This window comes from Ammospiza caudacuta, chromosome 16 (assembly GCF_027887145.1).
Source record: "Ammospiza caudacuta isolate bAmmCau1 chromosome 16, bAmmCau1.pri, whole genome shotgun sequence".
NCBI classification, from domain to species: Eukaryota; Metazoa; Chordata; class Aves; order Passeriformes; family Passerellidae; genus Ammospiza; species Ammospiza caudacuta.
In genome coordinates, this window is record NC_080608.1 from 8457191 (window position 1) to 8745548 (window position 288358).

The 288358-nt window shown below is 41.7% G+C and overlaps 1 protein-coding gene across 1 annotated transcript; it reads right to left on the reverse strand.

Annotated features, from left to right (window-relative positions):
• Window positions 1-18332: 18332 nt before the first annotated feature.
• Window positions 18333-225276, reverse strand: FSTL4 (follistatin like 4). Its single transcript, XM_058815367.1, has 16 exons — window positions 225236-225276; window positions 220798-220933; window positions 210424-210457; window positions 159070-159309; window positions 116650-116840; window positions 113155-113275; window positions 54555-54721; window positions 43394-43514; window positions 36817-36978; window positions 35664-35798; window positions 34107-34133; window positions 28885-29003; window positions 26142-26291; window positions 25435-25542; window positions 22350-22459; window positions 18333-19152 (listed from the first exon to the last, which is right to left on the reverse strand). The coding sequence occupies exons 2-16, from the start codon at window positions 220924-220926 to the stop codon at window positions 18450-18452; spliced, it is 2517 nt and encodes an 838-aa protein (XP_058671350.1). The 5' UTR covers window positions 220927-220933; window positions 225236-225276; the 3' UTR covers window positions 18333-18449.
• Window positions 225277-288358: the final 63082 nt, after the last annotated feature.

Here is a 288358-nt window from a genome sequence, read left to right on the forward strand (position 1 = left end):
GGCTGGAGAAATAGATAATAGATTTTCATGTTCAGAAGAGGCCATTCCTCCTGTAACCTCTATATATGTTCCCACAGAATTCTACATCTTTTGAATATTATTGTGCTTGACAAATCTGACAAAATGGCTGAGACCAAACTGATCTGAAGAATTTCCCCTCTCTTTCTTCCCTCTTTCATGCTGAAGCATTCCTGTTCCTTCTGCTCTTCAACCCAAGGCAATTTTTGCATTTGCAACCCCTACAGAGTTGCACAGAGGATACATCACAATACTACACTGTTTGACAAGTTTTCAAATAGCGTGGCCAAAACTTACATCTATTCATACAACAGTCTGTATTAAATCTTTTCTGCACCTTTTTTAGCTGTTATGACTCTGAACTTCTACAAGAAATAAAACTATGAATCTTTTACAGATGACACAAATAAATAAATCTTTGCTTAAACATTCTTTAGAAAAATCAGTGTGTGATTGCAAAAAGTCTCTAATTGCATTTCTCTCTCATGTCAGAATAAAAGACAAACCAGATTGCTGTGTATTCAAAGGCTGAAAGAGAAAGCAGGTCTACTACCTTATTTCCCATCTTATTTTAGCTATTACAAAGCAGAATGGGGAAAAACCCAAAGCAGAAGTTAACGTTTTGCCTCAGTTCTCTCCACCTTCCCAGCATCTGTGTTGCTTAATAAAAAGAGCAGTCAGATGGACTGATGAGTTTTCATTCATGGCTCTCTTTGTTCTACAGACTGCAGGGGGCAACATCTGTTTCTCCTGATCCTTTCTCCCCCTTGAACAGGAAATTAAATACAAATTGCCCAATTAAAGTAACCTGAAGAATTAACTTAATTAAAAATGAGGAAGTTCAGGCTGGAGTCTCTTCTCCTCTGTCCTTTGGAAGGTTAATGTGGCTGAGGCTGGGCTGGCGGGAGATATCCGAGCCTCTGACAGAGCCTGTGCTTGGGTGCACGACTGCATTGCCAAAGCTATTCCAGTGCTGCCAGCTACTATTGATTAAACTGTGTTTGATATTGCTGTTGGGGACTGAAGGGTGCAAATCAGCTTCATCCCTGGCTTTGAAAAGGCAGGGATGCTGTTGCAGCTTCCCCGACCAGTCTACTGCATGAATACTGACACAGTCCCCTCAGCTCAGAAAAGAGTCATTAAAAACCTTGTTGAAATGTTGGTAATTTGAGTATTTCTGGGGAGAGCCTGCTTCTCTGAACATCCCTGTGTGAGAACCACATTCTGGTATTCAGAGCACAAATCGTCTTCCGTAATAAAAATTCAATAGCCCTCCCCAGAACTACCTGTTAAAACTCAGACAGTAGATTAAATATTTACTTGTTCTTTCTCAGGATCCTCTGGCTCAACAGAAGAATTTAAAGAGGTACTAAATGCTGAGGAGCAGCTGGGCAGCAGCAGAGCACCCAGGGCTGTGGGCACAGGGTGGTGGTGGCTCCCAGACGAGCCCCACAGGATCCAGGTACCAAATCCCCACATCCCTTCTTTGCACTTAGACATTGTAGATACTGCATAAACCCCTCCTTGGGATTTGACACTATGGACTGGAGGATCTGCTAAGAGCTGATGCAGCAGAGTACTGAAGCCTGTATCTAAATTCCCCTTAAAAACCACTGCAGTGTGAGCAAGTGCTCAGCTCATGTGGTATGAGTGTGGATAGGTTTAGGTTTGAGCATTATACCCTGGGGTTATACCTTGGGCTGAAGAGCTTTGAATCAGAGACTGGTTTTTTCCTACAGTTCCTACAGTTAATTTTTATAAGCTTGAGATACAAGCAATGTGCAGGCACCTGAACTAGTAATTTTGCTATTTGAAAATAAAATTAACTGGGATTACAGACTTTCATGCTTCCCCCCATTTATTCTCAAGTAATATCTATGCAGCCATTGAATATTTTGTTCTATTTCAATTAATTCAAAACTGATGTGGCCAAAGCAATTCTGTTTTTACTGTTAGGGCCAGCTAATGTTTCTTTGTATTTCCTTATTCATTGCATTCACTTGGCCTGAAATGGATGTTTGATTGTCATGTAAACTACTTTTCAAATGCACTTCTGAAGTGCAATAATATTGGAGTGGCTGGTACAATATTTTCCAGTAGTGTTAGTGCAAATGACAAGATAGAGTGGGTGTTAATAAGGTCAGACTTTCAATGGTAACCCACCTGAGTGGTGCTTTTTTGTGTGCCTTGTAAAGATGGATTATAAACACACACAGCAGCATTAAAAAAGCAATTTAGATACAATGATCTGATTTCAGTCAACCATGTGAACTTTATATCTCTCACATCTTTTATTCTATGTACAGTTTCCCTCCCTCTTGAAGGCCTTGCTGTAACAATTGAGCAGTGTACAGAAAAGCCTGAGATCTGAACTAGGCACCTCTCTGAGCTTGTTTTTGCAAATAAATATGAATTTGTTACAGGAGCTTAGGAGTTATGCAGGCTTCTTTGGAAATGGCTGGCTGAAGGTCAGTGGATATGTCGAGAGGTAATATAAGAGAACTTTGGTGGACTTGCTTTGCAACTCATATTTTTATGTATTCTATTTCATAAAAAAAAAAGAACAACAAAAAAAGGAACTTCAGTGCAATGTACTTTGGAAGTTAATTGGAGCAGACATTCAAGTCTTAAGTAAATCAGCTCTGTATCATTTGACACACAACATTACTTCGATTAGTATGACTTTCACCATTATCTAGACAGATGAAACGATGTACCATGCTAATCAGAATATTAAAGTGACACTAGCACTTATATATTATGAATATTTACTCAACAAATGAATGCATGATAAATGAGATTGGTCTAGAAATCTTTCTCAGTAGAGAAGATGTGGATTTTTTCCCCCTCAGGAAATTCTTTTTTGTGCCTAATCCAGTTATCAAATTTTCAGTGCATCTTAAGCTGCTTCCTCCTTCCCCCCACAGAGTAGTTTGTGTCTCAGCTCAAACAAGGTTTTCTGCACATACAGGAATCATATGGACTGTTCTGAAAGGCCCATGAGGCTGAAAGCTGAGAAGTTTATTTCTATGTATTTATACATATATATATATATATATATATATATATATATGTATATATAGTATTTATAGTCTATGTATATATATATACTATATATATAGTATTTATAGTATATATTATAGTATATATTATAGTATATATTATAGTATGGATAGATAGATAGATAGATAGATAGATAGATAGATAGATATAGATAGATAGTATTTAATGTATTTTACATGTATTTCTACACACCACTTGACCCAACCACAGATAATGGGGCCAAATCTGGAGTGTGAAGTCCCACATTCAAAGCAATTTTCACAGTTAGATCATTGGGATCACAGGGTTACTATGTGGACCATCTAAATCTGGACAAATTCAGGTGCAATGTCAGTACAGACAGGCCTGTGCTTAGGGCTATGGATGCACATTTTCTCCCAAAATGACTCAGGTTCCCTCTCCTTGAGGCTCCTCCTGAATCACACAGGTAAAGTACATCTCACCATCTGTGCATGAGGCTTGTACTTTCTAGGTAGGTGGCTGCCATCCCTCAGAGTGTTTGCTGTTGTAAGCTTTCTGTGAATTTTTCTTGGCTCAGTTTTCTGGGGAAGAGGTATTTTAACTCAGAGAAGCTGTGGGTGGTGCCTCGTGCCTGGAAATGTTCAGGACCAGGAGCAGTCTGGTCGAGTGGAAGGTGTCCCTGTCCCCAGTGGGGATGTTGGAATGAGATGATCTTCAAGATCCCTTCCAACCCAAACCATTCCATGATTCTAAGAACAATAGGATTAAAAATAGACTAATGAGGATGAGATGAATAAAAGCACATTGACAAATGCTGACCTTGAGCTCCACATTGAGGCATGAAGCGAATTTTACTTTGAAAAATCATAGTCAGAATAAAAGTGAATTGTCAGAGTCAAAGCGAATCTCACATTTGCCCCATCTGCTTCTGTGGGCACCACAGAATAGAGGACACCACAGGCTCTTCCTATCCACCAGGAAAAGGGGAGAAAATACACAGGGATTGGCTCCTTGGTGCTGAAAACCCTAGGAATTTTTACTAATTCTGGTCTAGCATGGGATAATCTTCTGGAGGTAAAAAAAAGGTCTTTTTATAGCTCATTTCTGGGCATAATCTTGAAATATTACCAAGGCCTCTGGTCCATAATCAGGGCTACAACTTTCAAAGTTTCAGTGCATTATTCCTGGGTCCCTTGGCCATCACAGGCCCTTGTGCTGCATGTTTAAAATGCAGCTGGCTCTCATGTTAGTGTACAGCAATCATAGCGACCTTGTACTAGCATTGTCATGGCCATTTCTCAGCCATCCATCAAGTCAGGATCTCGATGTCCTTACACAGAGCAGGTGACACCTTCCAGCAGCTGAAGAACTTGGATTGCATTATCTAGAGTTCAACTTGAATTCCATTATCTAGAGCTTGACATGAAGGGTAACTCTCTAGAAGTTCTGTACTGAAGGGTAAATCAAGTGTCTGCTGGATTTTTCCACCATGTACATCTTAGGGGGGAGCTTTGTTGTGTAGCTGGCTGTGATGTGGCTCCTGTGCTGATTTCTTTATCTTTGCTTCATGATGTTCAAGTTCATTCTTCCCAAAGCCTTTAATCTTCTTGGATGGAAGACATTGGCACAAAGTTGAAGATGTTGACACAAACCATCCATACACTCAGTAACCGTCACTGGGACTTGCCCCAGAGGCTACAAAGAAGGAAAAAGAGATTTTAAGAGCTCATAAAGCTCAGGTACAAGATTCTTTCTTCCCTATTAACCTGCCAAGGACCTTCTAGTTTCACACACAGCAAACACATGGATGATGCAGCCCTGTGCTCCTGCTGGGTGCTGTCCCTCTTTCCCACTGTTATCACCAAACTTCTGCCCATTAATCCTCTCTTGTTGAGTTCCTCTTAAACAGGAGGAATCAGCAACTGCAAAATCGAGAAGCAAGTAAGGCTCATTTTCTTGGTGTGTGATGACCATTGACAGGGTTTGCATGTGTGACTGATATGGTAGATTAATTTATAATAAAAATGCAACTTTCACATAAACGACATCAGGCGATATCTTCAGTGCTGTGCTCATCTGCCTGAAGGGACAATGTGGTTTTCTATTACTGCTAAAATGCACAGTAGTGTTGCTCGGCTGATTTGGTTTTATTTTTATATTGTGCTGCCAGTTCAGTTAAAAATCTAGGCAGGCTCTGTCAATGGCACTAAGGCATCCATCCACTGAAAAACAGATTTCTTCCCCAGTCAAACCATGAGGGCATCTAAGAAATCCCTGGTCACTTCTGGACACAATGCTTTGTCATCGTAACTTTGAAAAAGGTGAAGTGCATGGATTGACATGTGCCCTTTAATACATTCTTTTGCCCAACTGAAAATGGATTAATTGATCTTTCATAGCACCCCTTGGATCTGGAATTGTAAGGTCACACCCACAGCGGAGTAGATCCTTTTACAAAGAACATCCCTTTCTGTCATTCCTATTTGCCTAGTTCATTAAGATTACAAATCTCTGGAAAAACTGCCATTCTCACATACTCAGTTAAGGCACTGAAGAATTTTTAGAAGTCATAATAACTCATGTTTTTGCCTACAGGCCTGGGATGCTCCCTATAATTGCATCCCTGAGACCAGTGAGTATGAAGAGATTGACTTTTTAGTGCTTGATTTTGTAACCTCAAGGATACTCTTTCAGAACACTTTCTGGTTTGCAAATACATTGGATGGGTGTGGAGCTGGAGTTGTATTTCCTTTGCCACATGTAGAAGTGGCCTAACTTCCATGCTCTGTCTTACCTTTTTTATTACAGTTATCTTGCCATGGGACAAGAATGCAAGACGAGTCGAGCACAAGTTGATTCTCCTGCTATCTCATTGTCTGCAGTACATAAATCTTGAAAAGTGTGCTTTGAATAGGAAAGGATACCAACTTAATGATACATTTACTCTAACTAGGGCTGGGTGTGCACAGAATCCTAATGCCTGCTGCAGACTCTTCATGGTAACAGATGTTGCTCTCTACTTATAAAGTAAGTTTATTGCATTAGCTGCCTGTAAGCAGTTTACTCTCTAGAAGATTCATAGAGTAAATTAAAATTATCTAATTATTTGTTATCTAATTTAATAGAGAAATGGTCTTGATCTTCAGATATTATACATATATTATTATATTACAAGGCAGTATGGCAGAGGTCCCTTTCTGAGCTCTGGGCTGTTAGTGAATGAGAAGAGAAACTTGTACTCACATACAGACAAATCTAGACATGGGCTGCAACAGCCTTACCAGGGAGAACTCACTGGGCTGTGGCATTTATTTATTTATTTACTTTATCTGTATATATTTTATTTTGCTGTTCATCCCTGTCCCTCTGTCCGGTCACCAGGCAGAGTCCTGCTGCTCCCTGCAGCCCAGCTGCCCCAGAGAGACATTTGCTGTGACATCTCTGATGTGCTCCTTATCACAAGGTCCATCTCCTGCTGGGTCCCTGCAGAGACTTTGCAGCACAGAGCAAAAGGAATGCTCCAAGATGCTCCAGCCTTTGTAGGCTTAGCTGATGGCTAAAATTGTTTATTTACTAATATTTAACTAATTCTCCTCTCCACACATAACAGACCTTTCTGCTTTCAAGATGAAGAAATGCCACCTCTCTCCTGCTCTCAGCTCCTGGCTCTTGAATTGGGCTGAAGGAGGCTGGGTTCATCATTGGGTTGCTCCACAAACCATGATCAGTGTGGGTTCAGAGGGGTCTTGGTTTGGGGCAGAAAGTCCCACTTTTTCTTCATGGGGAAAACAAGTGAGCCCTCTTCCTATTGTCATGCTAATGTGTACATCTTATCCTGCCATTTTCTGAGTCCTTATGACAAATGGCTCATGCTGATGTCACTCATTTCCCCAAGGATCTCTCAGCTCTCCAGCCAGCATGTAGCAAGCTGCAAACAGTATTTCAAAATGAAAAATTGCAGGTGTTTTCTGGATGTCATCCAAAGGAAGGAGCGTGGATTTCAGGCAGAAATCAAATCAGACCACACGGAAAGATCTCCCTGAACACCCCAGACAGCCAACAGATGGTAGTTGTGACATTATGAGTCAACCTGCACACCTGGGAAACCATGGCCAGGAGCTGCAGAAGTGTACATTTAAATTAAGTCTTCCATAAAATCTTTTAATAAGGAAGAGCTGAAACAGCAGAAATGCCTTGCCACAGACTTTGGTACTGCAGCAGAAATAAAGAACATTTTCTGCTTCATGCCATGTCCTGCCTGCTAAATTTAATGATAACTCACATCATATTTGGAGGCCCACTTGATTATCCATCTATCTATCTATCTATCTATCTATCTATCTATCTATCTATCTATCATCTATCTATCATCTATCTATCTATCTATCTATCTATCTATCTATCTATCTATCTATCTATCTATCTATCCTGTTATTAAACTACAGTAATGGCTTTTTCTGGAGTCAATCAGAGGAGCATTCTGGAATGGATCTTTTGAGGTTATGTTAGCTGTAGTTAATACTTGAATTGTCTTTACCAGTTTATTCCATTCTGTACTTGATTTGCTCCAGATGCTGGGGAAGTCCTATATTTTCTCCTTATCCCTCTCCCCGTCTGACATTAATATATCCTTAGCAAGATTCTTGTCTTTGGTTAAGCCTGCTGGATAAATATAATTTATGTAGCCTTCACTGACACTATCTATTTCTGATGATGGAGAAATGAAAAATGCAGTTATGAGAGGAGCTTACTCATGGGTTACCTGTAACTCTGAGTGAGTGCAGAAATGCTACTCTGTGTTGGAGCCAGGGCTGACATAAACAAAAATTTCCAAAAATGAATATTTGAGTGTTTGGCTAGATGCTTGCTGATTATTCAGCTTCTTTTCACAACCAAAATGTAGCTACTCATAAAAACCACATGAAAATCTGAAAATGTATATAAAAATGGCAGAAACATGGGAGGTTTTTATTAGGAAAAAAAGAGTAAATATTATTTGAATGAGGATTGTGTATTAAGACACAACACTTACCCTTTGCTGCTTCTTTTTCTTTGCAGTGACTACAGTTCAAATTCATGTTTTATTTGTGAAAACACTGTCACAAGCTATTTTGGCTTTAATACAGCAAGGAACACAAATCCTACATTTGTAGGAGAATATTTTGTGTTTGGCTTGGCAAAAATAGCTGCATGGAAACTGTGGTCCTGGATTTTAATGAACCTTGTTGTTAATGACAACTGCTTAATATTTTACTCGTATATTCTTTTGGGTTCATTTAGACATCAGCTCGCCTAAGCACTGCAGAAAGACATAATATGATAAATTAGGCTAGGTCAAAGAGGAGAAATTATTTTAAATGAATACAAACATCTAATTTGTCTGGGCTTCTAAAGAATTGAAATGCCAATATTACTAGAGTTGACAGCAATGCATATTCTAGTAAATTCAGTAAATTCTATACTGAACTTTCCTTAATTTTTCCTATTCCTTTTCACGTGTTTAAACATCACATCACTGTGGTGAGACTCGCTCTGCTGAAGTGGAACCAGTTTTCCTGTCCTGGGGTACCCATGGGCCGCCTTTGGGTTTCAGTCACACACACAGACACCCCCTTCCTGGTGACTGAGGTGTCTTTGGGACCCCCCACGTGCCTCACACAGTGCAGGACCCCAAGTTTCCCCCTTGGTGCTGCAGCTCCTGTGCTCCCCCAGCTTCCAGCTCCAGAAACAGCCCCAGAGAGTCACAAGGTTCATTGAGCAAATATTTTTGTTCTGAGGTGAAAGGACTGCAAACTCCTGAAGATGCCATGTTGTCTTTATTGATGATCTGGGAACAGGCATCCTGGACCCCACAGCTTTTTCTGACATTGAGTTTTCAACAAACTCACAGCATGCTCTAGACCATCCCAGCTTTCCCAAGGAGCTGTGAAAATAAGTGCAAATCTTTCCATATTTCAATTCCATCCATCAGCTGGGAGGTTCTTGGCAATGGTCTGAAGGGTTTCATGGGCCAGTGGTGCTACAGAATGAGCATTCATTAGCTGCCTCTCTCCTGCAACACCACAAATACATTATTTGCCCCTCGTGAGCAGTAATGTGCATTTTCTCATGGGCCAGTTTGCATTAACACCATTGCCACCACAGCCCCTGATTTATCAGTCAAGTTGTGCTTTTCAGTGAAATTTACAGCCTGGCTTAATAGTGTGTCTGCTTTCTGTTTGCTGCAGATGATAATTCAGGGATTTTCTTGGCTGACTCAAAGAAATACTTGGAAACCAGAGCCAGTGGGTTTGATTTTATTGCTGCAAGGATTTAAATAAACACAAATTGATTCAGTATCATTGCATGATGTGGGATGACTGTATCAGCCTCCCTCCTGCTTTGTGACCTTTTTAAGGATGTTTGACACAAACCTGGTTATAGTTTCTAAAACCTGTGCTTTATTCAGAGTCATAGAGTCACAGAATCATTTGGGTGAAAAAGACCTCTAAGATCATCCAGTCCAACCATTACCCCAGCAATAAAGACCACCACTAAACCATGTCCCCATGTGTCACATCTACATGCTTTTTCAGTCCCTCCAGGGATGGTGCATTCCCAGCTTCCCTGGGCAACCTATGCAAGTTCCTTGCCTCCCTCACAGGTGGATATTTCTTTCTAATAACTAATATAACCCTGACCCCTGTTTGTTGGAAACAATTCCCCCTGTAGCATGTTGGGAGTCAGCCTCCAGCTGTAACTGCAGTAAAGCCAGCACCTTCCCTGCTGCCCTTTTTCCTCCCACACTTGCCCTCTGCTATGTCTGGAAAAGCAGTGGATGAGCTGCCAGTGGATGAAGTGCTGTGTCCTTTGCGTGATGGCTGTTACTCTCAGACATTTTTTTCCTGCTAATTTACCAGTGCTGTCACAGACTGATGTAAGAGCTGTAGCTATGGGGAGTTTGTTAGAGCATCCCTGAGCCCCCAGGGCCTCAAACTGGAGAAAAGAAGCAAACTGCGCTCGTTGACCGTTAACACAAATTGACTGCTACTTCTGCTGATGTTTTCAGCATAATTCATTGCAGCTTGAACTTGTTGACTATCTGCATAATTTCTCCTTGAATAATTTTACTGCCATATGGGATGCTGCAGACCTTGAGTTGCTGGCTTTGCACACAACCCCTCTGCACATTAACGAACCTCACTTGACGAGCGGTGAGCAGCAACCTCCACATCCCTGGGACGAAACCCATGACTTCTGCTCATGTGCTTCAAGGAGGGATGGTTTTTAACCTCCAACCTGTTATGAGAAGCACTCAGGAGTGGTGATAGTCCTGCTGACACAGCCCCTGTGCTCCCATGTCTGTGGGATTTCAGGTCTCTCCAGACCTTCAGGCAGGGCACACAGGGTGTTGGTGAAAGGAGTTTTTAGGGTACAGAGAGGATTTCAGCCTCCAAAGCTGTCAAATTGAGTGTTCTGATCAACATTGATTTAAGCTTCTAAAATAAAATACTGTTCAAGAAAATGAGCCAGCTTAACCTTGTTATACAGGCCAGTTTAAGAAATTTTTCCAAAAGCTCCTGGCCTTTACCAGTTAGCCTTAATGCAAAACAACCTCTAGGAATATCTGCTCCCATTAGTAGTGTTGACAAGCTAGGCTGTCTTTCAGTCCAGATTTCATGTCTTGATTAAATGGAATTTGTTTCAGCAAATAGTGCTTGTCAAAAGCAGGATATTTTTGCCTTAGGACTATTACAAAGATCACATTAGACATATTGATAATTAGCAATCTGTGTCTCAGCATTATAATGGCTCCATGTAAAAACAGACTAATATTTCCCAAGCCAAAACTATAATTATAAATTACACAGACATGTCCAGCTAATCTTAAAAATAAACCTACAAAGCAGCCGTACAATGTGCTTCAGAACACTGGGAGCTCACCTTGTTCAACTCTATTGCTTTTAGAAGAAGTTCTGACACCAGAATGAGCTGTGGAGGGACCAGTGCCAGGTGTGGTGATAGCTGGTTGCACCAGGGGAAGTTTAGATTGGATGTTAGGGAAAATTTCTTCATGGAAAGGGTTGTCAAGCCCTGGAACAGGCAGGCTGCCCAGGGCAGTGGTGGGGACATCATCCCTGGAAGGATTTAACAGAACTGTAGATGTGGCACTTAGAGACATGGTTTAGTGGGGGCTTGGGAATGGTTGGGCTTGATGTTTTATCTGCCCTATTGGTGTTAGAAATTGCTACCAATGGGTGGTTTTGCCACTGTGGTCCACATGTGAGGAAAGAAAGGGCAATGCATCTCATTCCTCCGTTAAGAAATAGAAATTATGGAAAAATGAAAAATAAATTAAAAAAAAATAACATAATCAATTTTTAGGCTTGAGAAAATGCCTTGTGAGAATAAAATATACATAGCAAACCATTAAGCCAATGTGTCCAATGGACTGAAATAATTTTACAGAGAGAAAATACTTAGAAATTTTGGCTGTGGGACAAAGCTGGCATCCTATGTGCCAATGGTAGGATGCCAGAACCAGCCAGCTTCAAAGCTGAAGTTGTGTTTTACACAGAGCTGACTTTGTGCTGAGCAAGCTTGGGAAGTGGAGAAGTGCTGAGGGAGCAGGGCTGGCTGGCACTTTCTGTCAGAGGGAGTGTGTGGCTGGCAGGACTGGCTGGCCCTTGCTGTGATTCTGTGATTCTGTAATTCTGTCTGAGTCAGGGTGGGCACCTTCCTGGAGGAATTCAGCTGTGCTGGACACGGCACGCGATGCTGTCTGCGCTGGGGCTGGATGTGCTCATGGGCTGGAGAAAGAGACCAAGCTGAAGCTGAGATGCCTGGCAGGAGATGGAGCAGTGCACATCAGTCACCAGAAAGAAAGGGATGGGGAGAGGGCTGGCAGAGAAGTTTTGGGTGCCCCAGCAGGGCCAGGCTGGACAAGGTTTGGAGCAACCTGGTGTAGTTGAAGGTGTCCCTGCCCATGGCAGGGGGCTGGAATGAGATGAACTTTAAGGTCCCTTCCCACCCAAATCATACTGTGATTCTATGATAATAAACTAGTAGTTAGCCTCTCTTTGTGGCCCATCAGCTCATCAGACATCAGCATTTTTGACACTGTATTTTAAAGTAATTATATTTGATTCAATATGAAACTAAGAAAATATGAAACTAAACCCAATGCAACACTCCAAATATAGAGGAACATAACATAGCAGCTCATATGAAACTGTCTGCAAAGCAGGGCTGATGTCCAGCTGAGGAAAATTCATTGTTATTGCTCAGAACAGCTTTGACAGGTACAGAAGGAAGTGGCCTGCAGGAGCAGCTGTGCCAAATAGGATGACAATTAAAAGTAGGAAATAGAGTTGTTCAAAAACCCCTACCACCCCAAATTCCTAGCCAATGCCTTATTTAAAGAAAAAGAAAAGGGAGCTGCCAGCCTGGTTCTCCTGCCTGACTCAGCTCAACTCAGGCTTTGCCAGCCCTCAAAGCAAATCCTCTGAAGAAATGATGAACTTTCTGCCACAGAAACTCCAGCTTCTGAAAGCCCATTAACATTGGGTTTACTGTAGCCTTAAATAAAACATTAAAACTCTCTCTGCAATACCCCTTGCAGTAAACTCCTCTCCAGGTAACTCCACACCCTGCTGTGACTGCAGGTGATTGCAGTGCCAGCTGTGGTCACACTCTCTTTTAATTGAAGAGAAACTGAGGAACACACAGCTCAGGGCTGGGTATCTGATGGCACAGGGGTGATGTGGCCATCAGGCCGTGCCTGGCATCACCCGTGTGCAACAGTGGCAGAAAGCTGTGCTGACCTGGGAACTGGAGCTGTGCTTCTGGAAATGCAGTGGTCTGACCTTTGGAAATTGGGATGCTGCTGGTTTGATTTAGTGCTTGTCTTGTTTACGAGGCACAGCCGGCTCTCTGCTCTTGCTGTGCTCTCTGCCTTCATCTGATGGCTTTGGAAAAGTGTCAAAGACACCACAGACTGCCAAAGGTTAGTGAAGTGCTGAAGTGCTTAATTAAACAAGCCTCTGGGATGTGGCAATTTGCTTGATAGGAGCACCACACCAGGACTCTTTTTATTTTTCTTTATTTTTGTTTTCTTCTAAAGTTAGTACTGTGAACTGGAATTTTTTTTTCTTTTTCATGCATTTTGTTTTCAGCTACAAGCATTTAGAAAATACGCCCCACAATCCCCATATTTCCTAAACTCAAGATGAGACATGCAAGAGCCTTTTGTGCTACTCAGATGAGTTTTCACCTTTTTTTCATGATTTTATAGAATAAAGGGCAAATAAAATCACAAGGGAATAGTCCCCAAAGATGGAAAGCTTCTTTAGTAGCCAGTCTAGTCTGTGGGGACTGTAAGTCACCTGAGCATCCTGTGCCAAGGCACCGAGGGTCATTAACAGCACTGCGAAGGCACCACTACATCTTCCCTCAGGGCTGCATGGTGATGACCTTTTGCTGCCACAGAACTGAGTAATGGGCATTAATTCAGCTGGTGCAGAGAGTAGATTGGGCCAAGAACTTAGAAGTTGCACTGGTCCTGCCCAAACCATCCTGCTCTGCTTGTCCAGGCTGTAAATCTCACTGCACTGTACTGGGCAGACAAAACTGAGGGTATTTTGGCCAATGCATTAAGCTGGGCTGCACAGCCAGCTCACATTGCATGGGATAAAAAATAAATGAATGTAAGGTCTGTATTTGCAGCTTCTTCACATAGCCCAAGCCCAAGCTCAGCTCAATCCCATCACTTGTGTATGACCCCCAGGTCCACACCTCTGCATTTTTGGGGCATCCTGATTTCTAGCAGACATGAGCAGATGTAAGCTTCCTGCCTGCCTGTAATTCTTCTCTGTTTTCAGGCTTATTAAAAAAATCTTTATAGCCTTGTTATTTTATTCTTTTAGAAACAAGTGTTAATAAACCAACCAACTAAACCCCAACCCTCTTGTTGGAGGCAGGATAAAAAAGAGTGACATTTCAGGTGTGGTTTTCTTCCACTAGCAGAGAGGAGCAGTCCATTCCTGGGCTTGCAGTGCTTGGCTGTGAATTTTTCTGGTCTTCCACACCACACAGCATCACACCACCTTGTGTATTAAAGGAACACATGAGTCTTCTTGGTCCCCAGATGGAGAGATGTCCCTGTGTTTTATTTCAGTCTACTTCAAAAATTAACAAGGGACAGAATATAAATAAAAATCCCTTTCTGCAGAAGCGGTTGGGGGAAGTTGGCAGCAGCCAGGTGAGTGGGACACCACAGTGATGGGCAGGAGCTGTGCCCACATCATGTCTGAAATGCCTTGTCCTACAGATACAAAGGGGAAATCGGATGTGACAGGCAGAGGGGATGCACTTCTGTAGGTTGGAGGGGAGCTTGCCAGGCTGGGAAATGAGCTCCAGTGAGCAAACAGCAGCACTGGAAGAGCCAATTGTCAGACTGATCTCTGTTTCCTATACATGGACTTTGGTGGGTTTTTTTTTTGTTTCTTTTGGGCCCAAGAGAAAATGTACAAAGCAGAGGGTGAAGTGATGGGGGCTGGTTTCAGATGGGAATCCCATAAAGAAGGCCAGTGCTGCTGCTTGCCTTGCATAATGCACTTCCTTAAGAAAAGCAGGATTTACCCCCAGGTTTTCTAAGAAGCAATTACTGGAGAGTGAGGCAGTGAGTCATAAGGGTAGTGGCACAAAGGGAAATCCCTGAGTCCTGGGGGTCAGTGAAAGGGGCAGCTGCACCTGTAACCTGAGAGAGTCACAAAGCCTTGTACAGGGAGGGACAAAGGTGGTCTTAGGGAAAAAAATACCAAGGCATTATGGCATGCCCACATCTCTTATGAATAGCCAGGTTAATGCATATCTGTCTCCCCAGCCTCTGTTCCTGTTCCTTTTGTTGACCTGCTGTAGGGTCATACGGGGAACTAGCCATTATCTCCTTACAGAATGAGCCCTTGACCTGTTTTATCTGTTTTACACAGCACCCAGTGCACCACCAGGCACTCAGGCAATTAAGACCTAATCATGGCATAAATCAAGTAAATAAGTACCTGTCAACAGGTCGTCAGGACTGGTGTTCCTCTTGGGCAAAGCTGTGTTCAAGGAGGTCAATGCAGCAAAATGGCCCAAGGCCTTCAAGGCAGAGTGTTTTTCAATAGCCCCTCATGAAATCTCTTTTGCAGGGGGGACCAACCCACCCTGCCAGTTCCCATCTCCCACCCATTCTGCAGACAAGCCCACCAAAATATCTTGGTACTTCTGTTGATTTTTTTTACTGGTATAAAAAACCAAAGTATTTAATGGTAAGAATATGTTAACCATCACAGATTCCAAATGAGGGACTTGAGAGTTTTGCTTCCAGTTTAAAAGTGGATGGTTTCTGAACAGGCACTTCCATTCAGAAATTGAAAATATAGACAGAAATACTTAGACAAATCAGCATTTCTATCCTACTGCTGTTTAACCTCAGTGATGAATGGCAAATGCATCTGATCTTGACACTGCAGTCTTAGTGGGCAACCAAGGATTATTTTCCCCACGATTCTAGTGTCAGAACATCCTACTGATATATGAGTGTATAAGTTAATGAAAAGATCATTAATTCAATTTAGATCAATTTTGATTAATCACTATGATTAATTAATAATTTAGTAACTAAGAATTAAGTGTGAATTGGTGGAGAACCAAAAGGATAGTGAAAGAAATTGGCCACAAGGAAATGTAGTCTCTTTTTGACAAAGTTGAAAGGCAAATATGACTTGAAACATTTTTTTGAATATATATAAAATTTCTGTGTTGTAAAAAAAAAATATCAGAGTAACAAATGTGCAGCACTTTAATGTCAAATTTGACTGTCATTGGAACTGTTCACAAGTAGTGTGGACAATCTAAATTATACTTCATTTTCTAAGTATGATATATAACCATTAGGATACTTTAGAAAAACACATCACCGGAACTTGGGCTGGAGAGGGAACAAAGGGAACATCTTTGGAAGGTCCAAGTGGGATTTTTTCAAGTGAATGTTATTCCAATACTTTGCAACAAACAGGAAAAAGTGAGGTCTGTTACACATCTTTCACAGCCTATTTATAAACCAGCCTCAAGAATATTTACCTGAACATATATATACACTTTTTTTTTTAAATATTCTTAAAAAAGTAATATTTGCTTGATCTATGACACAATGAACATCTCTACAGGGAAAACTTACCATAGGCATAATAAAATACTCAAGAAGTCATAAAAGGTAACACGAGAGCAGTGTTTGGCCTTGGTAAAACACATTTAGGATGGCTGCAATGTATGGATACAGCTTTGTTCAAGAAAGGAGCTGTGCATATTTAAAGGTACTTACAAAGCTGGTCTTCTCCTTTCTTTGACATGGGATATGTTTCCTAATGGGATGAATACAAAATCATGGAACACCATGCATTGCTGAAGGAAGGCTATGCCCATCTGTTTCACATGTCTGTGTTGCAATGATGGAAGAGTCTCTTCTAACTCCTATGGCTCATAAGTGAAAGAAATGCAGGACTCAGCACACGGATGTTGAAGGACAATTTCAAGGACTCCATGGTTAATGAATTCATTGGATTCAGCTCCCCTTCTCTGTCTGTCGGAACAGATTTTTATGTTCTCTGTAGAACTGAAATGGTGTAAAATACCTCAGGTCTACAGCAATGCTAGAATGCTGCTCTTCTGATAAACATTTAAAGCAAAGATTGCCAGTGTTATTCTGTTTCCTTCTTGCTTAAAATCCCTCTGTGTATGTTGTGGAATGGGTGACTTAAAGCATCTGTGGAGGGAAATAATTACACCACTACCTATCACTGCACGTGTTCAAGGGCAGCATTTTGCAGACTCTGGGCAACAAGGTCCTTGGCAAACCAAGCTGGGTCTGTCCAGAGGCCAATGGGTGCCTCCAATGCTACTGATATTTTACCTGCAGAGAGGTTTCACCCACCTGAACACCCCATTATCCAAGCGATGGTTACAACTGCTTGGATGGCACCACTTCTTGCCTGGCTCTGCTGCCACAGCTGCTTTTGCCCTCGTTACTTCATGGTGATGGATACAGAAAGTTAGAAAAATGCAAATAGAAAAGTTTTTTATATCTTCCAAGTGTGCAAATAAATGGCTGTATGTTTTTATGGGAACTCAACTGAAATTTCTCAATGCCAGCTGTTGCATTCTTGGATAATTCAGCTGCTTTTACATGAATGTCTTTGCTCATAACTAAAAGATAATTGACTATAAACAATTGTACTATAAACAGAAAGGAAAAAAACAAAGAAAAATTGTTTTCTAGTTGTTCCAAAAGAAACAGGCAAATTAAGGCTATGACTAGAAAATGAGTGAGTTCTCTGTTAAAAATAACCTCTGTTATTTTAACTGCTATTTTATGAAGAAACAAGTGATTCCAGTGCTCCTAAATGTTTAATGAGGGAAACCAATGATTTCTAGAACTGTTGCTGTCTCCTATGGGAATAACCAAAACTAATGCTCTACCCCCACAGAGTAGATTTTGCATATTGTTCCCAAACTGACCACACTCATGAGCCATTGAAAGACTAATGCCACCTTCTCAACAAAACTGTTTACATAAACTCTGACCCCCCTGTCAGTATTTTCCAGCTCTTACCCAGGCCTGGATGGGTAATGGCCTGGATATTTCATGGCAAATTTCTCAAATACAATCACACAAATGTGCACTGGAAGAGGGGGGACTCATCCTATTGCCTTCAGTAGGACCAAGAGCAAAATGAAGTGCGGAAGCAAGCGAGCTGACAGTTACTATTTCTGTGATGCCTCCTTCTGAAATCACATCAGTGAACCCTTTCAAAGCCATCCTGCAGAGAAAACTGATCAGTTCTCATTAAATCGCTCTCCTAGGATTCTCTGGGTTGAAAACTGCTCTGATGTTTACTTTCCCTCATCATCCAAAGGTGAATATTCAAAAGGTGAATAGTCCTCGCTGCTGCTGTCTCCTGTGCTGGGGTGGGGTAGTCAGTGCAGCCAACAGGCAAGGGATACAGGGAAGAAAACTGATGTTAGGACAGAACATAATAACTCCTCAGTATGGAAAGTCAAAATCTGTTTTGTTCTACAGAAATATTAGGTTTCGTGGCTTGTATGATATCTCAGTGGAGATATTATTTGCTTCCCAGCATTTTTCTCATAACCACAAATCATACCCACAAATAAAAAATATCCCTTCAAAACCACTTCCTATTAGCAGAGCATACTTTATATTATAAAACTTGCAAGTAGACCAGTGTTGTACCATGAAGCCTATACAGCGGTTTTTTGTCTTTTTGTTTTCCCAGTGTAAAAATATACAATGCTACTGCTCATTTGCTGCAGTGTAAAGGTCCAACTGGTCCTTGCCTGCTGAAGGCTCCACTGCTACTGCCCTTTCATACCTCCCCAACCCAGACCACTGTGTTACCCCTCCTTATACCTGAAACCTCACAGCGTAACGTATTTTGCCTCCCATTTATAACAAACAACGAATCTTTAGCTGGTGTAATGAGATACTGTCCAAATAATCCACTGTCTTTCATAATTCTGTTGTTGCTGCTCCAGGGCCAGTCTTTGGACGTGACTGGGTCCTTTAAATTCTTCAGTACATTCATCCTCCCCGTTGACAGCTCCACAAAAAGCACATCTGTTTGCAAATGTGAAGTAGCGTATATATAGTACTGATTGCCTTCAGTGAACGAGGGCTGAAATGTCAGATCGGACACGTGTATGTTAGTTTTCAAGTCATAAATCAACTTGATTTCCCCCCGGACGGTGAGGGCCTGGACGGTGATGGTGCCGCTGGCGCGGTCGGCGCTGACCAGGTAGCGCCCGTCGGGGGAGACGTGGGGCGCGCCCGCCACGCGGCCGTTGGGGCCGACCACGGCGTCAGTGACGCTGTCGATGACGAGCTGCAGCGAGGCAGCCCCCAGGCGGCTCCTCCTGCACTGCACGAAGTAGTAACCACCCAGGTGAGTGTAGGCCATGGCCTGAGGCACGCAGCCGTAGGCCTTGAGGTGGATGGTCTTGATGTGCGTCACAGTCTCCAGGTCTATCTTGTGGACCGCGTGCGTGGAATGGTTGAAAACGAAGCCAAACCTGAAACGAAAAACAAAGCACTGAGGTCACCTCTGGAGATGTGGTGACAGGCTTGAGCAAAGATAAAAGTCAGCAGAGTTGGGGACATTTTATTGGTTGGTTTTGGGGGCGTCCGCAATACTGGGGACCTTTTACTGGTTGGTTTTGGAAGCGCATGCAACAATGCTGTCTCTTTTTGTAAGAAATGTCTTGTTTTAGTGCTTCTAAAACATCCTAGAAGGAGGGATATATTTCAGTCAAATTAGCAACCTGATCCTGGAAATTTGAACATTTGCTTAGCTGTTTGAATCTTTGAGAGCCAAAATCTTTTATTGGGGTTTAAAAATTGGGCACAAAATATTGATATATGAAAATGAAACAGCAGCTTTATATTGGGAACTTACTGGGAAGACCAATTTCTATAGAAGTGATATCAAGGTTTGGGTGTTCAGTAGGATAACACTGACCAGGTTTGTATTTAATCTATCTGAGATTACAGTCATGAGATTCAATATATACGCAAGCATTCAATCTCAAAATAGAAAAGCATTCAAAACAAAGTATATTGCTGCCAGGATGAGGTTAGAGAGTAACTATATATAATAAATATAGCTGAGCACAATATAATGTATAACCACTGAATGAAGACCATATCTAGTCTCATCTCTTAACTGACAGCACCAGAGGGAAGCTATGGTGTGTGTTTGGTACCCGTGGTGCCTGGGAGCCACTGCAGGAGATGGCAAGGCTGTAGTGCAGAGCAGACTCTTAAAAACCATCCTGGCAGCCCAGGAAATGTGTAAAACATTTCTTGAGGAACATAACCAGGGTGCCCTGAAGATAAGGGGTCTTCATTTTCTGTCTCAAGACAGGGCAAAAAACAGTGAGCAGAGGATAAATGTTCCATAAAAGATATATACTGCAGCACATCTGACCTTTGCTGAAGACAAGAAAAGGTCAAGAATAGCCAAGAAAGGTTTCTGCTTAATTTGAGAGGGAGCTCTTAGAAACAGCCTGCTTGTGTTCCACTGGATTTACTGACACTAACTTACAAAAACTAATTTTACATCAACTATCTTTTCATCCATTCAATGCAGACAGAGGGAAATGAAGTGAGTGCTTAGGGCTGTATCACTTCCTCAGAAGATGTAAAATTGCCTTGTGAAATGTGGAGAACGTGCTCCTGTGCAGAAAATACATATTTTGCTTGAAACACTAGGTTTATTTCTTTATTCTTAATCCATCTGTCAATGAGACACTCAGCAATGATTTCACTTCTAAAGGATGAGCCAGTGTAGTGTGTGATCCCATGAAAATCACTGGGCTAAGCCTTTCATTTCCCCATTATACTCACATCCATTAGAGGCTTCACAAAGTATGTGCAGTGGAGAGTCGTAGTGCACTGTGTGTGTGGAAATTGGATATGACACTTGTATTTCTCCTGGATGAATGAATTTTAAGTACACTTTAAAAAGTGCTTTCCCTTACAGCTCTTTTTTTTTTCCCAAGACTTACTTTAATACTTGGCCAAATGCCTGAAGAACTTAAGAAATTATCTTTATCATAAACTCCCGTTTAAAGAAGTGGGTCAGGATATATTTTATGTGCCCACAGTTGCAGAAGAGGCTCAGCCCTTTCATCAAATCTGTGATCTGAAATCTCAAAGCAAACTTTGTACTTAGACAGTTTTTAATAGACAACAGTCTACCCTTGGAACTAATAAAAATGGAAACATTTCTAGATATCCATCTAAAATAAGAGGCAGCTGAAATACATATGCAGGGGTATTTGCATACAAACATTATTTGGCTAGCGGAAGAAATTGCTTAAATGTTCACCTTCCTGGGAAAGGCTGGTACTGCCATTTATTGTTTATGAGTGGAGAATTTAGAAAATCATCCCAATGAGTCTCATTAGCTTGCAAACAATTATTTTTTTCTGTGCTGAGGGTGAGAGAGAACAGACAAAGAACTGGCCCCGAACAAATGCAACAGGAAATCAGGGACTGAATCTGCAGCTTTGCATATGGAAAACTATGGACAGTAACATATATTTATTATTTCAGCCAACTAATCACACTGAAGCAAAAGGAGAATTAAACAAACAAAAATGTGTAACTGTTCCACCTTCCTGTCTTTGAATTCAGTTCTCACCTTCTCAGCTCAGATTTTAACATTCAGCAAAGTCATTCACCTCCTAGCACTACTATTACCCATAATGAAATTGTGAAAGAAAACTGGAAATATGAAGTAGAGAGAAATTACAAATGACAGCCATGAGGCATGCATCATTATTTAGTGTTTCAGCAGGCAAAATTATTTATTTTGGAACAGATTCAACACATAATCATTTAAGTTTAACCCCTTCTCTCTCGGTGTTTCCTGCAGGAAACCTAAGGTTACTGTAATGAGTTACATCATGTTTTTTGAGTGTTTAACTTAGTTAAACTATATAGAGGACAGAAGATGGTTAAACAGTTGTTATAACATGGAAATAATAGTATAAATTGCTGTGCAGTTATCATCAATTTTGATAATGTTAATGGGAGGCTTCCTGTGCCTGCTGGGAAGCAGCCAGTATTACTCCAGGTTATTAGTATGTTAGTTACACAACCTCATTAACCACTACATCACATTAACATTCAAAACTGATAGTTCATGGAGGTTTGTTTTTTTAAATCTGCAGTGCATACAATTTTTCTGCTCCAGCCATAAGGCTCACACAGAGATCCAATACTTGAACAAGTTGGGAGCATGTGAAAGAACCACATTTTATGCTTCAGGCAGAGTACATTTTTACCAGTTCAAGCAATATTCCTTGACACAGATTTCTGCTCAGATCCACAACAGTTTTGTGGCAAGGAAGGTGTTTTTTGGGCCATCAAATTCCTGGCACAAGTAAGGCAGAGCAGTGCGCCATAAGCTGCAAGGAGGGATGACTAAGGTGAGGTTTGAATGCCTGTGCATGGTCTAAGGGAAGGTCCAGGATTGTTTCTTGCTGTTTTACTGATTAGCTGAATAACTACTGGCAATTTGCTCAACCATTTCTTCACTTCATGTGTGAAAATGGGGATAAATGTAGTTAAGATTCATTACAAATTTATTTATTCCTTCACTCATTCACTCATTCATTTTTTCATTCATATCTCTAAAGTGCTTTAAGGTTATGAGAAAGGAGCAGCATGGTCACCATTATTATTCATTAAAAGAATTTCTCACCTAACATGATTAATAATAAGATTTGTAGGTGGTATAAAAAAATCTCCCACTCCTTCAAAGGGTGTGTGGATAACATGTGGATCCTCTCCAGTGCTTGCCTCTGGAATCACCTACAATAAATACACACAAGGTTGAGCACAGGATAAGCACTGAGTAAGGCAGAAAGGTAAATACAGATTAGAGACATGCACAGCACCAAGTGGCTCCTTCCAGGATGTAGTAGACTCAACTGATTAATGATTTCAAAACATTGTTTGGTGTAGTTGTCTTGAAAAGCTGTGCTAGCAAACAGTATTTGAGGCATAACATTTGTAAGGTAAGTACACAACTTGACTCCTGTAAGTTGTTTACATCTCAAGAATGAGCAGTCAAGCAGGAGCTGAAGCAGTATGACAACAGCAGGACAAGAATAATTTATCCCTCACTGTCTAAAGCAAACATTCACTCCATGGTCATATTTATTAATCTCACTTAAATGCACAGTGATAATTTACCACCCTGAAGGATCAAACACTAACTCACAGCAGTTAATTATCACTTTGAAGGAAAAAAACTGTTCATCCATCAATATAAAGTCCAGGGAGGAGCGAAGAAGCTCCCTTTGGCTGTCCCCTGGTCCTGCCCTCCAGCACAGCACAGATCTCCATGGACAGGGGAACTCAGGTCCTCCACTGCTCCAGAAAGGAAAAGTTCTCCAAAATTAAAACGTTAAACGCTCAAATTGTTTGCTGGGTTTAAGATGACTTTAGTCCATTCATTAGGACCTTCTGCTGCTCTAATCTGCAGCAGTTGTTGCTTTGAATTTATGGCTACATAACTCATGAAAGACATGCTAAATCCCTAAAAGGTTTATTTCAGACAGCTGTTCTGGTCATGCCATTTAGATTTCTTCCAATTAAATTGCTCAAGAAGGATGCCCAGCCTAGCACAGTGCTTTCAAGAGGCCAGACATTTGCTTCCCACAAGCCAGTAATGGCCAAACAACAGCATCCCCTTAGCTGGCTGCACAGGCAGTTTGATAAATCCCTGACTTCCAGAGGAGTGGAAATTTAGATCAACCTCTGCAGCAGCATCTTCATTAAAAGAAAGTATTTTATTGCATTTCTGCAACTGAACGCTGCAGGTTTTAAGAAGGAACTTTGCCCAATTAGTCACTGCCCACCTTTTAGGAAAGAAGGTCAGAAAAAAGAAAGGATCTGCTGATGATGATGCTAATCTCATCTCTATGTGTGTAACTGCACATCATAAAGATAACAGAAAAGACTATCTGAGACCCGGAACCTTCTAACAAGTTCCCAACTGTGCAGATGGTGTGTTCTCCCTAATAATGACATGCTTGTGCCATCTCTCCTTTAATTACAGAAACTTCTCACAGCTGGATGGATGAAATTAAGTCAGAAAGGGTAAAAAGAGTCCATTTTGTCTCCTTATACCCTGTACAGGAAACTCACATCCCCAGGTGAGACAACTTGGTGTTGCTCCCCTGGAAACCTTCATTTATGTGCCTCCATTCTGATTTTGGCATCTTTTCCTGAAATCGCCTGTGATGAGTAGCTGGTCCAGTGTTTATTATTGACAGTCAGCACTGGATGGAGCATGTGGATGGTAGGGATGGCTCATCCCATCTTCATGGGGCAGTATCCCCAGCAGAAGCTTTGGGTAGCCCCACAATTAATGCAGACTCCAATTTGTTGGTTTTTAGGTCAGAAAGCACAGCCCCCCTTTTTCTCTGCCTGCTGGGAAATGCTTCAATGCAGACCTAGCAGCAAACACTTTTGGCAGAAGGAGTATTCATGTGACACCTCTTTCCAGAAAGGGTGGGCAGCAAGTGCCAGAAAACCACCACCAGAGAATGGGATGTCTGGAGGGATCAAATCAGATCCATCAGCTGGTGTCAACTCTGTCATACATCATACAGCAGCAGAAAAACGCCCCACTAGATGGCAATTCTCCATGTTCTCTGTGCTGTCAACGGAAGAGTAAATCTGCTAAGGTGATCCAGAAGTGGAAGGTGATTTGTGTGTCCACACTCATGTGCAGTTCTCAGTCCCAGTGCCACTGCAGGTCTGGTGGTGCTGAGCATGGAGGAGTTCCACAGATATCACTGGCACCCCTGCAATGGAATCACTAACACCCAATAACACAATTTGTCCCTGAGGTTTTACTTCTCTTGGTTTGGCTTTTTTCCTTCATGCCCTAGAGAGCCCCTTCTTGCATTTTACTGTGAGAGACTCACAGAATCACAGAATTGTTAGGGATGGAAAAGCCTTCTAAGATCATTGGGTCCAACTATTTCCCCAGCACCGCCAAGCCAGCACTGAACTGTGTCCCCAGGTACCACATCTGCAGGTCTTTTCCATCCTTCCACGGACAGTGACTCCACCATTGCCCTTGGTATCCTGTTCTGGGGTTTGAGAAAGTTATCAGTGAAGAAATTTTTCCTAATACCAACCTCAACCTCCCCTGGCATAAATTTAAGCCATTTCCTCTTGTCCCATCACTTCTTACATGGGAGAAGAGACTGACTTATCTGGCTCCAACCTCCCTTCAGGGAATTGTAGAGACTGAAAAGGTCCCCCCTGAGCTCCCTCACCTGCTCCTTGCCAGCCTTGTGCTCCAGACCCTTCTTCCCCAGCTCTGTTGCCCTTCTCTGGACACATCCCAGCACCTCAAAGTTTGTCTTGTAGCGAGAGCCCAAAACTGACCCCAGGATTTGAGGTGCCTCAGCAGTGCTGCAGAGCACAGCACTCTTGTCCTGCTCACAGCCAGCTGCCAGTCCTTGCTGCACAACTTTTTGGCACTTGGCTCTGTCACCAGTCTTAAAACAAATCAGACCTTGGCACAAAGCAGCCCTGCTGTCAGCCTGTGGCACAGTCATTGCTCAAAAACAAATTAAACAGCAGGAAAAATATGTGAGGATGGACAGAGGAGGGATGAATAAAACACACTGGATATGCAAATGAAACAGCAGCTTTATATTCAGACCATTAAATGTGGCTAATTACCTGCAACCCACCAGCCACCAGTGTGTTACCAGTGATGCTGAGCCCAGGAAGAGCAAAGGCTCCAGGGTGTAAGGACTTACCTGCAGTGTGGGTGATGATTTCCTCGTGTCCCCCCAGCTGAGCACCCACACTTGGTCGTGGGACTTGTCATAATGTAATTTGGTTGGTAATGGGTCCACATCCAAGGACTTAAAAAAACCCAGAGAGAGTTATTTACACAGAGACTCAAATGAACATGACAAAGACCACATCAGTTCCCTGCAGGCATTCTCATGCACCACTGTTATGTTCCCTGTGCAGCTTTGCCTTCAAATCAAGTGGGGGATCAGCAGCAGGTGAAAAATTTGGCTGTTTGGTGCCATTTTCTGGGTAGACATCACTCCATCCTCTGCTGTTCCTTACAGCCAGAAGATCAAGGGCCAATTTCTGCCTGAATTGTACCCACACCAGCTCTCCCCATTTATAAGCATTCTCTCCAAACTGCTTATGACCCAGGTCAGGCAGCTAAGCCAGGAATTCATCCCAGTGTTATTTTACCAGACTCACTGTGAGCTTGGCTGCAGAGGCAGCCCTGAGACTGTGATCTCCAGCCCACAGAGGAGTTTATTCTGCCAGTGAGGTCACAGAACAGTGAACTCCATGTGATGCCACCGGTCAAAGCAACACAGGCCCAGCTCTTTACTGATCAGCAGATCTTTGCCCAGCAGATCCACTGGGCCAAGTCTGATTTTTTTGTCCTATATCAAGTCTTTTGTCATCAGTGAATAATGTGTTCACTTTTAAGTACCTGTATGGCTTTTTGAGTCTGGATATCAATTATCATTACTCTGTTCTGCTTTGGCTGTGTCACATAAATGTACTTGTCTCTGACATTGACTGCTGAAGCCCAGAGGCAGGACTGAGTGTCTTCACCTTCCACTCTAGGACAGATCTCCTCCTGAGGGGTTAGAAAAAGAGAAGGTTTAATTTTTACAAGTTCAGGGCCTGGAGCAGCAAGAAGCTTAGCCTTGTAAACTGCAGGGAAAAAATCCCTGGGGATTCCATTAGGATGATATTTCTTCCCTTTCTTTCCTGGAAAACATGAAATAATTAATTTATCAGGTACCACACTTCAGCCTGGCTCTATGCAATGACATTAAACAGCTGGACCTCCTGCAAACCTATATTGAATTTAAATAACCACAGAGCCTATGGATTGATCTTTTGAAGCATGCTGTGGTTCATCAAGACTTGCAGTGCTGTCAGCATTTATTAGCAACAGAACTATCACTCTGTGCTTTGAAAAAACAGTGATTTACATTAATTGAGTCACTGCTTTATATTTTTCATAAAGTCTTCATTTTCTGCACAGGAGTTTGAAGAGTCACTTTTGGTCTCACCAACAACTCCCTGCATGTTTGCTACTTCTCATTGCTCTTCCTACTGTCAAGATGCTTTATTTGAAAGAGCAGTTGTGTGGGACCAGGCTGTGGGGAGGAAATGGGGTAAAATGAGAAGGAACACATATAAATTTCAGTGAGCACAACTGTTGATTTTAGACCTTGTGTTGCGTAATATTAAATAATGGTCCAACCTACCTAAGGGAAATGTGATTGGAGCTGTGTCAGAGCTTGTTCAGGGAAAGAGGAGGTACAACAAAAAACAATGTCAGCACTGGAGGAATAGAATAGAATAGAATAGAATAGAATAGAATAGAATAGAATAGAATAGAATAGAATAGAATAGAATAGAATAGAGTAGAATAGAATAGAATATCCTGAGTTGTAAGGGACCTACACCATGTGCAACAATTACGGATAGAAAGCTGTCACCTCCAAGCAGCACAGCTCTGCTGGCTGAGTGTCATGGTGGAGACCATGAGTAAGGTTTGAAGATAAAAGACTCAATAACTTGGCTGCATTTTCCTTTCTGCTCCTCCAGCCAGGCTGGGAATCTATGCTAAAAGCCAGAAGATGACACAAAAGCCCAGACTGGGGCTTCCAGGAGCCATTTATGCAGTCAGGCACCTGCCAGCCTTCACACTGCCCTCCTCATCCTCAGCTCTCACAACACAGCACCCACTCAAGCCAAGGGTGGATGTCTACTGTCTATGTTTGCTACTGTCTATGTAGCAAACATCCAAGATAGTAAAAGGGAAAAGGGAGCAAAAAATGTCAGTTATCCCCAGACCAAGGGAAGGGTCCTTGGAGATCTGTAGGAATCCCTCAGAGGTGTCTCTGAAGAGTAGCCAAGTGATGTTAAAAATCCCTCTCATGCACACCAATGTGCTGACATGATTTCCTTAAGTGCCCTCTCTGTTTTGTTCTTTTTGATCTGTTTCTCCAGGACCACCTCTTCAATATTTACAGATCTTCAGAAAAGAAACACAGGATTTCTGTCTTTGTAAAGCTTAGGTGTGGTTTAATAGCATTAAGTCCATAGACTAGCCTTGGGGTGAGCATCAGTCTGGATTTCCTCTAAGGTATATTAAAAACTAGTGGAAAAAACCCAGTATCAACCACAAATTTATTAAGATTTAGAAAGTACTTCCTACACACCCATAAGATGCAGAGCTTGACCCAACCTGCAGGGCTCATGACAGCAATTCTAGCCTTTGATTCCTCCCAAAATTGAAATCAAGGCTGAGCCCTTTTTTTTAGAAGAGCCACATTCTTTAGCCACGTTTTTAACTTCCCCTTTTAAAAATTAGAAAGCAAGGAAAGGAGTGACTAAAACAGCATTTCTGGCTGTATTTCAGCACCTGTGTTTTTTTAAGAACTGTCAGTTTCATGAGGATATGCCTGCTGTATGTTCCTGTGCAGGAGTACATAGCAGGTCACTGAGAACACTGACCTCTCAGAGCCTCCAGGCACGTGTTATCCCACTGGCCATGTCGAGCTCCACTGCCTACAAGCCAGTGCTTGACATTTCTGACACCTGAAAAAATGTTCCTTGTAATTCCTAAAGCAAGGGTTAGGTAAATTCAGTGCAGACAGAAAAGTGCCCACAGCAAACACAGACAGTGCAGTCTTTCTCTCAGTGCAGAAGATGCAGAGGATCTTCAGGGCACAACCATTTTCTGGGCATTCTTATTTGCCTCCCTGCTGTAGTTTAACATAGCAAAGCACTTCCAAAGAGCAGAAAGTGGCCCAAAGTAGCTCACTTCTTTGCCTATGGAGCCATCAGTAAAAGGAGCACCAGTGAATGATGTGCACATCTCTCTGCTGTTGACTTTTGTACCTTCCCTAAAGCCCAGTTACAAATTTGGGGCATGGATAAGTAAACAGATCAAAAGGACAAATGAAAATCTTTGCTTTTGTGATAACTAGCCAAATTCTCTGCAGCGTGTCAGTAAATCCTCCATGTCAGCCTTAGAACTTATGTGGATCCCCTGATTTTCAAGAGAAGATGCTACACCTCAGGGATGCTGCATGAAGCCCACCAAGCTCCAACACCCTTGTGGCAAACAGGTCCTTTAGCAATAACAGCTTTGAAGAGATTAAGAGAAAGTTTCCCAGCTGTCAGCTGTAGCTGCTGGGTTCAGGACTTACATAACTTGTGAAAATCCTCTCTTCAGGCCTGATGTGTCTCCGGATTTCACATTCGTTTGGCTGGAGGACTGTGATCCCATCATCAGAAAAGACATAGAACATATTCCCAACACTCAGGCCTTAAAGGGGGATAAAGAAGAAGGAGTTGGATTTTTTTTTGCATGCATCCATAGCTGTTAGGACTTTTTTAAAGAACTTGTCCTCCTTTCCCGACAAACAAAATCTGCCTTACATAAAAGTTGGTCATTTGGATGCAGTTGGAGCATTCACAAATCAAATTTCATGTCACAACAAGGGCTTCAAGGAGTGAAGAGGTACAAACACATTCAAAAATGCATTGCCTTGGTGGCGGTGGTTGCACCCAAATAATTATGGCTGGGTCTTGTAAATAGGTACCAAAACAGGATTTTATCCCAAGAAGCCTCTCTGTTGCACTGCTATCCCCCTCAGATTATGAATTTGGGTTTTTTAAACTATTTCATTAAAAACAGCTTGACAATAATTTGAGAACTGAAAGACAAGCTTTCGTTAAAATGAAAGTGAAGGTCATCCTGTTACAGGCAACTTGACCACTGGTAACTGTGATGTTAAATGGAAGTGTTTAGCATCTGTACCATGAATGAAAATATATAGATTTCTTTATTTTCTTAAAATATCTGAAAGAACTAACTACAGCCACCAAAATATATACATTTTTGAAATCTTGCAAACTGTAATTCACAAATGTGGAGTAGTTCAGCATTGCATTAGCACTCATTTATCCAACCAGGGCATTCCAGGAGATTTGGAAAACTGGCTGATTGTCATTGCTTTGCCATTAGGAGATTGTATTTTATCACTTCTGTCATGCTACATGTAATTGCAGTGACAAGATCTTTAAGAAATGTTCAGGATCCTTTCAAACCCTCTAGTTTCAAAGATCCAATAATTTCATTTTTTCACACCACCACCAGTAAGTGTTTGCAAGGACCACTGTCACCCCTAGCAGTGTTGATAGTGTACTTTATCTGCCAACAATATGGTGATGCCATAATTTGTATCTTCAAATTTATTCAATTTTTCCCATGGAGAAATAAAGTCCCCATTCTATGGCTCTGAACAGTGTTCAGTGCTAAAAATTCCCTTTGCTGGTCCTGTGGTGGCAGCTCTAAGTACTGCTCACAGAGACAGTGTTTCTCACATTTCTTAACTGTCTGCAGGATTGAGATCTAAATCATCAGGAAATTTGACAGTAAAAATAGGGATAATTTGGACAAAGGCATTTTTGGAAAATGTTGTAAAACACGTGTATTTAGTAAGGCCAGAAGGGTGTTTTTGTTGCTAAGCCCCCTTCTTTGATGCCAAGTAAGTAATTTCAGAGAACAATGTGTCAGCATGTGGTGTTTGCTGTACTGACATGGTTGAGTCTCTGAACCACAGCACAGAAATCCCCCAGTTAGGGCTCAGGTGGGTACAAGAGTTGTGATCCTCAAATGTGATTGCACAGGGCAGGATCATGCATGTAGGGAAAAAAGCTCCATTGAGAGTTATTTCATGGACTAAGGGTTATTTTTCCCCAAGTATATTGGTAACACATTTCATGCAGGCACTTTGGGCCAAAACCTGCGCTCCCAACATCCACACATCTCCCACCTGCTTTAGTGGGATTTGATGAACACTCAGAGGGCAGAATTTGACCCTGGCCTGGAATGAGTGCTGACATTTCATGGGTAAAGGATTTTAATCCTCAGAAGTGAAAACAGGCAGGCAATCAATTATGACTATTGTGAGGATGCTTATTATTATTTTCATGCACAAGAGTAGTGTGATTTTGTCTGATGATCCTATTACAATGAGGGTGTATTTAAGAAGACCATAATTACCCACAAAAATACTTTGATAAAAAATTTTACCCCAATAGGTTTAGAGTCAGAGACTTGGCAAGTTCTACTACTTATTTTACAGTAAAATGAGTCCAAGTTTTTGTGCAGACTGATTAAAATATGCTACAAATTCCCGAGAGCATTCAGTTACTCTCTTTTTAAAAAAGTTTGTCAGTTAAAATTAAACCACTTTTTTTGCCCAGAGATTGGTTTTCATACTGATATTTAGACCAAGCAGGATTTTACTAGACAAACTAGGTGTTTTATTGTGACTTATGAAACATTTGCCAAATCTTGGTTGGGGTACATCCTAAACAATCTCATGGACATCAGTAGAACAGACTCCATTTTTTATTATACTGATGCAACTCCTTGGTGCAGGGAATTGGGAATTATTTCAGTACAGAGGTGGGCAATGAAGTATTTTGTGTTTTTTATAGTAGTGAGGCAGGTACTAAATTGGGAACTCGGGGACTAAGGAGGAGTTTTGAAAAATTTTTTCCTTTTGAATTGAGGACATTTCAGGTTAGATGACACAACTAGTTCAAAACCTCAAGGCATAATGAAAGGCAAAGTACTTCACCTGTATAGCAAAATATCCCTAATATAAAAAAAAAAACCCCATTAAGAATGGAGAGGACTTTAAAACATAACAGTTCTTATTTGATCCACTCCAGACGAAGTTGGCTCTAACAAAAAAACATTGGGAGGATACCTGATATCAACAAGAGCTTATTTGAGAAATACAGTGTCTCCATCAGTGTACATTTATACATCCCTCCTTTGAGATCAAAGGGCAAATTTTTCACCATGATCCTATACTTAAAGAATTTTCCTCAACTTAATTTAAATACTTGGAAATATTTTAGAACTTAAATTTGGTAATGAAAAGGCTTCCAGCTTTTTAAGTGCATACACTCACATAACTGCTGATTGCCTGCTGGCACAAAATGCCCCCTTTCTCCAGGTATTAAGTGAGCAATGCTCACTACAGAAATGAACACTGTCACAGAAAAAAACCAAATCTCTGCTTTACATTTGGGCTACTCATGGTTTTCTCTGGACAAAATTAAAAACTATTTGTACATTGAGTAAATACTGCATGTGCTTCCAGCCCCAGGTTTAACTGGCTGGTTGCCCTGTGTGCATTCATTTCTTAGGGCATTGCCTGGGCATGGTCTGAAAGGTTCTGACAACAAACTGACAGACTGACTTTTAAAATGACCAAATACTTGTGTTAAAAGTTTGACTTGCAAAAGTTGTTCTACACCATATTTTTTAGGCATTTTCCCAAGGTTTTAATTACTCCAGACCTTGTGGGGATGAGTTAGTGATCATTTTAAAGGAGCTCAAACCTACCAATGCATCTGTTAATATTGCTACTTGCACATAGTAAGGAATTGACCGAATATATTAAAATATAAAACCAAAAATGCCATTCCTGTCTTCCATCTTTCTCCGTGCCAAGATTTCACATGCTGAAGTATATTCTAGAATGAATGTGCCCATCACATACTACAGAACAACACAAGCAGGGTAATAAACCTGCTTTACAGATACTGAACTGTTTAGGAACATCAACAGCAGATCTGCTTTACTGGCCATGTTTTGCCTCAACATTGCTCATACTTTCATTTAAAATGTGCAAGGTTGATAAGCAGTAAGTCCATCTATTTAGCAAAATTATAATAAGACTTTCTGCAAACAACTTCTCAGCTGTTCTTTAAATATTCCTCTACTTCCACATCTGGTAGGATTATTCAACTGCTTTCTTTAAAAAGGAGCATAAGGAACACTTTATAAAAACAGCCATGGAGCATCGTGCAGGTGATGCTGGACTGATGAGATGCATTAGAGATTTCATGTCCAAGCAGAAGGGAAATAGCAATTCCTAGTGCCCATAATGCCATTTACAGGAGCACCAGCAGTGATGACTCCTCACAGCCCTGCACCAGGCACCTGCAGGTGGGGTGTTCAGAAAGAAGTGCTGGGGAGCTCTCCTAGGTGACTGAGCCACTTCTCTGACCTCAGTGAGCTGCATTTGCCTTGGCTTGGAAGGGACTCTAGAAACAGACCAGTGTATTTGCTCCATGTGGCTAACAGTGGCACTGACAGTGTGCACCAGGTTTGGTCACCACGCCCTGGCACCCTCTTTCTGCCCCCAAATCCTTTGTGCCAAGCCCAAGCTACCCAGAACCTTCCTGCTGAGGCTGGAAGCCCAGCTGTTGTTTTGGAGGCACTACTGACAAAGGGGCTTTGCCCCCTCCAAAAGCAGAGTGAGCCTGAAGCCCTTCTTGGAGCAGCAGGGTGAGGGAGTTTGGGGGTTTGCAGGGGGACGTGGCTGAGAGCAGTTTGTCACTGCACAGCAACCCTTCCCACTCAGCTTGAGGGACACCGAGGTCTCAGCTGCCTCACAAGGAGCTGGCAGATGTGAGAACTGGTTTACGTCTGCACCTGAACCTCAGAATGTTCCTCCAGGGAGCGGGTGTCCTGCTCACAGCCCCCCAGGAGCCCAGGGTCACAGGGGCCCCTCTGCACACCTGGGCTCCTCACCCACAGAGTCAGATGGACAACCTGTGTGAGAGCCCCTTGGGCTCTGCATGATGCTTCTCACTGGGTATTTTGGAAATTATGACAGCACATGCATGTACAAAATAAGGTGATTATAAGGCCCTCCATGATATCCTTGAGTCAATTAGCTGCTCAGGATGTTTTTTTTTTTACTTTGGCTTCCAAGATACACAGTTGACGACCTTGTGAAGGGCACACTGTAAGTTTGATCAAACTAGAGCTCTTAACTGCCAATTAAAACAAGGAGAAATGGGGCAACCTTTACCCTGCATTGATTCAAAGGATAGAGGGAAGAAAACCTGTTGTGGTTTGGATTTTTGTTTTGCCTAACAGTCAAGAACACAATTTCTTTTGCTCACCTAGATAACATCAATACATGCTATTGAAAAGGAAGAGCTTGAATTGCTTGCTTAAAAATGCAGTATATGGAATTTATGCCTTACTTGTTCAATTATGGTAATTTGAGAGCACTTCTGATACTTGTGTGATTGCTAATGCAGCTTGAAAATCTCAGGCTACTCACATTTCTGGCATTATATATAAAATTCATATTTTTATATATTTTATGATCATCTATTATTTTATAGTGGGAAAATGCAAGAAGTTATAGGTGCAAGAGTGACATCTCTTATTTGAATAATTTAGCTTTTAAAAGTCTGGTCTGTACTTAATCTGGTGACTGTGAAAGTTGATAGGGTTAGTGGCAAGTCAGTGGAGAATGGCCCATCATGGAATTATTAAAGCAGACAAGCACATTATCACTACAACAAAAGAACTTTACTGCAGTACCTTCCTCTCGCCACAGTATGTTTGCAACTGCAGCATCAGAATATTGGGAAAGCCAGAAAATAATCAGGAAAAGAAAAAAAACAACAAAACAATGTCAAAACTTTCATTGTATCAAGTAACTGAATAAATACTCATGTTTACACGAACTGTTTAATTGGTGAAAATTTTGTAACATTCATTCAAATAAAATACCAGGAAAGACAGAGAGCTCTAAACACATTTGCTCCTTCTAGAGACAATTAAGAAACTTTGACATGGGAAAAATCCTTCCTGAAATGAAGGCAGCTGTGCAAAGATCAATGCCCTACTAAAGAGGAGCAGTTACCTCCAAATGCAGCTGCAGGTATGGCACAGCCTGAGGTTTTCTGTGCAGGTTCCATGAGGAAACACAACGTGGAATTATAGAATCATTAAGGTCGGAAAAAACCTCTAAGATCATCGAGTCCAACCATTAACCCAGCACTGCCAGGTCCACCAGCATCTTTCAGAAGAAGCCTGAGGCTGGCAGCTACAGCAGCTACAGCAGCTGCAGCCTTGGCTGTGGTGTCTCTTGGAACTTCAGGCAACTGCATTCTTTCAGGATTCACACAAGCTTTTAAAGCACACCTGCATTTGAATTTCTGTTCCAGATAGATCCAATTATTTCTCAACATACTGTAATTTCCCTTGCTCAAGTATTCAAGGGAAAATGACCAGTATTAACAAGAGTATATAAATCTAGTTAATGAGGAATAGGATATCTTTTGCAAAGATTTTCCTTGAAAGCTCATATTTATGGGTAACTTTGTTTCAATTCTTGCTCTATATTAGCAGCCAGAAAAGCAGTAAAAATCCCATTTGCACCTAGACTTTTGGTATCACCATAAACCCAGGTAATCTCCCAGGCATTCAAGAAAGCAGAACTGGGAAAGATCAGGCCTCTGGGAGCTTTTCTATGGGACAACTGCTCACCTCCTTCAGCAATTCTCTTTTGGGGTCAGTGTGGTCAAGACAACACTGCTGCACTCCTATGGGAGATGTGGGAGGAGCAGCTGGGAGGGTATTTGTCTTTGAGGTGGAAGATAATTTCACACTGAGGGAAACCTATTTTGCCAGTCAGTGATGTAAAAATAGGTAAAATAATTTAATCACGACATTTTTCAGATATCTAAATATTCAAGAATTTTGACTGGTAACTGGCTTCAAAAGAAGCCTTATACAGAAATCAATGAGATTTATAGAATGTGACAAAATATTACATCTTGGATTCCCTGATATCTGAAACTATTGCCAATTTGTTACTCCAATAAAGCTGTTACCCATCACACACTCAGTATAATTCTGCCACATGAAAGACACCATCTTCCTGGACAAGATTTTACCTTCTCTGCATGATTTCTATCCCCAAAAAGTGTCCAATCCTCTGATCAAAGTGCATTCAGAACTGTCATTACCTTATGTAAGATCCAACTTACTGCATGCAATAGCCTGACCTAAATTACACTAAATTAAATTACATGTATGCCATCACATGCCAACACTATTTAAAGGAAGAAATGCATGGAAAAGTGAGCTTACGGGTCTTTCTTGCTGAGTCTTCGATGAAAAGGGAAGAAATGTCCTCGTCCACTCCCACCTCATTTTTGGCAATGCAGGTGTAGGCACCAGTGTCTTCATAGCGAACACTGCTGATGTGGAGTTCACTTCCATTTGCTGTAAGAGAGACACCCATAGACAGTGCTCCTCACTGCTGCTAATTGCTGTCCCTGCCTTAATTGTCCTCCATCACCACAGGCACCCACTGAAGGCTCAACAGGGTGGTTCCACCCCACTGTGTTTCCTCCTGTGTAACTAGAGGTTTTTGGGGATTCTCATGTGAGCTGATGTCTTGCTCCTTTCCATCAGCACATCCACACCAGAGAAGAACAAAGAACAATCTCAAGTCAAACTATAAGTTGCATTTAATTTATTTCTTCTTTTTGTTAGAAAAGTGCTTTGGCTTTAGTGAAGAAAAATTAATTTCAGTTTTCCAGACTGTTTTCCATCAGATCACCAAAAAACTTTGGTTTAAAGGGGTCTCTCTACAGTTCCTTCTACCATTTTGCTTCCTGCAGTTGGACCAATGGCTAAAACCTTTGGAACATGCTGAGACATTGTAGGTGCCATGCAGCAATATCAGTGCTACCAACACAGGCTGAAGGGCACAATCTACCAAAGCCAGACTGGGGCATGTGTTGAGGATGGGGTTATAATTTTTACACAGAAAATTGCAAATTAATGTTTTTGCCATTTGCTATATCTGTTGCATCCTCATTTGAACAGTGACCTAGAGGAGTTAAAAGCCCAATTCCTTCAGCAGGGCTGAGTGGGAGAATGACTCTCAGCTGACTTGCATCCAGTCTGGGCTTAGATGTGAACAAATAATTTAACGAATTTCTCTTCAAATAATTTAATGCATTTCTTTTCTCCTGTGCTGTACACAAGAAGCAAGGCAGCGAAGAAACAGGCAGGCTGTCTTTGAACAGAATGCAATTACCACTTACATCAATCAATAGTGTATTTCCCAGGAAATTCACAGGAGAAAGAGATAAAAAGAAAGAACAGGGGTTTTATAACACGATTTCCAACAACTGTGGCTTAGCAAAGTACAAGAACTTCTGGTTTAAAGTGCAAAATAATCCTCCTTAATCCCTGCCAACAATACTTTAATTAATCAGAATTCTGTTCTTACCGAGGAGCGATAGCTGTTTGGATAGTTTTGGCATGATATCAATGCCGTTCTTCAGCCAGGTAATGCGGGGATTAGGGATCCCTTCGGCGTGACATTTGAGGCTGGCTGAAACACCCGGCTCCTGCGCCTGCGTCTCGGGGTACACGCGGATCACCGGAGGCACTGCGGGGGCAAGGAATGGGGAACTGAGGAACTGGGGACTTGAGACTGGGGAACTGGGGACTTGAGGAATTGGGAAATTGGAGACTTGAGGAATTGGGGAATTGGGGACTTGAGGAATTGGGGAATTTGGGACTTGAGGAATCAGGGAGTTGAGACTGGGGAATTGGGGACTTGAGGAACTGGGGACTTGAGACTGGGGAACCGGGGACTTGAGGAATTGGGAAATTGGAGACTTGAGGAATTGGGGAATTGGGGACTTGAGGAATCAGGGAGTTGAGACTGGGAAATTGGGGACTTGAGGAACTGGGGACTTGAGACTGGGGAACTGGGGACTTGAGGAATTGGGGACTTGCGGAATTGGGGAACTGGGGATTTGAGGAATTGGGGACTTGAGGAAATGAGGACTTGAGGAATTGGAGACTTGAGACTGCGCCGGGGCTGCAGAGCCACTGCTGTCCTGCAATGCCACGAGCGGCTCTGAGCTGAGAACCACAGAGATGAACTCAGTCTGGCTGTCAGTGCAAGCTACAAGAATGATTTTTCTACAGCTTGACTTTGGGGGCAGAAAATAGAAAATAACACTTTTCCAAGCACTGGCATGTGACAGAAGCTGAGGATGCCCCATCCCTGGAAGCGTTCAAGGCCAGGCTGGATGGGGCTTGGAGCAACCTGGTCTAGGGGAAGGTGTCCCTGCCCATGGCAGGGGGTTGCATTGAGATGATTGAGATGGTGTCTAAGATCCCTTCAATCCCAAACCAGTCCGTGATCCTATGATTCTATAACAGAAAAGAGTAAACTAATATACTGATGTCAGGGAGGAACCTTGTGATCCAATTCTGCATTTAGACTTTCACTGAGTGACTAACTTAACTCAACAGCTGGATTAAAACCTAACGTGGGTACTCACATATTTAAAAATTAAAGTATAAACTTCAGATTTTCACTGAATCTAGGAGGGAATTTGAGTTCTTGCTTATGAAAAATAACTTAATCTTCAGTATTTAATTATCCATCAGGAAGTGGACTGTGTATTCACTACCTCTTATTCTGAACAAATAAAGTGTTTATCAATTACTTCTTTTCACGGAGAGGTTTTTAAAACATGACTTACCTTGTTCACAAAGGCACTCCTGAGCTATTTAATATACTCCACTGGCAGAACTACTAATTATATTACAATTTCAGAGATGTTCATTGATTTTCAATCATCTTTCCTTCACTGCTCAAACCAACAAGGCTTAATACCACCCATTAACTATTTCTTAACAATTTACTGACTTGCTTTAAAAAAAAAAAAAATTGCAATATTGCAGCATCAGTGAAAGATACCAGTGAGACTCTTCCATCTTGAGGAAAAATAAAAGGAAATGTGAGGATGTCTCACACTGTGGCTGATGGTATCTCTGTTTCACAATGAAGCAGTCAACTTTTCTATCAGATTGGGAGATTTTGGTGCTGCTGAAAGCTTTACAGTTTTGTAAAATCATGGCCAGAGTCCAATGTGGATCTGGCCAGCCTGGATGGGATGCTACTAGTAACATTTTTAAAATGAAATGATTGAGTAAGTGAGGTCCATTGAAGGCCAACATGATTTATTTAGACTCACAGCTGAAGGACAGTGTGCCTCCTACAAATGCAGAGGAAAAAGATTTACAATACTCAAGGTCTCATTCTTAAATCCTGAAATCAACTGACTTGGCTGAGATCTCACATGGCCAAAGGCACCAGAGCAATTTCACTCCAAGCCAAGTGACTTCTCACCCACCAGCTCTCAGAGGCAGAGCCCATCCCAGTCATCACCTATTTAATCTCTCAAAACCACTGTGGGTTGGTTTTTCCTTAATATTGTTTGCTTTAGGCTTTCCTGCTCATCTGGGCAGCTGTGTCAGCACTTCCCAGGCTGGCCACAGAATCAGGGCACTGCAAACAGACTCATATTTCATCTCACATTTTTGCCTCACACCTTGATAGCCTGCACATGAATAATCCACCAAATTTACCTGGAGGGCTTCAAACACAACAGATTTATACTGCCAAAGGTAGCTCACAGGTCCTACACACTGAATCAATGCTCTGCATGAAAATTAACTAAAATTATAGCAAGGTATCTTTTCAAGAGTGATTAATAAGGAAACTGTTTGTTTTCACCTACAAAGAGTATGTGCTTCACCTCCATTTCTGCTCTCTTTTCCTTTTCCTTCTATTTTTAAACTTTTTATTTCTTCTCCCTTGTCTTACATAATTCACTGCACAGGTAAATTATTTCATGCAAATGCCTTGTGATAACAGCAAACTGCAGAATATATTTTTATTGTCCTTGCTACAAATTAATACATTCCAAGTAAGCACATTAAACTTGCAAAGATTTCAGTTCCAGACTTCGGGATATATGGATTACCTTTTGCTTTTTCCCTTGGTGAATATATATCATTGCTAACCATTACTGTGTCTGCAGCCAAGGGCAATATAAAAATGCCATTATCTTAAGCAAAGTAGGAAGAAAGAGGCATTGAAACAAGCATGAGATTGGGTAGATTGCCTACCACTGCATACTGAGCAGCACCTCACTGGTGAGCAGATCAATTCATTACTGCAAAACAGCTCAGGTGATAAAGCACACGATGAGCACAGATGGTGCCACCAAGGCCCAAAGACATCCATTGCTGCTGTAGGAGCTCTATACTCCAGGGTGCAGCAATAATTAACAGATTAATCATTTACTTGAGATGTTTTACATTTATGATTTGAAAGGAGCTTGCAGCATTTTGTTTTCTTCTGAAAAGCCACATTAATGAAACATCCATGTTTGTAACATCTCCCTTACTGGAAAATTTGTCCTATTGGACCCTTATAATTGGGCTGAGGATCAAATGACTTTTTTTAAACTATTTTCAAGGAATACAATATTCTGATTTATGCTGATGATTTCCTGAGTGCAAGGACCAAGGAAAATGATGCCCTACACCCAGCAAATCTCCTATACTCAGTAAATCTTTTGATTTACCAACAGACTTACCAATTTTCATAGTCGATTACTATTTTATGAGATTCTTTATCCTCAGGACCTCTTTTTTCCTTTTGAAAGTGCTAAATTGCTTCCTCCCAACAGTTAGTGTATACTGCACACATTTCCCAAGCAATATCCATACATGGGAGAGAACAAAACTTTCCTGCTGTTCTTGGCTCCTCCTGATCAAAGATACCAGAATGTAAGATGAACTTTTCAGTCTTAAACTGTTTAAACATCGCCTTTCAGCACAATTTCTTTTCCTCCAAAGATGTTAAGGGCAAGCTGCATAAATACACTGACTTAAATTTTACCAGTAACTTTGAATCCTAAGATTGATGAGCTCAACCAAACCTCTCCCATCAAACAGGCTGAATTTCACATGTCCAGATGTGAGCCAGCAGCTTGGGGCATTCACCTGGTGACCTTCACATTTTCTGTCAAAGAGGATTCTCATCTCTGCTTGTCAAAATAAGCATCTGGATCTACCCATATTATTTGGGATATCCTGAACCATCTGACACAAAGGAAACACTGCACAGCATTTAGCAACTGAGTAGTGGTAGAGCTCCAAATCTCAGAAACATTTAATGTCAAAATTGGGCTGCAAACTTTCTATTTAAGCTTGTATTTCCTTATTGTCTATATTACCTAATCAATGTAAGAATCTAGCCTAATGTTCCAAAAAGAGGCAAAGGAAAAAATAAGCTAAAGAGCATCTAATATGTTGGATAAAAGCAGAGGAAGTGAGCACATGTAACTGAGATCAGATTCTTTTGTGAGCTCACTGCTGTGTCTCAGAGGGAACAGTAAGACAGGGCCCAGGTGGTCTGGAAAAGGACCAAAGGATGCTGGAAGAATTGCTGCAGCTTTGAAAAAACTGGATTAACTGAAAAACATTCTAAAAGTTAGAACCTGCGTGTAGAGACACAGCGGGCTTGGGAAGGGTGGCAGATAAACCCTTCTAGTTCTAGTTGGATCTTCTTTCTCTATTCTCTCCCAAAAGACAATGGGAGATGTGAAAAGAAAAAATCTGATAATTTTCACAAAATAAAAAGCCCCCAAGTTTTTGATGTTGAAAGCAGATCAGTGCCTCCCTAGAGGAGACAGGCGAGCAGATACACCCAAGTTCTGGCTGATTTGCTTCTGTCACATTCTCTTACCATTCTAGTCCAACACAAGAAAGCAACAAAAACCCTTCCATGCTGAAGATGGAGTTTTTAGTTTGATACAGACAGACAGAGACAAGCCCCAGTGCTGAACAGAGCGCATCAACTACACTTAGATTCTCAGCATCTTCACTCAGTTCAGCTTGGCTCAGTTTCTTCCCTCTACTCCTGTCAAGAGAAATTCCTCAATTTGTCCTTTAAGTTACTAAAACTGAGGTTTCTTTCCCTGTGAAAGGCTCTGCCTTGGGAACCCTCCAATGCATTTGAAGGCAAGAAATGTTCTCCTGCCATCAGGGCTGTCACCCCTGCATCAGCTGCTGGAGGAAACTGTGACACAGGCAGAATAGGAGGGAATAGACTGATGTGGCAGCCACATCAAGAATTGAAAAACCCCAGCTTTGCAAAGCCTAATGGCTCACAAGGGAATATCAGATGCTGTGAGACAAAGATTTCTAGACCCTGCAGTGTTTGCTAGCAAGCCTGAGTTGATACCAGAATGCAAGGCTTTTTATTCTGTATTTAGTGACTATATAGCATACTAAAAAGCCCACACAGATAGTGTTTTTTGTATAACATCATTATTCTTTTGGTAAGAAAGCCCCCATGCAGCTATGGTATGAAACTTCCACTTAAAAAGAAAATGTGATCTTTCAATAACAAGTTAAATCTAAGTGGCAAGCGTGAGTATGGAACAGATCACCCCCTCCCCACACTCCATCCAGCTCTCCTCTCATTCTGGTTTAAGTTTCAAAGCCTTTGGGCCTTCTATTCTCAGTGCTGATAAAGTCTACATTGTTGTCTGCCAACTAAACTCCATTCAGGCCTCATAATACATCACATAATAGACATGGGATTAAGTTGTTAGCTGGCTTTTCTTTCAACTGCCATTCATCAAACAAATAGCACTTTGAGGAAGGAAACCTATTTTCTCAGCTGCACCAAACACGACTCGGTTATCCACATTGCTGAGATATACAGTTTACTTTCCCCAAAAGATGGCAAATTATTATGTAGAGACATTAAGTCAGCTTTCATTCACATCAACCAGACACTTTGTGCTCTCCTCCAGATACTTGTGTGGTGGGGGGAGCACTTACACATGTCCAGAAGACCTGAGCTGAAGTCAAAATAAAACCTCAAAACAAAACCACCACGGCTCCTCTTAAGATGCACAAATATCCCTCTTTACTGTTTCTCCTCTCACTGCTGACCTCTGTGTCACCTCTGTGACCTGCCCTACCAGCTGAAAGCTCTCCTTTGTGCAGGTCAACACATAGCCAGAGAAAGGAATAAATACTATTTTTCCTTATAATATATATACCCTGTAATAAAGTTACTGAATTTTCCTTAAAAAATAAATGCTTTCATACCAGAGTACATCCCAGAGTGTACATCCCATTTCATACCAGAATGTACCCACAGTTAGTAATGGGTGCCCCTGTCCCCTGTTCTGTAGACACTGCTGGGCATTATCAGGACATGTGAAAAAGGGCTGAAAGCTGGAAAATGCTGTTGCTGCTGGGGAGGTGGATACTCTGTGGGCTGGTCCCTTGATGAAATGCTGGCTTAATCTAATGTAATTTTAAACTAAATCCAACTGAGTGAGTTTGAGGTCAGGAGGTAGATAGTGAGCACCTGAATATCAGTTCCACCAGGCACAAATGTAGTCCAGGGAATGGAGGTGCATGAGAATGCTGGAATTGTGTGATTCTCTCACCTGTAAAATTATTTGCTCTCATTTTGCGATCCAGTGAGCCAGTGTAAACAGCCCTCAGCAAACCAAGCTCAGTACAACCAGGTAATAACCTGGATATACAGTTGGAGGTTAGCTGCTTTTGGAAACACTGCTGTATTTATTTAAATATCCTGGGTTATTTCATGCAACAGAAACGATTTTCTGGAAAAAGAAATTATTGAGGCAACATTTCTGTTGACAAAAGTAGTAATTACTTTAAGAGATGCTTGGAAAGGCTGCTCTTAACTCTATGGAAATATCACTGACAGCTTGTTTAACAATGAAAATCCCTCCTGAAGCCCAGGTAATTATACACATCCCCCCTTGATACTTTTATTTTTGACTGCCTGTGCGACAGTGCGACTGAGCAAACCCCAAGCTGCATCTGCTCTCGTGCACAGATAATTTGGGCTGTGGCTTTCCACATCTCTGTGTGAATGAGGTTAACACACAACTTTTCTCAGGGAATGTTTTCATGGAATGTCACATATGCCATTTACTAACCATTCACCTGAAGGATGTGGGTCTGATACAGCTCCTCATAGCCGTAGGCATGACAGGTGTAATTGCCCATGTGAATTGTTGTTACCTTGGTGATGTAGAGGGAATCATCTTCTCCAAAATCCTGAATGAAACAAAAGACAGGAAAGGTGCCTTATTATTTAGTAACAACATTTTAAGCACTACATGAATGGATACTACCTGCACAGAGGTTTTGATAGCAATGCAGCCTGGGGACACAGCTTGAATTTTGAACAGTAGGCTATAAAGTTCATAAATCAACACACAGGGAGAAAATGAGCAGCGATTTAAGAGTAAGGTAAAGTGACTCATCTGAGAATATGAACTTCTGTGCTTTGTTGCTAACAAGGTGCTTTTTGCACATAAAAAAGATGGCCATTTCCAGCTGTTTAATTTATGGGAGAATTTAATATCTACCTGTTAACCTCAGATGCATAAAATGCTAACATTTGGGTGGGTTAAGGTTTCCTTTATCTGTGCTGGTTCTTAGAAAATGCACTGCAGCCTTGAGACCTGATGAAAAAGAATTGAAGCTCTTTGTTACTCATGTCAGACAATATCCTAGGCAGGAGACAAGGAAGAAGACAAAAAGCCTTTTCTCAAACATACCTGTTTAGTTCTGTAACTGCTTAACAAGTATATTTCTTCTTCCCCTTCATCTTTCTAGACATGCTCTTGCATTGTTTCAATTTTTGATTACAGATGGGAAGGATCTGAGTTATTAGACACATTTTTGCCACTTGATTATGCTGTACAAGCACCCTGCTAAGGAATTTATTTCAATTCATTATTTATTTGTTAATTTCAATGTTTATTTACTGAATTCCAGCTAAGAGAACCACAGCACTGATGGCTAAATGAAGCAGCTTCTCTTGTTACTCCACCAACCTTCAGACTCTGCAGCTTCAGTGTGTTTGTGTTTCTATGCAAACTGAGGAGGATACATTTTGAAACAGCTCATGAGCTGAAAGAAAGATTTTTCTGTAATCATCCTCACGTGTGAAATATGTCAAATTGAACTCTTTGAGTAATTTAACTACAATATTATGGGAAAATTCAGCTTTGAGTAAGGGTGGCACAAACCCAGTACAAGAGGGTGAATGCTGGAGAGTGGTTCTGCTTATGAAAACACAAGGATTTGTTTTCAAAGCTCCAAAGTGCAGCTGGAAGCAGCCTGCAGCCCAGGGTGTGCAGGGAAGCCCTTCCAGGAGGTCCTGCCTGCTGCCACCCCCGTGTCTGGGACATGCAGCAGTGAGGAGGTGACAGCTCACTGCCTCCTCTGCATGGCAGAACCCACCAGGGGGGACAGACTAAACAGGAACATCACTTTGATCTGCTGGCTTGGACTCAAGAACTTGGGTGCTGATTTCTTTGAGCTGGAGGAAGGGAATCCACACACACACAAGTTCTGATGCTGCTCCTTCCCTGCTCACCCGTGGCAGCTCCAGCTCTGTGAGGAACCATCCACATCCCCCTGCTGCTGCCAAGCCCTGCCCAGGACCCAGAGATCACAGGCTGGACCTGTTTGGTCAGCACATGGGCTGATTTCTAAACCCAAACCTTCTGGGGCTCCTTACATCTCACATTTGCTGCTGGCTCAGGATGCGTGTGCTTTGCAGTTTGAACCTTCCTTTCCGGACACCACACTTTGAACATTTTTGAAGGAAGCTGTGATTCTGCAGCAGACGTGCAATGCCAGCTGGCACCCTTCAAGAGAAGCACAAAACAGTCCATCTCCTGCAGCATGGATTGATCTGGCACTACTTCTGTCAGCTCAGGAACCTTCTCTAAAATCCTCTGTCTGGCATTAAGAAGCACATTCATGCCTCACCTCTCAGTGGCAGGTCAGCACTGGCAGAGGGAAGAGAATTTGGAGAGCTTGCCTAGTTTTTAGACATGTTTTAAGGCAGGTTGAAAGTGAGCACTGAGAAATAAGGAGTTAACTGGCAGGACACAACCCTTCCCAAGGCACACACCTTCACCTGAGAGGGCACAGACACACCCACAAGAATAACCTGGTTCTGCTGGCTGTGCTGCTCCCATGGGCAAATGTGTGAACAATTATAAAGAACCAGAGTAAATCCATAGGTTATCTGAAATGCATTATCTATAATCAAAAGCATCTAAGATATTATTGTCACCTTGGTCTCAGGCATCTATGCTATGGAATAAGCTGGTTAAGTTCTCCAATACATTCTTACAAATATCTACTCAAAAATCCCCATTTCAAGCATTTGCCTGTTTTTTGGTCAATTAGATTTTTCCTGATGGAAAGCAAAGATGCATGAGTAACTGCTAATGGAAAATACACCAACCCTGTACAAATGATACTTGCATGAGATACATGAAATTCTTGCACTGGAGGGGACTTAATAACAGTTTTTGTAAGTTAAAAGAAACTAAAATTAAGTTTTGATTACGAAAAGCAGGATGGCTACTTTAATAGAATAATTTAGTCCAAGGAATTGTGGAAAAACAGGATAATATAATCTTCTCTATTTAACTATGCTACTTCCTTTAAAATATCACAGAAAAATATTCTGAATGCTTGGTTTGTGCTCTGTAATTGTCTTTTTAAGGATGATTTGTTTATTTCCAGTGCGTACTGGAATTATAATATTATATTGTAATTATATATAATTATATTATATATTATAATCACATTATGCATACATAATACATGCATTAATATAAGCAAAAAACCCTTGCACAATTAAATAGGCGCAACAATATTGTATTATTAACTTCCTTTCCAAAAGTGTTTTTCCTGAAAAGCAGGGCTTATACTGGTAAAAGCACAGTTTGTGACTTTTAAAATCTATTTTCTGACTTGTGGTGTTTAAAGAAAGTTATCAAAGATGATTTAGGTCAGTACCATATCACCATGTCAGGCATAGAAGGGAAACCCTGTATTAGAACCTGCACTCAAAGAAAATTCATATATAACTTCACAATTGTTAAGAACTGAAAGTGTTTAGGAGTGAGAAGGAGAAAGTGATGGTGGCATTAAATGTTTAACACTGAACTTTTTGTTGCTGCAAAAGCAGACTGAATTCTGTAACAAATTAATGACTTTCTGTGTGTTTATTGCAGCTCACGGTTTTCTCCCCGTGTTTCCCTGTGGATATAGTTAGCACATCAGGATGGCACTGGTTCATTTTATATCTATGGATGCATTCTTATGCACAAGCACTTTCTTTGTGTATTTCATAAGGGTGTATTTGGAAGTGCTGTAAAAACCCAAGCCCTGGAGCATTAAGAAATGATGAGTCTTTGATTCCTTAATAGCCTCTAACTCCACATCGTGCAGCCAGGAGTGCTGTGCTGCAGTTGGAAGCTGTGGGGTGTGTTTGGGATGTGTCCCACGTCCCCCTCCATGCTGCAGTGCCCCTGGGAGCTCTAGGAGCTGCTCACAGCCCCTGCCCTGTGTAACGGGGTGTGAGTGAGCACTGACAGCTGCTGAGCTGCTGCTCTGTGTGCCTGGCATCTGGATGGGGTGGGCAGAGGGAATGGGAATAATTCACCATGGGAAAAAGCAGAGGAAATCACTTCACATGTTTTGACTCGGTTCAGATGGCTTTTGCTTGTTAAGCCAGTTCTCCAAGTCACCACAAGCCTGAAAGCAGACAGAGCAGAACAAAAACATCTATAAAACTGATGCAACATAATTCTTCTCTCCCCAAATCTATCCCAGCTTTAAACAGTATTATGAGGCTATCAGGGAGGCTCAGCAATTGCTGCACACCCCCGGGAGCTGTTACTGCCCTACCTGACCCCAGTAATGCCCCAGAGTGAAATTGAAAAGACATTTAAATGTATAATCCCATGAAGAAGAACAGGTAATCAGTAGAAAGGCAAAACCAGCAAGCTCTGAGATATACTTTGGTTTTCCTCATTTACCTGGAAGGTGAATTATCATGGAATCATGGAAAGGTTTTTGTTGGAAGGGACCTGTAAGCTCATATGGTCCAACCCCCCCTGCCACCTTTCACCAGACCAGGTTGCTCCAAGCCCTGTCCAACCTGGCCTTGAACCCTTCCTGGGATGGGGTGTCTCTGGAAGGGATGCTCAGGGATGGGGCATCTCACCCTTTTCTTGTGAAGAGGAAAAAAAGAGAAATGATGAAACTGGAGGGAGTACCCATCTAACCCCACAGAATCATAAGCCCTAAATCAAAGCAGCCAGATAAGGGCAGGGTGTTCATCACCTCCACCTTATGAAATCCATTATAAAGTAATTTTTTGAATAAATATAATTCAGAAAGCTATGCCTATAATTTCTCAAAACTGATGAAGTCAACTAGTGGCAACTGATAAATTGACTTCTCTAGGAGTTTGTATCACCTTTTTTCTCCCTTTTTCAAATAAAAAGTTCTCTGTCCTTCATGAGCTCTTTTCATGTCTTGCATTTACCCTTCAACCAAATGTTTGATTAAATGACCTCAGAATATGTTTTATCTTTTCAAGATGTAAAAAAATGCATCACCCTGCATTTTACATTGACAACAGCTTGGTAATCTATAAAATATTAAAAAAAAAAAAAGTTGTTCCAAAAAAATAACAAAGCAGAAAATGGATATATACCTTTTTTTTTTGGTACAGTATTTCCTTTCCTTTCCATCACTACTGATTACCCAAGGCATTGGTCTTTCCAAACACAAGATTTTTCATATTTATTTATCCCATTCCCATTCTAATGCATTCCCTGGTCATGCACTCTGCTGCAGTTCAGGGACACCGTGCTCAGAGATGTGTAAAACATTGCATATTACTTGTAAATCTTGTTCACATTCTGTCTCAAGTGAATTCCAGCCTGTGATAGTAACAGCACAAATCTCCTGCTCTGACACCCAGGAAGGAGCTGGCAGGGAGGAGCCACATTAACCCTGGATGATGAGCAGGCTGTGATGCCGCAGGGTGCAGGGCACTGCCACCCACCTTCTGCCTCTTTCAGATTCTCATGAAGATTTCTAATATGCCTTAGGGTTAGTCCAACATTGTAAACCCTTTAAATTTTTGTCAAACTTTCCTGGTTTTCAGGAAATTTGAGGAGGAATGAGCACAGACCCTTATTTTTTAGGGTAACTTCCAGTTGCTTGAGGAAAAAACCAGAGTGACTTCAAACCATAAACAGGAAGAAGAAACAGGAAAGTCAATCCCACTGCCATGAAGGCAGAGATTCCCCACGTCCCCAGCTCTCAGGGAGGGCACACTGGCACCAGTATGGCACCCCCCAGTATGGCATTATGAGTTACACTCTCCCTTGCTCAAGCCCTTTACACCCACACAGAGATTTAAATCCATCCAAGTTAGATACTGAATGTTCCCAATAAATACTGGGCAGGAGGGAAGCACCAAGGACAGTCAATACCCTCTCACCATGATGGTTTAAAATATTCATAGCAGAAATAATGGCAGAGGGAATGAAGTTCCCTGAGTGGTTCCTTTCTCAGGAGATTTGCTTTCCTAATACTATTATTACTCTTACAACTAATAATAATTCACTTCATTTTTAACCCCTTCCATTCCAGCCCAAGGAAGCTGGAGACCTCAACGTGGTTTCAGTGCCTACTGACAAAACCAGTCCTACCAAAGGGGTTTACTGGTGTCACCAGTTTCCCACCAGAACCCCAGAATGGTTTGGGTTGGAAGGGACCTTAAAGCTCATCTTGCCCAACCCCTGCCATGGGCAGGGACACCTTCCACTAGACCAGGCTGCTCTAAGCCCCATCCAACCTGGCCCTGAACACTTCCAGATGAAGAAAAACACCATCCTGATCTCAGAATCACCAGCAAAGCAACCAGTATTAACTAGTTCACACTAAAAAAGCTTGCCTGATCCTCAGTGTCCTAGAAATCTCTCTCTGATAATGTTTACAGGATTTTAAAACAAAATGTACCCAAGCATTTAATGAGATTATTATTATGCAAAATCTACAACAATGGCTATCACTTTGGAAATGATTTCTCCTTACTAATGAAATGCCTCTGATCTTTTTTACAATAGATTTATGAGTGATTCATATAAAAATGATAAAAACTAAATTAATCCTGGGTCCTTAAATAACTTTCTTTGATGTTTTTAATAATTCATTTCTAGAGACAAGCTGAAAACTTATGCTTCATTAATATTATTTGTTCTTGGTTTTACACATCACTTTAGTCATTTACATGGAGAGAAATTCAGCCTTAAGCAAATGCTAGAATACTGTTGCAAACATAGCCTGATGGGGCATTAATTTATCTTTTCTTGTTTTTCTGCTCAAAAAATTCAACACAACATGCTGCTGAATCAAAAATTTTTTGCCTTGAAAATATGGACATGAATTTCTTAGATAGTTGTGTAATTATAATATAACAAAAAATGGGTATGTTTTACATCCTGAGAAACTCAGAGAAAACATTACAAGGAAAATGAATAGCTGGTACATTCCTCTAAAAATGCAAGTGGATATAATTTCTGTAATTTTCATTATGACAAAATGCGAGACTATATATTTAGAATATATGGTCAGTAGTAATTTTGCACTTAACCTCTATTTTAGAGCCTGTAAATACATTAAGAAGCCATAAGCAATTTTGTAAACTTTGATCTGAAAGAGAAAAAATTTGGTTGTAAATATCCAACTTTGTGTAACTTGCTCCCATCACTGCATCACTGCAGTATCTAGGATGGCCCAGGGTTTGATCATTTTAATGGCCCTAATTCCATTAGAAGGGAATTAATGGGGTTATTCACACATGAGCTTTTTATTATTTAACAGTGAATCTGCATTAAAAGCATCAACATGAATACATTGTCTTCATACAGACTATTTTAATGAGAAAACTAATCCCAGTGACTTGCACCTTAAAGGCTGGCTGTTTGCTTTGGGTTTCAAATATTATACCTGGAAAAGGGACATTTTCATGAGCATGCATGAAATGTGTCTCAAGACAGGTGGGCACAGCTCCTGTAAGGGCCATGGGATGCACATGGAGGTGATTTCCCAGGGCATGGGGAAATCCAGCAGTCAGGGCTGTGGTCTGGAGCTCTGGGCTTGTCCCTGGGTGGGATGTTCGGTGACAGCAGGGCTGTGCCATCCTACCTGACATCAGCAGAAATGCACAACTCTGTATTTACACAATTTATATTGTGTAAATATAAATATATAAAATTCTGTTTTTGAACTAATGACCCAATGCCAGTGTGAGTTAAAGTGTACAGATTAAACTGAAATGAGTAATTAAAGACACTAATGAGTTTAGGCTATAGCTACCTGCACTACACTTGTAATTCACCAAATTCTTATCTACCTCTTCACCATATTTGTTTTCTTATGGTAATCTTCTCTTTCACCATGCTTCTGAAGGAGCAACTTTTATTTATAAATTATATCAATTTACACATTTTTCTCTGGAGATAATGCCAAATCATGTGAAACAATACCCTATAAATACTATATGCATTTGACTCCATGAGGAGTTTATTTTATTTTCAAATTGAGGAATGCTTTCATAATCACATACTTGAGAAAACCTATCACTCGTTCCTAGGAGGCAAAAGTATATTATTTTGAATGATGACACATTTTAACCACTTCACTTTTGTAGTCAGAAATCAATTTATAGCTATAACAAATTTATCAGTTTCAGCTACATTATAGTTATTTTCTGCATGAGAAAAGTTGATGTGACTTTATTAAAGTGGAACTGCAAAGGGACTTCTAATGGATAAATAATATGGATGGGTAATTTATGGAGAAATAATATTTTTATGCTAAAAGCAATCTTAAATGTTTGCAAGAGAAAGTGTTTAATTACATGTACCATTAGGATGGCTCTTTTGCAATAGCTATGTGACAACTCATTAACAGAGCTCCCATAGACAGGACATGACAAATTGTTACTAGTTGCTTATGAAAGCTTCTGATTAAGAGAGCAATGAAAAATAATAAATATTTTGTTGCCAATCAAGATATCACATAAAAGTGATTTAACTAATGCAGTTAAACAACAAGGCTTTATAGTTATGTTCAATCTTTCAGTTCTGTGCAAATTTAGGCTTATCTAGGTTTTTGTTGACTATCTCAGTCCCTCCCAGTATTACCCTGGAACACAGGTCACCTTCTCATATCACATTTGTCATGAATCTGGAGAGAATAAAGCAACAAAGGACACCTCAGCAAAGCCTTTCCTCTGCTGCTCTCACACCTGGTTGGCAGGATTCTGTTTTTTCAGACTTGAGCTTCTAATTTCATTTGATTTCTTGAATTAGCATTTAGAAGAGAAAGAGTTTAATTGAAATATAATACCAGGACTTTTCCAAGTGTGTGACTATCCTGTAGGTCTGTATGTGATTAGCAATGTGCCAAGAGCAGGGAGGATTTTCTTGAAGTTAAAAAGGTACAATTAATCTCCTGTTGCACTTCCAATTAGCCAAATTGCCAACCTTATTGTGAAAAGCAGAAATGCAATTGAGTTTCTGCTTGAGGCGTACTAAAGGAAAACTGGAGTAATTTAATTAACTACCTTCAAGTACATTAAGAAGCACACTGCCTTTACTTTCTGCTGTCAGGGCCTTTAAATAGATTATTGTTTAATGTGAGTTTGTGTACCCACGCAAGGCTGAAGCTTTGAACTGTCTGCTGCCACCCCCTGACCTGAGCTGTTTGGTGTTTAGGAAAAGACCAAGATGAATGGAGGGATGGAGCACCTCTGCTAGAAGGGAAGGCTGAGAGAATTGGGATTCTTCAGCCTGGAAAATAGAAGGATTAAGAGTGACATAATTGCATCCTTCCAGTACCTGAAGGGAACCTACAAGAAAGGTGGAGAGGGACTTTTAAACAAGGGCATGTAGTGACAGGAGAATGGGGAATGGATTAAAAGAGAGTAGGATTAAATTAGATATTAGGAAAAAATCCTTCCTGTCAGGGTGGTGAGGCACTGACACATGTTTCCCATAAAAGCTGCAGATGCCCCATTCCTGGAAGTGTCCAAGGCCAGGCTGGATGAAGATTTTGGAGCCTGGTCTAGAGGAAGGTGTCCCTGCCCATGGCAAGGGGGGTTGGAATGAGATGAGCTTTAAAGTCCCGTCTAACCCAAGTCAGTCTGTGGTTCTATGATAAATAAAAGGCTGCATTCAGCAGCTGAAGGACCATCCCTGCTGCCACCAAGTGCTTCAGACATGCAGGTGCCCATCCTCAGTAGCCAGAAAGTAGACATGCCTGAGCTCAAACATCCTACATAACACCCACCGGGAAAGAGGAAAAATAAAAAATGGCCAAATTGTGCCTCCTCAAGCAGTCAGACCAGAATACAGACAGCAGTGTATATACAGAACATAAAATATTTACAGAGTGTAATTAAAGATGAAAAAGTTGTGGAGGTGTTCATTAGACTAGAGAAGTTGATGTTCACTAGTAGCAGGTGTTATATGACAAGGTGATAGAGGTCATAAACTGGTATGTGACACATTAAAATTGAGGCACAAATCTTGTTTTTTCTCCTTGTAACAATCTCAGAATGGTCTACTGGTATAGTTTCTCAGTGATATACTAGTCGAAACAGATCAAAAAGTGATTTTTTTGCTGTAACACACTCCATGGGAGTGTTGAATCATTCAGGAAACAGTCAGGCTCATGTGCAAGGACATAACTCTGCCTCTTAACATAGAATCAACAATGAGAAATAGAATTACTTATAAGCAAACCAGAAATCCACTTGGGCCAGTGCTAAATTATGTGAGGAACTGGCATTTCAGTATTCAACATTCTGTTTAAAACAGTAGGAGTTGCAAATGAACCCTCAGAGCCAAGTACAATCAGTCCTTCAATAATGTGTTTCTACTCAGGTTTTTGGAATGCCATTTTGTGTCCAGTTCACACAGGAACTTTAATTCTTTAAGATGTCATCATAACCAAAATTTCCTAAATGTAAACTAAATACATGAAATTTTCATTATTTTGGCCAACAAATCCTAAGACCACTCTTTAGCCTTCAGAGGTTGTTCTGCATTTGCATGTCAAGCTCAAAGCAGTGACAAGAAATACAAAAAATTTTAAAAAGATAATACTTGCTGTGATGAAAATAAAAAGATGTTCAGATGGTTTTAATTACTAAGTTTGTGCACACAGTAATTGCCTATACATGGTGCACATGATTTTCCTGCTAAGGAAGAGTCAACAAATAAAGCTCTGAGATTCTGTGTGCATTTCTGTCCCATGTGCTGTAATTTTCACATTTTACTGCAGAAGAATAAACCAAAGATTTTTCCCATTTCAGCAATCCCGGATTCACAACAATTTAGGGAGCTATAGTATTGACTGCAACAACTCTGAACTGAGTGGTTATCAAATTAACAAGAACTGAAAAAAAATATAAATCAACTCTTGCTGCAGTGTAATTAAAATAAAATCTGATTTACCATATACTGTAATGAAAAGAGAAATGAAATACAGACCATATTTTTGTACACTACTTTCCACTCTCTCTGTAATTAAATGTTATTAAATAAATGAGTAAGTTTATACCATCATTCAGGTATTGTCTTTACTACCAACTATGACTCAGAGATCAGACCAGCACTGTGAATTAAAAGAGATTCATCTTCCTTCCTGTGAGGGCATCGCCACACCCTGCTGAATAATCTCATTTTTAAACTGCTTGTCAGAAATAACAGCCAAGGAATGAGAGAGGAGAATTGACTCAAAGGCAAGAGAAACAGGAGGATCTGAGATAAAAATGGATTATATGGTTTAAAGAGAGGAGAGATCCATAGGCACCACACAAATGTTTTGTTTCATTTTCTTGATGAACCTGTTTCATTGTACTGGGAAAGACATCCCTGAGGAGTGAGGGGTCTGTAGAGCTGTTTTCCCCTGAGTTTTGAGGTCTCTGGAGCACAGGTCCAGAACAAGGAAAGAAGCACCAATGAAAGACAGAAGCATAATTTTATGTAACTTATTCCAAGTACTCCTGCTCTCCCCTGCACATACACTGCTTTGCTTTTATTCCTGAGACATATTCACATAAATCCTAAATATTGCACCAGCTTCCGCTTTCCGTAACAATAAGATAAAAGCTGCACCCTTACAACCACCACGTGCTAAAGGAGGCCATACTCAAGGTGTGACAGACAGTGACAGGAGAGGCTCAGGACGTACGTTGATGTCCTCCAGGTCGAGGAAGTTGAGCACGACGCCGTTGCGCTTCCAGACGATGGGCGGGCGCAGCGCCCCGCAGATGCCGCACGTCAGCACGGCGCTGAGGCCGACGGTGATGGTGGTCACGGTGACCCGCTGCTCCTCGGGCAGGCTCAGCTGGACCACCTCTGCAAAAGGCAAGAGAACAGGCACAACATCAAACACCACACAGGGAAGCTGCTCCTCCCCTCCCCTCTCTGACTTCCGTTCTCATCCTGAGAATAGCTTTGGAGGGTTTTGGCAAGGAGATGGGGTACTCATGATATATGAAAGAAACCCCATCAACAATAAAACCAAGTAAGGGACAAATTGAATCTGTCTCAATCAAACTCCCTGCACCCCTTTCCTGAATCATCTTAGCTCCTATGTTCTACAAAAAAAAACCCATCAACAGTAAAGCCAAGTCAGAGACAAATTGAATCTGTCTCAATCAAACTCCCTGCACCCCTTTCCTGAATCATCTCAGCTGTAGCATGAGGGCACTACGATGGTCAGCTGGCCAGCCTGGCTGCTGTACTTTATACTTAGTAGTTTATACTTAATAGTTTAAAGCAGTCAGGAACAGAAGGACAAACAAAGGCTCTCCAGCTTGAGTCCATCTGGGCTCGTTTCTCTACACCACTCCTCTCTACAACACTTTTCACTCCACTACCTCTCTTTGGTAGGAAAGCCTCTCAAAAGCTCTCCTACCAAAAATGGTACCTCAAAAGGTACCATTCTTGTACTTTTAAAAGGTACAAGAATGAGTCATATTTGTTCCTTAAGGAAGAATTAAGGTCAGACAGCTGCCACTGAAATATAGATAAACCCAGTTTCAAACTGCCCAAACACTGGAAGTTACCAACCTTGAAAACTTGTTTACCAAACACAGCCACATATGGCACCTGAGATACAGATGTCTTAAAATATAAAAGCTTTCTAATATTTTATTTAAATAAAAACCCCAGTTATTTTGACTTATGTGTGCCACACAAAAGAAACTCCTGCCAGCTCTCTGAAACCACACTATGTCACATAGTTTCCTTCTGGCCACTGACATGAGATGTTGCTGCACCTTTTACCATGTGTGGTCACACAGAAAGGTCAGACCTGATACCAGAACTAGCCTGGGTGCAGATTGCCTTTATGTAGCATTTTGGCAGCAGTGACAGTGACTGGGCAGTCAGGCCACATTGTCCAAGCTCCCCTAGCCACAGCTTTGTAATTCACACAATGGCTTTTGCTTCCTCTCATTCCCAAGCTCTGCAATAAGTAAACTGTATTGCATGTAAATTATGAAGACTGGTCTTTCAAGGTAGTGGCCCATTGAGAGAGCAGGGAATGTTCACAGCTGGTGTTACTTTGCTTCAGCCACCTCCAAAACCTGGGCTGGGGAATGAAACAACCTGTCCCAGCACCAAGGGTGCTCCTTCCTCATCTCCACTGGCAACAACAGCAGGAAAACATAAGAGAATGATGCTGCCTCACCCAAGGCCATGTGCTGTGGAAAAAAAAAAACCCTTCAAGCAGTGGTGACACTGTAAAATGACATACAGGGGTCAGGTTACTCCCTCCCATTAACTGGTAAAGTTACTCTTCATCCCATCCACTTACCTCACAACTCTGTCATTACATCCCACACAAGATCTGAATATCACTTGCATGGAATAAAAATGAAAAAAACCCCAGTATCGACATTTGCAAGCACAATTTTCCACCTTTTCACATATTATCTAATTGAAAAATTGCTTTAACACCTCTTGAGTAGCAAACCTCTTAAATCTGTCACTAAAATATTCAGTGTATTTCAGCATCCTTGGGCAGCCTGGACAGACTCAGTGCTCTTGTACAGCAACTGATTGTGAAGAACTAGTAAAAACCTGCTTGTGAAAACATACTCCAACAGCTCAGCACCTCTTCTGTTCTGCTTCTTCCACCTAAGTGAGAAGCTAACGTGCCAAAAGTGTTCACCACTGTGGATCTGAGGCTGACTTTGGGCTGCAGGGTGCATACAGCATTGGTGTGTCTGCCAGCAGTGAGCACTTCTCCCACTTAAAATTCCCAGTGCTATTTCAGGAAGAGTACAAGCTGCTCCAAATAAAAGGTAACTACAGTTTGATAGATGGTTGATCAAAATTAAGAATGTTTGACTAATGTAGTAGTGGTGCTACTATTTGTGTTATGGTGGCTCCCACGGGCATTACATGAGAAGACTGACACAGTCTGACCATCAAACCTTAAAAAGCAAAAGGGGAGATGAAGGAATATCGGGAAGACAACATTTAAGATCACCGAGCAGGTTAACTACTAAGCTGGGAAGACATAACATGTGAGTAAATCACACTGCCTTTGGGTACCATGGGCAGGGACATCTTTCACTCGACCAGGCTGCTCCAAGCCCTATCCAATCTGGCTTGAACACTTCCAGGGATGGAGAGTTCATCCCACCACCCTCACCCAGCTGCCTGAGGCATGGAAACAGCACATAGGGGCTAATAATGTAGTTATTTTCTACATAATGAAGAGCTTCTTTTAATGAATAAAATATTTGGAGTGCACTTGACAGGATAAAGAACTGATAATTACAATAATTTGTAGCATGCAGTAGGGCTAATGAGGACATCTCCTCTTGAGGAGGAATGAAATAGAGGGCCATTCATTTACAAGAGAATTGTTTTTTCATCTCACTGCTGTTTTCCTTAATTCCCTCTGCTGTTTTTCATGGTGCCTTGAGTTCCCTGGCACATGCTGGGCTTCCATAAGCTCCTTCTTCAGCAATGGATTTTCAGTGCTCTCTTGCAGTGGAATTTAAGGCTTCCTGCCCATCTTACAAACAATTGCTAAAGAGGCTTTGGCTTTTGCTTTTTAGAAGCACAGTAATGAAAAATACATTAAGGTTTAATTAAGAAGACACCTTGCACAGCTGCCATTCTTGGATGAACCATAAGAGCCCAAGAGATGAGTTTTTTTATGTTAAAGCATGTAATTAGCACAGACCACTTTAACAATACAAACACACTCCTTTTTAGAGTATTTCTATGGAGTATATTTGACAGCATCTTATTACTAGTACATTTGAGGGACTCTAATTAACATCTAAAAGCCTTTCTACTAATACAGAATTATTTTGTGTCGTTTTAGTTATTGCTTTTTTGTTTTCAATAGAAAAATATTTCCTTACACAAGCAGGTAAATTGGGGAGGAAACAGGGTTCCCTAAGATGATGCAAGGGCTGAGCTTTTTAAAACTCTTTTAAAAGACTCAATATTAGGTTATAGAGCTTAGACACTGCTGCTGTTGGTTTATATGCAAAAATTATTCAAGTCACCATAATGATTTTGTGTAGAGCTTCTAGATTAAGTATTGAACACTGTTCATTTTATTCTTAAAAACCTTTAGGAGATAAAAGGATTTTTACCATGGGTATAAAACTGAAGAGAACAAATAGGCAATATTCAAAGGGTGCTCATTTGCAGAATAAAATGAGCTGGAATTGAATTTGGTCCTAAAATCAAGCAATGTTATGTTCAAGTTATGTTTATTTGGAAATCCTGAAGGACGAGGCATCCAAACCATTTTTCTACATTCCACAGGTTCAACCAGTATCAGTCCTAGCTGACCACAGTTACCAAGCTGTGTCAAACTTGATACTCTGGGATTTCAGATGAAGTAGGTCCTCAGCTTATTCCAGCTGGAAATAAGTTCCTGCCAACTATTTTGCCATCAGACATAGATACTATCATCAGAGAATGGGATGCTATCATTCTTCACTCAATTTTTAATAGTTCCAGACAGGGGTAAAGCCTTTGTAATGGTCCCCTTTAAAAAGGAATTGGTGTAAGGATGTGCCTGTGTATCAGAGGACTGTGACTAATCCCTGATCATGTAGATGAGAGACATCAAATGTGGAACAAAGTCAAGGTCAGTGAAAGGCAACCAGGACCCCACAAACTCTGCATTGGTGATGGCAGCAGCTCAGTGCCTGAACACCTTGTGGTTCGGAATTAGGGCAGTGCCATCTCCAGACCCTTATTCAGGAGGGTAAGGGATCCCTCCCTGCGTGCTGGGGGTTAGTGCCAAGGGGTTATTCAGGGGAGGGACCACTCTTGTCCATCCTCTCCCACCTTTCCTGCCTGGTGTGATATTCAGCCCGAAGCACTGAGCACCTCTGGTGACCCAGCTGTCACCATCTTGACGTTCTTACATTAAACTTCTTGCAATACCAGGTCCCACAGTGACATATGAGAATGTGAAATCTTAGTAATTCCTTTCCTTGTAAAAAGATGCCAAGATATTGCTGAACATCTGTCCCTCCTCCTCTCCAGTGTTATTTAAGCTGGAGTTACACTGCACCTTCACAAGCTCTGCATACTAATGCAGCAGGTATTACCTGTTGTGCTGGTTTATCATGGAAATCTTTGTCTCTGCTGTCATTTGCAGCCCACCAAAGGCAATCATAATTTCACAATGAAGACATGTATAATTGAGGTCATTACAGGGAGCAGCCTGGAATGAACATTTATGGAGAAAACCTCACTAATGTAGCATGGCATGGAGATAATTTACCTGGTGATGTTGGGCACCTGCCTTTGCTTGTGCTGCACTACCTACAGAAATAGATTTCACACTTTAAATAGTGCTTAATATCATGAATTAGATATCTTCCCTTAAATCTAAAGAAAATACACATTTCAATGCATTGTTGCCACCTTCAATCATTGCTACAGTTGTTCATGGATATCCTCCCTTGCTGAAACAGTGTCTCATAGAATTGCAGAATGGTTTGGGTTGGAAGATCATCTCACTCCAGTCCCTTGCTGTGGTCAGGGACACCTTCCACAAGACCAGGCTGCTCAATGCCTCTCCAGCCTGGTCTGGAACATTTCCAGGGATGGGGCATCCACACTTTCTCTAGGAATCCTGTGCCAGGGCCTCACCACCCTCACAGGGAAGAATTTCCCCATAATATTTGATCTACTCTTGTTCTATTGCTTAGATCCTGCTTATGAGACAAGGCAATACTTTTTAAATCCTGTAACTCATCCTCAGAAGGGAGACAATGAACCAAATCTTAGCCTTGTTTGATGTTCAACAGGAGAATGACTTTCAAAGAAAGTCTCCAGCACTGATTCTTGCCCCCAAATTAATGCAGAGAGACCTGTTGTTTGTGAACTGAAGCATGGGTAACAGCCCTAAATACATCGTGTTTCTCCAGCAATGGTTCAAGTCAGGGGTGATTTAATGGGATGGAAACTTTAGTGTCTACTTAATTCCCCAAGTCCTGCAGCTGTGTTTATGCACTGCATTAGTAAAATCTGTTTATTGCCTTGTGGCCATGAAGGTCAGTGGTGATTTTAGCATTTGTTTCAACAGATAAAAGAGTTCTCCAGCTGAACACATTCTCAGGTGAGAAGCTAACCGAATCCAGAAAATGAAAAAAATAATAGAACATAGTTAAACACAGGATATACCTTTTATAATTACTCTTTTCTCCAATAATTTTGATGAGATGTATTTGGCTCTGCATAGAGTTTGGAGAAATTTTAGACCCTCTTAAAGCTAAGCCAACTGCAGCTAATTGATTTTAAAATGACCGTGTTATATGTGAGATGCATTTGTAAACATGAAAGTGAAGTTTGGCCAGCCAAGGAGGGACTCTGGTGATGCTGCTGGGGACACACTGGGATGGGATGTGGGGACACACTGGGATGGGATGTCATCTGGTTAGTCACAGCAGGGAGAGGCTAAAAGCAATGAAGGATGATTCACACTGAGTCTGAATCTGTACAACGTTGTATAATATGCTTATAAATTGCTCATATTAGGATTTGATTTAGTTTCTGTCTTCTGTAATGACCAAATAAATGAATTAGTAACAACCTCAGTACACTGATTACCCTGGGTTTGCATGCCTTTGCAAACCTCTTCCACTGGCTGTTTTTAGGATTATCTCCAGAAGAAACATTGCCATGCCATCACATTTTGCTGGTCATTAAGGTTCAACAAGTTGGTCTTACCCAGACACATTTGACATCTTCTCACCTGCCCAGAGTCAGGTGAAAGGATTATCCATCACCCAGTGAAAAAACTCCATTTTCTGAACACCAACTTAGAATTAGAGGAAAGCCAGTCATGCTATGAAAATTGTTTATGTTATTAATTAACAACCTTAGAGTTGTTAATGACCATGATTAAAGTAGTTCACAATTAATGAGCCCAGAGAATTCCTACAGCTCCCACGTCAGTTCAGTGCAGGTGACTGGGGATGAGGTTTCTGGCTTTATAACCTGTGACAAACACCACCAGGAGCTGGCTCTGCCTCTGGGCACCCTTGGAGTGACGCAGCCCTGCCCAGCTGCCACTGTGGGACATCTCAGGAGCTCAGTGTCCCTCAAAGAGACATACCGCTAAGGACTGCAAGCTCAATTAATGTGAACAAGAAAATTATTTCTAAAGCTGAGAAGAAATGTTCATATCTCAGCTTTATTTTGTAGCTGCAATTATTCAGGTTCTTAACGTAATTTATAAATCCTCAGGACTTTTTGTGGGCTACTTCAGAAAACATTTTACTGTAAATTCTCTACTAAATTACTAATGCTGTTTTTTAAGTAATAAAAAGCCATAATTATGTATCTAGCAGAATTTAGTACCTGAAGCACTCTTTTGTCATTACTCTTGATGGCCACAGGCTATGACTCCCCAAGGTAGGTCCCAACCTTACATTTGAAGCTAAACCCCTAAATTGTTAGCTTCAAAGCTAAATTGTGGAATTCAAAATAAATGTGTGCAAGTCCCCATGACACAGCTCTGGTGTGGTGGTGAAGACACTGCCTCTCATCCCTATCTAATGTCACCGTGACTTTGAACAAATGTAAGAGAAAAACAGCCATTGAAATAATTAAATATTATGATACCTTTTACTTTTCTTCAGCAACTGTGTCCATAAAATGCTATTGATGACATTTCATAGAATGGTTTGGGTTGGAATGGATCTTCAAAGCTCATCCTGTCAACCCCTTCCCATGGGCAGGAACAACTTCCACTAGACCAAGTTGCTCAGAGCAGCTGATTATTTATATAATATGTCACAGAAAATAAGTATAATTTGAAAAAAAAATTTAATGTCAGAGTTTGGGCCAGCTTATAAGGGGATTAAAACTTCACAGAGACGAGACTGTCCTGTTTCTGTGAAATACCTGCATGTTCCTCTCTGGAATACTGAAGGAATGCTCCAGGGGAAGATGAGCATTATTTCCTGCAGCTGGATTTGAGACCATCTGAGAATCAATTCTGAACCTGAGATTTGGAGGCTGCTGCCATGTCTGAGAGGATGCCTCAATCCCCCTCTGAGCCCACCTGGGACCCTGGGTCACCCTGCCTGGCTTGGGGATCTCCCCCAAGAACTGAGTATAGAGAATCTTCAGGTGAGTAATTCTGAGCCACCTGCACTGGAAATGTCACATCTGGAGAGCCAAACACTGTTCAGACAGCTGCTTGAACAATAATCTAAATTACACACAAAGTCCTCCCAAGAATGATACATATTTAAGAAAAAAAAGTCCAGTTCTCTCATATGAATCTGAATCAAGCATCTTCACATTGCTAATAAATTTGCTAAAAACTGTTTGTATTGACTTTTAACCAAACACAGCTTTTTTATGTACTTTATCCTAATGATCAATTTGTTTTCCTTTTTTTTTAAAGGAAACAAGCAACACACTTTCCATCACAAAATCCCATCACTGTCCTCCTGTTACTAATCAGAGGGAGAACATTGAGTTTGTGCAGGAAGGGATAATTAATTCATTCTTGAAAGTACATGAATAAATATAAGTTGTTCAGTGCTTAATTATCTAATCTCCTGAGGGTAGTGATGGATTCATTATGTAAATAGGCATAAGTAGTCTATTTTGGAAAAAAGTTTACATAAAAGCATTTGTTTTTATTTTAAATTCCTATTCCCACAGATTGAGAGCAATGTTGATATGATTAATTTCTGATAAAATATTCCCATGTTGTACCAAGAGTATCCTGCTGAGACTGCAGCAGCCATGCATTTCCCCAGCCACTTTATTAATCTGAAAAGTAAAATTACTAATGGTCTAACTGGCTCTCAGAATTCCTTCAGGGAGTCATAGAATCACAGAACGGTTTTAGTTGGAAGGGACTTTAAAGTTCACCTCATTCTGCCTTCCCTGCCCTGGCCAGGGACACCTTCCTCCAGACCAGGATACTCCAAGCCTCATCCAGCCTGGCCTTGAACACTTCCAGGGATGGGGCAGCCACAGCTGCTCTGGGCAACCTGTTGACACAAGTTTACCATGAGACTCAAAAACTTGTCTCTTTTTCTTAAAAACAGTTAAAAATCACACTACAGGGTCCTCCTCTGCCTCTTTCCAAAAAACTGTGAGAGAGCAGAATTAAAACCTCTCACTGACCCCACCAAAAAATAAAGAACATTATGAATTTTTGGGGACAGATGTGAAGTGTTGCAGCTGCTCTCTGAATTTCACATCTTCTATCCTACAGGGACTGTAAGACACAATTAGCATCAGTAGTTTCATTGCCACAACAGCATAAGTTGTCTCTTTTAAAAGGTTTATTTCAGCATTTTTAGGAGTTAAAAAGTTTCTCCAAATCCAGAAACTCCTTAGCTTTGAGACTGGGAACTCTTTAACACAGGCAGGCTCTGTCAAAACAACAAAACTTTGAACAGCCACTATTTATATTTAAACTATGGTATACCAGAGTTTCAGAAAAAAACCCCCACTAAACTTATTTTTGTAACTTTTCTAAGTTACAACATCTGAACTGATTTATACCTGATTTAAGGCAGAAGATAATAGGTTCTAGTGGAGGACACGGCACACCAAGATTCTCCCTGGAGTGAATTTTTATGGATGCTCTATAAACCCCCAGGGTTTATCATGGAAATACTGTCAGAACATTAAGTTCAACATGACTCGTGGGAATCACTAAGATGTGTACAGAAATTACTTCAAATATAGAGACAAGTCAGGCCACGGGGTATCTGGGGATCAAGAAACATTCACATATAATTTACCACCCCTGAGTCATCAAGAATTGCCTTATCAAACTGCTCTGATATTTCACTCTCTGTCCATTTTCCTTTGAGTTCCTGGCCAGCATTATGCAATGAATGTGATGCATGGAAAAAATGGATTAACCAGGAAACAAGGATTCTAGGAACTAACCTTGCACTTCTTTTAAACTCAGATGAAGGGTTTGTAAAAAAAATCCCAAGCATTTAAAATGAAGTATGTATGTTTCTTTCACATTCCCATATTTACTGTGCTCATAAACAACCAAATCAGGGTGAGTAAACCTTTGGAGTTGTAAATAAGCCTTAGTGATGTTTTTCATGGAGCTTTCATTGCTTTCTATGGATGACTGCAAATTTAGCTACGGTGATTATCTGGATTTTGCATCTTTCCTGACTGAAGCTACATTCAGGACGCTTAATAAATGCAAGGACTGCTCTCCTGTGCTCATGCCAATTCCAGGACACAACCTGACATAGTTCAGGTTGGATGGGGCTTGGAGTAATCTGGTTTAGAGGCAGATCTCCCTGCCCATGGCAGTGGGGCTGGAACTGGATGATCTCTGAGGACCCTTCCAACCCAAACCAGCTGTGATGCATTTCTTCTCATCCTGAGGTGCTGCTCGTCCTGCCCTGGAAGGTGACCAGTTTATTGTGTGCTGCAGTGATGTACCAGTCTGGAGATGGCACAAACAGCAGAAATTTGGCTAGTGGGGATCCTGCAAGGTTACAGCAAGGTTGCTCTGCAGCAACATTTATCCAGCTAACATCTTGCACTTTCAAAACACATTAGTTGGTAAAAACTTTGGCATCAGCACTCTCACCATGTCCTTCCCTTATTCAGAACCACCTGACTGAAGTTAAGGAGAAAGTCAGGAATGTGCAGAGGAACAGCAAAGGTAATTTAATAACATTCCTTTCCGGAGAGGATGGTGCCGGGAAAGCAGACAGCAAAGCACAGTTCCTAAAGGAAATCCCCAATTTCCTGCTATCAACAGGAAACACAACACTGTTTTTTGTGGGCAGGTTTAGTCCTGCTTAAACTCTTCTCTGCAGAAACCCCTGCAGAGAAGACCCTTTAACTGGTTAATTCATCAGAACTCAGTGCAATGCTGGGCAGGCAGCTGGAGCTTGGGACAAGATTTGGAGTCAAGGTGGACAATAAAAGGTTTGGAAGGGACCAGTAAGGAATGGGTAAGTACAGCCACCAAAGTGGCTTCTTGAGTGCAGCAGAAATCTCTGCAGAGAGCTCCAGGTAGTGTCAAGCTCTAGTCATAGCAGGAGAAGCAGATTTAATCTTTGTCTAGACAGTTAAACCCTACTCTGCTTCAATTTCCCCCATATGAAACCTCTCCAGGACATTCTAGGAATAAGGTGTCTGAAAAGATTTCTTGGAACCATGATAATAGGTGTCACACAAATACCCACAAGCATGTTGGATTTCTTATTAAAGCCGCTCTGAGGTTCACAGATAAAATCCACATATAAAACTGAAATTTAATTACACAAAAATACTTTGAAGCTGAGATTTGAAGCCTCTGCTGCAAGAAGCTTGAATTCCAGTAAAAAAAAATGATAAATGCTGCATCCTTGAAAGTAACTGGAAAAACAAATCACCTGGACTACCATATTAAAAAGCATATTGAAAAGCAAGATATGCTAGCAAAATGTGGCCAGCTGTACTTTGTGTACCAACCTGGCACCAGCATCTTGAAACTTTTACATCTGCAGAGCAAAATGATTTATGGAAGCTGTTCTTTATCATTCAGGCTTATAAGTCTTATGTCACATAAAACCCCTTGGCACTGGAAGAACATTCTGATTGTGCTGGGAAGCGGCTGCAGGAGGGGGAGCAGTGACAGCCTCCATCACCTGGGCTGCCCAGCACCCTTCTCATTCTGTTGGCATATTACACCAGGTTTGCACACAACAGGCAGGATTTAGTTAGAAAGCAGCTATTCAACAATTTTATTTTTCTTATCTTATATCCCCAACCTTATTTTCAACTATTCAAATGCAGCTCAGAAGGCAGAAATGATTCATTGCTCCCTGGATTTTTCTGTAACACCCTTCACCATTAAATTGTCTTCAGAAATGCTCGTGAGCACCTTTGACATGTTTGCTTTAGCTGAGTTATGTGGACTCATAGAGGGATTGTTTGCCAAAAAAGAACTTTTTAGCCCTTCTGCCTCATTTCCGCTCAGCATGCTCCCAGCTCTGACCTGTCTAAAATCTCCCATTCCCGCTGAGCTTCAGTCACCCCACCTCACTGGCTGGAACTGTGACTGACAGCCCTCACCAGCCATCCCATGGACAGCTGCTGCCCCTCTCCCTTCCCCACAGCCCCAGCAGAGCTCCTGCATCCAGATTTGATGCCTCCCAGGTCCAGCAGAGGCTGGTGGAACAAAGCAAGGCCTGGTCCTGCTCCTGCCTCTGCAGGGACAGCCCCACCACTTCTCACCAACGGAATTTCTCTGCCAAAAACAGAGAAGCTTTTCCCCGAGTCTGTGCAATCTGCACCTGAATTTGCATCTCAGAACTTGGCTCCATTTGTGCTGTGGGCCCACCTCTGCTCTCCAGACCACCAGCCTGCCTCAAAACGTGTTTCATCAATTCTTCCAACCAACAGCACTTAAAATCGTAGAAACATAGAACCACACAATGGTTTGGGTTGGAAGGGACCTCAGAGAACACCCAGTTCCACCCTCCCTGCACCTTTCACCAGACCAGCTTGCCCCAAGCTCCATCCCTCTTGGTCATGAACATTTCCAGCCACTGGGCCACTATAGCTTCTCTCTAATGGGCACATTTCCATTCCTTCTTCCTATGAAAATGGCCTTTTAATTTTTTTCCTATATTTTTATTGTTCCCTCCTAAACTGTCATCAATTGTATCTCATTATCTTTTTGTGTGTGGCATTAAATGGCTCTATGCTACCCAGACCTCCCAATACAAGCAAAGAACACAGGGATTTCTCTTGTACTGAAAGAACAGGATCCTAGATCTCACCATTTTGGTGAGGGCTGCTAATATTGACTTTTTAGGCCGATTGCAGCAGATACATGCCTTGTTTACATTTAATGATTACAAATTAAAATCAGCTCAACGAACTGAACATTTGAGGAATGCACAGTGCACCATATATAATGAATTACTGTTGATTAAGTCTATAAATTAAATATCGGCACAATCTTTAAATATACATTTAATTTAAAACACACCAGAAACCCAGTGGGCCAAATGAAAGACTGTTTAATGCTAAGTTATTTGCCAGCATAGCCACCATATGCCAAACACCACAAATAACAGCATTCATCACATCAGGAGTCTGGAGACAGCTTCTTTTTAAGATCTTTAGCACAGCACTCATCACAAATATTGTCAGCCAGATGCTCTGTTTTCCCAAGAAATAATGCATGCCTAATGTGAAGAAGAGCCCAGAAATTCTTTCAGAATGCATGACCATGTGCACATCACAACAACCATAGCACAGAAATGGTTAAACATTGTCCATCTTCAGAGATGGTTCCTGGCTGAACATGAGCCTTCCTCACCTGCTCCAACCAGCCCTTCCTCTGGGTCTCCTTTATGAAGAGACAGAAACAATATCCACAATATATTTATTTACTCACCAGATGTCAGATACAAATTAGTACATCATAAAGAGCCAAAACATCAGCCTTGACGGCTCGGCTCAACTGCTTTTGAAATATCTTATTTAAGTTAAACCTTGGTGACAAGAAAACTACTGAAATCAACATTAAAGGTAGTTACTGCTCACAATGGTAATGCCAAAGTTAAAAATTTCCAATGCAAACCCCTCAGCCAATACAAGTATTAATAAGATCAGTGGTTGACTTGTAGATGCCAGTATTTATTATGCCTTCTGTAAATTATGGCTTTGCTAATGAAATGATTTTCACAAACACAACATGACATTCATTCACTCAGATATAACACATACCTGCAGGGCATGCAGTGAAAAGCCTTCTGCTATATTTTAATTGAGGCGTAGTCCTTTGTGGCTTATACCCCTTCAAAGTAATCAAATTCTACATTTTTAATTGGTTCAACTGTGTTATTATTAATTTGGTAAACAATTAATGGTAATTTATGGAGCTATTATTTCATTAGTCCCAATGCTCTTACAGTGCCACACATGATGCCTGACAGGGTTTGGTTTGGATTCTACATGTGAGCCACAGACAAAAAAAGGGCCCAACCATGGCCAGGGCTTCACAGAGCAAAGATGTGTTCAAAAATATATTAAAAATATTTTAGAAATTCAGTTCATGCCCTAGAGAGCTGCAATGAAAATATGCAACAAAGCCAGAAGATGGAATGAGAAATCAAGGCATAGTTAGAGAAAATGACTTGTGTTGGGCAGAGCAAACCTTGTCTCCCTGCTCCTGAACTGTACTGACAAACCCCCAAAAGAGTCATAAACTAGTGTGGGAAACATTGTTTCTTCTTGCTGAATTCTGATTTTGTGTATTTTCACTCTGAAAAGTGAAATCAACTCAGTGACCAACTCAACTACCAGTATTTGGGATTTCTGTGTCTCTGGCAATACCCCAGGTGAATAAGTGAATGTTCCTGTCAGTGGAACACACAGAGTGCTCCTGTCAATAATTCTAGATGGAAGGGATTTAATAAGCATTAGCTAGATTATGGTATTTAAACAGGTGACATGAATATTCTTTCATTTGTCTTATGTCTCATCTTTTGCCAAAATTCAAATTTCTCTATTTTTTCTGCTGTTTTCTCCCTTCCCCTTACTAAGATTACACTGAGCAGGACAGCAAAATGCCAAGACATGGCATTGAAAAGATTGTCTCTGATCCTACAAAAAGGGCATCCTGTAAGTGAAAATGCCTCCAACTAGCGCCAAAAGCTGAGAGACACTGCTTTTTAGTCCAGGTCAGATGAAGGAGGATGTAATTTTCCACCCTGATTTCATTATAAGAAGGAGATGACAGTGCTCCTGCCATGAGTCAGGCAAACCTCACCTCCAGCCATGGGCAGGGTGAACTTTTCAGGAAAAATCCCTCAGACATTCTGCAGAGCAGTGCTTGGATTACACAGGCTCACAGCACAGCAGGGCTGTGGTAATGCTCAATAAACCTCTCCAGATAGATTAGAACAAAAGTGTAGGATGAAGCCTGTACCTTTTCCTGAAAATGAAAAGCATCAGTGGTACCTCAAGGTACCACCAAGTTGTGCCTGTGACTTCCACAGGCATCCCTGTTCTTTGCTCTACCTAAAGCTATTCCTGTAATTTTAAATCCCCCTGCTGAAGATTTGACTGTCTCACTCAATGCACTGCAAATCAGCAAAATTCAGTGTAAATCAAGAGCAATGTGGGTATAGGAAACATCAAGGATGAAGTCAGGGACAAACTGTGAAAAAAGGCTTTTAATGATTCAGAGTAATATATTTCAGATGTTTAAGCAAACAAAACATTCATAAACTGCAGCAGAGCTGCTCCTTTCAGGCTGAATGGGGCCTGTATTCCCAAGTTATGGAAGACAGTGATTGAAGGAAGGAGAAAAGCCAAGGGCACTAACACAGAGCCAACACTGCTCCCCAATATTTTCATGCAGAGAGGCACAGAAATGCTGATCTTTCGTAATGCTGCCTACTGTGGTGTGGACACTTAGTTAACCTATTTTTTCCTCCTTCTTCTCTCAGCAAACCTGAGGGAGAGAACTGCTCACTGGAATTTGCTGTGTGTTTGAGCACAGTAAAGCATCCTTATCTGCTGCAGGGTTACAGAGGCTGGTAAAAAGCACAGGGATCCCTTCTTCCCAGTCTCCCATTAATGGAAGGCACACCAGCCCAGCACATGCTTGAAGACCACTCCAAGGAGAAGTCAGGCTGCCACACCTGCCAGAGCACTGCTTGGGCAGGAGAGGAGAAACCTGCATGGAACAGTATCTTGGGGACACAGTTTTGGGGACACTTCAGGTCTAAAGCAGCCTCACTTCAGGACTATCTGGATTACATCACTGAATCTTATGGTTTGCTGCAACTTGCACTGGGAGACACAAGCCTGCACTTGCTCAATGCATGAGCAGCATCCAATGTCCAAGAACTCAAAAGAGTATTATGTGAGAGAGGAGGATGTGAGTTGTTTATGCTTGGTGATCAACACTGAGTGGGAGAAGCTGGCATTTGCCTAGGATGTCAAGGTTAACAACCCTTCTATTACAAAATATTTTATGGGTGAATCTTAAATGACTACAGATGGTCAGGTGTTGATTTTGCATGTCCTTTGAAAGACAGTACTGTCAGCAAAACAGTGCCTTCTAACCAAATTTTGAAGTTCAATACTCTGTCAGCAAGGAAGAGTGTTGGCTCTTTAACTGACTCATCAAAATCCTGTTTCTTTAGTTACCTCTAGTGACTTTCCATTTGAGTACTGCTCTGTGGCTGGCTCACCAGGACAAGAATATCTGCACAATTCATCGCTGGTTTTTTTTTCTCTCCCCAGTAATATTCCTTTATGGAAAGAATGTAAAAATCCTTGCTTTACAGATGGTGAGGTGAAGCAGAGACAGACGTTATTTAGCTGCAGTTACACAGCATATCTGAACCAGACACATGCCTTATTTCCCAAGGTTACTCTTCCAGCCTCTCTGAGATTACTTTATAATCCCATTATGGGTGGAAGAGCAATGTATACACAGCTGCCTCCCTGGATTGCTCCTCTTGAAGTGTGAGCAAGGTGTGAGTGCTCAGTGATCGTCACGCCCTGCTTTGGCCACGGCTCCTGTGGGGGTTTGCAGAAGGGCAGAGTGGGGAAAGTTACTGCTGAACCTGAAAAAACAGCCTCAGAGGAGACTGGGGCTGGGCTAAAATACACAACCACTGAACTAACAGCCTGGCACCACGAGAAATGTCAGCTCAAGACTTTCTGCACCTTCATGCTGTTACATTACAGCTATAAGTCATCTGAGCTGGTATTGCTGGAGTCTTTTGATCCTTGCTCAGCTTTTCTATGTGCTCTGAAGAGAAGCTCCACCTCCCAAGAGAAAAACAGGATGTGCCATCCCATGGCCATATTGTCTATGGGACAAGAACAACAAATCACCTTCTTTGCTGTGCTGGCACCTTTCCTGCCTATTTTCTACTTCAGCTGGAAGCTTTTCTTTGTCCCCAGTTCTCATTGAGAATACAGTCCTGTGTCCTAGGGAGGGTGGGGTCCCAGCAGCACTGCTGTGGGGTGCTCTGCTCCTCCTGGGCTCCCTCCCAGCCTCATCATCCCAATATTGGTGTCACAGTTATCACTGAGTGATGCACACAAACAGAAAATACAATAGACTAACTCATTTATTTCCACTTGTTATTGATGACCTTTCATGACTTTCACAACTCCGCCTCGCTCTAACACTCATGAGTTATGGGGTCATCCATAACTCAAGGAAATAAATGAAGTATCCCATCAGCCTTTTGTATATCCCCATTTATTACCTCTTTTATGACCAACCTTTAAAGTTTTATCCCCTAGTATCTTGTTTTACAGTGGTGTAACATTCAGATGCAGGGATGTATATGAATCAGGCCAAAGCATTTTCACTGGGTTGGGTTTCACTGGAGAAGAGCTGTGGTCATCCACAGGTACAAGGGCTGCTTTATCCACACCATCAGACCATGTCTGAGCCTCTATAATGAAATGATGCCAATGCTCAGGCTCCTTTGTTTCTACTAAATGACTAATTCACCTCAAGATCATTTGTGGAACAAGCTTATCCATGGAAATAACAAGATGCATCATATAAATGATTGGTTCAAAGGTTTGGAGATGTTTGAGAGCTACTGCTAGAGGGTATGATGTGTATACAGGGTTGCCTAAAACATGGTGAATAATAATCCTTTAAAAAACTTCAGCTGCAGCATTTCTGAGCAAGTGCAGTGCTGCTTTACAGAATACCTTTTGTCTTTGACCTGTCAGTAAAATTCCAGAATACTTCAATCAGATGGCACAGTAAGTCTCAAGGTAATAATTAAAATTCTTTGTCTGTATTTATCACAGGAGGTCCTGTGCCCTAGGTCAGTTCTGCAGGACAGGGCTGCCTCTGTGTACACCCCCATGGCTGTGCCAGTTCCCACAGAGGTGCTGCAGCTCCCTTGGGACCATGATCATAACTCATGAACTGAGCGATGGCCAGTGCTGTCCTCAGGACAGCCATCCATGAGGTTGTGGGCAGAAATGTTGAGCTGGATTTGCTGGACTTGGGGCAAGTGATGTCCCCTCTCCATGCAACAGAAAACCACTAAGGTCTAGAATCACAGAATTGTTAAGATTGGAAAAGACCTCTGAGATCATCAAGCCCAAATGTCAACCCAGCACCACTACAATATTTACCACTAAACGATGTCCACCCTATTCACATGTTTTTTGAACCCCTTCAGGAATAGTGACCCCACCACTTTCCAGGGCAGCCTGTTCCAGGGCTTGCAACTCTAATAACTAACCTAAACCTTTCCTGGCACAACTCAAGGTCACTGAGGTCAAGCGGTTTCCTGAAGGGTGGCACAGATTAAACCATCAAGACTAGAGCTGTCTCCAGAAGTTTTGTGTGCCAAAGAAGCTGCAGGTACAGATATCAGGTGCTGCCCAGTGCAGGCAAAGGTGAAATAACCAGCCCCAAGCACAGACCCATGGCAGGAGCAGCTGCTGACTGAGGCACTTGTGCAATTCTTGGCAGGATGTGAGGGTTAATTTATTCATCTATTTTGAACAGAAACCTGTAAGACCACCAGTTAGTGCACAGCAAGAAAGTCAAAGTAAAGCTATTATGCCGTAAGAAGACAAACAAAACCTTGTGACTTGTCTTTTTGATTGCTATCTATAGGTAGTCACAGCAAGGAGCAATGTCACTGCTCTGTCAAACAGATACTACAGCCCCAGAATGAGCCCAGGATCAGAAAGGTTGAAGGTAGGGCATAAATAAAGGACATTTCCTCTTAACTTATGAGGAAAATGCTGAAACTGCCCACTGAGGCTTTCAAAAAGTGAAAGAATTGGAGACCTGATAATACTGATATATTGCCGTACTTCCAAGGAGTAAGAGAGCGCTATAATAAGGAAATATGGTCAGACTTCAGAACACAGAACAGCCTCACAAAATAAAATAAACAGACCTTCAAAAATATTTTTTTCAGGCAATTAACTGAAGTCAAGAATATGAAAGGAGCACTGTCTTCTTTTTGAAGGGAAGGCTAGAAAAGAAATTGAAGAGACAAGAAATTGTCTCTGAATCAGCTCAGGGGACTCCCTTCTATTGACTTTGTGGAAAATAATTTACTCTACCAATTCAAATGTAATGTCCTTCCTTAGACCTAAATGAAGGTTCACCCTACCCGGACTGCAGGGAGCTCCCCAGCCCAAGTTCATGCTGAAGAGCTTATTTCACACAGATCAGAAGGTGGAGGGAAGAGGGGACAGGGGACTTGTGCCAACCTTGAACCATGCCTGTGACCTGATCCTAGAAAAAGAATGGAAGAACCATGATTCCCTTCCTGAAAGGACTGAAAATGAAAGAATACCATGTGCTTAAATAACCACAGCTCTTGGGAGCAAAGACTGGGAATACAACCCCCTTCACATAAGAAGTTCCCACTGCAGACCACACTTGTTTCACTTGAACTGGGAAAAAGCACTTCCTCAAGTTCTGTGCATAACTATTCCTTGCTTTGCCATCCAGCAGCTTCCCAAGTAACATTTCCCTGCAAGTCCAGGTAGCAAGGGTCTGGAGGAGCTGAGCAGCAGAGGACGTGGCTTGCTGAAGACTTTATTGGCATAGGGTACAAGTCTTTTACAATCCTTTACAGGTGAATGGGGAAAACTCAGTAACACTCACTGTCATTATTGAGTATAGTTATTAGCTTTGAACGTTTTCTAAAGTAAGCCTGTCATTAAGACAAATGTCTTGGTAATGGTAGGAATTTCCCAACTGAAGCATTAAAAATCCTGTAATGCCTGCATCATTAGCTGGCTTGGAAGGCTCCTCCATCCTATCCAGCTCCGTGTCACAATGATCAGAGCCACCCTCAACTCAATTCATCTGCTCCACATCCACCCTGGAGCCTTTCCCATCGTGATTCCTACTCTCCACAAAGCCTCTCATGGCTCTGCCTGTGTGGGTCCTTTCTGTCTGCAGACAAAGAGCATCTCTGCACTAACCTGAAGTGAAGGAGAACAACATAAGAAAAATTGTATGACTCCTAAAACTGAACTTCCCATGTAAGGAGAAGACAACCAGAAAAAAACTGGGAAACTGGGCAAAACCATGCTCTCCTGAAAATACAGCCCAATCATCAGCTAGATTTTATCCCAGTCTGTGCCCCTCTGCAGCTCTAACCTCTTCCTCAGCCTGCTCTTGCTACTCCTCATAACAACATCCTCAAAATTCCCATTTCCATATCCCAATTTACTCTGCCTTCATTTGTTGTCCTTTATACATCAAAATTACACTATCCAAAACAACAGAGTAGGTGGCTCCTACTGTGATCTACACAACAAATGTGATCTACAAGTCAGGATTTTGAAACTGGAGGTGTCCTCCATAATGACACAGAAACAGCTGGAGGCACCCATCTCTGACTTGTGGAGGCAGTGAAAGCTCAAAGTAACCAAGATATTAATTTAAGCCCTTCAGTCAGATGTCCTGGATAAGGTGGGATGAAAAACAGGTGCCTCAGGACACACTTACATCACCTTTCTGTAAATAAAACCCACGTTTTCCATTACAAAATGCAATAAAAGTAAATAATATTTTATAGCCCTGAGGGGAGCTGACATTTTTTTCTCCCTGCTAGGGTGATGCCAGCTTTGTACTCCCCGTTTCAGTACAACAGAAGTAAATATTTTCAGTATTTGTATATGCTATCGATGGAATTCAGGTTCATACCAAGTGTTTGCCAGCATGCATGATAGAAAGGGTCAGCATTAGGGAAAAAATATGACTTATTGAAATTATTTAACATTTTATACCTGTAAGTCATGATTCCTGTTTTTCATAGCTTGACTTTTAAATTTATCCTGATAATCAAAACTTTAATTTTGACAGAGATATCAGAGTATCTGCTCTGGTAATACCATCTGGAGACAGCAAAGATCACTCTGACGTTGAAATGACCTTGGCAAAGTGACTTTTGTTGAAACAATTGGGCTTCCTAGGTTCTTCTCAAAATAAAAGAAATACATCTTCTGTAATGTAATTTAAGAACTAGCTACTAGGCTGTGGGTAGGTTTGATTTTATTGATATTAGTTTAGTGAACACTGTATATTGTAAAACTGATAGAGTGGGAAAATGACTTCACTAGATTATCAAATTTGATGGAGCTGGTAGCTGACTGCAAACCTAAGTATGGCAACTATCACCTAGGAAGGTACTCAGTATTTCATTGTGGATTTTTTAATGTTTCATATTCAGAACAACCTAAAACACTGGCCCTGAAAACAATAAAATATGCTTGTGCAATACTGCCATTTATGTGCAGTTACACTTCATTATCCCTGTAATCTAACATGGTGGCTCAAAAGGAGAAGGGGAACATTTTCTGAGTGATTTAGCAGGATGCTTTAATGATGTATTGAAAATGAACATTGACCCTATGTAATAGGTGCTAAACTGACACTCTTAAAGCACTCCATCCGTTTCACTCAGACTGACTATCCTCCTTAAATCATCCCTGTGTCATTTTTATGATGCAGATCCATCTACTGAGACTATGGGACTGTGAAATGTCATGAAAAAAAGCAATAAGAAAAAAAATAAAATTAAGTTGCAGGTGGCAAGTATTAGCATTTCAAATATGTTCTGTTGCATTACACTATTATTCCATCTCTGTCAAGGGGCAACAAGATTCAATTCTCACCTTGAACAGCCTGTGTTGCTGAATGCATTAGCTCAGGGCATGAGAAGCTCCTGTGCCAGCTGAAGGGCATTTCAAAATAAAGGTAAAATATATTTAGGACTAAATTTGATAGTACACAAGGGTCAGCCTCCCCCTCAGAGGACAAAGCCACCATTCCTTTTTTTCTTCTCTGTTGTGTTCCTTAGCTCCCAGGCCTTTTACAAATTAAAGCCTTGAAACTTTCTGCTCACCAGAAAAGCTGAAATAAAAGGCAGAGGGTCAAGGAGTTAATTGTAATCCTAAAGGTCAGGCTCCCCAGCTGGCAGGGCTGGCACTGTTTATGCAGTGCAGACTGAGGACACCAGGACAGCACAAAAGTGCATCCCTTCAGCTCATTTCTAAATCCAGCTCTAAGCTGAAGGGAGATACCTGACTCCAGGTGCAGCCCAACTGCCAGGTTTAAATCCACTACTGCAAAACATCCAGTATTAAACCTTCATATTACTAAATATTACTGTAGTAGTAATATTTTTATTTTTCTGTAGCAGGGACTAAACACTGGGCATTTTTCTAATATTGTTACCAAAAGCTTCTGTGCAATTCTTAATGCAATTTTTAGAAAGCAAATAAAAACTACAAATTCACTTTCAGCAAGTTCCTGGCATGGAGGGTTTCAGTGCCAATGCATTTGGATTGGCAAAGGTGGGACTGGAAAGAAAGTCTCTGTGGGAAGCATCGAGTGGATTCTGCTCCCAGCCTCATGCACAAGGCACATGGGCACCCAGAGCCCCACAGCAGTTGGGCAGGAATGGAAAGCTTCATCTTTTTCCCAAACTCTCCTCTTTTCTTGCCTCATTTGCCCTTTCACGGCTCCTTCTCCAAAAACGTTATAATTTCAAAGCCTTGTCCCTATTCACCTCCTAAGAAGTCCTCTCCTCCCATCTCAAGTTTTGCATCTCTTCTCCCTGTGACCAACACTTTGTCCATTCCACAAAACTCATCACAGGCTGAGAGAGTTGGGGTTCTTTAATCTGGAGAAGAGAAGGCCCCAGGAAGATCTTAGAGCCCTTTCCAGCACCCAGAGGGAGCTACAAGAGAGCTGGAGAGGGACTTTGGACAGGGGCATGGAGTGACACGGTAAGGGGGAATGGCTTTAAACTGGAGGAGGGTGGATTTAGGTATTATTGAGATATTAGGAAGAAATTCTTCCCTGTGAGAGTGGGGAGGCCCTGGCACAGGGTGCCCAGAGAAGCTGTGACTGCCCCATCCCTGGAAGTGTGCAAGGCCAGGCTGGGCAGGCCTTGGAGCAACCAGGTCTAGTGGAAGGTGTCCCTGCCCATGGCAGGGGGCTGGAATGAGATGAAATTTAAGTTCCCCTCCAACCCAAACCATTCTGCAATTCTGTGACCATCAAGGAGGCAGCTGGAGCACAGGACCCACTGCTCTCCTCTTGGATCCTACAGCCTCCTGCTGCCCCTGTGCCCCAACAGAGGCAGCTTCAGTGATCTGAACAAGGATTCAAAGTCTGTCAGCAATCAGGGGGCTGGAGCTATTTTCACTGCTCACAATTCAATTTATTTTATTTATTTCTAACTGCAAATCTGGCATACTATGATTTTCAAGGGCTTGAACTGGTAGCCTCTGATGGTCCCAGTATATGAACGTGTGAATTCCTGTATCAATAGATGCACACATGCTCACACACTCCTAAAGCACACATCAGTTTAGACACTTCCCCCTAAACTTGTTCCATTCCCAGATGGAAATGCACAATAAACACTTTTGCTTTGCCTATTTGTGCAATGACTGAACTGGGAGTGATTCACTCCTACAGTAAGGAATTTGCAAAACACATTTTCTAACTGTTTACTACATCAAACAGCTTAAATTATGACTGCACTTTATCTTTCCATTCACAGAAGGCTGGCTCTTCCTTCACAGGCTTTCATCTAACAGGATTCTGAGTGTGCTGCTTCTCCCGTGACTGGGAGTAGGAGTCTTCTGTCAGCAATTTCTCTCCTGGAATAGTTTTTATTTCTGTGGGTTCTGGAGTACCAGTTACTCAGCAGTAAACAAGCACTAACCAAGCTGGGGTGATTAAAGATCAATTAAGGCACAATAAATTTTATAACAGATTGTGGCAACAGAAGGCTTTTGTGCTTCTTGGCCTAAGGACTAAACCTCATAGATGGAAAAAGACTGGAAAAGTCAAATGATGAAGAGTTTTTCTTATTTTCCTGGATTACTCAATGGAAGATGGTTTATTTGGTTAGAGTAAGGAGGAAAAATGTGAAGAAGGAAGGCAGAGGGTGGGAAGAGACCAGTATTCTCCATGCTGTGCTGCTAGCACAGTATGTTGTCCTTGAGTTCCCCGAGGAATGCAGTTAAAGTTGTGTCCTTTACTCCTACTGAAGTCAAGCAGGAAAAGTCCATTCCTGGACTTACATAAATATAAAATATTATATATCTCACTGACCTCAAAGGCAGCTGCATTTCTGCTAACAAGAAGCTGACAAGGTACCCAACACAAAGCAGGCTCAATGGCCAGTGTGATATTTGTCCTACCTGAACTTTCCCAGCAAATGCTTTACCTGTCACTAATTAGCAAAATGGGTTATTGAAATGTATGAGCTCTACAAAAGCACAGGACAGGGCTATTTAAGTGAGCCATCAAATGTCCAGGGCAAACAAAAGTAATCTCCATCATACTGGAGTCAACCTGCTATAACCACATCCCCTGCTGCTCAGGTAAGCCACCCAGGGAGAGTCACCAGGGCACATAAACAAGTTTAACTAATTCAGAAACACCAACAAAACCCTCTCACTCACTCCAGAGGATTTTAGCTCCTATGCTGAGTACCCAGTCCTCTCCCAGAGGAAACTGGGATGGAACTAAGGTTTTTCCATGCGACCATTACCTGAGTATTCTGGTAGCCTTATACAAAATATATTATAGCTAATGACTGCACTTAAGGAGGTCCCCAGTACTGCTGCTGTTGGGAAGAAACATTTAAAACTGACAACAAACACTTCAAGCACACATCAGAGAGGAGCTTTATGACACCACAGAGCCAAACAGCAGCAAATTACTTGCCCGTTTTTGAGAATCAATGGGACATATATACATATGGGCCTTTTACCCAGCACCAGTATTAGTATTTCAGATGACTCAGGTTTTAAATATATTTTATTATCCTAATATTCTTATTATTGTAATATATTAGTCAGATTAGATTGCAATTCAATTAAAAATTTCATCTGGAGATAATTTATTCCATTCTCATTACTAATAGAATATTGTAGCCTTGTTAGCATTTTCATACAGCAATGCAACTTGCAGTACTACTGCAGAAAAATGAAATTATATTTCATCCCTTGACTGTCATTGGGAGAGCTGGATATATCTTGCTTTGCATTTTTTCTGCCCTGTGCTGAGGGAACATTTAAACTGGGAGTTTGTTAATGTATCAGCATCATGTGAATGTGCTGGATGATGCAACCAGGATCAGCATCAGGGTGGAAGCAGAGTGGATGGACACGGGGCCCTCCTGGGCAGCTTACATTCATAATGACCCCAGGGAACAGCAGGGTGTGTAGGCAATAATAAGAATATTAGGATGATAAAATGGTATTTAAATATTAAATGCTTAAAAGCAGTAATGGATAAAAGGCCTTCAGCAAGTTATTCCAAGATTTTCAAAAGTCTTCTGGTTATACAGGGGGTTGAGGGACAAAGCGGAAATTGAAGATAGGTGCCTGCTAGGAGAAGGCTGCTGATAGAAGTGCAGCTGTGATAAGCCACAGCAGCAAATCTGCCTTGTCCACATGCCATTTATAGGGGCATAAAATGAGCTTTGCTGCTACAGCTTATAGCAGCCCTCAATGAAATACCTATCCTGGCAAAACACAAATGTGCTGAGTCCAATGCATCGATGCTGGGGCTATTTCAGGTATAAAAATATTACAAAACCCTGGAAGGGCAGAACGTGTCCTGATCAGTGGTCTCACTGACTGCAATGAAAAATAACCAGAGACAGCTTCTGTGCTGGAATAACTTCATGTAAATTACACAAAGAAGAAAAGTGCTGGTTTTAATTCCACTTAGCAAGTCAGCGGCATCAGATCATGTCCCTTAATACTGGCTGGACATCCACAGACATGTGGAGGTTGGACAGAGGGGTGAGTGACATCTTTGGTCCCTGATTTTGAGAATCAATCACCCAAAATTTCCACTCAGTCGTCAGCAGTGCACATTGCCTCTTCACCCTGGGTGTGACTGACCTATGCAGTGACTGCCTTGTGTGACAACACCTGCCCCAAGTGACAATGGCTCGTGCTGCTCCCCAGAGCAGGGGTGCAGAGCACCTGAGAGCCACAGGGAAGCCCAGCTGCATCCCACAGCAGGTTTGGAGGGTGAGGATGTTGCACAGCTTGAGCAACGAGATGCACACACTTGCTGCTCTTAACTGATGAAGGGCACTTCATGGTAATTTGCATCAGATATTTAAAAAAATGCATGTTTAATGAGTTTCTGTAAGCTGGAATCTTGCAGGTGTCAGGAGAGAAGCACATGGATTGAGCAGAGCAGTGTTATTTCTGCTGCTGGGGTTTAGACACAAGGTTAACCAGACCTCCTCCCATCCCCACCCCTTGCCTGCTGTGGTGACCAGGGCTGAGATATTTCCCTGCGCTTTCCTAATTAGAGGCAGATAATCACTGTGACAGTGATAAATGTTACTAAACACAGTAAATTTAATGTTACAAATATTATGGTGTGGTTTTTACTCCTGGGTCAGAACCCTCTGTGGCACATTCAGCACTTGGATTATGAAGGAAGGTTTTAAACATTTTCCTTGTAAAAAAGCAACAAAACCCCAGAAAAGGTTACTCCAAGGCTCATGGATCTAATTAGCAGACTGCTGCTTAAGCCAAGCGCACCTCCAACTTTCTGGTTCTATTCTTGCATGGTGTTTAAATTCCAGCACTACATGTAAAGCAGTAATTTAGCATTAACACCCTGCTGGATATTACAGACTTACTTTCATTTAGTTTGCATGAATACAGAGAAACCCCAAATCCAGGAACAAATACTGCACATTACTTGATAGGTAAATTATAGATTTTTGGAGGCTTTTTTTTCCTAATTACACAGCAATGAATAAAACAATTTTATAACAAAAAGGGATGCAAGATCCCATAGTATTTGAGTAATGCTGATGGTGGCAGTGTGATGCACTGGTGTTTGCATCCCACAGAAGGCTGTGGATGTTTCCTATAGACATATTCAACCCACATCAGAGAAGGATAAACTCTCTTCAGTTCTTTGCACACAAAAAGACCAAACACCAAAACCAAAAGCTTGCACAGCCCAAGAAAGATTGGGGAAAAAGTGCACACTGAGCAAAAATGGAGTAAAACTCCAAATTACCAGCAAGAAAATAGCACCCGGGGTAGTACAGAATGGAAAAGGGAAGTGCAGATAATGGTTCAGTAAGGAAAACATCTCAAAATCCTCTCCCATATGGAAAACAGGAAAAAGCATGGTTTTACTTTTACAGCACTATATTAAGACCCAAAGCAGGGATCAATAATATTTAATTAACTAGCAGCACTAGAATTCTAAAATTATTGAAGTTAAGGTTTGCCTTTAAATATGGGCAATGTCACACTTGCAGGAATATAATGCCTCTCACTGCTTGATGTTCCCAAATTAATAGTCCTAAATATCCACTTTTCTATCAAAATCCTTGAATCATAGCTAAGCACTGTTTAAGGGACCAATTTATGTCTTTCTCTACATTATAATGCCATGCAGACTGTTGTGAACAGAGAGAAAAGATTACTCAGAACCTCCTTAGGCTCTGTGGATGTTACATACAATTTTGATTTCCCAGACCCTAAGCAGGTTATTTCCTCTGCCCAGGACTTCCACCTGGGTTAGCAACAGACCCTTGAAAACATCTAATGAAGGATCAATAGCAAAACCACATCAAATCTTAGCAATTATTTCCTTTCTCACTGTAGTTACACTATTAATGTCCCACCCCGAGGAATGGACTGTACATGATACTTGAATGGACAATAAAGTCATGCAATTAAATTGACAGCTCTGCGTGTGGCTCTTATAGACTAGAATAGTCTAATTTTCAATTGCAATAATTTAATGTAGACATTACCCAAGCAAGCTTCACCTTCTATAGTTATCGCTTCATTTTAAATTACTGCAAGGTAACATACACAGATGTTATCTACATGCTAGTTAAAACATCATTTTGAATGAAAACCCACTGTAGCAAACCTGTGCAATGAAAGTTGGTGTAACTGAGAAAATAAATCAGCAGATTGATCACAAGGCCTGGTCCATATCAGGTATCTCTTTCTCTAAAGTTTTGCATTTTTAACTGTGGTACATCATCACGATCCCACCCCCCCGTTGAACTTGCCTTTCTGCCTTTTCACTATACCTGCCTTTTACAACAGCACTTTTACAAAGTGACCTGCCTATTTCATTCATTTAAAGTCCCATTTGCTTATTTTCTTCGGAAAATAAAACTTTCCTGGTCAGCACAGCCCTCCAAGTGAAATCTGCAGCACAGCATGAACCCAGCAATGCCAACAGCAAGAGTGAAGCAACCTCAGGCTGCCAAAGAACGCACACAGTTCCAATATTCAAATTATGGTTTGATTTTCAAGTTTTAACGAATTCCCCAGTTAAGTTATGTGCATACAAAAAATACCAAAAGGCACTGTTACACTTTGGGATGGAAGATAACAGTGCAAACACATCTACACTTCTTTTAGTCAGGAACATATTTGCCAAATAATGACGTGGCAAGAAAGCTAATGCAATTAAAAATAATGCAATATAAATGGTTGTGGAAATTTAATATTCTAAGAACACCTTATTTCTTACTCCACTGGAAGTGGTTTTGTCATGGTTTGACCCGGAAACAGGATTTCTGGGATGCTGTAGATAGGGCCAATGAGTGCTCAGATTTGAATACTGCCATCTGGCCCAACCACTGGGCATTGGATCCACCTCTGAGAACGCAGGGTAAAAGCAGGGCTCTCCCCCTGGCAGTGCTCTTTGGATTTCTGGCGGGAAGGAGTTGGGTCTCTCTCCCCCGGCCCAGTTGCTGGCTGGGCGGGGGAGGGGAAAAGCCCTGCGGCCTGGCCCGGGAGAGGTAGGCCTGGCACCCCAAGGGTGGAAGGAAGAAGTAAAGAAATGCCGGGAAGCAATGTGCAGCCTGTTCCCCCCCCTTGGAGACAGACAGACAGAGAGAGAGAGAGTGCAGCCTGTGTTTGTGGCCGTTACCTTGAAATTCAGTAAGCATGTGCTGGCAGCAGGCAGCCCGGCTGAGGAGATGGGGGGGAGGGGGTGTGCAGCCAGGAGTCCAGCCGCTTGCAGGAGTTTTAACCCTTCTTGGACAATGAAAACTTCACAGAACATTAACCCTTCCTAGACGAGTGATGAAGGTCCGGACCAGAGAGAGAGAGAGTGAGAGATGTTGGAAGAATGGAGAAGATGGAGTGGCATTTTATGCTGGACTCTTTTGTGTAGCCATGGGCAGAGCCATGTTTCCGTGTGATACAGAGACTGAGTCCAGGGGGAGAAATGTCCCAGAGCCAAAGAAGATTCAGTGTGGGTACCCCTCGGCCCCAGGGGGTATATAAAATATGGGGGGGGACAGATGTCCCAAAGGTGAGATACTGTGCTTTTCTGGAACTGGACAAAGCATCCTTAAAAAGACAACCCTGGAAGCAGTCCTGATTCTTGTACGGTGGTGAGAGCACCGGAACAAGGACGGAAAAGGCCACCTCGACACATGGAAGGACTCCCTCTCCTCTTGAGGAACGGAAAGTTGAGCATTCTAAAGGGGTGGTGCTGGACCCAGAATTGGTGATTTTGGAAGACGTATTGTATTGGGAATTTAGGGGGGAGGAGGAGGAGAGTGTTTTTTGTGAGGTTTTCATTTTCCTTGTGTTTTCTTTTCTTTTGTGTGTAGTTTAGTAATTGTTTTTGTAGTTTAGTTAATAAATTTTTCTTTTTTTCAAGTGGGAGCCTGCTTTGTTTATTCCTGGTCAAAATCTCACAGCAGACACCAGAGAAAGTGTATTTTCATGGGGGCATTTGGCCTTGTGCCAGTGTCAAAACTTTGACAGGTTTGTTACTTGATTCAGATCCAGATGGCACAAGGTTTGCAAATAAACCAAAACACACAGCACTGGTATTTCAATAAATAGCATGATACAGAAATAGTATTTTGGGACTATTAATAGTGTTGAAGCAAAAATATTAGTGTTGGTATTCCACTAATTTTTTCTGGAATGCTTTAATGATTTCCAGGTTTTCTGTGATTTTATCTTGCCTTTTTTTTGTTTAACTACCACTTTGTACAAGATAAATAATAAATGTGTGACCTTGCAATAAAGTCTCTGCCTGGCACAGAAAGCTGTTCACTTAGGATTAGTGAGCTTAGTTCATTAGAATTCAATTTTCTCTAGACAGCAAAAGAAGCAGGAGGGCACAGCAGCATCCTCTGACTAGTGTGCTCTATCCAGTTCAGAGTGTAATTTTTTACCCCATCAGCCCAGCTGGCAAAAGCTCTCTCAAGTTTATACCAACTATATATATAGTAATCACTGATACTGGAGGAGAGCACTTGCCTTCACTCCCCATGGTAGGATTTTTGCCCCAGGCAGCTTTTCCCACTCTTTCCAAGAACAGTCTTGCAGTAGTGGCTCTTTCACACCTCAGGGTAGCAATGAAATGTTGGAAAGGTCATCTTGGCTCTTGGCCAGCAATTATTACCAGGAGCAAGAACTCTGCCATGTCCTTCAGATGTGTGTGCTCCTCCCAGCCTTTGAAGGTTTCTGAATTTTAAATTACTACAAGCCTGATTTTATTGAACTGGAGGAATTAGAAGAGCTTTTATGAGATTTACAGAGGGAACACAACCCACTTGGGAAATAGGCCACCAGGAACTACATGAAGTTGAGCAAAGCAAATTGCCAAAGATGGAAAAATGACGTTCATTCTCACAGGACAGAAAGACCTGACTCCCTCAGCCCAGAGACTGTGCTCTCTTTGGGCAGCTTCAAGGCACAGCTTAGGTATGGACTCATGGCAGCTTCTGACAGGCTCTGAGAGCTTGTGTTACCCTTTCCACAGGCAGCCCTGCCACATTAGCACCCACTGCTTCACCAAGAGAGAACAAAGCTTTTGTCAAAGCCTGGAGCAAAGTGATCTGGTTAAAAAAGAGGAGGTGTATCCAAAGGTCTCTGCATGCATTTCAGATACGCAGTAAATTTCCCATCAGCACCTCCATTCATCTCTCCCTTGTCATAGAGCTGTGTGCATTCTTTACAGATAAATGAGAATGAAATGTAAACTCCTCTCAGATGAGTATGATATACAGGCTGTCTCACTGGGGCTCTGCAGCAAGCATTTATATAAAACAGCCTGTGAAGGGATGGAAGAGCAGCTACTTCTATTTTGTGGAGACACTCATCCCTGTCTGATACAGAAATATTATTACAAGAGGGCCCAGCTAGAATTGTTCATAAAGTTCAGGATTTTATTTCAAGTGCGCCAGTCTAATTTCACAGATGTACACATGAGTATTTGAATTTCTGCAGAGACATGATGCTAGCCCAGTGATACTGAAATTTATTAAAGAGGTTCTAAAATAGCAATTTTACTATTTCTGTTCCTGCAGGAATGCTATCAAACATTGTCAACATGAATCAGTTGGTTGATCTTGAGGTTTTTGTTGATGAAGAATTCAGTCAAGTGTGCACCCCACCTCATCTACTCAGCACTGTGCTCCACATGCTCAGCTCCTACCACCAGATGTAGGGACAAAGATTTGGGCAGCTGGGGACACCCATGGATGTGGGGAGGGAGCACTGAAAGGCCCACAGGAGGACTGTGGGGAGGTCCCATCAGAAAAAGGATGCACGTCTTAAATAATTGGCAACTGAGTTCTTCTCAGAACTTCAGAGGAAAGACAAGCAGGGTGCTAAATAACCAAACTGCCATCTCTCCACTCCTCCTGTTGCAAATTGAGAGCTTTCCATGGCAGCCCCATTATTAACACTATAAATCTGTCCCACGTTTTATTCAAACACGCAGACAGGGATCCACAACCCTTGTGACAGGTAATTTACTTTAAGGGACCTTAGAGGAGAAGCCTTGTAAATCAGTTTGCCATTTTAAAAAGGTAAAACTCTCAGCTGAGATGAAATAACTTAAATTATCTTTCTATGTATCTTAGATTGGTGAAGAATTGTGGGTTTAAGAATTATGCTGAGATTTTATTAGTGCCTGGGACACTGGGATAGTTTGCTGCACTTGAGTGCTCCCTATGCTTTGAGAAAAGATATCCAAAATAATTTATCATCTGTAATGTTTGCACCAAGCATTTGTTCTCATTGATCCTTTTCAAGCACAAATGGAAAATAAAGATATGAATGCATTTTTCTGACACATGCATTTTTTTATTTCTGATCACTGAACAAAGAAATCTGATTTCTCTCTTCAGTCTGCAGAATAAACCCCTGAACACCAGGCTTTCCTATTTAAAGATGGCACAGCTCTTCATCCTGAGCATTTTCCTTACTTGTCCCTGGGTTTGTACCCTGGAACCTACACTTGATTTGCAAATTTAATCAGTGTACAGCACTTACACACCTACAGCTTGGGCTCTGTCTCCCAGTGTATCACAGCAGATGATCCATATTTTAAGGCCCTAAGCAGGATTTGATGAACTTGCCACAAATCAACAACAGCTGAAAAAATAGGCAGGATTCTGTGGCTTCATGCAGAATTGTGAATTGGGATGGTCCTTCTATTTTTTTCCCTAGATCTGGCTATTTATTCTCATTTGGCTATTTATGAACAATTACTTTTTAGCATCGTTTGGATTTTTATGAAACTTTAGGGATGCCCAAGCAGATCTTCGTCACCCACTGAGAAACCACTTAAAATCTGCTCTCACTTCTGAACTCCCATCAGGTATTTACATCCTTTTTGAATGTCTAAATGCACATGACAACACGATCTGTATCACGTGGTGCTGTCCTCTAACTCTCCCTAGAGCAAAGAGTGAGGGCCAGCAAACATTCTGGTTTTCAAAGCTATATATAAAATTAATTCAATAATTATGCTATTATGTGAAACTGCTTGGCAGGCAGAGCCAGGCAGGTTGCAAGAGAAAATGGATATAAACCCATGGTGTTGAGAAGAACAGGAAGGTTGTTCATGCAGAGTATTCCTGTCTCCAAAACAACTCCAAACACACCACCAGCCATCACTCAAGGTCAGAACTTGGATAGGCCATTAGGGACCATTTTTACCTTCTACATCAAACAGCAGGGGTAGGTACACGTTATGATCTCAGCCTCAGAGTAAACAAGAATAATTTTCATTTCAATAATCATATTTGTGGGTTTAAATGGAAAATGGAGAAGTAAAACCTTCTCCAGCTCAGTGCATGCCTGTGAACAGCTCAGCTCTCTGCAGTGTCATTTCACATTCATGAAATAAATGAAATATGTAATTGGAAAACTTGAAATGAATTTTAAACCCATTAGCAACAGCATAATATTTACCCTAAATGACAGTGTTTCTCATGAGATAAGAAAAGGCACAGGGTGCTACAGCAGTGGTACTGTCCTGGAATGAATGAGCAGGGAGGAAGCAGCTGTGGGTTACATTGCAGGCTCTCACCATCAGGGCTGGGATCTGGAGGAGAAAACAGCTTGCAATCCATACTTGGCAAAGAATTCCTCACCAAAGAAAAAAGCAATTTATTTCTACAAGTTCTACAGCACTTCATTTATGAAAAGACAACGCCACCAGATTGCCAGAGAGTGCTTTGGGTCTGTCTTCAGAGCTCTTGCCTCTACATCAGCAAATGTTTCTAAAAGAACAAGTGAGACAGACACTTGCAAATAGATCCTTGTTTGTGTAGAAGGTTTAAACAGGCTGACTTGGAATAATATGGAGAACTGCTGTATTAATATCATGAATTCTTCAAGTACCATAAGAAATGTACACTCACATATATGTACACATATATATAGACATATTACTGAGCTGCAGGTGGCTATAGAGCATCCTAAGTGTTAATTCAGATATCCAGAAACCCAGAACTTATCACTTCCATTGCTGATCCTCACATAACACAATCAATCTGCTTCCTGATTCAACAAAAGAGGCTTAAACCACTTTCCTCTCTCCCTACCAAGTAACTGTTTTTGATGTCCAACAGAGGACAGGAGGAAAACAAAGCCTGGGATATGGAAAAGGAAGTCTCAGAAGAGATGAGTAGGGGTCTTTGGTCTCCAGTCCTGTGCCAGTGGGGCATACAGGCAGCAAACACCAAAACCAAGCACTATCCAAAAAACCCCAAGGGGAGCACTAGTCTCAGAATACCCTCTCCAATGCTAGCCACTATCATTTAACCTCATCTTTTCTGGGTTATGATTTCTCTCTCCCCTGCTCAGCCCTGTATTAGCTATTCCTGTCTAGCACAGACAAAAATCCAGCAGTGACAGTTCAGCAAAGGCATGGACAGACAGACTCCATTGCTGTCTGGCTGTTTACCAGGTACGGGCTCTTACAGCACCAGGTACAAATCACATGATGCTTCTCTCCAAAACAGAGGGTCCCTGCACACTACCTGCTCTTGGATATCAGGAAACATCTTTCCTAAGCTGTCAATCCCCTGCTCGATCTCCTACTAAAAACCACAGGCTGAACTCCAAAAGAAATGTGTAACTTATCCCCATTTTCCAATAAAGAAGTCTCTGTCCTGTGGGGCACCACCTGGTCCTTTTGCATCTCCCAGCAACACATGGTGAGCTCCTTAATTGATGCACAGAGCATCCAGCTCTGCTCCTTCCCCTCATCCTCATGAATCCCTTTGCAACTTGGGAAGAATCTGTTCCTGCTGGGACTTCTGCTAAGCAACTTCTCTTAATCTTACAAGACTTCTCACACTATGCAAGCTACTGCCACAACATTTATTTCCCACAATTGTTAAAGAATAAAAAAGAATGGTATCATGTTGAATGAGACAGGATTTCAATCCTTATCTAGTTTTCAGTTCTGATATAAGAATGCTTCTAAGCTTACTTTCCTGTAGCTTCATAGTCTGAATTGTAAATGTAAAATATCTGCAAAAGTACCCCCACATGCCACTTACTAAACACTATCTTCCACTGCATCAAGGCATTACAAACAGCCCAGTGCTGTGTGCAGTGCAGTGGATGTGACCACCCTGCTGGAAATAGTTCACATTTGTGCCATCCACAGAAGTAACTAACAATCCCACTAATTACATCAGGAAATGAATTTTAAGGCATTTGTAGTTCCATACTGTGGTGTTTTCTGCAGGTCAGACCACCTGGGAAGAGAGTGAGCACCTGTACAGTGATTAAGGGATGGGCCCAGGAGTAAATACACACCAGCTCACCCAATACACACAGGATGGATGGGACAGTGTCCAGGAAGGCAGTGACAGGAGGAGTCAAAGCCAGTGATGCCCAGTACACGTGAATTTGGCCGTTGTGTATCAGAAATAAACCCCACTACACAACAATACCCAAACATGGAGCTCAAAGAACCACCAGCTGAGTCTGACAGGAGTAAGAGGTGGAAAATTAAATCTGTTTCTTCTGAAAAGATCTCTGACCTTTTAGACTGAGAAGAAGTTTGGATGTTTGGGTTGCACACAGAAGCAAGAAGACATGAACTGTACATCTGCATAAAGAGGTATGGATATTAGGAGAGAAAAGGGCAAAAGTTAATGCAATCCATATATGTAAAAAACCCCCTCTTTTTTCAAATTAAAAAACATACTTTAATATTTTAAAGTAGATCTGGTTTATGGGTGATGGGCAGTTAATGCCATATACTCATAGTAATAAATATTCCACAATAATGTTAAAAGGACAGGATGAAGACACATGCTCCAGGGCTCCATCTGAATTTCTAAAATTTAAGACTAAATCAATTCTCTGTTTACAGCAATCAGCCCATTCCTGGAGGGACAGAAGTGTTCTAGCAAACTACAGCTGACACACACAATGAACAATTCAATTTCTTCAAGATTCAATAAAAGATAATCTGAAGGGTGAAGTTCCCATTGCTGACAGCTGCCAGGTGAGAAAAGGGATTTACTTTTATTAAACACAGACAAAGAACCAACAGGTTTTTATTCACTGGGATCTAAACAAAAATATGCTGATGAGTTTAACATTTTGGAGGGGTTTTTTGTTGTTAATTTTTGAGTAGTGCCTTGGTTAATTTTTCTTTTTTTCCTGCAAGGTTATGAAACAACAAAGCCAGGCTGGATGGGGCTTGGAGCAACCTGGGATAGTGAAAGTTGTCCCTGCCCATGGCAGGGGGGTGGAATGAGATGAACTTCCAAGGTCCTTTCCAACCCAAAACATTCTGGGATTCCATGACTGCTGTTGACAGTAATGAGCTGTTGTGCACAACAGATCTCATGGCTTTGACCTGTCATGTTTCCTCCTGTCTTACAATGAAACTATAGGCATTTCCACACAGGTAATCCTATTCCAGGCCTACACAAAGGGCTACTTTTATACAATCAGGAAACTCACACAAAACTTTATAGAGTTTTCCAGAATTTTTTTCCCTCCACTGCCACAATGGAGAGGTTGTCCCTCCCCAGCCAAACTGCCAAGCAAATCCTTGCAGAGCCAGCAAAGAAATAAAATACCATGAGGATGGGCAACTTTACATTAGGCTGCTATTAATGTTAAGTCCATGATAAATCCATTAAGTCCTGTAAAGCTCCATAAATAGCTTGCCAGGCTGTAAGAACAGAATGGTCCAAATACCTTGTGCAGCAATTTATACTCCTATATAAAAGATCTGCTTTTTGTGTTAAACCCGTGACTAGAATGACTTAAAACTACATTGCAAAATACACTGTTCTTCCCATTTCCCAGCTACTAAAAATATTGTTTATAAGGTATTAATCTCTAAGAAAAAAAGGCAGATATTTTGAAAGTTCTCCAGCAAAAACTGTGTTTGTAGCAATTAAAAAAAACCCCACAACGCAGCAACAAGCCAAAATCAAAACCTCACTTCAAAACTAATAATATATAATGCTTGGAAACTGGCACTTCACCCTTTTACTCAAAATATTGCTGGACATCTGGAAGTTATTAGATACAGTAATAATTTCTACTTTGCCTCCAGTCTACATTTTTCCTCTGGGTCACTCATGAAATATTTTTAATCCTATAAAATAGAAGCCTAAATCAAAAAGTATCGATTCCAGGCATGTTTTTATTTTTTTTTTTTTCTCTCCCTGACTGAAAGCACTCTCTCTGCTGGGCCCATTCCCTGCATGTCTCCATTGCAAACTCAGGTGCACACCACAATCCAGATGTGCAAGACACAGAGGGACAGAATCCTTGGACTGGAAGGGTCCCTAAAGATGGTCTCATTCCAACAGCCCTTCCATGGGCAGGGACAGCTTTTACTGTCCCAGGTTTCTCCAAGCCCTGTCCAACCTCTTGTTGAACAAGGGATGGGGCAGCCACAGCTTCCCTGGGCAACCTGTGCCAGGGCCATCACGTTTTCACTTTTACCATCCCCAAACTTGGTTGAAATGTTACCCCCTTAAACAAATGTGTAGGAGACACTTCACAGACACAGAAATATTGAAAAGAAAGTAAAGTTTGAAGGTAGGACTCACGAAGTCCTAAATCAGTCCTACAGTATTAACAGTGAACAAAAGGCAAAATATCATCATCTGGATTAATGTGAAACTTGGGTAGTTCTCAACCAACTATAAATATTAAAATTCTCATACATCTTCTCACAGTCCAGATATAAATTATAACTACTTGGCCAAATTCCAGTTTAGTTAATTACAATATCACATAAAATAATATCCTGTCTAATTTAATTGGAGTATGACATAATAGGGGATTTATATTAATCAGAAAATTCTGGAATAATAATTCATTTAAAGAGCAATTTCATTACAGAATTCTATTAGTGGCAGTTTTCACCAAAAATGTAAGCTGTAACCATCATTTTATTATATTTTTGCAGTGATCTGTCTTTGGGTTTTATACAATCCTCATTCCTATAGCACTTGAGTATCCTCTATGTGAAATCAATAGCAATATCAAACCCCATAACTGGATAATGAAGTTTCTAAAATGAAAACAAAGCTGAGATCTCTTCTCTAGCACCCATACTCTCTTCTGCTGTCATTTTAATTTCAGGGTTTTGCTTGTGTGGTTTTCTACATGTTGTTTTTGGGTTTTTTTTTTTTTTTTTTTTTTTTTTACAACCACACAAACACTTGTAAAAGAAGTCTTGCAGAATCTGACACCAGATCTGATGCCTGGAAAGCATTGGGATTAATTTCTGTCATGGAGCTTTTAACAGATGGATCAAATCCTTAAAAAGCTATGAAATCACTGCTGAAGCCAAGAGAACAGGGTGATGGGATGAGAGTTTAATGGAAGGAGGAGAACATGTGTTGATAACACAAAACTGGAAATTAGTTCATGGCAGCAAAAAGAAGCATGGAAGAGACCACCTGACATCACTGCCCATGAGAGCTGCCTGGTGGCCATGAGGGCTTCCCATCTCCTGGTCATGGAGAGCATGGCAGCCCTGTGCCCATCCCACACAGACACTGGCTGCGCACTAGAAAAGCTCCACTGATTCCAACAGCATTGCCAGTCCAGTTATATGACACGTCCCTTTTCAATTAAACATCTCAGAACAGCATCAGTGCATCAAGTGATGCTCTTTGGGCTTGGTCCTGTGGGGATGGACAGAGAGATGCCAGCTCTGATCAGGGCAGCACCTGCCTGAGGAACCCAAGCCCCTGATGTTCACTCTGCTGCTGGGCTGCCTACAGCACACCTGACACACCAAACTGGGGCTCCAAGCTGAAATTCTGATGCACATGAGGTTATCAACCCTTTAAAATACCTGGCCAAGAGATCTCCAGCGCTTTGGGCAGTTGGTTCCCTCCTGTGCCTGGCTGGGCACGGGCATCCAGTCTGAACGAGGCACAAACCACAAGCTGGGTAACAAAACCCCAGGATTTGTGTGGCTCAGGTAAATAAATGCAGCCCAGAAGAAGTGGCTGCTCTCAAAAGTCCACAGGTGAAACAAAAGCTCAGTGACAGCAGGTAGCAGCACAGAGTGTGCTGGGAGTGGCATGGCTCCCACCCCACACACACATATTCCCCTTTTATTTAATGCTGGGAAAATCAACTTTATTATAGGAAGAAGCTTAGATAATTTCTTCACTGAGGTTAGATGCTTCTTTGACTACACTGACTGCTACCTCCAGCAATAATGCCTTAAATCCCCCTGGGCAGAGTTTGATGGCACAGTAATAAAAATGTCTGTGCCCTGTTTATACCTCAGGGGCTCCCCCTGCAACAGCAGTGATGAACAACATATTTGATTTTTTCCAGTATGGAAACACCCTTGCCTGTCATCCCTATTTGCTCTTGGTTTCTCTCCTTTATTTTCATGGCTGGAAACACAGATTTTACAGTTTGCTGGGTGTGGCTGGCACCTCCCAGAGGGTTTGCACATAGCACTCTGGGTCACTGAGGTACCTCTTTGTGCATGGCTCTCTGCATATTTGCCCACCTGAAAGGGAATTCAGACCACATCTCTCCAGTGAAGAACCCTGAACATCATTTCTCCATCTTGATTACCCAGCTCAAAGGCCCATCTCATTTACATCAAGTAAGACAAGAGGAATCTGGCCCCTAGGGAACCCAGAGCCCAAATTTCATTTCATTTAGCCTGCAGTCATAAGATTTTTTTTCCTGTTGAATTGTTACTGTTAACATTAAGATATATGACCTGCCAAATATGTTTAAATGACTTTTTCGTCCCCATCATCACCAGGAGAAAGATAACAGGATCTGTCCAATCTATCTAAATAGAGATGGGAGGGAGCTGGGAGGAGACTGCAGCATTTAATGAAACAGCAAAGAACTGAGGCTTTCTATAGAGGTGATAAACACTAAATAAGTAAATAAAAAATGGCAACAATAGCCTGAATGCCTAATTACATCATCACCATAGGCGTGTTTAAATCAGTTGTATGGGCTTATTCTCTCTGGTTTCTAGGCAGACACAATCCTTAAATGATGCAGTCCTCTGACTGAAGAACAGCAACATTTAATTAGAAATATAAAAATCTGCCAAAAAAGCTGCACAGGCCCATAGGTCACCTGTTACCTGCCACCAGAGCAGACTGCTACATCTGAAACATGTGATGAAGGATGTGGCAGAAGAAATCCCACCTCAGCCTCAGGACACACCCCGCAGGTTCTCACCATCCCTTAGCTTGGATGTCCAAACACAGCCCATAAGTGTTTACTTCATCTTGTGAAATATACAACTTATGTGATTAATCAAGGCCACAAAACCTTGATGGGACAGCTGCTACGTTATTTCATAAGGTAACAGATAAAGGGAACAAAAGACAGAGGAAACCATCTACTGTTATTGGAATTGTAGAAGTAATGTATTTAAGAAAAAAATAGGGAAAACATTCTTGAATTTCCTTCTTAGACAGTGCTTCAGACAGCCCACCCCCCCACTGTGTGCATTCTTTACCACAACCGGGGCACAGACCCGATCTTTATGCAAGCCAGCATAAAATGGATCCTGAGAAAACCACAGAAAGTTGTTCTACCTGAAATCACTCAAAATAATTGGTTTTAGCTTAACTTCAATCTACCAGAACATCTCATGCCTGTATTTAATCATCATATTAACCAAAACAAAGTAATGAAATAAGAACAGTTTCATACTTATTTCAATTAGTCCAGCCAGGCTGAATCTAAAAGGTTCATGGAACCAGATTTCCAACTTTCATTCTTTATTTTCTGCATGAGATGATGCAGAAATTCTGAATGTATTGTCACACAACACTTAGCATTGAACAAATTTAGATAACTCAGAAATTTCAATCAACTTCTAAGAACATGGGAAAGCATCTGACTGTAGTGTACAGTTTAGCTTAATACAAGAATACCCAAAGTCAATTGGTTTTCCCAACTCCCAGTTTTCTCTACACCATGTGAACAACCAGGGCACAATTCTTGCCCTGAGGATTCTGTGGTGTGAAAGACTTTGCCATGTTACAACACACACCAATTTAACACAACTGTGTCTGTTTTATTTTTCTCTTTGTGGAACAAAATATATGGAAAAAGAAAATGGTTTGAATTGTATTTTTATGCAAATGCAGTAAAGATAAACTCCATGTCCTCTCTTAACATATTTCTGCTTGCCCACAGGTGTAATAAAGAGCCGACTACTGAAAGCTTTCCATGCCCTCAAGAAAAGAACAGACTAAAAGAGAAATTATTTCTCTAAACAATTCTAAGCAGTCAATTTGTTAAGCAACAATGCAAGTTCCCTCTGCTTGGAGCAACAGAGAAATATCAACAAGGCTGCAAGCTGCCACATAGGATGCATCAGGATTGTTTTATATTACAATCTCTGGAAGTAGGGGGAGCAAAAGAATTAAATGGGACTTTATGTTTTCAGCCAGCAAGGGTGCTGTTCAGACCATTGGCTTCTTTAAGTGGAGAGACAGCTTAAAGGAAGATGAATCTTCCTCCCTGGCCATATGTAACCTCCTGGAATCTGGAAATCAACAATAGGCAAAGCAGAGCTGAACAGTTTGAAATACAGCTGTGTTAAGACATGTTTAACCTGGACTGGGGGAACTGCTCAAAACCCTGTTTTCAAAAATCTTTCAGGAAATAGGAACAGATGATTAATAAATACCCTGTGAAAAAACATCATGTCCTACCAGGGAAAAGAAAATGTGGGTTATAGCAAAGTCATTCTGCTCTTACTGTTATCACAAACTAATACAGTGAGAAGGGAACTTAACAAAAAAACCCCATCAGAACATCTGATTATGCTGCTGAAAGAGCATGTCTCAGCACTGGAACTAAAGCAGTTCTGATTTATCCAGCTGCAGCCAAAGGTAGGTTGGCTTTGGCATCTAAGATGATGAGAGCTCCCAAGGATGCTCCCTGCCTGTGGGAGGTTTGGCAGGACCTCATCACTGTGTTCTCCCATGTGTACCCAGGCAGTGAGCTTGTTCATCAGTGCTCCCCTCACCTGGGACAAAAATGCAATTTTTTGTTTCCTCCTCAGTTGCTTTTAATGATATTTGGCACATTTTAAATTTTTGCATCTCAAGAAATGTGACTGGAACTAGTACATAGACCCAACAATTTTAGGGGAAGTGGGAAGGAGAGATGAAGCAAATAGCTACCTGGCAAATGCATTAAAGTGATCCATACTGAAATACTGCTGTAAGATCCTGGACTGAACCTTTCCAGACAGCCCATCAAGTTGGAGATGAAGCTCCTATAGGAGAGTTTGCACAGAAAAAAGTAAAATCTTTCCATCTGCTGTTTCCAGCCAGGTAACATGATGGAAAAAGACCCCATGTACTGCCCTGACATGCAGGTGATGTAAAGGAATATTGCTGCTTTTAAAAAGAACCCACTACAAGGGAAATGACAGGTGGCTCACTTCTATAAATTCAGGTTCACTGATTTAAGGACACAGAGCCTTGGAGCACAGATGCCACTGTGTTCTCTTCCTTACCATGTTCTGCAAGAGGTGCCATTTTTCTGGAAGATAGGCAGGACAGTCCCATATTCTGCAGGGCAGAGTTACTCAGTTCTACCTCTGAGGTTTTTTCCACAGATCCTTTCTTCATCTGCTCCTGCCACTATTACAGCAGATTTAGCTGCAGAAGAGGGTAATACAGCTGTTCCCAGACACCACAAATATCACCCTGCAACAGTCAGGGGAGCCAGGCAGCTCCTGAGTGGCTGCAGCCAGCCCCAGAGTACCCAGTGCAGGAGTGCCACCAGCCTACCTTGTGCTACAGCTCTGCACCAACAGAGTCCTGCTTAGTTATGAGCTGCCTCTTTGCCTTCTTCCACACAACCAACCATGTTCTCCTTGCTCCAACCCTGTCCTGTGAGGCTGCTCCTGTCCTTTCCTGAAGGTGCTGCTTGGAGGCAGCAGTCCCCACATCCTCCTCAGTGTTCCAAATCAGAGACATGCCCTAACTCTTGGTGTCCATCCAGGACCCAACATTCATTTTCTGCATGCTCTGGAAGATGGCTATAAACAGTCTGCATCCTCCTCCATCAGCAGAGCTGCTTTGTTCCCAACATATGATGGACAGTAAATTCTTTTCTATAAAAATGAAACAATATCTTCTCTTGTAAAAAATTTCTTTCATGGTCCAGGGTCCTCTAACTTTTATGATCACAGTTAGGTTACTTACTGCAATGAAATGATGGCATTTAAATAATTGGAAAATCTGGCACTTCTGTCCTAGGGTTTCTTTCTGTACCTGGCGAAAGGGGGGACTTTGAGAGGAACAATCGACAGCAAACACACTGCTCTTAAAAATCCAGAGCATGATTTACCAAGTTTGTAAATCACTCCTCAGCACTATCAGCATCTCAGCTTTAAAGTCACTGCAGTGCCTGTGTGTGGTACACGGGTGTGGCTGTCTCACTCTAGACAGAGATGAGCAATGGTGCTGGCAGTGATTCCCTTGGACCCTCAGCTCGCACAGCAGCTTCAGCTGGAGACATCAAGGTCAGACTCTGGGGAGAAGTCACTCTCAGGCACAGGGAGAATGAAGTATTCTTCAAAAGTCTCATCTGAGCTAGAAGGTAGTTTGGGCTTTAGCCAAGAGGGGAAAAAACTGCGACGCTCAGCATGACAACCCTCTGCAGCTGCGAGTGACAATGTCCTTGTGAGGATCTGTGTCTGCCAGGGCCACAGCCAGCACTGAGCATCCCTGGGCACAGTGGCAGCTCCCTGGGCCATCTCAGGCACTGGCCCTGCTCTGACTCCACTGACAGATGCCAAGAGCTGCCTGTTGGATGCTGGCTGCAGGGAGGGCATCTTTATGCTCATCTTTATGGCTTCTAAGGTCATTGCTGGAGGGCAGAAAAACAAAAAGTCGAATACTATTTAAAACCCACACAACAACCACTTTTCTGAAAACTGAGAGGCTAACTTAGACTGGCTGGGCACCCAAACCCTTCCCCTTGTCCAGCCCTGCTGTCCTGTGGAACAAAGGGAAGCCTGAATCCCATTTAACAGAGACTGATTACTCTCAATTCTAGGAAAGCATTAGGCTCAGTGGACATGTGTAAGTGGCTATGGCAGAGAAATGGTTAATCCCTTTGCTGCATTGAAAAAAGAAATTGAGAAAGTAATTCACAAAGATAGAAAGACCAAGAAATTTCTCAGGTAGTATAATAAATAATTCCCAGTCATAGTTTGCAATTTTAGAAATTAAATCTTCATAATAGAAATTGTAAGGAAGTTACCCATGTAGGTCTTGTTATTTCCAGAAGTTTTTCAAATTCATTTCAATGTGTTTGCTCTACAAACTCAGACTCTAACCAGTTTCTTCAGGTGATGGGTAAAGTCCAAGGAAATGTCTTGTCATTTTGGTTTAACTAAAACTCTCTGATCTGATGAGATTGTGATGTCGACATTGTACCAGTGCTCAAGCACACAAAATCCTGAAGACTTCATCTAATATATGGATTATTCCCTCCTTCACCTTGCAGAGGACACATATTCCTGCCAGGAAACACCACTCCCACAGCTACAGACCACACAAATCAGCGTGGAACAAAAAGACCCTGCTTTCTGGCAGGGGCATTTCCATGTGGCTGACACCAACCTCCACCATCATGGGACAGGCTACCAATGGGATGAGTAAATAATTAAATAATGGGATGAGTACATAAAATTATTTAATAAGAATAAAATTATTAAATAATAATAATTTATTTAATAATAATTAAATACTATGGCACAGGCTACCAATGGGATGAGCAGTCATAACAAAATTAAATATTGTGAAATCTGGATATAGCTCTTGATGTGCTGCCCAACTAATTCAGATGAAAGAAACTCCTGAAGCATTGCTGCAACAGAGAGATGCTGTCCATCCACTGGAGCAGAGATATCTCCCAAAGGAATTCTTCCTTAGAAACCAGCAGAGCTTGCAACATCTAATTCACTTGGACAAAATCCCACTATTATTTCCACATCTAAGGCTGATGTGGATGCATCTAAGAAGTTTGTAGCACAGGAATGAGCAATTGTGTAACCTTTCCATGTGTAGTGCCAATGTATTTCTTTCTGCACTGGAGAGCACAGGGACATGAGACAGTCCATAACCAGAGGAGGAGAACACAGCAAGTCCTGCAATAGATATGCTTAGAAGGATTTAAAACGGTGAAAAAATGTGTTGTTTTTTTTTTTTTCTTACTCTGGTTAGAAAGAGATTTGTGAGATAAGAGACAAAAGCTACCCTTGACTTTTCCAGCTTTTCAGCACCCGTGAATTGAAGAGAGATGCTGTAGCCCCTAACAGCTGAGACCCATCTGCTGCTGACCCAGAATAATTTCTGAGCAACAAAGGAAACATCTCTTGGACACCCATAGTCAACCTTTTCAAGAGTTATACAAGGACAAGGCTTAGAAATACAATAATTTGCCAAAATAGGAATTGTTCCTGTTCTTCTTGTGCCTTAATTTAAAAACCTTTCCCTTTATTTCCATCAGAGTAGAACGAGGCAGATAGGAGAAAATAGACTAATTGAGAAGAGAAAGGCAGGCATGTGAGGATGGGAGTGGAGATCCTGGTGGCTATGGGTATTCAGCCTCTGTGGCCCTGGGGGGCAGTGAGCAGGCAGGGAGAGGGTCAAAAAAATATAAATTAGGAGCTTCTATTTCTCCCTGGGCTGTTCTTCCTGCATCACTGTTACTGGTTTATTTATTTATTCTTAAAACAGGCTGCCCTGGTGATCAATGTCTTGTTGATTTTATGGAATGGGCAGAAGAAATGGGTTAAAAGAGACTGCAAATATGTATAGACAGGTGAAATGTGACCCAGGAACAATTCCACTTACAAGTAAATGAGCTTCGTAAAAATGATTAAAGTTACAGGCAGGGACAACTTGCACCAGACCAGGTTGCTCCATTCAAGCCCCATCCAACCTGGCCTCGAACACTTCCAGCACTGGACATCCACTACTCTGGGCAATCTGTTATTCCAGCTTACACCTGGAATAGGCAAGGACTCTCAGAGTGTACAGAATTTGTATTTCAAACACAAACCAGATACATAACGGATTTACAAGAAGTAACACACTTCAAAGTCAGACACTGCTGGGTTTGCTGGAGACTGGGCACGTCAGCTGGGGCAACCATGCAGCCTCTGCATAACCTGGGGCTCACTCAGGCTCTGACAGCACAACCACCCACAAGACTAATTAGATAAAACTTCAGCACAGCAAAGTCATCTTGATTATTCTGATTATTGACTGATTATTAAGTAATTCTTCACAAGAAAATGAAAAGAGAAGCAGTGAGTCTCACACAGCACTTCCACTGTCCCTGTACAGGTGGAACCACAACTGCAGCATTTACTGGGCTGCCTGCAGAGCCCAGCACCAGCTACCCCCACTGCACTGAAACACATCTGTTATTTCAAGCAACTTAAAATGGACTTTATCTGACAGCTTTTGATGCTGGAATTTTAAATTAGTTGGGCCTCACAATCCAGTTCCTATGGGGCATCATCCACAAAAACTAATAACAAAAGCAATAATAACCATAGGAAGTCAAACATCCCCACAAGTGGTATAACTGCTTCATAAGATATTTCAACCTCTTCTACGAGCAACTTGTATCCATTCTTCAGAGTAAATTATCCAGTGGGCTGACATGAGACATGTAATGAAATTGCTTTGCCACTGGCCCTGTTGATTACTTCAAAGTTTCTTTCATTATAGGAAATTAGTGGATCACTAGCACTTACTAAAGCACTTTTTGCTTCATGGGATGCTTGCAGAGCCTGATGGAAGATCTGTCCCTCAGAGAGTGACTGCACAGGAGGATGAAGGTGATGGCTCAGTACAGGGTGGTACCAAGCCCCCCAGCCTTCCTTCTCCCTTCCCTCCTGCTTTCTCCTTTAAAGGAAATTACCCCTGCCAAGCCTTCTCTTGCCTAATGTTTAACAAAAGGAGTGCTGATCAATGATGGCTCAGAGCTGCTGATCCCCTCCCAAGAGCCAGAGGGATGAAGCTAACCTGCCACTCTCTTTTTTTGTTACTTGTAAAGCTCTTGGACACATGATGCCTGGTGCAGGGGAAATCTTTCATTCCTCAATGTCCGCTGTTAAAGAGCTCTCACAGAGCAGGAATCCAACAGTTCATTACTTCTACCTGCTCAACAGACTTTTGACATAATTGTATTAGTGCCTCACTGCAGGGCTTGAAAAGTGAAATCTGAAAAGCAGCTTTTGGCTGTTGGTTTACATGTTTGCTGGAGCCCTGTTTATGTACTGGAATACAAACTACATTATTTGCAGCTCATATAATTTGTTTAATGCATTGCATTCAGAGGCTACCTGTGCTAATGCATCACAGCAGTAAGTGGGTTACTTTCACTATGTTTGAAAAAGGAAAAAAAAATCCCATATTTTCTGAGGCAAATCCTTCCCTCAATGCAATTGTTTTCACTGAATTCAACTCAGCAGGATAAGGGATAGGTGGAAGGGGGGGCAAGAAGGAGACACTAGCTGTGCTCACCTGGATGGCAGCAGTCAAGCTTGTTCTTTTATGTGCTAAGCATCCCTCTCATTCATGGATAATGCTGGAGGGATGTGCTGCTCTCCAGAGGAGTTCATGCACTAGCAGCCCCTCCAACACCCACACTCTGTATTTCTGCCAGGTCACTATGTTTTGCTACTGCCAAAAAAACCCTGCTTGGCAAAGAAAATGCATTTCCATTCTTTTTGAGAGGTCTTTGACTCGGTGGGTGTCCATGTAGCACTGCAAGATGAATGTACACTCTGTCCTAAGAAGTTTTCATCTTCCATTCAGCTACAGTCACTGCATGTCAATGTATTAATTACAATCCACAGTGCCTGTCCATCCCATTACACTGAGGTATTCAATAAATACTGATTAACATACTGGAGTCTTTCCATGAGTGCATCTTGGAGTGAATGGGTTCATAAAAACACATCTTAAAACAAAATAAGGAGGATAATAGCAATTCTGTAACAAATTTAGCCTCATATACGTCTCATATTTTAGCAGATGATTGCTTAGCAAATTGCATTAAAAGCCACACAACTCTCTAGACTTGCCAGAAGACACTACACCTCTCAGCAGACTGCAAACCAGTCTACCTAGGAGACACACTTGCATTCTTTGTGCTTAGTACTGCACTGAATAAATATTAATGGTGAAAAAAACCCCAATAATAATTAGTTTTCGAATAAGTGGAGATGTGCTAAAACAGCCAAAACATATCTCCATTTTATACCTTCTAGAGCCTGTAAATTACCATATGGACTGCTCCAAAGACTGGAGATGAATTTGGTGGCTACCAGTGTTACAGGAATTAAGGACAGACAGGGCAGACTTTTATGCTGTTTACTGCGGGAGAATCTGGCACAAAGATTTTTTTTCTGTAGCTACAATAAACTGGAGTGCCCTGAAGAGAAGAGACTGAAGGCAAATGCCTCCACTATCCATAAGGACCAAAAGCAACCAGATGCTATCACTTGTTCTGAAAGAACTTTGCCTCCAGGTCCTACAGGAATGTAAACCCTATCTAGAGATGCCTACAGGAATGTAAACCCTATCTAGAGATGCCTGCATATCAGCTACAGATTCCAGGACTGACAGCTGCTGTTTGGGAATTTAGGGTAGAAAAAGGAGTTTTGGTTCTAGCTGGTTTAGTCTGCTGATGAATCTGGGTTTTCCTGCTGCAGGAGGATGGGAGATTCCCACCTCCCACCCCAGCCAAGGGGTCCTCAACAGGAAACCAAAGTATCTTGCTGCAAAACTAGCAGATTACAGAAAAGCACATCAGCATTCTAAGAACAATAAAGAAATGAGACTTCTGTCCTACAAATCAGGTCCTGAACAATGGTTATTTTTAAGTGCCCTGTTGTAAACTGCAGGAAATTGTAACTTTATGGGCTTATACCACAAGAGCCATCCTCTATAGGAACCTTTTCCCAGATGTGTAAACCTCTGGGTTCTTGGGCAGGTGCCGAGCACCAGGTGACACAGCATATCATTCAATTTCATCACACAAACATTAACAAATGTCTTTTCTCCATCTCCCAGTTTTTTACAGGATGGGCTCGTGGACAGGTTAAACACCACCACCAACATTCAGCATGGACCAGCAGCAGCAAAATACATTTCCTCTCATCAGCTTGCTAAGGACTCCATGCACAGCTCCTGAATTTTCCTGGCAGAAATGATGTCTTTTCCCCATCCTAGCAATGGGTTTCTTAGATCAACAGCCTTTCTGGAGTGAGCAGAATGGAAAATGTGTGCAGCAAAAAATTTCTGAGTTTAACTGTAAGAGCTATCAAATAATAGCTGTGAGATGTTATATTAAAATATGCATACATGTGTATAAAATATATGCTTGTATTGCTGTAAAGGTTGGACCTGATGATCTTGAAGGCCTTTCCCAACCTTAATGATTCAATGAAAAACAAACAGTGCAGTGACAGAGCCTGACCTTGCCCATTCAGTGTCAGGACTGGTGACAGCTCTTGGGTTTCCACAGATCAGGGTCAAACTAACCTGGGGTTCTTTTGCTGCTACATGTGGACAGCAGGACAGCACCCCTGGCTGCACATGGAGCTTCAGCAAAGGGCTGTGATTGATAATGCCACTTGTGGCAGCCCAAAACACTGGAGAAAGCTGAATTTTCTCCATTATTACAACAAAGCATGAACAACATGGAGAACCAGGTCACAGAGCCAGACAGGAGAACAAAACCACAGGGAGAGTCTGTCTGGGCAGCATCTTTCAGGAAAATCTTCAAAATCAGTCTGTACCTGAAAGCAGTTCCAGCAGCCAATCCATCAGACCAGAGCCCTGCCCTGACACTACAGGAAATCAGGATATGGGAGAACCCTGTGAAACACAGTTCGTGTCAAAATACAGTCTGAAAGGGTATTTGAAATGTTACCCTGGTCTTTCAAACTCTCAATTCTCTCATTTAATTTCATATTTAAAAGGCGTATATATACCCAATGAAATCCCAGGGTGAGGATACTTTCATTCTCTTTTCACCCCACTCTTTTTTGGTGTTTTGCTGTGTAATCATTGTCATTTTCACTCCCTGTTCCATCACCCTCTGCATTCCCACCCTCTCTGCAATTTTTGGAGCTCTGGTAAATGGTGCTGCTACTCAATGCCGGGTTTCAGCTGGCCACAGAGCAGGACACCATTCCAAGTGTCCAGGACAGGACCTGTGATCTTTACTAATACATTATTCAGATTTGTATGGTGAACAGAATGACAAATTATAAACACACATGATAAAAAATAATTAGCATATTTCCTTTTTTTTTTTTTTTTTCCTTCTGTTAAATCATGGCCACAAATTACTTCTCTAAGCAGCAAGTTTCAAATAACACTGCTGGAATATCAGTGTCTGAACTGTGGCAAAAGTGACAGGAATCTAAGTGTGGCATAAAGCATGAGTTCAGTAGTGCCTGTTCTTGTTTGCAAAAAGAGAAACAAAAATTCTGCAGCTGAATTTTTTATGTATTGCAGATGAAAAAGCTGACAGCAGGAACAGTGCTTGAGAGGCACAGCAGGGCTGAGCTTGCCCTTATTTATGTCCATCAATGGCTCCTGATATTCTTTCTGAAGTTTTCATCATCAAGAATCATGAGAATGAGTTTTTTATGGTGGTGCTAAAGACAGATATTAGCAACAGCTGAGTTTCTACTCAAATCCTGATGCCTCTGAAGCTTTCTACTTTTTTTCTAAAGGCTAGAACCCTTTTTAATTCTTTTTGGAAGTATTAAAGCAGAATCAACCTTTGAGTTCAGCTTAGTTCAATTTTCTACTGCTGTTCTTATTTAAAGTTTCTATCTGGGCATCCTGGATTTGTCAAGGAGATTTTCTCCTGTGAAGAACATGAAATAAAAACATCTCAGCTGTGGCTCTCCATAAATTGTATCACTGCACTGGGAATATGTACTGTACTCAATAATTTTCTGATGGCTGCTCTGGCATTTTGATTACAAAATTAGCACTGCAGCTCTGTAGTGCTGTACAGTGTCAATAAAATCTGTCCTAAAGGAACTAAGAACTGGCTGATGGGCAGATCTCTAAAAGCATTTCTCAGAGGGATCTATTCAAAAAGGGAACCAGATGAGATCACTGATCCTGGGAAAAGGGTCAGTAAGTGACAAAACAACAGCAACATGATCCCTGCCTGGATGCTGAGGGAAGTAACATGGGAGGGGAAGGGTAATAAAGGAAGTTTTACTCTCTGCACCACTCTGGTGGGACTGAGGCTGTGTTAGGTAATTTTTTAATATATACATATAATGGAACATTTTTGGCCTTAAAAGCTAAGAATCTGCTCCACCAGTGGAAGAAAAGATGAAGAACATGAAAATGGAGAAGCAATTCAAAGCATCCATAAGGTGCCTGTAAAGGCAGAGAGACCATTCACAGCAGCTCTGCTCAGATGAAGGCAGATTTTGAAAGAAAAATAAAACTCTAGCAATTACCCACTTGGAAATACAAGGAGAGAACACAAGAAAGAAGAGGAAAACTGCAGCTAAAATGTTCTGGACTGGATGTAATAAAACAAGATCTGGCTCAGGATCCTACCATGTCATGTCTCTGACTTCATGTAAAGTCTTAGGCATTGTAACTTAGGCATTGTAATTTTGCCCATTTTTAACAAAATTTCATCTTTGCTTCATGAAAACATTGCATTTGCTTCAAAAATTCCTCAGAAAGATAGAATATGAATAAAAGATAAAAAAACCCACAAAAAACCAAAACCCAAAACAACACAAAGTTTGGGTCCAGTTTTCATTCAGAAATGGTCTCTGGTTTTGCAAGACCATAAAGAAGTCATAGGAACTCCTGCAATTCTTCATTCCCAGCTCACAGAAAATGAAAATTATACTATTTTAGACCCCCAACTACCTGACTTGAAGGTGCACAGAGAATCATAGAATCATTTAGGTTGGAAAAGCCCCCTAAACTCATTAAGTCCGACTGTTAGTCAGCACTGCCAAGGCCACCATTGAACCATGTCCCCAAGTGCCACAGCCACACATTTGTTTAATGGTTGGTGGTGGCTCAACATGTGTCTAGGGCTGTCAGCCATTCTATGACTTCACCAATATTTGTATTTGCTCTTCACTGACATAATTCTGTGTTTGCAAGTAACCCAAAATACTATTATTTGTGCATGTGGAATTGCTTCAGTGAACAGTGCCAGCGCAGATCAAATAATTTTTTGAGTAATGGTATTTGCCTGGCTTATGCGCCAGTGAGTCACTCATAAATACTGATAAATATTTAAATATTTTAGTCCTGCTAGAGTGTGTGCAGACATTTGATATGGTTTGTACTACATCACCTCTGAAGCACTACTCCACATGGCAATTTCTTGCATTTAAAACCAAGATTAACAGATCAATGCACCCTGAAAAACATTTTAAGATCAACAGTACATTGTCTTCTAGTGAGTTTTCTTTGCAATTTGTAGACAATAGATTTCCAATAACAACTTGTAATTAAATCACTTTCTCTTATTCAGTCATTGCATATTAAGAGTGTTGACATTTTACAGATGGTATCTTTGGAAATGAACAAGGGGGAATGGCTTCAAATGAAAGATCCTGGGTTTAGATTAGATATTAGGAAGAAATTCTTTCCTATGAGGATGGTGAGGCCCTGGCACAGGTGCACAGAGAAGCTGTGGCTGCCCCATCCCTGGAAATGCTCAAGGTTGGACAGGGTTTGGAGCAACCTGTCCTAGTGGAAGAAGTCCCTGTGGCAGGGGGTTAGGACAGGATGAGGTTAAGGACCATCCCAGTCCAAACTATTCTGTGCTTCCCCATTGGAAATAATACTGGAGTTTGGCAATTGGCACCTGAGTGTGTGGGTTCTGACACAGGAACAGTCAAATCTGTGTCAGGGATTTTCATGGAAATCCCTCCCTGGATTTCCATGAAAAAATCTGGCCTCTGTTCTTGACATGAAACCACAATCACTCTAATCACATCTGTGTTTACCAGCAATTCTGCTAAAATTTTATTTGAGGAGGCTCTCTTAATTGAAGTCATAATGCTAAAATATATAAAGTGTGTACAGTAGAAAGCTGAGCAGCAGCCCTGATTAAATGAATTAATGTCTGATCTGAACATGGAAACATTTCTGTTTTTTAGCCCAAGGCAAAACCGTGTCCCTCTCTCCACTGGCAAGCATGCATCCACATAGAACATAATTATTCTTGATCTGAGCGCTTTTAACTTTTTCTCTGGGACCTTTTTGAAATGTTTTTGCTTAGATTAAACTTGTCTTTCTTGCTAAAAATTAATTCTGATTTTTCTCTTTTTCTGAGAAGATACATTTTGTTCAAAATGCAGCAAAACAATTGAAACTACACAACAAACCTGATTCTGACAGCTGTTTTGTGGAACTGCAAACAATGCACGGCACTTTGCTGGAGCCCTGAGATATATTTTAGACTTGAAGTACAAAAGGTTTTTCACTATGAGAATGCTTTAAAAGAGACAGAAAAAGAAATCAACTCCTTTTCTTTGCAGAATGTGTTTCTTTGATAGCAAGGGAGGAAAAAAAGAAGAAAAGAGAAAATCCAAGGAAGAAAATTTTCAACATTCAAGAAGCAGCTGCCCACTAAAATGCAGTACAGATGAACTCACTGTGATATCCCCAGCTGAGGCATCCTACCAGACAAAAATTACATTTCCAGCTGCAGCAGGATCATTCCCAGTGCTCAAGTCAAGCATCTTACACTGCATTTATGAGTGAGGCGAGGAGTTAGGTGCTTCTGAAAATGATCTTAAGTCAAAACATATTGAGCAGGGAGATCTCAGGAGCTGATCAAAGGCACCTCCACCCTCGAGCACGTGCCCAGAACTCAACCCTGCCCACTCACGAGCCTTTGGGCACTCTCCCCTGTGCTGAGCTGCTGTGTCTGCCTCCAACACACACACCAGCTCCATCCTCAAAATGCCTAGAAATCCAGCATGATGTCATGGCTCAGCCATGGGAACGCTGGTGACAAAGGGCTGTTGCATTGACTTGGGCGCTTGTTGGGTTTTTCTGTCCTCCCTGTTCAGCCACTTGGCACTTTTCTGCAGGATTCAAGCTGAATTGTTTTCAATTTCTGCCTTTTCCCTTGACTTTTTAATACTTTTAGTTTTGCTTCTGCTATAAGATTACATTATTACAATAGCAGTAATATACTAATAATGAAAATAATAACAGTGACAATAATAACGAAATATTACTACTAGTAGTACTAAATGCCCAATAAGTTGCCTTCATCCTCAGCAACACACCTGCACACCATTCCTCGAGGCAATCAAGAATGGGCTGCTTTGGCCAGCTAAAGGAAACCTCATTTCTTTGCTGAGAAGCTCCTCTAACACCACATCAAACCAAAAGCAGAGGCTGCTGCTCCCCTGCTTGCCCAGCCGTGTTTGAAGTCGGGGTATCATATTGCTCACAGAAGCAATCAATGCTGGCAAGCTAATGAATTATTTCCAAGTTTGTACCAATATCTGCAGCAACATGAAAGAAAAATCACATACCAGGGAGATGACAGCGGGAGAGGCAGAGCATGGGGCACAAACTGTCAATATTTCAGAGCTATGATTTGATTCTGTAGATAACTGTTGCTACAACATTGCTTAAGAAAACACTGCAAGCAAAACATTTTATCTCACAATATACTTGTCCAATGTAATTATCTGGGCTTGACCAATCCAGCTGGGAGGAAACAGCAACAAATACCTGACTGTAGGTGCTGTGCCATCAAGAACAGCTTCCTGAATTTGGGAATAAACACTTCATTTGAACGTGGATTTTACAGGCGCAATTGCTGCTGGAACAGCTGGCTTGCCACACGTGTGTGGAGTGAATATACACACACACAGAGCAAATAGAGGTATTTGTTTTCCTCAAACAGTATTTATTCACCATTATGACCTTGTTTATTATGAGACCATAGAGTTGGATATGCTGATATATTTACCAAGAACCCTGCTGAAAGCTTCTTCCTCACTCAACACCTTCCTCTTCCACTTGACCCTGCAAGTCCCTTTTTATGTTTCATTCCCTGTTCCTCAACGTAGAGCTTTGCTTTTACCCAGTCAGCACCAATCCCCACAATTTTGGGAAAATTAAAAGCTCTGCCTTAAAGCAGTTTCTAGTGAATCAGAAACATGCACTCAAAAATAAATAAATTAAAAAAATCATAAATAATAAAATAAGTAAATAAATCTCTCTTCTAGTCCACACTTCTAATGAGCCTCTGGAGGATGGTAGAGGAATCAGGAATGGATTGCCCCTTCTCCACACCACACAGCTGTGGGGAGTACAGCTCCTGGAGATTTCAGGATCGCTGCAGTAAATCTGGAGCCAGTCCAACACTGCTCCTCTACATTGGCAGCGATTTACCTGACACCTATGGCCAGCCCAGGCTCTCAAATTCATTTTTCCACCCAGTTCATTCAAATTCCATCTGGTCTCCCAGCCCCTGGGGCTGGCACCATCCACCCTCCCTGGCATTTCCCTGACCTCCTGCTGAAAGTGTGCACATCTCATTTTCATACTTCTTCCTTGTGCTTTTTTGGTTAATATTAAGGACATTAAAAAAGGAAGATTTGACCTAAAACAGAGTCAGAGAGAAAAGAAAAACATTGTCTTATACTCCTTAATTGGAGTTAAGAGAAGAGAACATCAATCCTGCTGCTGCTGCATTCATTCCTGCATGAAAAATGTCCCTACTTGTGTTTTTTAGACAGCAATATATCCATGGATGACATGCCTCTCATCTTACAGAAACAGCAATCTTCTGTCTACATGTAACTTATATGCAACAGACCATGGCAAGTAACAACTGGACTGAAAAATAACAAATCAGTATTTTTCTTTCAAACTTCATTTGTAGGTTGTTTTGGTCCAGCTGTGATATCAGGAAAGTACTTTAATGGGCCATGATCTAGAAATTAAGGGGATTTTATTGTTGGTTTAATAACTCCTTATTAGCTAAACAGTGTTGACAGGATAAAGGCATTTTGATGGGATGCATCCTTTCCCTCTCCCTCAATTATCTGTATTACAAACTGACCTGTCCATATTGATGATGATGATGATACAGATCTAGAAGATTACACAGATTTTTTTTTTCTTAAGTTGGGCTTTCACATCTGCCAACCTGCCACTTGCCCATTAGGGAAGACAACAGGAATGCCAGAAATGTCATGCCTAATTTTAATGACCTCCAGTCAGATACAGTGCCAGAAGTTATATCCAAAACCCACCCATCTGAGCATTCCTAAAAGTGTGACTCAGCTGGGTGATGTGCTTGCCAACTCACCAGGCTATCTCCGTGCTGATTAATTAGATCATGCACTGCTTTAGCTCTTATGCCATCTAAGCCTTTCATTTATTAGTCATGTATTGAATCTTCGTGACAACTTAAAGAAAAGACAACAGACAAATAATCTTTCTAGTACTCTATTTTTGGCGTGTGAAAAATCTCCAGATCATCATATCAATTTTTTTTAATTACAGTCCTGAGACTCCTTATGTAATAAAAATTTATTAATGAGGAATTAGAAGACATCTACAAGTGGTTCTTACCAGATCTGCCAGGAGAGTGTTTCATCTGTCTTACGCACTACTTGTGTATGATTAAGGCAATTTGAAAATTGACACTTTAATCCTGTGTTAACAGATTTCTAGTCATCCTCATAGATGCAAGAAAATGCTTAACAGCTTAATTCTTGGGATTAAGGAACAAAAGAACTTTCAGAAAGCCAGAAGAAAGATGGTAGGTTTAGAAGGAAGGCCACTATTTCTGTCCATAATCCAAAACTGTGCATTAAAATGTGTAAGAAAACTATTAGCATGGTTAGAGGTTATGATTAAAAACAACACCTATTAGATTTAGTGCTTGTTCTGGCAAAACCACATTTCAGAACATGTAAGACTGGATTTCTCTCATTCATGCACTTTTCATTTATTTACAGATGATCAACATGATGAGGAAGAAACATAACCTTTGGGTTCCTGAGGGTCTCAGAGTGAGAGGATGGATCAAGGGAAAGCAAGAGGCACACATGGGGTGAGAGAAAGAGGCCATTTTGTGGCTCTGTGAGTTACAGCAAGGCCACAAGGCTCTCTAAAATGAAATACAACTTGTAATGCAGCACAAGAATGTCAGATGGCGAAGCTCTTCACATTATCAAGGTCATTTTCAAACCTTTCCAACACTGCGACACTCCACCAGAGCACAGAGCACCAAAACAGATGTGACAGAGTCTGAGAGGATAAATTAGATTGAGACTTTCTGATGTCACTGAATTCTGGTAATTGTGTTACTCAGCTTGCTATGCCCATACCTTGCTGCCAGCCTGTGGCAGCCACAATTCATGGCTTGGGTGAACTTCAAGCAACAAAAAGATCTCTCTAATAGGCAAAAAATAGGGGAAATGTGCAGGATGCACATTTGATGTTCCTTTAACTTAGTGCTGCAAGCCAAATTCTGAGTCATAACAAAGCAGAAATCTGATAAACAAAATTTTCATAAACCAAAGTGTGCCCTTAAGCTTTTAAAGTATTTTTTCCTACATCATTTAATAAAGTAAAGGGAAAAAATATACTTCAACCAGGCATTAAATTTGCTTCCAGGTTCTCCAAAATTTCAAAAGTTGAAAGCAAATTAACTTTGGCTTTAAATTAAAAGCTGGTGAGCCATTACCTGCTCTTGATAAATAGTCAGGATTCTAGGAAAACTGAAAATGGAGAAGTCAGTCTAGTGTTCAGCTTCACTTGGTGAGCAATTCTGTTCAGATACCAAATTCCTCTGACAAACAGTCATTGTTACACCTTGTGTTTTGTTAAGATAATTGTGCAGTTCATCAATATTATTGCTATTAATTGGTTAATATTTTGTACTTTTCTTATTTTCATTGCCTACTTAAAATTCCCTGAACCAAAACCCATAGAAATAATTCTTGGAATTTAGGTTTAAGTTGATGTGATTTTGAGAACCCCTTGATCTAAATATGCTCCCAAATAACTGCATGTCAAGCCTTTATACCTGGGTTAATACACTTTATGCCTTCTTAATGTATGAGATTTTATGTTTTACTGTATATCTGCTGTGTTGAATTAAATGCCTGTGGGGTTCAAACAGGTCCATGGTGAAAACTGGGGCTAATCTTAAAGCACTTAAAATACCTTCCAATATTTAAAGGCTGCCTACAGGAGAGCTGAAGATGGACTTTTGATGAGGGCACGGTATGACAGGGCAAGGGGGAATGGCTTCAAACTGACAGAGGGCAGGGCAAGACTGGATATTTTATGAAGAAATCCTTCCCTGTGAGGGTGGGGAGGCCCTGGCACAGGGTGCCCAGAGCAGCTGTGGCTGCCCCGTCCCTGGAAGTGTGCAAGGGCAGGTTGGATGGGGCTTGGAGTGACCTTGGAGTGACCTGGTCAAGTGCCAGGTGTCCTTTCCCACGGCAGGGGATGGAACTTGATAATCTTTAAGGTCCCTGTCAACCCAAACCATTCTGCGATTATTATCTAAATTGTTTTTTTTTAATGAACAGCTGTAAATCAAGAAAACAGACATCAGCCTCTTTAGAAAAGAATCCTGCTTAAGAGGGAACCAGATTGTTATTGGCCCTTTCCCTGCACTCAGCAGAGTCAATGGTTGAATCCTGCTTCAGTTTTAGCCACAATGTCTTAACCACACCCAAGTTCTTTGTAGCTCACTATCCTGATTAATAAATAACCCTGCCTATTTCCCTTTTTCTTTAGTACCCCAAAGGAACACACAACAATACAACTTTCTATCATGCAAATGAAGGAGACAGTGTGGGCCTTTTCCATGGAAGGACTTCAAAAATCTTGCTTACCTTAAAGCAAGAATTATTTATATAGATAAATGGGATAACAGAAATATTTATTATATCCCACCGTTTAAGCAGCTTTGTGATTCCCAGATCCTTGCACAGGATGCTGAGATTTGTATTACAATTGCAAACTAATACACTCATTAACATGGAAACAACATGTAGAAAACATAATTCCCAGGCAAAATATTCAGTAAATACCTTCCCCACAGCAAGCTAACTCATATTATCACAGGGCCTTTGGACAGGTTTCCATCTTGTTTCTTTAGGGTTAATCAAACCATGTACTCAGGTCTACAGACCTTGGCCAGGCCACCATCTCTCCCTTGCCATCAACAAGAAGCACAACAAAACAGAAGAAAATAAACTTGACACACCTGTACCAACCTCCTGCTCCACACTGTGGAGCACAGACACCTTGGAAACAAGCCTTGCAAAGTGTTCTCATGGCAATAAAGACAAAAAAGCCATCATCTTGGCTGACCATGTCTAGGAAGACAACAGTGCCCTCACAGATATTGCCATGCTTCAAAAGCCAGGAGAAAGCAAAGCAGGGACTCACGGAAGGCTGTGTAGAGCTCCTGCAGGCTCAGGTGGCCATCGTTGTTGTAATCATCAAACTGGAGAAGGTCTTCAAGCGTACAGCCCAGTAAATCACCCTCCAGGTCCTCCTCCTTCATCAACTGCAGCAAAGAGAACAGGTGACCTTACACATAATGCAATGCTACACACTGCTGGCCTGGCTCACCAGCAGATTTTCCACGAAATGACCTTTGGGGACATAGATAAGAGTTGGATTATCATATCTATCATTATATATTTGCTTTCTAACAAGATATTTATATTCCTGCAGCACTTCACAGACCATGGATTGAAGAGCCCCTTCCTTTACCAGCAGCACAGAAATGCATTTTTGTTTTGAAAATGGACTGAAAAATAAATATTCAACAGGGAAAAAGGTAAGTCTGCTTCTCCTTTCTCCTCTGTAAGTAAGGACAAAATAGTATGCCCTGATTTTAGGACTATTACAGGCAACAGTGGATGGTGTACTCAACACTGATGTGCTTTTCCAACCCCTGAGAGTTTGCTTCTTTTGTATTTTCAGCATTTCATTTGGGTTCTCTGAATTTATTGTAGAAGATGAAGAAAACTGCTGAACTGTTGCATCTTCCAGACAGGAACGCTTTTTCCTGAAGGCCAAGGATTCTTTTATTTACTATTCTAGTCTTGACCCATTATGTTGAAGCAATTTAAAGTAATAATGCTAAAAAGATGACCCTTCACCTAGCAAGTAAAAAATATTCAATAAAAGTGAGATCAACCATAACTTCCAAGATCAATCCTCTAAAGATGGAAATTTCCCTTTGTCTACCCTTTGTATAGAAAATTGATTAACTTTTCATAAGACTGACAAGTTTTTACTAGTCCTTTTGATTTAATGTCAGGGAAAAAACAGTGGAAAACACTTCAGCTGTGACACACTTAGCAAATTTATGAATCTGACTTTAAAATACATTAAAGATTCAAATGGAAATAATATTCCAATTACCACCTTTGTTAACAGCCTTATATATCCATGGCTGCAAAACTACATGGTAATTTCACTGCTGGGTCCAGAGAGAAAATATTGGATAGGGTCTACCAGCAGACAGGAGGCAAACCAGCTCTAAATAGAACGGGATGGGCCAACTGCTGCCATTGTTTTGCTCAAAGCAATTCTGTTGTGGAGAACACACAGATGGGTGCTGGATCGATGAAGGACCATCCCCATTCTCCTTTGGGGTCAACCCCTCCGCAATGAGCCTCCTAAAGATCCACTTCCAGGTCGTAAAAATCTTTTTTTACTGCAGCAGTGCAAGTCACCTGCCTTGAGTTTTTTGCTTGCAGACAAAGTTATAGCGCTCAAGAGACTATTTTTCTTTTAAATAAAACACAGCAAAGGCACAGCACCAGCTCATCCAGCAGTCAGAGGGAACAAGATCTCACTGCATCATGTTCAGCTGAGCTTGCTCTGCCCATGGGCAATGAAATTCCCACCTTTTGGGGAAATTAAAGTTGCAGAGAGCTTCAAAATAGAGAGCTAATGCAAATCAATTACAAGTCTACCAAAGAAAGAGGTAAGAATAGTGCTGTTAAGAATATAACCCAGGTAGTTAAAAATGGCTCATTATAAAAAAAAAAAATATCTCTTGAAACCTGGGTGGACAAACTGCTCTTGTAAGAGCACATAAAAATCATCTCATTAAAGAGAAAAAAATAAAGCATTGGCATGCTACAAATAAACTGTGAATCCTGCTGCTGTGAGAGCCCAAAGCTGCCCACAGATGTGTCCCCAGCCTGGTTGGGACTCAGCCATGCCGCCACCAAGGGGCTCAAGACCAGAGACACTCAGCTAAGGGCTAAAAGCACTCGTGGTTTATCTAAATTGGGCTTTAATAGGTATTATTTTGTCTTTTGAGAGGTGATCCCACTGTCAGCTCAGCCATGCTGGTGGCCAGATTGCATGGAGAATGGTTGGGCGAGAGGGCTCCTGGCTGAGGCTGAACTTATTCTGGTCCATCAAAATGTAGTGGGCTCCAGACGTTCAGGCACATTTCCTGATTTTGATAACAATGAGAAGAATTAAAATAAGAGTAGCCAATGTCTGTGTTTGTACTTGTGAGAGAGACCTGGGCTCCAGGCACATTTCAAACAAAGCCCAGAGGAACTTTGAGGCAGACCTTACAGCACTGCCTGAGCTCCTTTGCAATAACAATTGCTTGCAGGATGCCAAACCTTTATTTCCATGAGAGTTTTCAAGTCCTAATAAAATAAGTTTCATGTAAAAAGGGCAAAAAAATTGGACAATAGAACAGACACTTAGATTCCACTATGTAAAATCCGGCTTTGAATTCAGATAAAAGTGTTTTCTTATAGCTACCATGTCTTTATGAAAAAATCATTGCCTTCAGAGGAAATATTGCATATATTCATAGCCCTGAGATCTAAGGGAATTTACACTGACACTTTGCATTGTGTGGAAAGGATCAAGCATCCTGTAAACAGCCTGAGGACTAAAATGCAGCACAAACTGTCCTGGAGAGGAGTGAGCTCAGGGAGGAGCAGGCTCGTGCCTACAACACGCTCTGTGTTCCCTGGGAAGGCAGAGTGGAGAGGAGACACTCAAATGTGAATTTACTCTGAACAACCTGGTTTGTGGCAGGTGTCCCTGCCCATGGCAGGGGGTGGAACGAGGTCAGCTTTAAGGTCCCTTCCCACCCAAACTATTCCATAGTTCTATGAAGGAATAGCTTTGGAAACTGGAATAGATCCTAGATAGGACTGGCTTCCAAAGGACTCTTAGAAGGCGTTTACTTCTAATTCTTCTCATGGATGACATAATGGAAGGGAAAGATATTTTACAGGACTGTTTTCCCAGGTCTGCATGTGCAAAGAGCAAGTTGAGGACACAGAGTACCCAGGATGGCTGTTTGAATCACTTTACCAAGCAGATGAATTCCAACAGCACAGCATGCCTGAAATTAGAAGTAATAGTTTTTTCAAGCTCTTACCTTTTCTATCAATTTCTGCTAATCCACAATGCAGCATCTGCCCAGGGATTTTAGGACAATATACCTGCTGACAAACACCCAACTTTGCTGTCACATTACTCTATGCTAATGCACAGTCCAGAATGCAGGGAGAAGAACTGAGAGATTGCTGCCTAACATACATGCACCTAAAAAAATCTAAATTGATTCTCCCCAAGCCAGCTAACTGGAAATACTTCAGAAGATGTCAGTCAGCACAGCAAGGATTATTATCTATTTTGAGGAGTATGGACGGGGCTGAAAAGCTGCCATGTTTTTTGTTTGGAGATGAGCTTCAAATGTTTGAGACAATGCTGGGAGATGCAGAGAGAGACTCACTGACTGTGTTAGACTTTCCTCCTGTACTTGCTGCTGACTGGACAGGTACAAATGACCATTCCCACCCGAGTGCTGCTGCGTTACATTCAATTCACACTTCAAATGAAAATCCACTTCATAATTCCATTCTCACTGAACAATAAACCTACCTGAGCCAGTTCAGAGCTGCTGAGGTGCCCATCACTGTTGAGATCCAAGTGCTTAAAGAGCTCTCCAATGAGGAATCGCTGCTGGGCTGGCCTGTCCTTGGCCAGGCTGCCAGGGGGGCTCTGCCTCCGGGCCTGCAGGTCCAGCAGGACGCTCTTCAGCCGGCTGTAGTCTGCCATTGTGCACCTGTCCCCTGAGAGATAACACAGCATTACTGCACCACCTGCATTTATCTTTATCTCTTCAGAGGACTGAGGTCCTAAAAGGAAAAATTAGGCACATATGTCTGCATATTCAGCTCCGCACTTGAGGAGCTCCTGCGGTTGTTGCCTTTTGTAATAGCCTGGCAGATTTTCTAAATCCTGCTGTCAGGGATACTCTCCAGCATGTTACCATCCAGATTTTATAGGGCTTCAGTTATAGACTGTCACACTCAGTTTTGTAAATCCAACAAATATTAAATTGGCTCTATGCTTTTCTATATGAATAAATTTATCCCATAAAGTAAAAAATAAATCTAGCGAAGCTGATGTTTAGGAAGTTCCACTAATGTAGCTGGTACCTCAGACTGTCGCCCTGTGTCAAACATGGGGCTGATCTCAGGGAACCCCCAGAGGCAGCCTGAGGTGGCAGAAGGCCAGAGGAAGGACAGTGAGGAGTGCAGGGCTGTGGGGAGCCCCTGCAGCTGTGGAGTCACTGGTGCCTGCTCTCACCACCCTGCTGTAGGCTGAAATAAACACTGTGCTGTCCCTGAACAGGGAAAAAGGTTATTACCAGGGAAAAGCCCTCAAGCCACTCTCCCTGAAGTGACTCTGGCTTGGCTGAAGAAATCAGATTGAGCCCTCCTGACCCTGAAAGCTCACGCTGTGCCTGCAGCATCCAGCTCTTCCCCTCCTCGAGGAAATGCATCCACATGCCAAAGTGGTACAAGATATTATGACTCTTTTCTGCTCATCTGTTGGCTGGCAGAGCTCAGCAGAATGAGAAATGGCAGCTGTCCTTCTGTGCAAATCTGTTTTCTTTAGCGCAGAGCACAGTGGCTGGTGCCTTGCAGGAGCCTTGGGACAGAGCCGGGAGCAGCCTCAGGCTCCAGCTGTCCCACACTCTGTGGGTACCAACCACAGCCCACCAACAGCATCAGCACCTCCAGCTGTTCCCCTCAGATGTCCTTATGTCTGTAATGTAACTTCCCTCCAATGTAAAAGCCTTACTCTCTGCAATACTGGGTTTAAATCAAACCTTTCCTTTATATCCCATCACTGATCCTCTTGGATTAAATCTAAGATTTAATCTTAAATCTAAGAGAAGATGGTCCCACCTCAGTTTAAAGGGACAATACCCTTGTAGATCAGCTCCCCAAAGACTCTAAACATTACTCCTCTGAAAAATAACAGAAGACTTTGGCACAGTGACAACTAATGTTCCTGTCCCCTTCTTGCTGAGCTGCAACATTTTGGACCTCTTGGTCCCACTCCAACAGAAACCCAATTAAAATTCCAGGTGGGAGGCACTTCTCTGATAGCAAACCCATCTATGTCAAGGGTTTTTTTCACCCTTCATATTTTGTGCCCACAACTTCAAATGCATTATGACCTGAGAAGGTGAGAGAGGGCACAGAGGCTGAACATGTGCTCACCAGCCAGGTCAGTGCCCTCCTGCTACACAAGCAAGAACTGCAAGACAAAGCTTATTCCCTGCCCTGAACTCAGTCCCATCTAGTTTGGAGAGCTTCCTGCTGGTCAGGGATATGAAGCAGCTGATAAATTTTTCCTTCCCTCTAAACAACCTCCAAAAAGCACTGGGTCCCACTTGGGATCAGACTTGTTTTACAGAAAAAACAAGGCTATTCAGCTACTATGAGTTTATTATTCTTGACTTCTTTATTCCAAACCATGTCATTTGATGGTTTGAGAAGGCAGTATATATATTTTTTTATTCAATCACTAGCTTATTTAAGAGAAAACCTGATTACTGTACCCATTTAGTCAAGCTATTCTGTTGTACATACTATTTTAGCTACTGCAATAATATTTTTTCTCTTAGCTGGAATTTTATTTTCAATCAAAAGTTAATCCCAGAAATGTATCTAGGGCTAATGAAGACAGGGAAAGCGATTTAATTTTCTTCCCCTTCTGTTTCTGCTTTGTGATTTCCATTAGTGAGCACCAGCAGTGCTAAAGGCAAGGTAATGGTGACACCTGGGTGGGCTGACCCACTTACCCTGTGCTCCCCACAAGGATAGGCCAAAGCAGTTCTTACTTTACACCCTCCAGGTTTGTTTTCAGCAGCTGGGACTTTTTTTTGGCAGATATTTGCTGTTACTTGGGCTTTCCCAGCCTTCCTCCCTCAGCACTAACCCAAGTGTCACATCTACAGGGGGTTTTCACACTTGCAGGGATCAGGACTCCACCACGATCCTGGGCTGGATGGAGTCAACCCAAAAGAAGTTTTTTCCTAATCCTCAACCGAAGCCTCTCCTGGTACAACTTGAAGTCATTTCATCCATTTCATCTCATCCTGTCATTTACTACTTGGGAGTAGAGATTGACCCTCTCTTGGCTACAACTTTCTTCCAACTGGTTACAGAGAGGGAGAAAGTCCCCCTGCCTCTTTTCTCAGGCTGAACCCCCAGTTCCCTCAAGCATGGTGTGAGCCAGGGGACAGTGATCTCTTTCACTGAATTACAACCCTCCTGCATCCTTCCATGCTCAGAAAACAAAGCCACCACAAAACTGCTTTTCTTGAAAAACTGCACACTGATCTGGGCTGCCAGCCAGCCCAAGGTGAATGTGCCCATTTACCTTGGGGGTCACAGCCATGCTGCAGCTTCCAGGCAAGTGTGATGGGCACTAAGGGTGAAATAAAGGAAAGTACAGAAGGACAGAGCTGGTGACAGCTCTGGCAGCAATTCCCAAATCCTGCTATAAACGCATAATATATTTTCCCCCATCACACTGTTGCTATGTTCAGGGTCATGGATCCAGCAGACCCCCATCCTGCACAGCAGGGTAAGGCCAGTCCATGGTGAACACATCAAAGAAAAACCAGCAGTAAGACAATTATGTCTCTTATTTTAAAAATAAGTCCAGTTTCACATGTTGCTAACATATGCTGCAGGCAGAAAGTCAGAAGGTGCTTCTAGCCCCTGTCAAATCAATACCTTCACTTCCTTCTGGAGAAAATCACACTCCCCAGCTCTGCTGGAAGTGGATCCCAAGCCTCTCTCCAGAGTGGGGATGTGACAGACTGCCTGGGTCTCACACCTTTGCACGTTTTCCCTGACATCCCAGACATCTGAGGGCTGCAGTGACACAGCAGCAGTTGGGCAGAGCCCAGCAGTGCTGAGCTGTTCAGCAGCACACAAGTAAAAGCAATAAAGTTCTGTCCCAGGGTGTGAGATTGATAATTTGCTCCTTTGACTGAACTAACAGATCGATAGAGAAATGCACTACAACTCTAATATATATATGCATATAAATATATCATTTATATACTTATTCTTACTGTAGTGGAAGATCAGAGGGAAAACTTCTCCAGGTCATTTGAAGTACTCTGACCTGAAATTATAACTTTATACTAAGTCTGGCCAGAGCTCAGAAATTATCTGTGCTTGGGATGTCTGAGCTGATGTGCTGCTGCACAACCCAGACCTGATGCTATTTATTCCAAACAAAATAAGGTTCAGTAACCAGACATGGATGTCCTAGAAAAGACACTGCCTGCTCAGCCAAGTTATGGAGGAGACACATTCAGGCTACTCAAAACATCTGGAAAGTCAATATCAAAGACAGCAAGATTCTCCTGCAGCAAAGATCCTTCCCCTTTACTAAGCATTATTATTGCATCTTTTAACCTAAGTTCCTCAGAGACTGCTGGCACTGAGCTGGTTTATACATCTTGGAGAGCAAAGCTCTCTATTTCCCCTCCTTCCCTCTCACTCTCTCCTGCTGTCCTGACATCTGTAATCTTCTTACACTGTGCCAAGCATCTACCAACTTTATCTACTAAATACTGTCTCTTTAAGCTTCTGCCACCTCTGGTTCTGTTCTTCCAGGTATTACAAATCTGACTGTTAAGCAAAAAGAACGTCAGAAAAGCTGTCTGTGTGCCCTCTCACTTATCCCCACTCTCCTCTCTCTCTGCTGACTGCCCCCAGCAGTTTCCTTTGCAACACAAACTCATCATTAGCAGTTTATCTCATCTCAGGCTGCTCTCCTTGGTAGGTCTGGCTAATGGATGTCTCTCAGCTTGGTTTCCTTGTTAGAGCTTCCCAGGGACTTGGATTCTGCTCACAATAGCAAGCTGTGTTGGGAGGTTTAGTTTGGATGTGTAGGAAAAGGTTCTTCCCCCAGAGGGTGTTTGCACACAGGAACAGCTCCCCAGGGAAAGGACACGGCACCAAGGCTGACAGAGCCCAGGGAGCATTGGGACAATGGTGACACTGCTGGGGTTATCCTGTGCAGGGCCAGGAGCTGCACCTGATGATCCCTGGGGGCTCCTCCTAACTCAGCATTTTGTGATTCTGTGATTTCAGCTGACCACCGCTGCTCTTCAGAGATGGGTTTTGAAGCGTTCCTTCCCTGCCCTGTTTCTGAACATCAGAAACGCCACCACATGTGTTCCAGGTGCTGTGTGGTACTGACAGCTGACCCCCTGTGTGCACTCAGGCACCATCCCCACCACTCAGCTGGGGAACCAACACACAGAGAGACACCCACACAAATTCTGGATGAGCTAAAATTGCTATTCTGCCATGCCCTAAACTGATTCTTCAATTCTAGTCCATTATCTCCCTCTTCATGCTGGGGAAGGTCTCCAATGAAACAAGCCCTTCTTATCTGTTTAGAGCATTTTCAAACCCAGTGAAGCCTAGAACTGTTTGAATTAAAAAAAAAAAAATAGAAAAACAATAAGACAGAAGAAGAGTAAAAGAAAAATCCAGCATTTTAAGGTGTGATTGCTAAAATGTGGCAAATAACTGTCAAATTTACATGCTCTGCTCCAAGCAATGCTGCTTCTTGCTCTGTTTTGCAGCAGCCACTTAATTCATCCTGTTTAGCACTTCTGCATGCTTTGGTAGAAAAAATATTGATCAGCCTGCCAAGGAACACAGAATGCCATTATGTTTTTATGTCAGAACTCAGTAATGATCTACATTTATCAAGAGCATCCTCCCTGTGAAAGGTCAGTGGTGAATGTAGCTAAATTGTGATGACAGATCATTAATCCAGCTCCCTCAATAATTGTCCTCTTTAAAAATTTTACTCCTGGTTTCTGTGAATTGCTGCAGGTTTTTATACTTGGATCCCACAGCAATCTTCAACCCAGTTCTGAGTAAAAGCAGATAATAGAGGAACAGCAAGGCTGGAGATGAAAGTGTCCTTCAAAGGAATGCAGGGTACAAAATAAAAACAAACTGAGGAAGTGAAAAGCTTCCTTTGATGGGGAAACTAATCTCCCAGTGAAATATTACTGTGCAAGGTGCCTTACAATACAATGATTACTCGAAATGTCAGCACTTCTTTAAATATCAAAAATGATCTGATAACACCTACAGAGCACCAATCTCTGAGACCTTGGTGTGCAGATCACCTGACAGCAGACGTGAGCCTGAACACACACAGGAGTCTTTAGGGGATTTGAGTCCCCCTGGCTCCTGAGCTATTTCTCAGCAAATCTACACGGGCTGCAAGAATGGCAGGGGGCACCTGCAGCTCTTCCTAAAATCCTTGAGAGAAGCTGTGCAGCCATTAGCATCCAGGCTAAGAGTGTGTGATTACCAAGAAACACACAACAAGGCATATAAACAAGTTCAAACTTCTTGTGACCCTTCAAAAACTCTCCAGAAGTTTCCCCTGAGTGGCATCTCCACACAGCTGGAGCACAAGTGCCCCGTCCATATGCTCTCAGCCCTTGAAAATCTGAAACTGTGCCGCCACTCCCAGCACAGGGTCAGACTCAGTGTGGTGTTACCCCTGCAGGTGAGATAGGACATAACAACCCAGAGCTGCCAGCCCTGTTTGGCTCCTGCATCTCAGCATCACCTGCCTGAAATCCACCCACCAGGGCAGGACAGTGCTCCGGCTCACTGTCCCCGTGGGGGAGGATGGTAACAGCCCAGTACAAATAACCCACCACTGAAGGGGGAACTCCAGTGGCACTAATTCTCTAGGCAGCCCTTCAGCACCACCGTATGTGGCAAAAAAGAGCAGTTTGGAGCAGGCTGGAGTGTCATTTCTGAGGCAGGAGGCATTGGAGGTGTCAATTTATTTGACAGATCCTCTCAGACCATGCTGACTATTTTCAGCTGTTCCTATGGTAGTTTTCAAGCTCCAGGAAGAAATTCAGTGCAGGAGATGAGAGCACTAAGATTTGTTTTCTCATCTGTATCTATAGGGCAAAAAAGATATAGTTACTGAAAATAACATTTCTAGACAAAATTAAAGCGGTTGGAGAAAAGTCCTGTTTTCAAAACAGCCCTTTCCTGTGTTTCACCCAGGTTTTACCTGGAATTGTTAGAAGGATCAGAAAATTACTAAGCTAAAATGCTATGAATTTATTTCTGAGTGTGGCTCTTTAATTCTTGTGCCATTTATGGCAAAATTCCTCATCAGCACCAGCCTGTTTTCCTACATACAAAATTAAAGTGTTGGCTGAACAGTGGAAATGTGGTCCCAAAAGATCAGACAGCTGAACCTGAGTGAGACATTACGTGAACTCTTTACCCCAATGATCTGCTGCATTACAGCCTGCTTGACTCCACAGAACAAGTTTACATGGGGACAGGAAAATTAAAGATGACTTCAGTTCTTCAGGGGTCTCCTTGCAAATCCCCATTCTGCCATGCAAATTTTTTACCTGTCTCTTTCTATCTATCTTCCTCTTCCTTTAATTGCTTGTTTCTGCACATGCATGGAGAGTTTGGCTGGACTTTTCTCCCAATTTTCCTGTGTGGCTGGAAAGAAGAAAATAACTGCTTTTCTCAACAATTTACATGGACAGACTCCTCTGAGCAAGTGCAGCTGCAGGAGGAGAACAACAAGAAATCTTTTTTGAATTGTCAATTTCTTCCAATTTAGAGATTTCTGTGAGTTTTGAATCTTCCCAACTCTGATTTTTATAGGCTGTAAATACTACAGGTTGGATATTAGGAAAAAATTCTTCATTGAAAGAGTGGTTAAACCTCAGAAGAGGCTGCTCAGGGAAGAGGCAGAGTCATCATCCCTGGAAGAGTTCAGAAAATGAGCAGATGCAGCACTTTGCAACGGGACAGTGGTAATGGGGATATCTGGCTGAGGGTTGGACTTTCTGATCTTGGAGGTCTTTTCTGACCTTAATGATTCCAGGATTCTATGCAAAGTCTGAGCAAACCAATTTAGGATGAAGAGAAATTAGCCCAAATCTTAATATATAAACATCAGTGATAACAACCACTTAACTTCTGATCATTCAGAGAAAGCACCCTATAAACCACCAGGCTGTGCTCTGCAGCAATTACACTGCACATAACCCCACTGCAGCGTTCCTGTAACACCCGATAATGACACAGGGAGTGTTCTGCTGCCTCCAAACATCACTGAAGACCATCTCTGTGCACAGAGGAAGCCACACACCACAGATGTGACATTAAGGCAACGCTGCTAATTACATCCTGTTCCCTCACAGCATCACCTGCCTGCCTCCTTCACACACAACCAAGCCCCTCAAAGGCTGAGTACCTGTTTTATTCCTGAGTTGAATTTACAGGTTAAGTGAAACCCTGGTTCAGTTCCTGCTAAGAGGAGCAGATGTTTAACTTCATGCAAATTCATGAACATCCTTCAGTTGCCTCTGCTGAAAAAATTCAATTAACAATAAAAATCCAAACTAACTTGCTTATCTTAGGGATATGTTTCAGCTAATAAGATGTACATTTATCAGGTATCCATATATAATTTAGCAGCAACTGGGAGCTCACCAAATTTATCACAGAAATGAAATGGAATATATGCTATGAAGTAGATACTATTAAACAATAGACATTTACAACCTGGAAGAGTTAAAGCTTGCCTCAGTGTATATTTGTTCCAATATTTCATTTTATTACAAGAAAAAGCACCCATCTATTACTCTGCAAGTTTTAAAAATATATTAAAAACTTACAGCATGAGAATATTAATTCCCAGTTCTATAAACAAAAACTCTATTCCTACCTTAAACAATTACCTTCCAAACTGCATAAAGCTAAATGAATCGTATGCCTCAGCCCCTAATGCACAGAAAGAGGTCGATGAATTTGCAGCCTTTCTTGGGAAGCCCAAGAATTACAACTTGGTTTGCCAAGTCCAAAGGCAAGTTCTAGATTTGTGTCCCGCCTGGAATGGAGCAGGAGCAGCCCCAGGGAGGGAGGCAGGAGGAAACCTGCAGGTGGGAAAACACACAATAAACCTAATTTATCAAGTGCCTATCACCACCTAGGCAGTGTGCCACAGATTTATAGGTTTGCAAAGCCAAGGGGGATTATGTGCACACTCTGACCTCCTGCCCCAAGTTCAACAAGATTTTCCCTGCAGCAACTCCATAATTTGTTTGCTCTATAGCACACCACCCAGGAAGGCTTCCAGCCCTAATTTAAGCATCAAAGAGCAATTTTTTCAAATGATTGCTTAGTCTCAGTGGGCAAACACATTTTATTATTAATTTGTTTAGCTTCAATTTCCATCCACTGAATTTTGTTACACATATTATCTGGTACATCACACTAAGTCTCACATTCCACATCACCTTCCCAGGTCCGCTCTGCTGTTGTGCTCATCTCATGTTACACCTGTCCTCTCCAGGAGCTGTGGGATACAATGGATCTCACTAAGGCAGCTCACATTCTGAAGGACTGGGTTTTCTCTCTTTTTTGGGAATTTTATCCTTCTGTGGTTGGCAAAAAAATGGCTGTGGCCATGTTTGCAAGAACCTTTGGCTTCTAGTCAGCAGTGGGTGGCTTTTCCAAAATTGAGTGCCCACCCCTGAGTGGGCTCAGACCCTTCCTGGTACTACAAGGTGGTGGTGGGCACACACTACTTTGTGTGCACTGCCCACAAAGAGCACAAACGCGTTCCCAAGCCAGGGATTTCTAGATGATTTGATGGGTGATTGCTCTCATTGCACCAGAACATCTCTCCCAAAGATCCACTCAGACAGCATTCCCATAAACTATTTAGCATAAAGAAGATGTAACTAACAGCAATGCCTGAGCTAGGAAAGCACAAAAGCAAACAAGGCTATTCTGATTATATTTGCGGCCTGCTGAGTATTAGCTGTTATTTTTGTGTTAAAAAATTAAAAATTATTGTCAAACCAGAGGGAAGAAACAATGTCATGAACATCAATGCAGATGAAGGAACACCACACAGTCAAGGCAAACAACTCATAACTCCTATATTGCTTGTCTCAACTATTAGGTGAGTGTAAATATAACAGATATCCTGAGTGAATTATGCATGAGTCCTATGCTGAAAACTGTCTGTTTCTAATGATTAATTTACTCAAAACACAGCCCACTCTCCTGTAAATCTATTACTCCCCACAGAGATGTGATCTTACACACACACACTCACACACTCAGCTCTCTGTGACTGTTGTGTACTCTCTCTAAATTATATTATATATACAATAAGATTATATTGTTCTGCTTTTTAAAAGCTATTAAGCTAAACTAGTGATGCTGCATCCTAAGGTGCAGATAAGGGAGGAGGGGAGCAGGAGAGGAAAATGTCCCTTATAGAGGTCTTTTAACAATAACAACAAAAATACTTGTCTTATTCAAGAATCCCATCCCAAAACAAACGGTGTAGTGAATTGCTTCAGTGATTGAGAAACACTGTACTGAAAGAGCCTGGGAAGACAGTGGGATTTTTATAAAGGGTAAGAAAGAAGAAAATAAGAGAGGTGACTGGGCAGGTGCAAGGTGGGTGCTGAGGATTCTCAATTGGACCCATAAGGGATACTGCATAATACTGCTTTCCAATATGGAAAACAAAACAAAACAAAATGACCAACAAAAAAGCAAATAGACCTATTTGTGAAAAGACACACTCCCAGATAGTAACAGCTGAGCAGCACTCCTGAAATCAGGGGTGTTCTCTGTAAATCCAGGTTTGAATTTCTGTTTCATCACTTCAGCAAATCAAAGGTAATTAAAGGCAAACCCGCTGTGTATGACTATGTATGACATCTCCATTTGTGTGATTTGTACTTTCTGGGGTCAATCATCCATCCCAGAGCCCTGATGCTCCATGGCAGCACAATGGGACAATCCAGGAAGCTCCACACTCAGTCTGCACAGAGTGGTAAAACCACTCTGCTTTTAGCAAGAATTAACTAGATGGTATTAATTTTACATATTTCCTTATGCTTTTGCTGTAAGGATGGTTGGATGACAGGTTTCTTTCCATGGGCTGAACCTTTGGGCCAGCAGCAATGGCAGGAAGGCTCTGACGAGCACAGTTTCATTGTGATGGGCTATGAAGGAGTATTTGGAGGACAGCTGGAGGTCAGCAGGGAATTTTGGGGTGTTGGGAGCAGTCTGTACTGATCTACAGACTTCTCCCTGTCCATGTCTGTCCAATCCATTGAGACAAGGTTCTCAAAGTGCTGTCAGAGAGCTCCTGCCATGGCTTTAAAGCCTTGAGTGTTGCCAAAACACAAACAGCAGAATAAACACAGCACAACATCTGCTGGGACCCTTCTATCTGTACACACAGCAGCATCAGATGCTGTGTCAGTGATGGATTGCAGCCTCAATACAGAGGCAGCAAAAGCAGGAGATGGACAAGAAGTTAAGAGCTATCACCCTTGGCTTGATGCATATCACCACAGACAGGGGAAAACCCAAACCAAATACATCCAGCAGAGGAGTTGTTTGAAAGCCAGTAATATCGTTTGCAATGTATCTGCAGTGAACACCAGTTTGCACCTGATGCTGTGCTTTAGCTTAATTCTTCACACCTGAGATTGCTATTTTTAAATGAAGGGAATTAACCTCTCAGACCATTAATGTATGGGGAGTGCTGCTTTGTTAACAATGAAGCCAAATCTCCCTGAGTGATCTGCAGGACAGAAATAAATAAACAAGGTCTTTCTGGCCATTTGAAGCACCTGAAACCATATATGATAAAACCTGTCATTATGAGCTGGAAGAGTTAATTAACGTACAGTGATAATTAGCTTCACTCACTCTTCACTTCAGCAGTTATGTGAGGAAGAGTCTCAATCCATCTGAGTGTGCAGGAAGCCAGACATGCCTATCACTGTATCCAACACTTATTCTTCATTTCTGTATGTAAAAAGTCTTCAGTACTTCAATTCAGACACCCTTTAATTTAAAATAACCAAACCAAACAGGCTTTTATTAAATAAACAGGACGTTTGCTCATTGTGCCTGCTTCAGTTGGTGATGCTACGCAAGCTGCAGTTTGACATTTTACAAACCTCTACCTTATTCCTATTAGAGAAAGCAAAATTGTCTGTATTCCTCTGGGAAGTAACCAATGCTCACTTTTTTATGGCTGACTGGTATATCTATCAAATACTTCTAGATAGTAAATGTGTTATTTGGAAGCTTTAATAAACGTTAAAGTCCTCCGGCACTAATGTAAATTTTGCAGATTCTGTTCTGCTCTGAAACACCTTTCCAAACAATTCACTGGCTCTGCTGTCAGAAGGAATGCTTCACTATCACTCAGTGCTTGAGATTTCATGAATCTGACTCCCTGGTAAAGGTATTTTTCATTTTTACTGTCTGGGGTCTTATCTGTATGAAGTATGCACAGGAAAAGTGGCCAGCAATGTGTACTGCAAAGGCCACCATGCACCATCCTTGGTGATGGACACAGTCAAGAACAATATTTTCTTTTTCTTGGGTATTTGTGTGCACAGGTTTTCTCTGATACCTTCTTGGAGACACTTTTACTTCTATCACAAGACGACAGGATCTGCCACAGGACAGCTTCATCCTCTACCACAGAGACTTTAAAGCAATTCTGAGCCCACTGCCTGTGGTTACCTGTTCTCTCAAGAACATCCCTACTCTGAAGGTGTGTGATTTTAACAACAGGGAGAACAGAGAGTATGTGCACACACAGGGGAAGCAGTTCTCATGACATTTTCAATACAAAAGCAAGAGGAAAACACCCTAATTCTCCAAAAATTGTGTGTCCTTCCACATCCTCAAAGGCATTCAGAGAAATCCTCTGCAAAACCGCTGATTTACAGCACTTCCCACCTTGCACTTGAAGTGTGGAGTCTCCCATATCCTCCTGCAGAGCACTAAAGGGCAGCACATGTAATTACAGTAAGCAGGAGTATTTATTATTGTTAAGGATGTGTGTAATGGTCTGATAACGATGTGCTGTGCCTGTTGTTCAGATGTCATTAGGAGACCTCTCAGGCATCTCATTAGCAGACCGTAACATACACCCTAAAGGGTGTTACTGCAATTATAAAATGTTAACTTCTGAAGAGGAAAACATGCACAAGGGACAGAAAGTACTTCTAATGGAGAAATAAGGCATTAGAAAAGGAGTAAGAAACTTCACACAGAAAACTCTTAAATTAGTCCAGAAACAACAGATTAAAGGGAAACATTTACAACATGCACATGTAGACACCAGAGCCTACCTACTCCTCCAGAATTTAATGAGGTCAAAAGTACTCCAATTAGTAGATAAAGAATAGCTGGGTTTTTGTTATTATAATCACACACATATACATTGTTTTATTATACACATATGACACTCCAGAAACCAATACAGTTGGAGAGTGAAATCGTGCCATTAATGACTCAATGGCTCTATGCTATGTAAAGTGATAAACCCAATGCTTTCCATGTGACAAACAGTGCAGATGAGGACTCCAATGCCTATTGCACCAACCTGCCCAATCAACCAGAGCATTCAACTCAACCTCTGAATACACCCTGACCTGTCTATAAAAGGCACCTGCAGCATTTACAACTCTGAGAGCCCCAACAGAGAGAAAAACACAAATTCATCTACTCTAACTTCCCACTTACACCACAAACCCACATCACTGCTCCCTGTCCTCTCCTTTCAGAGACCAGGCAACAGAAACAACAAGATTTTTATTTCTGCTCTAAATCCATGGTATGAACAGCAAATACAGCAGATCAAGCAACAGAATGAATAAATAAAAGCTCACCGATGCTACAGGCTGAATTTTGGGGATTAATTCCTCTCCTCTTTCTTTGTGGGATTTCTTTTTAATATTTTCTCTTAAGCACTATAATGATGGATGATGAATGGGACAGTTATCTGAGCACTGGGAGTGCTTTGCTGCTGACGAGTCAAATAACCTTTCTGCAGTTCAGGGTACCAGTTCTGGAGCAGATCTGCTGGAGGCCTGTCAAGATAACAATATCCCCACACCAACTGCTGGCAGTGGGATTTTTCATTATATATTTCACTAAACTACAGAGGGAAGCTTCTTACCACAGTAATAAGGGGATGAAAACATGTTTTTTCCTGAAGATTTTCAGCACTGAGAGTGTCATATTCCAGGGTAAATCATGAATGACAAATCAGTGTGTTTTGATCCATGAGAGCAACACATCGAGAGGGAATTAGGACAGTTTAAGATCTGGGACAAAGGGAGCAATGGCCCCAAGGGAGGTGCCTGTCCAGGCAGAGCAGGGCTGGCACTGGCACCTCTGTCCCTGCCTTGCAGAGCTGCAGCCCATGCTCTGCCTCAACACGCTCCCTCCAGACCTCCCCAAAGAAAGGGGCTCCCCAAATTTCATCTCCCTGGGCTGGAATGACCTCTGTAAGAAACACAACACAACATTCAGACCATTATTTGATAGCTTTGTCTGCATCCACATCAACAGAATGAAAACAAATTAACCATTCCCTCTGTTGGCTGATGCCCTCTGATAAGCAGTGGCCAAATGCATTATTGGAACAAAGCTCCCAACTCAAACTTCTCCAGGCAACTAAAGTAACCTCTTGAGGTTTTTTTTTGTTTGTTTGTTTGTTTGTTTTTTTTTAACAATGACAATCTGAATTGTCATTGGCAAATATCTGAAAACTTTAAAAACTAATATTCTTTTTATGAATTTTTATGTTTCATACACTAGAATTTGTAAAACCACAAAATGTTTTGAGCTGAAATCACTGAAGTAGAAAATGTATCTATGGCTGTCAGATAAATTTGTTTTCAGCTATGAAAAAAATATATTGCTATCTCCCATAAAGCAGTATCCTGGCATCCCAAATATATCAGCCAACAGCTCCTTGGTCTAATTCGTATTTCAAAGATATTGCAAGTGACCCATACATGAAATGTGATGGTGGTATTTGTGAGCAGATTTGTAGCAGCAGTGTAAACCCATTGACTTTTACAAAAAAGAGACAGAAAGATTACACATCTGGATCTCTGCTAAGGGGTGCAGAAGGTCACCAGCAATGCCACCTCTGCAGCTGGAGATGTTTGTACCACAGACACAAATACAGAAATGCATTCCCACACAGCAGTTCCCTTGCACATCACTGTGCTCAGCACTTCTTATCTCTCACATCCATGGAAAACACAACACACACCAGGGCCCTGAGAAAACCAGCAAATGTCAGAGGAGCAGCATCTTTAGTAATACTCAAAATCTGATCATTGTTTCCTATGACACACAAAGAACCCACACTGTTCTCTGGCTGCGCCACTCCATAGGTCACCTTTTCTCCATGTCTTTGAGAATCTTATTTAATCCTTTTGACTTCCAGTTCATTCATTCCCTTCTGAAACAATCTGCTGTTCACTCCATACATCCAGACCTGAGGAAACTCATAGGAAACCCTGGGCATTGAAGTTTCAGGAGAAGCCATCCCAGAGCCTTCCAAACCCTGCCTTGGGAAGCCATGCATGGTCTCCTCCTGCTAATGAACAACCTTCCCTGCAAGGCTTTATCAGGATCTTTTGTCTTGGGAGCTTTGTGGCATATTATGGCATAATTGCTTTCTGACTGATATTCAAATGTAAAATCTTTAATTCATTACATCTTACAAAAGAATTCAATTTTCATGTCAGTTAGAAGATCTCCATGGTGTTTTAGGTTCCCTACCCAAGGCATGGGGCTGGAATGAAATGATCTTTAAGGTCCCTTCCAATCTAAACCATTCTGTGATTCTTTGATTCAAGGTTAAAATGAATTTCAAGGAAGCTAAGCCTGAACTTTGAAAAAAAAAAAACACCATTATTAGAAACCAGAGAGACACAGAAATAAATTTGTTTTCCCATTTTTAATTTATTAACTCCTCAAAAGCCATTTAGGAAGGCTTTATCTGAGAAGGGGTCATGCTCCACAAGCACATTTTCCATGGGCACTATTTGTCATTGAGGGAGGTGTAGTTAACACACTTTGGCCAATGCCTCATTCCATGGTACTTCCCTCCCTTGGCTGTTCCTCTTCGAGGGAGGGATGCAATGAACACCTCAGGTAAAAACCAAATAGCACTGCTCAAGATGGTGATAATGGCAATTTAAAACAACAGCTGGCAGAAGTACCTGCAGATGGGACTGAGTCACAACACACTGCAGCTACAGTATTTCCTTCAAGGAGTGGAATGCTGACAAAGTACAACTGCAGGAGACTTGGCACTCAGAGGGTTGACAAATCAGGACACTTTCTAGGGAAGGATGTCACCAGCAACATCCTCCATCACTCCACCATGATGGCACTGCTGTGAGACAGTGTCAAGCCTTGTGGAGGCTGCCCTAGTAAATAAAAAATGGGAGCAGTCCTCAGCATCGAGCATTAAACTAATCCCTTGGCTCCAGCCATCAGCTACTGCTTATCTGCACATCAGCTTTTCTAATACATTGCCTGTGAGCTTGAAATATCCCAAATCTGTATCAAGGGGTAGGGGGAGAAGGAGTTTGCCTTCTCAAAAGGAGCACCTTTTAACAGTGCTTTTTCACAGCCATGCACTATGAGACTGCAGATAAAGGTTTTTTACTATAAAACTTACAAAAATGAAATAATCAGCTGCATCTCTCAGAACCTGGAACATGCATTGATCTATATTATAAAATATCTGGGATTATTTTTATTCCTTACAAGTTTAAATATGAAGCGTAACTAAACTTCACTCAAGCACACATCACGATACAGACAATGGAGACATTAAATTCCATTATTCCTTCTATCTGCTAAAGCCAGAACTGAGCATAATGACCTAGAAACCTGGGAATTCTTTAATCTAAACTATCCTGACCTTGGTGGCAGCACATGGCCCCATATTCAACCATCTCAGCAGGACATGCATATTATGATAATACCTTTCTATACATTTATGTACATAATGCACACACAAGGACACAGTGCAGCACTAGCAGGGCCCAACTCTCCATGGCTCTGAGACAGCAGGACACAGGGGAGCTGCTTGCTGGCAAATTCAGCAAATTCAGCACTGGCAGCCTTATGGTCAAAAATCGTGCCCTAAACTGTGTCAATCAGATCCCTAATAGGAGTAAAGCTTGGGACATATTTCTGCTTTTGCAAGTGAGTATCCACTGCATGGCAAAGCTTACACTCTCAGAAAAAACCCATCCCAAATTAGAAAATAAAAATTCTAGGAATGGAACTGTACTGCTCTTCCTTTAATGCTGTATTACAAGGGAAATATTAGTATTTTCTTCAGAAAAAAAGGGTATCTAATGAGCCAGAACCAACAGCTTTCAAAACATCCCCAGCACCTGGTTTGGACTTTTTTACGTCATTATTTTCTTTCCCTTTGTAATGTTTTAAATGTTTCCCTTTGCAGTGATTTAAATGGTGTTCTTTAGCAGGGACCTATCCCCTTCAGCTCATTCAAGCATGTAGCTCTACTCATGCCATGGAGAGATGGTCACTTTGTCACCCCTCTAGCCTTAAACTCTCCTAAACTGAACGCTGGCAATGCCTGGAAATGGATGCCCTGGCAGGAGAACTATTTATGTTTGACACTTGCTTTAAATGCAGAGCCAAAAGAAATTTCCTTTCATTAAAATATCTAATTAGAGATTCTTTTTAAACATTGGAAAAAAATCCTGTCTTGTTTTAGATGAAGAGTTTCTGCTTCTTTGAATTGAAACAAAAAGCATCTGTTTTGGCAATCTCCCACCACAATCGAACATCAGCTGTTAAAAACATCTTGAAAGGCACAAAATTAAATGAAACACATCTGGAGCCAATTTGGACATGTATTTGTTTTCTAAACAGTATTAAATTCAAATCAGTATCTTGAAATGATAATATAAGCACATCAAAGTCAATAGAAATAATGAGAATGGCCTTATTCATACCATGATTACTATCTGTATACTCTTATCAAAATACTGGTGATCCTAACTCCTAAATAACTTAATGGAGCTAACAGATCACAAAATGAGACTGAAATTAAAACTAAATATAATGGCAAGTCCTTCAGTGACTCTACCAGCCTACCTGCAAGAGGGGCAATACTTCAACGTCCACCCAAGTCACGGCTACTTGAAACAGACAGGAAACATCCTTTACTTCTATAAAATCTATAGGCTATTGATTCCTCTTTAGTGCAATTATTCAGACATAGCAAACATGCTAGACTGTAAAATGCAGTTTGTAGAGCTGTGGTTGCAATCACAAGCTCTGTTCTCTGCATAGTCCCTAAAACATAAAGATTTTATTTGCTACTGAGCACAGCACAAAGGCAACAGCTCAGCATGTGATGCCTGTCAGTGTCACCATTCCCATCTCTGATACCTGAGTAAGCAGGTGTGCACATTGCTCCAGACCAACTCCACCCTCCTCAACACTGCTCCACAGGCTCACGTGCTGAGGAAGAAGAGGATGTGATGGGGGCCACAACATGGCACTGGGGCCCACCACCACATTCATGTCCACATGCACAGCCCCTGCTTCCCCCAGCCTGAGCCTTGGGGTATCTTCAAATCATCAGGACCTTCTCAGAGAGATGCCTTTGGTTTTAAATGGTCATGATTTTTTGGAGTGGAAAAAGCACAACTGATGTGTTGAGTCAGTCCTGGTGGTTCAGGAGAAAGGTGTGATGCTGTCAAGTGCCCTTTCAAGGTGCTGGAGATGTGGAAAGCATAAAACAAATCAAAACATCCCCAGTAAAAAACTCTTTCCTGTGATGATGGTTCCTAATGAGGTTCAGAGCCAGCCAGGGTTCCAAACATGTTAGAGCAAAACCTTCTCTCTCACAGTCCCCAGATCACACTGGGCTGTCTGAGAAACAAACAGAGATGACTCAAGTTCATAATTTGGTCTGCAGAAAACAGCATAGATAAAACAACAGGATGATAAAAAGAGCAAAACTACAGGTAAGGCAACAAAGTTTTGGAAAACATGGTTGGCAGTACAGAACGAAACATGACAGAAGTAACTAATATTGGCAGTGACACTCTCTAGTGGCTGGATACTTCCTGCAGTGCTTTTCCCCACTGCTTACAAATAAAACATTAAATTAACAGAAGAAGAAAAATGCACAGATCAATTAAGTGTCTGTTCACATTAATCCAGGGAGTTAAGACTTGTAGGGATTCAGATGACTTGTGTGGATCAAGACAGACATTTCCCAGCCCCATAGCTGCAATAAAATTTATCCAAAAATATGCTCCAGTCTTGCAGGGTAACAAACTTCCAACAGTTTCCTTTAGAGAATTTTTCCTCCCAATTATTCCCAGGGACATTGGGCTTTCCCTGATGCAACCAGCATCAGGGAACCATGAAAAGATAGAGCATCCCCCTGGACCTGGCCCAGCATCCACCTCCCTCTGTTGCTGGCACATTTATGCTAGAGCAAGGGGTTTTACAGAAGCCAGAAATGAAGCAAAACAAGATCAGGAGGATCTAGTCCACATACTAAAAAGTCTTCAGAAAGGTCTGCTGTTCCTCCACCTTTATTTCCAATTCAAGAGCATCTCTTTTTTACGGACAATGAATAAGGAGCCATATAGTAATTCACAGCTGCCCTTCCTGACCTCTGAAACAAGTCTGCCATTAGAGGAAATCGGATGCTGACTTCCAGGGCAGCAAGCAAGACCTTGTTAGAGGGTAAGTATGAAGGACCCAGAACTTGGCAAGCTTTGAAATGACCCTGACTCACTGCAAGGAGGCTGCTGGCACAGGCACTGAATGCTGAGCCCGAAGAAGAGCCAAGGCCAATGTCACATACAACTTCCTAGTGCCTCCCTGGCATCCTCAGAAAAACACACTCCAGTACAGTTCCCAGACGACTTGGCTTCTCTCTCCTTCCTGGACAGGAAAAGTGTTAAAAATATAGAATATAAAAATATTTTTAAGATGTATCCATTTTCTAAATAGGTACCAAAATGCTGTTTCTCTGGGGTTCACAGGAATCAAGCAGCTGATATCCCTAGTACAGGCAGATGATCTCCTTATCAAAACCCACGGATAATGTCTGCCTTTTGAGAGAAGACAAAGCAACACCCCTAACATTGTTAAAGGATGAACTGCCCATGTCACAGGCTGACAAAATCTTGTGCTACCAGTGATGACTGAGGTCTTAGCACTGGCACAGGCTGCCCAGAGAAGCCGTGGCTGCCAACCTGGAACTGAACCAGGCCAGGCTGGGTGTGGCTTGGAGCCACCTGGTCTAGTCAAAGTGTTCCTACCCATGGAAGAAGGGGTGAAACTGTATGCTCTCTGAGGTCCCAAACCATCCTACAATTCTCTGTATCTGGCCATTGAGAACCACAAACCAAGGTCACACCATTTTAAGTCCCACTCTAAACCCCACCTCCCTGCTCAGAGCAGAGCACAAGTTATTAAGGGACTGTTGTTCCCAAGCTGTTCCTTGCACTGGTATCTCCCCTGACAAACCAGCAAGATAAAAAGCTGATAAGGATATGGTTCCCATATCAGTGTGTGCATTACCCTGTGCCTGCAAGGAGCCAGCTATTGCTTTGTTTTCCACTTAATCTGGAGCTATTATCAATAACTTCATCTATTTGTGGCACCAGAAAACAATGGAGGGTCAGCACTGAGCCTCTTCCATTGATTATCTATTCATGGGATCATAAAGACAAAGTCACACAGGCAGGAAGGGAGAGCACTTCTCTGGATGTGATTAGAACGATGCTATTTCCAAAATTACTAGAACACTGAACAGCAAAAGAAGATTGTACTTTTTCAAAGAAATAAAAGAAATGCTACTGTGGCCATTCCTTCTGTGTTTCAGAACTCACTTTATTCACAACCACCCACACTTTCTCCAGAGATTATGCATGCAGGCCTTACACATGCTCAATTCAGATAATCTGAGAGATCTTTCTTAAAATTAAATCCAACCTAAGATTTTTTCAGTTTTCCATTCAGTGAAAGCAGCTGCAGGCTGGCACCACACAAAGCACATGAACAGCTGCCCCCCTCCTGAAACACAGAGCAAAATTCACAATACTGAGAGCAAAGCTGAGTTAGAACTGTGCTCCTTGAAAGATGCATCATATGCATAAGACACATCTATTTTCACCCAGCTTTAGCACTTGCATTCAAAGAATTAAACTGTCCAAATATCTTCAATAAAACTAGCTTTGCACAAAATGGGTGGGATTTTCTTGAGGGCTATTTTTCTGTTTCCTGAATGCTTATTTTTGTTTGTTTAAAATCATGGAGGAGATCCAAGGCAGAGCACACTGAGAAACAAGGAGTCATTCAGAGCAGACTCTGAATTTTCAATTTAATATTTTAATTAACCCATAATTCTCTTCAAGTTTTTTAAAACAAAAGGATAGCTTTTTATGAGGAAGGTTACTATTTAGGAAATAAAAATATCACCAGATGTCAGACATATGCATGAATTTCACTGAATGAAAACATCTAAAAATTTTTGAAAAAGTTATCACAAAGCACAAAACAAGGTCAAGTGCTCTAAAATGAAAAACATTTAAATCTTTACTTTGTTTTGCAAACAAAGGTGACATAGTGTGAATAGAGATGGTTTCACTATCAGTAAAACCAGCCTAAGTTCTACAATAAAGCCAACATTCTTCTTTCCTTTAAAAGATATTAATAAACACCCCAGGCTACCTTACTGTTCAGATTCACAGAGCAACCCAACCTTCCCCACATCAAGAGTACCAAGAAAGGTATTAACAGTTTGGGTGTTGATTAAGAAAATCAACAGATGAGACAATTAATGCAAACCATCCTATTTATAAAATTATGAAACAGTTTGGGTAGGAAGGGACTTTTAAAGACCATCTGGATCCAACACCCCTGCCAGGGCCAGGGACACCTTCCCCTAGACCAGGTTGCTCCAAGCCCCATCCAGTCTCGACTGGAGCACTTCCAGGCATGGGAAGCCCACAGCTTCTATGAGCAACCAGGGCCTCACCACCCTCACACAGAGTTTCTTTCCAATAGCCAATCTAAGCCTGCCCTCTGTCAGTCTGAAACCATTCCCCCTTGTCCTGCCACTCCAGACCCTTGTGCAAAGTCCCTCTCCAGCTCTCCTGTGGCCAGTCTAGGCACTGGAGGGTGCTCTAAGATCTCTCCAGAGCCTTCTCTTCTCCAGGCTGAGCCACCCCAATTTTATCAGCCTTTCCTCACAGGAGAGGCAAAAAGCCCATCTGGCTGCTGGCAGCATGTCCAGGTACACCTGAAGGGCTCCAATGCCAACTGGGAAGCCCAGCTGGAACCTTTCTGTGCAGACTCATGGAACCTTCCCACCTCATCAATTCATCATCAATACACTGCAGCACTCCAAAACAGCTTTCCATTATTTCACTCTTGCCTTATTAGACTTCAAAACCAAATGACAAAACTCTGAAGTAAAACAGCCTCTACCCTCTGCCCACAAATATAAATCCATTTAGCTGACTACAGAGTTGTTCTGATCCTGCAGACATCCCCCCTGACATTACCTCAAGCTCCCTGAGCCCATCTCACAGGGACCAGAGCATCAGTGCTGCCCTTTTCATTTGGATAGGCCTTTATTCAATTAGCCCTAAGAGCAGGGAACAATCTTTTTCATTTTGCAATATGCTCAAACCAGTGTTTGCCCTGGCACAGGTTCTGAACGTTCCCAAGCTGAGGGGGGGCAGGGATTCTGTGCTAATTGCAGTCTCTTAGACACGTTGCAAGACAAATCTTTGTGACTAAAAGGTTTATTTCTGTCGGCAGTCTTGAGAGGGCTCATTATAAGTGATCACCAGATGTCACCAATTCTTCATAAAATATAACAGAAATAACATTTTTTTCCCAGCAAAAAACAACCCACGACCATCAAAGTGTAACAAGAGCCATAAATACACTGTTCAGGAGTATCTTTAGTCATAGTATAGATTCCCTTTTTCTTTTATATATCTAAAACAACACCTACTGAAAAAGGAATGAGGCATTCTAATAATGTCAGTGCTGATGACAAGCTCATGAGCAGATAGTGACTTCACCCCTGCCTCCAACATGAAGATTTACACATCTACAGCAGCACACAGAGCTCCAGCCCCCAGCACTGATAATGAGCCCCATCCATGGAAATGGAAAGGACCAGAGGAAATGGCCTCAAGTTGTACAAGGGGAGATTTAGATGGAATACTGGGAAAATTTCCTCATAGGAAGGGCTGTTGAGCCTTGAACAGGCTGCCCAGGGCAGTGGCTGAGTCACCATCCCTGGAGGCATTTAACAGACGTGTGGCACTTGGGTCACGGGTTAGTGGTGGCTGGCCAGTGTCAGTGCTGGGTTAATGGCTGGCCTTGATGATCTTGGAGGGCTTTTCCAACCTCAGACTTTATGAAGTAACACAACATTGCAACCCAAGAGAGCAAAAGGACAGCTGGGGATAGGATGCACCTTCATCTCTCTTTAAAGAAAACATGCAAGAGGGTAAAAAAAAAAAAAAAAGAAAAGAAGCTTGTCACACAGACCTGTGTGCTTTACCAGGGGAATTCCCCAAGATGAATTTATGTCACACTGGTGCAAATTAAAGGCAAAACATTCACCCTGCAGCCCTGGCCATATCCTGGCATCTTCCCTGCCCTATAAACGTTCACCCTGCAGCCCTGCATCTCCCCTTCCAGGGGGGTTAAGCTGAAGACTGGAAGGTGTTTTCTCTTGCTAACTTTCCCTTGGCAATCCAAGCGACGAGCCTTTCCGAGGTAAATGATACACTTCAGCTGCCTATATCACTTTTCCCATTTTCAGATCTCAAATCAGATTTGGGCACTGTTTTCATTATCAGCACAGAGAAGCGTCTGAGCTACTGCCATCCCAAATCCATCAGGACACGTGTCACTCATCCCTGGCGCAGTGACACATGCTGTGGGGATGCAGGCTGCCGCTCCCAGCGTTTCATCTCTTTCTGCCTCTGGGTTGCTTCAAATGAAAAATATTCTGTGCACAAACGGTGCACTGCTGCGTGCAGAGCTGTCAGTTATATTTATTTCACAAGCAGTTTAAGACATGACGTGAACTGAGTTGCTGGTAAGATTTTACTACAAGCTATCAAAGACTTAAGCAGACACCATCTATAACTCCTCTCTTTCATCCTCACCCCCACTGCCTCTCACTCCCTGTTCCAGCAGCGAGCACAGCCACAGCTTCCAAACCCCCCCAGCTGTCTGCAGAGCCATCATCTCAGCCCTGACAGAAACCAAAACTCACCAGGAGAAACCCAAACTTGTGATGGTCAGTCAGTAATCCCAGAAGGAGTTTTCATGCACAGGGGACACCAAACCCAAACCCATGTCCTGTCTCCCTGTGGGAACCTTTGGGCATTGGCAGAATAACAGACACATCAATCTGAGGAAGTACCAAAGTGTCCACAAGAATTTGGGAACAGCTACTAGGACCCATCAGGAAAAATCAAGAGCTCTTCCCAGACTTACTCCTGCCAAGTAATTCCATTTTAATAGAGGTTGATTTGGGATAAGCCTGGAGAATCAAATGGCAAAGCTCTGCTGTTATACTGAGGCTTACAGAGATTTTAGGAATTATCAGTACTCTGTCTGAGCTCACTGGGAACATGGCATTGATTTCCAGAGCAAAATACGACACATCAGTTACCTTTTTTTCAGGCTGCAGGGACCTGGGCTGCAAAACCCAAGGGCTCCTCCATGAGCATCAGGCCATAGCCCTGGCCTGCAGCTTGGTTTGCTGGAGCTGTACTCCTACTCCAAATGTAGAGAAAATGCTTGGCAAAAGTGCTTTAGCTTAGGCTATGACCCCAGCAATTTCTCAGGATATCAACAAGTCCTCAGTCTCAGGATATCAACAAGTCCTGGTGAAAAACCACCTTCAGCTGTGGCTTTCAGCTGGGGGATGCGAGCAATTAAACCAGAATCCATTAAAATGATGATGCATTAGACAGAGTGCATTAGATGCTGTAGAATTGTTTTGTATTAAGAATATATTTGGTTATTTCTACATGTGAATCCAGTCTGAAGATTTATTTATTTAGTATTAAGGGATTTCTGCAGATGGTGCTTCAAAGCAGCTCCTTAAAAATGTAAATTTGCTTGCAAGATATGAGGACACATCTTACACAAATAAACATATTCACATTTCATTTGCTAAGTTCTATTTACATTCATTTTTTTTCAGATATTTACTGCAGTGCACTTGTTGAAGGCTTCAACAATTAAGGCTTCACCCAATCATAATAACACTCAAAAGCAAAAAATGAAACGCCAACTTTTGCTAAAGTTGTGTAAGGCTGCAAAATTCTGAGTGCAACAAAAAACCTACATCCTTACAGTATGTAAAATTTACTTATTAATATTGCCTCCTTCCCTTCTCACTCTATGATGTTTTTAAAACATGTGTTCAAATCCAGCTGCTGAGATTCCTATTATTTATACAAAATTTATACAAAATTATATAGTTATTTATATAAAATTTTGAGTGCAGTTTGTGTGCCCAGTAGATGATGGGGATAGAAAGGACACACTCCTCTGAGGAAGAATGAAAGCATCATCCCCTAAAACACCCCACTCTCACCCTGCCTGTCTCCTGCACGTGCAAGAACTCCTTTCTCCCTGAGCTCTTTGGCAGGAGCTAGGCAGACTTTGATGTCAGAGTCAGCACAGGTGATTTCCAGCACCCTGTGGGTGAACTCCAGGTTTCCCTGCTCCTAAGGCTCCCCACAGCCCTGCTGCTTTCAACACCAGCCCCACATCTGCTGCTGCTTGCTGAGCACTGACAAATTCGGCTGCGCTGAGCCTGGCAAGGAGCTTTGTTTCCAGCTGGGATTTCTTCAATTGCTCCTCACATCACAGATTTCATGTTGCTCCACAATCAGCACATGTCTGCTGTTAAGCTTCCCCAGAATAAACTGCAGCTTTGTGAGTTACAGAAAAATAATTTAAAAAGCAGAGTGAAAAGATGGGGAAGAGAAGAAGTGAGGAGGGAAGACAAGGGGGAAAAGAAGAAATCAACCAAGACACTGTTCTTTCTCTAAGCATCTTGGATACACCTTCTTGTAGGTAATTTCCATAAATCAGGATGTACAAGCCATCCCTAAAGGAGCCAAAGTAACCTCAGACACTTGCACATGGTCTGTGGGGGCTCTGCCCAAACTAGATGTGGTTTGGAACTAACTGCAATAAGCAGTTGCACACACATTGCACTAACATGGTATTACTTTACATCCAGTCTTGGTATTACTCTGATTTCCTACCTGGAAACTTCTACAGAGTAGGTGCAAGTTTGGGTTTTTGGAGGTTTTTTTCCAACAGATTGCAGAAAATTGGGAAAAGTGCCAGCGTTTCCTTTTCAAAAGCTGGCTGCTGAAGCTTCCAAAGGCAGCTTTGAGCATCTTCACTTGCAACTGTCACAGCAAGAAATTACACAAAATGTACATAAAGGGGGTTATTGAAGCATGCACGCCTTGGAACTCAGAGGAAAATGTACATGCTTTTAAGAACAATAAATAGGATGTTTTTAAGTTGCAAAATTCACAGAGGTGATTTGCAATGCTCACCTGCAGCTTTTAGAAGCTTTTTCATTGGCATAAAAGGAGAATGTGCCTCCCACTCTTCCTCCTCCTCCCCTTGTCTTGTAAGGAAATTTTGATTTTTGCCTTAAGAAGAGCTGTAGTGCCTCAAAGCCCCCAGCTGGGCTGGGGATGCTCCCCCAGCAAAGCACAGGATGCTAAAAAAAGTGGCAAAAGACAAAAAAACCAACGTGGAGACGGAGAAAAGAGGTCAATGAGGTAGGAGGAAAGCACGGGTTCTCCATGGTGAGCAGCAGGCCAGAATCCCACCTGCTGACCAAGCTGCTGAGTCCTTGCCACCTGTCTGCTTACATAATGCATCCTCCAGCTTACATCTAACAGCTTGAAAACTGGTATAGAACATCAAACCCTAAATCAGTGCCTCATGCTGACACACCATATGTCAGCGTGTACTTAGGTAGTCACCAAAAGTGTTAACAGCAATTATTTAAAAATTATTACAGTTTGTTCATGCAGAGAATTCCTTCTTGCATTGACTCAAATACTTCAAGACAAGAATTTTTTTTATGAGCAGCAGTTTCCCCCAATTTTCAACATGATTTTGTGGTCTTTAACTACTTTAATTAAATTTTGGTTTAAAACAATGTACTTATTACTGAGGTATTCATTTAGAGTGCTGTTTTTAGGAGAAATTACTTAATGAAACTAAAATAAAAAGGTTTTCCTCCAAAGCATGGCACCTTTCCAGTGTTCCCTTGATTCTACAGAAGCAAGTAGACTGTCCTGTCTCCTGATGCTGCTGTTTAGAACTTCTGACCACCACACCTGGGAACAGCACCCACAGAAAACCAATAAAAAAGCTCCTTGGTGCCCTTAAAGACCTTTACCTGAGAGCCAGGTGGAAAAACAGCTGCAGAGAAGAGCCTTTTTCAGTGTGCAAAGTCTCCACTACCCTGCTTGATGCTTATAAGTCAATTGCTAAAGGAAAAAAAATTATAGTGCATTAATCCACACAAGGAATTGAAAATAAAACTTAGGGAGCAGAAGAGAGAGCCCATTCCCATGGGCTTCTCTCCAGTGGCACAGGCAGACCTGGAAGGTGCAGCCAGCACTGACACAGGCTCTCCCTTGGATGAAGACAGCACACATTAAGAAAAAGTAATTAGAGCGATCAAGTAGGGAACTATTTAGCAGATGATTAAAATACCCAATCAATCATAATTTCTTCAAAACAGTAGGCTGAAAATGGGTCTATAACACCCAAAAAGAAAAGAAACAGCCTATTTTGTGTTTATTTGGTGCCTTGCACTGCACACCTAATGCCACCTGCCTGACAGAGTGTCCTTGATCCCTGAAAGAGACCCCTGAAAGAGATCCTGGATCCCTCAGACCAAACTTCAGCCTGGTCTTGCATCAAAACTGCTGAGCCCTCATCGCACAAATAATACACAGAAAAGTGTAAACCAACCTAAAACAGGGGCATGGCAATTCTCCTCCCTGTTTCACACTAACAAAATCTGTTTCTCCATTTGTCTGCACCTTTTGCTGTAAGGATCAGCAGGGCTGGAGCAGAATGAGTTTTTACAGAAGCCAGAGGGAGCCACGGTGCAAAACCCTGCTTGTGTCACCTGTCATCCTTCCAGCTCCTCCCTGCTTCTGAAATTTGGGGAGAATTCACAGGACTAAAAGGCACAGAAGGAAAAATTCTCCCTCTGGTTTCTATCTGTTACAGGTACTAAACTCCTACCAAAAAGTGTTATTGGCAAAAAGCTCTTTCCATCATTGGGCTTGTCCTTTCCTCATCAAAAATAACTGTGAGCTGATGGTGGAAATACAAGAGCAATAAATCAATAGCTGCTATTTTACTTGCTCTGTGCTTTTTGTTATGAAATATTTGGGGGGTTGTTTCTTTGCTACTCTAATAAGCATCAAGCCAAATGCAATAATGAAAGAAAATAGCACCAACACTGTCCACAGTGCTTGGGAGCTTCCTCACATAGAATCACAGAATCATTAAGGTTGAAAAAACCTACAAGATCACTTCACAGTATTTAACATTAATGTCAGAGTAGAAGATATATTTATATAATTTTTTTGTTTAACTTTTTTAAAAATATGAACTTGAGTGCTAACATGTATCTTAGAAACATGCAAAAATTCATGCAGCATAGAAAGACAGGACTTATCAGAGAAACTAATTCATAAATAAAGCTCCTGTTTACTCAAGATTTGAACTGTCTCAAGAGGGATAAACCTCACCTGGCTTGGCTTTAGACAGCACCTGCTCACTCAAAAGCTCATAAAGACCAAGACTGTTAATTAGAACACTATTTCTACAAGACTGTTAAGTATTTTTTCAACACACTTAATTGGATTTTTTTTTTTACCTTTCTTTGAGCAAGTTCTTAGAAGGCTTTCCAATGCCATAATTCAAAAGCCATGACAGTCCTGCCAAAGGATAGAACGAAGAAAAACCACCTGCAGTGCTGGAATATAATTTCCAACACCCCTAAAAATGCTCTTCCTGCATTTTAATTAAAAATTGTTATTTCTTTTTTGAAAACAGCAAACATTCATAATCATATTCCCAGTTTCCTCTGAACTTATTGATTGCAGATGCCTGTTGCCATCAGGCACATTTCTGAATTTGGGTAAAGCCACTGTAGGTTTTTCATGCTTCAGGATACAGTTGAGGAAGACCCTGAGGGACCTGATCCTTCCACTGCTGATGCTCTCCCATGCTCTGCACTGATTTTTTAAATTCCAGCTTCCATTGCTGTTTATCTTTCCTGACTGGTGCTCCAGCAGCAATGCTCAGCTCTGTGTCCTGACTGAGCAGCCCCTTTACACAAGCACCTGAAATATGGCTAAAAATGTCTGTGAGGATCACTGCACTTCTCAAGGGCTGGCTCCAGTTTATCCTTGGTTAGGAAATCCCATCAAAGAGCATGGCAGCATCCTGCCTGACACTGGGAGTATGGAAATGTCTGCTCTGGGACCAAAAGGAGGAGAAAATTAGAATAACAAAGGGGGAAACCCACAAAAGCTTAAAAAAAAAAAATCAAATTATATCCCATTTGATTTTCCTATAAATAGCCTATAACTTACCCTATACAATGCTTTCACATTCCCAGATCAAAACATTTCGTGAAGCATTTTGCAAATGTGGCTCCAGGCTGTTTTCTGATCCAATGAACATTATGAGATGATGTGAATGAAATGTCAGTAAACAGGTTAAAGATATCTGGAGATGCAGTAATTCTACCTGATTACTTTGAAATGTCAGAGTTCTCCAGCTCCTTGCTGGGGACAATGGCTTCGTCTGGAACCTTTCCAAGGAGGAGGAAGACAAGATTTGGGGATTCAATACTGCTTCTTTTCTAAATATTGTTAGTATTTTATGTCTGTTAGTGTCAGTAAAAATAAGTTATCTTCATGATACTAAGTTATTGCAAAAGAACACTTGCCACTAACTTCAGAAGGACAGCATTCCCTGAGCTCAGGTTACCAAAGGCTTCCACTTGTGTGAACAAGGCAGCACAGATGAGATGTCAGCACAAACTACATCCACATTCATGGGTGTAACAGCATCAAACAGGATAATGAAGCATTCCTTTAGCACTTCTCCAATTCTTCACCTTGACTGCAAGGAAGTAGATAAATGCACCAAGATTGAAAAGATGAAAGAAATAAAAAAGGAGATGTCAGTTCACATAATAATATGGAAAACCCCTCAGTCCAGTGCAAAAAAAAAATATTTAAAAAGAGGCACTGTTTCTGAAAACATAAAAAGAAGCAATTTGAAGAAATTTTATCTATTAGGAAATTGCCATCAATTTAAGAAAGTGATGAAATATGACTTTAAATAAAAACCTGAAAAAAATCCCATCAGGCCAGAAAGAGGATGGATTTGGGAGAGAACTGCTCAGGAGGGCAGGGCTCCAATGATTTTCCTGGGCTGGTTGTAGCTGGAGCAGCCCTGTGGGCTGCCTGTGCCACCTTTTGCAAAGGAAAACAAAGCATTTCTGTTTTAAAAGAGCCAAAGGAATTAGCTATAACTGACGAGCCCGGAACAGCAGCCTGCAACCTGTTCACATTTCTAAAGTGAGCCCAGAGTAACTGCACTCCAATTTTCCCCAACTCGTTATGTAAAATAAAAGCTAGCTGAAAGCCAGTGTGGGGCCACCAAACGCCTTCATTAGCTTTCAATTTTGTTCCAGTAAAAATGCAGCCAAAATCTACTGGGTTCAGAGAGGCTGAAATTTTAGCCTTAACAGCTTTTTACTTCCTCAACGCTGTACAGCTCCAGCAAGATTTTCTGCCAGTTAGTTTGGACCTAACAAGCCATTTCCCCATTAACACAAAACACAACGTGTCCAGGAGTATTAAGCATTTTCCACAAGGCCCTGTTTTACAGTCACTCCAAGAATGACAATGCCAAATTATGAATCTCAGACAGATGTTTTCCAGATGTGCTGAGCACCTCACTTAAATGCTGGATGCAGAGCTCTTCCAAAATGCTGTGAGGGCTCTACCAGCTGCATTTAGATAGGCTGACTCCTGAGTTTCTGCTTATGGGAAACTATTCCTAAGGCAAAAACTCTCAAGAAAATGGGCGCATCTCACACATGCCTACAGAGGATGAGGGAAGAAGTCTGATGGTGACCATTGGAGGGAACAAATGGGAAAGGAATGGGAAGCCATGGATGGAGAGATGCAGCACTGTGAGCATGACTTCACAGAATCATCACAAAATGGCTTGGATCAAAAGAGACCTTAAAGCTCATTTCATCCAGTTCCAGCCCCCTGCCATGGGCAGGGACACCTTCCACTGTTCCAGGTTGATCCAAACCCCATCCAACCTGGCCTTGGACACTTCCAGGGATGGGGCAGCCACAGCTTCCCTGGGCAACCTGTGCCAGGGCCTCCCCACCCTCACAGGGAGGAATTTCTTCCTAAAATCCAATCTCTGTCTTCACTGATGGCATTGAGGCCACAGGAAGGAGCAGCTCCCTCACCCTGCAGGGCTGTGGTGTCTGCACAGCTCCAACAGAGACGCTGCTCCACCCTGAGGGGACCAAGGTCTCTCCCCTCCCTTCAGGCCCCATAACACATAACACCCACCCCAGTCCTGCCCTGCCACAGCCCCTGAGCAGCTCACAGTGAGATCACAGCACCTGCAATCCTTGAGCTGAGCAGGTATTCATTCCACTTCAATTTTTTTTCTAGTTACTCCAGAATTCAAGTATAGCTACTTGAACACTGGCCATATGAAAACAGCACCGCAGCAATTTTCTTTCAAGACTGTTTTACAACTCAAGCCAGAAGAATGCAGCAGAACCCAGAGCACAGTTACCCTTCAAAAACTTACACATTACACGGGACACACCAACCAAAAATATATATTTTGAAATCTTTCCCTCAGGACAGCTCTGGTCCAAAAAACAGAGCAAATATCAGAGATTCCTGCAAGTCCTCAAGAAATTCTGCTATTGCTTCCAGTTTACCTGCAAGGCACCTGGGTGCTGTGCCAAGGGTGAGCTGCACAACCTTGATCCATCTGTCTTTATACAGAGACAGAGCTCCTTATATCAGTTTATCATGGGCAGGTTATGAGAATCACATTTCCAAACAAGATTTGCTTTAATTGGCTATGCTGGTCCTCCCAGAGGAGCATTAAGATGGGGCTTAGATAATGCTCCCACAGCAAGTAACTGCAAACCCAAAGTTAAATCTGCTTTTCTACAAATATTCTGGAACATTTGCTTCCAGGCAACACTCCTGTTAGTAAACCAATTTGCTAAAATATTCATGAATAGCAAACTACAGGGCCATGGATACAGCAAAATGCTTACATGTGACAATACAACTAAATATTCACCACAAATGTTTGCACAGTATTTGGCTTGCTCTAGATTAAATGAAAAGAAACTCAGCCTATAACAATGATGAGCATCCAGCACCATGGATTCCATTGGAAAACCTCTGGTGAGGAGATTGGCTGGTGTTGGACAAGGATGCCCAGGATTGTCCTGTGTCCTCAGGGTTCTTGTGAATCTCTAAACTGCAGAGGCACCAACATCTCCAAATCTGCCACAAAATCTCCTGGTGAGCTGCTGTGCCAGAGCAGATAAATAAGGATTAATAAATAAAACCCCACTACAATTTCATACTGAAATTTGAAATAATTTGAAAAACAAAATCCCCCTCATTATTCTTGAAAAACAGCAAAACTCTCAACTAAATTGCCAGTGTGGCAGACTAAAGGCAAGGAAGGAAGAGGAAAGCCCTGACAGATCCTGACAGGAGCCTGCAGTCACTTGCAGAAGAGACAAACCCCATGCCCACCATGGCAAACTCTTCCAGGTGAGCCTTTGTTCAGGTGTTTGCAGTGCAAACAACCATTCAAAAGGTAAATAAAAATGTCTTCCTTTGGAAACATCACACCAATCAACTTTTTACTACAAAGGTTACATTTAAATATTTAAATACTTGGATACATTTCAATTGTGAGCTCCCTCTCCATTGCACTGCTCATTTCTTTAAATTAAAGAGCAGAACAGACTAAGCTCTGTCTTCTGTTTTTACTCCATCACATGGGCTCATTACCATGGGGATATTTTTTTCACCAAGACCATTATGAGCTGCAAATCCAAACATGGGCCTGTGAGGGTGGTGAGGCCCTGGCACAGGGTGCCCAGAGCAGCTGTGTCTGCTCCATCCCTGGCAGTGTCCAAAGCCAGGCTGGATGGGGCTTGGAGCAACCTGGGACAGTGGAAGGTGTCCCTGCCCATGGCAGGGGGCTGGAACTGGATGAACTGGAAGGTCCCCTCCAACCCAAACCAATCAATGATAATTCTGTGATGCTCCTACACACTGCCAACCCCTTCCCTCCCATTCCTACAACTGCACTGATAATTAACTCTGTAGTTTACATTAAACATTAATCTCCATTAACAGGATTTTTAACAGGAAAAAAAAAGTTTCTACCCAAAGAGCTTTCAAGCCATGAGCAGACAGAATAAATCTGCAGATCACTCATTACCTCCCCATGTCAAGTTGTATTATTTGTGGGAGCAGTTGCACTTCAGGCAGGCGAGCAAAGGCAGATAACCTCACCCCTGGCACTCCGTGAGCCCCTGAGGAGAGAACAGCTTCAATTCTACATCAAAAAAACAACTGGGAAATTACAAGGGGCTTTATCAGTACCCCATGCTGTGGAGCGCTCATTTCAACTCGTATTCCCATGACTTCAGGACACCTCTGGTAGGATTCAGCACTCTCAAGTATATTAGCAAGAAGTGCCTATTAAATCCTGGTGGACAGAGGCAGGAAGGGAGTGAAGGCTGGGGGATGCTGGACCAGCTTTTTCCTTGCAGCTACCTAATTGAATCTGCAGCATCCAGCCTGTTAGTATTCCCAGGCACTCCGAATTTCAATTTGCTCCACAGATTTTTATACTGCGCACCCAGAAAAATTAGCATTTGTGCTGAATAGCTTTTAATCAGCTATTTTAATCAGCTCTTTTTATCTTTAAAGGACTTCTAAATCTCCCTGCCTCAGTCTCCCCAGCCCTAAAATTTATTCCAGCCATTTGTTTCCCTTCATTCAGCTTCCAGCGCCCTTTACTATGATCTAATCATCTTAATCTTTAATGCTCATCTCTACCTTTTAACCTTTTCAGTTTTCATTTAAAGCAATCTCTCTATCTCTCTCTGGTTTGGAGCTTTTTTATTTATTCTGAAATTAAGGTTTCCCTGGCCCCTGTCTCAGCACAGAGCTGGAGGTGTCCAATGGAGAGTCCCTAGCATCAAGCTGCATGTTGCTTCTCAAAAGGTAACTTGGGGGGGCCTTAAGCAAGTCAGCAATTTTTCTATTGATAAAAGTTATGTAATTACAGGGAAATAAAGGTGACTTCAAAAGTATTAGAGTATTTGTTGCCATTCATTTGAAATCACTTGGCATAGGCTAGCCTTTCCTTCCACAGGGAAAACTACAGATGTAGAAATTTCATGGAAATATTTTAGTTTGGAAAAGACCTTTAAGGTAATTGAGTTGGGGAAAAAAGCAGACAAACTTTTGAGCATCCAAGCTCTTTTCAGGGCTGTGAGAGGTTCAGCAATGCAGGAGCTCAGTAGATGTGTCACTTCTTAATCATGACTTTGTAATGCCCCACTTTGCTGGCATTTCTCCAGTTTTACACCACTCAGAGCGTTTTGGAAAATTGCTGACGGAATGGTGAGAGCTAATATTAAATTTAACACACTAAAAAAAGCAAAAACTTTTCCTACATAAGGCTCTTCAATATTTAAGCATGTTTTGAGCTCCAAAATGAATGTACAATAAACATGAACGTGACTTGCAAAGAAAAGTGATGTGGACACAGTGAGTTCAGACTGCCACCAAATCGCAACAAGCACGTCAGATGCAAAGAGCACACAAAAATAGATTAAAAAAAGAAAGACAAACACCCCCTGACATAACGAGTGTTGCAGAAAGCAGCACCAAAGTTGGCACAGGAACTTCCACTGGTAAATACAAACCACCTCCCTGCTTCTCTCCCCACACACTTTAATTTGGTTCTTCATCCTCCTCCTCTGCTCCGTCCCCCATCACAACTGCTAAGGCTGTGCTTCAAAAAAAGCTTCATTATCACCTCTCAGCTTTCCTGAAAGCACTGCAGTGAAGGTTTTGCAGACCCAGGCTTGGAGCAGATGGCTCCCTAAAGCCACCTGCATCTCATTTCCTGGCCCTCAAGAACATGAAGCTGAAACTTGGGGGGGCTTCAAACTGAGACCACCTCATGGAATATTGTCTTCCTCCACAGCATGGAGATTTAGGCTGAGCTTTTCTATGTCAACATGTAAGCAGTTCCTCTACTCATAGAGAGCAGGGATTGCTACACAGTGCTGGGTGCTGGTGTGGTCCTCCAGCTGCCCATTCCATTAACCATGGGCTTCAGTGACTCCAGTTCAACCAGTACATCCTCAGTTACAAGGGGGAAAAAGATTACAAAGATCAATTCTCACTTTTCTTTTTCAAGATGTTAATACTGCTGTAGAAATATACTTTCATCCCTTTGTTCACTAGCTACATAGTATGAAGCTTTTTTGTTTTATTGGAGATAATATGGCCATACACATCAAGACTGGCAACTGGAGAAGATTAATAGACTGGGCCCTAAATAAGATGAGACAGATAACAGTCACCAGATAAAACTGTTCACGGGGGTCACGGTCATGACTGCTCTAAGCAAATGTTACACAATTTCATACCTAAAAAATAAAAAGCCACATCACAGTTATTCCTGCACTCCCCAAATGGCTATTGCCTCAAATTGGAGCTATAAAACCACCAAGAATGCTGGACAGGGATCACATCTGATAACACCACTTTTTCCACTAGCTTCATCCATGGTGTGTGTTCCTCAATTTTGGCTTTACTGACTGGAACTAAAATCTGTCACTGGTCTATGCAGTCCCAGCAGCAGGGAAACAGATTTTTATTTTGGCCAAGTAGAAGCAGGTAACGGCCCTGCTGTGAGGAGTTCCAGTAAGCATAATTCATCTTTTGATTGATCATGTCAAACTCGGTGTCCATCACAGAATTCCAGTCCCACTTTCCCTCCCACCTGTGGGATTCCCATTATGGCCATGAGGTCCCCAGCAAAGGTTTTCTATAACTAATATGTAATTAATATTCAATTAAAGATCTCTTTTTGTTAGACTTTAGGTTCTCTGCTATTTTTGTTTCTTTTTCTTATGCCTAGACTTTCCCCACTCTTACTGGCATTTAATTTCCAGTGAAAGCCCACCTATATCAGGGAATTTCACAACTGACTGTTAGCCAAGATTTCCCTTCCATGAATTTCAGCAATGTGAGCATTCAATTTTCTCTTAAAATGGAAAATACTTTTCAAGATCCTAAACCTATTCCTAGAAAATTTCTATTATCAAAGCTAGGAGTAGACTAGCAGTCCCTTATTCGTATCCTCACATAAATCAATGGAATTTCCATAATTTACCTCAAAGATTGATGCAGTCTGTTTATTAGGTGTAAAGCTATAAATCACATTTAAGAGCAGTCAGCCTGAAAAGCCAGGTAAAATTGATCCCTCCCCAAAAGACTAAGTGGAGGGAGCTGAAAAGGCAGTGTGAGAATAGAAAGGAATCCCTCGGGAATTCAGTTTATTAAGAACTGCATCAGCTCTACTGACAGCAGACACATTCCTTCATTTTATACAGCACTTATCTCTCTTTATAACACTTTAAACTCCAAATATATTTACACTGGACACTGAAATGATGATTAGAGGCTTGACCTGCATGTCAAAGCCCCCAGCCTCGTCCAGCAGGGATTAATTGCCTTCCTCTCAGCCGCCCCTGCCCAGCTCGCTGCCACCGGAGCAGCCTGGCAGCACTGCTGCAAAGTTAAATCAGCAAATATTAATTGCCAGCTGGGAAAAGTGCCATTAGTTCACACTCAGAATTTTTCCAGCTGGAAAGACAGAGAGTGTTAAATGGAGCAGATTTCCTTCCAGTCTGCAAACCAGCAATGGAGCGGGTCTGCCTGTGCTGCAAGCACATAATGAGCAAAACATTCAACACCTTCCCAGAGATGTTGTGAAATGCTATTCCGTAGAACAAATTACTTCTGGAAGTAACAAAGCACAGAACTAACACATGGACAACAAATAAAGTACAGAGAAAATAAACTACCACCACCTGAGGCTGAATTCATATGTATTTGAGATTACTGCAGTGATACAAGTTATCAGCCTGCTTGTTTGGTTTTTTTCCCAGGTTTGTAATTTATTTACATTCAAGCATAGAAAATTTTCTGTCAACATGCAGAAGATTATCATTTTCCTTAATTAGAAAAAAATCTTTTTTGAGAACTGGAAGAAAGATAAGAGTGGTTGAAAATGAAAGATGCCATTACCTAAGGTCACGAAATCATAAGATTATGGGATGATATGGGCTGGAAGAGACTTCCATCAAAACATTTAGTGAAGGTCAGACTAGGTTGTTCAGGGCTGTTCCCAGCCAGGTTCTGAAAGCTCCCAGAGATGGAGATGGCACTGGGCAGCCTGTCCCAGCACTCAACCAGTCTCCAAGGAAAAGCCATCTCCTTACATCAGCTGAACATCTCCTTTCAGCTGTGCCCTTCGCTTCCCATTCTCTCCCCATGCAGATCAAGGTTCCATCCTGTGCTACACCACCTGTGCAGAAACGTCCTGAGAGAACACATAATCCTGGCTCTGCCAATGTGCAAACAACCTGTGCATAAACGTCCTGAGAGAACACATAATTCTGGCTCTGTCAATGTGTAAACTACCTGTGCATAAATGTCCTGATAGAACACATAATTCTGGCTCTGTCAATGTGCAAACAACCTGTGCAGAAATGTCTCGAGAGAACACATAATTCTGGCTCTGTCAATGTGCAAACAACCTGTGCAGAAATGTCCTGAGAGAACACATAATTCTGGCTCTGTCAATGTGCAAACACACTCACACGTGTGCACGTGCACAACAACCCAGCACACAGGCATGCACACTCCAGAAGACTTTATATATAAATTCATGGCATGAAATATTGTTCTGAGCATCAGTGTAAGCCTCAAACCAAACAGTGGGACTGTGTGCATGTAACAGAAAGGAGAAAGGCAGGTGGTTTCCCACAGATTTCTTATAAAATTCTGTACAAAATATGTACAAAATTATGATTTATTATGGGACAAGAAACGACCTTGTATAAGGAGGAAAATTACTGCCAGATAGTTGCTTAAAAGAAAAAAAAAGACATATTTTAAGCAAGGGGACAAAATTATTGAAAAATTAATACTGACATTTCAGTAGAGAAGGAAGGAAGAGAATGGGACTGGAATACCAGACATGAACATGCTTTTACAGCACACCATCTCTCTGCCTAAAATTCTGTCAGGTTTCATAAAATTAGAACTTTGGTACAAGTGGACCAAATGGACAAAAAAAATATATTAAGTAGTCAACACAGGTATAGTGCATTTACATTTACATAATGGAAAGTTCAAGAATTTGGTCATCTAAGTTGGACTGAATTCATGCCAGAGCACAAACTCAATCTGATCAGCTGCAGCACAAAGCTGCTGTACAGGCTGGCAAGAAAAGCTGAGCTTTTTATAAAAAACCCAATCCACCTGGATAAAGAGAGGATGTCAGAACCACAGAAAATATTTGAGCAAGCAAACATGGCTGCCTTCCTCCAGCAAGGGCTTGGCTGATGCACAGGAGCTCTGAGATTGATGATCAAGCAGAAAAAAGCAGGAAGAGAAAGACAGAAAGACAGACAGACAGACAAGAAAGAAAGAAAGAAAGACAGACAGACAAGAAAGAAAGAAAGACAGAAAGACAGACAGACAGACAAGAAAGAAAGAAAGAAAGACAGACAAGAAAGAAAGAAAGAAAGAAAGAAAGACAGACAGACAAGAAAGAAAGAAAGAAAGAAAGACAGACAGACAAGAAAAAAAGAAAGAAAGACAGACAGACAGACAGACAGACAGACAGAAAGACAGAAAGACAGAAAGACAGAAAGACAGAAAGACAGAAAGACAGAAAGACAGAAAGACAGAAAGACAGAAAGACAGAAAGACAGAAAGACAGAAAGACAGAAAGACAGAAAGACAGAAAGACAGAAAGACAACTACTCCTAAATCCTGAAAATGGAAAATCACAGCTCTAAACAGAATTTCTGTAATGTATGCAAACTGCTAGGGAAATGCATTGCTCTGATGTTTCTGGTGGAAGGATGAAGGTAAGAGATGAAAAATTATTGAATGGTGTCTGCACAGCTATCTCTGGCCAAAAATAATAAGAGAAAAGTCAGGGAAGAGACAGAGTGGGTGTAGACAGTCAAAAGGAAAGAAAAATGAAAAGCAGTGGAAAAAAAGGGGACTCTGCTATGAAAAAGCAAAATGTAGTCCAAAATACTGTGCTGAAATGATATAGCCTCATTATCCAAGCCTCATTATTCAAACGGGAACATTTTCAGGCCAAGTGCTCATTCTGGACATCCATGGGACAGTTGTCATTCTGAGCACAGCTATCTTTCCAGTCTTCATAAGCATTGGAAGAACTTTTGGGGAAGAAAAACTTCTTTCCTGACCAGTTCAGCACACAGTAAATGCACTTTTATGTATTTTCTTACCCAGTAAAAATCACCAACACCTCAATCAAATGACTACAGAAACTCACAAAATAGTGAAAACATAGAAAATGAAAAAAACCCTGCCACATGGCAGAAAATTCCTAAATAGAACATTTTCCTATGGGCAAACCAAACTGTATTTCACACCAGGAAGGACAACTAGATCAAGGAGAGTGTGAAGGGCTATGAGTGGGATTGACATTTCTCCTGAGATCTCAGAGTTTAGGGCTTCTGCTTTGCAGTATTTCCCTTGTGACTTCAAACTCCCAAGTGAAATTTCCCACCTATGTGCTTTATCAACTGAGGGAAAGGGACTGCATTTATGGTTTTGTGTAAGGGGAACTGAGCTGCATCAGAGGCTGAAGGATAAAGCCTGGGGAGATCACTCCTGCTGAGATCTCTCGTTTCCACGAGTTTTTTCAATATTTTGGACTCTCAAGATTTCAAGGAGCCATTTTATTCCGGGCTGGACCAAGGAGAAATCAGTAATTTTTCCAGGGACAAATTTTCTTGTGCTCTTCCTAATACTATTGCTGGTACAAAATGTAAATGCTTCTACTCACACAGGACTATCTGCTACCCACTAGTATTTATAAAGCACTTCACATCTGATAAATATGCTAAAAGATCAAAAAATCCTTTCCCAAAATACACAAAAGAAAATAAATCCCTGCTGTTTGCTTTATTGTCAGTTTACTGTGGATAGGCCTAGCTCAGCCAAAGCAGAACCAGGGTATTTGATCTCTGTCTTACTTTAAGTCCATCCAGTTTGTCATTGATAACTGGGCAAACTGGCAGAGCACACACAAACATCCAGTCTGCAGCATCCCTCAGCTCTGCACAGGAATTCAAATCTTAATTGAACAAGCCAACAGGGACAAAAAAACATGAAGCAGCCCACTCATCAGTCTGAATGTACCCAAATAATTACATTATCTACTTGGTCGAAAGCAAAGAAAAAACACATGCAAGGTATCCCTGACCATACCAGTGGGGTTGGAACAGGAGGCTCATTAAGGTCACTTCCAACCCAAACCATTTTGGGATTCTGTAATTTTGTACCTTAAAGGTTTTTCTCCAGTCAAAGCCTTACATTTCATGTTACTCTTATAATGGTACTTAAAAACCTGTACCTTAATTGCTGACTGAAAATTTTGATTTAAGAGAAACCACTATCATTCTTGATTTAGAAATAGGAGACTGAAGTACCAATAAACAGAGCAATACACAGAAGGTTACTCAGGAACTGCATGGTAGAAAAAAGGGCTGAAGCCAAGTATTTGTATGGAGTCCCATTCTGTGGGATTATTCCCCACTTAAGGTAAACTTTTTTCTGTATGTTATCTCTGCAGACAGAGGTGTGAAGTACATTTTTATTTATTCACGTGGGAAGAGAAGTGAGCTTGTTCCTTTCTTCCCTTCCATAAAGCTGTTATTCTGCTGAAAAGCAGATTTAAGCAGTGCTCCCTGGCAAGAGTTCGAGGGTTACTTTAAACTGGGACACACAACTCCTACTTTCTGACATCATTTCATGGTGTGTTCAGGGAAGTATTCAAGCGTGACATTCTATCATTAGGCATAATACAGCCACTGCAGGGGCTGATTACTGCAATAAGAACTCATTTTCTTTAACACTATATGTGATAAGGAACAAATAAAAACCCAGGGCAGACACACTGTCATAAAAAGGTGGGTGATGTCAAGAATGAAAAACCCAAGGTATGTTCTTGGTAGTCAGGGAAAGAAAATCCCCTGAACTGAGTGGGGGGTTGCCGAGCATCTCTGAAATTAAGACTTTACTTTTCTTTGCAAGGTTTCTCATGCTGTAGAGGCCCACCTGCATCTTACTCAGGGATGGACACTGTTTCCAGCTTGATCCATACCCTGATCTCACCTGATACCCAGAGGCAGAAGCATAGCATTTGGAGCAAGGCACAAGTGTCCTTTTCAGATGCTCCTTTTTAATGTGACTAGCAAAAAAATCCCTCTTTGCCTTGATATACTCATGTACTTGAAAAATGCCTTTGGGTGACCCTCTCCATGATTTACTTCCTACAAGGTCTATTGATCCTAATTACTTGCTTTGGTAAATTCCGAGGCTGCCTGTGACAAACTAACCCAGGGTGTTCACCAAATCAATGCTCTGACCAGCTGTGTTGTCCTCCCCACAGCCAGATCTTCAAAGCAAATGAGACTTTGCAATGCACTGCAAAGCAGTGTCTACAAACCACCGGAAAATTTTAGTCACAAAAAGACACAATGTCTTCTCCAAGACACAAGAATGGCACTGCTTTTCTATCTCCAAAGGGTATCACAAGGACATATTAATAAGCTCTTCAAATGGGCTCCTGTTTCTTAAATAGGCTCTTCTAGCATCAAGTTAGCAAAGAAAACTCAGGATGGATAGCTCTGTATACAGCCAATCTCCTTGGGGGCTTAAGTGAGCTGAAGATAAAGGAATTATTTTCATATTTGATCACGTAAATGTCACTGGATATATTTGCAACAATCCACTCAAATCTTCCTGTAGGTATACACAGTCATATTTGACAATGAGCTTTCAAGATATACTCAAGTGAGGCCCTTTGTGAGACCTCTCATTGGAAGTAAAATAATTTACAGCTTCTTCCATTCCCTGGCATTTTATCATATGCTCCTACTCCTGCAATCTCCCTTGATGGCAGGATGGTACATGGCATACAAAATATTAATGGGAAATATTTGGGACTGGCTTTGGTGCAAAGATGATAATGAAATTTGCTACTGAACCAGTAAAAGAGCTCCAGATGTATGCATCCCACTGGTAACCAGAACAGTCTTTAAAGTTATTTAAAGTCTGTCCCCCCATTTCTTATTTCATTTAAGCAGTTCCTTCCCTTCGTCTGTGTCATTTGCCTAACTAGGTTTTTATTTCTCAGTGTTGCAGCAAACTTTTGTTTATACCATCTACTTTTTCTTAACATCTTTGTCTTGTTCAAAGCCTTTTCAAATGAATTGGATTGTAAAAAGTTATTACACTAGCAGCTGAAAGTACTGAGCAGCACAACTACAGTGCACACAATGCATACAGTGATGTTAATTATTTACCAGTTCCCAGTATGATTACATTTTGCATGGCAATGGCACTCAGGGGCTTAATAGCTGCATAAAACACTGTGTATGTACTCTGCTGTCCTGGAATAAATCATCCCTGAAAAATTTAGCTCTTAGAAATAAAACACACCGTTCGGCCATTTACCAGGATTACGGCGAGCGACGAAAGCCCTACAGAAGTATTTATTTTCAACAACACCCTACCTTTGAAGAAACAGTCCTTGCTGTGGATGATGTAGATTTTCTTCCTCTGCAGGCACGAGGCTCGATGCAGCTGGCAGTGGTTCTCGTAGAACCTGCCGTCAGACCCACAGACGGGCATGTAGGTGGCCTTGCACTCCTCCAGGCACCGGCACTCGGGCTGCTGCGTGTCCCCGTTGAGCACACACCGGCTGCCCCGGCCGCAGAACCTCCTCTGGCAGGGCCCCTCCTGCCCCTGCAGCACTGGGGACAGCAGAAAATGAACCATGAGCCACACGAGCCTCAACAGCCCACACAGCTGCTGCAGCAGCACAGCCCCGGCAGGAGCAGCAGAGGTGCTGCAGGTACAAAGTGCTCCCCCCTTTGAGGAGCGCTCAGATCGGCACTCCCAGACCTCCAGCTCTCCCTCGTCACAACTCTGTGTGCTCAAAGAGCTTTCTTGGAAAGTGATGGACACAAAACCCTTTGTTCTGTTAGCTCTTCACAGAACTAGAGCCGAGAATAAAGCCCAGTGGGAGCATTTCAGTGCCCACACTTTTTCTGAAAGCGGTTCTGAAACCCTGCGCTACTCCAGCCACAAAACTCAGCCAAGCGCCCCAAATGTCAGCACTCAGCTCCTGGGCACATCCAGAGTCCAGCTCTCACCCTGGGAGCCAGAAGCTCCCGCCCAAAGGCAGAATATCCTCCAGGCTAAAATTCACACAGGTTTCAAGGACAGCTCACACAAACAACTGTTGAGAGCTTTTGAAAAAATAACTCCAAAGAAAGACTACTACTGAAAGGAATGTTACTGACTATCACAGAAGGGAATGAAATGGGGAAACACCAGTCATTGTTACAGGGACCATCAGTATCTACTCCTACACTCTGAGTAATGACATATAGTGAAAAATAACTTTCTACTACTTTTAAGAACTCACGGGATATGATATTCTGAATATTACTGTGGTCTTTGATAATATTAAAAGGGCTGCCCTTGTGCTATAACATTTTCTACTTATGAAGTTTCCTCGCTTAAAGGCTTACAGAGGACATGACTAAAATTCACACAGGACAGGCACTCCCAAACAAGCCACTACTCAGAGCAATGCTTAGCATCACACTCAATGAAGAGAGTTTCTGGAAATTAGATCATTCTATGCTAACTGGAGTTCACCAAGTTGAGCATCACAAAGGGGAATTGCAAAAGGCTCAATTATACCAGGATCAAGCCTTTCCTTGGGCAAAAACCCACTGCCAGCCTTGCACAGCCTTCCAACAGCCAGACTCTGGCTGCCTCAGAGCCGGGGACTCAGTCTGGACCAGCAAGATGGTTTGGAAGCAAATCCCTTTTCTCTACATTTACCACATGCACGTTTGGCTCTTGGGAAGGTTTTGGTGTGTGCCAGCTCTCAGAGGATGTTCAAGTGCAAGCACTACTCCAGATGTGCTGCAGCACCCACTGGAACACACCCTGCAGCATCTGGGATGCCACAACATCTTCTAAGGTACACCCAGGGCTTTTCCCTTCACAGATTTTTCCAGCAGCCAAACAGTTCAGCATAGAAGCACAGACCAGATCTCATCCAGCCCCTTATCACATGCAAAAAAGATGTGAGAAGCATCAGCACCAGCTACTTCAATCTCATTTTATCATGTTAAATTCCCTGCTAACATCAACACAGCCCCTGCCTGCCCAGCATTTCATGTCAATGCAAAATGTCCCAGTGCTGAAGCTCCATTTCACCTACTTGTGGTCAAGGGGTTAAAAGCATTTGCACAGACAAGCAAGAGTTTCTAACAAAAACCCATTTTTCCTGGTCCCCATTAAGGCTTTGTTTTTATCACAGTAAATCTGAAAGGGAAAAAAAGGTCTGTTATTGGAGGATTACCTATTTGACTCAATAACTCATTAAAATTCCTCCAACTTGGCAAGCTAAGAAATATTGACTTTTCCTGACTTGTAATAAACTAGAAGGTCAAAGCATCTCTGAGCAGTGCAGAAAGTACAGCTCATGGAAGGAGTATCTGACTATTCTTTACTTACTTAGGTAATTGTTCCAGAATTTTTGCAAATTATCCTCAGAAATGCAAATTTTGTGACCTCAGGGAGACCTCACTGTAAAGGTCATATTATTTCTCAGTGCCTGCTGTAAATTAGAGCAGCCCAAAGGATGAGGACTTGAGGAAGCTCTGGTCCAGCATCCTCTTCCTCCTCTCAGTGGCAGAACCTGCATCACTACAGGCATTTGCCTTTTCCATCACAGCCTCAAAAGACATGTTTTGGAGGCTGTGGTTGATATTAAAGTTATTTAAAAATCAAGATTCAGCAACTATTATTGTCTATATAAATGTAATTCAGGTACAACTACAGCAAAGACCTTCAGGGGCTGCCTAGATTACTAAAAATTGATCTCTCAGAGCTTGCACCAGCCAAGGACTGTGTTATGCATCTCACTGAAGGTTATTGCTGCCTCCTCATTCAAGGTACTGCTCTGATTTAATGCATCAGGTCACATCTGAGTAGGTGACAGCTGCACCCTGCCCTGAGAGCAGCAAAAATGCTCTTAAGAGCCTCAAGTAATCCTGGTATTTTGATTTTTAAGATAAAATTTGCATAACTGAAGACAAACAATTTTATTAGAAGCGTATTTTTAAGTTTTTTAATGATATGTCAAAGATTTGTTAAAGAACCAGCCTATAAAAATATATATCAAATACTTAATCTTTCTTCCATCTATCCCAGTTACTATGGAAAAACCCCAGAAACCCTGGCTATATTTACGCCTTATTCATTTTGTTCAGAGTTTAATTTACTCTGTGTTCCCAGATGGGCAACTCCTGGTTAAACAGCTTAGTTTGCTAGGGGGTAAGAAATATACCCCATAAAGAGCCAGAAAGGAAACATTCAAGTATTCTGGAATCCTGATGTGCTTCTCCTGTCCAAGTCCACTCTGAAATCCACGTGCCTGCAGGCAGAGTGCTAACATCAGTTATCTTTGCCAGAACCTCGTAATGTTGACAGCAGCTCTTTAATTCAATTATTATTTGCATAATCCTGTGAAGAACTAAAGGTCCCCACGAGCTCACTCAGCTGCACCAATGGACCCCCTGCCCAGCAAGGACAGCAACAGGGTGTGGAACAGAACTGAGCAAACGCAGAGGAAAGGAAGTGTTTGACTGTGCAAGCACTGCTGCCTTTACCCGAGTAACTGGTTTATCAGGAGCTGCACCATGAACCATGGAAAGGGACTTTGCCTGACTGCATCAAGGTGGATTCCACAGGCAGGACACTGGTGTGCAGCTCACAGTTGTGAAACATGCCTTCCACTGCATTTGGGAACTATTAAAAGTGACTGGACTGAACTTCCCATTCAAGGATTGTTAAAAAGAGAAATGGGAAAGGTAATCAAGTGAAACTACCAACTAGCTGCACTATGAGCCCCACTGTACTGCATGGAGAAGGCATAATTTATTAGTTGCAAAGAAAATAATTTACCTAGGAAAAAAGTCTATCATCTTGCAAAACAAGACACTCTTCAACACCAATTAATGATGCTCACCATGGCCAGTCTGAGGTGTTACATTGCACTAAGGCCAGAAGGATGGACAGAGGAAGCCCAGTCTCATCATACACCCATGAACACACTTGACTTCTCAAATTAGATCCTGGTTGCCCCTGAGAAATTTGGAATTCCACCGGAAAACTGACAAGAGCTTGGTGCAGGCAGAATATAACTGAGCTCAGGAACTTCATAAGCTCAGGCTGCTTGCATCTCAAAGCAAGACTTTAATGAGGAAATTAAAGATGCTCCTGCCACATTAGAGAATGCACATCCTCTAACTGTGCATAAATTCTTAAAGACAGGGACCTCATCTACCTTTTGCACACCACTAAATGTGTTACAGATCAGACTAAGGCACACATGCTTTTTTTTCTTCTCTCCCAAATACAATCCTATTCCTTACTGCCTCACAATTCCCAAAGGAAGGTTGGGTTCAGGACAAGTACTGAACTAAGTTGGTTTCACTTAAGACCAACCAGGCAAACCCATTGCAGAAAGCAAACCCAAAAACCAAACAGCTCTATCACACCACTGTTCACAGCTCACTGCTTATACACAGCAGAAATGTAAATTATTACATTTATGTGTTAAAATGAAGTTTGCCCTCAAGTAACAAGTGACCTCCAGCAGGCAGCTGGGTACCCAGGTTTATTGCTGAAGGAAGAAGTTTAGTCATTTCATCAGAGCTAGGGCTAAAACTAGAAACTTTAATTATATATGACGGAAACTGGAAGCTTCTACACCAAGTCCTTCCAAAGCAATGATGCACCTTGCAAATGTTGTATTAAAATAAAAATAAAATCCAACCCCCATGACAGTGATACACACAGAGGTATAGTTCAAGTTTGTATTTACACACATCCATTCACACACAGATTATGCACAACCACACACTTCCCATGCACTTGCTTTGCCACAACTCATTTTTACTGGTGACACAAAGTCAGATACTGCAGCACAGCTTCCTAAACCTTCCTTATCCAGCACATCTTAAAGAGATTCTTGAGTAACTCATGGTTGGAAGAAACCAAAGTTGAGCTACATATGGAACCTGGGCTATGATCAGCAAGCAAATTGTGTGCTGCACATGTCCTCACTGCTATAATACAGTAAGAAAGGAAACAAAGCAGGAATTTCATAATAGTCTCTATGATGAGAGTTTTCTAAGAGTTCCTGGGTCTATCCCTGTGTGCCTGACATGAGAGCAGAGGCAGAGAAGCCATGGTAAATCACCTGGGCAAGGCAACAGCAACTTCATTGTCTCTGTCACCAGCCTAATATCGCTATAATTTATTTATTTTTATAAAGTAAAAATGGTGACTTGTCCTGGAGAATAACACAAAGAATAAGATGTGTTTCAAGCATATGATCTGCTATAGGTACGAACTATTTTCTTTCAAGATCCATGAGACAACTCTGTGGGTTTGTGCACATCTTGGAGCAGCATGGAGAGGGACACATCAGCCTTGGAAGAGGAGGACAGAAAATCAATAATTTTCACCAGTTTGGATGGTCTACATGAAACAAAAGGCAGGATAAAATGGACAGCCACCTCAAAACAAAAGATAACATGAGTATCTGGGAATTCTTGCTATTTCAGGACTTTATTCATAGACTTTATAAAACAAAACTGACCCAAAATTAATGGAAAATAGACTCTGGAAAGAAGGGTTGTGACAGATAGTTGTACCAAGGACAGCAGAATGAAGGGAACTGCTGAATCTGCATCTGCAGTTTAATACCAAATAAAAACAAATTGTAATTCTCAACAGAAGCTCAATAATAGCAAGCAGTTACCCTGCAAACAACACCAAGAAAGCACTCAATACTATAGAAAAATGTTCTGTATCAGTTTTTTACATCTGAAAATGGGAATTAATGTTACTTTCTGTATCTGTCAGAACTCTGCAAACCATTGGAGGTCATACCATGAAAAGGCATTTGAAAATCAGAAGTAACTATGCTATTCTTAGTGTGATTAGCCTAATTTTGTCCCATTTCAAATCCATCTAACCACTGTGAGATCAAAAGCTTAATCAAATATTATTTTTGGATAGTATTGTGGTCTGTGAGGGTACTAACAGGAAACAAAGAGACAAAATACACATAGAGATGAAAAGACCCAAACTATGTAAAGCATATACAGAGATTACTGAGGAAGAAACACCAGCACAGGTATGAGACCATATATATTTAGACCCTTGCTGTGAAACTTCACTGGGCACAATTTTCCTTATTGTTCTCTTCTCAAAAGAGCTGATGAAAAGGCAATTAATAAAATTGCTCTTTATTAAATGTTTATCTAAATTTATCTTTGATAGCTACTGCATGCTGAAGGCAATTTTATTACAATACTCCTGTGCAGCAAGTATAGATACAAAAGTAAAATTGTGCAGTTCCCATTGGCATCACACCTCTCCTTGCATTTGTGAGCTGCTTAGCAGGTCCCCACAACCAGCTGGACAAGAGACAGCACAATGCTAGCAGAAGATTAATATATTTCCTGCATTGATCAGAAGGATTAAATGTCTGGGGCCACGCCGGACATCATTTGGAGCAACCTGGTCTAGTGGAAGGTATACCTGGCCACAGCAGAGGAGCTGGAAAAAGATGAGCTTTAAAGTCCCTTCCAACCCAGTCCCTTTAATGATTCTGTGATTAAATTCAATGTTTCGTTAAGCACCCATATTTCCAGTGCTGTGAGAAACCCAGTGCAGCATAGTAGAAACATGCATTTGCACATGTGCACACACATGTATTTTACTTGATTGTGGTTTTAATTTTCTCAGTATTCCACACCAAAAAAAAAAAAAAAAAAAAAAAGCTGAAAATTTCAGTCTCAGATCTGGAGGGAATAGATCACATTAATACTTTGGTTCCTTTGGCAAAACTCCATATCAGAAGAACAAATTCTTCTGAAGGAAGGCAATGGAATTCCTGTGGGTCACTGCTCAAACTCAGTCCTGCTGCCTTTAATCTTGCTCATGAATCTTTTGTCTGTCCTGTTTCTTCACTCCTACTCTCAGTAGAAGCCTGGCTCCCCTTCCTTGTTATCCTGTGTGTCATGTATCTTTCTGCCATTCCTTCAATGAAATTCTCATGGCAGAGACCAGGGGGAGGTGACAATCCAATAATAAAATAACTACAGATGACTCGCCTGTTTGCATGCCGACTGCTCCAACTGCATCACCAGTGGAGCTCCTGGAGGGAAGCTGAACAGCCTGGGTCTTTCCCAGCTGTTAACCCTTAAATCTGTCCATGGATGCTGCCTTTGGCTTGCTCCCTGCTCCCTCTGCCCCCGGACACACAGCCCAGGGCTCTTCCCCCACACCTCCCCTGGCTCCTCCACCATCACCACAAACCCAGAGACCTTTGCACAGCTGCCCCCAAAGCTCCTGGGAACCAGGCAGAAATTTGCCACTTCCACCTGTTTTTTAATATCTAATCCTAAAATTTTCACCATTTTACCCTCATTTGGAACATTTCTACTTGGTGGAGGGTGAAATCAATAAACCGAATGTATTGGGACATGCTGCAGCGGCAGAGAACACTCTTGGCCATCACTAACAACACCTGTGTAAATTGCAATATTACCAATTTTTCAAGACCAAAACACTCCCCATTTCCATCTGAGGAACATTCTTCAATCTCTCACAGACATATCTTCTTTTTCTATTTTTTGACTCATTACTTTGCAATAAGACCATTTATCAGAAAATAAATCAAATTGTTTACTGCATGCCTATTTCCCCCTTACATATGCACAAATGCAATGTTATTTCAGCTTGGATAGAAAGACTTTTCCAGTTTTCTATTTATTTTCTCATTCAGACATCAGTTTATAAAGCTCATTGAAGCCAAAGAAGAGAAGCAGAAAGACATTTAATCATTCTAGTAACAAAAAAACCCCAACATTATTCTAATTATTTATTTTTAATTGGAAGAGGAATAGATAAGCTTTTATAATTAATACCCATTCAGTTTCCTTATTACATTACTCTTGAATTCAGCTCTATGTAAATTAAAAAATCATCTGACTTGCTCCAAACTGTTTAAATGCTACTGGAGGAGGTTTCATCATGACAGGTTAGAATCCTCCATTAGTGTCACCACAGTGTCAGCACTTCCAGAAGCATTTAATTTTCTTTTCTTTAAGAGGTACATGTCACACACTTCAACCTTACAAATGAAGTCATATTCTTGATGAACATCTTTAAAGCTTTGCTTAAAGACAACCCAAAAGTCTTTAAGAGGCAGAAACAGCAGATTAGAAAACGATGGATGTCAGCAGGGTGTACCAGCTAAATATACAGTAATTAAATCACAGGATCACAAACTGGTTTGAGTTGGAACAGACCTTAAAGCTCATCTCATTCTAACCTCCTGCCATGGCCAGGGACACCTTCCACTAACCCAGGTTGCTCCAAGCCCCATCCAAGCTGGCCTTGAACACTTCAGGGATGGGGCAGCCACAGCTTCTCTGGGCAACCTGTGCCAGGCCTCAGCATACTCACAGGGAAGAATTTTTTCCTAATATCTAATCTAAATCTGCCCTCCTTGCCTGATCCCCTGGAGATAAGGAAGACCATGTACGCTATGAAGGGGGGAAAACTCTTTAGGATGATAATATCAAAGAACAGCTCAGCTCAATCTATTGAGAAAATGAATCTATAGAGTCTTTTCCTGTCCGTTCCTTCTCCTGCCCCTTGGTCCCAAGCAGATTAATTTACAAGGGTAAAAGCTTCCAGATGGAATCTATCAATAGCTGCATCTATGTACAACTTGCAGTGCTTCTGTCATTTACTACTACACATAAAGGAAGGCAGAGAGCTCTGTGTGAAAATTAGAGACTGGATTCATTTTGTGAGTCTGTTTTTCTGAGAAGTGATGCTTTTCTATAAAAGTTAACATTCGCTGGAAGTAAAAGAGGAAAAAAATATTAAAGCTATTAAGTTGTAATGGGATTTGTGTTAGTACAGGTGTTTTGTGTTTGGGTGGTTTTTTCTCCTGGGTAAAGCCAAACTTGTATTTGACTCATAGACATTTTTCTTGATTGGGTAGCAGCCCTAGCAAGAGGATTAGTGCCCTTCCTGCATCACACCTAAATCAGCATAAACCTCCAGCCTGAAACTGTTGAGGCTGCACAGTATTTTTTCACATTTTTTCCCCCAAGACATTTCATTTATGTTTTCCCAACTAGAGGCCTTAGAGCCTCATAGATTATGAGTTCAGGAGTGTTACCACACAGCACAAGTGTGAAGCAGGAGCCAAACAGGTCCATTATGGGGAGAATTACAATCCCACAAATACTGAAGAAAGGTGTGTTATATCTGCACTGGGACACAGAAGAAAGGATGTCTTATAAAACAGTTTTCCTAGAATCATAGAATGGTTTGGGTTGAAAGGGCCCTTAAAGATCATCTTGTTTCAACCCCCCTGCTGTGGGCAGGGACACCTTCCACCAGACCAGGCTGCTCCAGGCCCCTTCCAGCCTGGCTTTGAGCAATTCCAGGGATGTGCAATGCAGACATGTGAGGCACACTGCTGGCAGCATGGCAGGACTGCACCCCACCTTGGGACTGCCTTTAAAACTTAGCAAGAGCAGGATGTGTCCTTAAAATGTTCTCTACTTACATTATTCAGTGCTCATCTGTTAAGGTTCCGAAAAACTCAGGAACAAAGCGCATTTAAATGATAGCAAATCTAAACAAACCAAACATCCTCCAATGGGACAGTCCTGAAGACAGATGTACATATTGCACTGGGACTGCAGATAACCCTGAGATTAACCCAGTTCTGCCCAGCAGCTCAAAGGTTGGGCTCAGCTCATTGCTCAAGCCAAGCCATGGAGCACAAGCTGCACTCAGCTGCAAGATGCTTTTAACTGCAATGTTACCAACATATATAAAACAGTACAAGCATGCCCCCAGTCAAATCCCGACTCCAGATGTGCCCCAGCAGCTGCCCTTGCTCCAGCACAGGAGACTGCAGCACCCCAAGCTTTAATTCAGTGCTGGTCAGTAGCAGTGAGCAGGAAATGCTCCAGGAGCTTGAAACCAGACTGAAACATCTCCACAGCCCAACACCAATCAATAGCAATTTGCACTCCCCTTTCCTATTCTCTGTTATCCTTAATGAACTCCTTTCCAAGACTAAGAAATAAGGAGAAACACTATTTTTAAAAGCAATTGCATGCAAGTCTTCTGCACCTAGTGCTAATTTTGTAATTCTCCACTTGTTTAATTTACTATTTATTGTCTAAGCCAGGACACCTGTATTTTGTGGACGCACCATTTTGTTTATCTCCATCTGAAGCCAATGTTAACACATGGAAACCTTCATCTCATGATGAACAAAGCCCTTGAGCCTGTCAGCAAATGCCTGTCAGACCTAACAGCCATTGTTAATACCCAGAATTTGGAGGCTCTGTCCCCAGGGCAATCCTATTTCTCAGCCCCTCCCTGAGGATTTTACTTTTGCATCAATTATGGAAATCACTCTGACTGTGATTAAAGATTTATCTCCTCTGAATAATGACATTTCAAGATCTCTTCCTACTCCTGAGGTAAATAACCCCAGTACTTTTCCCTGCGCTGTTCTACAAAGGAGGACAGCAGAATTAATGCCATTTCTCCTGCTTTACAAACCTTTTACTCTCTCTGTATTTGTTCTATGCTGAAGGAAGCATTTTAAAGTGCATTTACCTGATGGAAAAGTTATTGGCTACTGAAACTCCTGAAAGGATAACGCAGTAAGATGAAAAAAAAAAAAAAACTACTAAAAAGCTATTTTGAAAGTGAAAAGCCTTTAAACTTCATATAATGTTAAAACTGGCTCTGAAGGTACCAGTGCAGAAATGGAGCATTAGCACCAAAATGCTAAGATTAGCTGCTTTTCGATTTTATTGTGAGGAGTAGAATGTATCACTGGTTTCTCAAGTTGAGACTCACAATCTAAAAATAAAAATTCAGAAGAGATAAAAAATAGACAAAAATCCATAACTAATTAAGGGTTTCTGCAATGGTGGTATTTTTGTTTCAGATGGTTTTAGTTTAATCTGAATTTTCTTTATTTGTAAGGCCGGGCATCTGGTTTGGGAAATTGCCAGGAGAGCAGAGCCCCTTCCCTTCACCCCCACAATGAACTTTCTCCCCTCCATGGCATCAGTGCTGGTCCACACCCATGCAAAGAGGCCATCCAGGATTTATCCTACTGCCAAACAAAGAGAGTAGCCTGAATTCAGGGTGTGGGAGCCCCCCCCCAGTCACCCAAACCAGGAAAGATTGGAGAGAGCTAGATCTGAAAGGGTGGTTATAAAATAAGAGTACATGTATTCACTCCCTTCCCTTTGAAAGTGCTCTGAACACGGAATAGAAACAAGCAACAACTGATAAAATCAACTGAACACTGTTTCCCTTTGAATACAAAGGCGCCAAATGAAAACAAGAGGGTCACATTTAATAGCAGAAGAGAAAAAGCTTGAGATAAAAAGCTGGAATAAGCAGCAATCATCAGTCATCAACATCAGAGTATACTGGGCAAAGGCAGTATTATGGGGCTTTTTATTCTTTTAAGAAAGGGAACAGAACAAAAGGCATTTTTGGATGCCTGACCAGAAAGGAAAAAAAGTAGTGAGAGTCACTATATTTGACTTTGCAGGAGTAAAGGAAATAAATAAATAAATACAAATAGTAAATAGGAGCATCCTGTGGCAAGGACACAACTCTTTTCCATAAGCACACGGAGCTCAAGTGATGAATTATCAGCAGAGAGGCAGCAGGTACTGCCCTTTGACAAGGCACCCAGGTCCCCCACTCTGCAGACCCCATCCAAGACCCACCAATGCCTCCCCACCAGCCTGGTGTGCTGGAATATTCCGTAGCTCAGCACAGCAATGCAGGAGCCTAAAGCTTGCAAAGGAAACACAAGAGCAGCACAACAGGGATGACTGCAAAGGCCTGGGGGAAAAAAAGTTCACTTCCAAAAACATTTACTTTAGAGACAGAAATGGTGTTTGATCCCCTCCAGCCTGGCTCTTCCCATCACACCATGACTTGGAAAGGGCTGACAGTCCCTGCCAGTGGCTGGGCAGTGTGTCCCTGTGTGTGGCTCCATCAGATCCACTGCAGCACAAAACTGCATCAACCCATTCACAACAGAACCTCACACCCAGCAGCCAAAACACAGCTGGCATTTTGTGCTCACAGTAAATAGGATTACTGGCAGCAATGAAAAGTGAAGTCCTCTGTTGAACAACACACTGGGGATGGCAGCTGCTTTCCAGTCTTAGACTGCAAATACCACCTTGCCAAAGCTTTCTGTACTAATGGGGCCTATTTTCTCTATAGGAAAGGAAAAGGCAGGAGAGAACTCAATTTTTATCCTTCCGAGTCTCCTATTGATGTGCATGTGCTCAACTGCTCCTGTTCCCATTAACACCCAGCATGGGAGATTCAAACAACTTCAGAGCTGCTACAGCTGGGCTTGGCCATGAGATACAGCTCATGTTTAAGAAAAAGAAAAAAAAAAAAAAGACAAAAAAGGTATTATTTGAAAATTTTCTGCACTAAATAATGTAGCACAGCTTTGACTTTAAACCCTGCATTTTTCAATGGAAATATTTGTCTCTACCGAAAGGACAAACCAGAGCTGCCAACTATTCATGTTGATAATCCTCACTGACACCAATGGGAGCTGCATTTGCAGAGCAGGGCCCCACAGGGATCCTGGAGGGTGATTTACTGCCTCCAACAGGACCTGCAGGCACTAAATGGCTGCCTCCAGGTTACTCAGGTGGAAGAACATGCAGAGTGCCCATTTTGGAGGAAAAAAGGTCTGAGACTGTCAATAAATAAAAAACCCCTCGGGTCTCCCAGTGAAATGGAGTGAATGACCAGCTGGCAAGGAAGGGAAAGGGGAAGAAAAAAGAAAACAAGAAACAAGCAAATTGCTCTCTGTGTGATGGCAGGAGTGATCCTGAACTGCAATCAAGTTCCCCAAAGTTCACATTTAAAGTCCTATTTGCTTCAACAATGCCCACTATAGTGGCTAAAACATATAAAACAATTAAAAATTACAGCATCTCTTCCCTTGTAAATGCCCCTCTGTTACAAAGAGGGCTCAGATTCTCAGGAATGGAGTTTAGGGAGGAGAACAACCATTTTTCTTGGATTTTTTATGTGAAAACCCAATGCACATCCCTGGTCAGTACAGAAAGGCACAATCTGGCACAGGGGCTCAGTGTCCCCAGGCTGGCACAGGCACCATTGTGGACATGAATTCCTTTATAGGACCAGAGCTACTGGGCTCCAAAAGCTGTACAAAACCTCCTCACACTGGATTTGTTACACACATTTGTACTGGCAATTCCAGCTGATTTTATACTGAAATATTGCTGTGGGATTAGACACCATTGTGTGAGGTGCAGATGTGTTTAACAGGATCAGTAGCAAATACATAGTTATTAAACAGAGGGGTGGGAATAGGAAAGAATCATATTCAATACTCTTAAGGCAAATATTGCATTTGAAAGGAAAACCAAGAATCTCCTTTCTTCCCTTCTTGGGCATCTCTGCCAGCACAACTATTCCACATGTGCAAACTAAAATAAAAAACAAACCTGGAAGTCTTGGAAGGCATAAACTGGGATACAGAAAAAAAAGCTGCCAACACCTTGCTTTGTACCAGAGGGTCCAAGGGGAGTCCACAGCAGGGACATGGTAGAATGCATTAAATCTCAATTAGATCATAGCACACAACAAAGCACGGAACATTCTCATCGTATTTGCTCACCCAAGGATTAAGGGATTTTCTCCAGAGAAGTCTGTGCTAGCAAAGCATCTCAGGGACCACAAGGCTCTTGGCAGGGAAGAACAGGAAACTCTCTCTCCTGTCTTAATGAACTGCACCCATTAAACGGTCTCATAACGGTATTTTACACATATGTGTGCCAGACATGGTTAAATACTTTGGAAGTGCATCCACAGCACTTTTGGTAAATATATCTTACTGGTGACTGCATATACCAAAATGTCAAAAATAAAAGTGTGGAAAGAAAAAAAAAGAAAACAGAAGAATAAGGAAAATATGGAAGGAAAAAAAAAACTTCGATGGAATACTTTAGATTTTAAACATTACCGTAATAAGGTAATGTTCTAGCCACTTTTAAAGCAATGATTTAGGCAACAATATGAAGTCATTATTTGTAAATGTGTTCATTACACAATACTTACTATTAATAAGACCTCATAATCATGCCTGTAAACAGTATTACAGTATTAGAAATGCAATATTGGCCATCCAAGTGCCCTCAGAAGCCTGATGTGCAGCAATGGGAGCAGAGCTGGGAGCAGTGTCCAGCCAAGATTCCAACTGGCTGATCCTGCTGCATGAGCTTCTACAGCAGCACCTTGTTCTGCAGGAGGATTCATTTGGCCACATTAAAGAATCTTACATCCCATCCCCATCTCCTCTGAGCTAAACTAAGATTTGCTTCCATACAGCTTCACCAGCCTAAAGACTTTTCCTATGAAATCACAGAATCATAGAAACATTTAGGCTGGAAAAGCCTGCAAGGCCATCGGGTCTGACTGTTCCCCCAGCACTGCCAAGTCCATCACTACAGCACATCTTCAAGAGCCCCATCCACATGCCTTTAAATCCCTGCAGGGATGGGGGCTCCACCACTGCCCTGGGAGCCTGTTCCCTGACAGTGCTGTGGGTTTTCCTGTGGCAAAACTTGCCCCAGCTCCTGACTACACCAATTTCTCCCACCCAGCCATTTCCACAGCTCTGAGCCCTGCTGCCCCCACTCCCAGCACGACTCATGTCTAACACCTTCCAGCACTGGGCATTTCCAGTGCTATCAGCAAGGACAGGCTTCACCCAATGCAAACAGTTTGCACTTTCCTCCTAAAGATCAGTTAATGAAGTGCAACACTTCAGAGCTGTTTGATTAAAGTGCTAATGCTTGTAAAATCAATATGCCAGGGAGTGAAGCTTTCTTCATATTTAAGCAAGAAAAAAAAAAAGTCTTAAATTTTATTTGAATCCAGATGCAGCAACAGGAGTGCAGACACACTGTTTATAGCTGCCTCATATAATTTACAAACACCTGCTGTTAGTACACCTTAAAACACACATTATTCAATAAATGCTGCAGAAATTATCTTAAAAGCAGCAGTGCCTTGACTTGCTTCTACAAAAGTCCTACAACATCCACGCACAGCACTGACACCTTTTAACAGGCTTTCCTTGCTGAGGAGCAGTACCAATAGTCAGAACTGCAGCAAGGCCAGCAGCTTGGCAGGTCCCCATCACCTTTGGAGTGTGCTGCTTTAATTTGCTCCAGGCAAACCCATTCCCTACCCACACAAGAGTATTCAGTCAACTAAATGAATAGCTGAATGCACTCCGCTGCTACACATTTGGGCTGGAAAACTTCAAAGCATGGCAATCATAATATTTTCATTACAGACAGGAGCTATTATTCCTCCCCACAATGAAGCCTGGAAGACAGGCTCTAATCCCCACAACACAGGGCTCTCTTGAAAGGGAACATCACACTGCCTTTCAAAAACCCACCAGGGATGTGGAGTTCACAGCTCTGAAGCCTCCCAGCCTCTGCAGGTCAAACCTGGCATCAAAGCACCCACCCCGCCCCAAAATAACTCCAGGTTTCAGATGTTGTAACTCCCTAAATGGTAAGGGAACAAGCTACATGGTCATAGCCCAAATTATGTTACACATCCCCTGACTGCACACACTGAGATTATGACTGCTCAGCGCATTCAGCACACACACAGCCACAAGGGAACACTAAAAGCAAATTCTGGCCCTGTCTATCATCCATAATTCAAGAGAAATCAGGGTTAAAAAAAGTGCATGAGCAATTGACATAATTTATAAGCTGCAAGTGGGAGAGTTGGCAGTCTCTTGCATCATAAAGTTTAAATAATGGTAGTTTAACATCAGATGTACCCACAGCTGTAGTGCCATTAGCTCCATTACGCCATGGAGCAACTGCTGCCTGAGCTGGGTACCCCCACCTTGTCCCACCAACAGCTTGCTTCACACAGGATTTCACCAGGAATGATCAGCCAAGCACAAACCCCTTGGTACTAACAGCAGGGAAAAGGAAAAAAACAAAACAACAAAACCAACAAACCTTGAAATGTTTAGTGATGCAGTTGGTATTGAAAGGTACCTTTAAAGCGAAAGGAGGAAAGAAAGGAAAAGAGTATTCAGCAGTCGCAACAAGTTTTGGAGAAGCTGTTGCAAATTTTTGATCAATATCATGACATTTACCATTTCAGGATATGATTTCTTCTTATTGTACACTAACAAAAAATATTCTTTACCCAAAGAATTATCAAATTAATTCAGTGTATGTGCATGCTGAGGGGCATTAATTGATCACTCAATCCAAACCAGTCAACATTTCTTATGGAAACAAAAGAAAGCTGGAGCAGTGACTGCTTTGTCCCACCATTCTCAGGCTCACCCATAGCATACTGTTATCAGTGGAAAACCTAAACTCACAGAAATAGGAATCCCTGAGGGGTCAGGCATTGGGAATGAGGGTGCCAGAAGTCCCACCTGAAATCAGCTTTTTCAACCAATCCATTCTCTGTCTCATCAGTCTCTCTGCAATTAGTAACAGGATGACTCTGAAGTGGCATAATATAACTTATGCTATCCACAAATGTTGAATTGAATTGAGGGAATGCATAACCTAGAAAGCCAGGCCAAGCCTACAGTCTGGCCACAGTTCCTGTTATTCAGACAAACTCTTTTCAACAGAGGAATTTTGCAGAAATCAAATGAGAACTTGAAGACAGGAATCCCTAAGGTAAAAGGAGTTGGTGAAAAATCACCTGGTTTCACAGCACCCTGAACTTCTCAGGATACCATCACCACTCTAAGTACCACTTTTCTGCAGTTAGTGCTGCAATACCAGATTTTCAGGTTTTTTGGTTTGTTTTTTTTTTGCTTCCTTTCTGTGGTGCTCAGCTGACAAGTCTGGCTGAGCTGTGCCACTAAAAAAATAACATAAAAAAAAAAAAAAGAATCAGCACAGAGCCTGAATCTTTGGTCCAAAAGTCCTTTTTTACATCCCATGTGCAGATTCAGCACATCCATGACCATGGCACAAAGAGGAAGAGGCACATCTCAATTTAATCTTGAAACACAGCATGGTAAACAGAAAGCAGCAAGAAAAGTTGCTCCCTCCTGCCCCTCTGATTCAGCTGAGAACATCAGCAAAGTGGAGCAGGTATGGTGGCAAGAGGAACAGCTGCTCCTCTTGGTCTCTCAGAGCAGAATATGGAAGTTTGGCAGAGAGCTGAAGCCTCATGTAAGAAAAACACAGAAGACTCAATCTCTCATTTTTACCTTCAGCAGCACCAGCACTTCCTAATTTCACTGCTTCCCAGGAGATGATTCTCCATCCCCAGGTGTGCTGAGCATGCTCCATATTATCTGAAGGAACAGGAAAAACCCTGAGTTATGGGGTCTCTTTTACCCTTTTTTTCTTCCTTTTCTAGGTCATGATATTCTTATCTGAGCTTGCAGAGCGCATCATCCAGACAAACTGCTGTCTTTCTCGCCCAGTTGCACCCAGGAGCACACTTGCATGAGGAAAATAAAAGGTGCCCAAGATTTGAAATATGGCAGTGAGCATCCCTGTAATGCAGCCACGGGAGCTGCCAGCAAAAAGCACTTCACAGGGGATTTACAACATGGATTTTTCTGCTACATGAGGTGGGGAGAGAAATCTGCAAAGAAGGCAGATCATAATTTAAGTTTATTTATGATTTATTTCAGTAGCTGGAGAAGAATTTAAAGAGGCATTTCCAGTGCTTCTTTGAACACCTGAACCACCACACACCCATGCAGCTCAGTATAAACCCTGGACTGTGTTACCCCTGACTGACAAAACACAATGTATGCAAACCTGCTGCCCCCTTACACTGACAGTGTTAAAATGCAGGGCACATATGGAACTAGCAAAAAATTTCAAGGAAATTAGTAAGATGAATGACTTGATAAAGCCCTTCTCTCTGAGCTAGACAGTCACAAAAACAGGGGAAAAAAACCACCAAAATCCCATACTCCAACTTGAACATCCAAACAGAGGACTTCTGCAGCCTCCTTTAGGCACCAAAGGGTTATCTCTGCATGAAAGCTTTAAAATCTTCCTTAACTTGATCTCTATTGAAGGATCCCATCAGCTTTCCCCAAGTCCTCTCACAGCCCCGTGGAGCAGCAGAGCAATGGGTGCTCATTGCCAACAGCAGCTGAGGGTGCTGCAGTGATCCCCTGGGCTCCTTGAGGGCTGGGGAGGGTACAGCATCCAAAACCATGCTCAGGAGAGAGCAGGGCATCCCTGCTACAGAAGCACTGCTCACTGACCTGGGCAAGTCCTTCATTACAATCACAAATCCAAACTACTCCACAAAGTATTTTGATCCCACTTGGATGTGCCCCTACCAGGCACCAGTCAGGCTCTGCCCCACCTGGTTGGGGAGCACAAGGGAGCACAGCCCAGGCTACACAGCTGGGAGCCTCCAACAGCCCCAGGCTTATTTTGGGTTTGTAGTTGAGGGGGAGCAATATTAATGCTTTCCAGCACACACAACCCATTTCTGGTTTTTTGCCACCATAAGGAGCCTGGCATTGTCTATCCCCTGCAGCATGGAACAAACGCACATTTGACCTTGCCATGCCACACATTTTGGGTGGGCACCAGCCCTTGCAGGGGATCCAGGGCCCCCATTCACACCGCACACCTGGCAAAATCCTGCTGGGTCAAACCAGGCATCAGAGCACATGAATTGTCTCACCAGTGCTACTCCAGAGCTTGCTCACCTGGCACATCCACCTCTGTGTGGTACATTGCCTCCTGCTCATGACTCCCAATCCTCCTGCATACTGTCTCAATGTGACCATGGAGAGGCACACCAAGGCAGCAACTCGAGGGAACAGAGATTTACCAGCACTGAGGGTTCCCCTCCCCACCTCCCACCAGCACCACCAGGTGTGATGCATCAGCAGGACTCAACCTCCCTGCCTGCTCCCACCCACACCTGAGCTCCATCACACTCATCCGTCTGATCTAGGTTCCCAGGAGCCAGGGTGTAGGCAGGTTACATGGCAAAAAGGGTTCTTTCACTTCAAATGAAGCACAAGAAACCTGAAACTTTGGAAAAATGTTCACTTTTTCTTTTAAAAATTGTATTTAAAAATTGGAGCTTCTAATCCACAACATTTTAGGGACAAAGCAATTCTACTCATGAAACCCTTCTTACTAACATGGGTTGTCTGAGAACCACCTTGTGAAGGCTTTCCCTTGCTGATCCTTACAGTGAATTTCCCCTTTAGAACACCTGGAGATCACAGCCCTTCCAGGAGGCCTCAGCACAGCCCCCTGCCCAGCAGGGCTCAATGTTCAGGTACTGGCAGAAAGCAGCACCAGCAGTGCCTTCAAAGAGAGTGCAGAATTCTGGTTATTTATTTAAGACTGCATTTAATACTTCTGCTCACCTTCACCTGCATTTTGCCCCACATACAAATCAAAATTTGCAGTTTGTAAACTGGAATTTAATGACAGTGGAGTTAAATTCATGTTCATATCCACATTCATGCATTTAACACCTACCATGATGAATTATAGAATACCCTGAGTTGGAAGGGACCCATAAGGATCACCGAGACCCAAGGGAAACTATCCTCTCTTGGCCCCTTTTTTTTCCTGGAAGCATTACTGGGGTCCCATCCTTAATAATAATTTCAGAATCCCATGGAAGAAGTGTGGGAGTGTCACCATTAAGATGGTGCAAACACAACTCCTGGTTGTATGAATTCCCTCCAGACTGCCAAGCTATATTTAAATCCCTTCCCTCAATCGGAAGGAACTGAACCAAGCTGGAAAACAACAAATCAATGCTACTTGCCTTGTTTTTCATGTCTGACTCCACATTAATGCTGTGTCAGACACCATCAGCATCAGAAGAGGCTGCACCAGCCTTTGCCAGAAGTGTTGCATTGTCTCAATGAAAAAGGGAAATAGGTAAGAGGGATGAGAAAATTATTAATTTCACAGGATCTCTTTTGTGTCTCACCTCCCCTGTAATTTGGGCAGGGCTCCTTTCTCTGAAAACAAGAACTGGGAGAGAGAAGCTGTGGCTGCTCTGTCTCTGGAAGTGTTCAAGGTTAGGTTAGATGTGGCTTAGAGCAATGTGGTCTAGAGGAAGGTGTCCCTGACCATGGCAGGGGGTTGGAACAAGAACATCTTTAAAGTTCCTTCCAACCCAAACCATCCTATGCACCCTCACAGAGAACAGGGATTTCCTCACAGCACAATTGGTGGATGGAGAATTAGTTTCCTCATCAGTGAAGATGACCCCAGTGGGGGACTCTGCTTTCTGTACCAGACCAGGACAATTCCAAGCCAATGAGCCAAAACTCATCATTGTGCTGTCAAAGAAAATTCTCCTAAGTGCAGCAGCTACTTCCCCACACTCTTCAAAACCCTGATAGCCTGTGCCATGTATTTGCCACTGTTTAATCAGCTCTGGTTAATGAGTGAGACTCGTCTGCAGCACTTTCAGGGTCAACTTAACTAATTCCAGAAGAATACAACTGCACTTACAAGGAAACATCAAAAAACAGACAGTAAAAGCATAGGGGGTTTATGCACATCCTTTCCTGATGTGTTTAGTTGCATTTGAAACTGCTTCAATTGCAGATCTATAGAGTTATGTGAGCTGGTCACTGCTGGGCTCCCTGGGAATCCTGCAAGCTGGAGGGACAAGTCAAAGTGTCACAGTCAAGAATTTATATACAGCAACAGCAGAAGCCATGTGAGTGGAACGATTCAATCCCTTCCTGCTGAAAACTAATTGGATATAGGAAGGCAGAAGACGCATACTGCTGTATGCAAAGGAAGAGGAGTATGGAAAGGCTCCAAAACCAGTGCGTTTGGTAAGCTAATGTTATTCCAATGAAATTCGGAAAAGTCTGCAAAATTATTTTATGTCTTCTCCAATACACATTCAGTAGAGTATAAGGAATAAAATTAATCTCTTTGTGCAAAAGATTATTTAAATACATTCTATTACTAAAATTTTGTGCAACTAAGAACTTGTAGCAAAGATTGAAAAGAGCGTTCACAAAAGCAGTGAACATCACATACGCAGTAAAAATACAGTGGAGATCTGCAGACCAAAGTCCTTCATCACACCCAAATTGAAACATAAACCCATGGCAATGTATTCTCCCTGTGAGCTCTACTACAGCCCTAACAAGAGTACACTGCAATAGTCTGTGAAGAAAGGAATGTCTCCTCAAATACAACAGAAACAGCTTTGCTGGAGAACAGGAGAGGTTATGGCTGTTTCATGGACCTAAAGAATGCTGATATTTAGTAAACATTAAGGACCAATAAAGAACAAAAATTATTCTTAAAAAAAAAAAAAAAAACCTACAGGGCCTTTAAGAAACCATAAATACAATTCCATGAGGTTTTCAGAGATTTACAGCACATCAGCTTGGCTGTGCACTACGGGGAATCCATCTGGCCACAAGCCAGAGCCTCATCCCTGGGGCCCAGCACCCGAGCAATGCTCACAGGGCCTGCTCCTGCTGGAGCCACTCACAGCACAGACCCTGCAGGAGCTGGACACTGACCCTGCAGCAGCAGCAGGGGCACTCGTGCCACAGCAGGACATGCAGATTCTCTGGCCTGGACACACTGCCAGGCTGGGGTCCCTGCAGGAGCACAGCCCCGCTGGCAGCAGCACCGGCCTTAGCACTGCCAGGACTTCCCAAAGCCCAACTAATTCACACAACTGGGAATGCAATCTGGACAGGTGAAGCTTTAATCCTCTCCCTGAAGCTCTGCAGCCTATCAAAGCCCTGCATCTGAGCTGGATTATTAGAAGGATGAGATCAGCCATTATAACAATTAATTTTTGTGTGGTATCCTTCACTTCTGAATATTTGAACAGTGCTATTTTTTCACCAGATATGCTTTTGTAGCCAAAAAAAAAAAAGTGCTTGAGTGCATTACAGCATCTTTGTTCGCACGCAGTACTGAAATTCTTTGAAATAGTCAAAGTCCAACAGATTGATTTTGCTTCTGGCAAGTCTCCCTGCATGTAGTTTTGCTGAATGTGTAGAGCTACACTCTCAAAGAGCTACTTATCACCTACATGATCTATTTATGGAAGAATGGACGAATATCCATTAATATAAAGTCTAGGAGACAGCGTGGTCAATATGAAGCAAAGAAATCACAGTAAAGAGCAAGAAACTTTCTTTGATGTAGAATCCCAACTTCCACTGCCTTTGCTTTCCAATGCAGCAGGAGCAAGAAGGATAAATGACAAAAGGGACAGGGTTGCAAAATGTTAATATCCATTCACTTTGTTTTGGTTTTGGCTTGTTGTTTATTCATGGATTTCACATTAAGTTTACCTCTGGAAAATCATATAGGAATTTATCACCATGCCCATTCAAAATGCCATATAAATATTAACTACTCTTAATTGTTTTGTGGTTGGTGTTAATTAATGTTTTCCTTGATAGAAAGAAGTTTCTATGTGCAGACAAAGTGAACAAATCCTTCTAAATCCTTCACATTTTCATGTCACATCATCAAAACTGTTAATTTGGACTGTTCCAGAAGAAGATGGAGGACAAGACTCAGAAAATGGAAGGAGTGCTGATTTTTTGAGACAACAGACTTAACCTCCCAGCCTTGTGCATAAACATCTCATCAAAATTCAGAGCTTAATAGTAACTGGGTTCTTGGCACAGGGATGAGATTGGAAATAATGATCTAAAGTATTACATATGGATTGCTTCTCTCATCCTGAACTATTCTGGTGCCCAGACTTTGGGGGTTTTGTCCATCTTGAAGCAAGAGAAAAACATTAATGAAGTAAACAGAAACACTGTCCTTGCCAGCTGAGAGAGCAGGTCTCCATACCACATTTTCTACTAATGCTGTAAGACTCAGCTGTCTCTAAAGATGTGTTTTTTGCTTTCCAGTTCCACTATGCCCCGTGACAGTGGATGGCAGATGTCACACAAGCGACACTGCGGGATCCTGACACTGCAAAGCAGGGGGACAAATGGAGCCTTCTGCAGAAGGTGTGCACAGCTTCCCTGCTGGTTTTCTGGGAGAGAATGCCACAGCTGAGCCCTCCCCATTCCCCAGGCTCAGTGCACAGCCAGAGCTCCTGCAGCACAGGGTCCACTGGGCAGGTTCGTGCCAGCAGCCACGGTGCAAGGAAAGCACAGAGAGGGAGGGAACACACAGCACTGAGTGTGTTCACTTCCAGAATGCAAAAAGCATCACAAAATAAACCTAACATCCTAATCATTCTTTTTAGTAAGGGCTTTACAAGATAAATCATTGTTCTGCTTTTTTTCCTTAATAAAAATAGTTACATGAAGAGACATCAGTATTCATATTTATGATGCCTTAAACAGACCCTAAAGGTTTTCTGTCTTCAATTTAACTCAGCTTCTAATAACCTATTAGCATGAAAATGACAGTTGAGCCGATGTAAGCTTAGATGCCTTTTCAAGATACAATTTCCTTCACGTTGCACAGATACTCTTCACATCACACCAAGCTATGAAAAAAACAAGCTACCCCTTGAAGTGCTCCAGAACGTATCAAAATGTTTGAGTACTTTTCAAAACACATCCTGGCACTTTTCTCTGAATGTAATTAATACCTTTCTCTTTCAATTATACACATGGATGCACATATTGAAGTATTAAAAGAAAGCCTCCAGATGGGTTGTCCTTTTCAGAACCTGATGAACTTTACAGGACTCTCTTTGCTCTGATCCTCTGTCCTATCTTGTCACCTCAGCCTTGTGTTTCTGTTGGTGGGTGTTGTCACCTTATTGAAAAGTTTCATACCTTCTCAGTGATTTCTTGTGGTCAACTCCTCACAGCACTGACTCCTTCTTCTTCACAGCCAACAACTCCAACTCTCTTCACAGCTCAACCAACAAACTCCATCTCCCCTCACAGCACAACCAACAAACTTAGCTCTCTTGTAGCACTCGTCTTCTTATTGGACACAGCTGTGGCCTATTAAGGGCAGGCCTGTTCCTAATCTTTGGTAATTACTACAGCTGCAACTCCTCAGGGGTGAGATTACCTTCTGCACTACCTTTATTTTGTACATTCCATACCTTCACAGGTGGGGATTTCCTCCCTAGGCTCAGTGACAGCAGGAATGGATTGCAGCACGAGCACCTTTCCATCCCAGACTGGTCCTGGTGGCTCCTGGTCACACCCTGCCTTGAGTCCAACTTCCAGCACAACTGGGTGCTGCACGTCCTCCCATCACAGCTTCATCTGCTCATCTCAGCTCATCATGAGGCAGGACTGCTGCAAGCTGCCTGCAAAGCTTTTTCCTGTGCTTGCACATCTCCTTTATTAATTTTCACAATTTTGATGCAGTTGGATCTCAAAAAGAAGTCATTCACAGCCCTACTGCCAGGTTCACAGCAGCAATAATTTGTGTATATCCTGAAAGGTTTGTGAATAAACAGGGTCATCAAATGCTGATGGGTATGAATGCTCCTCATTCCGGGCAGAGCTTGGTGTTAGCTCAGCAGTTGAACTGAAGACTTACAGAGCAAAACGGGCAACTGGTGACAAGACAAGAGAAAACGGCATCAAGTTGCACCAGGAGTTTAGACTAGATATTAGGAAAAATTTCTTCATGGCAAAAATTGTCAGGCATTGAAACAGATTGCACAGGGGAATGGTAGAGTCACCATCTCCAGACGTGTTCAGAAACATGGATATGGCTCCTGGGGACATGGGTGAGTGGTGACCATGGTGGTGGTGCTGGGTTGATGGTGGGACTTGATTTTAAAGGTCTTTTCCAACCTTCCAAGCTGATTCTACGAAAGCGATATAAACTTTTTCCACAACAATTAATTAGCACCATTGTGATTTACCATCCCTTTATTCCCCTGAACAGATGCAGCAGATGCATTCCTGAAGGAGTCATTTAAGCCACACAAGGCAGAGCCCTGGCTTTGTTGCAGGGATTTTGGCAAGCTGCAGTCCCAGCCCAGTAAGCTGAAGCTGCTCACAGGCTGCCTGAGCTGCAGCTCTGTGCCAGCACCGTGAGCAGCACCCCAGCCAGGCTTCTTGCCCTTTCATCCACCTTTCCCTTTCAAGGACATTAATTCTTCTGCTAAACCAACATGTAGGTTAAGCCCCCAACTCATCACCAATCTCAGGTACCCAGAGGACAGCCCAAATGAGATTTTATTCTCTCCAGAGGAATCCAGACCCTAGGCATGTTAGTCATCACTCCCATGGCATTTCCAACCATTCACACCCAAACATCCATCTGCACATGTTGCAGTTTGCTTTATCAATACCTTAATCCTGTGCTTGACTCCATTAATGCCCTAGAAAATGTCTATGTGCCAGCTTTTCTACTTACTTGGAGAGTTAGTGCCATCTCTCAGGAAGAAACTGTATGCCTCAGCAAAGAGAATAAATGATACACTTTCAAGCCTGACACAATTCCTTCCAGCTCTTTGAATGCATTGCAAAATTAATTGCAATTTCTTCTGTGATTTTCTATTTTGAGTTTATAGTTAGATGCTCTGGGCCCACAAGGAATGATGCTATGTAGTTACCCAGTGAGAACGTTGGAATTCATGTCCTGAAGTTGCTTCATTAGTTTACTTCATGCTTTCCAAATGATCAAAGCAGATCTAAATTTTTCATTAAGAGGAAAATTACACCTTTTGCATGGTAGAACAACTGGGTTAATTGCCAACATTAATATTATATTTGTTTCTCAAGAAGTCACCAAGAATTTTTATCGTAACTTAATAAATATGAATCAAGGCATAGTCAATTCAGAGAGCAAGGAAAGCTGGGTCCTTCCTTCAAGCAATTATACATATTACCAGCAGTTTGGACTTGCTATTTCAGTTTTACATTTTGGGATGATCAAGCACCTACCTCCAACAGCTCATTTTTGCACAGAATGGGAAACCTCAGAGCACTGCAAATATGGAGGTTTTTATTGGTAAGAGGCTCTTATCCAATTTCCCACATTCAGCTTGACTGTTTTATGTTTTAGGGAAAAGAAACTACATCTTCCTTTACAGCTATAACATGTAGCATATCTTGAAGCCTTTAAAGAAGCTTGAATTTCTTCTTAGAGTTTTCCTTAGTGGTTCAGTAGCCTTTGGGTCACCATATTGATGTCCAGATTAGAAAAGACACTATAGGAATCACCAGACAAAGTTTCACACACTGGATTTAAGCAATATTCATTAAGACATTCATTAAGAACACAACTCTAAACAAACCTTCCACTACAAACATGTACTGAATTTGAAATCTGGCCTTGCTGAGGTGATAGCCACAGCTGCTTTCTGGCAAGTCAAATGGAAGATGTGGGTAGGGAAGAGAAGGATGCTTTGGCTCCACAAAACCCACATTTTCAAGCTCAGATGGTTGGTACCAGTCAAAATTGCCGAGGGGTCTTAACCTGTGGAGTTTTATCTGAACGTGAATCAGCTCCAGCAATGGGAGGGGAACATCAGACAATGTGCTGATATCACCCATTTCTTTGTGAATTGACATCAAAATAATGCAGCAACCCCACTCCTACAGACACCCTCCTTCTCCCTTGGGCAGAAGTGACACATTACATGTAAAAAGGGAACTTTAATGAACAGAAGTGAACTTCTAACAAAGGCAGTATTGATAAAACGTCAAGAGCAACGTTGGGAGCAAGAGCTCTGCTCCCAACTCATTTAAATACACAAGGAGAGAGAAACAAGTAGTTATGCTTCCCAGCTTCCCCAGGGCTGTGGCACATCTTCCTCAGCCCAGCTCCAGGGCAATGGCAGGAAGGGGGTGCAGAAACAGGAATTAATTGCTAGGCACAAGATCTATCTGTGCTGCAGAGTGTGCGAGGCTGCCCGGGACAGTGCAGTGAGCCTGCACACACATCAATGCCATCCCAGCAGCATCCTGCACACTTTATGTCTGAAACAAGAGAAAGAATAGAAAGGATGAGTGTGGTTCCCACAGAAGAAGTAGAAATAATGAGAAAAGGATGATAAAACCATGGGACTGCAGCGGCGCCGCACTGCGTTATTCAAAGCTCCATTAACACCATTACAGATGAGGACGTGCAGCAAGGGATGTTCATGCACTTCTATCACAAAGTACACTTGAAGAGACAGGGCTTTTAGTGGTCTCTGGTTTCATCTGGCTGTGCAGTGTACTTGGTGTTCCAACCTCAACTCCTTTCGACCTTGTTGTATGGAGAAAGTCCTCCAAAAGCACAAAGTCAGCACTTGCCAGCTTGGTGTGATGATGGTTCTGACACCTCTCCCATGAAACCCAACTCACAGCATCTATTTTGTATGTAATGAGGAATTCTGACATTTTGATGAACACAGCTCTGTAGATGGCATACGGGCTTCCTATTAATTGGGAACTGGTCTGGTTGGAAAAGCAGCAAAGAAACTTAAGCTTTGTTCCCACCGTGGAAGGCAGAGGCATTTGAGAATCAGATGTAACATCTCAGTGGTAATTCTAAAAAGCCATGGGACAACAACAGCTTGTCCAGTGGGAAACTGGAGTCTGAGCATGACTGACTAGATCACCCTAAAAAAATTTTAAAAAGACACAAAAAAGAGGCAAGATTTACATAGAGGCAGTGGAGTAGTTTTGTAACAGGGAATACAAGTAGCAAACTCTGCTGCAGTAAGGCAGAAGACCTGGGGCTTTCATCAGCTCTTCCAAGTTAACAACTCTAGCAGGAACTGCATCATAAGACAAGGTTTCCTCTCTTGGAATAGAATCCAGTAATTTCAAAACAATACAGAAAAACAGAGCAGAACCATATTAGCAAATACTGGATCAATTTAAACATGTTTTGATGTTTTTACAGAAAATATCAAAAAGAGAAAAGAAGCAATCCTCAGAAAAAGATTTACTGCCATCACGACCATGACTGTTTGACATCTGTGACAATACACTCATTAATCCTTCCAATGCAAGTTGTATTTTCATGTTATGGACTTGTGGGTATTAGCCAGGTTTCCTTATGGAAAACATTCTTTACATGCAATGTTTTTACTGAAAATAGGAAGGACAACAGCCCTGACAGAGGCTGGGCAAGGTACTATGGCACTTGGACATCCTTGAATCAGTTTGAAGGCATTCACAGAGGTACTAAAACATTTATCAAAGGGACATAGTTATAAATGTGTTTTGGAGTCTTAACTATGTGGTTTACCAACATATTAATTTTCTGTTTTCATTGCAATGTGATGTTTACAACACTCCTTCATTCAGTTTAATTGTCTCCCATCATATTTACTCCAATCACACTTTATTTAGAGATGAGTAAATAAATAGTGAGATTTTTTTATTTATGAGGATGTTTGGTTTTACTGTAACCTCATTACAGGATGTATTTTACAGCCTTCTGTCTCACAAATGATTGAGCATAACTGCTGCAATATTACAGACCAAGTAAAATTAACATCCCCTTTTACTTCTCATATTTTTCATTAACCATCATGTTTTAAAGTTATATCCAGGCCACTGTACAAGCACAAAACTTTACCTGAATTTAATAATCTGTTTTGTGCTAACAGAAAAAAACCCTTAAAAATTGCCTTTATCAAGAGCAGTACAACCTGGTGTGCAATGTCACAAGGGGCAGTGTCTCACCTGCTGTATTTTAAAACCTACTTTCCTGCCACACACAGGGACTGCAGTGACTGACAGATGTACTCATTTCATGTTGCTATTGGTTTCCAAAGTCATTATTTAAATTTTCAGCAACATCCCCAGTCCTTCCTTGAGACATGTGGATGCACAGAGGAGTTTAAAATCATTGATTTCACATTCTCTTGATGGAATTGCTTTAAAAGCAAAGCAAGAGGCATAGCAGGAGTTCCTGTCTTAAATCATTGGATTGCTCCACATATTGTGCATGCTCCTAAATTTCTGACTTTGACGAGATTTGAAATGGTTTTTCTAGAGGAATGAATGACTCCATGTGGAGCCACAGAGACGTGCTCAATGGAATCAGGTTTGGTAATTACACTGCCCCATTGAAAAGTAAGAAATGCATCTTAAAGACTCCTATCTCCAAGGAAAGTCCAGATTTGGGATTTGGAATTGATGTTACAGTTAAGTCACAGAATCATTTATGTTGGAAAAGACCTCCAAGATCATTAAGTCCAAACTTTGAGTTCTTACAAACCCTGGCTTCCACATGGCTGAACCAAGTTAGGGATGCTATTGCAGACTGCACAATAGGATCAATTAGTAGAGTTAAACATTTGAGGGAAGAGAATGTATTAGCTGGTTCAGCTGCAGGTGTCAATTGATTCTATTAATTAAGTTTACCTTTGTAAAATAATTAAGTTTTAAAAGTCTGCAAAAAGACTCCATTTTACTCACATCTCCTTTGTGAAAAGATCATTAAGATTTAAGACACCAAGACCTGAGGCTGGTTGAGACCTTGCAGTAAAGCCTTAAGGTGTCTTTGAAATGTGGGCAAGAAATTATAAGAGGTCATATACTCAAATTTTATTATATGCTAGTTTGCTATATTGCTCAAATTATTTACAAGTTTCTTTTTTCTCTGTTCTCTGTCACTCTTTCTGCTTGTACTGTACTGTTTCTATGCAAGAAGAACAGGGAGAAACTTCCCATTAAACTTTTATTCTTTGAGACTCTCTGGAGTTATCCTTATTCCCAAGCAGCCTTGCTTTGCCTGCTCCCCCATCAGTATCTCCTCTCTCACCTCTGCAAACAGGAAAGCAACATCTCATGAAAGACTTGTAATACTCTTAAAACATCCTGTGAAAGGATGTGATTTAAGAGCCTTATGCACTGATCAAATTTAAACATGCTTGGCTGGCCAGAAATAGATTAGTTTTGGAAAAAATTATAAGCCTACCATGGTCCTTTCCCTGGCAGGAATTTGAGAATTTTCCATTGCAAGACATTTCCACCACTTTTACACTTGCCTGGTCCCACACTCTCAAAAAGCTGCTGCTACCTCTTCAACACATCAGCTTAATATTCCAGCCAAGTGCAGAAATTGCACCATCGCCAAGTACCCCCTTTTCCTTCCCATTCCCACACTATTTACCTCCTTGTGTCTCATCTCATTTCTAGTAAAGTTTCTGAAAATGAGGAGCAGCAACTAGGCAGCTAAACTGATGAAATGAAGTCTTTACTCATTTTAAACTTAAATGCTTTGGTTTTGCCTTTACTGGGCTTAATTCTAATAGAGAAGTCTAAGATCAGTTTTTGTCACAATAGCAAATAGCCTTATAGTTTGAAAATCCATACTGGGATAAGCTGCCCTTATCAGATAAAAGCACATTCTCATAGTGACTTTTGATTGTCTGTAATTCTTATCTTAAAATCCAACTGAGAAAGCACTTTCTTCATAAGCAAAAATTTCAATCACCAGCACCAGAGACCTCTGCAAATGTGTGGTCAGAGCTGCTGGCTGGACAGTGGGACCTGCTGTCAGGGGTTTAGAAGGGAATTCACAACCCTTGAGTGAAAGTGTCAGTGCATAGCTGCTATTGCATTTCATACTGAAAATATCATTCATATAAATCACTTTATCAGGTGATTTTTCTGAGTCAGTATGGTTATTCCCAAACTGATTGCACAAGAAAGTACTTTGCCACATCAGTAAACTCCTGCACATATTGTCATCATTTTTCAAACTGATCATGGGAAAAGCTTCTCCTTATTTTCCCTGCCATCGGAAGGGAACCATCCCAGCACATCACTGGGGAAGGCTGAGCAAAACCTCCCAAGAAAGATGCAGAGTGAACTAGAGCTGCACATAATTATACAAACATTTGCAGGAATACACACAGCAAACAGCAGCAGCTAATCCCACAAAATCCTCCAAGAGAGCGGGAAGAGTTTTCACTCTCTAAAACGTAATAATGAAAAAACAATTCCCAGATGCTCCACCAGATGAAATCATCTTGTTTCAAAGTTTATAATCATATATGTTAAATGCATCGGTCCACTTTCAAGATTAGTGATAATGATCTTACATTTTTAACAGAGCCCTTCATCCACGAGGATTTGATGTGAGCTTACACTGGCACTCCAGGACTGCTGCAGTCACCTCTGCCTTGAGATGTAGCAGCTGTTTAATATCACTGCATATGCTGTAAACAACACACTGTTGTACAGAATAAATAAAGGATACTGTGCTGTTTTTGCACAGACTGGATTTTGGTAGCAGGGGTCCACAGAGGTGGCTCCTGTAGGAAGCTGCTGGAAGCTTCCACCATGTCGGGTAGAGGCAATTCCTGATGGCTCTGAAGATGGAAATGCTGCTGGCCAGGGCTGGGCAATGAGAGAGGCTGGTAACACCTCTGTGGTAACAGATTTGAGAGTAAAATCAAAACGAAGTGAGACATGCATAATTTTTCTTCTAGTCAGAGAAGAGGAGGAGATGAGAGCATGTGAGGGAACAACACGGAGACACCAAGGTCAGTGGAGAAGGAAGGGCAGGAGATCCTTTGCAGCCCATGGGGATCCACAGGGGATGCAGAGATCCACACAAACTGTTTGTAAGGGCTTATTTTACTTCTCATTATCCTCCTCTGATTCTGATAGTAATAAATTCCTTTTGTTCCTTTGAGTTGAGCCTGTTCTGCCCTTAGAATATTTTCTCCCAGTCCTTATCTAAACTCATAAACCCTTTGTAAATTGTTTCTGTCCTCTGCCCAGCTATGTCAGGGGAGGGTGACTGAGCAGCTTTCATGGGTGCCTGGAGTTTGGCCAGTGTCAAACCACAACAATTCTCTTTTTGGTGAAGAATTGCAGGCCATCATGAGGACTTTGAGATAAGGATATTAATTGGGAGAAACAATGGGCAAAGCAAGCATTGAATCATAATAAATAGAATTATAGTAGGAAATTTGTACCATAATTGCAGCGAAACATCCAAGGGTGTATATCTGTGTAATTCGTCGGTTTTGTTCTGTGCTAGGATTAATGTTAGATCTGGTGTGGGGAACTTTTTTTCTTCTGTTTAGTTCAGTTGTTTTTGTTGTTCTAAGTGAAGATTGTGTGTTTAATGTGGTTTTGATGATAAGTTCTAAATATGTTATCAGTGTCAAACCATGATAGATACTCATCAGAGTAAAGTTACAGAAAAGCCTCCCTCAGCCTTTCCCTTTTCCATAGAAGAGCTCAAGAACAGAATAAAGGATAACTTGCATCTCTAGAAGAGATGAAAACCATGAGGACCCACACTGGGAAGCACATGTGGCATTTGAGGCAAAGACCTGAAAGTGCAGCTTCCCAGACCCAATGTAAGAACCATGGAGAGGAGCAGAGCCCACCTCCCCTGGCTGGGCAGCAGTGGGATGGGCAAAACCTCCTTGGCTGGGGCACAGGACAGAGCTGACCACCTGAAAAGCCCATGTTCAAATGGGCTGTAAACAAATCCAGTGCTGACCACCTGAAAAGATCCCCCAACCTTTGGACCATGTCGACTTTCTTCATTTCGAAAGAGAACAACTGTGATCAGAGAAACTACTGCAGAGCAAAAGAACTGGCATTAAAGGCTTCAAGATAATTTCCTCACCTCACCCCTAGACATAGCTTAGCAGGGTCATGGCAGGACAGGTCAAATACAGACTGTCACTGTGGGATGAATGGAAAAGCAGGATCACCCCTTAGGAACACTCTGCAAATTGACCTTGGACTCTAATTTACAAACAAGAGCTTTGTCTTCTGCTCTCAAGTGTAGCCCTTGAGCTTTATCCCAGGTAACTGGAGATGGTAGAAGAGAAGCCATTTAACCTCTTCATCTTTAAATCACGAAGACCCAGCAGAAAGTGGCAACACAGAGAAAAGCCAGGGAGTCACTGAAGCTACAGCATGAAATGAAATGAAATGAAATGAAATGAAAGAGGAAGCCTTATGATTGATTTTAATAGGTTTTGAATTAAGCTCTTGAAATTGGAGAGCAGAACTGAAGAGATGCACAGATGAGCAGACTGCATGTCACCACTACAGGTGATATTACCAATTCCCAACAAAAAGCTGTAGTAAAAGGCATGTCTGAACACTCTGATGGAGGTACAAAAGTGGGAGATGTACTGCAGTTATTCAGTTCTGCATTCTTTACTTTATTCTCTTTTATCAAGATAAGCTCAAGCCACAGAAATTGTTGAAGGGGTTTGAATTTCCTTACACACCCGCAAGTCTTCATACATTTCCAATGAAATATTCCCAGAAAAATAAGTGCAGTTTGCTGTTAACATTCTGGGCTGAAGGCTTAGCATGGCACACAGCCACACTCCTCATCACACAGTTTGAGGCCAAACTAATCAATAGCAGGTTCCTAATGCCAATGAATTCCAACCAGCAGCTTGTTTTTAAAATGAAGTTACTGAAACAGAACTAAATATTGCCTAAATCAAATTAGCTGCAGTAGCAATAAATAATTAAAGTAATAAACTAGTTCATAAATAGAGAACATAATTTCATTAATTTTACCACCATGTACAGCAACATCAATATTGCAGCGAGATGGAGTGCAGGGAGCTAAGGCAGTTTTGCATCCACACACAGGCAGCACAATAGCAAAATGATTGTATATACATAAAAATCAAATCCAAGCAGTAATAGAGTACTTTGGAAGAATAAGTAGCTGTTGAGAGGCAGATAACTGGCTCAAGCAGGGAGACACTGTGTATTTGAAATACATTTTGCAAAGCTGAGGGAGAGATAAGAAGGACAGAGCAGGATGAGTTATTTGTGGCAAAATCTTCAGTAGCTCTAGATAAAGCACAGTGCTCATGATCTATTCCTGCTGATGCCACCATGTGCCCTTTTCTGTGTTCCCCATGACCACAGACTCATCTGTAAAGGCTTCAGCCTTCTCTCACCTCCTACAGGTAAACAACCAGGAGCAAAATCCAGGACAGTCAGTTCTGAAAGTGGGATGAGCTGGTGGGCTGCTGCCATGCCCTCCTGGTTCAAGCACTACTGCATTTACACTAAATGCATGCACATGCTCATGATCTCTGCACTCCCAGGATTTGGGGTCCCTTGGTTTAACTGAATGAAGGATCACAGATGGCCATGAAATAAAGACCTTTTTTTATTGTCTGAATCTCCCATTTGAAAGAAAAAAGCAGGGGTGCATACCCATTTCTTTCATGACTCTGGATCACATGTACACATCTGCTTTTTCCTTACTAAACCAAAACCTTTAGGGCTGAGTAAGATCTGTTCAAATAATGAAATACGATGAGAGATTTTGCAAATGTCAGCTGCAGAATATTGCTCCAGTACTGTAGTATTAACAAAGCCTTGCTCTATTCAAAGAAAGTAGTTACAAAATAGCAGGATAGCACTTAGTCACCTCATGCTGTTGAAATGTTTATCTGTTTTAAAGGGAAGTAAGTGCAGCCCTTGCAATCTCATCTCTCAGTGGAAAGCACTGCCTTCCCCAGAGACAGCTCTGAGGAGCTGTTTTGCAGAGCTGTGTATTACAGAGTCATTGGGGGCTGGTCCATACCACAAAAATAACTATCCAAAATAATTCAGCACAGCTAAACAGAGCAGTCATACCCACTCTGACAGCAGAGCTCTCCTCTAAAGATAATTCACCTCCAGCACCCTTAGTGCTACTTGTTAAAGGCAGGGAGGGTTTCTGGAGGGGCACAGTGATGTCTGACAGCCAGAGGGGTGCTGCTCTGGGAGGTGGTGGCTAGGATGTGAAATCCTGCACTTTTTCTTTCCTTTTAAGCCTGCCCCTGCTTCAAGAGAAGCTCTGAACACAAACACCACGAAGGTTCTCTTTCAAACAGTGCTCAAGCAGCAGCACAAACCAGGCATTTCATTGTTATTCACTGCACACTGCCCCATCCCTCTGTATGTTCTGTATGATCTCTCCAGCCGTCAACAAAACGGGAGAGCAAGCAGCTAAAGGCCAAATTTGCAAACACAGCCAAGCACACAAATCCCACTGCTGCCACCAGAGACACACAGTGAGCAGCATGGGCTGGGGGGAGTGAAGGCATCTCAGCAAGCAGGCCTGGCCCACAGCAATGCTGCAGGGTCATGGGAAGGAGGCCATGACTTCCAGGGAAATCTGGGGCAGAAGGACAGTTTTCCATGCAGAAGTGAGGCCAGCAATACCCTGTGGACCAGAGCACATAGCAAGCTTTCAGCATTGAAAGGATGCCAGCATCTGTCATGGCATGCCATGCTAAAGTGCCCTGTGTTTCCCTGTAAAGTGAATTTAAGGATGTCAAGCTTTACTCTTTTGAGTTCTTCAACAGGAAAAGCACTGGAAAGCACCAGGAGCTGCCTGGCAAATAATTTTTTGCAGAAACCAAATCCACCTCCTAGCACCCTGTAAATCACTCCCTCACCTCCATGAATAACTAAGTCAATCAGGTGGGTAAAGCAGACTAGACCTGGGGCTTTTGCATTCCCAAGCACTTGCTTCCCTTTTGTTCCACTCACTCTTCCCTCTCACCCTTTCTAATTGTTACAGCATAGAAATTGAGATCTCCCTCACCTTCCTGCACCTCCCTCCAGTTTTCCTCCCTGCAGCAAGCAAAGTCCCTGGCAGCCTTTTCATTTTGGTTCTGTTTTCATGGGCGATCCCATCAACTTTCCTTTAGCCATTAGGTTTCCTTCCAGAGAAGAGTTTTGAAGCTCTTTCTTAAGAAACTTGAAGAATCCATTCCCTGCCCACCTGCACATGATGCAGTATTGCAGAGCAAGCACAGTGGGAACCAGAGACATTTTAATGAGGTTCCCAAAGATGTCATGTCCCCATGATTATCCCCCATAATTTGATATTTACCATCTGACAGTATTATCCCCCATAATTTGATATTTACCATCTGACAGTATTAGGCACACTTTAGTCTGAACTATGTTGCAGAAAGGAGCCCTACTGGATAAGGGGCCAGAGAACCAGAGCAGGTGATGCCCTCACCAAGCACAGTGGTCCTCACTGTAGCCTTCTGATGGGTAAATCATGGTCCTGCCACACACCTGTCCTTCTTCACATCCATCATGGGGGACAACAGTCTGGATGACAGCCTGTCCACCCTCCTGTCTCAGTAACTCCAGTAAGGGAGAGATCCTGCACACCTTGCAAGGGATGCTGCTGAGCTATATTCAAACCCCACACACCAATACCAGCACGTTCTGACCCCACTACCACAGTGGCCCCCAACCCATCAGTAATTTTAGCAGCTTTCTGTACCTGCCTCTGCCACTGACTCACAAAGTGTCATCAGCTGAACCTGGGCAGAAAGCAAAGTACATTGCTGACATACACACACAGAGCTTTATTTTAAAGAGACCAAAATACTTCAACCACCCCACGCAACAGTTCTAAGTTTACCCAGTGTTATCCCCACTTCACACATGAGAAAGGTTACTTGCTATGATTAAGATAACACAGTGACTTTTAGGGTAAAAAACCCAACAGCCAATAAAATTCAGTATAAAGTGCTGAAATCCATCTGAGAACATACATATAGTCAATATAAATATACAAAGAATTCCTGGTATTTTCAGAATTGTGTGACTAGGAGTTAAATTATTACTGCATCCCAGTCACTTGATACATCCAAGGGTGTCCAAACCCATTAAGACCCAACAACACGCTTAGCAATTACACCCTGACTTGCAAAGTAAAGCAACTTCTTGCTGAAATAATGCACACAAACCCAGTAAATCCATACACTCAGCACCAGCAGGGCTGACACAGGATAAAGCATTGGAGCAGCAGCATCCCAGAGGAGCCAGCATCCCCCTGTTGCTTTCCCCAATGCTATGCCTGCTTTTCCACTCACAGCTTGTATTTAGGTCAATTGATGTTACCTTTGCTTTACACCTCCCTCACTGAAATCACGACAAAGGCAGAAAATAGCAACTGAACGAGGTTTGCATAGAGAAATCACTGAGACTAACTAAGCTCCAGGAATCAATAAGACTATTTTTAGTCACTCTCATAAAATTTCTTCTTTGCTTCTGCTGTTGGAAGTACCAGAATAGAGAATGGAGCCTCTTGGGGATCAAGAGTTTAGTTCACAGTGTTTCGGTTTGCTTCCTCAAGAGCTTCAGTAAGGCATGAGATGTCGGGGATGGGGTCTTGGCTCATGGCCTTCAATGATCAGCCACTTTGCTGTGCTCCTATTCTTAAAAACAAAATACAAACAACAGCAAGAAGCAGCAGCAGCAGAAGCTCCTTCCTGTGCATTTTCCTCCTCCAGGTGATACACTAAAAACATGCTCCACATTAGTCCCACCTGGAGAGGAGAGCTTTCTTCTCACCATGTAAAAAAACCTCACATTCTCAGACAAGTAATTATGTAATTACACAAATAACTGTGGGACTCCATATCTCACTAATACCAGCCCATCTCACTCAGAGGATCACATCTTTCTTGCAAATTAAAGACAGCAATTAAGAAGGAAATGCTAAAACCTACAAAACCTACATTCCAGTGTAGCAGGATATTCTGCTACTAAAAGTTTCTTTCTTGCCTTTTTTTCCCAATATAAGCACACAGTTTTAATTATTTAGAGCTCAGAGTCAATAGAGTTGGATCAGCAACAATGACAGACAGCCACTGTCAGGCAGGGAGACCTAAAGGATTCACTAACACTGTAAGGAAAAAGGCACATGATGACTATCAGTTTAAAGGATATTGACACTTGTGATAGTGTTAAAAAGTTAAATATTATCATAATTAGTTTTCAGCTGATTTTATCTCTGAAATCACACCAGCTTTGGTGATGTCTGCACTCCAGTGAACCTTGTTCTCATGTGTTTTTTCCTATCAGAGGATACAGAAGAAGGAAATCTGAAGGGGAAAAATGTATCACTGAAGAAGTGATCATTATTTTTTAACTTCTTCTATCAGACTTAATTCCCATTAAATCCTGAGCAAGGTCGCAGTGCAAGAAGGAGGTAGAGAATTGCAGCTAAACCCCTTGGTGCCAGCTGCAGAGAGCTGGGATCTGGGAGTGCAGCATCACACCCTGACAAACGTCATCTGCTCTAAGTATCTGCTCCATGAATTTTAATTTCTATCAACCCAGCTCCCAAATAAGGTCTAGCTCAGGGCAAAATAACATCCCAGACAGCTAATGCAGAGATTGTGCCACACTGGGCATTCAGCTGCAAACCCCATGGTGTCATCCACACATGAAGCACAGAAACACAGAAATGTTTAGGTTGGGAAACATCTCTAAGATCACTGAGTGCAACCATTGACCCAGCAGTGCCAAACCCACCACTAGCCATGTCCCCAAGTGCCACATCCACACACATTTTAAATCTGTCCATGAGAATGTGGGCTCCACCACTGCCCCGGGCAGCCAGGGCTTGACAACCCTTTCAGTGAACAAGTTTTCCCTAATATCCAATCTAAACTATTTCATAAGACAGCATGAAGACAGCAGCACTCCTTATGGCACACATCATCCCTACACAGATGGAAACTTTGGCCCCACTCTCAAGAGGACAGAATGAACTCAGAGCAGGACTGTAGGGGACACTCACAGCAGGTTGGCCACATCCATGCCACCACCAAGAAAATTCCAATACACCAAATCTAAATTGTAAGCTAGAAAATAAATAAAGAAAAAATGTAATATGCCCATCTCAAGCTTCACTGTCATCCTCCCCATTACAGTGTACCTCCAAAGCTTTTGCTGCTAAATCACACTCTTATCTAAGTCCTACAGTCATCTGGCATCACAGGACACACTCTGCAAAGTTATCTCTATTTTTTCCTTCAAAAAGAAAAGACAAAAAACCAAAAAACCCAAAGGAGGTAAGAATGGGGAACCTGAAAGCCATTTTTATCTTAATAGCTGGCAAACACACATCATTAGATTCCAATAACAAGTAAAAAGATTGTGTTTACACTAACCTTAAAACCAGCAAATTCTGTTTAAGTGTAAAGGGAGTGAATTCACTATCTGACAGTTGCCATTAACATTCTAGACCTGATGAACAGTTACTGAGCTCAACAGCTTCCCACATTTCTGAGCTGGCCTAGTAAAAGTTACTTCTCCCTACAAACCATGACCTTCATATTCTAGTGCCTGATAAATTAGCAGCACAGAAAACAGATTTTTATCTGATCTTAAAAAAGAAAGTTTGTGTGCTCTCTCAAAGACTAAATGAACCTTGTGATACAAAACCCAACCCTTTTAGCTTTAGAAAAATTTGCCTGTAGCTCATGCATATGTTCCTGGAAACCTCAGACCTTCTTTTTGTCATATAGGAAACAGGGGTAGTACCAGCAATTTGTAGGAAACAGGGGTAGTACCAGCAATTTTTCCAGTAATTAAGAGAAATACTAACATAGTATAGTGGTGTTTGTGGGAAATAAAATTTATTTTTACTGCAGCATGTGTAGCATCAAGTAGTAAGGAATTTGTTTCACTGAAGACCCAGACAATGCTTAGCCTCATATCTGTTCACAAAGAGGCAAAATCTGAACTCATTCTTTCTTACCAGAATTAAAAAAAACAAACAAAAATCCTAAAAGCCTCTGTTGTATTAAGGCAGCACAAATCCTAGTTTTAATAATTATTAACTCATTTGATCTTATTCTCGCTCAAATACACTTCATCTATAAGTAATGCTAGAGGGTGCCTGTTTACACATTGGAGGTGGGATTTTGCAAGTGAGCCAAAAGGATCTAGTTTGGGGTTGAGTTTCTGCCTGTTTGTTTCAACTGCAAACCCAACAGAGCAGTTCTGACCAACCACCTCTAACTCCTTAATGACCTAAAGCCCTTGGAGCCCCCAGAGACAAGCAAACCCCTCACCCCAGAAGTGACCAGCCAGCATGGGTCAGCACAGAGCTTGGGAGAGCTCCCAGGAACAATGCACTGCCGGGTTAATGCCTGGATTCGATGATCCTAGAGGCTTTTTCCAGCCTTAACAATTCCCTATTTCTGTGACCACATCCCCCTCCAAGCCCTTGCCAAAAGTGCAGGCTCGCAGACAAAAGCTCCATCCGCACAGCAGCCGAGGAGAATTTTAAGCCAGCAAAGGAGTGTTTGTTTGTGCTAAGAAAGAGATTTAACGTCTAAATTAAATAAGTGCACTATGCTTAGCTCCCACTGCCAGAGCTGCTGGATATTAATGGCTCTCCCGCTGGAGCTGGCTGTCCCTGGAGAGCCCTGCTCACAGCAGCCGTGTGCTGATCAGCACATCAGCAACGGGGGCACGCGCGCACAGCCGCTGCCCCCTCCCTGCTTCCCCCCAGCCTCCTGAAAGGAACTGCTCTGCTGCTCTGACAGAAATCCTCCCATCCCCTGGGAGTGCACTGAGAGAGCCAACAACAGGTTTGGTTCATGGAAAGTCTGAAAATTATTGCTGCGAAATCAGGAAAGTGAAATGGAAACTCCACTGGTAGAGGGCCGGGTCAAAATTAGCACCTGGATGCAAAGGAAAATAAGCTGGATACTTTAAATTATTTTCATCATCGTTCCTGTTGTTAAATGAGAACAATAAAACATGTTTCATTATGTAATTCCAAATACTAATTGCTGTGACATTTGAAACTGAAAATAATCCCACAGGTTGTTTCCCAAAGAGAAAGAGATCCCTGTGCTGTGCAGAGGTGCTCAGCGAGGCCAGCAGCGCCATTCTCCCGACAAGAAGGGCCTCTCACCCTCCAGTGAGCAAACAGCATCCTGAGAAATAATTACATTAGAGCTTCTGTCTGCTGGAAAGGCAGAGGGGTGAAAGGAAATACAGAGGGCTGTAATGATTATTTCTGTTTTAGAATACTAGGGGGTGCTCAGTTAAAGATGTGTGAATGATGATGGGATCATTGAATCAGAGGGAACACAGCCCAGATGTGATGAACAAGGCCTGATGAACATGCTTCCTTTGAGGAGGGAATTGCAATGCCCAGCACACAGATCATGCAGGACTTGTTCTGGTGGTGTTATTTATATTGGGTGAACATTACAAGGGTGAAAGAGTCATTCTCAGCATTGTCTCACAGTCAATCAAGAAATAGTTTTCAAGTTCACTCAGAACCCAATTACTTCACCAGCACCTCCACACTTCCCAGGACTTGTTAGGATGATCCAGTGATAATACAAACTCTGTGACTCACCAAAAATGATCACTTAGCCCTCTCTCTAATCCAGCCGACCTGTTTGGAATATACTTACAGGTGTCATCCAAATGCAAACTTCCCCATGCAGGAAGCATTTATTATAGATCCAAAAGGAAAAGAGCTGTCTCTCCTTCTTTACTGCTACCTTTACGTGAAGCCTGAGTTCTGATTGGGACAGCTTGTAGTACTGAGGAGGAGTCAGGGCTTTCTGGATAATTTAATGTACTGGTAAGGGCTTTGACTTAATCCATGTGCTCTGCCTTACAGTAAAGAGTTGCTCCTTACTGGTTTTGAGACTCCCAGCCCACTAGAAGCCGTTACAGTCCTCTACCCAGCACACACACTGCAGCCCTGGCTGGTCAGTTTATCATCATGATGGCAAAACCCAGCTTGGTTTTACAAGCATGTAAGAACCTGCACTTCTTTCCTACTTTCCTATGACTCCAGCTACTCATTCCAAAACCAGGAACAGGCACACTAATCCAGCCACCCTGAGCAGTGAGACCATGAACCCCTCTGACAGACCCTCTCAGGGTCTTATCCTGTCACTGCTGAGGGTTAAAGTATTATGACAGAGTTAGGAGAATGAACTTCTTAATTTATCAGAATTTTTGTGGGTCACACAGTTATTTAATCACTGCACAGTGCTCAGATGTAGCCTGGATCCCAACTCCTGCACACCCGGGAAATCCCATCAGCATCCAGGAGTGCACACACAGGCACCTCCCAGGCTGGGATACCCCCTCCAAGCACAGCCACCCTCTCTGCTCACAAACTGGTGTTCTCCCATGAAAATGTCTCTGGCAATGGATCAGCCCTCACTGACGCTGGTGCCAACAGAGTTGGACACGTTGATAAGAGCAGAGAAGCTGCACAGGGCCGCTTCCAATTTCTGGCTTCACTGATTCTATTTCCCAGGGAATAAGGGTTGCCACAATGTTGATTCTGTTAAAAGCAGCTGATGAACTTCTGTATTTAACAGGCAATAGGAGTTCAAACCTAAATATGGCTATTATATAATTTAGGGAAAACTAATAATTTTTGAAAAACAGTTATGGGTAAAGAAGAAACAAAAACCAGGCTAATGAAAAAACCTAACTTCAGTAACTGAGAGACAAATGATTCTTTAAAGCATTCGGATATGAAAAGTAAAGAAAAAATATCCTGTTATAGGCAATTCACATCATAGAATTTCAATGGGAAAAGCAAAACAACTAGAGGCAGGAACACTGCATGCCACTGTCACCTACTTTGCAGTTGCAATGAGAAAGTAAATTGAAATCTTGTAAGAAGTGACAGTTTGAAAAATTTCCAAATCTGCAGATGGAAAACACAACACTTTTTTCGTGTATTTTTTTATTTTCCAAGCTAGAGTATAATTTGATGCTATTATCTGCTGGCTGTGCAAGATAGATTTCAGCCTTTGCAACAACTATTGTGCACACAAACCCCAGAAACAGATACAATAATAACCAGACATGGTCCCCTGCGCTGAACAAATTTAAAAGCCAAAATCCAACTTATGCCTTTGGAAGGAACCAGCTTTGAAGTCTACAGGTCCAGAATCACTTTGCACATATGTTAGTTTCATCCTGCTTAAACATGTTACTGGATGAGTTTCGTGATACCTGAAATGAGTCAAATAGTTTTACACTCAATTAGGAAAAATACTGGGCTGATATTCAGCCCTAATGACTGTCACATCACTGGAGACACTTTATCAGACAGAAATTCAGCAAAAAGAAAGCACATCTTAACCTCACTAAAATCGAGAGAGTAAAAAGAGTGACAAAAAGACCTATGAGGGAGAGGCAAGGATGATAATGAGGAGGAGATGAGGACAAAAATACAAGGATCACTCTCATGCTACTACATAAACACACAGTGCCCATTATGCTATATGCAAAACAACAAACCTGCCTAATATTCTTCAAAAATTCTCATCAAATACAAGCAAGCAGCATGGCATAGATAAATAACTCCTGTCTCATGACAAACAAGGAAATATTTATGGAAGACTATTAAACTTGGATTACTGAGACCTTGGAGCAGTTGCACAGTGGCCAATCAGCTCTGTTGACTAAATACATATTTATAAATGCTTTACCTCTTTTATTTACCCAATGGCTTATTCATTCTGTTCTGGTTTTATTTGGGTCTATCAAGAACAGTAAATGTGCAGTTAGATGCATAATAAAAACTCCTTTAGAAAAGTAATTACATTACCTTATACAGAGCAGATTTTTCTTTCCCAAGCACCATGAACTGGACCATTTCACAGGCTTCTAAGTTCTTATTAAAAATATACTGACACATGCTAATTACTGAAATGAAATCCTGCTTGGAAATGTGAAGTCCAAAAGGACCATTTACACACAAAGTGGGGCTCTCTGAAAACCACCGACTTAAGCAGAGAATGTGCTCTAACAGCAGCCAGGTATGTGGCTATGGCCCCAAACACCTGAATGGTTCATTCTTCATATCCTATTAGGAAGGAATTCTTCCCTGAGAGGGCAGTGAGGCCCTGGCACACATTGCCCAGAGAGGCTGTGGCTGTCCCATCCCTGGCAGTGTCCAAGGCCAGCTTGAACATGGCTTGGATCATCCTGGGATAGTGGAAGGTGTCCCTGCCCATGGCAGGGGACTGCAGTGATATAACTTTTCAAATCCCTTCCAACCCAAGCCATTCTGGGATTCTATCATTCTGCTGGATTTGGCTAGAGCAGGATATGGTGCAAGACCACAACAGCCCCACAGTTAAGCACTGCAAGGATCACTGATGGCCTCAGCCACTGTCCATGTCACCTTCAGAGCTCCCCTGCCTTAAACCACCCTCCCAGCTGGGCAAACCCAGTGACAGGCTCAGCACCTCCATCTCCACAGGCTGAGGCCATGACCACCTGGGAGTAAGTACCTGAACTAAGGGAGCACAAAGAGGGTTATTCCTCTCTTATTTTCAGCTCATATTTGAGCAGTGAGTTGAAGCTCCAGTAATATTACCCTAATTGCTCTGCCTCACAGTTAAAGCTCAGTTCAGGAAGAAATGGCATGTTGAAACCTGTTAAGTCTGAAGTTGAAAATGCACCATGCTCTTACACACATTAAGTAGACTAGTAGCATGTTCAAAAATCATGACTCAAAAATCTGACTGGACCCAGAAGGGATCCTGCACTTTGGATCTTGTTTGAAAGTCTGAATTTACTAATTTTTCTAATAGCTAAGACATGCAGGATAAACTGATCTGTTAGACAGTGTTTGCATATTATGTTATATTGCCATTACCAGAAACATCTGCTGCCAGCTTTTTATTCAACCCTTACAAATGAGTTTATGTTATAGCTGGTCTGAAAAATCTGGGTCTACAGTGCATTTGTACCTTTCAATATCATGTACAAGCATCACATGTGTGCTCCATATGAGAGGGGCTTCCACATCATGCAATGCTCTCTGTAACAACAGCATTTCACCAGAGTTATGTGGCTGGACACAAAAGTAGAATTTCATAGAAAGAACAATGCACCACTCAAAATAACCAAATAAATCAAATCCAACATGACTTCAAACCTCACTGTATTTCAACCTGGCTGCTGCTAATGATACTTAAGTCAAGAAAGGCCCATTTGCCTAAAAATATTGGTTCTCTTATTCTTAAAGAGAGGCTATCTTAGAAGACCAGTGCAAACTAGTCCCGCTTTACAGCTCTGGGGCAGCTGGAGAAAAGTGCTTTGGAGCACTTCTGAAGATGAGGCCAAAACAAGGTTTGTAGGACAAAGGAGCATCTTCTAAAAAACTTCTCAGTTCAGACTGAAAAAGTAGAGAAGTTTGTGGACTCAAGGGCTGACTGAAGCCAACACCACACGCAGCTTTTTCAGCTGCCAAATCAGCAGAGTTTGTTCTGATTTCATATGGAAAAAGAGAGATGCCTTCAGGCACATCCAGCTCCAGCACTCTGAACTGGGGATACTTATTTATGATGTACAGCAGTATGGAGTACATATATATGTTATTTTGTATCTCCCTGTAAATCCTCACAAGGTCTCATAGATTTCTGGCTCACCTCCATCTTCTCCCTCTTCCCACACTGGGAACTGAAGTTGTCCACTTCCTAAGCTTGTCCACAATCTGCTTGATCCAGCTGCTGCTGGGAAACAGCTTCCTGATTTCCTGCCACTCAAGAAATTTTCACTCCAGCTCCTTCAGGTCCATCAATCTGCTGCTCTAGCAAAGCCACACTCTATTTTATTTACTTACTAAACAGTCATGTCCATTCTGCCATGAAGAGAATTCATTCCTCCTGCTGCCCCAGAGCACTCAACTACACAAACTGATGGATCCATTTTACAGAAACCTTAACTCTGCAAAACCACTCTGTTTGCACCAGTCAGAGAGCGGGGCATGCAAGGGGTTTGCTGTGCCTGTGGCAAAGCTGGGCTAAGCCATGGCTGCATTCACATTTTCAGAAGTATTCCATCTCTGTGAACAGTTATTTGTCAGCCTAATATGACCACCAGGACCAGCTCTGTTTGGTTCAGGAGCTGCTCAGAAACTCCCTGGCAAAGCTGCAATTCTCTGCTCCTCATCCCAGACACATGTGCAATACAAACAGCAATAGTGACACTGCCCAGGAGCACTCACATTCCTGTTAATTTACTGCTGTGCCCCGCACTGGCTAATGTGTTGATTATTTGAGGTTCTTCCCCCTCCACAGGGTTTTACTCCCTTTTTTAATTCCTGCCACTTAAGAGCACAAAATATGCCAAGTTATAATTAAACACCACTGCTGATAGGTGTGTGGGAGCAAACAACTTTGCCCTTTCCCAACTAGGGCTAGGCTGTTCAAGTGGGATGAAGTACAAAAAAAATCTGAGAAACTGTCATTTCATAACCTTGGAAACACAGGCACTAAACATCAGATTAATATCTTGACCCAAACATCCTTCCCTGAGTAACAGATTTCAAAGCATACATTGTCAGTGAATGGCAAAGCCAGAGATTATAAAATTTTCTATGAAAAAATAAAGCAGCTGAGATGGGCAGAGACAAAAAAATTTGCTTGAAGACCAAGTAATTGTTAAAACTAGTATAACAAAACATGGAAAATATTCCAATTTGTGATTCAACAAAACAGGGATTTTTAATGTAAAATCTGTCCTTCAGACTTTGGAGGAATGTCCTGAAATTCAGCCAGTGTGTTTCTGAACACCCAGCTGTGTACAGAGCATACACATACAAATATTTACTTTCATATTATATCATCTGGATGTAACTGAGATAGCCAGAAAACCAAGATCCTGGTGGCACAGTTTCTTCTAAAGAGCAACATAGGCACAGCTACTGATTTTTGGAGGGTTTTGACAAAGTCATAAGGAAAAAAACACAGATTTTTTTGGATTCCAGTAATGGGAAAAAACCAACATAATGGGAAATTAATAGGTGATTTACTACAGAAGTAATTACAGCTGACCACTTTGTGCTCCCAAAGGATTTCAGGAGAGTAACTTATCATTCCTGCCAATTTTGGAGTGCCTGTCATCTTCCATGGAGAGGAAAACATTTGAAGTGGGTGAAAAGAAAGGACGGAGTAAATAGAATTTCTGAAGGGCATTACTGTTTTATAACCATGAGTCAGTTTTTCATGTAGGATATAAAAACTGATGTCAAGTGGAGAATAATGAAATATTTCTTAAGCTGTTGGCTGGATCCTCTACCATTGCTAATTGATGCAGAGATTTTTCAATAAAACTCTAGCAACTTGAGAAAGCTCAGGATGTACTACATTCTATTGCTCCACATTGTGATTAGGGATCACAGTGTGACAACAAGGATTCTGTATCTGCAATAAATATATACAAATAGGATATCCACAACACAGAGCTTGTGAAAACTTCAGACAAGTGTCAATTCAAAGAAGTTTTAATTCAAAGCAGATATTTAAAGTTTGTATCTTTATGGCAGTGTGATGTCATCTGTCTGAATAAATCTAGAGTTGCATCTCATTTAATAAGATTATATGGTCAGAGCAGAAGCAATTTACTTGAACATTTCTTGGCTGAATGGTTTCAAAAGCATCTTTTGACACTAATTTGTTGAACGGATGATTGTGAACAACATAAAAACAAATTAAAAGTTTTAAGTGCTTGGGTTAGGTTCTCAGCTAGTAAAAAGCAAAGGTGGTCCATTAATTCAGCAGAGCTTTGCTTATTTCTATCTACTGAAGACCTGGCTCTTTATGCTTAATGTGACTATACATATGCTTGGGCACAGTTCTACTCAGCAGACAATTTGTTCTAATACTCAGCATCCTTCAGCCCCACAGAACCAGCTGAAATGGGAACATTTGTTAGCGCCAGAAGTTGCAGAATTAGTTCCTGTGTCCTTGCCATTAAAATAATTGGGGAAAACACTGGAGGTTCTGTTCTGCCAGACATGGGGAATTTGATAGACACAAATGTATGTGGCTTTTACATATATAAGCTGTGTGGTGTAATTTACAGCAACAGGTAAGTATTATGCATTCATGTACACTCATTACACAGGGAAAAGTCACCAATCTTTAAAATTAAACCCTGCCACTGTCCAGCCTAATGTCTGCAGGTGCTCTCTACAAGCTTGGTCCCATTTCTTATCTAACACACACCCTTCAGTCTCCCAGTTTCCTGCACAGGGATTTCCCCTCAGACTGTAGATTTTAGGAAGAAATTCTCCCCTGTGAAGGTGGTGACACACTGGCACTTGTTTTCCAGAGAAGCAGTGACTGTCCTATCCCTGGAAGTGTCCAAGACCCAGCTGGACAGGGCTTGCAGCAGCCTGGGATAGCAGAGGGTGTCTTTGTCCATGGGAGGAGGTGGAATGGGATGGGCTTTGAGGTTCCTTCCAACCCCAACCATCGTGACACCTCATCCTTTTCACTAAATGCCTCTGTGTCCACATGATCTGCACAAACTGCTGCTTTTCCCAGCTCCCTGCTCCTGTTTTGCTCTTCCCCATCTGCTCTCCTGCAGTATTACACTGCCCTGGACAGCAACGAGGAATGCGCAGGTTATTCCCCTTTTGGCTCCATTCCCCTTTCCTCTGCACTAAGGGCAGGAAAAATTATCAAAAAATTAACACAAAAATGAGAAGAAGATTCAGTTAGTGAAAAAAGATCTGCCTGCCCAAACTTCCCCTGTGATTTTAGTTCAATAGAGCAATAGAGAGGGATGGTATTCAAATCCTGTGCTTGCTTATCACATGCTGGGGTTTCTTGAGCTTGTGTTTTGAGATTTTTTAGCTGGTTGGGAGTTTGTCTGTTTTCAAAGCACAACACCAAACCTGGCATCCTATCCCATATATTCTGGTTACCATTGCATGGGCATAATATGGATGTTTATATAATATGACCCACTACAGTGGGTCAATTGAGTGACCAACTCAGAGGCAAATTTCAAGTGAATTTAGAAAAATATTCCTGCATCTTCTAATCAAATATCAGATTGAGGGTTTTCTTAATTAAAAAATGTTTAGTCAAAAAGGGTAATATTTACACACCAGTTAGACATCCCAGAAACAAAATATTTCTGCAGCCATTTCCATTTCAATTGAGAAGAAAATCAGCCTCCAAACATCACTGAGAGGTGGCTGCCAGCTGCAGTCAGGGAAGCTTCTCTCCTCCATACCACAGCAATTAAAAGATCATGTAATTACTGCTGATCTCATGCCATGGAAGTCAAAGGAAAACCATTCATTGACTGTAATGGGCTTTGGAGCAGGTTCAGAATTTCTCCAGCATATGTAATCCTGACACTTGGAAACCAAAACCTCGCAGTTTAACTACACTCATCCACAACTAAAAAATAAAAAAGTGTTTTCATGCTCAACAACAATCAAGGCTTTGCTCCCTTTGAAAGAAAAGCATCTGCTTTAAATCCAAAGGATTCAAACGTTTTGTCCCAAAATAAAGAAAAATTCTGAAAAGTCTAAACCAGGATTGCCCCTCCTTTCACCAGCTCTTTTTTTAATCATCTTGGATCATCCATAAGCCTGGGATAATAAAAGCAGATACAGAGTAAGTCTGCTGAGCTCCCACATTTGTGGGCGTTTCTGGGAGATATTTTTTAGATTTTCAGCTTTTTAAAAGAAAGCCAAAATTTCTACCAAGGGAATAGAACAAGGATAAACCCACAACTACCAATCTCTTCCAATCATCTCATTTCCTCAGGTAAAAACCATTATCTGCAAAAATTACCATTTTTAGGGGGAAAAAGACTTCATCAAAATCACCTCAAACCATATCACAAGACTTAGAAGAAATCCTTTTGTGTGCATGATAAACATTCTGACCCTCCTGTTATTTTTTTCCTGACACCAAATGATATCTGCTCTGTGCACATTTTAATACTGAACAGGTTTCTGAAGGAGCCTTTAGTCGAATTATTTGATAGGCACTATTGAGGAATAACTCCAGAGAGGAAGATACTTAAACATTGCTGAAAATCCCCAGGTAGCTCTGCAAATCCACAGGCTTTTGTTATCAAGAGGTATTTACCATGTTAGCATTTTCTTGACTTTTGAGGAGTTTGCAGTTCTTCAGACAGGCTTGATAATCCACATATTGGATAGGCATAAGCCAAATTTATCTACACATCTTTACTCCCCTAGTTTCCATCCCCTTCACTCCAGCCATGGATCTAAGAAACTTCTAACAGAAGTCCATTACATTGAATTCACTTCTGAAAAAAAAAAAATAATTATGGTTTTACCCCTCAAAATAAAAGTTAAGACTTGCCCATCCTCTGTAAGCAGTGAGAAATCAGCCTCACTTAGCCTGGAAATTTTGTGTCTTGAGGCACTGATCTCCAAATTCAGTTATTGCTCTGCAGTAACATTCTCCAAGCACACAATCTGTAAACTCAAACCTGATTTCAAGAATTACTATCTTTAAGCTCTCATATGTGTTGGTTACTTTCACTGTGAAGAAAGTTTTGGAAGCAGAACTCCTATCTGAAAAAGGACTGGAGGTACATCCACAGGACTGGATCCAGTCTCTGCGCCCATAATGGGCTGCACCAAAACTACAGCCAGGGCATGACTGAAAAGTGCCCACACCCACAACACCAAGAGGTTTTCTGCACCCCAAAGCAGCCCTGACCCACCCAAGAGCCCTCCTCAGGTTCAGACTGAGGGAAGCACAACAGAGCTGGATTTCTTCATCAAGAGTGGCAGAAGTTTGATCAAACACACACATGCACTGGACACCTAAATCAAATAGATTTCGCCTTTAGCAATAGCTGCATTTTTAATTAATTCAAGCCTCTCTGCTGCCTCAGCCTCACAGAATTAAAAAACCCCAAAAACTACAACAAAAAATTATTTGCCCAAATCACAATTTACCCTTGGACCTGACCTTCTTTGTGCAGTAAAACCTTGATAGTTACAACCCCTTCCCAACATATGGGATGCCTGAAACAATTCAAGAAGCTCTGGAAGGGAGCAGGGAATGCATTAATCCATTGAACAGCAGAGTGCCACCTGCTTCACATTCTACCAAGACAGATGAAGAAAGCAACTGCCTGATCCAGAAAACATCTGCTGAACAAAATCAAAATTAATGATAACCAGAACGAGCTCTTTGATGGCCGATTCTCCCCCAGCTGCCAGGAGCCATCAAAGAGCCTCTCCTGGCAGAAGGCAATTGTTTCCGAGGCAGCAGAGTGCCCAGGAGCTGAGCTCAGAGCACCCTTGGGTGGAGCTGTGCTGAGCAGAGCATGGAGAGCCTGCTCTGCACCTTCTTCTCCCTGAAACTCTCCAGGGTTTGAGTTTAGCACAGAATGTTTTGGGTTGGAAAAGAGCTTTATCCAGTTCCACCCCCCTGCCATGCCTTCCATTGTCCCAGGGTGCTCCAAGCCCAATGTCACTGTAGGACATGAAACAACACAAACACACACACTGCTGCTTTCAAGGTGAAGAAAAGGGAAATTATTATCTGACTTCAACATTTATTAGTTTTCTAAAAGTGACAGTGGATTGGAGGGTGAAAGTGCCACCTCTCCAATGACACTGGACAAACCAACAGTCTAGTAAATTTCTCCCATAAAAGAATGCAAAACAATGACTGATTTACAGGAAGTGTGTGAGAAAGTTCGTTATAAGAATGTAAATATCAGAAGGCTTAGAAAATCTTTTAAAATCAGAACAACAGCCCAATCCAGCCTGGCCTTGAACCCTTCCAGGGATGGGGCAGCCACAGCTCCTCTGGGCATCCTGTGCCAGGGCCTCACCACCCTCACAGGGAAGAATTCCTTCCTAATATCTAATCTAAATTATCTTCCTTCAGCTTAAAGCCATTTAGGTGCCCTGCCAGCATCCAGACCTTGACATACACACCCAACACACCATCATGAAAATCTGTGCTAAAATAGCAGCTTCTCATTGGGAAAAAAAAAAATCTACAATTTGCAACACTAAGAACTGTCAGACAAGCACCAGGCACAGACTGTTGGAAAACCCACAGCGGCACAACCTTTCAAGTGTGTGAACTCATGCTTATTTTAAAAAGTTACTGCAAGATACTCAACACCAACACACACACTGAAAGAAAACCAGTTTTCCTACCTTTTCTTCTTGTAACTTCAAACCTTCTGGAGTCCTATAAGGAAAAAGAGAATTTTTTGTGGTGTTTTTTATTAAATGCAAGAATTGTTCAAAGGCAGGATGAACAACCCCCCCTAAAAACACCAATTACTGACCCAGGGAAGCATCTGTGAAGCTCAATACAATAACTGAGGAGCAATTACAAGCACACATTTCAGTTTGTCCACAGATATTTAATGGATAAATATAACACCTAAAATGACTCATCACTGTGTGATAAATTACATTGTAAAGCACAACATTTTTCTTGAAAATTGATTTTTTTTCCCCTCTCTTTATGTTAAAAGGGAGCAGTTAGGAGGGTTATTATTACTACACCGAAGATTTGGGCTGAGGAAGGAGAAACCATTACAGATATTTTTAGCAGAGACTTCTGCAAATATCTGAATAATTTCAAAGCCACTGGACTACTCATGCTGAAAGTTGAGTGCTCATTTCAATCTATGCACACCTACATAATATTTTTGCATATAATTTTTTTTGCATAATTTTTTTGCAAATCATTATAACAATCTCTAATATAGAAACTTGTTTTAAAACACTGTTTCTAAAGGTATTGCATTCCCAGGCAACACTATCTGCTTATACTAATGGTGAGACTTCAGAGGAATAAATATTTAATTCCACGCAGTAACACTATTTATGGGTTAATTACAAATACGTCCAAATTTCCATCATTGGAGCTATTTCTTGCAGCCAGTATTAGAACTGGAGGAATTGTGGGGACCATCTGGAGTGCTTCTGTTATGAGAGAGGTGGGGTTGTTCAGCCTGGAGGAGAAAAGGCTCTGGGCACCACAGGCTGCAGGTCCCCATGGACTGCCACAGAAATGCCTTTTCCTGCCTCCTACCCCCTTCCAGAACCTTCTGGAAAGTCCCAGGGCAGGACAGAGGGACAGCTGAGGTCTCCTCCAGCCCATGGGCCACCTCACATCACCCATGTCCTGCCCAAACACAGTGGCAGTTTGTACTGTCCTTTGTCACCCCCTGTGCAGATGCTGCTGCTCCTTCCTTCCCACAACCAAAGCTGCCTTCCCCAAAACAAACCTTCCACCACATCAGAGAAGGATCAGAACACCAGGAATGGCCTACTTGGCACCCTTCAAGTCAGCTGAAGGGGATAATAAAAAAAAAAGGGTATTTGCTTATAAAAATACTGTCATTATTCCCTGTAGGATAGCACCTCAGTGATCTTCAGCAATATATAAAATGGCATTCAGGATTAATACAGACTTCAAAGCATTTATCCTCTTTATGTAGCAGAGCTCTGAGCTGTGCAGGCAGTTATACTCCAGGGACCTCTCTGAGCTTTTCAAAATATTAGTTTGAGAGGTGGGGCATGGGATAAAAAAACTCAGCTACAGCTGCTATCATTAGGGCTGTGTACATGCAATATATGCAAAAGAGAAGAATACTTTTAAAGTTCCCCAGAGCCCCTCACACTAACAAGCTGTTTGAATTCTCTGCAGTTCAAAAGCTTAGAAATACTAAAACTAATTACAACTATTATATTGATCAAAAGGAAATAGACTATCAAGGCTCTATTAAACAAACATCCAAGTCTCATCTCACTTTTATAAAATGCCCTTTTGTTATTTCCATGTCTGCACAGACATCATGAAAGACAAAGGATGGTCTTCAAAGTTTCCCTTCTTTTATTCTGCTCCCCTTACAATTATAAGCTCTGATGAATATAAACTATCCAAAAAGAAAAGCTTGTTAGAACTGCAGTGGGAGAACACGAGGTCAGGCTGCAAGGCACCACTTCTTCTTCCTGGGAAAACAGCAGCACTTGGAGTGTCCCCCAAAACATCCCTTCCCCAGAGAAACCCCCAATGACACTGAGAATGATCAAGATTTCAGGAGGGTAGACAAAAAAAAAAAAAAAGGGAAAAATGCCTGGCAGCCACAGCAGGGCTTAAAGCACAGTACAAAAAGGCAGCAGCTCCAGGTAGGCTTCTCTTGAAGAGGATACTGATCTCAACTTAAAAAAAAAAAAATCACATAGAGGTTTCAAAGATTTTAATAGTGTTACCTGTAGAGAACCAAACTATTTTGATAAAAATGACACCAAAGTTCTTGAATGCATTGCCTGAGGAATACTTTCCTGCAGAAGCCATAAAGCAGATGGTTATAAATGAGACTTATTTCATGGGCACCATTTAATGACTGCAAATTCCTTTAACTAAAAATCTAATTTTATCAGAGCATAAATCATCTGCTTTGAAGGAAAAAACTGTTTTGGATTTTCCATTCCTTCTAAAAAGCTTCTTCATGCACTGCTTTAAATAGCATTTCATTAGAGCAATACAACAGTTTTATTTGTCAAGGTTCACTTTTAGCACCTATTTCCTACTATTTAATGCTAGTCAATTGAGTACAGAATGAAAGGTCCTTCTGTTCTGTATCTGAAGTACCTAATCACTATGTGGAAATCAATGCAGTATGTTTGCTTCAGGATTGCCTTTCACCAGACATGTAGCTACAGAAAAATTGCATCTCCAAAAGACCAACACCCCAGAGTCATCAGGTTTCTATTTCTACCTGGATTGGGAGGGATGAAAATCAAAATCAAATAGAGTTCAGTAGCTGCTGTCAGACTGCTTCACTGCCCTGTAGCTGCAGTGTGTTGTACCAATGCCACTTACCAAATTTGCTGTACCAACACCTGTGTGAACCTGATGCCATTTAACAACTGCTTTGCACAAAGCCGTTTTCTGCTCTTACAAAAGGAATGCCAAGGCATAATAGTTGTTTTATGTTAGATCTCCTGATTAATGAGTCATGGGTCCATGGATGAGCAGAGCACTAATGATAAATCAAATTTCATTCATAACAAACAGAGAGCATTGGGAACTTCATTGTGCAGAGTTAAAACACAACATGAGGGAATACACAACATGAAACAGTGCTTGGCAGCCAGTGTGCCACAAACAGGTTTTCCTGTGGTCATTAGCAATGGATGCAAGCAGCAAAAGCACTTTGGGGTTGTTATATATAGAACCACAGAATGGTTTGGGTTGGGAGGAACAATAAAGCTCATCTTGTTCCAAACCCCTGTCACAGGCAGGAACACTTTCCACTAGGTCTGGTCAACCTGGCCTTGAACTTCCAGGGATGAATTCAGTATTGAGAGATTTTCACATGTGCATTTCTCTGTTTGTTCCTGGCCTCTGATCCCAGTAGGAAATGATGCTGAGCATGGATCACCAAAGCAGATACCAAAGAGATACCAACTGCAAAAAGCACAATATTCCATCAGATAACCTTGCAATAGTTTCAGTCTCTTGCTCTTTAATACTGATTTAGATTTAGTAAAAATGCACCCCTTTTTACAACCAAAATTTTGTATAGGAGACTTGGGAAAAAACTCCAAAACTTACAAAAAAAAAAAAAAATTAAAAGAAACCCCACAGACAGCAGCAAAAACCAATAAAACAATTAATGCAGCAGAAGAGGAGATGCAGAAGAACAGCTAATACTCCAGATCCACAAGTTCCCTGCACTGCTGGCCTTACCAGACCCTTTGTGGGAGACAAGGCAGTGCAAGCAGATAAATCAAACCCAGTCCCTGCAGCTGGGCCTCACAATAAATCAGATGTTACCTCTGCACACTCCAGGTCTCCAGGGACCTGCTCTCAGGATCAGCCTAACTGCTGTACAATTTCTAAATATACAGTCCTAACTCATTTAGCAAATTAATAAAGAAGTGGCTGTTCCTATTAATAGATTAGCATGCCATGGATTTTTTCCTCCCTTCAGAGCCTTCTCCTCCTTATGTCCAGTGAGGGGTCATGCAAAGAAGAAAGATTTAGATCAGATATCAGGAACGAACTCCTCCCTGTGAGGGTGGTGAGGCCCAGGCACAGGGTGGCCAGAGAAGCTGTGGCTGCTTCATCTCTGGAAGTGTTCAAGGACAGTTTGGATGGAGCCTGGAGAAACCTGGGATAGTGGAAAGGGGGTAGATTTAGACAAGTTTAGACCCAAACCAAACCATTCTATGAAATGACACTCAGTACAGGGCTGCTGGGACACTGCATGGGGACTGAAGCATCAGTACAGTATATGACTAATACACAGCTTAGTCTGGCAATCAGCATTTTCTCTCTTTTTTTTTTTTTTTTTTGATCAGGCATGAGGAAAAATTAGATCACATGCTGCTGTTTGGAGAAAGCTTGATATCAGTGCAGACAGTGGCAATTTAGATTTGTACTGTCTGGTATGAACACAGAGGAACTCTGATGTCTCACATCACACAGCATCATCTGCTCATCCATACGGCAGCTAATTGAGATAATTACTGCATCTCTGATTTTACTCACTATTAGCTCTGGACTCCAGATGAGAAACCCAGGTATTGCTCCATAAATTTCCACATTGTGATGGGGAAGCCCATGGGACAGCTGTTTTAGAAATCCCAAATTTGTGGATATGCTCTTTCTAATCTAAAAGCTGAGAGTTGCCCTGCTTGGTGCTCAAAAGTACTTCAAGTAAAACTGTCTTCCTTTAAAAACTAATGCTACAGCCTTTGTTTCAAATGGAGAATATGCTACATTTGGAAAAAAAAAATTGCTCAACATTTAGTCTTTTAAGGCAGAGTGGCTTCTGAACAGAATATCAAAGTTTAACCCTCTATCACATCATAACCAAGTTAAGATTGCCTTGATTCATTTTTGCAACATGATTTACTCTGGTCTTATTCTCTTCTTCAGAATCATACCAGCATTTCCCCATCTCAGTATGATTTTTCACAGTTGCTCAACTGTGACATGAGAAAAACTTCCTGAAATTTGATTCCTGCAGTCAGTGAGTGCCACAGCTCAGCACAGAGCCACGAGCCCACATCCCTCTGCTCCCAGAGACAGCATCCAAGCATCCAAAATCCAAGGTCAGCAACACCCAATGCACCACAAACTGCTCCATGCAGCAGCAGGGTTCTGTTCTCCTGGCTGGAAGGTGACAGCCCCCAGGAAATTGGGCAGTGCAGGAGCACCATGAGCTATCTCACACTGCATCCTAGCAGAAGTTTAAAAAAAAAAAAAAAGAAAGCAGGATTTCTGATCTGTAAGGGATGGCAAACAAGTGGGCTCCATCTTCAGATTGTGCTTTAGATGCATCTTGACAATCCCTGACACTATTGAAACATAACTACTCACATAAACCAAAATTCTTCTAATTTTCTGCTGTCACTCCAGTGTACAGTGCCTGCCTTGTTCCAAATTTCACATTTTCTAGTACTTCAAGAGCATCCTGTAAGATACAACATTTATTAAGCCCTCTGAGCACACAGAAGAAAGTGGAGAGGGAGGCTGGGGATGCAGAGGAAGGACCTCAACACACCTAATATAAATATTATCAAAACATTCCACAGCACCTTGAGCTGCAGAGTGCTGTGGTAACCAGCACTCAGAGCAAAAGCTTCTCATCTCCACAGGGACAAGATACCTGTTAAGATTTAGGATGCTCTACAAAAAAGCAATTACTGCTTGTTAGAGATACCACATAAATGCAGGTAAAAAGGAGTAAACTATCACTACATCCCAAAGTGATAGAAAAATAAACTTAAGTCTTGTCTCCATGTACTTTCATTAATGCTTGAAGCAGCAGCGGGCTGTAGCACAGTATAGATTTAAATTTAAATCTGATTTTCTTCCTTTCTCCAAACTGAAAAGCAGGAAGAACACTCAAATGGTAGACATTACTATTATTAACAGTTAAAATAAATACCAGGATATTAGATCTTCAACTGTATATAAAATTTATACACTGTGCCTGTTTTATTCCAAGCTCATCCTCTGAAATTGTGTCTGTACTCGACTTAGAAGCAAAAAGCTTTTATCAAAAAAAGCCTTCACAATTTTTTCACTTGCTTCAGAAAGAAATCCCTTCCTAATCTGTCAGATTAGGAAACATGACTTTGCTGGGGGAAGGAGCCCAAAATCATCCCTATGAATCCCTTGCTGCCCAGAATAACCTACTGTCATCTTCAGATGCAGCAGTAACTGATATATCATTTAAGAATCTGAATATAACTAGACATTTCAGCAATAATTGATACTCTTAGACAAGCAGGGTTGAGGCTTGTGAGTGGACTCCAGAGAAAGGTTGAATTCCAGCAGGGCATGAGGGCAGTGAAGGGCTGGTCTGATCCAGCTGTTTGCTGCACATTTATACTTGGAGATTTTGAACTCTCCAGGTGCCATAGAATCACAGAATGGTTTAAATTCAAAGGGACCTTAAAAATCATTTAATTCTAACTCCCTGCCAGGGCCAGGAACACCTTCCACTAGAGCGCAGAGCCCCATCCAACCTGGCCTTGAACACCTCCAGGGATGGGAATCTGTGTTCTCATTCAAGTATTAATTAATGAATAAAACCAATGGATAGCCAACAGAGGCAACACCTGCCAAATGCCAGCAAGAAGAAGGTTAAGGTGCCCTGAGAAATGAGCCCGTGGAGCATCACCTGTGAGCTCTGTGCAGAGGAGCCTCCCCAGGGACACAGCTCCTCTCCCCACAGGAGCGTGGGGGGCCCTGCATGGGTTCCTGAGACTCCTCAAGTAGGAGGATGGGTGGCAAAAATAGCACAGCATGAAAGGCAAATTAAAGCAATTAAGTATTTCTAGAAACCACAGAGCAGTTATGGTTCTGTAGCCCTGAACAGACCACAGAATGCCTGCCAGCCTTTCCTGTCACTGCTCAGGAGCTTGGTGACATCCAAATACTTAAAAATGCAGCACAAAACAACTCCCCATGTACCACAAAACAGAATTATTCTCCACTTTCACACTATCAAGCTAGGACAATATTATTCAAAGCTACCCACCAGCAGTGCCCCAGAAAACATAACACAGAATTTAAATTTCCAAAATGCAGCTCTGTGATGATGTGTTAGAGGAGCTCTGCTCCTGGAAGGGCTGATGAAGACCTGCAGCAGTGCTCTGCTCACTTCAGGTTCACAAAAGGAGATGCAAGCTCTGCCCCAAGAACCATGGCAAAACCATGCACAGGAAATCAGCCTCTCACAGGGAAAGCAGGGAATGGGAGAAGCTGGCTGTTAAATTTCAGATGCTTTGCAAAATACTCCAGGAGGCTGAAAAAAACCAGCCTGAGCAACTGGTGTGGATTACCTGGTAGAGACTGAGCAGACCAGCACTGCTGGCTTTCCATCAGAACCTCCTGGCCAAGTTCTCCTCCCAACCCAAACTCCAGGGTTCTTTCAGATCCAGATTGTTTGTCTCTTTTCTGTTCATACTGGAAACTCTCTTCACTACCACTGGCAATGACTCAGAAAGCTGCACTTTTTGAGAATTCTATTCTAGAAGGAAGAGGTGACCCCAGATCACATCACCTGGTGTGTCATGGACCACCCAAAGCCCTTCTGAGCCAGCACAGAGCTGCCCATGAATTGTAGTCACCTCTAGAACATCCAACTTGAGCATGCAATCAGACTTGCTGAAGGCAGAGGCAAAAACTTATCCAAAAACAACACCCCAGAATGGTGAGCTCTGTATATCTGATATTTCAGCATATATTCCACTGAACACGATTTAATCTCATGATGGTCCAGCCCTGAGAAGCTTCACCCAAGTCTACAGGCAATGCCCAGAAGCCTCAAGAGCTTTCCAGCAACCCCTGGAACCAGCCTATGAGACATTCCACACAACACAGCAGTAGTCTCCAAAATTAATACTAACCAGGAACGTCGCAAGTTTCCAGTTAAACACTATCGTGTATTTTTTTAAAATTAGGTTTTCTATTTTAGCTCTTTCATTCAAACTGGAATTTCATAGTGCATATACACATTTATTAACTATTCTAATCAGGACTAAAAATACTCCAGAAAAGAAACCTCTTCTCAGGAACACCCCATAAACTTAAGGGGTGAAGGGCTGCACATCAAGAAAAACACACGCAATTGTTATATTAGAGGGTTGGTTTCTGATCAGAAAGCCTTGTAGTCTTATTTTCTTTAATAAATTCAAAGCACAGCTGCAATAATTCTACCACATACCATGGAGAAATTGATTTAGCAATCTGAACATAAATTAAGCAATGTTTTTGATTCAGTAAACTTGTTCCTATGTAGATCAGAACAAGTATTAGTGAAGGTCAGTGACCCATACCCACGTATTTGCTTTGATGAGGTTCACAGGAATTTTCCATCAGAGCAGACTTCAAAATTATTTGACCTGCAAATTAACATTTTACTCATTTTTAAAGCAGTTTTAGTGACTTGCTAGGAGCATTTCTAGTTGTGATTTAATATTTTTAATGCATGTTAATGGATCTATGTATTAATCAAACCATAAAATTTGGAACCTAACAAACTTCTCACGGATAAGGAGCTCCAAATCGAACAAAGCCCTATAATGCTAGAAAAGGATTTCAGTGACTAGAAAGGTATTCTGGATAAACTATTTTCTTAAAGAGAAAGTAACTGCTGTTTACTCTGAAAAGGTGATTATCTCAGTTTCCCTGACCTATCTGAAAGTTATGCTCAGAGCATTCAGATTAATTTTGGTGTTTGGTGCCACACTGTATAAACACTATTTCTTGTGGAAACAAGTTTTCTGTACAGATACTTTTTTCAAAAATCTAATTTATAACTTACATTTCTTGAATCTATTTTAACTGCATTCTTTGTACATTCATGATTTTAATATTCACATTTGTTAAATTCTGTGCAAACCTGAGCAAATACATTCTTAGCTGAGATCCTTCCACCTCAAGCAAGATCAAGTAATTGGTACAATATCATTATGGTCTTTAGAGAAAGATCATATGAATTAATGTCTTTCAATTAATATAATAACTCTATTATTTATGTTAAAGTAAATTGAGTAACGAATTTAATTCCTCAGAGCAACTTTCTTAAAAATTCTTTACTAATGTGCATTAGTAAAGAATGAGACTTTTTTTACCTGCACAAGCATGCAAAATATTTAATATTTTTTAATAAAAAAGGAAAATTGAGCAGAGATTCTGCAAGAACAGGTTAAACAAAGTGCCAGTGTACTACCTAACCCTACACAGCAGCAAAATAACAGTGGAGGTGTGGAAGGGAGCTGTTGTTCACTTTCACAGAGCAGAGGTTGGAAACCTCAAGGACAAAATACACCTGAAACAGACCTCACAGCTGTAGAACATCCAACACCACTGAAATTACTTTTGAGCCCTGCTAAGCAGCAAAAAGCACTTTTTTAATTGGCTTAAACTATAATGCAGATAACTGGGTATTTGTAGAGAGAGTGTGACTGGGAGAAATGGGATCCTCCAACTACAACCAAATCCCGAGGTTTAAATAGATCCAATTGCAACATGAATCCATCAAGGGCTTATCATTAGCCTGGCACTGACTGATGTGTCTGCCAGCACATAAGTGTTCAAGGCAATGGCAGCTAAAAAATAGCCAAGTGTCCTTTTCCTGTCCTTCTGCACCATCTCTCACTTTCAGACATTTGAGCAACCATTTAGGGAACATACAGGAACTAATTAAATAGCTAAAAATGTTTCAGCATTCATTCATCATTTACAGCTCAACAAAGTCACAGTTCCAGATTTTTGTGGCTTTTACTCACACGTCTCAGCCTGAGACTTGTGACAATCAGAGCATACATCTGTGCCACAAGCAGTGCTGAGCTCTGGCTCAGAAACCCAGAGTCCTGCTGGGACAGGGACTGCTCCATGCACACCCCTGTGACAGCAGCCAGCACAGTCACCTTCAGCACTGGGAACAGGCTCAGCTGCTTCTGCACTCCCTGAGGGCAGCACTGAGGCCCGAGGAGGCACTGCTGTCCTGCCCCAGCAAGATGGGCTCTGGGGTGGAAGAGATTCCTACTCATTACAGTCACTGTTCCCTGCTCCCTTTCCCATTCCTCTGTGCTTCACAGAGGTGTCACATCAGGAAGCCTGGAGGAAAACACTTTGGGCAGGAATTTTGCTGATTCTCTCAGAACCACCTATGGCTCAGCTTTCCTTCAAAAGAGCTTTTTTTAGGTTTCACCTAAATGTCCACTGACCCAAGCGAAGAGCCAGGACAGTTTTCTTGTTAAATTTAGCTTCACTGATGTCAGCAGCCCCAGGACACAGCACACCGTAAAGTCTTTGGGGCAAAGACAGCACTTCCACAGCAGCCAGATGCACAATTTCACTTCCAGATGATGTCAATATACCCAATAAGTGTTAGAGTTTCTATTTACTGACCTCCTCAGAAGGTGTTTAATACAAATACACTCCGATAAGCCCACACTTGTTTTCTGTTTGCAATATGGAGAGCCTGCCCACAGCCCAAGAACAGAAACGCAAGAGCTGCAGCAGCAGCAAGGGTACGGTACCTCTTGATGCAACCTCCCCACATCTGAATACAGGCTCCTGCTCTGGTCCACATCCATCCATCCCCTTGTGACCAGTGGGAAAACCCCCAGCAGTACAAGAGAGCACCAAAAGCTCCTTGGTGGCATCATTTCAAGTCTGTTAAAAAAAACAAAAAAAAAGGAACAGTTATAGAACATTCATCTTACAACAAAACCCAGCTCAGGTTTGGTAACACAGAAGCTTCAGATGACAGTGTCCATCCACACTCAGTGCCTACAGAGCTCTGCAGTCTCCAGTGTACTGGCAATGAATCCCCATAATGTAGTTGTTTTACCCCAAAACTCTTCCTCAGAGCATACTGTTCCCAGTCTGCTGCCACACAGCACCTGCAGAACCAGAGTCCTGGGATTTCTGTAACTACAAAAGCAAACTACAGCAAAACCTGGTCTTGTGGTACTGCAGAAGCCAAAGGGTGAATTTCATCCCTTCTCCAGAGCCCCCAGCAGCACAGGGTCACTCACAGTCAGGGACTCACACCTGCACCCTCAGCAGATTTCAGGAAAATGCCGGACACACACCTTTGCTTCTCTGACTGCTGGAGGCTCCCAGCAATGTGGCAGAAAATAATATCATTATTCCCCTCTGATTCAGAGGGGGACACTGCCTTGAGCAGACACAGCCACTGGCAGCCCCCTTGGCTATGATCAGGTGTGTAGGGTGAGCCAGGGCTGACACCAGCACACAGGGACAGTCATCATCCTCCCAATGAGGATACCTGCCCAGATGGTCACAAAACACACCCAAACTTGAAAGACACAAAATAAATCCTGTGCTGAAGAGGGCTGATGTGTTTCTCCAGCCATGACAGAGGTGAGTCCTACCTGGGTCTGATTTCTGCACTCCAATTCCTCTGACTCAAGCAGAGACATTTCCAATCCCTCCCACACTCACTCCACTCCGGAGCAGCACCATCTCCCTGGCAAAAGCTCACCACAGCCCCACATCATCTGCGGGGAACTGGAGGGATTCTCACTAAATCTGTAAGCACTTTGAGCAGTGGTTCTTGTCTTGTGTAGTTTTTTAATTAATTTGGAAAGAACACCAATGCAGTTACCCAAAGTGGTGTCAGAAGGAACTCCTGTGTTTCACACACCACAACCCAGCTCAACCAGGAGCTGTACTTCCTCCATAACAATAACACAAGATTGTGTCATTACTTTCTACAATTAAAATACCAAAGGAATATTCAGGCCTGGAACCATTTCTGAGATGGCTGAGGAGGGCTAAAATGGACCCGTTAATGAAGCATAATGACCCTTAATGAAGTGACAGCATTTCTACAGGCTGCTGCCTGGCTGGAGCCATGCACATCAACAAGGAGGGTTACCTGCTAATGGCAAAATCCAGCCAAGCTGAATTAACTCACCATGACGTACCTTGTCTTGACAAGACTCATTTTACAGTGTTTTCATGTCATAGATTTGCCACAGGGTACATCCAAGCCATGGTGCATCACTCCTAATTTTGGAGCCGTGGCCATTTACACCAGCAGTAACAATCTTAGGTATTTTGTTTGCTCAGAGACACACCATCACTAGATTGAGCACAGCAAACAGCACCCACAGAGCTCAGGCAATGCCTTTTCTTGGCACTAATGTAAACACACTGAACGAACAGCATTCAGGATGAAATCAAAATTTATTAGTCTTTCTAAATTCCAATTATGAACCTCAGATGTAATGTTACTGGGGCTACAAATAAATATTTAATAAACCAAAGTCACTACATCAATAAGAGACAAGTACATTGTCACTTTATGAATTGCTCTTGCACAGGAACATTGTTTCTCACAGGGTTTTGTTTTTTTTTTTTTTTTTTCCTGTAATAGAGGTATTTTGTGTGCTCAGTTGATTCCATCACAACAAATAACATAGCAGTTCTAGAGACCTCTGAATCATATCCTGCTTGAAATTACAATCCTGGAGCAAAACAGGGAAATCACTAGTTTAACGTATATTTAGTAAACAACTGACAGAAAGCATGAAGGTATTTGTATTAGGATCTGTAACACTGATAAAACTGAAAGGGCAGACTCTACCTGATAGAAACTCTGCTTGCTTTATAAATAGAATTTCTAGATCATCTTCAGTCAGTTTAGAAATTGCTTATTTTTATTGCATGCTGACAGCACACTAATTGCTCTCAGTCACAGTGTGAGGAGGACACATTAATACACATTATATATCTTAATAGCTTCAATCAAGCAACAAATACGTACCATAAATATCAACAGAGAGCTTACTTTGGAGTAACACAGCATTTTCATGTCACTTGGCATCCTAAACCAGAGCTCAGCACTGCCCTACCCTGAGCTAAAGGGAAGGCTCCTTGCAGAACCCAGTCTGCAGCTGCACCATACAATACACTGTCAGACTGCAGGCTCCAAGTTCCCTGAAGTCAACAGAAAAACTCAAATTGATTGAATAGATCCAGACCACCACTGTAAGCTCAGACAAGTTTTACTATCCATTTCCTTTCCTCGCTCAAGGGAACGACAGATTTGCTGGATTTGAGCTTGTAAGGAGATCACTGTCCAGAGAAATCAAAGCTTGCATATGGAAATGTCTGCATAAAACAAGCAGTTGTACTCAAAAGAAAAAATAAATATTAGCTCTTGACAAAGAATATACTATGCAAAGCCATGAAGTTTACCTGAAGGTTATGGTTTCCTCCTCTGAGCTAGAGCAGCTTTCCTTGCAGCTGGCACTGCTCTAGCAAGAATCACAAGTGCAGCAGCACCAGGCTATGCACTGTCATCTGAAGCAGCTCAAACACGATGGCAACAGAAAAACACCCATCCCAAGGCCAGATGTGTCTGGGCAGGCACCAACACACAGGGAGAGCCTCGAATTTCAAGCAAATGGCAGCAATGTCTCCAGTGGAAGAGCAGCAAGCAGATGCCAGCCAAAGGCAAGCGCAGGTTGTAGGGTACAGGCTTGGGAGCTACTCAAGCAAAAAGGGTCACCTTGAAAAACAACAGGGACCAAGCATCTTGGCCATTTGAGTGGAGAACAGCACAAACTGTTTAAAGCATTTCTGTGACAGGCAACAACCACATCCTGCAATGATCCCACAACTTTTTCCTCCGTAACACAAAAGCTCTACAAATTCAATTATAGTGATCACAATGAGATTAAAAAAATTGGTTTTGTTTCAGGGCTACTTAAATTGCAGCTTATTTGAGAAATTACTGGTTTGCAATAGCTTTCAATAATTTCCAACAAGCTTCACATCAGAAAGAGGCTGAACTTAATTACGTGAAGTTCTGACTGTTGCTATAGCAAAAAGAAAGCATTTGGACATAACTATTACCTCTATTCAAACTGATGCTATTAAAACCAGATAAGAATCTGGTCCTTAGCTCCTGCCATCAACCTTTCCAATTGCTCCATCCTTATCTAAACAGCGTTGCCATTGCTGGCAAAATAATTTCGACATCCATAATTTCTTGTAAAGTGCTACAGAATTACGCTACAAAATTAAGTAGAAAATCCAGTTGTTTTGGCAAGACATAATGAAACCGAATAATTATTCGGTCAGCTGTCCACAGTTAAATACTTAAAGTTTGGGTGCATTAGGAGCTCATTGGAATCAGCTTTTATGTTTAAGTACAAACCGGACTTTTCATTTGAGCAAAAGCTACTTAAAAATATTTCTTTTTATTAAATTTAATAAGATTTCATTTCACTGAAATTCTTCAAGAGACTTCAATGCTCCATAATAAATCTGGGGAGCATCAATCCAACAAGGATGCAGGACTACCAAGAAACTCCTGAACCACGCAGAGATTTCGCGTCGGTTTTCAAAGCTGGCCCTACGACACGTTTCCAGACCGCTTTGTTCCGAGGTGACACACGGAGGGATCGCACCGCATCCCTTCCCCGGGCAGCGCACGGCGGGGCACCGGGCACCGCTCCCCGCGCTCGGGCCGGCCCGGGCCGCCACCGCCGGCCCCCGGCGCCACCCGGCGGCCGAGCCGGGAACCGCCGGCCCCACTCGCGACCGCGCCGGGACCCGCGCCCGAACCCGGACCCGAACCCGCGCCCACCGACGGCGGCCCCGCCGGGTGAGCACTGCGGCACCGCGGCCCCGGAGCGGCAGCGGCGTCCGCCCCATCCCATCCCACCCCACCCCACGGGCGGCACGTCCACGGTGCGACACGCGAGGCACGGCGCAGAGGTCCCCGCTCGCAGCGCAGCCCGTCCCGCCCGCTCCGCCGCCTCCCGGCCCCGCGGCGGGCACACACACCTGTTAGCTGGCCCGGCCCGCGGGGTGAGCGCTCGGCGGCACCCAGAGACCCCCGGCCCCCGAGGAGCGGACGGCGCAGGGAAGTGGGGATGGGGACGCGGGAGGGGACGGAGATAGGGACGCAGCGCGGGGCGCTCCGGCCGCACTCACCTGGGCAGGAGCCGGGGCCGGGTTCGCTCCGGTCGGGCGGGGCGGAGCGCGGCGGGGCCGGTGCGGGCAGTGCGCGGCGCGGGCCGGGCCGGCCCTATTTCTGCTCTCCGGGCCGGAGCCGCCTGACGTCAGCGCCGCATTTGCATATTCCGCCCAATCCCGGCACCTGTGCGGGCGGCGGGACCGCCCCGGGGCTGGGGGGGCAGCGGGGCCGGGCACCGGCACCGGGCGGGAGCGCCCCGGAGCCGTGCGGGGAGCGAGAGGGCTCAGCAGCACCCCGGAGCCGTGCCGGGAGCACCCCGGAGCCGTGCCGGGAGCACCCCGGAGCCGTGCCGGGAGCGCGGGGGTCAGGAGCATTCCGGAGCCGTGCCGGGAGCGCGGGGCTCAGCAGCACCGGGTGATGCTCCTGGGGCCGGTGGTTCCGCGGGCTGCGGCTGCTGAGCCACCCCCCGTCTGATCGCCCCCCGGCAGCTCCGTGCTCGCAGAGATGCTGCGGGCCCATGCGTGCACGGAGCTGGCGACACAGGACTGCTGTCCCCTCGCCGTGTGGCCGTCAAACAGGGGAGAAATCGTGGGACACCGGATTGTCTGCGGTGGGACGGCGTGACTTGCCACAGCAGGCACTGCACGGCATTGGGCTGTGCTGGAGGTGTGCCTTCTATTCCCACGTAACCGTGTTTATAAAGAGAGGCAAACATTAAAATTAATTCACTCTCCTCTTCTTCATCTCATTAAAAAATAAATCAATATAATAATTTCTTATCTAGCTTTTAACAAGGACGTTTGCACGAGCAGGAGGCATGGCAGGACCACAGAACCAGAATATGTGGGTATTTGTACCAAAGACTGCAAGGAGGTTTAGGCAAAGGTGATAGAGTGTTCAGAATTAGCAACAGGAGAGGAGCAGTCTAAAAGACCTGATAAAACATGTCAAATTTTGTGTTTCTTCCTGTAAAGAATCTTAGAGCCTACAGAATTAGTTTGGATTTGCTTCAGCATGAAAAGGACAGGATCCTCCTCATGGCTAGTAGACATGGGCTACTCTGGGAAACTGAGTCTAAGTCCAGGAGAAAATGTGCTTTGTAAAAAATCATTCCACAAAATTCAGCACGAAGTTGCAGAAGCAGCTCTTTCATGACTAAATTTGGGGGATTTTATTTTCTATTTTCTCTGCAGGAAATACCAAGTGATCAGATTGGTTCATTTTCCAGAACCTTTGTTTCTGCCCTGTTAAATCCAATACCACTAAAATATTTTCAGTGTTTGCAAATAAATGGAGCTTTTTCTCCCAAACTGTCACAAAGGCTCATAGGGATTTGTTATTTTGTGGTTACCTTCTTTAGGACGATATGAAATTGCAGATTTAAGGTTTGGATTTTAAAAAGAAATCACAAATGCAATTTAAAAAATGGAGTATCCACAGTGAATTGTGCCCAGGCAACATAAGAGAGGTTTTTGCAGAGTGTCCTGGAAGAAATGAGTCTGTATTTCATAGGTGCCCTATAGGTTTAAGAGATCTGAGGTTTTAAAAAAATAACACTGAAATCTAATCAGCAACAAATAGGGTATCTCTGGTGAGATCTTTTTTTCTTTCCTGAGAGAAAAAAAATTGGAAATAATATCAGTGCAGACAATTCTTCCCCATTTCCTGAAGGGAAGGAAGAAAAGTCTCTCCACTTACCAGCATCATTTTTTCTATGAAAATATGTCTGTGCTGTCAATTTGAAGTATTTACTAATCTCTCTGTATCTCTTCAAGTCGGACATAAATACAAGATGCATTAATAGACATCTGAAGTATCTGCACAGCCTGTGCTTATTTATATCCACACATGCTGGAGGATACAGAGTTCCTTCCCCACCAGCAGCTTGCCTGGGTGATATTTGCCACCTCACTTTCATAGCAGGAGGAACATTTTGCTCATTTTACATCATCTGGTGCGGTTTTCAATGCACGGGCTGGAGCTGCTGTGTTTCTCAAGAGGCTGGCAGAGTGAGCTGTGGGCAGTGCCACGAGCCTGCCAGGACCTCCCCGTGCCATCAGCTGTGTACCCCCAGTGAGGGGCTGTGGGGTCCTGTCGCCCTGATCTTTAAAGATTTTCTAAGCCTTCTGACTTTTACATTCTTGTAACAAACTTTCTCACACACTTTCTGTAAATAACTTATTGTCTTGCATTCTTTTATGGAGGAGGAGAAATTTGATGGACTCTTGGTTTGTCTGGTGTCATTGGAGAGGCGGCACTGTCAACCTCCAATCCACTGTCCCTTTTGAAATCTATAAATGTTGGAGTCAGAAAATAAACTTCCCTTTTCTTCACCTTGAGAGTGTAGTTTCGTGTCCTATAGTAACAGGGTCCCTCCCTGGAGCTCTTGGGGCTCACCACCTGCTTGTGAACCTCTAAATAAGCACCCTGAGCATCTCAGCAGTTAACAAGGAATAAATTTGCCCTGCACAGTGTTGGACAACTTAGCCCAACAAGGTCTATTCTTCCATCAGCTCCCAGGTGCTGAGGGTGTCCGTGTTCCCAAGCCAGATGTCCCTTTGCCACCACTGACAGAGGTAGGTACCTACAAGCATTTTTAGTGCCTCCTCTCACACATTTGGGTCCACATTTGGGTGCATTTCTCCAGTATTCTGGTTCAAAATCTTTTGGTGTTTCCAACCTTTTCCAAGTCTTGTCTGTAAAAAGCAGATGGAGGCACTCCTCATCACATCCTCAACTCTAGCTCCATACCCCACTTCTGCAAACACTTTCAGTCTGTCCTGAGACCTTTAACAGCCCTGTGGAAGGGTGTCTGCATCCCAAGAGGGGTTTTTGAACAGATGCTGTGGGAGCTTTTCAAGGAGGGAGTCAGCTGTCTCCCTACCCTGGTACACCCACCTTGTGAAGCTGAGCAAAGCAAAAAGCTTTCTTCGAGACCTGGAGAAATAAACTCAGCAGGCTGGCAATGAAAAGGTGATAAATTCCTCATCTTCAGGGCTGGATGAGTTTGAAGCAAAATAATTGTTGCTTTCTTTCAAACTGGGAATTGAAGAGACCCAAAAAAACAATGATTGTACTTAAAAAGAAGAGAAGAAATGGATGGTTTTAAAGACAGACTTGAGCACCCAAAAAATCTTAGGCAGAGAAGAGGGAGAAATAAGCTTTTTTTTTTTCATCAAAACGCAGGATAACCTGTTCATTGTAATGACATCTAAAGCATCACCCATTCCTTCTGTTTAAAAAATAGATATTAGAACCAGAAAACTCTGAAAGTTTAGAGGATTGAAGCTGCAAGAGACAATAGATTAATATGATGTGGGCAAATTTGAGGACTGTGAAGAAGGAGAGACTTGTACCAGTCCCAGCCTTGTGTACTTCAGTGAGAGGAGCTGGAAATGTGCAACTTCTGTTAGCTTTGACTGATGGGACTTCAGGAATTTGATGAGGAATTTTAAACAGATTGGAGAGGCACAGCTCTGTGTCACTGAAGATATGATCCCATTTTAGGGTGACCATGACAGTTGGTTTAAGGAAAATAGTTTTAAAGAACAGATGATCGTGTCTTACACAGCTTTTCTTTCTTAATTTACAAAAAACCTGCACAACAGAGCAATGCAAATAGCCAAGGCTCCCTGAACTATACCAGCAAAGGAATTAACTTGTAACCATGTCAGCCATTTGAAGTACTTCCAAAATCTAGCAATGATGTTGAGAAAAAGAGAAGAAGGCTTCCTCTGTGAAAATTCAAACCTTTAACATCAGCACATCACCCACCTGCCTCACTTGTCCAGTCTTGCTGGCTAAATGCAGTAACTAATAATGATATTTCAAAAGAACATTGTATTCACTGGGAACGAGAAGTAATAGGACAACAAGATTCATGCTCATCACTTGGAGTTATTTGAACCAAGAGCCTAAATCAGACCTGATTAAGATCGGAACTCAAAACAAGATTAAATCAAAGCTAGAGATATTAAACAAATACAAATGTGACAAGAGTAATGATTCAATTATTAGAAGTCCATCTTTTAATTACTCATTAAAATGACAGTGTGTATCTTTGCCTATGTACATTTAGCAAAGCCTTTTCACTTTGACAGTGCATAAAATTATCCCTGCCAACTGTATTTCTCTTACTTTTTATGTCAACTCTAGAGTTACCAGTTTTTCATTATCCTCTTGCTCACAAATTAACAAGGAGAACAAATTTAATAGCAGCCTCAAACCTTTAGAGATTATGTCAGCCTTGTGTATCTGTGCCAGTTAAATTACCATTTATTTCTGCTTAAATTTAATCTGGTCATCTTCATACAAACACACACACATATTCAGAGCCTGCTCTTGGGGTGCAGCAAACACAAAATGAGGGGCTGCCCTGAAAAGCTGACATGGAGCTTGGACTTGAACTTTTCTAATCACATCACCCTGTTAAAGAAGCAGCAAATGGAGAGGACCAAAGTCAAGAGCTTCAAACACACAAGAGGATTCTCTGGGTGGTGCTGTCCCACATCATTACAAGCTGGAATATCTGTGGACAAATGTCTGCAGCAGTGGAATGTTCTGTGGGTGGTCAAAATGGGTTGAGGCACAGATCTAGGCAAGTGGTGACCCATCCTCTATCTTTGTTGTGTTTGCCTAAATGTTTGGTGGGTGTTCTGTTGCAGTGCTTCATCCCTGCCTTCATAGCTATAAGTCCAAAATACAAAAAATGGTAATATTTTGTTGTAAAAGAAGTTTCATACAGAAGGAAATACGAAGGGTAGAAACAGTGGTTTGATTCATTTCACAGCTGTAGTCTTTTTTGATTTGTTTGTAATTTTCTACGCTACTGCTTCCAATTTGATAGTGTCTGGGCATCAGATGACAAAGGGAATGGGATAACAGATGATGAGCTCAAAATACTGAACACCATCACACTTATCCTTATGTGTACCACAATCAATATGTCTCTTTGAGGAAGGAACCACTGGGCAAAGTTTGGAATATAAAATGCCACAGGAACTCAAGGCACATTTCTTATTTCTTGGGAGTTGTCAGAGCAGCTGGCTTGTTGCTGTGTAGGGAACATGTGTATGTTCAAATAAATAGCCCCAGAGACCTGAATTCAAATTGCTATGGCAATTTTCAGCAGCTCCCTCCTTCTCCATTGTCCTGGGAGCCACAGGCACATGAACAAATATAGGGTTAATGGAGGGACCAGTGGGAACAGGTCCTGTGGCCATTGATCCAACTTGTGGCTTTGGGAATGGCACCAATTTTCCTCTTTTTTTTCCTCATCTCTGAATATTTTGTTGGTCTCTTCTCCCAAATATCATCAAAAGCAGCGAGCAGCATTCATCTGAAAACAAGAAGGGACTTTGAACCATGAACATGGATAATAACAAGGTGTTTAGCTTTTTCCCAAGCTCGTTGGCTATTTGCAAACACAGTGAAGTCATAGGCAAGTCCTGGTGCATATTCTAGAGCATTTGGTGATCTTTCTTTCAAGCTTGTTTTCAAGAACAAGTTTAAAGCAAGGAGCTCTAGAGGTAGAGAGAGACACAGGACTCCTAATCCATGTCATCATACTCCCTGTGTCAGAGAGAAAGAGGCAGATGGATGAAACAGGTGAAGATAAAAGAATAAGCAAAAGAAAAAAACAGCAAGAAACATGAGCCTGCTTTATCTGAAACATTGGAAAAAGCTTTCTAAAGCATCTTCACATTTTATCTCATTGAATAGGTTTTACTTTGCACCCATGCATATCTGTGCTGTGTGTCAGGATCTAGAAATGCATATGAGCAAGGGTGAATTGTCTGCAGATTCCTAAAATTGCCTTTACAGACAGATGGCCAGAAAGCAGCTGGGAGGGAGAGTACAAGCAAGGAGGCTGTCGTTCTTCAAGAAAAATTAAGAAATTAAGCTGCACCATCAGTGCTAAGAAAGACAAACCCCTGCAAAGCATGAGCCAGGCTCAGTTAAAACAGCAATTAAATGATTTAGAACAAGTCTGTGATCATTTACAATTTTTAAAGGTGAAAGGTGTGATTTTGGTAATGCCTTAAAATTAAAAGGCCAGCCACTCCATCTTTAAAACGATGGTTTCTCTCCTGAAAGACTTATCTCATTGTCAGTCCATTAGCAGCCAGCCAGAACCCATCCTTACAAAAATAATTGGCTATTGATATATGGTAATACTGAAAAGTTATTCTTATTTTTGTTCCTTGCTACAGAAAGATGTCCTCTCCAGCCTACACTTTGAATCATTATAAATGCTACTGTGAAAGACTAAAAACACTGTTCTGAGATAGATTAGGATCCAGTTCACAAATAAATATATTTTAATACTGAGAGAAGAAGCAAATGTTACTGGTACTGAGTGTTTTATACACAGTAGAGACCACTTAGGCTGAAATATTCCCCTCGTGTTAAATTAGTGTTGCTGGCCATGCAGAGTCCCCTCTACATGACAGGCTCCTGGGCAGGGTTTATACCTGCTGTTCTCAGGTGAAGATTTGGCTCTGAACCACAATAGCAACCCCTCTGCTTCCCATGAAATGAGGTAAAAAAGATGGTTTACCTTGAAAAAGTGTTGTTTACCTCAAAAAAGGATGGTGTCCTGTGACGGTGTTCACAGGGGTCTGAGGATGAGGGAAGAGACGAGGATCTGACTCCATGTTTCAGAAGGCTTGATTTATCATTTTATGATATATATTATATTAAAACTATACTAAAAGAATAGAAGAAAGGATTTCATCAGAAGGCTAGCTAAGAATAGAAAAAGAAAGAATGATAACAAAGGCCCAGCTGTCTCAGACAGAGAGTCCAAGACAACTGGGCTGTGATTGGGCATTAATTAGAAACAACCACATGAGACCAATCACAGATGCACCTGTTGCATTCCACAGCAGCAGATAACCATTGTTTACATTTTGTTCCTGAGGCCTCTCAGCTTCTCAGGAGGAAAAATCCTAAGGAAAGGATTTTTCATAAAATGTGTCTGTGACAGTTTCCCAGAGACAGGCAGGGCCCACTGTTCTCTGCAGCGACCAAGGTACCAAATTCCCCTTGGCCCAAGAAAGGGTTGCATCCTGTGCACTGCTGCAGTGCCTGGATCCTGGAGGATCTGGAATGCTGGGAACAGCAAAACACCTCCACCAGCACCCACTGTGCCCTGTATAATTTGTGCCCAGGCTGGGAAGTTGGCACTGAGGCTCTAAAGCCGCGAGGAGCTGGTGGCAGATGCTGCACTTTCAGCTAAGCACCCCTCTAGAAGAGCCAATAAAACCAGAGGACATTAGGCTTCAGAATGCCATATTTTAAAGATAAAACCTCTCTGGTTGGAATTGTACTAAGATTTTTACTTTCTTGTGGACAGCTATTTGGCTGCTCTGAAGCACAATCTCAAGCTGAAGTGAGACAATGGGTTATAAATCTCTGGCTGGGACGGAATGCAAGGGAGAAGAGAGGAAGTGGGGAAATAATCAAGCATGACAGAGAATATTTGGGACCATAGTTTGAGCCAGTAGTCAAAATTCCTCATGCTTAAGGTTCAAGCACACACCAATGAGAAAGTAAGGTGTTAAACAGCTTCAACAAATCTGTCTTGGGGCCATGTATAGAAAACTGATTTTTGGTTGTTTTGCCTTGTATATGGCAACTCATTTGTGGCAGTTTTTGATAAAATATTTTAAGGGGTAAAAAATGAGTTTTAGATTTGTTTCAGCTGCTTATGGAATTATTTTTTCCTTATATATTTTTCATGTTTGGCCAAAATTCTACTGTAACTCTTCCAACACAAACATATCACTTTCAGTAGCTGCTACACTGAGTCTCTGTTATCCGTTTAGCAACAGCCTCTGCTGCAATAAAAGAAAATGTATTTTTTCTCTTGTCTCCTGTTGTTCAGAATTACACTTGGATATTACATTGTCAATGTTTAGTATTATATCATTTCCCTGACAATTCATCGTAATCAAATCTTCCACAAAGTCAATAGCAATGACATTTTTATAAGGCATTGTCTCCCTCAAACTATTAGGTGATTTCAGATCTTTGAATTTTCTGATGTGAGAGTAATAGTGACCTGGAAGAAAGCATAAAATCTGGGAAAGTCATTCAAGCAGCCATGTCATTGCTCAGCAGCCAAACCTATGGGTCAGAGCTCTCACTAGTTCAGACAGGTCACTCAATCATATGAATGACTTTTATTTTCTCTAGAAAACAATGCAAAATAAATAAATGAGCTAGCAGGCCTACTGGAACCAATAATAGTATTTCTACTGCACTTAATGGCCCAGATGTTGTCTTTGCAGAGGCTTATATGATGTTACACTGGGTACATCTGTGCTGCAATGCAAATATGGCACTGCAAGTCACAGAGATGTACTTAAGGTGGTTTAAAGGAGGCACCAGCAGCTGCAGCACTGCAGAGCAGAGAGAATGCTGGAAATCCCAGCCCAGCCCCAAGGATTTGTTTGCACCATGAACTGGTGCATGGCTGTGTGCTGGCGCAGCCGCTGTGCCATGAGGCTGAGACCTCTCCCTTCAGCATCCTTTCAGCTGAAAACAGCTTCCACCACCTGCCTCCTATTCAGCTCCTCAGGACCAATTCCAGTTTCATGTTCTGCCTTTAGGAATGTCAGGGTCACTCTGCTGGGGGTCACTCAGGAGTGGAAGGAACCAAAATGGGAGCAAAGTCAAAACTGGGAATTAATTAACTGAAAGTTTGCACAGAGCCAATAGAACTTTTGTATGAAAGAAAATGGCACAAGTACATCTTCCTGTCTTGGCTATTTACAAATACAGATTGAAAAAATATTATAGTGAACTAAAGCAAACCAAAATTCTTTATAGTTATGCTTGCTACAGTGGAATGCCATAAAAAAGAATAAAGGTATATCTAAATAAGTTCAGCCTTTAGAGGAAAAGACTCAGGAGGGACATCACTGCTCCTGCAGCTAGAGAGGGAGGGCAGCAAGGTGAGCTAAGTGTGTCCTGTGGGCACACACTGAGTGTGCATGGCAAGGGTGCAAGATGCATGATCTGGTGGATAAAGGGAGGGAAAAGTAACCACAAGGGTGGTTAAAGACAGGAATAAGGACTCAAAGAGGTTGTAGGATCTTTCCTTCAAGGTATTTAAAATTTGAATTGATGAGTCTTTGAACAACCTGCCCTAGCAGACCCTGCCTTGAGCAGGAAGCTGGGCTGAATGACCTCCACAGGAGCCATCCACATCATTTTGTCTACAGTTCTGTTAATTTCCAAATAATTTTTGATTTTTCCCTCTGGAAAAAGAAGCATCACTTAGTGAGTATAACCAGCTAAATCCATGATCGCTTTCAGGCAATCAGATTGGGATATGCATCTTTTGGTAATATTGAAAGTAACAAGTCTCCAGCTGACTTCTAACTAAAAGAGCCAAGCAGAGGCTTGGATTCTAAATCAATAGTGAAAACTGATCTACAAAGACTTTTTTTATGCCTAGAAGCAGAAGTTCTGATGAAAAACACATATAGGATATTATGATGAACAGTTGCTGCTGTAGCATTAAATAAGATTAATGCATGTAAAAAGTCTCTTATTTCATTCTCACCCTCACAACAGCTCCTGAGGCAGTCTGAACTGAGATATTTCACCTACACTGTGTCTGCTCTCTTGTGGTTGTGGATGTTCTGGGTGATGCTGCTCCATGTGGCTGCCTGTGCTTCAGCAGAGATTTCCAACACACAAACTCAACATCTGCAAGAATTTTGTCACAGAGCTCCCTTCAGCCTGAGGTTTCTTGACTTGCCTTTAAATCATACTAGTGCTGCTGTTGAGTTCTTGAATCACTTCCACAAACTTACTGGCACAAACTTGGTACATACATCCCTCTTCTGTGTATTTTAAAGTTACTGGAGGATCTCTCAAATCATCAGGCAGCAGCCCAAGAGGTGACTTAGTTCTTCTTTCACTCACAGCACAAATCTTGCAGTCAGTGAACTCTCTACATCTGGCAGCTGATAAATAATATACTAACCTAACTAAAAACCAGGGTGTACCAGTAGCTGTGCTTTCTGAGTTTGATTTGAGCTTTGAGGGAGTGCAGTAACCTCAGTGCCACCAAGACATCAGCAGCACAAGCCTCAATTAACTTATTGTTTCCGTAGCAAGAAGCAAAAGCAATGCTGTTTTTGAAGATGTTTCAATTTCTCTAGCCCAACAGCACCACAGAGCAGAGCATGGTCTGAAAGGGACCAGCTGCTGATGAGTGGCTTTCTCCCAAGAGTGGCTCAAACATGGTCGAAGGATGAAGTGCTGGAAGTACTTTGCAAGCACTTATCACTTGTGTATGGGTGATAGAGCTACATCTGTGTAAACCACAGGCATGAGTTTCATTGATTTGGATGGGTAATTTATTTCTGACTCCGCAAGGCAAACCCTTGGGGACCAGCAGTCAATACCAGTGGAAGTGGATTAGCACAAGAACACATATCTTTTGGGTCAGTGGGCAGAAAAAATAGTTATTATTCCTATTAGCTCAGATTCAGGTGGAAAAAGAAAGGAAAAAGTTAGTGTCAGCTGCAGGCTCTATAAATGGTATTTCTACTTTTTCTTTGACAAATTACAAAATCTGCCACTATTCTGTTTGGTGGGGTTTTTTTGTTCTTTGTTATTTTTTTTTTATAATATTGATGCATTTTAAACAGGAAGAAATAAGAGAATAGGGACAGATCTAGTCCCTGTTCTCATCTCACCTTCTTCATGCATTGTGTAACTCCCTAATGGCTGAGAACCTGCTCAAGGCTCCTCATTGTCAGTGTGTTCAGGTCTCGAGGGACAAGACCCACAACTAATATTCAAGACAATATATTCCTGTCTATGAATAACATGAAGAAATTAATCCTTTTTTTTCCTTTTTTTCTCTTGCCTCTCACATGGCCTTAATGAAGATTTTGAACCCTGTCTCCCCAGGGCAATGAGCACCATCTAATATCTTCATTTAAATATTCTCTCCCTGCCTGAAGCCCCAAACTGAAATCTGAAAATCAGGAAAATTGTTCACCCCAGGCTTACCAAGCAACCTACAAACAAGTTTCTGCAAATAACTAGAGCTTTAAACTAAAAAAGCCACAGCACAAAGAGGAAATACAGCCAATCTTAGAGGTCTTTACCTTTATAGGGATGCTGGAGTCAAGGCATGAACCTGATGAAACTTGATATAAAAGACTTTTAAAACCAGGACAAAAGCTATTTTTACAGCATTGTTCCCATGTGAAGTAGATAAAACTTTCCACTTTCCTCCTGCCCCACTCTCCATGCTCCCAAACGTCTTTCCACCTCACACAAGAGATAATGTGCCCCACTGGAAGATGTGAGCTTTGTGGGGAGCTTGTAGCTCCATGTGGAGAGCTTTTCCCCTGGGAAGGAAGGAAGAGCTCCTGATTAGCTCCTCCATTTTGCTCTCACTCACTTACACATGTGGCAAGATTTCCAGAAGTATATCTTGCCTTGAAATATTTTGAAAATCCATGAATTTCTGTGCTCCAAGGCCTATGCTGGATGTAGTTTTGGAAGTCCTGCTGGAGAGCGCATGCAGCCCTTCTCCAGCAGCACTTGATTGCTCCATCTCAGGTCACCAAATTTACTCCAAATTATTTCTAGACATTCATAATATTTTTGCATTTCCAAGAAGGCACAGAAACAGTCCAGGAAATCTGTGTGGGTGAGGCTTTGTTTCAGGCACTCTTGCCAAGAGCAGGGATGTGAATGTTTCTCCTCACACAGCAGAAACCTCCAAGTCATTGTGCTTTTTCCGTTGAAAATAATAACAGTTACGTGCTTCAAGCATGTATGGATATCTTGTTTCAAGGTCCAACTGGCACTTTTGCTTTTTTTGGTGATAGGTTTGAGTCCTAAATTCTTATTGATAAAAACCTCCCAGTTTTTGTGGGAGTGAAAATGGATATCTAGACCAAGATTTGGCCCTCAGTTCAACTGTCTAACTGGATTTTTTTCTGTGATTCAACTTTAGGAAGCAAATACAGACAGCTGTAATGGAGCTGGAAGGAAGTGGGCAAGAATTAGAAAAACACACATGAATAAATTACCCTTTTTCTCCTGTTCTCTCAAAGATTACAAATATTTTGAGTGCCACAAATGTCACATCAACAAAAAGCTCAAACTCACCAGGTATTCAAGGTTACCCTCCCACTGGAAATGTAACAGGCATCCAGGTAGAAATGATGCTTTGTGGCCTCACAAACAGTCACTGATCCTGGTAGACAACCAGGATGCAATCAAAGTGGGAAGACCATAAAAAACTGATGTGCTGGTTGAAATTATTTATCCAAGCAACTTGATGAATACCTATAAATAAGTAATACAATAGCAGTGACTGGAGTTGGCTCAAAAATTACCACAATTAATAAATCGACCCTTCCTGTGCACTGTGTTATTTTCCCTGACATTTTCACAAGCTACAAATCTGATAATACAATTAAATGACAAGTTCAATCACTTCTTTATTTCATGTATATGTATAATATAATATTTTATAGCTATATTACAGAAATGACTGTTTACTCACGTTGTATCTTCCCTAGCATAATTCAGAGCTTTGCTTGCCTAAGAAATTACTTGTCTGCATTTTGATTAAAAAAGCAAAACCTCATTGTTCCCGTGGCAAATGAATTCAGTCTTTAAATGAAACTCATTGTCACATCCTTTTCTCTGAAGCAAAGGCATTCAGCTTGTGGAATGGCTTTAACCTCCAGCGCAGCACTTTTGTGTCTGTATCTGATCCACCCATAATTCATCCCTCCTCCAAAGCTTCGTCAGTGTTTGTGCTCTGTACTTAGTTCCCAATGAACTGGCTATAACACAGTAGTTACAGCTCCCTGGAAAATGACACACAGTAACTCTGTCAAGTTTTTTATTAGCTTGGATAGGTCTTTTATTTTAGCAATGTCTTTTATTACCTCGGATAGCTTTGAACTAGTTCTGAAGTGGATGAGTGAAGACCTGGAGATCCAATTTTATATTGGGAGCCATTAATTTTTTTAACCACAACCCCTTGATTATTGATAGGCTTTTGTTCTTTACAGTCATTGAACAACACATTGTTTGAAGTGAATCAGAGCACACAAACTTTCCCAGGCACCTGCTGGAGTTCGGATGGGCCACAGCAACAAGCCAGCAGAAGTCCTCTCACTTTCAGGATGCAAGAGGCATCTGCTCTTGACCAGAAGCTACTCTGATCCTTCCTGTTCCATTTTATTTCTCAAAAACAATCCTAAAAGTGATGTAGAGAAAGGAAGAACCTGTAAATCTCAACCCTTTTGCCCGTTAATTCCCAGGTACACACAAACCCAGGTCATTGGGAATGGTTCAGCATTCCTTTTCCATAACTCCATGAATCAAGGCGTACTCCATCAAAACAAATTAACAGGAATGAGGGAGTACAATGAGGATCAAGCCCTAGAAGTGGATAAACTAGAAAAAAATATTTAAACCAAACAGAATTTAATTGAAATGTCAGTGTCAAAAATGGTGTACATCCATGCCAAAATCACATGTTATTCACCCTAATCCCAATTCCCTGAGCCCAGTAACTTTTCTTGTCATTTATATGCCTTCAGTTACACTTTTAGGACTTCAACACTTGTTAAATTTGAACTGATCTCATAATCTGGATTCTTGAGCAGCATAAAATAAGAATGTGTCTTCGAAGGAATTTTGGAAAATGACCAAGAAATTAATTTGCTCCCTTTTTATAACACCGACTTCTTTACATTATCAAAGTACTTAAGTAATCTAAAGCCTTAAAGTTAAAACAGATTGCAAAAATTTTGATTGCCTTTCTTCTTTACAAAAAAGTGCTGAGAATACAAAATTTCTCTAATGAACCACAACACAATTTCCTTACAAGTTCAGTTGTTCAAACAGGATTTATTTTTAAATTCAAAATTAAAAGGCAACACGATTTAAAGTTTGAGTCCTTTCACACTTTTAGGTCTCTAAAATCAGTCTATGACTATTACTTGATAACGCTGAACTCTTTTGTATGAATCAGTCGTATTTATGAATCGAACAAAACTGTATTAATCAATTTTTTTTTTTTTTTTTTTGTATTTAGGTTCTTTCTTAGAATTCTCTTGGCATTGGGCGATGGCATGTAACGTTTTCCTGTGTTTTTCCTTGGATTGTTTGTATCATTGTGGCCTCCAGAGACCCACATCACAGGACAAACATTCTTGCTACTGTTAATATGACAACCAATTGCAACGATCCCCAGATTTGTCAAGCAGTGAAATAAATGGAAATCCATGTCTCTCCAAGATCTGCTTGGAAAGGGTTCAGCTTGGCAACACAACCACAACAAGAAGTCTCGTTTTGACTTGAGTGCTAAAAACCTTTTTCTGTTTCATGCTCCTGGTGTCCATATTGCAGCTGTGAGTTACAAGGTATGCAGTGAAAGAACAAGGAAATGGCTTTAAACAGAGAGAAAAGGTTCAGATTCAATCTTAGGAAGAAATTCTTCCCTGTGAGGGTGCTGGGGCCCTGACACAGGTTACCAGGGAAGCTGCGGCTGCCCCATCCTGGAAGTGTTCAAGGCCAGGTTGGATGGGGCTTGGAGCAACCTGGTCTATGGAAGATGTCTTTACCCATGGCAGGGGACTGGGGATAGATAATTGTTAAAGTTCCTTCCAACCCAAAGCATTCTGTGCTTCTGTGACAGAGCAGCAGGGCCAGGAGCTGGACAGAGCACCTGCAGAAGGGTCCCAAGGATTTGGATGATTGTGGTGAATGTCCAGATGATGCCAAACATTTTCCTTTCTCAGGAGAAAATTTCAGTGATGCTTGGCAGGGTTTGGACTTCTCTGCAAACCACCTCTGATCACGACACATCCTCATGGCTTTGCATTTAATTCTTCAGATTGAGAAGTTTCCACTGTCCTCTGTTGTCAAGATCTCCCAGACAGATTACACTTTCCTGCTAAAAAATTCATACTGTAGGGATCAGCTAAAGTTAAATATAAGGGAAACAATACATTACCCTGGGATTGGACTCATCTTTCAAACTGGCCATTTGCTGGATGAGATTTCAGAGGGTGAGTAAAGGAAGCAGAGTAAGGACTAACTGGGCATCCCAGGAGCTGCACGTGGCATGTGGGGCAGGGTGAAGGTACTCCAGGGATGTCTCTTCCTCTGCTGCATCTTAAGGGAGAGAAGGGCAGACTGCTTTGGAAATGTTACTGGTTTTAACCAAATGCCCTCTAAAATAAGTCTGGAAGCAAATTATAAAATGTGGGGGAAAGGCCATGGATGGGAAAGTTTCCATAGTTTTTTTTAAAAGACACACTGTATATGAGTTGCAATGTGAAGGGAAAAGCATCCTTGTGCAATCCTTGATGAATCCAAGGCTACTGGGACAAGAAGGTCTCAGAGCTCATGAAGACCCTCACTGCTGCTTCTACCCCTGCCCACAGAGTTGTTCTTGTTCTTCTCACTGAAGTGAGCCCAGAGGGGTTCAGCTAGCTCCCCAGGATGGCACAAAGGCAGGAGGGGTAAAACACAGCAGGCAGCTGGTGCTGAGCCCCAAAAATGCCCATCCTCACCCTGTTCCTCTCCCTCCCTTGGCTTTTTCAGCTCCACAGGAACATCCCGTGCCCTCTTTGGCCCATCACTGGGTCAGATTTTGTTCCATTATCAACACAGTGATAACCTGCCAGCTGACAAAAAGGCAGAAAATTCTGGAAACCTTCACAATGGAAATCATTGTATACATTCATTTCATCCCCACCCCACTGCCCCTGCCAGCCAGCCCACAAAGCCCTTCCTTTCACTGTTAAGAAACTATCATCACAAATTTTAGTCAGTATCTGGCCCATTAAGACTTTCTGTACACATTTTTCCTTTTTGTTTTTGCTTAAAACAAAAAATATTATATATAGACATTGGTGTTTATTTACTCTTTCCAATCCCTCATGTATTTGCCATCTGGAAACACATAAACACCAGCAGATTTTGGCTTTGGGTGTTTGCAATTTATTCCTCAGAATTCCTAAAAATTTCTCTGTCAGAAAAAAAGAGGAACCAGCAATGATTAAGCAAAGCCTTTTAAGATCAAAAGAAATATAATTAATTTGCTAATGTGGGAAAATATCCCAAATACTTGTTAATAAAACTGTATTTGACCTTCTTAATTTTATGCTGCAAAGTCAAACTATTTACTTAATGTCCTCCCTACTTAGAGAAGTTAAAAATGTGGTGAGTTGAACTTGGCTTAAAGCATCTTAAAAGTTCTGTGATTTTTATTCCATTTCACTGAAAAATATGGATCAGTTGCCCAGGTATAGCAGTCACTGTTTAGAGTTAATACTAACCATTTTCTGAATTAAATTTTTTACCATCTATAATACTGTTTAACATAGGATGTAATCCTTCACAAAGCATAAAAAAAAATTTAAGGTTGTGTAAGATTCTGCAAGTGATGGACCCAACAGAAATATAAGTGAGTTTTAGAATGAGAAAAGTTGAAACAGCTCATGTTAATGATAGAAGATAGTGGTAATATTTTAGAATGGATGCATTCCATTCAACAATTCTGTAGAAACAGCAGCTAAAAATTGATCATGTTTGGTTTTAGGCTGTTTATTGTTCAAATAAACTCAATTTAATGCCTACATTACTGTGAGAACTTTGAAGTGAGACTCAAAGTTTTTCTAGGGCTTGGTAACAGTGATATGAACAAATGGATGGTCAGAAACTGGTTTGAGATAGCTAAATTAATTATTTTTGTTGGTGTGCTGATCTTAATCCAGAGACAAATGAAAGCAAGGCGGAAAAAATTAAAGGCGAAATGCAATATTTTAAAAGATCTGTGCATACACAACACAGGTATTGAAACCCATCAGTCCACACCAGTCAAACATTGAATTTCAGGAGACCTAAAAGAAAGGGCAGAGCTTTGGAGCAGGTTTTTCTCTACCAAAGTTCCAGATGCTAATTCCACTTTGTCTGTGACCTTGATGAGAAAAGTCAGACTGAACAATATGGGAATTCAGAGAGAGGACTCAGACACTCACATGGCCACATCAACAACAACAATAATAAAACCCCCAACAATCCCCCCAGCAATCTTGTTGCCCAGAGGAGCTGTGGCTGCCTCTCTCTCTGGAAGTGTTCCATGCCAGGCTGGGCAGGGCTTGGAGCAATCTGGTCCAGTGAAATTGTCCCTGCCTGTGACAAAAGAGATGGAACCAGATGGTGACCAACATTCCTTCCAACCCAAGCTAGTGTAGGTTTTTACAAAAATCAAAGCCAGCTGCCTATTTAGTTTTCATATTTGCCATAAATCAGTCATATGAGGTTAGAGCCTTTTTGCCTCTAAAAGAGTAGGGTGTAGACTCACAGCTTCTCAACCCCACTAGAGGGGTGAGCAACACCATAATCTTGAGTAATTCAGCCTGGAGGGAGGCTGCTGTGTGCCTGAGGACAATTCCTTACTCTGCATCATATGTCCACATCAAAACCCACATTTCCTTCCAAAGCAGCTGACTCCCCTCTTCCTACCAACATTTCCTTCCTTTTTGTTCAGGACTCACAACAGAATGAAAATAAATAGCTGAAAGGAGATAGTAGTTTGAAAAATTCATCCAAGAGCCTTCAATGTCACAAACAGGAGCTGGAGCTAAACATGTCTGGGAAGACAAATTCCTTAACTGCTCAGTGCTGAAGGACATGGTAGGTAACATTAACTTGGCTAATTGTTTACTTGCTTAGCTAATCTAACATAATCTGCATTGATTAGATTTTGATTTCATGCTGGATGAGTATACTGCTTCTCTGTGCCTTTCAGTTAATTTGTGAACCGTACCAAAAAGACATTTTTATAACACGTTTAACGCTCCAGAGCTACCAGGGAACAGCAGCAGGAGTGAAGGAGGACAGCTCTGCTGGTATTAAAAGGGTCATTAAACTCAGCATTAGGTAAAGGTCTTGTTTTGGGTTGCGTTCAACGCGCCTGATTAAAAATGAAGTGTAAGCAAAAGGCATTGAAGAGAAATATTCAAATGCAAAGTACAGTGTTGGTCCTTGTGTGTGTAACAATATAGAGTTTATGGATGCTCCCTCTCATATTCAAGCTCCTTCCACAGTGTTTAAAAACCTCAAAGCCTCAGTTCATGGGCTCAATACTCCAATGGTTTAAGTGTGAAATGTTATGAGCATAACAAGATTGCCATGTACTTAACTCCTAAACATTCACAGAGAAAACAGAGGTACTTTTAAGCCTAATGAAATCTATAAATATATAAGTTTTTGATCACTTCTCTGAGTTTTACTGCCATGAGGCCAGAAAGTTTCCCAAGAGTTTATTTAAAGCATTTATTGCTTTCAATGGAAGAAGGAAGAGAGCACAGAATTTGGCCTAAAGAAATTAAGTCAACTTTGATGGAAGTAATCTGCAGAAATATAGATTTATTTCATTTAATGCTATAAATTTGACATATAAACAATACTTTCTCCAGCACAGGAGTTTAGAAGTCCTATTCTAGCTAAAAATGGAAAAGCTTGGATGCTTCATGGGCCTTTAACAGGTGACAAAGTTCACAGCCATCACCTTGAAGCCTCTAGTTGAAATTTAGACTGATTGTGACTAAAAGTAATTTCTGTCTGACAGCTCATGTGAAGAGAGTTACTTCATTTCATAATAAATGTGTGGCCAACAGCCTAAAAATTATTATCACAATTTAACAAATCCATTGGCAGTTCCAGGAGCACCATGGAGAGATGGAAGTCAATCCTGCCTGTCTGGGGCTGAGTGAAGTCAAGATGGGGTAGGGAAAAAAAATCAGAAGAAAGTTTATCAATGTTGTCATTGTGGAAGAGCTCACAAATTTAATTACTTGAGCCTCTCTGTAGGAGTGAAATTTATCTATTTCCACAGACAAACCTGCTGGCTGGCTAATCTACTATTTCTGTTCCATAGAGCTGACTTATCTGGTATTAAAAAAAAAAAACTTAAAAAAAGAAAAATGAGTGTTTTATGTCATGACCATTTGGGAAGGAGATGATTTTCTTCAGATATAACATGACTTTTTCTGTCTTAGGAGGGCAATGCTAGCAAATGCCAAAACCAAGGTTCAGTTTTGTGGCTCAGTTAAATCCCAAAATTAGGTGGGATGAGCCAAACCACATTGCCTGAGACTGCTCTTCTGCAACTGCTGAATGACAAAGACTTTCCAACATAGCTTCTATTACCTAATTCAATATACATTCTTCTATTCAAATAAAACTGAAGAAGCTATGAAGCAAAGAAATAAGCCCATATTCATCCAAATTTTAAATTATTTTTGCTCATATCTGAGAAAAGTTCACTGCCTTTCCTGGAGTAATTGATGTGTTTATAAAAAAGGGATTTAAAGGACTCAGAAAGCATGTTCATGAAATGTGGATTTCAGCTCTTCCTAAATAAATGTGCCAGGCAAAATGTTTGCAAACATATCCATTCAGGAACCTGAAATACAAAGCAGCTTCTCTGTCTGATCACAGAAAAAAGTATTCATATAATTTAGCAATAATAATCAGCTATTAAATAATATTTAAGAAGTAGTCATTGCCTATTAGTGACAATCCTGGGAAGGGAAAGCTGGTGTGAGTTAAGGCTACTGGCAAAGGATGCTTTCAGTTTTATTGCTCCAGCTAATTCTCATGGTGGCACTGCCTCATGCTGCAGTACTATACATACAGAATATGGGAGTAAATCCAAAGAAGTCACACTTGGAAACCCTTATTTTACTGCTGGGGTTATTGCAGATCATATAGTACAAAGAGCCCAACAGGATAACTATTCATGGACACCCACTAAAAAGAGCTAATCTTGATAAATCAAAGTAAATTATTACTGTGGCATGAGATTTTATATGTGTGCATTTATACATATGCATAGATGTTAAGGACCTATGGACTGATTTTTACAAAAAACTGTTAAGATAGTTCTATGTTACAGGGAAATAGTATATAATTGATGATTGAATAATTAACTTTGACTTGGGGCAGCTTTAAATTGTGGACTTTTCACATTTTATTTTTTTACATCAGAGTATGGTCAATATTTTTCTCCTTATGCAGGTCCCATTGTTTCTTGGTCAGATCAGTTTCTGTGTTGTTGCATGGGACTAGTTCTGTCCTTTAGTGAGCAATCAGGATTGATTTCAGTCAGAAGTAATGTGTGTGTGCACCCAAGAACTGGCTTTTTCTTCTGAAAGAAGCAACCACTCTCACTGATTTATGCCCCATATTTTCAAAAATGCAATAATAGCATTGCATCATCTAAATCAGAAATGTGTAAATTATCCCAAAAGCTGAGATGCAGGAGAACAGAAGAAGACCTTCATCAGGTCAAGAAACATGATTATTTCCATGGCTACCAGCAGCTCTTAATTGCCATAATAGGCTCTTATTCAGGGCGAAGTAGTTAGGTTTGCACAGAAGACTGAATATGTACTTTGTGAGAAAACCATTAACTACAGAGAAAAGTTGTCAAAGTACAACTGAAATGTGGAACAAAATGCAGGCAGCTGCCTGGCATCTCCAGGAATAGTACACAGGGTGTTCTTAGGCATCCATGTCTTCCATAGGGAGAACAACACAAATATCTTGTTAAAAACTCTTAATTACTGTAATATTCCTTATTGCCAACCCAATTTAAATAGAATATTAGATCTCCAGTTCCCCATCTTGTGGTTCCTATTGATTTTTACTATAAAACTCCCAGACAATCAACATGATGTTATGTAAAAATAAACCACCTCTGCTTGTGGGCTCTCTACTGGTTCCCAGTTTGTTCCTGCTAGAAAGCTATTCCACTGAGGATGTGGGGAAACACTGAATGTCTACAACTGTGACACTGAAAAGAATAATAGCTGACCTCCATAATAAATAATGTAAAACATGAGCTCACTTGGCCTAGCCTAGATAAAGATTAATTTTGAATCTTTCAATCCTGGAGGCTAAAAGTGTTCTAACTTTAGGTAACATGCTTTTTAAAAAATGTTTTATAGTATTAAAGGTACTTCAAAACAAATATTGCAATCAAAGCACACCACTCCTGCAACTGTTAATATCTGGAAGGTTTCATGATGGGACCACTCAGTTCTGGTGGTGCTTTGTGGTGTGATTTAATCCTTTGCTGGAAGGCTACAGATTCTGATGGTAGGGCCAGCAGCCATCTGAGGACAATGGCTCTGGTGTTCAGCCTTGGAAGCTTAGAGAAGAAGCTGAGTTTGTTTTTAGTGACCTGTGTGCGTAGAAATGTTCGGTACACCATCAATGTTTTTCAACAAAATCGTGTTCTAGTATCACAGAATCATAGAATGGAAGGGACCTGATAGATAATCCAGTTCCAACCCAGGGGATTTTGAACACTAAAAAGCTTTTAGTGTTCAAAGCTAACTGAACAAGCTTTTCAGGGAATCATAATATTTGAAGACTGTATTTGATTCTGCTTTTAAAAAATATCACAAATCCATCAGTTGATGTGAGATTATTGAAAAACATGATTATACTCCTAACCTCATGCCAAGGCTGCCTTGTCTTTTCAAATTTTGAGCTCATCAGAGCATAGAGCATCTACTGTTCTGAACTTACATGTTTCCTGGCAGAATGCAGCCCAGTTTTTGACAGTCACCAGAGTTTTACCATAATGAATAAAAATAGCAGCAGTGGGGGTTCAGTCTTTGAGGGTGGAGGTTGCAAAGAATGTTTCTCATCTATTTGCTTGTTGGGAAGGACCACTGCAGACAACATCAGTGCCTAATGCTCACACAACCATAAGTTTAAACTTTACAGGATCTCTACACTAAATTTCACAAGTGCTACAAAGTGGTTTTCAAGATAGGTTAAAAGAAGAGCAATTTTCCTCATTGTGAAACAAAAGCACTAAAGCATCTTGTGATTGTAATACAGAGAAAAGATGGTACTGAGTGATGCATCTGTCTCCCAGGTCCTGAAAGGAAATACAATGTTCTTTGGCTTACCTATTGCTCACTTGAGGCATTCAATCTAAACAGTCATTTCAGAGTTTTACAGAAGACAAAACAAAATACTGTGCAATGATAGACAAGAGGTTTTGATGACAAAAAGCAAACAGACAGGGAATCCTTTCAGCCTCACAATATAGATAAAAGGACATTTTTGTATTTCCAAATGATACTCAAGGCTCAGGTGTTGCAGACAATACAAAAATAATGTAATATTGCTTCTCTCCAATGCACTTTTACTTCTGGAGTTAGTTCACCTATATTGATTCACTGATGGTCCTTTTTCTCTATCAGCCTCACACACCCCCTTTTTTAAGAGGTCAGTGCACAATATAAAGATAATACTGAATCTAGGAGGAAAAAAGTCAGGTTGTTTGTGAGACTAGAGTTGAAATTGCCTCCTTGCTCCATTTAGTCCTTTAAGAACATAAAGCAGAAAATTCTTTCATGCCTTGTTTCCATTGTCTGTCATATTTGATGACTTTTCTCCCAAGACAAATAAAGAAAACATACCTGTTACACTGAAGTTCTAATCAAGATTCTGCATATTGGATGAGGAGAAAATTGAAGGAAAAAGAAAGAGGAATTATTATACCTGGTCCTCCCATGTAACAGAAAACTATTGTTTCCAAGAGTTTTATTTATACACAATTTTCAGTGGCTTCAGTGGAAATTCTCTTGAGGCATAAATTCAGACCTAAAGCTTAGAAGAAGAAAGTTTATAAAGTCAAAGGTGGCTCCTGCAGGCAACACACACTGTTTGGATTAAGTTGTGCCCAATGAGCAGGCCTCAGTGCTGTGAGTTACTGGCATCAGTGGGGTTCTTTACGCTGACCTCATGAGCCTTTGGTCAGTATTCAGCATGTGAGGGGCCTGGGAAAAAACAGCCACAGACTGGCATTGACTATCCAAATGGAATGTAGAGCACATGACAAAAACTGGCATGTTAATTCTGCTATTATGCCAGAATTTAAAAAGCAGCAATGCTAATCCTAAAAGTTGCTCCCTAGGGAGTTTCCTATCTACCTTCTTAGAACATTCAGTCCTCCATGAACAAATTCTTTGGATCATTCTTTTAAAAATCTTCTTGCTTTCTTTATAAAGTAAATTCCAATAGAAGGTGATCAATCACTCTTAAGTTGAACCTCAGAACTGGACACCCATTTACAACTGGATCAACAGAATGAAATACAAAAGTACACTCTAGTCAATCATGGAGACCAGAACAGGGAGAGATTGCTAAATAATGGCAAATCAAAAAAGAGAAGTTTGATGTATTTTTTAGCAGCGTATTCATTCTTCAGGTTATACGTTGATAAAGGTCACTGGTGACAGTGACTCATTATTGACTGATCAAAGGCCATCAAAGTCAGCAGAAGTCTCCGTGGAGCTTCATTCGATCACTGTTGTCAGGTGCAAGCCTGTTATTCCCTTTCATAGACCTTGTCAGAGTGAAATCTGCTTTGACTGCGGTGAGTGTGAAGAGCAGCCCCCAAGACCCATCAGCATCCTCCAGGCCAGGCCCTCGGGTAGAGGGGAAGGCACTTTCAGGAGTATGAAGTAAGAGAAGATAAGTATCAGAAAATAGATCAGGTTGGTAGAAAGACTAAGATACCTTTGGGGCACATAAGTGAGTAAGAAATGCGACAAATATGTACTCAAAGTAAAAATAAATATTTCCTTTTTTGACTGGAGGAAGGTAAGCATACCCCAAAAGCCCAGGGGAGTTGCAACCATCTGATTTTTACAGAGGCCTTTCATAGTACCATATTACTCTCCTGCTTGTAAAGAACATTTCAGTACTCCTCCTTTGGACTTCAGTAGATAATGTTAAAGCCAGAACTGAAATTTGTCTTGAGTTGAGTATAATGTATCTCTGACATTAACTGGGAATTTTGGCCAAGTACCTGCATACAGATGATAAACACAAAGAATTGCTCTGTTCCTTCAGCATTTCCTGACCCTTTCTCCTTTAAATGCCAACATTTTATAGGTTCTTTCCCTTTTTTTATTCTTCATAAAACCATTTTTAATCCAGCATAATTTTCCAGGCAAACTCTACACTTGTCAGATCACCTGATTAAGAGTCTCGTATTCATTACTATAAAAAACAACACGCTCACTGAATCATTAAAAAGCAGATTGGTCAGTAATAATAATCAGCTTTCTGCTAATAAATACAGCTCAGCATGCCTAATTCTGTGTCCTACTCAAATACCAACAATGAAGAATTTAGCTTTTAACAAGTACATTACTGAATGTACTATTAGTGCATCGGTCTTTGTAAGGAACATTACTGCTGTCTTTAAAGGGCAGCCAGTTCATGTATTAATTATGTCACTCAAAGAGTGCACTGATTTCTTGAAAATCTCTTAATGCATAAAAGCAATTTGAATACTGTATATGGCTCAACCCTCTCAATCAACTTGAATACAAAGAAAGACTAAAGAAGTACTTGAGTTCAAGAGCTGGCATCAGGAATAGAAGAACAAGGAAATGAATTCAAAGCACTTCTCATCACCACATGGCCATGGGGCAAATCCCTTCAGGGATTTATGGCAAACCTGGCAAGGAGGAACAAGCTAGCATGGTCACAGAGCAAGGCTGCAGAGAGATATCATGGTGACACCAGGATATATTTTGAGAACTTCATGGAGAAAATGGTGGAGAAAGATTCATAGGGAGAGCTTGGATGTCACCATGGGATTCAGCAGCAGCAGAGTTACATCAGTGAGTTAATTTCGAATTGTATCAATAATATTGAGCAATTCATATGTTAGAATATATTTATTGTGCAACATATCTCATGTTAAAATTCCAACTATATTCAGAGTGTTGTGAGCCTTTAGTTGAATCCTGAATCAAGTCTAGACCTGATTTTCTTGCTTAAATAAGAACTTTTGGACAATAATTATTCCTTCTACTGCTTTCAACCTCTGTCTTTTTTTGCCTCTTCCAGCCACAATCCTCCTGCCCTTATGCAAGGGAAGCTTCAAACCCCATAAAAATCACTCCAAGGAAAGAGCTGTATAATCCTCTCCTGCCTTTCTAATAAATTTCTATTTCTACAACAATATTTATAAAGAAATCCATCTGCAGGGATTTTCTCAACAGGGGTCAAGAGAATTTCACATTCTGCAGCTGAAAAACTTCACTCTGCTAGAGGTTCAACTGAAAGTACCTGGGGTTCGGGAGTGCTATCAACAATTATTCTGTGGAACAAGTGTGCTCGGTGAAAATCCTTTGAAGAGGAAAAAGGTCAGGAAATCTGTCATTTTACAAGGATGATCTTAGTAGTACAAAAAGGAGTTCTCTAGAATGTGAACTAACATCTATTGAGCAAAACAATAGGAGTGCAATTATCGAAATGCCACCAACTTCCTATAATTGCCCATTATTGCCGTAATGCAGATTATTTCTTCAAAAGAAAAGCTCTCATTTTGATTTGAAAGGTTTAGTGTTTTGCTCCCTCATCACTATAATGAACCTTTGACTCACAGGCTAAAGAAATTTACGGGAGAAGGAGGAAACCAGGAATGTGGGCACACAGGGAAAAGTATACTGAAACAAGGGCTTGGTGTGAGAGCTCTTAGACATACACTTGGAGAAGCAATACTGAATTGCATATGGGCTTGGAAACTAAGCAAAAACACAGAAGAGAAAAGGAAAAACCCTAGCCTCTTACTGCTAAAACACATCATTGGATAATTAATATTTGAAAAAGTGATTTGTTTGTCCCAGCCCAATTCATTAGTTCTGAGCAAGTGCCACAGCTAAGAATATAAATTTCAAGAGTGTTCTTGGTTGGTGATAGGTGCTGCCTAATGGTAGGAAGTTATTTCCCTGCTCAGAAGCTGCTGGTTTCTGTGTGATTTAAAATGCCACCAGAAATAAAGGAATTATCAAGGCTTGGCCTTGATATATGAGCCTATTTAAATCCCTGGGGTAAGACGATGAGGACTACTCTTCCAAAACAACCTGAATGGGCTCATTAAGCAGTGGAATAATAGGTTGGAACTCGTTCCTGCAGTTTAAGGATGAAGCTGTAGTGGGTGTGCTGGGAAGAGCTGCTCAATTACAGACAGCTGAACGGAAAGGTTAAATAGGACCTGGGATTCAGAGAACATTTCAAGCTGCTGAAAGGCTGCAGGTGGGACTGAGTATCCACCAAACATTCCTCCCTGATTCGTGTCAAATACTTGACATAAGTGGAAAGAATCTGGTTTCTCAAAGGCATCCTTTGGAAAGAGATATTCCTTCTATGGCTAATAGTCCCAACTTGCATGTCCAAAGCCAGGGATCGTGGTCCATGACCATTCTGTACCTCTGAAACCAAAACCACCTGCACCTTTGGGAGCTCATGAAATTGAGGGAATTTTTGTTTGGAGGCTCTTTTATTTTGTTTCACAGAGTATCACTGAATTTTCTGAGTTAGAAGGGATCCACAAGGATCATCAAGTCCAAATCAGCAGTGAGTGACCCAAATGGAACCCAAAACCTTGGTGTTACCAGCACCCCACTCCAACCAATGGAGCTGATCTCTTACCTACATGGAAATATAAAGGAGGAGGGTCTTGTTCAATGGGGCTGGAAAGACAAACACTGCACCACAGAACTCCACTGTTTCCTGGAAAAGCTGCTCCTTACAGGGAGTATGGATGCTGAAGAGGCAGAGTGATAACATTGCCCTTGGAAATACACTGGACACTAGTGCTGAGCTGCTCTGGAGACTGACATAAATTATTTAAGCGTAATCAAAAAGAGAAAAAATGTTCTAAGGCTATCTGATCTCTAACTGCTTTGATACAACATTTTGCCATTATTTTGTACATTTCTTGAGATTTTTGGTAAAATTCCCAGCATAAACTATGGTAAACTCTACTCTGTCTTAAATCATCAGAACTCTGGTGGTTTTCTTACAATGGCATCTCCTTGCATTTGGTCTGTGAGGTGGACACTAATTGATGTCATTAACAAGTCTCACTGTACAAATACTGAAATCCAGAGTCCCCATCTTGCAAACATACACATGGATTTGTTAGCTCATTATATGCACTGTATTAGTATGCTGCTTAGGTAAGAAAGTGGAGTTTACTTTTAAGCTCTACTTTAAAGAGTTTACTTGAGTGTAAACAAGCATATCAAACCATATAAGAGTAGAATCCAAAGGAAAGGGTAGGAGAATCACAGCTGGCCACCTGAATGCAATAGGTGCTGGGTCAAACTGCTGCTTTCCTTTGAGAAATCTGTCTGATCTCAGAGGTGATTCCCTCTGCTTTCTCACTGGGTAACCTTTTAATAAAAGCATGATAAATAACCAACAGTAAATACTGTTCTTCTGCTTTGTGCTCTTATTTGAGATTCAACTACTAAAGCTCACAGACAATTGTCCAAGGCTTTGTGAAGAACTCTCTCTCCAGCCCAACTAAAGACAGTGGGAACTTGTGATGGTCTTCAACCATCCCTTTCATTTTGTGCCATAATAAATGGCACCCACTAAATACTTTTTAGGAGAGACCTCTTCTGATAGGTCTTCCCCTTCTTGAATAATTGCTCTGTAATAAACTATTTTATCGGTTTTGCTTACATACTGTATTTCTGGAAACAAAACAATAAATGGCTGTAAAACCAATAAAATGTACCAGGCTACTGGTTTATTACAAACAAGCCAATACCATACACTGCAGCATATTTCTCAGCTCAATGCACCAGGATTCTTATTGTCCAGGTGAGTGTTCCTGGCTGTAAATTGCAGCACTATTGCTCTTTTCCAGTGCACTCTAAAACTTCTTTAGGTTGATGTGCCTTAAAACACTCCTAGTCCTTGGACAAATTTATAGGGAGGATAAAGCCTAGTAGTCTTATGCCAAGGTGTTTTTAAGTTTGCCAGCCACCCTGGAAGCGCTTTGGGATGCTACACAGGGAACACAGACTGCAGAGTTCAGCTGGATGGCATCCCTCAGCATCCCTTGAAACACAGCCCTGGGCTGCCTCCAGTGAGCTGGAGTGGGCAGCAATAACACAGTCAGGGAATCATGGGGTCCTGGAATGGTTTGGGTTGGAAGAAACATTAAACCTCATCTGCTTCCACTCCCCTGCCATGGGCAGGGACACCTTCCACTGTCCCAGGTTGGTCCAGCCCTATTCAACTTGGCCTTGGACACTCCCCGGGATGGGGCAGCCACAGCTTCTCTGGGCACCCTGTGCCAGGGCCTCACCACCTTCACAGGGAAAAATTTCTTCCTAATATTTAATCTTAATCTACTCTCTCTCAGCTTGAATTCATTACCCTTTGTTTTGATCCAGCCAATGAACTATTTACTGACTTTGAGTGGTGGTTCCCAAAGCCAGAACTCTCCATATCTTTCCAGCAATGCTCTTACTTGCTACAGCTTTGAATAAGATTTATACTGAATAAAAAAGCTTCACTAAGACTGTTCAGAACATTTCCTCTAACTTTTCCTGTTCAGTCTCTTCAGTCATCGCTCACTGTCCCAGAAACAAGCTTCTTTGGCAAGGACCTCTTGGAAAGGCTGTTCTGCATATCTCAGTGCAGTGCTTCTAATGTAAAGTTATATCACACTGTAGGGCCACTGTCCTCTACACCAGCCCATTTGTCAGAACCAATTTGCCAGAACCAAGTTCCTCACAAGGAGGATCACTGACCAGGGCAGGTGTCCAGGGCCTTGAGACTCAGCTGGATTTGATCCTGCTGGTGTGAGAGCCCACAGTGCCGACCACACTGAGCACACAACTGATATCATGGTTTCTTAAGATGCTTTTTTATTGTGAGCTCAGGGTTTGCATGTGTGAAATTGGTAGAATAATAATATGCACACATTCAACAAAATGTGCATCCACTAATTAAATCAATTCACTTTTCTAATTGCTGCATAAAGCAAGTAGTTGTTTTCTGAGGAATTTACACAAGATTAATACAGCTGTTATTTTTGCTGAAGCAATTGCCAGTGATCTGCAGCACATGTGAAGTGGCCATAGATTACTGGAATACATTTCCTTAGCAACTGTTGGAGTAATTTCATGCCCAGGAGAAAGTAGCTTTCCTAATACACCTCAACCTTATCAGCAGCACTTGGAACCATCGAGACTCTGACAAGCACAGTGTGACAAGAAGAAGTTTGAAACAATCCTTTCCTAAACTCTGTGAGTCACTTTATCTTGTTATGATAAAGATCAGATAGTTTTTCTAGTCTGTTTAATATAAGAGTTGATCATTCCCAAACAAGTAATCCTATATAATTTTTTTTACAACTCTCACTCAAAATCACCAATGACTAAAACCAATATTGAGCACAGAAGGCAAAAGTATTTCAAGGCTGGAGATGACCTCTGAGTCCAGGTACTAATATTACTTTGGTTAATATTATGATTTGTGCAGCAGGCATAGTTTTCCCTTTGCCACAAGTTGCTTCCCCATGTATAGTTGCTGCTTTTCTTAGCATATAGACAACCCAGCCTGTGAGATTCTTGGTATTCAGTCCCACCTCCCAGAGCATGTAACAAATATACAGATGGATTCTAGAAAATGGGTCACAGGAGGAAAGTTTTCTTAAGAGAAAATACTTTTAGTATTAATGTTAGGCAATAATTTTCATGCTCTTTTCTGATTCTCACCGTTCATTTCAGCTTTCTGTTGAAAACAGCTTAAGATCAAATACATTTGATCCTATTATACAGAAATACATGCTAGGCTTGCAAGGGATCTCAGCAGAGTGTAATTAGGAAGACATAAATATGATAATGAAGCTGTTACATCACATTTTTCTAGTTTGATACTGTATGAGCTTACTTTATTTGTCTGTTTATAGGCTTTGATGCGTACATTGATGTAAGAAGATGGGTTTATTCCTTGCCTTGGCCGATATAGCAGGAATAGCTCCTCTGCCTCTTTGTTCCCATAAGCCATGTTATGGGTAACCTCCACAAATGCCAGTCCAGCAGCCTGTTCTTAAAGCCAGAAAGACTTTTGAGAAAAACCCATTTCAGATCTAAAGATCCCCCCCAGTATTTATGCCTTTTTCTGTGGAGTCAGTCTGATCCCCCTTTGACAAAAAGCGCTGTTGCAGGGTGACATATGAAGTTGTGGGCTCTCAGACAGCTGAGGACTCTGCAGCCTGACATGAGGACCTGGGCTTTGGTAAAATGAGCAGCAGAGAAGTGACTCAGGCAATGGGACATGTGTGGTATTTGCTCTCACTGGAAAAGCCCGGCTTGACTGATGCCTGTGATGCTGATGGAAGCGTAGCCCTGCGCATGAAGATCCCTCCCCACAGCTCTTTACAAAACTTCAAGTAAAGTGCACACAGCTCTGCAAAGGAGGAGAGAAATCCTCAAGGGCAGAAATGTCACTGAAGTGAACTTAAATCACATGAGTGATAACTCCTCAGGGAGAACAGCAGACATCAGTCATCTCTGTGCTTGCTTAATATCCTCTGTTTCGGAATATTTCTGCTGTCAGTAATTTTGCTCATCTGCTGGGCAGACAGGACCATGAACAGAATTGCTCTTAGCAGACTAAACTATGGACCACTGCAAACAGCCTCTAACAAGAGCACTTGAGAAGGACCTGAGACTGATGAGTCATCATTTTCCCCACTTTTTATAGATACCTGGTTAAAAGTGCCAGATTAGCAGCCCTGGCAACTAAACTCCTCCATCCCTCTCAGAGGCATGGCATGCAGAGGCAGATATGCACAGCAGCCTTGACCTTGTCCCTCTCCTCTCACTTATGAGATACAGGCTCCATGATCAGCCCCCTTGGATGATGGGATTTTTCTCCCCATTGGTTATGGCTAATGGAAAACCATTGTCTGGGTACAACAAAGGGGGGCTGAACTCATAGCACACACTTTTATGGAAAAAGTTGCAAAGTATGCTGTGAAGGGAGGTACTACCACAAATCCCCTTTTCAAGAGCAGGAAACTGAGGCTGGAAGCAATAAAAAAATTTGCTTAAGGTTTAAGCAAAAATAAACCCTAAAGCCACTGAGCTCAAACCTCTGTTGACAAGGCTGTTTGAATTAGTGCTTGATCAAAGAATTGAAGATTTTCCCCTGTTGTTTGCATTTAAGTTTTTTCCCTTTCAGGCTCCTGAGATGTTGTGCCTAGAACCACCTTGGCCCATTACTCTTTGCAGAGGTTTTCCTTGGAGCTCTTCCAGTGTTACCTGCTTCAAATCTACATTAAATACTGTACTGTCTTTAAAACAGAAATTGTTAGTAACTCAGCTTACAGCATAAAGACCATATGTATCCTGCAGTAATTTCAGTGCCAAACTGATCCATAGGCATCAGCTTTTCTTTCCCAAATCCCTGGGACTCCTTCCACTTCACCTCTTACATGTGTGGAGAAACTTCAAGAAAATCCCAGAACATCTACTCGATCTTCCTTTAAATTTTCCTTTAATATCTCTGCTATTGTGGTTGGAAAATCTAATCCTGATTCTAAATTCACAAGTGGCAAACTCTGCTTTAGACCTACTTAAAAAACATGACCAAAAAACCTAGCCAACCAAACCTACATTTTTTTCCACCTTCACTTTCACCTCAAATGATAAAAAATTGAATTGGGCCAAATTCACACTACTCAAATACTTACTAAAACCAAGCAGTTGCTCAAGAAATTTCTGAGTGAAACAGCTGTGAAACTTACACCAGAGTCTCTAAGTGTTGGAAATAACTGCAGTGACCAGTTTTGATAAAAGTTATGAACACAAATGTGACACTGAATCTCAATATGGAGTTGAGCACACAAGACAACAGTGGCTCAAAGCCTCCCTTCAAGCCTCAGGGTTCTGCATTTGGAAGTTCATCTGCCTCAGGCTGCCAGGTCATAACACCCCGATAAATACCTGTTAGAAACAGAGGAAAAAATCCAACACACTCGTGAATTAACATTGATTTTATGTCAATTCCTTTACATTCCCACTTACGCAGGCTGCAGGTCATTGATGGAGAGGATCCTCAGAAAGCAAAATTAAAATGAACTGTCATCCAGCAGCAGTGAAAACAAAAGTTTTCCTCATAAGCAATAATGATTTAGAGGACTTCAGTGTCTCTAGCTACTCCATAGTGTGATAGAAACACAACTCTTCTTCACTTTCTTTCAGCCGCTCATAAATCTATCAGGGGCTACACTTAACTTGAAGATCAAACAATCAGCAGATACTGGTAAACATTGAAGCTTCTTCAAAGTTCATGATAAAATAAGGGCCAGGAGTAGCTTTTTTTTCCTAGCAGGATCTGATGATTGAAGTATAATGATAGATCTTCAAATTAGGCAGCTCTCATAACCTTTTGAGCCCTATTTTTCTAATATACTGTTATTAGTTTACGATTGTTCTCAGAGTACATCTTCTGTCACACACACCAGCATAAGCCACATCAAAGACAGGTGTAAGCCAGGAGAGCATCAAACCTAATGCACCAGGAGTGCATTCAGCAATGCCTTAGTGTAGCCAGAGTAGCTGAATTTGTCTGGTGAAGTTGCTTCACAATCTACCCAGAAAAAAATAATTTTACAACACAGTAGTCTTAGGTCTTTTTATTTTATAGATCAATTCTCATTATGTTTGTGTTCTTTTTCCTCTCTTTGGGTTCTCTTCTCATCTTGTATTCCTCTTCCACTTTTCGTTTTTTCCCGCCTTTCAATTTTCCCTTAGATTCCCTTTACACAGCAAAGAGTGAGGTTTCATGTCTCTCTGAGCTGAGATGTGATCTCTCTGCTTTGGTTATAAGGAGACCAAAGTAATCTGATTCATTTCAAAATCATCCAAACAGATTTCACTTTCTGGTTCTTTTCTCTGCACCTGAATTCCTTACTTTGTCCCTCCCCATGTTCTCAAGATAACAGGGGGATAACAAGAAGGCACTTTCAGCATTTGAGTTATATGTGAGAGGTTCCTGAGAAGCAGAGTCCAGCTGTCCATGTCTCCCTGAACCACAGCAGGCACTCAGCTGTAAAAGTCCCTTTGACCAGTAGAGCTCAGTTGCTGCTTTCTAAGCTCCAGCCCACACCATCAGAAATCTGACTGTACTTTCATGGGGAACACATAGCAGAACATGAGTAAATGTCTGGCTAAATGAGGCAAGGCATTTGGATGTGGTTAACCTGTCCAACTTTGATAAAATGATTGATGTTAAAATTCAGAGCACTGGTATTTGAGAAAGCATCCTGTGTATACAGAGGATAAAAGCATCTGAGGTCCCTCAGTCAGTTCTTTTGAGTAATAAGTCCCTTGACTTTTCCAAATCTGGATTTAAAAGTCAAATCCAAATTTCAGTGCAGCTGAAAGTCCAGGCACCTGCCTCCTGTGTTTAAGGAGGAGGAAAGATGGGCTGGCCCTCATGTTTGAAATCTTCTCCTTTGCCCTCATTAATGTTTTATTAATAGCTCATATCACATGAAAGCAGATTTTCCTTTGTGCCTGCTATTAAATGCTGATCAATATTAATGTTCGATTTATATTTCTGAGAAAGGGACAGCAAGAGGCAGCAAGACTGAGACTGGAAACAGGAATTACATGAACTTCAATAGAGCTGTTAAAACAGCAAGGCTGGTGAAATAATCAATTGGACAAGGAACTGGCTAACAAAGGAGGTCTGGGCTGTGACAGCACGTGGTCACAGCTCCCTCAGGGCTGCAGGAGGGGGAACTGTGGGTTGGCATGAAACACACTGGGCAGTGAGGCAGGATTTTGTGCCTCTGACTCAGAGCACTACAGCCACAGGAAGGGGCCAGGGGAGACCATCCTGCTGTAGCAGCAGAGAGGAGGCCAGGGGAGGAGGGACAAGGAAACAGCTTGGCTGTCTGGGGTCTGAAGAGGTGCATATTGTGCCCAAAGATAATAATGGAGATAGTTTGGAAAAGCAAAGGAAAATTATGACATTTGCAACACTGTGAAATTTGAAGGTGATAGCTGAAAGGAGGAGGGACACTGCGCAGCACTAAAAACCACTCCAGTCTGAAACAGAAATGAAAGACAGGTTACAGGGGAGCCATGTTATTAATAGATTGATATTCATGGAATCATAGAATGGTTTGGGTTGCAATGGACCTTAAATCTCATCTAGTTCCAAGCCCCCTACCATGGGCAGGGGCACCTTCCACTAGACCAGGTTACTCAAAGCCCCATTACAATAGAACCTGCATTTCAGCACAACAAGAGAACAAAGGAGCAAGAGCCTTTCCCAGCCTCTGTAATGAAAACACAACCTGGTTGAGAGAGGAGACATCCAGAGAATTTATGCTCTGAAGTTATTCTTGATTTGCTCCTTTTTTCCCCAATAGCACTAGCCAAATGAAGAGGTGTTCACAAAAATGATACCTGTGGAAAGTACCTATAGGTGTCTCTAATTGTGGGCAAAATCAGGGATCACACCATGGCTTGTGCTTGAGCAGATCAGACCAAAGGAAAATGGAAAAGAAGAGTGGGAGGTAAGGATTGCTCCACAAGGCATTAGCAGTCAGATTCTGCTGCTCAGTTTGCCTACAGCATTTTGCAGACTTGGTCTGGGAGGTTCACTAGGTCAGACTGATGCCTTGATGCCCTTTTGGCTCTGGAATATCCTTGAGCCATCCCCAGGAGCCAGCTTCCACATGCCCACTAAAGACAATGGGTACAGTAATATTAAAAACTCTCTAAGCTGATGGCTCTAGCCAAGTGACAGCAGATTGGCAACACCTGACAGATGATTAGAGCTAAACTGTCTTGCTAAATGCAAATATGCCTATGCAGAAATGGAAAATTACCATAAAATCTTTAGGACTGCAGGAAACCTCAAAGCTAATTTGCGTGTTCAATGAAAACTTCAGTGTCCCTGTTAGCAATGTCACACTGCTCTGTTAGTTATCCTGCTAATTACAGCACCATGGACAGGGGCACGGCAGAGAAAGCACCTCAGATAACAAAATTACACAGGTTAGAAAGCTGGTGTCTAGTTAATCCAGGAGAATTTTGATTTAGATTCTCCCTTTACTAGGCAAATCTTTCCTGTCACAGGAGATGACTTCTCTACTCTCTAGCAGATTTTTTTTTCTTTTTTGGGTACTTAACAGTCAGAGCCAGAGTGGGTATGATCATTTCTGCTCCATAACTACAACTGCAGCTGCACTGTTCTCACTTTCAGATACTAAAGTTCAAGTGTAAAACACTCTGTTCTCCATGTAGATGTTAACAAAGGGTACATAGACATTAGCAGAACTTAAATCCTAAAATTGGTGGAAATAGGTTACTGTGTGTTAGCTGCTTTCTTCACAAGTCTCCTTAATGCATCAAACCACTTCAGTTTCAAGGTAAAATCTGTGAGTCATTTCAGAATAATTTAAAGCTGGGCCAAATCTAACTTTTCCTTCCTGATGAAAAAAATACTTTTGTCTCAGAGAAGCCTGCTTTTCTCATTTTTTTCAGGAGAGGGATGAGGAAAATATTTGAAAAAAGAGACTCTTCGGAGAGAAATTCAGGTAGAGTTCTTTGTATGCTGCATGTCAGCAATTAGACCCGAGTGTCAGTGCAGGAATTACTAACTGCTGGTAAAAGCTGTCCCTCATCAGCACGGCTCAGTGCACTGCTCAGTCCTCAGCACTTCAGTAAGCATTGAGATATCCACAGAATGCAGATCTTAAGTAAATGCTTCAGCAAATTTGCTCTTCAAAACCATGGATATTCAGGACTACTTCTTAAGGTGGTGGAAATTACTGCTTAGTTGGCTGGAACTGCTCTAGTTTGTACAAGTTGAGATCAAGCCCCAAATCTCCAGGCTCATGTGGAGCCTCCCAAATCTCTCCCTCAAGCTCATCATCTCTGGCAAAGAATGGCTTTATTAATGACCACACCAAAAAGGCATTTTAAAAAAGATCCTTGCTGCTCTTTAAAGCTGAGACTCTCTTAAGGTAAAGCTGTTGAAACAACTTTCTGAATCATTACTTTAGGCAGCTATCAATTGCCAGTACTACTCTTCCCATTTTACTTCCAGGAAAAGCATTGGCCATCTAAACACAGAGCAATCCCATTTGCTGCCCTGCCAGGGGCAGTGCCAGCCCTGGGGCAATCCCAGTAAATGCAATATTTGTAGGATTATCTAAAACAGTGATTTTGTGTCCCTCTGTGTCCTCTTTGAGCTGCCCTAGAGTGTGGGAGCTCTCAGCATCTCTGAGCAGAAAGAAACATTGCCTCCCAAAAGTATTCCCTCTGCCAGCAGGCTCAGAGCTGACCATTAATAGCAGCAAAGGCTCTACATTTGCATTTTCAATTCCTCACTTAGCTCAGTAATTTCAGCTCATCACATAATCCCTTATGCTCATTATGTCTGCAGTGTGGGAAGAAAAAAATTAGCACAAAACAACAGCTTTATAAAAATCTGAGCTGCTCACCTGACAAGATGCAGTGGTGGGGAGCAGTTTTGAACCTTCATATTCAAACTAGGAAGTATTAAATATTATACAAGCTGTTTGCTTGTTGTTCATGTCAAAGCAGGAGGGCCTGGGCTAACCCTTGGAGAGAAGAAAAGGGAGAATAAATAGATCATCAGCTGCTGCAGAAAATGTCCTGCCAGTGATCTTGGATTTATGAATTCATACAGAGGCACATCTCCACACAGAGCTGAATTGTCTAGTCATTTTAAAGATAAATATTGCAGATGGGTGAATAATTCACTTGTACAAATGTTCACTGAAAACAAATTAACTGGCTTGTGTGTACAGGTAATGTGAAATCGTAATAGTTATTTCACTGAATGTTTGAGAAGGCAGTTTCTAGAATTCATCCAGCCTGTCTCAGCAAGTACCTAAGCTACCAAAATCTTCAAAAACAGCTTTAGAGTCTTGTCCAATGTTAACTTCCAGGTTCCAGAGGGGATGTTAATTAGATTAGCACAGTGTGCATACAGAATGCTGCAGCGAGGACAGCTGGCAATGATCTTTCCAGAAGTAAACACACTGCTGTATTTCACACAGAAATGTCAGCACCAGCACCTATTTAAAGTCAGATTGGAATAGAGGGGATTTTAAAATAAGGCTTGAGGGGTGTTTTCAGCTTGCCCAGGTATTGCTCACACTGTGCCCCACCACCAAGAGGAGGATGCTGTGCTGAATCCATAGGCATTTATCACCCACCAGATTAAGTCTATAAAAAGGGGATTATGGGCAGTCCATTTGCAGCACAACACAGACATAAAACTATAATAAGTTACTGAGATAATGAAGCAGCAGGACATAAAAACTGCACACAAAGACAGCCTCTGCTCTCAGAACCAACAATTCACTTAGAAGCGCACCTTCCCTGCAAGCCTCCTCATAACCACCCATGCTGTTTCCTCCGTCTCATTTAGGAGAATTCCCAGAGGCTGGAAGTGAAAAGTACAATTATCTGCTAGGCTGGCTGGGTGTTTTCACTCTAAAATCCTTTTGCCTTCCTCACAGCAGTCACAGTCTCAGTCCCTGTTTAGGATTGAGGGACCAAGCACAGCTTCCCAAACACAACCTCAGCAGAGCTTTGAGCCTGTTGATTTGGTCCTAGGGGACACAGACCTACATAAATCTACAAAGAATAATTTTTACCTCTTAATTCAGCTCAAAAAAGCAGCAAAACACACCAAGGAAGAAGAGCCTTACCCAAAATGTTGCTTGATCAAAAAGATCAATTTGATCAAAAGAAAATGGGTCATATCACTGAAAAATCCTGCCTCCAAAAGGAAGTCTCATCCATCTGCTTCCAAACAACATCACCAGTCATTAGCTGGGCTATTCTGGAAATGTTCCATCTTATTTTTCCAGCTTCCTTTTCTATTTCTTTCCTCTTGCTCTTTGAATTTGACTTCACCATGATCTGAGGAGGAAAGCCCTAATCAAATATAGCCTTTGCTAAAGGAATATTTCTGAGGCAGACCTGTGTAAATACACAATATCTCAATTACCCTCCAACAGCTGCAGCATTCTTGGTTTGAAATGTTGCCCTCTGATGGCCCCCACCATGCCATCCATCACAGTGACCATTTGAAGGCCCACAGAACACTAATAACAGGAAAGGCATTTCAGGAGCACAGCCAAGCTGCCCGTGATATACACCAATTGCTGAATGGAAATATTTTATTTTCACAGCAGCCAATATATGAGACACAGCTACAGGAATTTGAATATGATACTCAGGCTCATTAGTAAAGCAAGCACAGATAACAAGGATTTACTGGATGTTACTGTCTGGCTTGGCCAGCTTTCCCAAAGGGATCATTAAGATGCTAAGAAAGTTTTTTGTATTTTTTGGGGAATTTAGTCTGCTTTCAGGAGTTCCTGCCTGTTCAGCAGAAAAACTTTCAGATATTTGAGTTTTGCTTGCCCCAAACTCTGGCAAGTAGCACTTTTTGTAAAGAATTTTTAAAAAGTTGGCCTGTGAGTACTTTGCAGCTCCTACAGCCAGTCTGGTGCTCCCTGGCTCTGTCCATGGGTGGGAGCAGCCCCAGGCACAGAATGGGGGCCACAGCTTCAAGCAAAGGAAACATTGCTGCTGCTGAGCACAGGGGTCACCCAAAAGCAGCTGCTGCCAAAAGAGACATGGTCAGCAAACAGCTCTGCATACCTTCCTTACAGAAATCAAACCCCCCTGTTTTGTGACCATCCCCACATCACTCACATCAGTGGCTGCTGTGCTGCACTGGTTCACACCGTGGGGGTTTTTACATGAATATACACCCTGAAGGTGACATCAACTGGGTTTGACAACTAACCAGAGAGATACAAAATTCACTTGGGGTAAAACTTCCATTTTTTTCCCCCAAGCACATAAGCACAGATTTTCTCTCTTTCTGTAAGTCCAAAATTACTGAGATTTGCAAGGTCCTTTTGAACCACGTTTTTATCCTGACCCTTCCTACCCTATATTAGTGTAATGTTCAAATTACAAGGCACATAAAAGTCACTTCTGATACTTCATTAATGAGTCTGCAGCATACAGAAGGTCCAAATTTATTCCCTTCAAGTTCTGAACAGGTGATGAGTGGTTTTATGTGCTTGAACTGCAATGTGCTCCTCATTGCCTTTAATCTGCCTTTGCAGCTCTGTTCAGGAAAGGTTGATCTTAGAGAAGTGTTTACTTCAGCTTAATTCATTAATGTTTATGAAGTGCTGTCAAAATACAAAGTGTTGTATGTTTAGTGAGGGTGACTTTAACATTATTGTGGCTTCAACTAATACATAAATAATCATGGGAGAAAGTGGTGTCGAATAACTGTCATTGTGGCTCTCTATTGCCTCTACTTAGAGCTCATTTTTGTCCTTTCATTATACTACAGAACTTTGTTTACCTGTTTACAAGTGAAGTATGATGAACCCTGCTTCTATAGATCTTCTCCAGTCTGCCTAAAATTAACAGGTTTTCAGGGGTTTTAAGGTCAGTGCCAAGTCCTTTTGAACAGAGGAGTTTAATTCATGGCATAGACCACAAGGTTTGCATGGAGACTTATGAGTTTTTATTAAACTAGTGAATGCACCTAAAGAACAAAATGCTTTTGGGCACACAAGCTTTTCTTCAGGTCAGAAACTCTGCATTGTGCAGAGGCCCAGAGCACAGCTTCAGCTGCATCACTATTGCATTTCTACTGGGTAAACCTTGAACAGAAACCATTCTATGTCTGAAAAGCAGCCATTTCCTCCTAGAATGATATGAAAAAGAGAGCAGATTTCTTTATTCTCCTGCTAGGTCAGCAAGGGCACATCTTCATGGTACCGTGGAAGGTGGTACAGAGGCATCAGAAATAGCATTGACCCAAGGTGGCAAGGGCAGCTCAACACCACACAAACACCAGCCTGGACCTGAATGACACCTCTCTGTCAGTGCACTGGTAAAGCCAGCTTGGCTTTTTACTTGGTTCTTCTGCTCAGTTATAGAATGATCTTGTCCTTTTAGGACAGACATGTCCTAAATTTGATAGTGAGTATGGATGGGGCAGTGTCAGCAAGCTTTGCATTGGACCAGTGGCACAGCCTGGTGTGGATGGAGCATGCAGACAGTGCTGTAAAAAAGTGTCACCCTCTCATAACATACATCCCCATTTTGGGGTTTCTCCCATCACTACAAACCCTTGAAGATGTACCAATCATTTCTTCATTGGTTACAGGGATCAGCAGTAATTTGCCCTCCTTTTAAGTTCCATTTCAAACTAAATGGATCTTCTCTTGGAGTCACTTGGGGAAAAATCAGTTTTCTGCCTAAGCAAGACTTCACATCAATCAGGTTAATAGGAGTGTTAGAACATTTCCTAATTATAACTACAAACATTTGCAGGCTTCCTAGTGATGAGCACTCATCCCATCCCATTGTGTTCAATCACCTCGGGGCTGCCTGGAGAGGCAGCACAAAGGCAGCAGGATGGCAGCAGCCCCCAGCCCGCCCTGCACTGGGTGCATCATTAGTGACTAACACCGGGTTCTGCTCCTCAGGCTGATAAAGCACAGACCTAACAAGGGTGGGCACTGAGGTGGTGCCCCTGGTCAGATTCCCATGGATGTCACTCCCATACAAAGTGCTCTCCTTGTTCCATTTAATATCCTGACACCAGTTCCAGGGCAGCCCCTTGTCGCGCTTTTCCAGCCTCGGGCTGTGGCAGTGAGCTCACAGTGAGAGCAAGGGAGACAGGTCAGCCTGGAAAAGGGGAGCACCTGCTAGCTTCAAGGCCAGCAAGGAAACAGCATAGAGCCTGAAGTACATAAACTAAAAAAAAATATAAATAAAATTTATATCAAAGGCACTTGAAAGTGATATGATTGATCTGAGTTATCAAGTCCCAGCCAAACACTCAAGTGAGTGAAAAAACCCATAACATGCTCATAAAACTGAACTCACAGTAAAGACACAGGCAAACATACCCCAGCACTCTCCCAATTTCCACATAAGGAAGGTCTTCAATAGGTAGAAATACAATTATTTAATTCTCCAGATTTATTTCAGAATTTGCTTAACCTAATAGAGAAGTGGCACTGCCACAATTACAGATATCACTGCCCTGCCCAGCTGCATATATCTGAAAAATTCCATTGTCATTGTGTCATTCCATGTCCATTGTGCTTAGCAAGAATTTTTGAACCCAAAATGCAGAAGCAGCACCTATGCCTTTAAGGTATATATATTCTCATGTCTTTCTGTAGGATTTGCCCACTTCTCTTTCATTAATACAAACGGAGATAAGTGATTAAAATTAATGTACCAGTTCCAAACTGCCCCGTATCCATTAATCTCATAATAGTCAAAAGCATCTTGAAAAGTACCTATACTGCAGATCTTGAGTTGGGATTTTTAAAGTGCTATTAATAGTACATACTTATCAAAAAGTACCTAGCTAGCACAGGCACTCGCACCTTCTTAAATTTTAATAACTTCAATAACTTAGTTTCAATTTAGCTTTCAGGGCATTGGAAGAACCTCTCTTGCTGGAGCCCTTGCCTGAGGCTTTGCACTGGGGAGGAGTTGGCCGAGGGAGTTTTGGTTTTTGGTTTGTTTTTTTTTTAACTGAGCTGCAACTATGCAAGACAAAATTTGCAAAATCTGTTCACAGAGTCAGTGAATGCATTCTTGAAATAAATAATACATCAGAAAACATGGGACAGGTTCTTGAGCTGCTTCCAAGCAGGATGGGAAAAGTCATCACCCAAAGCAAGATAACTGAAAGGCTCCATCCAGCTCAGTTATTTCCTCCAACTCCTCCCTAAATCAAACCATTTGTTTCGCACATTTACTCACTGAGATACTTACACTGAAAGTAGCACCTTTAATTCCCAAGATGTTCTCTATTGCTTACTCCTCAATTAAAAATCAGCCTGACTTGCCTCAGAAATTGTTTGGTTGTATCAGGAAAATGATTATGTCAGGAGCAGATGGGAAATAAACAGGAAGAGCAGACAAATTCTTTAAGAAACAGGGATTCTGTTTCCATGCAAATTCTGTTTAATAAGAAAAGTTGAGATCTAAGCAGAAAACAGTGTATGTGAAGAGCTGCTCCAAATGTAATTGCTTCTAAACAAAATAATTCTCAATCTTTCCCTGCAACTATAAACATTTCTTTAAGTATTCTTTCCCCTTCTCCCTTGCAGTATTTCCCACTGACTTTATTAAAGTGCTGTATAATCACCTGGGTTTGGAAGCATTTGAGCAGCAAACAGAAGTTACTGGGAGAAGAAAAAAGTTTTTCATTGCTGGCAGGTGTTTCTAAGAGCTTTTACAAAGTTTTGTTTGGTAGTTTTTCAAGCTGACTCACATTCATATATAATACAGATATCTGATGCTGGTTTTAGTTGTTTTATACCTATGAATGTGCACATGCAAGGGGGATTGCATAAACACAAAATCACATTTTGCTTCTCAGAAAAGAAAAACTTCTGAGTATTTGAAAGGAAACTGCATTGGTATTATCTTTAAACAAATGAGTCCTCCCCATTTCTCTGTTTTCTCAGACATTCCAAAATAATAACTCGAGACATTAATTGGGAGGGCAGTGGAAATCATCATATACCTTTGGAAACTAAGGATTAAATTACTGTAATTGGCAGCTTATTAACAGGAAAATTATGCTAAACAACTTCATGTTACTGTCAGGAATTACATTTGGTAAGCTGTGAAGATGAGGCCCTTGGTGCAACATTTGCATTTTCTCATTTAGAAAGAACAATGATAATAGATGAGTGAAGCATATACAAATTATACACCAAAGAACATTTGCTTGGCTGTAAAAAGGCTATCTTGATACTGGACTGATTAAGCCTGTTATTCATTAAGATACAGGAGTAAGGGGGAAGTAGGGAGCACGTTAACTTATTTAGAGGCATATATAAAGTGAACCTCAGTACAAAACATATGAATTTCAAGCAGACCTAGATAGTAATAGCATCTGATTATATTGCATTTTTTATGCAGTGTTAGTATCAGGGTTTTTTCCTTGTATTAGCTGGGGTCTGAAGGTATAATGGTGACAACCTCTGTAGTTACCCATGTCTTTATTTTGGCTGCCACCTCCCCAAACCCTTTGCCTGTTTATTCACTGTTTCTCCTGAAAAGCAGTGAATCCTGTGCAACATATCGTGGACATGAGCCAAGCAGCCTATCCACAGAAAACCACATCACTTAGTCCAGAAACTGTGGTTTTTTGGAAGCTTTTCTCTATGAGCAATTTCCACTACCTGTCCTGAAGTCTTAGCAGTTGACATTCTTCAAAGTAGGATGATTTTATATATCACCAGTTCCTATAAGCAAGGGAGGACAATAGCAAAGCAGGGGAAAATTGGGTCATTCTAATGCCCTGATGAAAACCAAGAGGGACAGCACACTCAGTGACATGGGCTGTCTCTGTGAAACCAGAACACTGTGTCCTGCTCTCCATTTGTACATAGCTGTCTTCTCGTCCAGGAAACTCTGAAGCACAGAGTTCAAATAAGTTAGTCAGAAACTCCAAAATTTGACTGGCCTGAGGAGAAATTTGTTGGCTGAAATGATGTCACTAGGATTTGAGCAGTCCCTTTTACAATGGCAGTTTCAGAAGTTCTCATTCCATACCACAGTCTGTAGGAAAGACCCTTACACAATTGCCTTTTCAAATCCTTGTTAGTTATTTACAAAGATGAGCTATGAGAAATTTATGTAAGAACGTGGGCTTGTAAGACTGCAGCAGGGAAAGCCACAGATCAGGAGGAAGAGTTGCAATAAAAAGACTGTTTCCATGGCTGTCACAGGGTTATAGTCCCAGATGTTTGTCTAACCTAGTTTTGAAGCCTTTTAAAATGTACTGCATGGGGAGGGTGATTTCTTGTTTTAGCACTATTCCCACCTTTTCTTATCTTCAACATTAGAAAAGCTGATCCCTAATGTCCAATCTTGCTCTCCTTCAGTGTGAACCTGTTTCTTCTTGACACAAGGGTAAAAGAATTATACCAATCATTTCTGTAGCAACCTTTTACATCCTTGGAGACACTCATAATTTCTATCTTCACTGTCTGCCCCTTGTTTTAAGCAATGCCAGTTGAGACCTGCTCATGGATTCAGTGGAACTGGCCACACATGTCCATAGGAGCAAGAATAGTTATTAAATGCTGGTTCTCAGAAAAACTGAGCTGTGGCTCAATGTAAAATACTTGGTGTAATTGTACAACAGGAGTAGCATCACCACAGTGTAAGTATCTGCTGTAAGCTGGAGGAAGGACTCCTAGAAGGTGTTTCAATAATTTGTGGTGGTTCTGGTGCTGGTGGGATGCAGTGGCCACTGAGCTCTGGGGATGGGCAGCAGGGTGGCTGCAGAGCATCCTCAGTGCACAGATACAATTCCAAGAGTATTTTTATTAAAATTATTCACAATGAACAAGGCAGCTGACAGATTGTGGAACATCCTCTGGCACACCACAGTTTCCCAAAAAACAAGTCAGTGTTCAATTGGCTTTTGTAGCTCTGAGTGACCAAGGCTGCTTGGCCCCTCTGCTGCTCAGCTCAGGCTGGGGGGCTGCTTTGGCTCCAGCACAGCTCCTGCACCATGGATCACATCTCCCTCCACCTCACAAACCCACGTGCATTACCTTTGAATGCAGCAACTCACACATAACGATACAGAGCTCACTTTCCCTGCATAATTAGTTTGGAATCTGATCCCAACATCTTAATTAGGCCTGACCCCTGGAGGATTTGACCTAGCATCATTTGCCAGCTCAAAAATATGGCTACATCCACACTGCAAATAAGCATCCTCCCAGCAGCTGTTGTTTCTGTATGAGTAATTTCAATGTCATTCTCCTCTTACAATGGAGCCAAGTGCAGCAATCCTTGGGATGCTGCTGCAGCCCCACACCCATGACTGCCCTACACCTGGCTGCACTCCCATTGCATCCCTGCATCAGTGCCAAAGCTGGGGTTACACTCACTCAGGATAACCTATTTAGTTAAACTAGGCTGACTCTAGCAGCATGCAACTCACCCTGGACTTGCTACCTAATTGTATTCCCAGCAGATTTCCAGAGAAAGAATTCTCAGTGAAGATTTCCCTGAGCTCCCTGCAGTCACTGCTAGCCAGGATGAGCAACCTCTCAGCCCACTGGGATCTACCTGCAAGGGCTTCAGACACACCTTTATCTCTAGGAAAGACAGCAAAAGAAGCAGCTGGGGAGCAGTCTAGATCATAGGCTGAGTGTGGACCTCATAAAGCATGCCCACATTTATAGACATGAAACGCTTCACCCGGGAGCAGAGCTGGGGTTTGTGAGCAGGGCTGTATCACTGAGCCTGGTCCCTGAAGCACAGCAGGGAAAGCAGGTCTCAGTATTCCTCCAAGGAAAGCAGCCCATACATTATGCAAAGAATTTACTGTTGGTTTTGAAATACTGTATGATAGGAAGAATGAAACACGTGTCAGATGTTAGCCACGACACTTAAAGTGCGCAGAAGAAATGCAGATAGTGCAGCAAGAGGGATGATATAAAAGTGGAAATTAGCATCTATATTTTTAAGAGAAGCTTTTAAATGCGCTTTGTTTCATTTTAAAGACCTGAATCCAACCTATAGATGTTTAATGTAGTGCCCTTATTTTTGAAGCTAAAAAACAAAAGCAAGCTCAGCACCCAGAAAATTCCCAATGTTGCTTTGACAAAAATAGCATTCACACAGGAGGCAGACACAAACCACCCTTGCTGCAGTTCAGGTCCTGGTTCTCTCATGCTCTGGGAAGGCAGAAGGAGAAATTCACCTCCACCTTGTTGCTGGAGTCAATTTGTTTCCCCATCTCCATCAGCCAGGAACCAGCTCCCAATCCTTGTGTTGTTTGTTCACTCCCCAGCTGAGAGAGAAGGACTCACTCGTTCTGCTGTTTCCTCTCACCCTGGATCATCTCCCCTGGCCCTGGATTCCTCCCTATTACTGTGCTAGCAATCACTAACCTCACTAACCTTCCCTGAAACAGCAGTGGTAATTTAGTGGTGCCTGAGTTATGGTCAGGCTCTCACACCATTTGAGGCAGTGGGAGCCATGCCATGAGTTGCACTGGGTATTTATTTGCCATTTCACTCCCATGGAAATTCCTCTATTTCCTTAACACACTGAATTACCTGAGAATGTAGGGGCTGTGATTCATTTTTTATCTGATATCCCCTCTCTTGACCCTGTAATGCAAAGCTTTGTAGGAAAGGCTATAGAGCACAAGAGGAGTTCAACAGCCACCTTTAGCAGGGAGAGCATTTCTGTGCTCAGAGAGCACAAATGAAATGGAGCCAAATAGCCACAAGGATTTTTTTATAAGCTGAGAAGTATCCCCAGTGCTGCAATCAAAGGGATGGACACATCACCCATTTACCAGATCAAAAATTAAAAAGGAAAAATGTGTGTTCATTACATTATTGAAAAGGCGGTTTGAAAGTCTTTCACTTGCCTTAGTCTCAGGTTTTCCTGTAATAATCAACATTTTGACTATTACAAGTCTCTCAATCAAAACCTGGGGTGCACACAAATACACTCCTGTGCTTGCACATACAAGCACAATTTTAGTCATTATGGCACTATTAAAAAACCCCAAACCTTTCTACATTAGGAAATCTATGATAAATCACATTTTAATTAACTTTATATTAAACCTTGATGACACAAAAATCCTGGAAATGGTCTATGAAACCTAGTAGCATCCAGCACAGGACATTTGGAAGTAGCACAATGCTTGTCCTCTCTGAAGACATGACCTTGCCCCCAGCATGATATTGGACTGACCCCAACAGCACACGAGGGCTCTGCCCAGCCCATTCCAGCCCAGTTTGCTGCAGTCCCATCCTGAGCTCTGCCAGCCAGAGAACAGAGTAATCCCCATCACTTTTCAGACCTGGTGTGGTTTACAGATACCACTACAACCTGTCACACCAAAAGGCAAATCTCCTGTTGATTTAGGGAAGAGGAGGATTAGGACCTGTGGTTTTTTATTTTATTTTGAATGTTTGCAGACCTCTCTTGTTATAGTTACATTATTTGTGCATGTATTAGCCCTGAGACTGGGCTGTGTAATTAGTTTCTGTCAATAATAGGAACTGACGAGCCTGCTCAAATCCACACTGCCTTGGCATTAATGTTTCATACACACACAAACATCCTCTGCCTTCCAAGAGGAAATTAGGTTGGTTTACTCAGAAAATCTTCAAATATGGCCAGCCACACACTGATTCCCAGCTTGGATTTACATGGACTTGTAAAACAAAAGGAAAAACAATAAAACTAGATAAAAAATTCTTATGCAGTATTTCAGTCCTCTGACTAAAACTGTGCAGCAACTTGCCACAAGCTCGGCCCTACCTAGCCATGGTGTCTTGGGTTTGATTTGTGGCACTGATCATCCAACTTCATGGAAATGTGAAATTTTAAAAACACTCTGAAACTATAAAGAATTGAACCACGTCCTTAATTTTACACTGTGTCAGTGCAAGAGATTTAAAAAGCAATAAACAAACTTGTTACTGCAATAGAATCAAAGACAAATCATAAACTCACTAAAGTTACAGAGCTAAAATATGGCGTGGAGGATGGACAATGGCAACATTTATTCAATAAAACTCATTTATATGTAAAAGATTGAATAAAAATATATACCAGTATGCAGGCACAACAAATTATATAGGAGAAAAAAAAGTTTTATGGGCAAGATGTTTTATATTATGCATGCAAACATCATAGCTGTACGGGTAAAGGTGTTAACCACATCTACAATCACACTGTAAAGTGCCACAGAGGTGATGGGAAATGTGGCACTAGCCATACAAAGGATGACATCTTAATAGTTTTCTGTAATAAGCCAACTGCAAGAGCTACTCCTATTTACTATTTGTCTTTTTCCCCTGAGAGATAAACCCAGTCCTCTATCTGCTTATGAAATCTAAATATACAAAGGCTTTTCCTTCAAGAATGATGGTGTATTAATTCTGATGGCTGGGTCAAATTTCAGCCTGGGTAATTGCTTTCTGCTAAGACATAGTTAAACTTATAGTTTTAATTTAAAGATGCTCCTCCACAGTCTGCTGCCTGTGCTTTATTCAGCATCCATTCAAACAATCTCCACTGTGGGAATCAGTATTTTAACATGTTACTTGAGTCCTGCTAAGGTTTACCTCAGCTACTAAAATTACAAGGACCTTATTTAATAGGAAAGGTCACCTTTACTTCCTCTGCCACAAATCTGGCCCAATATTTGTTACATCTAGAGATTGTTTGTGGATATTATACAGGCACAGACAAACAGGTAGAAAGATGCTGCAGGTTTTTCTATTCAAATACTTCTCCAGAGTTAACATGGGGACACGGCTCGGATAACAGCACTGCCACAAATGCTGGGGGAGCACCCAGGCAGATTTGCCATTGTGGTAACTAACTATCTTGTGGCAATCAATCAATTAACTGAATGTGAAAAACTAGTGAAGACAAGCGTGCAGATAAGAGTAAACAATCTGGGCTGGAATTGTGGAGGGGAAAGTGAAATTCCATTTCCAAGGCTGTCAGAGGGATTTAAACGATCACTCAGGAGAAAGGTTTTCTTTTCTCCCTTTGTTTTTTCTTTATTTTCTCCAGGCTGAGGGTTTCCATAGATCTTCTCATTGATCCGAAGTGGCCAGGGGCAGAAAAAGCCAATTTTGTCTGCATTAGCCTGTCTCCCTTCCACTATAGCTTAACACAAAGAGAAGTGCCACCCACACCCCAGAACGACTCCATGCCAAAGGCTTGTCTCAGAAAGCAGGACTCAAAACAGTCACTCCAAATCTGAAAGTCAAATGCTCCCAAAACCAGTGCAGGGAGAGATCCTGGACTGGTAGCAGCCCACAACTCCTGCAGGCAAGGGCTCCAGGCAGTGGCCACATGCAAATTGTGGAACAACTCACCCATGCATAAGAAGCATTGAGGTCTGAATGGGTTTTTTTCCCCCCACCTTTATTTTTTAATTTGCAAAAGCATTTGCAGCCCAGACTTCTATTCTGTTACTTTATAGCTTAAAAGTAAACATCCCCATTACATAAGGTACCCTGGAAGGCCAGGACACAGGGCCCTGCAGGCGGGCCAGCAGCTATGTGCGTGGAAGGGGATCTTGCATAAAAGTGTTTCGTTCTCTGCTTGTAAAGTCTCCAGCAGCAGTCGCTGAGGGAGCTGCACTTGTCCAATTACATTTAGAAAATGCCTCAAAACCAGAACATATTTTTTTTAACAGAGAAACTCTTTTTTTCCTCCGGTCCCCCATCCCTCAAATGAGCTAAAGAGCCCCTTTTCCAAGACCATGGAACTGAATTTGCCTTTTGAGAGGAGTTCAAATGCTCTGTGGCCGAGGAGCACTTGCCTGCTGCCTTCCAGCTCTCACTGAGTCCCAGTGGCAGAGAATATTTTTGTGGGAGAGGACCCCAAACCCACACTGATGATAGATGATCCCCAGTCCACACTGGAAAGGGGTTCAGGACTGCTTCCTTCTGTGCCCTAAAGCCAGCAGGAGCTGGAACAATAAGCGCCATTTATAAATCTCTCCCTGTTTGCACCCTATGCAGAGGTTATCTGGTTTGCCTTTCTCCAGCGCTGCATATAACTATCACAAAGTACATCAGTGCAGCCATACAGTGTCATTTTTGTAATTAAAGCCCCTGACATTGACTTTCCTGTTTAACCTGCTGTATTGGCACTGCTCTCTGTTCTTCCTTTAATGTAGCTGCTGATCTTTCAAAGATCTTGGTTGCGTCTCAAAAGCCAGCTGGAGGTGGACTCTTCAAATAGAGTCAAAGAAAAATCGACAGGAGGAAAGTTAACTAAACTTTAACTCAAAGAAAAGTTTTCTCTTCAGTTTGGAGCAAATACTGAGACCTGCTTTATTACAAAGCCACTCTGCCATATTGCCAAGGGCTTATGTTTGACTTAACACATACACAGTTAATCGCCTGGCCAAAAGAGTTGAAACCCGGGAAAATGAGAAAAATGGCCATCATAAATGTCATATTAAAGGGGAACATCATAAGTGTGAAGTAGAAGGCTGAATTGTTCCTGTATCTTTATTTAATCACAGCAATTGCATTCATTCTGTGGACTGCAACACAATGGGGCCGTCTGTGTTCAAACAGGAATAACTATAAAAATACCAGACAACCAGATCAAGAGATGCTTTAGTGGGAAAGTAAATTCAGATGGAGTGAAATCTATAGCTCACTTTGCCTGCTGAGTATTCACACATATAAAAACTGACGTTCAGGCTCGAGCATACCTAAATGCCATTGCACAAATGATCCTGGATATTTCTGACTGTATTATGATAAAAACACTTTCTTTTGCTGACATGTATGCAGTGGTGCAATGGCTCACCAGAGTTAAGTGCTCACCAGAGTTAAGTGCTCAAGGGAGAAATTTCCTGGGAGACCATGGGGTATTTGTGTATGAAAGGGTTTGAGGCAATTTTTGAAATATCTGTCCTCTAAGGGCAGCATTGTGCTGGCAAAGAGGCCAGATCTGTCCTTGAGTCATATTTAATGGCATAAATCTCTAAGTACTTGCAGAGCCTTGAAATAGAAGATACCAGATACAGGACTGCCCAAAAATCATCTCTGCAAACTGAAGAGGCATCTGATAGTTACATGATAAGAAAATCCTTGATCTTTGGTCTTGTTGATATAAATTACACATCTTGGGGCTGCTTATGTTTATGTAGTTTTAGACAAATAATAGGAAGTATGGGTTGGTTCTCGTAGCTCTATTTGCTTTCAAATTTAGAATAATGAATAAACCCTTGGGCACTCATTCTGGAAACTGAGACTGCCTTATGAGATTATCTGCAGCTCAATAGTCAGGGGACAAGGGAAATAAAAGGATTCACATTACGAATTTTATAATGACTTACTGCTCACTTATCTGAAAAATAGTTGGAGTCATAATTAGCCAGGCTTTTCGGTGCTTTAAGTTGCAGAGATTTCTACTGCTGCACACCTTAAAATTTGCATTTTAATGGACTAAAGATGTATATCAGTAATAGCACCAACGGATGCTCTCTTATCACTAGTATTAATACAATATACAGCTTATGAGACTAACCCATTCACAGTACAGCAGGTTTGATCAATAAGGGAACAGAGTGACCAAAGCAAGTCAAATCTAAATGTCACTGTACTGACATGCCTCTAAATAGCAAACTCCAGCCTGCAGTCTGAGGTCAAGACCATATCAATGCCAATGAAAATAGTTCAGCCAGATGTGGTAAATACAGAGTTCATTTTCACCAGTGAGATTGTATGGGGAAAAGTTCAATACAAAATGCAGCTGCCTATGGCAGAGCAGATTACTCATTAAAAAAACCCAAATCCTAATCATCATATTATGGACATTTTAATTTTTTTTTCAAGAAATAAAACACTTGACTCCAACTAAGGCAGAATATTATTCTGGCTCCTGCTTATTTTTAATTCTAGACCTGTAATAGAACTAGTTAATGCTAGAGAGGTTTTTTCCCTTCAGCTTTTAGGAGCAAACCCAACCCCTCATGGCCAGAAAGCAGTGTTCCTGTTCCCTCAGCATAATTTCCACCATCATGGCAGCAAGGTGGGGAAAAGAAAATAAATCTAGCAAAATAAGCCCCTGGTGAGCAACACAGCATCATTTCCACAGCTCCCTTGGTATGGCTTACCTGGGAACACCCTGAGTACCTCTAGGTTTTGGCCTAGTGCACAGCACAGAATAACTTCAGCACCACTGTTTGCCATAGATTAACTACCAGTATTTCTATATAACAGATCTGCTGGAGCAGCTTCTACCGGGTGGACACTGACAACAGGGAGAGGGTGAGTAAAGCTGGCCACAGAAGGAAGACGGAAAATGCAACAATAGGTGATGGAGGCCTTCTGACATGAGGGGCTTCAACTCCACATAATATTTTCCTCTGACATAAAGAATTTGAGAAAATGACATATTTTTCTCTTTGAAGATCAAAGAAATATTTAGCTTGGGAAGATTGGATTAAGCAGGGATTAAGTTCGCTGTTGAAACTGTCACTCCATTGCTGGAGGGAACTGAGGGGCTGAGCTGCCTCCTTCTTGCCGTGTTTTCCAATGTGCTTCTCTGAAATAATTTCTAGTTTTAGCTTTGCTTAACTGTGCATCAGAATGGTGGGGCTGGGAAGGGAAACCAACACTGTTTCCTCTCCTCGAACCTGGAAAAGTTGTGGTGTCAGCAGCTGACATAAACTTGAAAAGTGGCAAAACTGCAGACAAGGAGTAAACATATAGGAAGACAGAGAGAGAACTGAGAGTTATATACAGGAAACTTAGTATGCCTAGTGAGTGAAATCTCTGGAGAAAATCCAAGAAATATCTCATATTTTTAGAGAGGGTCTATGGTAAATGTGTGCAATTCAAGGACACATAATTCAACCAGAGAAGGACTGGATAAAACTGCTAAAGCCTTTCAAACCCTCTGGTCTTCCAGCAAGTTAAAATGGTGTTTGAAATATCAAGCACTTTGAGGGCTCTTTGCAATGGCAGCAAGTCTCCTGAAAGACAGCTGAAATCAGCCCCAAAGAGAAGTACAGAAACAGAGCCTGGCTTGGGGTTTTGATTAGGACTGGCTGGAAAACAAAGATTCATTTAATAAATGGAAATGGATTTTAATTTGCATTATAATTGAAATGAGACACTTTGAGAGAAGCAGAAGAAGGAGGAATAGAGACAGAAAGGGGGGCAATATCCACACTGTGGCATGGTGATTACCACCCTCCCTGCAATACAGGAGGTCTGGGATCAAGCACTGCAATCCCTAAAGTACCAAATCCCATCAGTCTAATAAACAGTTGCTCTTAAAATAATCATAGAAGGACTCATATCAAATAAGAAATTTCTGTATCAGAAGATTACTTTAACCACTTTAATCAAAAGACCTACCCCTTCTCCTCATCAACAACTGGAGCTCCTCATCAAAACAGAACATTCCCAAAAGGGAGCTCGGATGCCTCTTACTGATAATTCCAAGACCACATGTTGCTTGATGCCAGTCATTAAGAGGCATTTTCCTGCAACTAAAAGTTCTCAATATAAACCCCATGAGGTTCTGCAGTAATCTTTCCTCTCTTAGAGTTAGGACAGTCCTTCACATCTGGAATTAACTCCTGTTGGCAGCACTGTTTAGCTGTAACTGCAGAGGGAATGGCATCATTCTTGAAAATGAAGAGCAGGTTTGGGGCTGTGCTAGTCAGGTGTCCTCCACAAATCTGAACTTCTTCAACCACAACTCTTGTTAATTTCCCTTTTCTGTGTTGAGTTAGTACAGGGAAGTCATCAAACCAAAGCCAGAAGATGCTGAGCATGGTTTTTTGGGGTCAAGGAGTTGAAGATTTCTCAGGAAACAGCAGGCCCTAGAAGATGCTTATTTTGGTTTTTTATTTTAATCTAGAATTCTCCAAGTGCTAGTGAAAAATATAGTGCATTTCTCTTGTCTTTCTTTAATATTGTTTGATTTTCATGTGTTTGTATGGACTTATAGAGGATAGAAAGACCCTTGATATCACTATGTCCTACCATACAACAGGCAATGCAGCTACTTGATACAGGAAAGTCCATGTTCAATATCACTGTCTTTATTAACTGACAGGAAAATCTGAATATCAATAATTGCTTTGTATCTGTTTTATCATCTTTAACTTGGAACTTTGCCTGTTTGGAGGCTGAAAACTCTTTTGTATGTTTTCATAACATAAAACTGTTTAATAAATTCTTTACACGTTCTCCAACATTTCATCTTGGAAAGAAAATGGGGGGTAGAGGGAATTGTTAAATACAGCAACTTTACTTCAGGAATGTTTATATACATATTTAAAGTTTAAGAGAGAGTTAATGCCTATCAAGATGGAATAAAAAAAAAACAACTTAGATTATATGCAATAAAGCCAAATATCCTTACTTTTTCAGCTAGTATCTGTCCTTCTCAGTAAGAGTCATCAGCCATAAGTTTTCCAGAGCCATTCAGCCCCCAAGGTGCAGGTGGTTCAGGGATGCCAGGAGTAGGGGAGGACCCCATTAGCCAGATCAGTTTATCCCTCATCAGTTGATGATGATATCCTGTTACTGTAATGAACTTACTTGAACTATCAATCAGAAATCCTGGTTACAAGCCTGGAGTATCCCATGGCCTCGTTGCATGGTAATCTGCAGCAATAAAAGGTGTTTCTCCCCCATGTTTACCTGGAGGTAAACATAAAAGGAGACTATAAACTCTCTCATGATCTACCAAGAGCAGGGAGATTGCACTGAAATTTAGGAAGGACATTTTCAAAGGCACAAATCTCAGTTAGGAGCATAGCTGTATCTTTGAACACATCCCTGTGTGCTTGAAATTGGGCTCCAAAAGGAAATTGAGCTTCTGCCCAGCTGATCTGGGACCTGCTGGCTTTTGTCATCAGCCTGATTTACCATCACAGAGGAGCCCCCTCCATCTGCTTCTCTTGCCTGAAGAGATTATATTTTAAAACACCATTTTATGAACTTGTGAAGCCTTCACTATGTTTTGGTAGAAAATCCAATCAAAAAGTGCCTGTCCTGCTCCTTTCCTTTCAGCTTCCTGAACTGCCTTTCACCTCTGTTTTCATATTTTCTTTCTGGAATTTCTCAGGAATGGTACCATCTCCTCTTTCTTCTACAGTCCTGGCTCTCCTGGCCAGGCCAGGTCATGCACCCAACCACAGCTGGGATGCCAGGTCAGCACCAGCTACAGCATCTCAAATTCAAAAATTTTGTGGCATGTTATAAAAGAGGTAAAATTAGGAAACCATAAGAAGGTCACAAATACCAGATCCTCCACTTGCATTAAACCTCCATCTCCCAATCATCTTCCATGGTGTACAGCTCTCTGTACAAGGCTGATCATGAATTTTAAAACCAGTTCCTTGACTGTGATTAGTTTTTGGTTGCCTCAACTTTCTCTGTTTGAGATGTACATTTAAAAACTAAGAGAAGTTTATTGTTGTCTGGGAAAACTACAGACCACTTGTGTTTAATTCCACCCTGCTGAAGCTTTGACTTGTATATACCTTAATCAGAAAGTTAAATATTTTCATCATCCAGCCTTCCTGAATAGTTAAGACTGGCAGTACTACTCATTAAACACACAGATGTTCTGGAGTTTGATTAGGGAACGGTAACAAACAGCCCATGTTTCATTAACATGTAGAAAATAAGGCAGCAGAGTTGAAAATGCACGAAAAGTTACTTGAGCACTAAGAGTAATGCTGAAAAATCCGAGCCCCGTGGAGAAAACCTCAGATACTGAACAAGTGGGAGGCACCCAGGGAAGTGTGCTTTATTTCCAAAGCCAAGCAGAGCACAGCTGCCTCCTCCTCATCTCAGCCACTTGAGTGAGGCTCAGGTGGGTGTAGAGCATCAGCCAGCCCAGGCACAGAAAGTAATCTTTACACCTTCCAAAAATCAAAGTTTCTACACACACCTGCCAAACAGGATATATTTTCAAAAAACAACAGATATTGGATAGTTCCATTGGGGATTTTTCTACATATAAAAGTTCAAAAGTAAAAAGTAAAATTAAAAGAGAGCTTGAAAAACAAACAATATAATTGTTTTTCTGTTTAGAGTATCATTCAAATACTCCTTTTCTTTGCATATGGTGACATTAATGACAGAAGGTGAAAACTTTTTGGTTTTAGTGACCTCAACTCTCTGCACAAAGAGCTGGACATTTTGTTCACCAGCATCTGAGACACTCACTGTTATTTGATTTGTTTTCTTAGTAGCACTCCTGACAAATGGAAACATCCATCCTATTTTAGCAAAAAGGGAACAGACTGACTGGACATGAAGTGTGTGGCTGAGCTAAAAATGTATTCTACAAATCCTAATCCAAGACCTTCTCTATTAAAACCTCCTTTGATGGACTCTCATCACTACATATGGGTCTGTAGGATTTAATCCACACTGAGCTGTCCCATGAGTTTCAGTGTTCCCAAAGTGCTCCAAAACATATTCAAAATTAGAAATTCACATGTGAAAATCTTTAACCTAAATACACATCCAAACCCCTGTATAGACTAGATAGAGAGCAGGAATTTTAATACTTAATAGGGCAGTAATTCTCTGTTTGTCTTTGAGACCTGAATTACAATCATCCTTTCTATTTTTTAAGGTCTGTCCTTGGTCACAAGAACATCCTCTAAAACTCCTGAAGATCAGACTGTCAGATTCTTTGGTCACTTGTTCCATGAAGCCATACCTGTGAACCCCCAGGTCAATTTACTGATTTACTGCAAAAACACCACAAAAATCATAGACAGGGTCCCAACACTCAAATTTAGTAATTCCATCACTTAACATTCTGTGTTAGGGAATTTAACAGAAAGGAAAAAAATTAGAGAATGAGGCACAGTGTTACAAGCTTTCATTGCTGGAAAAATGTCTGAAGTCTTGACTTCAAACTGGTCCAAAAGATGCAATAGAACTGGATGAAAAGGCTTTCCTTTCTCATTAACCATTTAGCCTAGAATGCTTTTCTTACTGAAATATGACTGCAGATTTTTGAATTTGCTATGAAACAAAAGATAGCTTGGTTTAAGCTAGAACTCCCTCAAGTTTCCTAGTGACAGGGAAAGCAGCAATGAGATCCCACCAGGGTCCAGACCCTTATTAGGGCTGGCTGAAAAGCATCACTTGCCAGTGGAAATAATCAAAGTCCAGGCGGGTTTTTTTGTTTTATATGTCCTACAATGTGAGGGATATGCCCAGACAGGTTGTATGTGGTCATGATTGGTGTTATTTCTTCCTCTAATATTTCTGTTACTGTGGAAGAGGGAGAAAAAAGAAAGCATGAAATACAAGGAGGAGATAAAAATCCCACCTGGCTTTCAAATGCCCATTTATACATGTTTCTATGCAACACACACGCTTCACTGTCCCTGGTCCACTCAGAAGATGGCTTGGAAAATGGAGCCAGGTAGAAAGAAAGAAAGAGGAGATAAATTAATGGGTGTCTGTATGTGTGGTGGTGCTTTATAGACTGAATCACAGGATGGTTTGGTTTGAAAGGGACCTCAATGATTTAATAACAATGGTAATTCTAACCTCCTGCCATGGGCAGAGACTTCCAGGATGCTCCAAGCCACTGTTTCAGGTTTCTCAGGGCCCTGCCCAACCTGGCCATGAACACTTCCAGGAATGGGGCAGCCACAGCTTCTCTGGGCAACCAGAGTGCCCCCTCACAGCACAGATTTCCTCCCAGTACCCAACCTGAACCTGCCCTCTGTCACTGGGAAGTCATTACCTCTTGTCCTAAATGAGAGCGTCCTTAATGTGCTGTGCCTGAAGCAACTCTTTAAACAGCATTGAGCAGCTGAAGGACCAGTTCTGCACCTCCCAGCCAGCCCCAGGAGTACCTGAGGTGGTAACCCAAAAGGTGCATTAATACAGCAGCTCTGGGGAGAACAGAACAAACTCTGCAATTTGGGTTAATGGCCACTGATCCTCCAGGGAAATAAGCCCATTGCACTACATCTGTAGTCTGCTCGGGATTTCACTTCAAAGTATTTATGTCCTACCATGTCCTACTGGCATAAAGCAACTCTCTCCTCCACCAGTTTTATGAGGGTCTTTAAGTACACATAATTTTCAATGTAATTGCATAGGAAGATGTGCATATTAAATATTACATTTACTGATGTGTCCTAAGGTACGTGATTAATGGCTTCATTTTACCTGTCCTAAAAAGAGCAGAATTTTAATATAAAAAGCTGTGCAATGTTCACATTCCAGAGGGATTTCTGTGGGCTCAAATCCAAAATAAACTAATGAACAAATGAACTAGAGAAAATTCTAAAAACATACTCTGTGCTACTTTGGTTGAACCAGGAGAAATCCAGTGACCTGGGAATTAAATTGACGCAATTTGGTTCTTCTTCAGGACATAAATTTTGTTGAAAGTTAACTGCTTCAGTGCTCAAGGGACTTTTCAACCCCAGTCTTCAGTGGAAATAACATTCCAGCTTTTAAATCATATTAAAAACATAAATGGTACAATATAAATATAAAACTTCTCACACTTAATTTGGAGCAAGTCCCGAGCAGGGTGTAAATGACATTGCTTGGGCCGGGTGAAGAAGACTCCTGGGGTCTGCTCTGAATTTTCTGGCTGACGTAGGGAGTGACTTTGGAGCAATTGCACAGGTCAGCCTCCTCAAGCACCTGGTAAGTTAACCAAGTAATGTACCAAGTGTTGTTTTATCAAGTGCCTACACATCAACTGCTTTAGTTTATGCACCAAAGCTCAAACCCCCTTTGATCAGTGTTAGGTCAGGTTGAATATCTGTTGTTCAGTGCTCTCCTCCATGGCTGTAGTTAATTTTATAATAGACATATCTGCAATATTAATTCACTACGCAAAATATTTACAAGTGAGAGTCTCCATTCTTATTCTATGGCCTTTTCTGGCAAATCACTTCTGTTCTCCCTGAGCTCCAGGACCCTCCCTGTGCACTCCTGGCAGGAGGTCAGGGTCAGAAGTGCCAGGTTCCTGTAGATTTAGGGGGTTGCAATAGGAGATCTCTAACATGCAAGAGGGAGCATTCTGCAGAGAGTCACCTGCCCACAATCCACCTCTGAAGTTTCAGCAGCACCTCTCAGCCAAACCAACAGCAGATCTTTGCCCAGAGCTTCATGTGCCAGGCGATGCCCTTTGTGGGACAAGGAGATACAGCCAGGAAGGAGAACAGACCCCACTGCTCATGCCACCAGCAGTATGGCAAGGCAGAAATGAGTTCTCACAGAATCCTGCCCCACCCATAGCCCCTACATAAAGGAAGCAACTTCCCAGATGCAACCCCCAGGTAAAAGGGGAAATTTCCCAGTTGTACTTAACCCCAGCCCCTGGTTTCCCCAGTCTCTGAGTCCACACCACTGAGTTGTGTTCACTGTCACTGGTATTTGGCAGTTCTCAGGGCTTATTTGATTCATGCAGCCTCCCACTACACAGAAATCCCCAGGAGTCCCTTTAGCTCCTCTGCCTCCAGAAACTGCTCCCTCTGCTTCACTTCCCAAGCTTCCCAGCATGGCATATTGGAGGGGCAACAAACCCCTCCAACACAAGACAAAGTCCCCAATAACCTTTTTTCCCCTCATTCAATAATTCCTACAAATGATTTCAGTTCTAATATGAGCCCCTGCTATCCCTTGCACCCTCCCAGCTTTGCAGCTCCCATTTTTACAAGGAGGCTCTCATATCCTCCCACTGCCATCTCCCTGATGCCCTCCTGGCAGCAGCTCCACTCCAAGCTGCTCCTTCTGCTGAGCACCATCAAGCCAGAGCAACAGCAGCCTAAAGGACCTGTTAGTAAGAAATCTGAGAGGCATAAATCCATTCCAGCACATTAAAAAGGACTTATTATTAGAGCTTTTCTGGTTGTTTTGAGTAACTCGTGTGATGGGAAGGACATAAGAGATTTAATGATTTTTTTGGGGGGTCCAATAAGATTTCTCACACAGCAATTTCAAAGTTCAAAATGGTTGGTTGTGAGCCCCTGCCCTATTTCCTTATTTAACAAAAGATAAAATAAAGAAAGATACCAAAACCAGAAACATTAATTCTAGGTGAAATTGTGTTTTGCAACTTCTGGAAGTTATCTTGTACCTGTTATCAGTCTAACTTGAAGCTAGAGTATATTTTTTAAAAAACCCCCAAACGATATGTTTGTATCAGATTTATTTGAAGACGTGGGCAGACGATTACTGTGAAAACTTTGAAGAGTACTGGAGATTTCACTACAGGAGACTAAAAGAGTTTTTCAGAATCATTGTTGTATTAACACACGGGAATAAAAAATTTGAAACTCTGAGCATAACGTCTGTGTTACTTTATCATGGAAATATGAGCTGTAGCATGCATCAGTGCCTGAATTATTCAAGTGTCTGAAATGCATCTCATGACTTTGATACATTCTGCAAAAAATACTGTGGACTTTTATCTAAAGATAGGAGTTAAAAATGAAAACAAATTGCTGGCAGATTCAGTTGGTAAACATCCTAGATAAAAATGTTAGATGGGATCTTCCTGTTTAACCTTTCCTATCTTCTCTCCAAACAGAGAAAATTATTTAGTAACAGAGGAAGTCTCTGAAGTCTGTTTGATTCAAACTATAAAAAGTAAATTTAAAATATGAAACCAAGCATTCCTAAACTTATTCAGGCCTTTGGGAAGTACCAACAGCAAGTCTGTGACCCCTCTGGCCATCCTTCAGCCTCCCTTGCCCAATGAACTTCACCACTGCCACAGGGACAAAGAAAGCAAAAAGCTGTATGTATTACCAGCCCTAAAAAGTCATCAATTTGTTCCCTTTAATTACTTTCTCTTAGCAATCCAATGGGTCAAGGACACCAGCATGCTGCAGCATCTGGGATTCATGCTGTGTTTTCTGAAGAGAAAGAGTAAATGGAAGTAGGTGTTGACATTGCATAAGAAACGTGGTATTTCTCAGCAGACCTAATGGTTATTACACAGGAACAAATGAAAGGTAAACTTTGCTGTGTGAGAGCCTTCTGTCAGCAAGAAGGTACAGAGAAGGGAAATGCTTGGGTTTAATATAAAAAAAAATACTGTCTTGATACAATTTATAAAATCAAATAATAATCCACATTGACTGAGGATGTAACTTGATATAATTTCAACAGAGTTATGCAGATTTGCAGCAAAAGTGAATTTTCTCAAACACATTTGCTGTTAATGAAAAGCTGCCCATGGAAGTCTTCCCTCAGTCATGGGAGTTGGCAAAGGTTTTTATGTTGAATGGCTTCAGAGAGCACCCTGGTGACAACAGTGCCATTCAGCCCTGGATGGTGACAGTGTCCTCCCTCCAGGACAGAGCAGAGGTGGCAGTGGCCAAAGTGCAGAATTAGGGGCAACCACTAATTCTCACTCTTTGTAAAATTTTCTGTGTTTGAATATTGCCATCTTTTGGCAAATAAAGCCACAAAGTTCTTTATTTTTTATAATTATTAGGCTGGTGTTGGAAGGAGGTTGTTTAATTTTAAGGCAAAGGGCCTTGGTGAAGCAGCCCATGGATGGAATTCATGAGTTTTACAATTTATTTCCATCAGAAATGGGACCATTCAATGACTGGACAGGAAGCCTACTAAAACTGAAAAGACAACTGTGCATTTCAGTCTTCCCCATTTCCTACTTCCAATTCCCACTTTTTTTTGGAGGGGAAATCCCCCTTTAATCTTTTCCTGAAGAACTTTCACCTCATCAAAAGCTGTAAAGCAATTTAGTGAAGGAAACCTCCCCATGTGGGGAATGAGTGGTTTAGGTCACCTAAAGAAGGACTCTCAAGGGTATTAGTAAAAGTAGGGCTGGTATAAATTTGTCATCTATTCCCTGCCCAGGGCCCTTCCCTAATAGCTCTGAGGACTTTCTGTCATTGACACATGGGAACTCATTCTGTCTCCTGCTCTAGAAAAATCTCAGTAAGACAACCAGGTAGAAGGAGGGATTTGTTCTTCCCTCTGTTGGAAGCTGCATTTGAGGATTGAAGGCTCTGCCCCACACCTTCATCATTGTGAAGGGGCACCTCTGGGTAAAGGAATAAGAGAAATGCCAATAAATCTAGACCAAGCTCAGTTCAATATTTCAAAAGATTTCTGTGGTTTTTTTTGGTTTTTTTTTTGGATGTGTAAATCGCCTTTCTCTTCTTCCTTCCTACTTCCCTGTGGAACAGAGAGGAAAAATGATAAAAATGTCCCCATTTTTCTTGTGCTGTTTCACATCTGGAAGCACACATAACCCTGGGGGGAAAGTGCTTGATCTTGTCACATCTTCAGTGTAATCACTTGAGACAACACCTGATGAGCCTGGCAGCTCTTGAGTGACGCCCAAATCTCTGCCAAAATCCCTGAAACAGGGCCCCTTCCCCTTCTGTCAGAGGAGGGGAACCACATCCTCTTCACCCCCTGCTTTCCTTCCAGACAACACCTACAGTCATTAGCAAACTCAAAGAAAAGTGGCACTGATTTTGCAATTGCAAGAACACTTAACATTTTATCCTTGCTCTTTTTTTATCCTGTCCCTTCCAATAGTCATTAAATTTATTAAGTGGCTTCTACAAGTGACTCCTCTCACTTCTAAAAGGGACCAGATTATCAGCACAGAAAATATATCTAGGTTCAGCCCCTCTTTTCTTATCTTTTCTGACAAACCACTCTCCTTCACAGTTTTATCTATATAATTGATGACCCCCACATGACATAATTTACAGCCCTCTCTAGCAACCTTCTAAACTGTGCACCAGTTATTGCAGGATTGCACTCAATGCTGCTGCTGCAGCCAGCCACTATAAACAGAATTTTTTTTATTTAGTCTATACAAAACTACAATGGAATAACCAAGACCAGGGCCTTAACTAAGATTTCAGACAAAGTATGGCAAATGAAAAAAAAAAAAAAAAAAAAAAAAAGAAAAGAAAAAACAAACCAAACCAAAAAGGTAAATTTAACAGAATTCTCTGCATTTATTTTTTGTGCACACAAAGGCACAGCTCAGCCCTTTGTGCAGGTAAAGGGAATCCAGAACTAGAAAACACACTAACAGATGGAGAAAAAAAAATGCTGCTCTGGTTTTCTCTTCCCTTTCTCTTAATGCCTGGAAGACATTGTATTTATTGCTCTCCTATTAAGAAATCAGGAGCTGTGTCTCAGGAAGAAACCCCTTCCATCGCTTCTCCTTATGGTGGTGTGTGGCAGAAAAATGAACAGCATCAATCCTTCCACCAGCACCAGAGCACAGCAGCAGATAGAAAGTAGCTCCTGCATATCAGAAACCATCATTACAGGGTCAGCAAGCATGAAAAAGTGCCTTTATGGGGCCTGAGATAAATTACAAGATCCCTATGAATTAAGGGGAATATAGAGAGAAAGCCTCTCTCTATAATTACAGGAAAAATAAAAGTGCACAAATACATGCAGAGAGAGGAAAAACACAGTGACACAGTGTCCTTCCTGCCTGGTGGGAATGCCAGAGCCAGCCCCTAATTCAGCTTGCTTTATCAATTCATTTTAACTCAGAGTTTCAGTCCGAGTTTCTGATGGTTCAGGCTAGCAAAGCTCACTTTCACCCCAAAAAAGAGCAATCCCTGAGGAGTAA

Coding starts and splice junctions, on each gene's coding strand:
- FSTL4 (XM_058815367.1), bottom strand. CDS start 220,926: ATGATGCCACCAAGGAGCTTTTGGTGCTCTCTTGTACTGCTGGGGGTT. Junction 116,841..159,069: donor CAAGGACTGTTTCTTCAAAG/GTAGGGTGTTGT, acceptor GTTATCTCTCAG/GGGACAGGTGCACAATGGCA. Junction 34,134..35,663: donor AGACTCAGCAAGAAAGACCC/GTAAGCTCACTT, acceptor CTGATGCTGCAG/TTGCAAACATACTGTGGCGA.